Source organism: Dermacentor albipictus, chromosome 2 (genome assembly GCF_038994185.2).
Source record: "Dermacentor albipictus isolate Rhodes 1998 colony chromosome 2, USDA_Dalb.pri_finalv2, whole genome shotgun sequence".
Taxonomy (NCBI): Eukaryota; Metazoa; Arthropoda; class Arachnida; order Ixodida; family Ixodidae; genus Dermacentor; species Dermacentor albipictus.
Window position 1 is genome coordinate 98,921,890 of NC_091822.1, and position 266,806 is coordinate 99,188,695.

At 46.9% G+C, this 266,806-nt stretch overlaps 2 protein-coding genes and 1 long non-coding RNA gene across 3 annotated transcripts; 1 reads left to right on the top strand and 2 right to left on the bottom strand.

Annotated features, from left to right (window-relative positions):
• The first annotated feature begins 16,547 nt into the window (after positions 1-16,547).
• LOC135915927 (uncharacterized) lies at positions 16,548-28,484 on the top strand. The gene is made up of 3 exons (XR_010568787.2): positions 16,548-17,100; positions 25,891-26,146; positions 27,731-28,484. It is a non-coding gene; the product is annotated as an uncharacterized lncRNA (long non-coding RNA).
• A 28,824-nt stretch (positions 28,485-57,308) lies between these two features.
• On the bottom strand, positions 57,309-242,812 carry LOC135915905 (uncharacterized). The gene is made up of 23 exons (XM_065449095.1): positions 242,780-242,812; positions 237,082-237,237; positions 235,753-235,796; positions 232,261-232,388; positions 228,006-228,074; positions 216,058-216,246; positions 200,513-200,581; positions 191,887-192,074; positions 168,455-168,613; positions 140,729-140,797; positions 132,421-132,527; positions 129,564-129,807; positions 122,651-122,752; positions 115,501-115,572; positions 112,772-112,890; positions 111,711-111,772; positions 106,592-106,649; positions 101,003-101,070; positions 90,856-90,935; positions 81,571-81,639; positions 68,864-68,974; positions 66,098-66,174; positions 57,309-57,510 (listed from the first exon to the last, which is right to left on the bottom strand). Exons 1-23 carry the CDS (start codon positions 242,810-242,812, stop codon positions 57,354-57,356), a joined length of 2,430 nt encoding a protein of 809 aa, XP_065305167.1. The 3' UTR covers positions 57,309-57,353.
• A 6,375-nt stretch (positions 242,813-249,187) lies between these two features.
• On the bottom strand, positions 249,188-253,940 carry LOC135915928 (organic cation transporter protein-like). Its single transcript, XM_065449116.1, has 2 exons — positions 253,335-253,940; positions 249,188-250,995 (listed from the first exon to the last, which is right to left on the bottom strand). Exon 2 carries the CDS (start codon positions 250,775-250,777, stop codon positions 249,569-249,571), a length of 1,209 nt encoding a protein of 402 aa, XP_065305188.1. The 5' UTR covers positions 250,778-250,995; positions 253,335-253,940; the 3' UTR covers positions 249,188-249,568.
• Between the last annotated feature and the right edge of the window lie 12,866 nt (positions 253,941-266,806).

Below are 266,806 nucleotides of genomic sequence, written 5' to 3' on the forward strand. Positions count from 1 at the left end.
TGAGGCCTCTTGGGCATGCTAACAGGTTTCCAAGTTAGGTATACCACATGAGCACCCGAAATACCACACGAGCACTTTGTGTCATGGCACGACAGATATGCACCTCCTAGGAAACAGAACTGATAGTATAGTTCGAATGAATTCTATCACAGTAAATTATTTAAGGTGCTTTGAAAGATGAAAATTTTTTCTAGGCTATCGAGGTTCAGGACGTTTAGTTAACGCAAAAAAAAACATATTGAGTAAGAAATGCCTTGTCAGTCTGCTTGACTTTCTTTTTTTTTCAATAAATAGAACCAATTTCCCTCAATTCTTATGAAGTGAAACGTTTTAAAAATATATTTAACACAGAGACTCTCTGGAAACTTTGACATGTAACAAGACAGCATACCTATGTGGCCAATTTAAAGTTTCCCGATCTTTTTCCAAGCCTTTCCTGGCTGTTTTCATGAAAATTTTCTGCCAATCTATGACGCCTGCAGCTTAAGTGCAATAAAAAATACTATGGTTTAATGCTTGCCAAGTAGTGCCAGTGCATAATATTTAAATAAAACGAATAACACGTCAGTCACTTAACATGTAGTATTAGATGCAACTGACTTGAATCCCTTGTTTAATAAAGCTGACAAGGGCTTCGGCAAGTTCGTAATTGATGGCCACACGAGTACAGCGCGGAAGACACAGAGAGACGCGTAAAACAAATGCAACAATGTGAGGGAAAAGTATACAATGAGTTATTTTTACGGTTCAATAGTAGTTTTCTATATAATTTGCTCTCACCACTTATGCCTCTAGTTAACTTTGTTTACCTATGACTAAAGACTACATGGCAATATTAATCAGTACCATTATGATGTTTCGTTATATTACAGTATGATAAGCAGTTAGACAACCATAATGGTCGCCGGTGTTAGCAACGGTACGTTTCGTTTCAAGACAGGTTCATGTGACACACAGTGTACTTATAAAAATAAAAGAAATGTGAGAATCCCAAACGATTCCTATAATAATAATTGTTGAAACAAAGATACCCTGCTGGACTGTGCCCATTTTTCAGGTGTTAATGCAATGTGCCTGAGCCGATCGAACATGCTCAGCATACTGACTGCAGTTTTGAACAATCACGTTAACATTTGCAATTTATTTCCGCTTAGAACAGTCTGCATTGTCTCTTTTCTCATAGTTCGAGATGAATACATTTGCCACACTTTCAGTAGAATGCACATGAATGGGGGCGTACTGATCAGGTTACTTATCAACTAAAACATGTTACGATCTCTTAGGTGTGTTAATAAGGGTAGAACAAATGCAATGTCCACTGAATTATTTGAATAATCTGTACGTTATCTACTAAGAAAAGACCACCAAATTGATAATCTGGCTCTTTTTTCTTTTGTACAGCGCATATAGTATGCAGTCTGTCCAAGACGACGGCACTACATGCAACAGTAATGAAAACCGGAACACTTATTGCGCACGACAAGGGCTTCATACCGTGCACGACTGGCACAATGCGAATCTGCGCCAGCAGCTGCCTAGAGATTAAGAGCACGTAAACTGCATAACCCCGAAGCATCGAAAGGCGCTTAACGCTTTTCATATAGCTCGAAAGATAACTTCTGCTGCTAAACTGTTTAAAAAAGAGAAAAAAAAAACAAATCTTCCAACTACCGTCAAACGCAATGCCTTCAGTCTGAAACGTGTAAAGGTGCTTCCCGGAGCGACTAATTTATTGTGCTCCAATTTTTTCGGCTAAGTTGCGAAGCTGCGATTGACTGAGCTTATCGCAGGTTTCATGCTCCAAAATCTTTTGTGGTTGCATATAAATAGATTGGGTAATTCTAGAGATTTTCGCTTGACATTTCTTCAAGTCTCGTGTTTTGCTTGCGGTAACTTCCCAAAATTATTTAGATTGGTTGTCAGAAACCTTAAAAATACTGCTACCTTTAAACAATGCGAAAACGGCAGTGCACACACTGCTGATGCATGCCCCGCAAACACGGCCTTTCATCCGAGTACGTTAGCAGTTATTTAACTATACGTGTCTGTCAGAACATTCTTGATGCTAACACAATTTCGAGATATATACGTAAAGCGTGTCACGAGAATTTCACTACACATGCGGCGCAGCATTCATCGCGGCCAGATCAAGCGCCACGAAATGAGATCTACCACACTGGCTGCCCAACATACACAATCCGCTTAGTGGTAGCTCAATATCAAGTTAAAACATGGTGTAGCTTCCTTCTTTACGCACCTAAACTATTATGAGAAAATCAACAAGCCCGAGCGATCGCTCGCCGTAAAACATTCCGTATAGTAGAAGCGAGAACAACAGCGCGTTATGAAACCATGTCAACGACAAACCGACACTATACCCGAGTCGCCTGCGCTACATGCAGCCGCTTCGCGCTACGAAATGCCCTCACATAATCATGAGCTATTGCCGCAAAACACCTTTGCTAAAGCTTACCGTTCAGTGTAGTTGACGTGTGATGCCACAAAGATGACACGCATACACAGACACCAACGTTCAGGCGGACACCGCACACCGGTACAACCGTTTACGTGCCCGGCGCACTCGTTGAGATGGCGCACCGCCGCGCATGCGCAAGATCTCCGAGCATGCGCAGGAGCTCCGCGCGCGAGGGCGCGCGCGCTCGGAGGAGTGTGAGCGCCTTTTCCTCCTTCATTTTTTTTTCGCTCTCTCTCTGCGCGCCATGCGCGCCGGAACGGGTGGCTTATTCATCTTTATCACCATTATTCATCTTTTTTCGTGGACGAAGGAAATGCGCTGGCAGGTTGTATGACAAACTCTGTGGGCTATCGTATGAGACTGGAACGCTAACTTGAATGCGCTGTTTGTAAAAGCCATTACAGGGCCCTTCAAACGTTTCAGATGCATTATTGCCAGCGTCGATTAGTAATACAGCGTACTTGTAGCATATCTTCCAGCGTACCACCAAATGTGATGCCCGCACGTATGTTAGTGCTAATTTTCTGTTACGGTGATAGGTCAAAGCAATCAGTACAGCATTGAGGTACTCATATGCGTGGCTGCCCAGGCATACCGCCGGCGAAATACTGGGTGGGCTCTGATGATTTGGCACCTATTTTAAGTGAATGAGAAACTTTGATGGGTTTATAGTGCAGGATATCAGTCAACAAAAAACCGCCCTATGTTAGTGACGCAGCCGAGGTATGAAGAAAATGTGAAAAGTATCCGAGAATCGGACGACACACAACGCGAACACCACATGCGCGACATCGGTTCATCGCACATTCACAAAGTCCGCGTTGTCAGCTACAAACATTACGAGTGTCCTTGCTGTTAGCTCGATGCCTGTTTGGAATCCACTTGTAGCTGAAGCTGGCGTTCATAACAACTATTATAACAATTGGATCGGCGTTTTGCTTCCTTTATTCTACTGCCGCAAAAGTGATGCGACAACTGTGAAGACTGTCTTGGGATTGCCGAGACCGACTACGTAGATCATATCATGTGGTCAACAAATGCGGAGGTATACACTATGTGTATACTAATGTCTACAAATAGGCTCTGCAGCAATCTCAGCAGTATTCGCACTTTCCAGCGCCTATAGGTGGCGCGGAGAACGTTGCAATATGGCGGGGATAGAGGTGATGGAGGCGATACGAAAGCGTGCGCATCTGCAGAAGCAGGCGGCTTACGGGCCTCTGGTATCTCTAAGCGCGATCCTTAACATTGCTAAGGAAACGCAGAGATGTGTTGTAGAGGGAGAGGCTACGTTTAACGCTGGCCATATAATATGGTGTGAAATACGAAAGACGACAAGCGCGGCTGTTCAGGTCGAGTAACTCTGCCTGCAGACAAGCGCCGTGAGAGGCCCGCCGCATACTATAACAGTTCAAGTCTGCAGTGTAACCGGCGCCGTAAAGGTCACTATGTATCCTTACGCTTCGTAACCTATACGCGATGTACAAGAATTGACACCAAGCAGTTAATCGGTAGCACTCAGATGTAAACAAAGCGCAGTATGCGCTTTATGCCGCTGCATATAAGGTAAACGTTGGGTGCATTCACAATGAGATAAATGGCTCGACGCACCGGCTTATATACGGAATGCTTGGTAATGATGCCAGATAATACGTAAACATTTCAGTAGTGCCGATTTACAATATATGAGTGACACTATGACGTGTGCCAGCGCGCCCCGTTTTACAGCACGATTAATGTTTTCGCGTGCTGTAGGGAAGCTCGCATGCGCATTCTTCATCAATGACCGCTTCAGGTACGTAGTCCTGGCCCTTGTTTCTTGCAACATTGTTATAGAAGAGATACTTTAAGACCAAACAAAACTACAAAATCAGAAACACGTGCGCTCGACCCCCGATCAGTACACACCTTTGAATACAGCAAAAGAAAAAAAAATCACCGAACGCCTTGTGCATAGATCGCCTGTTTCGTTCTCACACAAAACGACTACGAACAGTTGCGGAATAGGTTCTCTAGTTTGCAGTGCTCGCGACGCAGCGTCAGGCACCGTCGCAGGGTATTTGCCGAAACAGCGCGAGTGCAGGCAGAAAACCTAATAAACGGTGACACCCTTGTACTTAAATTTACTTTGGGAATCTGTAGAGGGCCTTCTTCGGCCAACGCTAGGTCTCAGTTACACCATGGTCTCAGTCTTGCTTCGTGGGACCGCAGCGGGATCTTTTGCGAAGGCACAACGTTTCTCTTCAGCCGCTTTCGTAAGAGCTCGCCACAAAAAATAAAATGAAATCATTGAGCAACAGTCAAGTACACTCACCAAGGTGGCCCCTAAAGAAGTTTTTGTTGAAATTCTCGCCACATATGACTATTTCTTCGCTCACTTGCTTCCCGATGCGGAGCTTGATCACCCACAACTTCCTGTCTTTTTTTTTTTTGGAAAGTGGTGCTTTTCCCAATACTTTTCCCAATATTGCAAGATTTGTGCATTGTGGCACACTGCACATGCGGTTGCTCTTCGCTCGTCGACAGTTTTTTTTTTCCCATATCAAAGAGTACCAAAACGCCAACACAGCTGCAGAAACCGCGTGGGCGGGAGATCCATCACCGCCTCCCGGGTTCCGAAAAAATCCGCGCGGCGGCGCTAGCGTTTCTGGAAAGCGCGAATACAACTTCAGTGGCTTATATCAAACGCAGCTACGTATTATCCACCGGTACCTGCGCTTGGTTACAGCGTACACGGGTTGGGCCCAGATTAACGATGTTTGTCTATTGTTAATCTTAGACATGCAATACCACGACAACTCAGAGGCAGACCAGGTGGTGAATTCACCACCTGGTCTTCCGGCTTTCGCGACTTATTCACCACCTTTGCCACATCATCACCATCTGACCTTCACCAGCTGGTCTCGCGAAGTGTACGTCCGGGAAGCAGCCAGCTTTAGGGCCTTCGGGTGCCTGGAAGACCTTTGTGACTCGGACGTTGCCTGTTCCGCCGCGATCCTCGTTCGGTGCAGCTGCACCGAATGACGACTAGCAGTCTGCACGGTTTGCCCGCCGCGCCGGGGTTGCACGCGGTGCCGGTCGCGCATGAACCAGTGCCATATCATCGCCTTCGCAGAGGGCGGGGAGTATGGGAACTCGGCATTACATATTATCGACTTTCTTATATAGACATTCAATACACCAGGAGAGAAAAAGAAATAGAAACCTTAGCCGACTATTATTATTAACTGTCTAATATAGAGAGTCTGTAGACGGAGTATGGACAAAAATAAATTGAGACTGTATCGGCTTTCGTCTATAGGTAGTCCATATAGAGGGGAAGCAGACAAAAAAGAAACAAACATTTTACGGAATTTTTTCTATAGACCGTCTATAGACTGCGCGTAGACAAAAAGAAATATAAACCATATTGACTTTAGTCTATAGAACGTCTATAGACAGAGTATATGGAGAAAAATAGACAGAGACATGTACCCACTTTCGTCTATAGGTAGTCCATAGAGGGGAAGTAGACAGAAAAGAAACAAACACCTTATCAACTTTTTTCTATAGACCGTCCATAATCTACGAGTAGACGAAAACAAATAGAAACCTTATCGACTTTCGTCTTTAGAAAGTCTGTAGACAAAGTATGGTCAAAAATAGATAGAGACCGTACCCCATTTCGTCTATAGGTAGTCCATAGAGGGGAAGGATACAAAAAAAAACACCTTATCGACTTTTTTCTATAGACTGTCTATAGACTGCGAGTAGACAAAAAGAAATAGAAACCTTATCGACTTTCGTCTATAGAAAGTCTATAGACAAAGTATACCCGCCGTGGTTGCTCAGTGGCTATGGTGTTAGGCTGCTGAGCACGAGGTCGCGGGATCGAATCCCGGCCACGGCGGCCGCATTTCGATGGGGGCGAAATGCGAAAACACCGGTGTACTTCCATTTAGGTGCACGTTAAAGAACCCCAGGTGGTCGAAATTTCCGGAATCCTCCACTACGGCGTGCCTCATAATCAGAAAGTGGCTTTGGCACGTAAAACCCCATAATTTAATTTAATTTTATAGACAAAGTATGGACAAAAATAGATAGAGACCGTAATCCACTTTCGTCTATAGGTAGTCCATAGAGGGGAAGGATACAATAAAGAAACAAACTCCTTATCGACTTTTTTCTATAAACTGTCTATAGACTGCGAGTAGACAAAAGAAATAGAAACCTTATCGACTTTCGTCTATAGAAAGTCTATAGACAAAGTATGGACAAAAATAGATAGAAGTTGTATCGACTTTCGTCCATAGGTAGTCCATAGAGGGGAAGTAGGCAAAAAAGAGCAAACACCTTATCGACTTTTTTCTATAGACCGTCTATAGACTGCGTATAGACAAAAAGAAATAGAAACTTTATCGACTTTCGTCTATAGACAGCCTACAGACTTTGTATCAACAAAAGTCCAAATCTATTGAAAGGAAAGGTCGTCTATAAGAAGTCTATAGACTTTCTATAGACAGTCTAAAGTCATTTTTGTAAGGGATGAGCCCTCGCGCACCTATGCTACAGGATGTGGCAGATGATGCATTGGCTTGTATGTTTTTTCTTTAATTTCCTCTCAATTCCTGAAAATGTACAGGTCACTTAATTGCAGATCAACTGTATTAGGTATGTGCCACAGTAGGGGAATTATGTTCCTCAACAACATGCGGCAATGACAGAAAAGAGCTACGAGCACTATTCGGAACGGTGTCGAATTCACCCATGTTTTAAAATTTGGCAATGACGGCATCTTGAAGCAATCAGATAGGCCCAAAGTGCGACCATTACGAAATTTGATACGGCGGAATTCAACACTGTCCGTAATAGTATCTGCAATTGGCTGCACGATATGTAGCGGCCACTTCTTGGTTAATTCCCCATTGTGGGTACGTGCAGCATTATAATCATTCACCGTTATACCCAACGTATAGTATGTGCAGCGCTGATTTTGATGCGCCGAAACGGTAGTGGAAACAAAAAAAAACCTAACGCAAAGCGCTTATTTCACTTTCTATATCAAGTTACGTTTCATCTTTGGATAGGTTAAGAAACAGTCCCTTATCAATTATTTACCACAATAAAAAGGTTATACCGGAAAATATATCTATTGGTTCTTTTCTTCCACGAATGCATTCTCTATGGCCAGAATAAAGGTGAGCAATTTGTTCGAAAAATCCTTGATAGACAACTGTGCCATTAGAGAAATAATCAACACCTGGACACTGCTCTTTGCCAATTCCGTATTGTGGGTATGTGTTATATAATGGGCACCATTATACGTACCACGCGGTACCATCTGAAATAGCTACCTTGTGTTGGCAAGAGAGACGCTTACTTGAATGCTTACTTTGTAAGAAGCCACTAACGATAGATCATGTTTTCAAAGTCAGCGCAGATTCCATTGTTTTCTTGGAAATTATCCAGCGTACCATCCATAAGGAGTTGCATACAGCCTCATATGTAATTAGATTTCTTGCAGTTGGAAACACGGGAGGTGTAAAATAAGATTTTCTCACGCTCGTAGGCTTCCCCAGTATATAACACACGTGTGGAAGGAAGGCGCCGAGATTTCAACGTACCTCCTGGCGTGAAAACTTCATCGAGAGGTTCGCACATGTAAGAGAGACGTAATGGGTGCAGTCTGAACCTCCTCAGTGAACAAATGTATATGATATGATGATTATTATGGCAAAAGTATAAATATACGTGTGTACGCCTCAGATTTACCGACGAGCGCGTGACGCAACATGGTCTGGCGGAATTTTCATAAGAAAGGAATTAGTGGAAGTCCGCTAGAAAGGATTCTTCGGCCGCACGATATTTCACTACGTGCAATAATCCCAGATGTTGTTTGTTTGCAGTAGCTGTAACAGATGGCGCCGTTATTGCGTTGTATTGACATCGCGAGCTGCCTCTATGAACCTTAAGCTAGGCCTTGATCCGTCAATATTCAACATCAATCTTAACATGTATGCCTAGATATACACCGGAACCTAGCATCCGAGGTGATACACGGCACATCGAAAGATCACTGCACTATTCAGTTAATTCGAAGGGGGCGAACAAGTTAGAAATAGCTAACCGTTCCGCATGGAATCCTACCCATGGTCAGGTGATGACGTAAGTTCAGTTGCATTCAGATGACCGCGCAAAACCCCGAGAATCGGTGTCAAGAACAAAAGCAAGCAAAATGAGAAGGCTGAGTATAGTGTATGCTGCAGCGGAAATAAAAAAGAAACTAGAGAGGAAAATGCGAAGTGCGGCATTTATAGCATGTGCTGGCCTATACACAACCATGCCTACGCGCTTAGTCGTCAGTGGTAGCGTGGCACGGACCTACGGTTTCTTTCTCATAATAGCTGCAGCCAATCATTCAGTTGTCCATGTTGTTCGGCAACTCATAATGCTGTTTCTGTTCGAGAAAATTAGGACAATTCGCTTTAGGCTGAATTGAGAAGTTCTTATTCCCTAGAAGTGCGAGTGCTTACTAGAAAATGCAGATATTTATATCGATGCTTGTGATTTGTTCCACCGCAATCGGCAGAGCCACGACATTGTAGATATGAAATTTTACAGCATTTATCTACAGTCCCTGTTGATTCATGCTTAAGGGAGGAAGATTTTTTTGGTGATTAATTTCACCACACCTCTAACCAAACATACACGGTGTAGATAAATGTGCTTTTTTCGCCCCCCCCCCCCTTTCCTCGTTTAGCACAGAGCTCATGCGTCTTCGTGCTATTTTTTCCAGTTGGCGTAGCATTGCTACGGTGCTTAGCGGTAAAGCCACCGTGGGATCCTGTAACTGAGTGAAAAGAGAAAAAGGCATCTTTTTGGACGGTCATCGGTGCGATGTCACAACTGGCACAAGAACAATTTCAAATAGTTGGCTATGGTTGACGTTTATTCTTAGGAGTAACACCATTCGAGTCAAACAAAATATATCGCTGAATTGGAGCTGAAAGACATCACTTCAGTTATGACAGAACAGCAATGGTTCGAGTGTGGTTTAGTCTCATTCTCAAACCTGATTATTAATGCGTTCATCAGGAGAGCGCCATGATAGGGTTGTATCTTTTTTTTTTTTGCTATCGTCGGCACTGGCGGGAATGTCTGGGCTTGGATGACGTAAAACTATTCCAAGTATATTGTATTATAGATGCGCAAGTACTCTTACATCTTACGTTCAAATGTCTCGGATCCAGCCCGTGTGGGCGGGCGCGGCACGAATGTGGGCGGGGCCTGAGATACTTTGACCTTGCACGGACGCCTGATCACCGACCACCTGATTGGTCCGTGGAGTGGGAGAGGGAAAGGGAAACACAAATGTGGCATAGCGAGCGACCAAAATTTTATTCTGCGCCTGACTTCGTTCTGTGCGGACGTGCATCGCAGTCGCTGCACCGAGCAAAGGAGCCATGCCAGTTGAACCGCAACCGGTAACCGCCATGGGCTGTGGGGCCACTACTTGCCAACCGACGTCAACTCCAACATCGAAGCGAGTGCGTTTCACCCTGCCCAGTGGCCGCGTGGTGTGCCCAAGGAGAGTGGAGCTGGCTGCACGAGATACAGTCATCCTGGCTACGGGCGCTGCACTGGCGTCCGAGCGGACTGCAGGCGGTGACGACGTTCCCGAACCCGGCAATTCGTCAGTTCCTGTAGCCGAGAAGCGCATCGTCTATCGTGGAGGTGAGTACTTTTTTTTGCATTTCAGCGTTTATGACGGTTTTTATTATTGGTGTAAGCTTCTTTTGTGCTTCGTTTATTCGCGTGTGCTGTAATATTGTGCCAGACGTGCAAGTCATGTACCGGATGTCTCAGTTACCGTGTATCATGTTTTACAACATGACATATTACCGTGTAATACTTGCGATGCCTAAATCTCGTGTGGCCCTTTTTGCCACATTATAAGGAAAGCCAACGAAATATATGGAAGAAAGTAAAGCTTTCGCCTTGTCTCTGCCGCAGTGCCGATCTTAAACTTGCGGTGAACGAACTACATCTCAGCATGGTTTCAGAAACTTTGGCGGTTTGCGTAACTCAGATGAGCGGTGCATTAGGTGTGTCGTTATTTTTTGCGTATTTCGCCGAAGCGCTGGGCTTCCAATTTTGAAATAAAGTTAATCTGTGCTGCCATATTGATATCCAGAAGATATAATGTGAATTTTTTTAACGCGGATCCTCTAGTACTGCTCATGTTCGGGTTAGCATTAGGTGCAAATTTGTGCCTTACTCGGCCTCTTTTTTTATGTCTTAGCAATGGCAGTCCACTTATCGTTCTTACAAAAGGTTCGCACTGAGGCGAGGATTGCTGCCAGCAGGTCTTACTCGAATATGCGAACATTTACAAGCTATCCTTTCGATGCCATACTTTTGAAGCGCCGTTTTGGCGGACAGCTCTGCTTCAACTCGCAGGCGCCATGTCGCGTCGGCATTTTCTTGTTATTTTTTTATTACAAGGCGTTCTAACAAACTGTAGAGAATATTTAAAAGTTTGCCGGAACAGTTCTGTAGGGCACAAATAATGCAGTTCGTGGGCTCTAGTACGGACCACGTCACACTGATTTTGTCGTGAGTCGATTGCAAAATAGGTTTTTGAATTTATACTTGAGCGGAAGACTTTCAATGATAGAACTGCATTGCTTTCTATGAAATGTCTTATTCAGCAGCTTCAACTTCTTACTTGCTTAGCGACGAGGAATACGAGAACAAGAAAAAAGCGGGAGTCAACGTTTCGACATATGCTTACCTCGGCATAATATTTGTAGGTAGCGTTCTTCTAAAGGCTCTGAGACGGGTAAGGCTGGTGGATGTAGGATGAGGGTGTAGAATTAAGAATAAAGGTGTTCTGTGGACAAGGCCGGTGACACTGCCGTCTGCCTGCCACATGTCAACGGCCTGCACAGCGCGTCTCTATTTGCTGCTTTGATGGTGGTCTTGTGCTGTCGCGTCTCGGAAATAGATCATAGAAGGAGCGGAAGAAACCGGTGTTAGTGAGAAAAGAAGCATTTGAAAAAAAAAATGCTGCAATGGACTAACGATATACATAAAATGAAAGAACATCGGAGGGAAAGAAAACAGTAAGCAACAAAATTAAATGTTCTTGCCTATAGCTCGAAATTTAGCATCGGTTGTTTTGTGCATAGCTAGCTTAGTGTTTTTTTTTTCCTGTTTCTTCAACTTTCTTTCCTTTTATGTATTTATGCCACTTCAGTATTTATTCATATATACATATATTGTTCCGCGAAGAGCGGTTTCCCATACTCCTTCTATGATCTCTTTGAGAGGCACGATATCACACGACCCCCAGCGAAACATTTATTAGATGGATGCTGTGCGCGCCGTTGACGCGTGGTTGTCAGACGGCCGTGTCACCGGCCTCGTGCGCAAAACTCCTTCGTTCTCAATTCTACTCACTCGTCGTTAACACATCTTCGCTAATTGCCGCTCCCACCAACCTTACCCCCTCTCTCTTTTCGAAGAACCCTGCTAAGTCCACTTGTCGAAGCATTGGCTCACGCTTTCACCTTGTTCTTGATTTGCTCATCGTCTTTATTTTCCATTGGCCTCCTTCCCCCTGTTTTGCTTGATAACCGGCAATTTCTTACACGCCCTAATAAAGGACTGTGAAATATGAAAAAGCTAGGGTAAGCAAAGTGCTTACGCTAAGGAGGAGAACGTTTACTTACCAGGTGCCTTAAATGATGAAGCTTTGATAATATTTCTCTATTCGGTCCCTTTTTCATGACCCTTACTTATTTAGTAGTACCTCATTTGCATCGCCTGTAACGCCTATATAAATGGACCGTGTCTCCATTAGATCGTGTACTTTGCTCAAGGTTTCTTTCTTCGATCGAGAAGTGACCGAAAATTCTACCGATAATTTTCGACTATATTGGCGCTAACTATGCGCGTTCTTCTAGTTTTGAACACTTCGGCATGTATTCGCGCTTCTGGTGGGCACCAGGAAAGCCACCTTCCGGGCAGCATAGTATCGGGAGAGCCCTGGGACGCTATAACCTAAAGCAGATATAATGTGTGCACACTGATTATGCATAATTAGACCGAACGAAAGAAACATACTGATTTCCGATTTGACGCCTGTTTCGCCATAATGCTCTGCCATTGATAAAACGTTTTCTGATGGCACCTACATAGTGCCACCATCGCCTGTATTTACCTCGGCGTAGCAGAACCACGAGAACTCACGGCATCAATGTGACGTGTACGGTTTAAGGATCTATTAACATGCCGGCGAAAAATGAACTACAGCCAATCGGAGCGGTCGGAGAGCATGGATTTATTTGCGTAAAACAAACATTCTTCCGTGGCAGATTCATATTATCGAGACCTTTCTGCACGCATGCGAGATCACTTTCCGATGTCTTTTTTGTGAGGGTCCGTTCTGTTGACATTTTTAACGTTCCGTTGCACCCCGCCGCAATTTTTCACCAGCCACAGCAAGTTAAGCAACGGGAAGTGGATCAATCGCAGACGACGACGCCAGTCTTCTTATCCGGTTACCTACTTTCACTTTGCTTGCTAGGCCCCATTGAGACTCTCTCCACTTGAGCATGCTACTCGGATCTTGTGAGCCAATTCGATAAGAAAATCTGCTTAGTGTAGGCAATGCTATTGGCTTGGAAAGAAAAACAAAAGCTCTTACAAAGGAGGAGCGAATTTGACTGGGATTTTCAAGCAAGGCTGCGGGTTACCACCCGATGCTTGCGTTGGTGGTTACCTAAATTTTACTTCAGGAGATTGGAATAAAAAGAGATTTGATTAGTTTTACGTTATTCGGCCCCTACTTAGTACATCCGAAGTTGCTCCATTTCCAAAAAGCGTGTTGTGCATCGGCTTTGCCTCAACATAGCTATATCTACGGCAGTGCATCATTTACATGGTGTAAATGTATTTGGAGAATATGTATTTTTAAATTTATGGTCGCTAATTACTCCCGTACCTTTCATTTTCGGTATTCTGCTACTCATTTTGATAACTACACCTTGATAACTCTTTCTGATACCCCCTGCGTTTTGGTTCCTCTTTCGCCTCGCTACGATGCTTTGCTAGCGCGCAGGGGCCGTGATCTTTTATTCGTTGCATATTGCAATCACTCAGTTCAGCCCTTGGGCGCGGCCGGGCAGCCACCATTGACCTTTAGCGCAACCATGTGACTTGACGTCACGATAGCCGGAGGAAAAGCTGGGCCCCAACTCGCGCAATATGCAACGCATTCTTGGCTTAACCAAGCTAAGCCTGGCCATTTTTTTCTTTGAGTGGCTACCGTGAGGTGCCTACCAAGAATGTAGGGATATGTGCCAGCTTCTGAACCGTGATTCTAGTGCTTTCAATGTTCTGCGTATGGACGTATTACGCAGTTAGCCTAAAGAGAGAAAAAAATATTCTTGTGCGAAGTACGAAGACGGTCGTTCTGGAAAAAAACATTCTCTACAACGCTTGAGAACTTCGTTAATGGAAGTTTCTCGCAATTCTCAATCATACACTAGCATAATGAGTCATCATTAGGGACTCAAAAAACAGCGCTAAAGGTCATGTGCGATATGAACAGGAAGCGCAACCAAGATGCAGTGACCCAAGATATGAGTTATTTCATAGTAAGGCCGCTGTCCCTGCCCACACTATATTATTCTAGCCGCTTTGTGTACACTGTGGCATATGCGGAAATGAAAAGGCTTACCCAGCAGCACTTAAAAAATACCGGACAAGATATTTTTTTATAATACGGTGCATCAGCGATTTCAAAGAAATATTCCCACGCGGAAAGGAATAATCTGTGCAGCTTGTCGCTTCCAAGTTCATTTTTTACCCGAATACATCTCATCTGAATATCTAGACTTCCGCATCATCTTCCCCGTCGCCTGGAGTTTTTATATCATCGACTTCATCTGAACGCCGCGTCCACTAATAACTAACTGCCTGCACCAGCTTGGAGTGCCCACCATCCTGTATTGTGATAACCGTGGTGCATCCGAAACTGTGTAACACATTTTATCGGAATGTCAAGGTCACAGAAAAGAGAGAATGTGCTATTTTGTTGTAATGTCCTCTGTTTCCAGAGAATCCCGAGATTTAGGTTATATGCCTTTCACTGCAAAGCACAGGCAAGCTTTAAAATTTCTTTTTACATTCCTTGAAGACAATGGCGTAATTTGCAAGCTATAGCTAGTTTAGAGAAACACCCGTCCCCTTTGCCTCACGTGTGAATAAGAACATCATATTTTTCCTTTTACCCCGTTCCCTAGGCAGAATGGCATGAAGCCGCGTGTTTATACCTCGGCACAAATGCCTGTATTTCAATAAAGAGCTTCACTTCACTCTCTCTATATCAAGCGTAAAGCATGTGGACGAAGAGCGAGTTAGCATAGATGTTGAAAAAATTGCTTATGTAACAAGTACGAAGAGAGAAGCTATTGTAAATGAAGTTCTGTACAACTCTCGAAACGTTCTCAGTTTAGGTTTCTTCCTGTTCTCAATCCTTGCGAATTGTGGTAATTAGCGTGTCTAATTAGGTAGTTAAGGAGAATATAAAATATTTCGTGACTTGCTTTATAATACACCGAGCACGCATTTGGACCGCAATAGAAGCTTACTTCGGCTGATAACATAGTTTCCTTCTCTATTGTTTCTTGTTGTGTAATTGCTGTGATCTTGCGAGATGTATGTTACTGCCTAGATTTTTAAAATTGGTACCTTCGATAAGACTAACCAGTGGCATTCCATTTATTGGGTTATGCGCAGGTGTCCCTCTCAAGCGATTCAAGCGATGCCGTAGTATCAGGGACGCAGCTGTTGGAGGAAGCATCAGTGGAGGCGCCGAGACATTGTCACGCGAGGACAAGCTAGATGTCAACCACGGCCTGGTGTCCGGTGCCAGCAGTCCCGCAACGTCTCATCATTCTACCGTGGATGACGGTTTCATGGAGGAGGTCATGGCAATGGCCGACGACTTGTGCGACTAGAAATGAACGTTCTATCGACCGCCAATGACAGGACTCGAAAGTCATCGAATCTATATGCAAAAAAGAAGTGAGCGAGCAGACAGGACGCAATAGTAGAGAAGTGGACAACAAGAACGCCGACTATCAACTGAAGGGAACGCTGAGGCGAAAAACGAAAGAAGACACAAAACTCATCTGCGCATGCTCAGGAATGGTAACACCACGTGTCAGTCGGGTACACGTGTAGGTCTACGTGAGAGATAACTGTCAAGGCACTTAATCTCTTCCTTATTTAAAGTAATCGAAGGCTGACTCATGCACGCACCTCTACCATTATAGATATGCCATGCCTCTGCCATAAGACGCGTATCTTCATTCTTATGCCTGTACAATATCGCGCATTCACCTAACTCTGGCGTGCACTTACAATCTCGGCAACGTAGATAAAGATTAGAAGGCGATCCACCGGTCAACGACCTTTTATGCTCCGTTAGCCTCTGATGAATACACCGTCCTATTTGCCCTACGTAGAACTGGCCATAGCTAAGAGAAATTTTATAAACCACACCCATACGACAGTCAGTAAAACTGTTGTTCTTATTGTGCTTCACTGGACAAATATCTGTTCGTTTTTTTTTCCCTTTTACTCGCTCCTTTTTTCTCTGTACGGCAGCGCATATCTTACCTAGCTCATTGGGAGCAGTGAAAGCAACATAAACATCATATCTACTTGCAACTTTTTTAGGCCTGTGCGACACTGAATGAATATACGGAATAGCCGCTACTCTTTTTTTTTGCTATTGCTGCTTTCTGTAATCACGTCCGTCCCTCTCGAAACCGACTTCTTTACGCGCTCAGCCACAGTGGCCACTGCTACAATAGGATAACCTGCTTCTAATAGGCGCCGGACCTGCGCATTAAAACTGGCGCTCATGTTGCGCATGCAGGATCTGGTGAGGGAAGACTTAAGGCACGACATGGCAATTCCGTTTTTTACAACTTTGGAATGCTTAGATTGAAAGTTTAGCAACGACTTCGAAGACCTTGTGAAGACCTTGCGAAGACCTTGTGGGGCACGACACCACTTCCAGAATGGCAGGCTTACGTCCGTTGCCTTTTCAGATGACGCTCACCTGGGTCGTGTGTTCCGGACTGCTTGGTTCATGCCATGTTGCTGCAGAGGATCCGCTTACAGCACGGCCGCCATGGTTGCGCAGAACGCCAAGTTTGGACACAACCAGACAGCTCATCTGGCAACATGGATCCAGCACGACTACGGTGGACGCAACCGGCTGCCTTCATAAACGTCAGCTGGCAGCCGCCTCACTTGGGCACGACACCACTTCCAGAATGGCAGGCTTACGTCCGTTGCCTTTTCAGATGACGCTCACCTAGGTCGTGTGTTCCGGACTGCTTGGTTCATGCCATGTTGCTGCAGAGGATCCGCTTACAGCACGGCCGCCATGGTTGCGCAGAACGCCAAGTTTGGACACAACCAGACAGCTCATCTGGCAACATGGATCCAGCACGACTACGGTGGACGCAACCGGCTGCCTTCATAAACGTCAGCTGGCAGCCGCCTCACTTGGGCACGACACCACTTCCAGAATGGCAGGCTTACGTCCGTTGCCTTTTCAGGTTAGTTACCTGAAAGGTGCTGCTTGCGTGAAATCCAGTAATTATTGCTTGTTGGTGGTGTGGTGCCCACGAGACCTGAATGATCTGTTCAAACAGTTCTTGGCTCTTGCGTGTGAAATATGCTATGCCTTGTCTGCTATAACACTGATGCTGTCGGGATACGTTGAAACTAATCCTGGACCAATGAGTAAGGCTCAAGAAGAAGCTTTTGCTGCTGCACTAGAGGCTATTAGGAAATTAGAAGAAGCGCACTCACACTTGCTTTCTGAACTAACTAGTGTCAAAGCCAGTAATACGGCAGTTATAAGCAAGTTTCAAAAGCTAGAAAACGAGCAGGTAACACTACTCGCTGAACTAAAAATTTCGAAACAAAAACAGGAGGCCGCTGAAGGGGAAATCAAGCTGCTGAACGCCAAGATCGCCGCGCTGGTCGATACTCCCGCATCCGGAAATTCGGCTGTTACAACAGCAGGCGCTGATATCCTTCGCGGTGTGTCTGATCGATTGGCCACAATTTCTTCACGGTGCGATGACACTGAGAATAGAATGCGACGCTCAAACCTGCTCTTCTTTAACATAGCGGACAACGAAAAAGAGGACTGGGCTGCGTCGGAGCAGGAAATTGTCGATTTCTGTGCCGAAAAACTTGACTTAAGCCTATCAAGCACGCACTTCGAGAGGGTGCATAGATTAGGCAAGCACGCCGATAACAAAACGAGACCGATCATAGCAAAATTGACATTTTATAAGGATAAAGAACGCATCTTGTCAGCTGCACGAAAACTTAAGGGCTCCGGATTTTCGATACGAGAAGACTTCTCCCCAGCTACACGAGAAGCAAGAAGGAAACTGATCGAATTCGCGAAGGCAAAAAAAAAATGGCTGTGGCTTAGCTAAGGTTAAGCCCAGGATGCGAAGCATACTAGCCTTTATTTTAACGCGACAGCGTTAAGGAGCTCGTGTCGCAGAAAAGCCGGTGTCGTCGGCGTCGGCTCAGGCGTGCGGCGCTTGCTCAGGCGCACATTTCGTTGTCGCGCCGAACGCTGCGTTGCTCGACGCGCACCGCGTCCGATGCGGGGCGCGACGCCGCGAGGGACGGCGGGAGTTGGAGCGCCGGTTCTCCTCTGTCGTGACGTCACGGTGTCACGTGATTTCATGGTCACCGCCGCGCCTGAGGAGCTGGGTTGAGCCCTCGTAATATGCTTCGCATAAAAATACTTCAAGCTCAGCGTCGACAGAATGCGCATAGATGACACAACCTACGTGTACGACGGCGTCACTAGCACAGTAGTACAGCTGAGCAGATAGCTAAAGCATAGCACTCGAACCCATCACTGCCATCAGGCATCAGGACCTCGGATCATACCGTCACTATCAATATCATTTACTAATATTCGAAGCCTGGTGCGCAAGCTCGGTCAAGTCTGTTCTTTCATAGACGATACAGGTTCTGACATTATCATCTTCACGGAAACATGGCTGCATCCTGACATTTCAGACAATGAAATAAGTCCCATACATACCACGTATAATATTTACCGATGCGATCGCACTAATAAACGAGGTGGAGGCGTACTTATAGGCGTTAGGAAGACGGTAACATCTTATTTGATTCCGACACTAACCTAGAAATTGTCTGGGTTGCGTGCATGACTCGTTTTGAAAAGTTATTGTTAGGTTGCTGTTATCGTCCTCCTGACTCAAGTGTGTTGTTTGTTAGCGACCTGTGAAACAGCATAACTCACGCCATTAGGGCTTGTCCGGCTGAAAGTATTTTTCTTTTCGGCGACTTTAATCTTCCCTCCATAAACTGGAAGCAGTTGTCATCGCCCTGCCGCCTTTCCACAGACTTCATTGCCTTGACATTAGATTTCAACCTGTCACAAATCGTAAGTCAACCCACTCGTGATTCCAATATACTAGATCTAGTATTGACAACGGTCCCTAATACTGTTGAAAAAATAACATATTTAGATGGTTTCAGTGACCATAAATTAATGCAATGAAACCTTAAAGTACCGTCCCAATTTTCTGGTACCACAACTAAGATAATTCGTGACTATAACAGAGGAAACTACAGTGTTATTAACGCTGAACTTGAAACATTTCTTGTTAGTGTATTACTTCCTCGTTTCAGTAACCGAACAGTTCAAGATAACTGGGATTTGTTCAAAAACAAGCTAATAACACTGGTTAGTCAACATGTTCCGTTAATTAAAATAACAAATGATAAACGCAATCCATGGTTCACTAAGTCACTTAACCAACTGAGAAATAAAAAGAAACGATTGTACGCGTCCGCAAAATGCGCGTCCACTCCAATATCTTGGAAAAAATACACCGACTTCTTGAAAAGCTACTGCTCCAGAGTACGCGCTGCCCGAGATAAGTACTTTTCGCACGATTTGCCATCCCTGCTCACAACTAACACAAAAAAATTTTGGGAATTAGTGTGTCCGGAGCGACAGGACGGAAACATCATTTTGCATGATAACGACCACATTCCCATTCCAGATTATGACTGTCCAAGTGCGTTCAATTCATTCTTTTCATCAGTATACACCATACAAAACGACTCAAACTTGCCTGAGGTAGCTGATCTTGACTACCCTTTCTTACAGCCCATCGACATTACTGTCGACGGCATCGCATCCATTATAAATAATCTGAAAGTGTCCACATCAGCAGGCATTGACGACATAAACTCAAAAATACTAAAAAAACACGATATCAGTCTCGAGTAAAATATTATCTCATATATTCCGACAATCGCTATCGACAGGAATGCTTCCCCAAGACTGGAAAATCGCGAAGGTCATTCCCATCTTTAAATCTGGCAATAGAAATTCACCACTAAACTACAGACCCATTTCACTTACTTCTATCTGCTGTAAGATGCTAGAGCATATAATCACCTCCCATATTTACAATCATTTAGAGAATAATAACTTTTTCTTCACAAACCAGCATGGATTTAGAAAGGGTTTATCGTGCGACACGCAACTATTTGAGTTCACGACTGAATTACATTTTAATCTGGACAAAAACCTGCAAACGGACTGCATGTTTTTAGATTTTTCGAAAGCCTTTGATCGCGTAGCTCACTGCCGACTAATTTCTAAACTGTCTTCGTTGTCCTTAGATTCACTAACGCTATCTTGGATTCGGAACTTTCTTACCAATCGGCAGCAGTTCACCGTGGTTAATAATTTTTCCTCCTCGCTCTCGTACGTGTCTTCTGGTGTGCCACAGGGTAGTGTCCTCGGTCCACTTCTTTTCCTTATATATATTAACGACTTACCGAATAACATTTCTTCTCATGTGCGGATCTTTGCTGACGATTGTATAGTTTACCGAGAAATTACTAGTACTGATGACCACGTAAAAATTCAAAATGATCTTGACCTTATTAGCAGCTGGTGTAGGACCTGGCTAATGTCGCTTAATCCAGATAAATGTAAAATAATGTCTTTCACTCGCAAACATTTCCTTTCCAGCTTTCCATACTATATTAATAACAATCCTGTGTCTGTAGTTACTTCTTACAAATACCTAGGCGTAACCCTGACAACAAACCTTTCCTGGACTACACATATAAACAATATCTGCGGAAATGCCTCCCGATCCTTGGGATATTTACGCCGGTACCTCCGTAAGACGCCAACAAATATCCGCAAATTAGCCTACCTTACATTTGTTCGCCCTAAACTTGAATTTGCTTCTTCAGTATGGTCCCCTCATTACATTTATTTAACCACTATGCTAGAATCAGTTCAGAATAGAGCCGCTAGATTTATTTCACAAAATTACAACTGGAGCGAAAGTATAACGCAAATTAAAAACAATCTATCAATTCCTTCTTTGACCACTCGTCGTGATGTAGCACTTATATTGCTTTTTCACAAGTACGTTCACGGACCGAGGCCATCACCAATAGCTCTTCAAGTTTCTCCTTTCACCTCACGCAGATTGCATAATCATCTTTCTTTCACGCGCATCTACGGCAAAACAGACGCTTTTAACTCATCTGCGCTTCCACGTGTCATCCGCTTGTGGAACGACCTTCCCGATATCCTGGTAGCTGAAGCTAACAAAGAAAAATTCCGTCACGACATAAACATTCATTTCTTACTTTACAAAAAAAAAACTTGTCTGTTTTGCTTCTTGTATGTTTTTTTTTCTTGTTATTTAGAATTATGTACTTGGTGTAAACTTGACTCTTCGTTGTGTTTGTAATAACAAAGCATTGTATAACCGTATAATTTTGTATAATTGTTTGCTGCTCTTTATACTGTGTCAATTTTCCCCCCCTTACCCAATGCCCATTCTTCGGGCCTGTAAGGTATCTTGAATAAATAAATAAATAAATACTGCCAACAAACATGATTTTTTTCGAAGATCAAGGCAATGTCAAGAAACTGAATTACGCGTCGCTGGGGAAATTCTTTGGTAAACTTTAATCCTCCCCCATAAAGTTTAAATTGCTCACTTACTGAGGTGGCAGCGGAATCGAATTCTTCTCTGTTGCAGAAAATCAGGTAATCGTCAACTTAACGAGATATCTCGATAACGCTATTACCTAAGGCTTTCTCTAAGCAGTTGTCAACCTTACTCAGGTAAATACTCCTCAATATAGGGGCAACTTATTCGGCCAAGACCCATAAACAAGAAATTCCTTTTCGTGCTATGGTGTCAGAGAAAGGGACGTGGCATGTTTGTGTCGCTTGTTACCTACAGAACTGCTTAGCTTCACTAGTTTTTTCAGACCCCTTTTGCTTACGTAATTCTCAAGCACTAGTTCAGTATTTCACAGAAGAAAATCCTGGTGATTGTACAGCTTTTAGTATGAATATCGAAGAACTGTTTTATTCTTTGCCGCATGATAGGTTGCTAAATTCCATAAATGAGAGCATTAAATAACAAGTGCAAGAGTCGGCTTTTATTGACAGATGCGGTGTTTCCACGGGAGAGCTTCTAGAAATTATTTCAATGTACTTGAAGTCAACGCTCAATGGGTGGAGAGATGGAGTTTTCAGCAGAAATCAGGAATTTGCATTGGCTCAGAGGTTGCCCCTATTCTCAGCAATATTTACCTGAGTGAGGTTGACAACTGCTTAGGAAAGCCTTAGGGGATAACGTTATCAAGATATTTCGTTAGGTTGACGATTACCTGATTTTCTGCAATAGGGAAGAATTCGATTCCGCTGCCATCTCAGTTAGTGAGGAATTTAAACTTTATGGGGGAGGATTAAAGTTTACCAGGGAATTTCCTCAGTGACGTGTAATTCAGTTTCTTGACATTTCCTTGATCTTCGATCAAAATCATGTTTGTTGGCAGTACTCCCAACGGTCTTCACAGCCATTGCTAAACTTTAAATCCAAGCATTTCAAAGTAGTAAAAAACGGAATTTCCATGTCGTGCGGGAAGACTTAAGAAGCCTTAAGTCTTCCCTCACCAGATCCTGCATGCACAAAATGAGCGTCAGTTTTAATGCGCAGGTCCGGCGCCTATTTAGAAGCAGGTTATCCTGTTGTAGCAGTGGCCACTGCGGCTGAGCGCGTAAAGAAGTCGGTTTCGAGAGGGACGGACGTGAGTACAGAAAGCAGCAATAGCAAAAAAAAAGAGTAGGGGCTATTCTGTATATTCATTCAGTGTCGCACAGGCTTACAAAGTTGCAAGTAGATATGATGTTTATGTTGCTTTCACTGCTCCCAATGAGCTAGGTAAGATATGCGCTGCCGTACAGAGAGAAAAGGAGCGAGTAAAAGGAAAAAAAAAACGAACAGATATTTGTCCAGTGAAGCACAATAAGACCAACAGTTTTACTGACTGTCGTATGGGTGTGGTTTATAAAATTTCTCTTAGCTGTGGCCAGTTCTACGTAGGGCAAACAGGACGGTGTATTCATCAGAGGCTAACGGAGCATAAAAGGTCGTTGACCGGTGCATCGCCTTCTAATCTTTATCTACGTTGCCGAGATTGTAAGTGCACGCCAGAGTTAGGTGAATGCGCGATATTGTACAGGCATAAGAATGAAGATACGCGTCTTATGGTAGAGGCATGGCATATCTAGAATGTGGAGGTGCGTGCGTGAGTCAGCCTTCCATTACCTTAAATAAAGAAGAGATTAGGTGCCTTAACAGTTATCTCTCACGTAGACCGGCACGTGTACCCAAGTGACACGTGGTGTTACCATTCCTGAGCATGCACCGATGAGTTTTGTGTCTTTTTTTGTCTCAGTTGATAGTCGGCGTTCGTGTTGTCCGCTTCTCAACTCTTGTGTCCTGTGTGCACGCCTCACTTCTTTTTTCCATAATGAATCCTTACCAACTAGCTCAGCTTTCTGTCGTTCTAAGCAGTCATCGAATGTTGCACATGTCGCCAGAGCGCGAGAGTGAAAATGGTCATATGACCGTTTGCTTTATTCATTGTTTCATTTGTAGGAGAATGTGTTCTTTAGGGACCAATAACTTCATGCTTATCTTCACCTCACATTGTGTGATATGTAATCTGTTTCTTCATTTTAGCATTTTCTGGTATGCGGGACTTACTCGTTTTTAAGTGGTATACTAATTGCTGCCTTTACCCAAGAAACACACATCGTGTAGTAGTAAATCCAAATTTGTGCATATGTGAGTTTTAAAGCAAAGCTTTCGTAGACTTTTTTTTTTAATTTCCCACTGCGGTTGCTGCTGCTGCGGCTGCTATGGTTGGGGAATGTTTCACAGCGTGCATATACAAGGAAGAATCGCGGACGAAGAGACACGAGGAACTTGTTTGGACCATACCGCGTCGAATGGGCACAATGCCCTCTGGATCTACCGGGTCGTCACCACATTAGCCTCTTCACAGCTGCAGAGTGATGAAAGAAGGCAGAGAATGGGTTGAACCGACGCAGTCGCGAAACGAGTGAATAAAAGCGTTGCAAATTTTTGCTCGCAGTTCCCATACAAATACCAGGGGGGGGGGGGGTAAGGAAAAGACGTGAGACAGCAAGGAAATGCTCGATAAACGTAAGTTCGAGGTATGGTACGGTGCGTTTCTGGTATTTAGTAAAGACGAAGCCATTCCCACATGTCTAACCGACAACTTCTGCTTCTGTTGTCTAGCGGACAACAGAAGCAGAGCCACGTTAAATAAATGCACCGCAGGGTCGAGGCGGCACAACGCAAGTGGACGCACGTAAATCAAAACTTTTGTGCCTGCCGCGATACCTGTACGTTTGTGGCATTGTTCGAGGTCGCGGTATTTATGGAGGCCGAATCATTGTGAGTGGGGAAATAGAAAACGCTCCCGCGCTTTGATTTAGGGACACGTTCAAGAACGCCATGGTGCCAAAATCATCCGTAGTGTGGCACCATGGCCTGCTTCATAATCAGATTGCGGTTTTGGCAGGCGAAGCCCCATAGTCAAATTCAGGTTTAAGGCTTCTGCCACGATGTGATGTGCCATGTGAGACAAGAACAATGTTCAACGCTCTCAGAGGTCATGAAATATGGCGCTCAAGAACACCTCAAGCGAACACCTCTCCCTTTGTGTTTAGTGTACTAGGCATACAAACAGCAGTGCTGCTTAGAAGGTAAATATTAACATCAACACACCATTCTCGTGTTAAGAACAGCTTGAAAAATTTATCATTCGCCCTTACCATCACCACTAAATATCGTCAAATAATACAAACAGCAAAGAAAGCTACGCTTACATCGACTCCCACAGTGCGTGGGATCTGTAAAAATTTTTTTTTCGCGGTTCACAACATGAGCACCTCGTCAACACTCAATAGAATCAGTGCTGTATTACAGCAATATGCAACGGAGCTTTTTTTTCTAGACAGGCGACGGAAAATTAGATGTTTAAACAATTCGTGCAATTAGACATGACTTCCAGCTTTCACAGTACCTTAAGTGTCTTGCGAAAGCAGGCACATAACCTCTATTTTGCGTATGAGAATATAGACGATCCGTTCTAGTTGATGGTATTCTGTAAGTATAGAAGGTGTTTCTGATTCCGCGATCACAGTTGCTGTAGCAGTTCACAGTTACGCAGGTAGCAGGATGCAGAGAGAGGAGGATGAAAAGCATTTTTACCAATTACCTACGCTCAACTCAGGCTCACCTTTCTCCCTTTCGACGTCACTCCTGATGGCATATGATATCAAACACTAGAGTTTCCTCACGATTTAAGCTTTCGTATTGAGGCACTCTTAGGCTACGATAAGGCATTCATTGACGATAAGTTCCACTAGCCATTTACGCAGTTTCATCTAGAAAAATTATTTGCAGGCTACTTTTGGACTATATTATGACTAATGACAAACCATGCGATAAAAAAAAGAAGTAGGTTTCAACAACAGCAAGGCTCTGACGTCGGATGAACGACAGAACAAAAAAGGGTTACACAGGACCGTTCGTTTTTAATGCGGATCGCTTTATAGGAAGCTTACGGGACGTACTGCGGTGTCATTTTAAATGTTTGGTCCACATGAATAAATGTTCAATACTTGAATAATGGCAATATAATAATTTTAACATTTATTAAAATTACTAATTCAGGATTTTTAAGATGTAAACAAAGCCTAAATAAATTAGGATACCCAGACGGGTTTGTGGACAGTAATAATTGGTAGGCCGACTTAGGACTGCGAAATTAGCCATTGTGAATTACAGATGCAGATAGGGTTCATTCAAGGTCAGTCACATGACAACAGACTTTTTTTGCGGGACCTAAGAGTACTCTAGGTGGGAAGGAGAAATCACCCGCTATATAGTCTGATGCTTCGCACATTTTAGGCGCCGGAAGTGCTGCCAGCGTCCAGCTGGTGCCACCTGGCACGGAGGCGCTCGCGAATGGGTGCAGCTATTGACCAATAGGAGAGGAGGTCACCAGCGACCTTGATCTACACGGACGCCACTCTTCACAGGTGCTTCTGGTTCCGGACTTCAAGCATGGATCGACAGTCAAGAGTTGCCGCGCATCCTCCACACGCAGACGCCGTCGTAGTGCAACAAAGAGGAGGCATTTCTACCAGCTATGCCACCGGAAGAAGTAATACATTTACCTTGCCAAGCGATAATTCTCCTTCACGATGTATGGACCATTATGTTTTTGAGAAGCCAGTTCCGAAAGGCTTCATTAACCAATGGTGTTGTGAATTTCTTGGTAAAGAGGTGATTTTTGGAGTGTTCTAGCAGAATAATGTGAGTGATGACCCTGAAAGGGTTTCCTGATAATTTATATGTTTTGTGTCGCTCTGAAAATAGTTAACACCGCAAGCTTGTCATAACATGGAGGATATATGTATTCTTGTTTAGGAAGCTTTCAACTGTAAAAAATATTTCGTAAGGGTTTATCACTACCAGAGACTGCAGCAAATGAAACAGGATGAGGATACGGTTAGCTTTTAGTGACAGTGTAGAAACAGACCGTGGCAATTCACGTCGTGTCACAAAACGAACCGTTCATTAAGCGAACCTGTGCCCACAAAAACAAGGTACACTCCGGCAGAACTACAGGGAGAGGACATAAATTGATCTTCGAGATCTGATTAGTGGGTCAAGCAAAGTGTGAGACTAGGCTAGATGGCATTCGATCTTGATATAACCAGGGTGAACGCAGACAAAGTACAAAAAAAGCGGCGATAAAAAGAAGAGCTCACATCCAAATGGCGATGTTTTAGCGTGCTTTTACACTGGTTATGTAAAACACGGGTCAATTGCGTCGGCTTTTTATGCATTAATCATCGAAGATTCCAGTCTAATTAATGGTGCTTGCGTGCATTGTAAAATATACACCACTATTCGCGTCGCGCATATGTAGTCTGATCACAGACAGTTCAGCGAAAACAGTCGAGGATCTGCGTAAATTATGTGTCACCTATGTGAGCCTTCCACTTGAAGAGATACATACAAAACATCCATTAGCTCGCGCGCAGTAGTATCCTGGCTTTTGCCCAAGATATTTATTTTTCGGAAATGTGGAACTTCCATGCAAGCTTCACAATGCGAAAGAAATTGCGTTTTCTCTTTATTTTTAATCGGAAGTTCTTGTTTTATTTAGTAAAGCAATAAAGGGGGCTAGTTGGTGAACGTTCATGGTTATATTGCACTCAGTTTTACAAAGACAATATTAAGAAAGGACAGCGAGAAATATGGGAGGCGCTTGCTATAGCAAAAGAAAAAGGAACGTGCGTAAGCACTCCGTCCATCGCGCTTATCAAAGCTGAGGTTGAGTTTGCCAGGGCGAACGGGTGCCAGTGAACCATGTATGCCTGACCCGAACCATGATCACATTCCGTGATCTTGTCATATCTTTTACACCACCACCCCCCCCCCCCCCCCCCTCGCGCCATATCTCCTTGTATATAAGCGCGTTTTTTTAACATTATTAAACAGTTGGTAGTTTGCGCTACGTCCGTCCACGTGCTGTCCTTTCTTAATATTGTCTTTGTAAAACTGAGTGCAATATAACCATGATCTTGTTTTATTGCACGATCGTTACCACAACGTCCGGTTTGCCCAGCATTCGACTTCCCACAAGATTGCGGAATGTCCTAGACAACGCCAGCCGCGCATGTTACATATCCCGGAACGTGGTTACTGCCGCAACCTCCGGCTTTTTTATTCTTTTCAGAAGAGGTTCCTGGCCAAAGCCCAGCCAGCTTGCACGGGGCGGAAACACTATCGGCACATTGTGCCTGGTTGCTACCTTTTTAAGGTTTTGGTTTAGGTGATGCATATAGGGCAACACTTCTGGATGACTCCTATTAACCGCGCAGCATTCACCCGGGAACGGGCTGCTTTTGTTTTACGAAGAAGAACCTCTGCAATCGCCGCCACGACCGCGGAAGCTTTCACTGCATTAAGAAGTCACCTGATAAATAAAACTACTCTACTATACATGTGGGCACAATTTTCCGAGAGCAGATTCCACCAAACTTTAGCGATTCCGCTCTTAACTAACCTTAGACAGCGCAGAATCATATGGCAACGGAGACTTTGGTGCTACACACCCAAGATACGTCTTCACCTAGAAACAAGCATAAATATAAAAAAACTGCTGTGAGGCCTGAGACGGTCTCTCGTGGTTGAAGGACAAGCTCTTACCACGTTGCCGATACGCGCAAAGCATCAAAATAACAGACTTGTCTTAACCCGCGTGGAACTCCTATAAAAGGTTACAAAAAGAAACATCTACTTGCCTATAAACGTCGAGAAGAATACTCTTGTCTAGAAGACTATTCAAACAATGGTCAACGTCCGCTAAGATCTTGCAAAGAACTTGCGCAACGGAAGGGCCAATGCAAATGCCATGTCACCGGCCTTGTGTACAGAACCCTTGTTCTCAATTCCAGACCCTCCTCGTTTACTCCTGCACCTTCGCTCCTGGCCGCACCCACCCGCCTTACCCCATCTCTATTTTCGAAGAACCCTACCTATGTGGCCTTGAAATGGTCAAATCCACTTGTAGAAACATTGGCTCTCACTTTCATCTTGTTCTCGATTTGCTCATCGTCTTGAATTTTAATCTCCCGCTTTCCCCCTGTTTTACATGGTAAGCACTAATTACTTACGCGTCCTATGGAAGGATTGTGAAATACAAAAAAAAAAGATAGGGTCAACAAAATGTTTACGCTAAAGAAGAGAATGTTTATTTACCAGGTGGCATAAAGGATGAAGCGTTGATAATATCTCTCTATTCTGTACCTTTTTCTTGGTCATTAACTATTTAGTCCTACCTCATTTGCATCGCTTGTTACGCGCAATTACATCGCCCGTGTATCCAATTGATCCAGCGCTTCGTTCACGGTTTCGTTTTTCTACCGAGAGGTGATCATCACGGAATTAAATTTTAATTTAATTTAATTTTTTTTCTTTTTTTCGACCGAGAGGTGAGCTGATCACAGAAATAGTGCAGCCAGTGGGTCTGTGACGATAAGTTTCGTATATATTGGCGCTAACTATGCCCGTACTCCTAGTTCTGAACACTTTGGCATGTATTCTCGCTTCTGGTGGGCACCACCAAAGCTACCTTCCGGGCAGCATTGACTCGGGAGAGCCCTGGGACGCTATAACGTAATGCAATTGATCAATCAGTAAAGTATTCAGTCTTCCTTAATTGGTCCAAACATTTTCAGGCCACCCACCACTTCGCCCGTCTTTGACGCTATGTCACGGAAACAGCAAAAACGCGAAATCTGATATGATGTGTACACTGATTATACATGGTTAGCGCGAACGAAATAAAAAAATAAATATTTATTTATTTTTCGACTCCTTTTTCGTAGTAGTACTCTGCCATTGATCAAACTTTTTCGGGTGGCGCCCACTTCGCCTATATATCACGCGATGTCGCAAAACTGCGAAAACTCACCGTGTCACGGTGATGGGTATGCGTTAAAGACACATTAATATGCTGAAGATAACTGATTGATGAAGAAAATCTGCTCAGTCTGGGCAATGCTATTGGCTCTGAAAGAAAAAAAAAGCTCCTACAAAGGTTGAGCAAATTTGACTGGGCTTTTCAAGCAAGGCTGCAAGTTATCCCCCGATGCTTGCATTGGGGGCTACGTAAGTATGACGTCAGAAGATTGGCATAAAAATAGATTCTAATAGTTTTACGTTATAGGGTCCCTGTTTAGCACATGTGAAGTGGCTGTGTGTCCTTAAAGCATGCCGTGCAGTGGCTTTGCCTCGCCAAACCTATATCTACGGCGGTGCATCCTTTACAGGGATTTAGTGCAATTTGGACAATTTATTTTTATTTTATTGCCGCTAATTACACCCGTACCTGTGATTCTCCAGATCCTGCTACTCATTTTTGTTTTTTTTGTCTTGTCCATGTTCTGATAACTTTTTCTAATAGCCCCTACATTTTGATACCTCTTTCGCCTTGCTAGCGCGAAAGCGCCGTGATCTTTTTTCTTGAGCTGGCTACAGTTAGATGCATAAAAAGAGAGTCGGGATATATGCGAGCTTCTGCACGGTGATTCTAGTGCTCTGAAATGTGCTGCGTATGGACGAACAATGTAGTTTGCCTCAACAGAGAAATAAATGCTCACGTGCGTAGTACGAAGATGGTCTCTATGGAAAAAAAAAACGTTCTAGAACGTTCGAGAACTTCACCGTTGGAAGGTTCGCCCTAATCTGAATCAACACACCAGCACGATGCATCATCTTTACGGACTCAAGAAACAGTGCTAAAGATGACGTGCGATATGAACAGACTCTGTTTCCCGGGAATCATTAGATTTTCAGTTTATTCATCAGTTTTTATTCATACCAAACTGAGGATAATTACAACATAAATAATAGGAACATAAATAGGTTATATGGTTTTCACTGCAAAACAAAGGTAAGCTTTCAAATTCAATTTTACCATCCTTGAAGATAACGACGTAATTTGCTATCTATATCATGATTAGATAAACACCCATCCCCTTTGCCTCATGTGTAAATACCAAGATCATATTTTTTTTTCTTTTTCCCCTTCCTTGGGCAGAATGGCATACAGGCGCGTGTTTATACCCCAACAGAATTGTCTGTATTTTAATAAACAGCTTCACCTGACTTTCTCTACCAAGCGTAACGCATGTGGATAAACAGTCCAGTTAGGTAGACGGAGAAAAAATTGTTTACATAAAAATTACGAAGACAGAAGCTCTTTTAAAAATCATCTTTACAACACCCGAGAATTTTATCGATGTCGGTTTCTTCCTATTCTCAATCATTGCAAAGTGTGGTAATTAGCATGTCTAATTAGGCACTTAAGGAGAATATAAAATATTTTGTGACTTGCTCCATAATATACAAAGCACGCGTTTTGACAGTGATAAAAACTTGCTTAGGCTGATAAGGTTGTTTCCTTTTGTATTGTTTCTTGTTTCTTCCTGTGCAATAGCTATTATCTTGCGAGATGTATGTTACTGCTTTGAGTTTTAAAATTCGTATAGTCGAGAAACCTAACCGACAGCCTTCAATTTATTGTGCTTTTCGCAGGTTTCCTTCTCAAGCGCTTCAAGCAATGCCGTCATACCAGCCACGCTGCGGTTGGAGAAAGTGTCACAGGTAGCCCCGAGACCTTGGCTTGATGTCAACCGCGGCCGTGTGTGCTGTGCCAATGGTCCCGCAACGCTGCACTATTCTACCGTGGATGACGGGTTCATGAAGCAGATAATGGCAGTGGCCGACGATGAGTGCGACAAGAAATGAACATACTGTCGACTGCGCATGACAGGACTCGAAAGGCATCGAATGTTGCACACGTCGCGAGAGTGAAAATGGTCACATGACCTCTTGCTTTATTATTTCATTCATTGTTGAATTTGTTGGGCAATGTGTTGTATAGGGACCAATAAATTCGTGCTTTTATTCACCTCACGGTGTGTGAAGTGGCATCTGTTTCTTCATTTTAGCAGTTTACGGTATGCGGCACTTACTTATGTTTAGGTGATGTACTAATTACTGCTATTTCAACAAAAGAACACACACACGCACATCGTGTAGTAGGAAATACAAATTTGTGTTTATGTGAGTTTTAAACCGAAGCTTTCTTAGTCTCTTCTTTCGAATTTTCCACTACGGTTGCTGCTGCTGCGGCTGCTACTGTTGGGGAGTGATTCAGAGCGCGCATATTCAAGGAAGAATCGTGGAAGGGAAGAGCCGCGAGGAGCTTGTTTGGACCGCACGGCGTCGAATGCGCACAACGCTCTTTGGAGCTCCCGAGTCGTCACCACATTATCATCTAGGCAGCTGCCATTATCCGTCACCCCCCGCAAGCATTTACCTTTCCACCAACGTGTAAGTCCAGTGGGTAGCTAGATAGAATGGAAGAGAGGAGGGGTGGATAAAAGCAGAGAATGAGTGGAACCGACGCCATTTCGAAACGAATGAATAACAGCGCTGGACCTTTCCACTAGCAATTCCCATACAAATACAAGGGGGGAGAGGAAGGGGGGGAGATGACGTGAGGCTGCAACGAAATGCTCGATAAACTTAAGTTCGAGCTACGGTACGGTGCGTTTCTGCTATTTAAGAAAAATACAATCATCCCAACATGTCTAGCGGACAGGTTACGCAGGGCGTGAAGAAGCAGAGCCACATTAATTAAAGTGCACCGCACGGTCTAAACGACAAAACGCTTATGGTCGCACGTCAAATCAACACTTTTGTGCCGGCCGCGATAGCTTCATGGCTGCGGCATCGTTCGAGGTCACGGACTTTATGGAGGCTGCCGCAATTTGAGGGGGAAAAATAAAAAAAAACGCTCTCGCACTTTGATTTAGCGACACGGTTAAGAGCACCAGGTTGCCACAATTAATCTAGAGTGCGCCACTACGGCCTGCTTCATAATGAGGTTGCGGTTTTGGCCGGCACAGTCCGATAATCAAATTCACGTTTAACGCTTCTGCCACGATGTGATGTGCCATGTGAGACAATGACAATGTTCAACCCTCTCAGAAGTCATGAAGTGTGGCGCTCAACAACACCTCAAGCAAACACCTCTCCATTTGTGTTTAGTGTACTACGCAGACAAACAGCAGTGGTGCTTGGAACGTAATCTTAACATCAACTCACCACTCTCGTGTTATCAACAGGATGAAAAATTGATCGTTCGCCTTTAACGTGACCACTAAATATCGTCAATTAACGCAAGCAGCACAGAAGGTTTTGCTCTCATCGATTCCCACTAGGTGTGGGATCTGCACAATTTTATTTGTTCGCGGTTAACAGCGTGAACACCTTGTCAGCACTCACTGGAATCAGGGAAGCATTACGGCCATATGCAACAGAGCTTATTTTTCTACAGAAGTGAATGAAAATCACACGTTTAACCAATTCGTGTAATTAGACACGATTTCCTGCTTTCTCAGTAGCCTAGATGTTTTGCGAAAGGAGGTACATCCCCTCTATTTTGCGTATGAGAACATAGACGATTCCTTCTAGCTGATGGTATTCTGTAAGTATAGACGAAGTTTCTGATTCCGCGATCACAGTTGTTATCTCGATAGCTACCCTTCTGACGCAGGTAGAATGATGCAGAAAGAGGAGGATCAAAAGCATATTTACCAATTATCTGCACTCTACTCAGGCTCAGCTTTCTGTATTTCGACGCCACTGCTGATGGCATATGAAATTGAACTTTTGACTTGCCTCACGGTTTCAGCTTTCGTATTTAGGCAGTCTTACGCTACGATCAGGGGTTTATTGACGATAAGTTCTACAAGCCATTTACGCTGCTTCATGTAAAAAATAATCGTAGGCGAATTTTGAACAATATAATGACTAATGACAAACCATGCTATTAACCATTAACTAATTAAGTCATGCTAGTAGGTTTCAAGAGCAGCAAGACTCTGACGTCGGATGAGCGTAAGAACAAGAAAGGCATACGCAGACCGTGGTTTTTAATCCGAATCATTTTATAGGAAGCTTGCGGCATATAGTGCAAGGTCGTTTTCAATTTTTTCGCCCATCCAAATAAAATAAACTGTAGAAGGATCGACAATTGGGCGAGTTGATACTGGTTGAGCATCTTGAAGGGGCAGCGCAATACGACGATGACAGAAGGCAGAATACAGCGCAGTCCTGTGTGTTCCTGCCTTCTGCCATCGCCGTATTGCGCTGCCCCTTCAAGATGCTAAAAAAAAAATAAACTTAAAATAAATATCACCTAGGATTTACGAGACGTGGTTTTGTTGACAGTGTTAACTGGTAAGCTAACTTAGGATTCTGAAAATAACCAAGCTGTATTACATATGTAGAAAGTGTTCCTTTAAGGTGAGTCACATCATAACACAATTTTTTGCGCAATCTAAGAGTCCTCTTGGCGCGAATCCTGGATCCACAGCAGATGCCTTCGGTTGATAACCGAAGGCATTTGCTGTGGATCCCGGTACACACTGCAATGAGCACCCCCAATGAAGCGGCTCACGGCGTTGCTCGAGGCCTGACTCACCGTGCAGCGTGGGAGGAAGAGCCCCCGCGGGGTACTGCAAACATCTTCGCATGGGAGGATTGTATGACCAGTTTTCACGGCATCACGGCACACTACCAATTACAAAGACGCATATACCCATTCCCTCACGCTAGGTTAGACAGGACGCAAGCAGTACACTTCAGACAATTACAAAGAGACTCTTACAGAAACCCCAGACTCATGCACGCCATGTATCCAGACATGTACACTACAAACAGATGCACGTCGTGTGGCGAGGTTGCCACACTAAATCACATGCTATGGCAGTGTCGGGACCTAACAAACAAGTCGGGCAGTGCCGACCCCTCCGTCTCTTCCACCGCCAGCCTCCGGTCACGCTGGATGACCGCACTGCTCAGCTCTGACCTGACAGCACAACTCTGGGCCGTCCAGTGAGCCGAGGAAGCCGCTTCGAGACAAGGTCTCGGAACCGCGTCCGCGGCGGGTGCCCAGAACCACTAAAACGACGCCGGACTCAAATCTTGTTGATTTGAAATAAAAGTTTACGCTCTCTCTCTCTAGGTGCGACTAACAAATGACCTGCTACATAGTCCGATGCTTCGCTCGCTTTATGAGCTGGAAGTGCTGGTAGAGCCCAGCTAGTGCCACCTGGCACGGAGGCGCTTGCTAATGGGTGCACCTTTTTAAAAATAAGAGAGGAGGTCACCAGAGACCTTGATCTACCCAGACGCCACTCTCCACAGTAGCTCCTCGATTCGGACTTCAAGCATGACTCGACAGTCGAGAGCTGGCCTCTATCCTCCTCACGAAGAACGCTTCGCAGTGCAACACGCAGGTTGCCTTTATACCAGCTATGTCACCGGTAGAAATGATCCATATAGCTCGCAACACAATAATTCTCCTTAATGGTGCTTTGACCGTAATATTTTTGAGTGCGCAAAGCACGCTAGCGTCACCATCTGCAAAATAGCGTAGTTCCGAAATGCTTCACCAAGCAATGGTGTCGTCAATCTCTATGCCAAAAATTCATTTTTGGAGTGTTCTAACAGATGAATTGAGCAGGATGCGTTGTTGGGCAAGTTGGTTCATTGTAATTGGGAACATTGGTTGCGCTTACTAGACAATCACATGAAAGTCTGTCTTCTTTCATGTGATTGTCTAGTAAGCGCAACCAATGTTCCCAATAACAGATGAATGTTGGTGATGTATCTGAAAGGGTGACTTGTTAATTTATGCCCATTGTGTCGCTCGAAAAATTCATTAACACCGAATGTTTCTCATTGCACGGATGATGTATATGTTACTGTTTAGAAAGATTTGAACTGTAAAAGAATTTTTCAGAAGAGTTTATCCCCAGCACAGACTGCAGCAAATGAAAGAGGATGAGGATACGGTCAGTTAGTAGTGACTGGGACAAAAGAGACCATGGCATCTCGCGGCGTGTCAGAAAAAAAAACTTTTCATCGGGTCAACCTGTGCCCCCAAAACAAGCTACACTCCGGCAGAACTATAGTGACAAGGACAGGCGTCGATCGTCGAAATCCTATCGGTGGGTCAAGCAAGGTTTGAGCCCGGTCTAGCTTGTATTCCGTACTGATGTAAGCAGCGCGAACGCAGATACAGAACACAAGAAGAAGCGACGAGTACAAGCGCTGACATCCAACTGGCCTTCTTTTGTGTCTGCTTCGGCAGTGGTTATGTCAATTATGGGTCAATTGCACAGGCTATTTATGCATCACTCTTCGAAGAATCTAGTCTAATTGATGGTGCTCGCGTGCGATACAAAATCTAGAACATTATTAGAGTCGAGCATATGCAGTCTGATTACAGACAATTCAGTTACAACAGTCGAGAATCTTCCGATTCATGCAGCCGTGTCTTTCACCGACAGATAGTTTTAACCATGGAAAGAAAGTCAAAAGCGGTCACTGGAAAAAGGATAATCAGTGCTCACGTGTCAATATGATGGGGAAAAGGGAGTTGTCTTACGCGCATCTGAAGCAGTCCCCCATTTCCAGACCTACACGGGATGTAACTTCCGATGAAGTAACTGACGTGAAAGAGAGGCAGAAGCTCCATATTCTTCGCATTGGTCCTGTCAAATAGCTGCGCAATTGCACCAGGCCAAAAAAAGAAAGCGCCAATTCCTCTCCTGGTGGTGCACGATCTAAAAGGTAAAGCAAAAAGAAAACAAAAGCGGCGTCGACGTCATGCTCCTCTCTCTGGCCCTCTGTTTCTGTGCCAGCTACAGCCTCCTTTCCCCAGGTGGCCCTTTACGTCTTGGCAGTCTTCGCTTCAGCGGCCATTGATGTACTCATGCCGGCCACTGCGTGGCCGACCGTGTGGGCGGTTGACTAGCGCGACTACTCAGTCTCGCTTCGGGAATGTTGCTACGTGGGGCGCTGACTTCTGCTTGTTAATAACGCAGCCAAACAGCGACAGGAAACGAAACACAAACATTAGTTTCGTTTTTATGGGAACACATCAAACGTTCTGTATGGTAGAGTAAGTGTTCATGAAACCTTAGTGGAAATAGGTAATGCTTTCCGCGACTACGGTAAAATACTTGAATAGCTAAACCCAAACACCAGCGGAACAAAGGAATGTTTACGTGCCGTATTGGGGGGGGGGGGATCGAAAAACATGGCGTAAACCATAGAACAGCACGAAAGTTTGGATGCCCCGACAATGCCGTCTCGGCGCTTGATCCGAGCTCATCTGCCTCAGTCTTATCTTGAGTTTCCACAAATTCGGATGCTTCCAATGTTTACCACGGTCAGTCTTCCAGTGAAAGCTGGAATTGTCGTTAAGCGAAGTAAAACCTGCACAACACTCAACAACACCCATGAGAGGCATGAGCGGCTGAGCTCAGCAGGCATCGCCGCTTCAGGGGAAGTTGACTATCAAACTAAAGTGAGGGAAAGCGCTTGCGTTTCGCTTACGCAATAAATGTTTATATTATTGTTGTAGCAGTTATAAGAACACCACCATAGCAAGCACAATGGGTCCATTTCAGCTCACTAAATTTTATTTGTTACATTTTGTTTCGTTTAAAGGCGGCGCGAAGATTGAAAACGAACTAAATTTTCCTGTTCGCCGTAGCCCGTTGTCGGCCTCTGCACGTACCCACAGTACTTGCTTGCACGCGAACCTTGAATGGCGTAACTTAGAACCGGTGCACAGCCATCGGCTACAACTCTGTTTAGCACATTCGCGAGGAACGTTTATGCTAGGGCGTCGGGGCTGCGATGTTCGGCTAGCATTGCAGAAGGCGCGCCCCGACGCATTATCCCGCGCGTGCGGCCGGCTAATGTCATGAAGCTTTAATTGGTCTATGAACTTGTCGATGCTAGATAGCAGCAAGTTCGCTGGAATGGAAAGGATACAGTAAGAAGCACGCTAAAAAAGGCATGGCATATGCTCATATTTGCGTCAGCAAAAAACAATGAATGTATACTGGATTCAGAGAAAGAAACAGCAGGAAATTGCTCGCTGAGAAGACCGACAAACACACAGTGGGATGAAACTTGAGGAATAATGATAATGAGACATCAAATAATTTAGAATAAACGAAAAAAAATTTGAATCGTCCCGACGACATATCACAAGTCGCTGTAGGCGTCGAAACCCCTAGTTACAACGAAATTATTTTTGAATAGCTCTGACAGCGTCCGCGCAACAATGGTTGCTTGTACACTGTCAAATGCTCATATTCTGCGGCGAAAGGCTCACAGAGCAGTGCGAAAATGCGTTCGCAACGAAAGCGAAACTTTGTGCACGGACATGCGTGCCAACGTGGAGTCGGTCGCTGCAAAGCCCTACAATCGCTCCATTAAGCCTTCATTCTATTATGCTCCGTTTGGTTACACAAACAGCCCACTCTAGGAACATATTTCACATAGGTTGCTCTCAGTAACTGCCTATCTTTGACGCAAGATACCGGTTCGGGGACTTCGTCGCGAGGAGAGTGCGCATGCAATGGGCGTTGCCTGTACATATTCAGTAAATCGATAGCGTCTGTAAACCTTCCTGTGCTTTCTGTTTGCCCAAGAATATTATTTTGGCAGCAAAAAACCTTCTGTCGTTTCTAGAGTACACACAGAATTGTCCTGAAGGGCTCCCGCGTGGCGTTTCTATTGAGCGCCGACAACCAAACCTATGAGGAGCGCACCGCGTTATCCCTCATACTACGAAAGCGAGGCGCTTCGGACAGATGGCGACTCCGTAAGTCCTCGCGGCGAATATACAGCTACGCTGTGAAAAGAAGGCGACAAAAGTGTCGCTTCGTAATTCAGTTTATCCGAAGAAAAGAACTTGCAGATACAGTAAAATTGTGCTAGATTCGCAGTAAGTGATCAGCACGCGTGAGTATTACTTCCACGTTGAGCATCAACCAACTAGCCCAAGTCGCCATCTTTCAATGAGTCAGGCCTTACTTGCATCACAGGAATGCATTGACACTGAGCAATCAGCTATTTCTTTCATGCCACCTTTCCACTCAATTCCATCTTCGGCTTTCTTTGTCCAATCAAAAAGTTATTCAGCGTCTTGTTTTACTATGTGTTCTTTTGTGTATTGTCGTAAATGTCCCATACTAAGCTTCCGCTTGTGATCTGCATATTACGCACCGAAAAGCTCGCGCTAGTTCTACGGACGTGCCAATGTTTACATACGATACATTGTGCTTTTCGTTTTTATGCGGCAGTAAAAGTATATAGTGTGGCTATCAAGGTATTTAAAGACGTAGAAACGTCGGAAATTCTAAAAAACGAACTTCATGAGATGTACCACCGCCCCATTTCAATTGAAGTGATCATATCTTGATTATAATAATCATGGCAATGGGCTACTGGGTTTGTTCCAATGTTCGAAGAGCACGTACTTTTTGAGTCACTGGTAAAGTTCGAGGTTGAGCAGTACGCACCGCTCTCATGGTTTTACATAGCGCACTCCTTCATTTGGCTTTGTACCCATCTGACGAGAAAACGGTATATCACGTGACAGCAGATAATGTTCTAAGAGAGTAGGGCACGGTAATTACTTGTGCATAACTCTTCAGCAGGAACTTTCTAAAAATCTTTTCGGTAGCAGTGTGGGAAATCTCGGCGATCACTGCCATTTGAGACTAAACTCACCACCGCATTCTCATAGATGGCATTGGAAAAGCACAGAAAAAAATGTTCGGAACTTTCAACTGACCGCGACTCAGGCTGGAGGAAGTGTGAAAATGTTATCATTATCATCATCAGCCTATATTATGTCCACTGCAGAACGGAGGCCTCTCCCTGCGATCTCCGATTACCCTTGTCCTGCGCCAACCGATGGACAACAACTAGCGCCAACGTATTTCCTAATTTCATCGCCCCACCTGGTCTTCTGCCGTCCTTTACTGCGCTTTCCTTCTTTTCGTATCCATTGTCACCCTAATGGTCCGACGGCTACATGACCTGCCCAGCTCCATTTTTTTTCTCCTAATGTCAATCCCAATATCAGCTATAGCCATTTGCTTTCTCATCGAAAGCGCACTCTTTCTGTCTCTTTACGTTATGCCCAGCAATCTTCGTTCCAGCGCTCTTTGCGCTGTCCTTAACTTGTTCTTAAGCTTCTTTGTCAGTCTCCAAATCTCCGCCCCATATGTCAGCACCGGTAAAATTCACTGATTGTATACCTTCCTTTTTAATGATACCGGTAAGCTTGAAGTTAGGAGCTGACAATATCTGCCGTATGCGATTCAACCCATCTTTATTCTTGCATGAGTTTTCCTTTTCATCGTCAGCGTTCCCTGTGCTTAATTGACCTAGATGAACATACTCCTTCACAGACTATAGAGGCTGACTGGCGATCCTGAGTCCATGTTCCCTTGCCTGGTTATTGATCATCATCTTTGTCTTCTGCATAATGATGTTCAACCCCACTCTTACACTCTCTCTGTTAAGATGCTCAATAATTTCTTGTACCTCGTCTGCAGTGTTGCTTAACAGGACAGTGTCATTTGAAAATCAAAGGTTGTTGAGATATTCGCCGTTGATCCTTACTACAAAGCCTTCCCAGTTAATTAGCTTGAATACTTCTTCCAACCACGCAGTGAATATCATTGGAGAGATTGTGTCTCCTTGTTGGGTCACTTTTTTTATAGGCATATACCTGCTTTTCTTTGGTAGAATTAAAGTAGCTGCAGAATATCTGTAGGTATTTTCCAGAATATTTGCGTAAGTAGGCTGTACTCCTTGATTGTGTAATGCCTCCATGACTGCTGGTGTCTTTACTGGATCAAATGCATTTTCGTTATCTATGAAAGCCATATAGAGAGACGGATTGTACTCTGTGGATTTCTCGATTTTCTCACTACTAGTAAACATCACCTTCCGCAACATTGGAACTGCGGCAGAGCAACCTATGTGAAACCGATGTGAGGGAACAACATAGGGTAAAGGGCCATGGAAGGGAAACAAGATATGGAGTTAGAATGAATAGCAAATAGTGAAATCGCAAAAATGAGCATAAGCTTATGAATTTCATGCGCTGAGTACTTTTCTTCAAACTCGTATAAGGGTTTCCGATTCTCTGAACACGGTGTTAGAAATAAAAATTTGCCGATGATGAGTTTTCGTGCTTCGTTCGGGGAAGGCGCCGAAAATTGTCAGCATCTCTTATCATTTCAAAGTATTCCCATATATTGGTAAACAAAAAGGTGGTCACCCTGTCGAAGTTTGAAAGAAATAGTAGGAGAGTGGTAAATGAACCTGTGTTCGGCATGGTAAAAAACGGCTGGATTTATATTTATGGCAGCAAAAGTAGACTCCGAATTATCTTGTGAACACCTACTGCGCTTGCTGTCTATGTTAGCAGCCATGTTGTTCTTTGTCATGTTATGCAACACATTTCTGATTGACCTCTGCTACGAAATGTTTAGCAGCCGCACAATAGTCTGGCCACTACTCTGCTGGGTGAACTTATTTCAAACAGTATGCCGGCGCAAAGGAAGATAAATTTCCGACAGAGGTCACCAGGTGGTCGCGGCCTGCAAACTATGTAAAATGAGACATTGCCGTGTTTTTGTTTTTGCACCCGCTTTTGCAGCTTGTAATTCTATTACGAAATGTCCATGCCTGTACGTAGCAGTGACTGTGTAAGCGCTTGTAAAGGGGAATAAAACTTAACAAATTCAGAAGTGATGTGCACTGCTCTTCCAGATCATATGTTTCGGCACTGTCCAAAATGTCTGTCGAACTATTCTCTTGGACCGCAATCCACTTCACTACAAGCGTCCTATAGCGTCAACTTATTCCGATATGCTTTCATTCCGATCTCCTGAAGTTAGAAGCATCGGGCAGTGACTCGCTGTCTTGTTTGTACAGCCCAGTCGAACTTCTCGTGATGTGTCGGAGGTCACTTTCGTTCGCTTTTCGGGCGCACAGCATATCGCCTACCTCTACAGGATTTTCTCGTCTAATATGCTGTCAAGAGGCGAGGAGTGCAAAGGATTGCGGTGGGGACGCTCTAGCATAGTGAAAGTACATTATGAGGTTGGCGCCCGCGCCTGAGCTTGACCCGCTTCCCCTTTCGTAGCTGCGGCGGCTAGTCGACAGTCGCTGCGGCTTTCAACAGTCGCTTAAACACAGTGTTAGAAGAGATCCCTGGCTAAGAAAAGCTGGCAAGGTAATGTTGTATACGAGCCGAGAGGACTCGACAAAGTTATACTGTCACGCTGACATATTTTTATATATAAATAAGGTCATTCTCCACGGCAGCCCCGCGTAGCCAGTGTCAAAGCGGTCGGTGGGCACCCATCTTCTATTCCTTTTGGAACAGGGAAGTCTCCGTCTATACCAAACAAAACATCTAGTTTTTTTTGGCATAATAATTGTTCTTTAATGCATACAGGCTGCTTTGTCATAGCGAGTTTTCGTGGTTTTGTGACGTTGTGTAACACACTAGTGGAGGGCTAATGTTGAAAAAAGTGTGCAGTCAGAAATCATTATTGCTCTTTTGTTCCTTTAATCGTACATAATCAGTGCGTATACGTGACATCACATGGGGGTTTCCGTGGTTTTGTGGTCTTCGCGACGCCTCCTAACAGGCAGGTGAACTGCGGGTCGCACGAAAATTGTTTGACCGATTGTGGAGGGCTGGTCGCAGAAATGGAATAGAAAACATATGAAATAGCTTTACGTTCTAGCATTTCTCAAAAAATAGTTCTAAGCACAAAGTCTCTAGCAAGAGGGTATGCTGAGAGTGGCTTGATTTCCATTCTTCAGTTGCTTGATTCCACGTGGTGACTATAATTAAAATATGCAACAGTAAAATTTCATAACTGTTCATAGTAATACCAGACAGCAGCTAAATTTCTCAATCAAGTTTCATTATTTAAATAATGAGCTGGCGCTGAAGTGACCCCTCTTATAATAAACTAAATGCCGTCGTACTTGCAGGAAAGAGCTCTACGAAGACGCGGACTAAGAGATGAATATGTACGACGGACATGTTACTCTTTTAGTCCGCGTCTTCGTAGCACTCGTTTCTTCAAGTGTACAAAACCAACTCGCCCACATCAAGCTTCTGCTAAATGCCGTCAAATATTTGCTCCAAAGATTCTGGATGTGTCCAGGGATATTGTTAAAGGTGTATCGAGTATCTTAGAATGCACGATACTTCAGAGCATGTACCAAACATTCAGATACAGAAAACAAGGCTTGTCAAACGTATCATGATAGAGATCCAAGATACCTAAAGAGCATCTTAAGAAAGTGTTCAAAATACATATATCTTCGGTACTCCCCAGCCCTGGCACTGCCTGCTGCTACCGAGGCACACTAACCTAGGCCTGGCGGAAGCGCCATCTCGTTTATTGCGAGCAAACTAGCCAGTTGTAAGAGTGACCTAACATACTTAAAGCATGCTCCTTTATACTGTGCCTAATTAACCAGCCAGGGCTGTGCGTTGTTATTAACCACACTGATCACGCACCAGATTTGGGCCTCCAACGCAGGATGCGTAGCTCCCTATTTTTCTCGTAGAGGTCCGATATAGACCATGTAATCACGTGAGAATCGTCATGGAATTCCACTCAACAGGTCCATTCTAAAAGAGTATAGTTGTGCAACGAACTATATTACCCGAACATTATAATCAATCACACGTCGCGCCTGAAAGAGGTGAAAAATCTTGCATAAATTAGAAGATGGATACTGCTACGTTTCGCCCACGACGCGCGGTGTAGCCGGCGCGGATGCAACAACAGACGCCGGGGCTTCGTTCAAAGCGGCGACATTTTGGCCCGTTCGGAGCGGCTGCAACGCATCCCCGCCGAGCGCGTCCCGGCATGTTCAGTGCCACGTGTCTTTGTGTGTGCGTGTGTGTGTGTGTGCCCACGCTTGTCAAAGCGCGGCAGCCGGGGAGAGGAGCTCCCCCAATGTGAAGCGAGGAGGTCTGACCGGCGCCGGCCCGGCTGATGCGTCACTACACTCGTCTCTACATGTCTCTCAGTCCGTCCGTGCCTTGCTATCACGTGGTGTCATCCGGTGACCTTCCTTCTTGCCCGGGACGCCAAGAGTATAAAAGCAGCTGCTCCCGGACGCCAAGAGAGAGGCTCCGAATTCTTCAGTCGAGAAGCGTGCTCTCCCGTCTCTCCACTTCGGTCGACCTGACCGGCCGCTCTTTTGCGATGCTAGAATAAACAAGTTGTTCTGTTAGCAGTCGACTCATGCTTTGCCACGACCTTCGGATGCTTCCAGTTGTGCCCCAGGTCGCCAGGCCAACGCTACCCTTGGGGCTTGCGACCCAGTTGCAAAAACGGGCGTCAGCAGTGAGGTTCCAACAGCTGGTGGCAGCGCTGAGATTCCAACAGCCGGTGCCATCGGTGGGATTCCAACAGCTGGTTGTCAGCGGTGAGATCGCGACAACGGAGGCCAGCAGAGAAGATATGCTGTTGACTGTATGCTGAGCAGCACAACGACCATCTGGGAGCAGTGCAACGAGCCCTGTGTGATGACTTGTTGCCTACAGCGGAACGACTGCGCTGAATTCTTGGCTGCGAGGTTTGGTGAGTGCGGGGCTTTCTTCTGAGTTTTGCCAGGCTTTTGTTAGTGTCAGAAACAGAGCTGGTAATTGTGGTTGTCGTTGCTGCCGGGTTAGTTTGCGGCAAGACAATAGTAGGCAGTAGAGAAAGCAGCATTCAGAGCAGCCATGGATTTGAAGTCGTTGCGCAAACCGAAATTGTTGGAGCTGGCAAGAGAGTTGGGTCTGGATGTTTCAGACAAACTCAGAAAACCAGAACTGCTAAGGGCTATTCTTGAGTTAGGAGCTGAGCATAACGAGCTGTCGGAATGCCTTGAGACCATTGAGGAGAGGGAGACGGCAAAAAGACAGGAGCGCGAACTTAGAGAACGAAAAGAGAAAGATGAGCTTGAACGAAAAGAGAAAGATGAGCTTGAACGAAAAGATCAAAAAGAAAAAGAAGAGTGCGACCGCCAACACGCTTTGGAAATGAAGTGTCTCGAGGTGGAGATGGAACGCGCTCGTAATGGAAGTCAGGCACACAGTGCAGGAGAACGAGTATTGTTCAAAATGACTGACCTAATGCGACCGTTTAAGCTTAGAGAGGACATTGGTTTGTTCCTGGTTAACTTTGAGCGAACGTGCGAGAAGCAGGGGTTCTCTCGGGAAACGTGGCCACAGCGCTTGCTCACTTTGTTACCCGGCGAGGCGGCCGACGTAGTCGCTCGCTTGGAGAGAGAGGAGGCAGAGGATTTCGACAAAGTGAAATCGAGTCTGCTAAAAAAGTACAGGTTGTCAGCGGAGGCGTTCCGTCGGAAGTTTCGAGAAAATGAGAAAGGCAAAAGTGAGTCATATACAGAGTTTGCCTACAGGCTAATGTCAAACATGCAGGAGTGGCTCAAAGAAGAGAAAGCGTGTGGTGACCACGAGAAAGTTCTGCAGTGATTCGGGCTGGAACAGTTTTATAGTCGGTTACCTGAGAACGTGCGGTACTGGGTCTTGGATAGGCCAGATGTTAGTACAGTAGCTAGAGCCGCTGAGCTAGCCGAAGAGATTGTGACGCGTCGGGCTCGCGGAGCTAAGGACGGTCAAAAGGGTGAATTTGGCTCTAAGTTTGAGAGGCCAAAGTTCACGCCCATGAGAGCAAAGGGGGACACACGTAGTGCGGATGCGAGTGAAATCAGTGCGACCGAACGTAAGGAGACGGCGGCAGCCGAAGCCGAACGCAGAAAGCGGTTCGAGGCGAGGCAAGCGCGCGTTTGTTATACGTGTCAGAAGCCGGGTCACTTTTCGGCGCAGTGTCCAGAAACAAAAACAAAAGTCGTGTTTTTGTCATTATGCAGCACTGACGAGAACATAAAGCTGCTCGAGCCTTACATGCGAGACCTCCTCGTGAACGGGAAAGAGTGCCGAGTGCTTCGCGATTCCGCAGCTACGATGGATGTAGTACACCCCTCTTCCGTAGAACCCGATATGTTCACGGGCGAGTGCGCATGGATCAAGCAAGCCGTGGAAGCTCACAGCGTGTGTCTGCCCGTATCAAAAGTGCTTATTCAAGGACCTTTCGGAGCACTTGAGACGGAGGCGGCAGTATCATCTATGCTGCCCCCCCCAGTACCAGTACTCATTTTCGAACAGGTCCGATCACGTCCTGCGCGAGAAGGGGCTTTTGTTTGGTGAGGCTAGCGTTCAGGCGTTAACCAGATCGAAGGTTCGGGAGCTCGCTGCAAAGGCGGTAGCTGCGGGCCGACGTTGTCGAACGATGAGAAAGGGTCAGAGGCACAGCAAGCTGATATTCAGACAGACAGACAGACAGACAAAGAACTTTAATAGCAAGGTCCTGAGACGCTTTGCCCTAGGGCAGAGCTGCGGGCCGCTCCCACGTGGGGACTGGTAGGCCGAGCCTAACCGCCGCATCGTGGGCTCTCTGGACAGCCCAAGTTTGATGTGCATATTCCGAGCTCCGGATGGCAGAGCTCCACTCTTGTTCTGTGATGCGATTGGGTCCCTGTAACGAGGGGCATCGCCAGAGCATGTGTTCGAGATTGCTAACAGCCCCACAGTCGGGGCAAGTAGAGCTGAAAGCCTCTGGAGTGATCATGTGAAAAAGGGCCAGGTTCGGATAGCACTGCGTCTGAAGCATGCGTAAAGTGGACGCCAGAGGTCTAGCCAGTTTGCAGTGAGGGGGAGGATAAGTCCTCCTACCCAGGTGATAGTGCATAGTAATTTCGCTGAAAGTAGTGAGAGTGTCCCGAAACTCGAGAACCCCAGAGTCTGAGCTCAATCTTGCTCCCGCGCGGTGGGTTAGTGCGCGCGCTTGGGAGTGGGCAATGTCATTAAGATTGGGAAACGAGTCAAGCTGGGGGTCGAGGTGAGCCGGAAACCACGTGATGGTGTGCGGAGAGATTATCTTGTTCTTGAGAATCTTGTGAGCCTCCTCAGCGATGGATCCTGAAGCGAAAGCCCTGACCGCCGATCTCGAATCAGTGAAGATTTGTGATCTGCTGTTGTCTAGGAGTGCTATAGCAACTGCGACCTGCTCCGCTCTGGTTGGTGTTGAGCACTTCAGGGAAGCCGCATTCACTATCTGTCCGTTGTGATCAACGAGGGCAATGGCGAAGTTAGACGACTGTCCATATTGGGCTGCGTCGACAAAACATGCCGAGTAAGGATCGTCTTTGGTACGCTTGAGGAGGGCGAGGGCTCTTGCCCTGCGTCTGCCTACGTTGTGTCGAGGATGAACATTACGGGGAAACGGTGCAACTCGTATGTTGTTCCTTTGATTGTCTGATATTTCATATTTCCGCTCTTCCATGAGGATAGGGTTGATCCCAAGAACTGCCAGGATCTTCTTTCCAGCCGCGGTACAGGATAGACGGGCCAGTTGGGCTGACTCCTGGGCCTCGATTATCTCGTCCAAGGTGTTGTGCACTCCTAGTTGCATAAGGAGGTCCGTGCTCGCCCGTAACGGAATGCCTAGTACTTTTTTTATACTTTTTCTGATGAGTGTGTTTAATCGTTTTTTCTCGGAGTTATACCAGTTGTGCATGGCGGCCACATAAACAATATGACTCATGAGGAAGGCGTGGAACAACCGGAGGAGGTTGTCTTCCTTTAAGCCTCCACGCCTATTCGAGACTCTGTTGATGAGTCTCATCATGTTCTCAGTCTTGGCTGTCAGCTTGTTGAGCGTAGTATTATTACTGCCATTCGATTCGATGAACATGCCAAGGACCCGAATGGTGTCGACTCTGGGGATGGTACAGCCGCTTTTAGTGTGGAGCTTGATGTTTATTTCAGACAACGGTTTCCATCCTCTAGGTTTGGGGCCTCTCCTGACTGGCCTGTAGAGGAGGAGCTCAGACTTGCTCGGGGAGCATCTAAGCCCCGTATTTTCCAGGTACATCTCTGTTTGATCTACAGCCTCCTGCAAGCCTAATTCAACAGCTCCCTCGCTTCCTCCGGTGCACCAGATTGTGATGTCATCAGCGTAGAGCGTATGATTGATCCCTTCTATGTTGGAGAGTCTTTGCGATAATTTCGTCATGGCGATGTTAAAAAGCAGAGGTGAGACTACCGCACCTTGTGGCGTGCCTCTGGGGCCCAAACTGAAATTGTCGGACTTGAGGTCACCGATTTTGAGCGTGGCCTTGCGATCCCGTAGGAACGAGCTGATGTATCTGTGGAAGGCGTCTCCCAAATTGAGCTCTGAGATGGAGTCCAGAATGTGAGCATGGGATACATTATCAAAGGCTTTCTCTAGGTCTAAGCCTAGGATGCCTCTTATATCTCTTGTGGTGTTGTCAATGATTTGACATTTGATGAGTTTCATGACGTCTTGCGTTGACAGGGCCGGACGAAAGCCGATCATGTTGTACGGAAACAATCCTTGTTTCTCGATGTGCTTAGAAATTCGATTGTGTATGACATGTTCCGCTACTTTCCCCACGCAGGACGTGAGGGAAATGGGTCTGAGGTTTGAGAGACTCGGGGGTCTTCCAGGCTTTGGAATGAGGATGACCGAGGCCATTTTCCAGGACTCCGGGACAACCCCTCGTTCCCATATTCCATTAATCTCCTCTGTCAACCACTCTATAGAGCAGTCGTCCAGGTTTCGGAGGGCGCGGTTGGGGATGCCATCAGGACCAGGGGCAGACCTGCCATTTAGATGCTGGAGAGCTTCCCTTACCTCGCATGTTTTGAAGGGGTTATCTAGCTCGGGGCAAGATGAGCCTTTGTAGGGGGGATAATCTTCGTCACTCGAGTTGCCCAGTGGCAGATACTTGCGAGCTAATCTGTCGAGTACGGTCTGCAATGTCTCTGATTGTGATGCCTGGTGTAGAACCTTCGCTATCACTTGTCTTTGGTTTGACTTGGTATTGGTATCATCCAGCAGATGCTTGAGTAGGTTCCATTTAGCTCCAACTCTCATCTGGCCATCCACAGAATTGCAGACCTCATCCCACTGTTGTCTGCTCAAGGTTTGGCAGTGATCTTCTATAGTTCTGTTGAGCTCCGCGATCTTTTTTCGGAGCCTTCGGTTGAGTTTCTGCCCTTTCCATCGTTTCAAAAGTGACGTCTTCGCTTCTAGAAGATGAGCGAGGCGGCTGTCCATCCTGTCCACCTCCAGTTCAGTCTGGATTTTCTTTGTCGCCGCGCTGATGTCCTCCTTTAACTGTTCAGCCCACTGCTCGAGGCTAAGTGCTGAGTCATTCGTTTGTGCTCGCTCTTCCCGAATCTTTCGAAAGTAATCCCAATCTGTAATAATGAACTCTTTGAGGTCCCCGCTTTTCACGTTGACGCAGGTGGCCAGGATGTTGTGATCACTGCCAAGGTCAACTTGGAGGTTGGACCAAGATGCCGATTCCACATTCCGTATGAAAAAAAGATCGGGTGTGGTATCCCTAGAGCAGGAGTTGCCAATCCTGGTCGGAAAAGCCGGATCTGTTATAAGCGTGAGGTGATTATTGACTGTAGTTTGCCATAGGTCAACGCCCTTGCGGTTAGCTTGTTGGTACCCCCATGCTGGATGCGGAGCGTTGAAGTCTCCGGCCACCAGGAGTGGAAATGTCTTGGCCTTGCTTGTAGCCCTGTTAATAATTGCCGTGAATCTTTGCCTGAGGTCTTTGGGAGTACTGTATATGTTAAGTATAAAGATACTTGTCTTGAATGGTCCGCTGGGGATTATTTCAACAAGCGAGTGTTCAACCTTATTGGATTGCAGATTCAGATCGTGGGCTATGAACGCACATTTGTTCGAGACCAATGTGCTTATTCCCCTCTTCCCATCAGCATATTGGGTATGCGATTTATAGCCTGGAAGGGTGACCTTATCCGTGAGCGTTTCTTGTAATAATATTACATGTGGCTTTTCCGAGTGGGTCCGAATGAACTGTTGGAGGACGTTCCTTTTGCGATGGAATCCCCTACAGTTCCACTGCCAGATGTTAATTACTTTGTGATGTGCCGCCATGGTGGGACGTAGTAGATAGCTAGTATTAGAAAATGCTGCGGAGCGCAGCCGCTGCCGACCTTTCAGTGTCGGTGTCATTCACTTTTTCCAACGGTGTAACTAAAGCCATTGTAGAGACGTGGCGTTCCAGATTATCGCATCTGATTCCTAGTGCTTTGACCGCCTCCGCAAGTTTGTCAATAGCAATTTGGACTTTTTCGAGGGATTCATCAATTTTATCTATCGTTTTTTCCAATTTTCGAACGCTGGCGCTCTTGTCTGAGGCATGAACTGCCAGCGCCCTCTTTTTGGGTAAACCATTGGCAGTCGGTTCCGCTACGGGGATCTCCATGGGCGTTTCTACAGCAGAGGCCTGACTGGGTGGAACTGTCTCTCGCTTGCTGGCTTGCTTGCTGGCAGTCGGTTCCGCTGCGGGGATCTCCATGGGCGTTTCTACTGCAGGGGCCTGACTGGGTTGAACTGACTCTCGCTTGCTGGCTTTCTTTAGCTCTGCAATTTCTGCTTTGAGCTGCTCCATAGCGTATTTTAACGAAGCGTTTTCTCTTTCTAATTGTGCAATCCTGTCCTGCTCTGGCGATTGACCCCCCGTTACCTTTTTCGGTGATTCCTTGACCCGGTCAGCCCATGTGGTACCACGATGAGCAGGCTCCTGAATCTGAACTGCAGGCCCCCTGGAACGAGAGTGGCCTCTGGAGCGGGAGCGGGTCCCGGGGACCTTGCGGCCTCTGGAAGACGAGCGTTCCGTCGAGCGACCCCTAGAAGGGACACGGTCCTGGTATCCGCTATCCTCGCCGCCAGGGTCTCGGGATCGGCTCCTGGATCTGTGCGAGCTGCTGAGGGCCGGCTTGAGAGGCATTGGCGACCCAGTTGGTTGTTTGGATTGGTCGCGGTTGCGCCGTTCCCTTCTCCGTTGCCTAACTACAAACGGAATTTGGAACCTTTGCTTGCAGGATCTGTCAGCCGTGAGATGAGGGCCTCCGCAAAGGGTGCACTTCGGTGTACATTCGTGCTTATCGTCCGGGTTGCTCGCACCACAGCCGCGGCAGATGGCATTTTCAGGGGCTGGGCAAACGTCAGCTCTATGGCCAAGCTTTCCACATGCATAGCAAACGTCAGTTTGTCTGCGATAGAGTGAGCATTTGATTAAACTGGGACCGCATTTTACGTAGTCCGGGACTTTGAGTCCATCAAACAGGATGACTACAGTGCTTGTGTTCTTGATTCGTCTCACCTCGAGGGCGCTTGGATTCTTGGGTTGAATGATAAGGCGTTTGAGCTCCTCTCGATCGATGGTGGGATCAATGTCACGAATAACTCCCTTGCATGAGTTTTCGGGGGCTGCGATATATGTACTAACTTCGTAGCTTGCTTGTCCAATGAGTAAAGCTTTCACATCGGCGTAGGCCATGGCGTTGCGTTTTGATGGCGTGCTTGCCACCAATATGTTTTGCACCACGTTTCGACAGATAATATCCTCCGCCGTATCCGCCTCCGTAAGTCTAGCAGCGGTAGTGAGGGCTTGGGCAACTCTGAAGTGGCCCATCTTCTTGATGTCCAGTCCTCCACGGGGACGGATTATGATTCGAACATGCTCTTTCGGTAGGCGAGGCAATCTCGAAGCAGTCGTTAGCCGTGTCTTGACACTCGCCGTAGCCTGGCTTTTATTCCCGCCACGTCGCATGTCGGTGTCTCGGCCGCCCTGCCCGAGCGGGTCCTGGATGATGGGTTTTCGTTTGTGTAATGCCGTGGTCCACCCAGCGCTTTCATTGACTTCGTCGGGAGAGATATCCTCACCGTCAACGGTGATTTGCATAGCTGTAGACATCGTGGCTTGAGCGTGCGGAACCGCGCTGAGCTCGCCCACCAAGCCTCTGCCGGGCAGAGGTCGCACAGAAAGGTCCTCGAGTGATTGGGAAAATGTCCACCCACCGTTGAAAACTTGGTATCGGCGGAATCCTTGCAACTTTAGCCGTCGAATGGTGCCGACATCTTCACGATTGAAGCAAGTTCTCGACCTTAATCATGTAGAGAAGCAGGAGAAGCAGATACTGACGCACGCTCTCGTTTCTTCTTCTTCTTCCTCCACCTCTGATATTCAGAGCACGCCCGAAATGAATAAAATTGAGCCTGTAGCGTTAAAGGCACCAGATACTGGAGAAGAAATTCCCGATGCGGGAAAGTTAGAAGAGCTATCTGCAGATTTGCTCATCGCGCCTACGTCGGACGGACTTAATAGGTTGCTAAAAGTCAGCCGGTCGGCTTTGATAGCCGAACAAAAGAAGGATGGCAGCCTAGAAAAAAAACGCTGCATTGTCAAGGAAGGTAACGCCAAGAAAAATGCTCGCTTTGTGGAAAGAGGTGGGGTCCTGTACCGGAAGTATCTAGACCGCAGGGGAGTGGAGTTCGATCAGCTGATCGTGCCTCAATGCTATCGTCAGGATCTGTTGCGCTTGTCGCATGGAGGTTCGTGGTCCGGACACCTAGGAGTTAAGAAAACTAAGGACCGTCTCTTGCAAGAGTACTATTGGCCAGGGTGTTTTCGGGACGCAGACCACTTTGTGAAGACATGTGACACCTGTCAGCGGGTGGGCAAACCAGGGGACAAATTGAGGGCGCCGTTGAAGTTGGTACCTATCATTACGGAGCCTTTTAGACGGATCGTTATTGATACAGTGGGACCTCTGCCGGTAACAGCCACGGGGTACAGACATATTTTGACTGTGATCTGCCCAGCGACAAAGTTCCCTGAAGCAGTGCCGCTTAAAGAACTCAGCTCATTTGAGATAGTCAATGCACTACTGTCCATATTTGCGCGAGTTGGTTTTCCCGCGGAAATCCAATCAGATCAGGGCACAGGGTTTACTAGCGCTCTGCCGACAGCCTTTCTCGAAAGGTGTGGAGTAAAGCTGTTACACAGCTCAGTGCACCACCCCCAGTCGAATTCCGTTGAGAAGCTCCACTCCGTCATGAAGCGCGTGTTGAGAGCATTGTGGTTTGAACAACAAACTGACTGGGAGCTGTTTCTGCCTTGGGTGATGTTTGCATTGAGGACCGCGCCGCATGCGGCTACAGGGTTTTCGCCAGCTGAGCTAGTGTACGGTCGCTCGCTGCGATCTCCGCTTCGTAGGCTTCGAGACGGATCACTGCCCTCTCCAATGGCTGCAGACCATCTCTTTTACAAATGGCCGCCTCCTACGCTGGAGCCTCGCTTTGCAACAACATTCCTTTGAGGTGCGTTACAAAAAGGGGAGTCTCAACGGTAACGCCGACGGCTTAAGTCGAAGCCCCTAACGTGGGAATCAGCCTCAAAATTGTTTGTTATTGATGTTTTTCTTCCTGAGGTAGGATTTTTAAAATATTGCTCTTGTGTAGTGTTTCAAAGTGATGATGTGCTTTCTAGTGCAATTTTCCGATTTGTGGACGCGTTCTGAGTGCTGCTAGACTACTGTAAGGAACTAGCCAGTAGTATAAAAGGGGAAAGAGCCTGGCGTGGCTTAGTGAGGATAGTGCCGTGGTTGCTGACTGAGCGGTGGAGTTTCGGCGCAGTTCTAACGCTTGCTGGGAACGAGAAAAATGACAACTCTCCCGAAGTCACTTTGCAGTGTCCTGTGTGAACCTGAACGTGAGAACGGGGCCTTCTCGGTGCGCTGCGCTCAAGAAACGCCGAGGGACGACCGACTTCGGTTATGAGCATCATCGAGCGACATCCCTCCGGACAGCGGATGCAGTCCCCTGACCATAGGGATCGCCTTCCCCCGACGGGGCGGTCTGTTACGTTTCGCCCATGACGCGCGGTGTAGCCGGCGCGGATGCAACAACAGACGCCGGGGCTTCGTTCAAAGCGGCGGACATTTTGGCCCGTTCGGAGCGGCCGCGACGCATCCCCGCCGAGCGCGTCCCGGCATGTTTAGTGCCACGTGTATTTGTGTGTGCGTGTGTGTGTGCGTGCCCACGCTTGTCAAAGCGCGGCAGCCGGGGAGAGGAGCTCCCCCAGTGTGAAGCGAGGAGGTCTGACCGGCGCCGGCCCGGCTGATGCGTCACTACACTCGTCTCTACATGTATCTCAGTCCGTCCGTGCCTTGCTGTCACGTGGTGTCATCCCGTGACCTTCCTTCTTGCCCGCGACGTCAAGAGTATAAAAGCAGCTGCTCCCGGACGCCAAGAGAGAGGCTCCGAATTCTTCAGTCGAGAAGCGTGCTCTCCCGTCTCTCCACTTCGGTCGACCTGACCGGCCGCCCTTTTGCGATGCTAGAATAAACAAGTTGTTCTGTTAGCAGTCGACTCATGCTTTGCCAGGACCTTCGGATGCTTCCAGTTGTGCCCCAGGCCGCCAGGCCAACGCTACCCTTGGGGCTTGCGACCCAGTTGCAAAAACAGGCGTCAGCACTGAGGCTCCAACAGCTGGTGGCAGCGCTGAGATTCCAACAGCCGGTGCCATCGGTGGGATTCCAACAATACATAGGAGATGTCTGTAAAATTGATTCGCTTTTGAAATTTATGACGCGGTAAATCTGTCTGTGTTCACAAGAGTAAATGAGTTATGTAAGACGAAAGGAACTGAAACCGGTGCCAAATTCGCCTAAGCGTTTCTTTGTGTAGGAATACGCAGCAGTGGCCCTTATCACACACCGTCACGGCAAGCAGGCGCAATGCATGAAGCTCGCTAGCACGAGTCGGTGCGCTCGCCAGCCTTGGCATTAATCTTCGTTTCGCATCGACGGGCGCTTCACACCATATTGGACTATGCCGGGTCCATTACTAATGGGGAGCGAACGCGGTGAGCCTCTCTAGTATTGCTGAGTATAGGAAACAAGCCATATACGGGCCCTGCAAAGAGATTACCCGGCCAACTAGTCCACATTCAAATAAAAAATGTGCTCTCTGGCCCCAACCCTTTATGCAGGACCGCATAGCCTACGGTAGTTACTGCCCAAACAAGTTGCAAAAACTGTTGCTTCCGAGTTTTTCCTAATGGTTGTTCACAATATCACTCCAGCTGTAACTTCTAGTATGCTGAAGTTTTATTTGACGTCCCCAATAGCGGCGTTAAAAAGACAGATACAGGGCACTACACACTTCCTTGTCATCTTTTGGCGCTGAGCCCTGAACACCAGTGGCCCGCATGTTCCGTGTCGCGCGTTTTGCGTCGCCTCGAGAGATGGCGCCACGCTGCGTCGCGCCTCCTTAAAGGGAAGCTGAAAGGTTTTCCAGAAAAAATGAGTGAACATATGTACATAATGGTTTTCAACCCTCCGAATTCGAATATCGTATCGAAATTGAGCGAAAGAAAGCGCAAATATATTTTATTTCGACGAAAAGTGCAGCAGCGGACACGCCCAGCTCGCGCGTCTCGTTTCCGCCTGTGATTGGTCGGGCGACCCGTGACGTCAACTTTAGCGACCGACCGCTGCCGCTCAACATGAAGCGCGGTGCCAGGTAGTTTGGTGCCGTAATGGAAAATTAAGAGGTAATAGAAAATGTAGAGAGACTGCGTTTTTCTGAAGAGTTCGGCGTTGCTCCCTACATGTACGAGCCGATTGCAAAGAGCCGGCCTCTCGAAGAAACAAACGATGCTGGTGCGAGCAGTGCTTTCGACGAGAACGAAAGCGAAAGCGAACGAAAGTCTTGGGATCTCCTCGTGTTGGAAATGCTCTTTGGTGAGTATGTTTTTTGCAAAGCAATCTAGTGATCTCGCCGATCTTTCGCCGATCTAGTGAGCTCGTTTCCGGTCAAACAACTGCAGTGTTGTGTTCCTGCATGCCTCCTCGTGGAACGTAAGCGGGGATGCGATCGTCGGCATTTGTGCGCTGTCCAAAGCTGTCGGCAACCTACAAAGATGGTTCAAACGCGTGAAAAGCTTCCCGGTTCATGCAGTACGTGTAGTGACCTTCATCTGTGCGCCATCCGCAAACTACTCGTAACCGAAGTCGTAAAGGCGGCGAATTCCGTCGGCTACGTGAGACGGTCGGTTTCTCGCTGTGCGCGAGAGACGGGGGGAGCGTAGCATCCTGGCGTGCGCCGGCTTTCCAGCACATGCAAACTCTACATTTGCAGTGCGTTATGGTAGCTGCGTGCAGGCTGTTTTACAACACAAGTGCAAATAAAAAATTCGCGGCGCTTTGCGACGAAACCTGCGTCGAGGGCGGGAAATAAACATGCTCCTTCCGTTCAGCGTGCTAACATGAAGGAGCTCGCAGTAAATCAAAATCCAGGTTTGGGCGAGTTCGTGTATTCATAAGGCCTTCCAACACCAGTTATCATCAGTCAGTCCGCACTCGTGCCGTCTTTGTTTTCATTGCTCCGATCTTTTCGCGCTGCGTTTAGATAGCCTGCTAGTGGAAATTCTGGTGATAATCGTCGTCACGGAAGTGGTTGGAGCACCGCAGTGTTGTTCTTGAGGGCTTTAAATTCTTTCGCTTTACAGCAGCCTCCCACTTCCTTAAAAGCTTCTTGTCTTGTGGGAAGCAATGGAAGACAACATCGTCGCGGCCGCTGGTGTTCGTGCAACCGTAGGCTGCACAGAAAGACGGCATGATCGGCCCACCACATCAGTTGATGCTGCGCACGTTGACCACCACTCTACATACACACAGACGCACCAACAAAGAAATGCAGGGTCGATCGAAGCAGATTACGACGGCACGCACGCAGAAACAAGCACGGTCAGGCACGGGCGCGCAGGCTGCGAAGGAGCAAAACACTAAAGTTGACGTCACAACACCGCGGTTTCCGGTCTGCGCTCGCATCGTCAGCGTCAGCAGCAGCGCGCGGCATTCGACGGGGGGCGGAGCTACAGCGCAATTTCAACCGACGATTACGTCGCTCCTATTTGAAAAAAAAGCCCCAAATTTGACCTACATGGTTTATAAGGTTCCCGCATCCGTATATGAGCGTCTTATTGAATTCGACAGACTCTTCAGCTTCCCTTTAAGGCGCCTCTACCCTCCGCGGAAGCTTAGCGAGCATAGTGTTGCGCTGCTAAAAACGAGACGGAGGCAAAATGAAAAAAAAAAACGCACGTGTCCAGTGCATTGGGGGCACGTTAAAGATCCCCTGGTGCTCAAAATTAATCCGGAGTCCTCCACTACGTCGTGCCTCATTATCAAATCGTGGGTTTGGCACGTAAGACCCCAGAATTCAATTCATTCTTCTTCTAGCTGGACTGTGGGCTCTGTCTCCCTGGCATCCTTCGCTGCCAGTCGCGAGGCCTTCAGCCGTTTTCTTCTGCTAGCTGGGTAGCATCCATATGGACCAGTGCACAGCATGACGTGGTTATGTGTGCCGCTGAGAATATGCACTACGCCCATTTTAGATTGTGGCGAGTATACCCTCCAAACAACTTGCTTTTCCGGTTGCCATTTCATGCTTTCTTTTAGGTCTTATTTTATACCCAGTTTTATTTCGATCAAGTTTTTTTCTGCAGACACATTTTAAGTTCCAATGTTCAAATAGGCAACTCCTTTATTATTATTACGTTTTTATGCCCCTAATTTAACCACACGATTCATGAGCAATCCCCCACTGTGGGTAGGTGCCACGGCCACTCAGGGCGACAACAACAACAAAAGCAACTCTCAATTACGGGAGAGCCAGCAATTTTTTTCTGTATGTTATGAGCTTCAAAGATTTGTGCCTCCCGTACGGGCCAAAATATGCTAGCCTTCGTTTTGACGATGGCGTTGGCTTTAGTTGACCGCCTAAATAGTGGCTGCTATGAGAGAGTTGCGTGAATGTGACCCAGTCTGTGCGCTGTCAAAGCAGATGCAACAGTCGTTTCCGAGCGTCATATGAAGACAACGTTAGTCAGCACACAGCAGGCCTTTATTACGCGAGGTTTCGGCATCAGGCTCAAACGTACACCCCGGGGTACTCTTTCTCATTCTCCCGCTTCAGAGGCTTCATCGGACCCTTGCAGAGGGGGGCAGAGGCGAACATGGGCCGCTTCTTAGCACAGCCGAATCGGTTGGAAAAAAGTGGGTTGTTCTTGGCGAAAGGCAGGTTCACCCTGCAAGAAATAATTTCATTAGAAACCATCCTTCTGCCACGCGTGAAGTAGCGGAGCTAATCTACGCGGTATTAGGAGTACGTGCGCCATAGTATCCCATGTGGATAGGCGCTTACTTTACCTATTCATTTCTATCGCGGAACTTACTGTAGACCCTGCTCTAGGCCTAAATCTAGCACTGTGGTGGCGCTTGTGAATTTTCCATTTTGTTAAACATTTCCTTTTATGCATACTCTTTATTTAAAAGGGTTAAAAACAACACTGAAGTACTACATTCTACAGTATTTACAGTATACCTTTATTCTATACTAAGCTCCAATATAGCCACTGCATTATAGGAGCTTTATACACGTTAACAGAATAGCACCTCGCGTACTCAATTCTGACTATTGGGGGGGAGGGGGAGAGGGCGTTTATTTAAGTGCATAGCATTCCCATTTTTTGCTGTTGTTAAATATCATGAATGTTTTTATTCGCAAAACTCGAGCGCTCTGTGGAAAGAAGTCTTATTATACTAAAAGTATTTCAGTTGTACTCGGTTCTGTGCAACCTCTATTCGACTAGGTTTTAAGCATTTTAGCTCGTCCAGCTCTGCATTTTGCACTATGTAAATTTCAGAACTGCTTCTATGTATTAATTTGCGACCTTTTCAAACCGCGCTGTCGGCATAAGTCTGATACTTCCGTTTAGCTTGTGAACCTGCCTTTTTGTATACGTGCTTTAGACACGGAGCCTAAAGCCGCTGCATATCACACATGGTCCAACCTGAGCTAATAACTGGGGAAAGCGTTGTTATAGAATAGTCTTGCTCATCAGAAATTGTCGAACCTGCAGAATGAATGGTGAGATGCAAGCTTGGCGGAAATGCAACCGCACATTTACGATTATCGAAAGAGTTTATGCCAATAAATACCGCGTATTATAGTACCGGGTAATTGTATTATTAGGTCTCGTTACAAAACACAATAGTAGAAGGCAAGAACCGGAAGTCTACCTCCTAGTAGTTACGTAGCCGAAGATAGGCTGAACATGCTACCTACGACAGCTTCCACACGTGGTGCGTTCATAGACGCTACAGCCCCGCTTAATTAGTCAACAGTGAAAAGCATCGTTGGAGAACAATGCCAATTTTCAAACTCTTGGGGCAATGGATACTAGGACAAACATATTTTTTTTTCAGTTTACTCTTCTAAGCCACATCCGAAACTCGAGAGGTTTGTAATGTCTTTTAAAAGCGCGTGATGCAAAAACAAAGTGGGCAAACGTCGCACAAAGAAAAAAACAAACACGCAAGACTATAATCACTGCGAATCAATGATGCGAATCACCAGACACTCCCGTTATATATACAGTACTGGTCCGAGCATTAACCGTATTGTGATGAAGCACAGCATGACAAACTGGAGTTATCGACGTTCACCCAGCCGCCAAATATATAACACTGTGACTGTACAAAATACCTCCTTGCAACATAAGGATACCCTCATAGTTAGAAAGCAGTGCTACTGGTTCGTGGACGCACATCCACTGTAAAAAAGTAACAAGAGGTATCTTTATCCAAGACTTTCTCGTTATTCCCAATAGGTGTATAAAAAAAATTGCCAATGAATGCCCTCTGCTGGTAATGTTGCATCCTTCCTACTTTTTCGTCTGGACTGACCGGAATGGCTTTCCCATTGACAGTATGCTTCGCTAACGATGCACTTGTGCTCGTTGCTACAACTTAGTGACGGAAACAAAAGTACAAAAAAAGGACGAGATAGCGCCGTCAGGAGAGGACCGTTGTGCTAGTGGCCATCAGCTTGAACATGCTTATAATGTGACTTTGAGAACGCGCAGCGTAATGGCAATTTGTCGGGTGAAACGAAAGCGCGAAGGAGCGGGGAGGGGCAGGGGGTATAGGTTGCGGCTGTTTTATAGTTCCGTCTGTCTTTCCTCTCAATGAACCTGCAAGTTTATCTGTCGCACAATAACGAGGTGCTTTGGTAGTCCATGCCGGTTTCCCGACAGCCTCTCGTCGCATTCTTCGCGGTTTCGTTTTCCGTCACGGGACCGCTCATTAGTGAAAGCACATATATATATATATATATATATATATATATTACTGCGTATGAACTGCCCTGCAAAGCAAGCTTATCTTTCGGACAATAAACCAACAAATCCGCGTTATGATGTAGCCGAACGAAGGAAGACCGTCAACACATAAGTAATCACATTTGAAACAGAGAAGGAAGTTCACTTTATAATTTATAGATAAGGTGTCTCCTTGGGCAAACGGATTTGCCCACTAAATACTAAAGAGGTGAAATAGTGAAGATATAGGTATTTTATTAAGCCATAAAAATCATGTTCAGTGCTGCACAGAGTCAATAATGTATATATCACTGATACAATTGTCAGGTTACCTTTCGGTGATATATAGTTGATATTCCATTAGGCGATGTATTGCGCAAATGGGGTAGGCAAGACGAGGGAGAAGACGGCACTGCCTCTTTTCGCGCTCGGTCGCATTTGCCTTACATCAAGTGATGCCGAAGCATCTTTGCTTCCGCCGGGTATGCGCATCCTACAAAGACTCGGCAGATGTTAGATAGACTACAAGTTATCGTCGTTAAAAAGCTCAGTATTTAGACTCGAGCCTCACCTTCTCTGGGCGTTGTATCGGCTATGTGTGTGTGTGTGCTGTCCATGCTCACGCGAATAGCTTTCGCCATTTGATTCGGACAAAACTAAACTTGGCTAACGTGTGGCCTCGAGGCGACACTGGTCAAACCATGTTTTGACAATTTGAAGTATGTTTTATTCAACAGGTCCCACGGATACGGCCACCCACTTGCCAGTAGCGTGAATCTCTTCTTTAAAGAATCAAAGACAAGCTGAAAAAATGGCGCGTCACTACCAAAAAAGTGGCCAACACCTAAAATATATGCAATGTTCTCTTGACACCGCTCACTGGCGGTAGGGTATGTATTGGTCAAACAGGTCGCTGCGTTGATGAACAGGCAAAGAAGCCTGACCTTTGTCTCAAGAATGAGATTGCTCCACACTTACCTATGTACTCTGTATCCTGAAAGTGTGAGTCACGTCTTTCGAACATGCTCGTACAAGACAGAAACAGAGATACCTTGGAACTTGAGTTCATGACATCGTATTGAATCATAAAGAAGCGGCACATTTGTTTCAGCGATACGTCTTTGTCTCAGCGCAGAAGTGAACTTTAGCTTTTATTGAGTATGTTTGGATAACCATGCATTGTTTGGATAAGCATGCATGCAAAGTTGCACCTGCGACGTGATCGGGATGCTCAAATGGGAGTGTGCGCTTTGACACCGTGTTTCTATAAGCGAATATGAATAAACTTACTTGCAAGCGACGCTCTGTCCCGATCTGGCTTGTACTTAACATTGTTTCGCGCCCTATTCCACAATAATTAGTATAACCTACTAGTCTAGCAACAACTAGTGAAGGGATAAGTGCAAGCAATACACGCAATTGAAGGAAAAGGGTGTATGTCTTGCACTAATGGTTCTGAACGGAGGGATCGTCGAAAGCCATGGCACATGTTCAGCTCTCATCCTCAAGGGCAATGGTCCAAATGCCAAGAATTGTGCAAGCGCTTAATTTTGTGTGTCCTACAGCGTCTTCACAATATGACATGAAGAATAGCGCTTTGCGGTGAAGAATTTTGTTGTACAGTGCATCACACGACAATTTTATTATCTGGAGGTGGACGAGCGTAAAGAAGAAAGAAGGGACTGTAGCCCGTAACTTCATGCTTTGAGGTGTTAAATGCGTACGTAATGAAAGGTAGCACGCTATCCCAGTTCATATGACCTGACGCGACATACATGGACAGCATGTTAGTAAGAGTTCTGTTCATGCGTTCCGTAAGGCCATTTGTTTGGGGATGATACGAGGTGGAATGTCGAAACCTTGAAGCACATAGACGAAGCATCTCTTCGACCACGTCTGCAGTGAACTGCTGCCCACGATCACTGATGATGACTTTGGGAGGTCCATGTCGGAGAATAACAAAACGCAGCAGAAAAGTACACACTTCGGTTGCAGTAGTCGATCGTATTGCAGCTGTCTCACAGTAGCGTGTCAAGTGATCGGCACACACGATAATCCAGCTATTCCCATCGGATGAACGCGGCAAAGAACCGAGGAGGAGGTCGATGCCAACTTGCTCAAAGGGAGTGCTAGGGGGTGGCACTGGATGGAGTTGACCTGGAGGAGCACTCGTCGGTCGCTTGTAACGTTGACACTCGCTGCAGCTGGACACATACTGGGCGGTCGTCTGGCGCATTTTAGGCCAGTAGAACCTTTCTTGAAGGCGGTAGAGAGTTCGCGCAGAACCCAAATGACCAAATGTTGGATCGTCATGCAAAGCGCGCAAGACGGAGACACGGAGACTCTCTGGGACCACTAGAAGATATCGTGGGCCTGTAGCAGAATAATTCTTTTTGTAAAGAACCCCATCACGAACGCAGAAACGAGTGGATGGTGCTGATTGCCTTGCAGTAATGAGCAGTGGTTCTTAAGCTCTGTCTTTTTGTTGCTCGGCCTTCAAGGTATATATATGAGGAAATCCCGGCTCCAGTGATGCGATACAGCAGTCGAAGTTGTACCCGTCGCAGTCCGTCGTTAGAAGCGGCATGTGTGAGAGGCAGTCAGCGTCGGCGTGTCGGCGGCCGCTTGTATAAGAAACGGTAAAGTTATATTCCTGTAAACAAACTGTCCAACGCGCAAGCCGGCCCGATGGATCGCGGAGATTAACCAGCCAGCAGGGAGAATGATGGTCTGTCACCACAGTGAAGGGGCGCCCGTACAGGTACGACCGGAAGCGCTGTACTGCGAAAATAACTGCAAGACTTTCTTGCTCTGTAACGGTTTAGTTACGCTCGCACTTAAAGAGCAACTCGCGTAGGCGACGACGTGTTCTTTGGTGTCGACGCGTTGAATAAGGACAGCGCCGATGGCAATACCGCTAGCGTCCGTATGAACTTCTGTGGGAGCCGCATGGTCGAAGTGTCGGAGAATAGGATGGGACGTCAGACGAGACTTCAGCTCATGAACACTAGCTTCCCATTCAGAAGTCCATTCAAAGGGAACGCCCTTCTGGAGGAGCATGTCAGCGGATACGCGATGTTGGCAAATCCACGAATAAACCGGCGGAAATACGAGCAATGCCCTAGGAAACTGCGTAGCTCTTTTACATGGCGAGGTTGCTTAAAGGCTTCCACCGAAGCAGTCTTCGCTGGGTCAGGTCGTATACAATCCTTATCCACTAGGTGTCCCAGAACGAGTGTTTGGCGCTCGCCAAAATGACACTTCTTCGAGTTGAGCACGAAACCCGCTTTGTCTAAGCAGTCTAGCACAAGATCGAGACGTGCGTTGTGCTCACTGAACGTGCACCCGAAAATCACTACATCGTCTAGATAGCACATGCGTACTTCCAACTTCAAACCACGCAGGATGTTGTCCATGAAGCGCTCGAAAGTTGCGGGTGCATTACAGAGCACGAACGGCATCACATTAAATTCAAAAAGTCAATCTGGTGTTGCAAATGCCGTTTTCTCCTTGTTTGCTTTGTGCATAGGAATCTGCCAGTACCCCGACCTCAAGTCAACAGACGAAAAGTAAGACGCTCATGAGAGGCAGTCGATAGCATCATCAATACGCGGAAGAGGATACACGTCCTTTTAAGTGATGGTTTTGAGGTGGCGGTACAACACAATATTGCCATGTACCATCTTTCTTTCTAACCAGAATCACTGGCGCTGCCCACGGACTACAGGATTCTTGGATTACATTCTTATTTAGAATTTCGTGGACTTGGTCATTGATCACCTTGCGTTCCAATGGTGAGACTCTGTATGGTTTCTGTCGCAACGGTTGGGCAGATCCCATATCTATGCGATGGTGTATACAAGAAGGAGGAAACAATGATGGCCCCTCTTGCTGGAAAAAGTCAAACAGTCGGGCATGTTTTAGCAGAATATTCGCCACTTCGTGACGCCGCTTAGTGCTGAGTGACTTGTTTACCATACTCAGAAATGAGGAGTGCGCCGCAGGGCAGGCATTAACGAAATGGCGCTCATCCGCAGAATCAAGGGCCTCTATAAGAATGGCGAGCGGTAGCACTTGATCTTCATGGTAGGCGGTAAGTTTCAGACCCTGTGCAAGTATTGCAGGTTCACTCGAACAGTTTACGGCCCATAAGTTAGTGCGTCCCTAAACAACTGACAGCGTGCGATACGGTATCAGTGCATTCCTCTTGATGCAACTCAGATGAACGGGCTCCACGGTAGCGTCAAACGCTCCGTCGGTGGTAGGGAAACAGGCGACTGAAACACACGTTGCGGATAACGGAGGCACAACTGCATCCCGGGATACACAAAGCACACTTTCACGACACCGTGGGCCTTCCATAAACGCAACAGAAAAGCTCGTACCTACACTAATTTCACCTGTATGCAGTCGACGGTGGCACCGCACAGTTTAAAAAAATCAAGCCCCAGGATTACGTCATGCGTAGAATGAGGTAGAACAGCGAACTCCGCGTTAAATATTTGACCCCCCAGGGTAACGTCTACATTATACACACCCCCAGGATACAACAACACCCCAGTCACTTCGCGAAACGTATCGGCGCGGTCCCAGCGAAACATCAATTTTCGTCTTTAGAACGCAAGACTCATCACTGAAACGGTTGCTCCCGTGTCCACTAAGGCCATGGATGAAGCCCCGTCAATCAATACAGACACCTTATTCTGAAACAAACAAATGGTTGGAGGTATCTCTGTCGACATCGAATATTGTCCAGCGACCTCAACTCCAACGGCCGCTCTGGCTAGTTTTGCAGAGGTGGCGACGGGTATCGACGCTGCGAAGAGGGCGATCGGCTTACACGAGGAGCGAGTGGTGGTGCCAAGCTGCGATCGGATGCTGGAGAACGGTTCTGCAGCGGTCCCGGGTGCTCGTGAGGCAAGCTTCCTAAATATGTGTGCGAGGGCGAATATGTTTCGCCCAGAGGAGCGCGGTACCGCCTAGACATCGTCGATCGGTCGAACCTCGGTGGTTGGCGGCGATCGCAGTACCTGGCAATGTGACCCAAGTCGCCACAGCTATAACACAGAGGCAAACGACGATCGATGAACTGCCCTTCGAAGCGCTCAGCCGTGGGGGGTCGTGTAGCAGAGCAAATTGGCTAAGCCTGCTGCACAGGAGGAACGGTCGGTCTCCGTGCAAACCTGCTGGGGCGAGGGTGTTCTGCAGGTCGGTGTTCGGGCGTAAATGTGCCCTCACGTGGCCATGGAGCTCCTCTGTGGTTGACGTCTATGACACATAACGCCGGTTGCCAGGAAGCGCAAGGTGCGGCAGGCGCCATGTGTTGCGGGTAATAAGCATCAGGTTGTCGTATGACGTCGCGCGCAAGTTCCTGGTGCCGCAGCAGTTCTTCACGCACGATCTGCCGTATAGTAGACGAAAGATCGGCGGACGGGCTCTCATGGACGCTGGCGACAGCTGCCACATTCGCCAGGCGTCCAAATTTTGGCACAATGTGACGTGTTTTCAACGTCTCAAACGTTCGGCAATGACGCACGACATCTGAGACGGAATCAACGTATTCCCGGCTTATGAGGAAATTGTATACATCTTCTGCAATTCCTTTGAGGAGATGTCCGACTCGGTCTTCCGCAGACATCTGCGAATTTACGATTTTGCACAGCTTGAGGATTTCCTCTATGTTTATAGTGCATGTTTCTCCAGGAGCTTGAGCTCTTTGAGCTAGTGTGCTCTCGGCGCGTTTCTGTGTGGCGTAGGAGTCACCAAAACACTTCTTAATGTCCTCAACGAAGCGCTACCCCGTTGTTAGGGAGTCTTCGTGATTTTTATACCACATCAGCGCTGTCTCACTCAGAAAGAGTGCGACATACTCAAACTGAGTGACAGAATCCCAACGGTTGTAGCAGCTCACCCTTGCGTAGTGCGTCAGCCACTCGTTGACGTCTTCGCCCACTTTTCCCGCGAGCGAGCGTCGTTCCATGTAGCGCCGCAAAGGTCCAACTGGCGCTGACCTTTGAGCAGGTGAAACTAGAGCTGGCATTTGTCCACCTACGTCCTGAGCCACAGGGAAAGTCGTTGGGAAGAGACCGGCAAGACGACGGCTCCGGCGAAGTTCTAGATGTTGCGACTTCGTGGTACGTTGTGTCTGTTACGCCCCAAAAAGGCGTTACCTTGAAGCCGGGTAGCCTTAGATGCGATGGCCTTGATCAGCGGAGCACCTGTAGATTTTAAATAGACAGCCACCCGTCGCCTTCTTCGTGTACAACTCTTCGGTGCCCCCGCATACTGTTTGTTGAGGCGTGAACCCACTATGCACGTAAGAGCGTCACAACATATATATATATATATATATATATATATATATATATATATATATATATATATATATATATTGGGGGTCATACGGAGTCTCGCTTATGTTTGCGATCCTTTCTAGCATTTGGATTATCTTCTAGTTGCTATTCTCTATTCGCGGCATTTTAAAGCAAAATTGGCGCGCTGTATATGTCCGTACTTATCGGCTGCAGTCGCTCCACCCCGCGCTCTCAAGTATGCGATCTTCGGGTCAGTATCCATGTGCTCGCACCGGGACTGCAAAAAAATGTAACGATGGCATGATCTCCAAATTGTACAATGTTAAATGCCCTTTACATGGCATTCATATGGGCGAATAGAAATAGCAGAGTCATGGCAGACAACCATTCCACACAGGCTGGCGCGTTCTGGTTGTTTTTGGTTCTCGTTATTATTTTGCCTCTTCATCACACGACGCAGGTACAGATTGGTTGGAATAAAACGCTGTCTCAAAGATTTTGTCCATGTTCTTGTGGTTAGCGCTGTCTCAGTGGTAGTCGCCTGCCATTGTAAGTATGCGCAGGAACAGCCAACACGTACGTACGAATTTGCCCGCGTTGTGAATAAACGTGAAGCAAACGGCACTGCCTCACTTGCAAGCCTTTTTTCGAGGCTCTAGAAAAGAATAGGCTAAGAGCAAACATTTAGCATACGGCCAGCTATGCGAGTACCTGTACTCTCCCGGGTGCACAATGCGTTACAATCGCAGGCAGAGGGGCCGCGTGAGGTGGCGCACCACGTGAGCGCTATACTGATGTGAAACCCGCCTGCCATCAAGCGCTGAAGCACCACTGGCTGTTTTCGTTGCTATGCATTTTGCAAATGCATAGCATTTTTTACGTACAATCAGTTGTTTGCACTATGTCCACACGGCATGGATCTTAAGGGCTGGAAACAATAAAGGCAGATAACATTGGGCAAACAACAATGACAACAGCAACTACGACTAAATCACGAATACATGTTTTGAAACCAGGAACATGTTGCTTGGTTAAGGTAGGTTTTCAGGCTTGCGCGCATCACTGAAGGCAGTCTTGGAATGTGAGTGGTGCTATGAGCGGCGCATCAACGAGAGACGCTAAACAGTCCTGGTGCAATAGAGCGCAACATTGCAGCGGATTTGAAGAACAAACCGCACTGGGCGTGGCACAGAATCATTACAAGCATCGACGTCGAGCATCGAGCGGGCTTCGAGCAGGCATCGAGCGCTCGTAGCGCTGATTGCAAACGATGACACGTAAACGCTGATTAGCTGTGTCTTTTGTTTTCTTTTTTAAGGAAATGTCTTTCTTTGCGAGTCACCGCCACTTTTCTGCATGGGATATGTCTGTATCCAACCTATAGCCTCTTGCGTGGGCTGATCGCGGAACAATGCTGCCTAAAAAATTCACCGTTTCGCTCTTTGACTGTAATAGCAAGGTCTAGCGTTGGGGGTGAACTTTTCGCACGGTGTTCTAAGCGTGCGCGGCTATGACACAGATGGCGGTGCCGAAAACTTCTGACATCCGTAACGCCATCAACGCGCCATGTAGGGCTTGTAATAGCATAGCACGCGCGGTGCAGCGCGGCCCGTAAAGAACGGCGCCAGTTAAATTACACACTTTTGAAATAGTGGGCACTTATAAGGTTTCATCGCCTTTTAACAGTGAGAAGATTCAGAATGAAAGACACAGTGTGAATGAAAGTTTTCGCGACCATTGCTTGCACACTGTAGTAGTACAAAAAAATTAAAGTCATTTAGTCAAGAAGATATACATCACCTCAGCTAAATGGTAAAGCATCTATCTCGCATCTATAGCATAGGTAAACATGTGGCATACTTGTACAGTCATATACAACATTACGGCGACGGCTAAAACTCAGCTGCAGTGTCCGTATAAGATTGCTATCGCAATAAAACTTGGGCCGATCCTGAAGGAAGTACCCAGCGGTCGCGATAGTGCAGTCTCTGACAACATTTTTGCTCCCCTCCCTCTACGAATGAGGCAATCGAGTGCCGCGCTCCACGGCTCCTCCTTCGCGCACCTGGAGAGGATCTGCAGAGCACGGGAGAAATTCCAGTACATAACGGGTGCGACGTGGCCGAAGACAGGCGCTCGCTCGCTCGCTTTTGAATTGCGATTTCGTGAACGAAGGAATCGCTGACTGAATCACAGGGTCCCCAAAGGATTGCGTTCGACGTACCGGAAGAGGAAATTGAAAGCCGATTCAAGCTCATGTGGTCGTCGATCTAGCGTGGTCGCTTCAGCGCGGCTCTAAATAAATTATACGTTTCATATACCCCATTCTAACTCTCAACCAACTCAGGGAGACATTCACCTTGATTTATATCAACCAGAGCGTAAATCACCTTCCAAATTTTTTTCGTGCTGTGTAGGCTAACTAGATGATATTTTGTCCACATGCAGGTCAAAGATGGCGTTATAACTTGTTTTAAAGCGTCATAAGTGGCCAAATCTAGTCACGTTGTGTCTGAAAGACCTGCGTATGTTCATGATCATCAGGACCACGTGTTATTTTTGAAACCATTCTGCTTTAAATGCTCACTCGTCGACAAGTAAAATAAATATTCGTTGTCGATAAAATTATTCAAACGGGCTGATTCGGCTTCAGTTCACAGAACAGCCATGCCTGGTTTCCTGGGGTTCATTCCTGTGCGGTGTCAACTTTCCATCTGAATGAACGCTATATTTCTCGCGTTTCGTCATTTCTACATAAAACGTACTCCAGGCTCTGACTGAAGCTGCTGAGTCAATGAGTTACTAGAACACAAAAGTAGTTATTGTTTTAATTGGATCAGAGGTTTCCAAATAAGTACAAATTTGTACTTTATGCGTGTTCAGAGTGGACGAAATCGGTTGGGCAAAAAAAGCTTGTGGAATGACGAGGCACTGGCCAGAGCATTTCGCACTGCCCAGTTACCTACCTGTGCCGCTTGGATGAAGAAGTACTGTCCTTCAGTGAAGAACGGGATCAAGGATACTCTGGCCTGTTTGGTGACATCCCACTTCGCGTGATTCAAGACGTTCCTGTACATCTGAAGGAAAAAAAGAAAAAAAAATGTTACTTGAATAATTCACTGGATCTACAATTTCATGCTCCACATTATTGCACAGAATAGTCGTACGCTGCCCAACAGCGGCTTTAGGCTATTTGAGCCTCTCACTCCTGCCCTCCAGATTACGAATGACATGTTTGAGCAAGCGACTGAACGCCCCGATTAAGCTGCACTCTCATAGAGACACAAACATATCAATTTTACAAACATTAGAGCACTGCTTCATGAAAGTGTCCATATAAGTCACCTGCATATTTGCATGATCTTGATAACAAAGCAGTGTTATACCTTTTGTTTCTCCTGCGAAAATCAATAGATGTAATCACTATAATGTTTGAGCTTGGCACACGCGTCGTATCGCTGTCCCAGTCACCAATCCCGAGAAGGAACGGCCAAGTAGCTTTAAGCAACGCGGTTTGTTCCACAAACTCATTGTCAAAATAATCGTATCAGATTCGTCCTCACGCGAAGATGCATGGCGTACTTCTGGTGCGAGCCGCGCAAAAGCATGCGGCAAGCTTTGAGAATTCGCGAAGCATCCTCATTGCATGAAACACCATGTCTGAACTTTCGTGCTCCCTTAGAGACGGACCGAAGCATCCCACAAGCAGAATAAAAAAAAAGCTTTGTTAATTTATTTGGCGTGCATCAAACTAACAGAGGCAAGGCACAGATAATGCGGAGGGTCTGTGATAGTCGCCTAATAGTACCAAATTGTCTGTCAGCTGAGGCATCTCGGGGTGTCTCTAAACCCAAGAGTTCTCACGAAAACCGTTGAGATAACAAAAACAGCGTCCAGGACGGGCACAGAGAGCAAAAAAAGCAGCAATAGGAGGGTGTGCTTCCTCTCAACTGCAATTTATTCAAGAAACGTGGAATATAAACATTGAAAAATGCCACGTGGTGAACAGATGAGAGACAGCATAGCATAAAAAATTGAAATGAAAAAGGCATGAGTGGGGGGAATACAAACAGGAATTTATACATGAATTCTCGTTAGTCTTGTCCCCACTCATGCGGTCCCATGCACAACCAGGTTAGGAGGCGCGATAATATTCGAGTTCACGTGGTAGAGATATCGACGGTTGGCTTATACAATCATATTGAATTTGACACCGTCCTGTCTTTTACTTTTCTTTGCCTGCGTCCCCGGCACTGTCTTATAATTTTGCTATCACAGCAGGTTGCCCTGCCGTCCTTAATTTTGCTTTGAGATAATGCCCGGAACTTTGCTGCAGAAGTAAGATGCAAGCGTTAGCGAAAGTCCGCAGCACCATTCACTTCCAGTCAAGAGTTGAATAGGTTAGGTATGGCTTCGCGTTCCCACTAAAGCGGGCAGACTTAGACAAGCCAGGTAGGCGATGATGTTATTTTAAATGCGTAAGCATTGCTATGCTTACCCAATGAGTAAAACCGTCCTTCCGTCCGCCCCGTAAGACGAAGGCTTTCAAGATAGCGCCGGAGCAGCGAGCGAATTCACCCCTTTCGAGCTGCCCGTTACTTCAACACCAACGACGCGGCGAGAACACAGCACCCACGAAGCTCTCAGCACGCGCCGCACTCTTGCCGATTCGCAGATCATTTTCAATATACGGCCGGCGCGGCCGCACCATACGCAGCCGTCGCCGGGGTAGGTTTGGTCGGGGCTTATAATGCTTCGACGCGGGTGAATAGTTTTGTTGCAACGAGAGTCTGTGGGTGTAATCAAGAAAAAAAAACTGGGTCCCTATAACGCAAAATTATTCTAATATGTTTTTATTCCAATCTCCTGACGCCAAATTTGCGTAACCGCCGACGCAAGCAGCAGGCGGTCACCCATAGGGTTGTCTCGACAGACCGATCAAACGCTCTCCTCGTTCATAGGAGGTCACTTTTCTTTACTTGCAAAACGAATAACATTGTCTACACTGAGCAGCTTGCCTTATCTAATTGGCTCACAAGAGGTGAGGAGCACGCTCAAGTGGAGAGGGATTGCATGGGTCCAAGCCACTGCACTGAAGTTCGATAACCGGATGAAGAAGGTGCTGCCGGCGTCTGCGATTTGTCCGCTTTCCCTTGCTTAGCTTACGGTGGTTCGTTGACAATCGCGGCGCCATCCAATGGAAGCTTAAAGATTACACTAAAACGGATCCTTAGCAAAGAATAGTTGGCAGAACAAGGTCGTAAACGTGCCGAAAGTGTTGGAAAACATTACAAGGCCACGCAAAAAAGCTTTATTAGATTCAAATAAACCCCTGCTCTCCGGCAGGTGTGAGTAGCCAGTGCCTAAGCGATCGGCGGCAGTCATTTATTATTTCTTTTGGAACGGGGCAGCCTGCGGCTATTCAGAAGAAAATTCAGTTTTGTTCGGCATATTAATGCATCTTTATTGCGTACACGTCACTTTGACGCGGTGAGTTTTTGTGCTTTTGTGACGTCGCGTGACAGGCAGGTGAAGTAGGTGCAGCCCGAAAGCTTTTGACCAATAGCCGAAGGCTAATGGCGTAAAGACAGTCGAATCAGAAATAACGATTTTTCTTTTGTTCAGCCCAATCATGAATAATCAGTGTGTACATGTCATATCAGATGGGGAGCTATCACGGTTTTCGTGACGTCGCGTGACAGATAGGTGAAGTGGGGGTGGTCCAAAAATATTTTTCACCAATCGCGGAGGGCTGATTGCATCATTGGAATCCAAAAGTTTGGAATAGGTTTACGTTACAGTGCCCCTGGGTCTGCTGTGAAAAAAAAAAAAGAGTTCAACGACTCAAAAAGTGGGGCGCAATTCAGAGCGTCATGAGAAAAACATTCTCATTACTTAAGGCGCACTACTCCTGACATAATTTACAGTAGTACGATAGAAGAACTTACATATTTGCCAAGCGTAAAGGCGATCCAGTTGCTTTTAGTCATTCGTGGTTTAGGTATCCAGGCAAGTGAAGATTTTACAGATTATGGAAAATTATGCGATTATGTGATGAAAATGCGGAAATTACTGATGTGGCCATCACTATCGCCATTCGTGAAGTACTGTGCAGTGATGGCTTAAGTATGACACCACCTAGAAATAGTGATTGCCTCATTTTTTAAACCTTTGTTGCATTTACAGCGCTTTAGGGGAAACCTTAAAATACCAAGAAAAGCAAATACAGAAAGACAGCAGGACAACTGTCTTGTCTTCTTTTCTGAACATTTTTTGTTCCTCAATAAAGGAACAATAAAGAAAATTAGGCCATCTTCATTGATCACCAGGATAACCGTCTAGAATTATATCATGTTTTCTGTATGGCAATATATTTTGTTGCGTGGAATACTGCCGCCGATAGTACCGCTGCTGCTCCTTAATTTGAGCGACTCTTTCCATAACGGACGAGTCCCAAGTAACATCGCTCTATGAGAATCGGCCAATGCTGATGTAATATAGAGGTACCGTAGTCCACAAAAGGTGGCCGTACGCAGATTTCCACTTTCAACATTTTCTCGCCGACACAAGCTCTGTTCCTGCTACGAAGGAAGGGCACATTATTACATAAAGCCTAATCTTTCAAGTTGGTTGAACCTAGTACTTCCTTTAGCGTGTCTGTAACCACTAAACATGCATCAAATATATTTTTGACCTATCCCAGCCCTCTGTCATTCGTCGTAAACATTTACAGCGCAAGCTGTTATGGGCTCATTCCAACAGCCGTTTCGGTTGGTGATTGTGTCCCCCGCCGGTGTCCGGTGTCCGTAGCAGCTGCCGCCAAGATTGAGAAAGAAATGCCCAGTTCCCGCCGGCATCGAACCAGGGCCCGCTTGCGTGGGAGTGAGCTACTCTACCACTGAGCCACGCCAGCGCTTGCTAGTATGCGGCGCCAAAATGCCGTACAAACGCGTCTTAGCGCTCGACGGAAGAATCGATGAAAACCTCCCTATTCTGAACAGTAGTGCCACCCTTTGATCTTTGTCGCCACTCCTTCGACCACGTCATTGTCCTGTTTTTTTTTCTTTCTCCGCGCCACTGCTTCCCGCCCGCGAATTTTTATACCAGTATTTTTTTAGCTGTGCCTGTGCAAGACATGAACCATACTATGAGGTTACACAGCGGATCACTGGAGTATATTAAAATATATACACTAAAACTAAAAAAAAACTATCATGTATATCATTGCTTATTTTTGTTAAGTGTTTTTTTTAAGCCACGCATTCAAAATTAGCCCATGAATTGCCCGCACTGCTTAAATTTTCTGTGTTCTGCAGCGGTGGCGTAGAGGTAGAACACCCGCCTCGCGTGCAAGAGGTCCATGGTTCGAATCCCGGTGCCGGCAATTTTCCACCAGATTAAAAATAAAGAAATCCGCGTGTTGATAAAATTGCATAAACAGGCCTGGAGTGTGGCCTGATCCCGGTGACAAGAACCGGTAAAGCACTCCCTCACTAGAGCAGGATTGGCCACCCTGGTGCAGTACTTGGCCACAACCTCCTATATGAACACAACAATCGAACCCCGGCCCTTAGACCCTAGCAGCTGCGAATCAACTGATCACGGCGGCGGTCAGACCTGCGACGCAGCAGAGGGTGCAAAGTGTGGCATAGGCACTAGGAATAGCAGGGGAGAGTTACTAGTAGAGTTTGCGGAACAGAATAATATGCGGATAATGAATACCTTCTTCCGCAAGCGGGACAGCCGAAAGTGGACGTGGAGGAGCCCGAACTGCGAGACTAGAAATGAAATAGACCTCATACTCTGCGCTTACCCTGGCATCATACAAGATGTGGACGTGCTCGGCAAGGTGCGCTGCAGTGACCACAGGATGGTAAGAACTCGAATTAGCCTAGACGTGAGGAGGGAACGCAAGAAACTGGTACATAAGAAGCCGATCAATGAGTTAGCGGTAAGAGGGAAAATAGAAGAATTCCAGATCAAGCTACAGAACAGGTATTCGGCTTTAACTCAGGGAAGAGGACCTTAGTGTTGAAGCAATTAACGACAATCTTGTGCGCATCATTATGGAGTGTGCAATGGAAGTCGGTGGCAACTTCGTTAGGCAGGATACCAGTAAACTATCGCAGGAGACGAAAGATCTGATCAAGAAACGCCAATGTATGAAAGCCTCTAACGCTATAGCTAGAATAGAACTGGTAGCACGTTCGAAGTTAATCAACAAGCGTAAGACAGCTGACATAAGCAAGTATAATATGGATAGAATTGAACATGCTCTCAGGAACGGAGGAAGCCTAAAAACAGTGAAGAACAAACTAGGAATCGGCAAGAATCAGATGTATGCGTTAAGAGACAAAGCCGGTAATTTCATTACTAATATGGATGAGATAGTTCAAGTGGCTGAGGAGTTCTATAGAGATTTATACAGTACCAGTGGCATCCACGACGATAATAGAAGAGAAAATAGTCTACAGGAATTCAAAATCCCACAGGTAACGCCGGAATAAGTAAAGAAAGCCTTGGGAGATATGCAAAGTGGGAAGGCAGCTGGGGAGGATCAGATAACAGCAGATTTAATGAAGGATGGTGGGCAGATTGTTCTAGAGAAACTGGCCACCCTGTATATGCAATGCCTCATGACCTCGAGCGTACAGGAATCTTGGAAGAACGCTAACATAATCCTAATCCATAAGAAAGGGGACGCCGAAGAATTGAAAAATTATAGACCGATCAGCTTACTGTCCGTTGCCTACAAACTATTCACTAAGGTAATCGCAAATAGAATCAGGAGCACCTTAGACTTCTGTCATGCAAAGGACCAGGCAGGATTCCGTAAAGGCTACTCAACAATAGATCATATTCACACTATCAATCAGGTGATAGAGAAATGTGCGGAATATAACCAACCCTTATATGTAGGTTTCATTGATTACGAGAGAGCGTTTGATTCTGTCGAAACCTCAGCAGTCATGGAGGCATTGCGGAAACAGAGCGTAGACGAGCCGTACGTAAAAATACTGAAAGATATATATAGCGGCTCCACAGCCACCGTAGTCCTCCATAAAGAAAGCAACGAAATCCCAATAAAGAAAGGCGTCAGGCAGGGACATACGATCTCTCCAATGCTATTCACAGCGTGTTTACAGGAGGTGTTCAGAAACGTGGATTGGGAAGAATTGGGGATAAAATTTAATGGAGAATATCTTGGTAACTTGCGATTTACTGATGATTTTGCCTTGCTTAGTAACTCAGGAGACCAATTGCAATGAATGCTCACTGACCTGGAGAGGCAAAGCAGAAGAGTGGGTCTAAAAATTAATCTGCAGAAAACTAAAGAAATGTTTAACAGTCTCGGAAGAGAACAGCAATTTACAATAGGTAGCGAGGCACTGGAAGTGGTAAGGGAATACATCTAGTTAGGGCAGGTAGTGACGGCGGATCCGGATCATGAGACGGAAATAATCAGAAGTATAAGAATGGGCTGGAGTGCGTTTGGCAGGCATTCCCAGATCATGAGCAGCAGGTTGTCATTATCCCTCAAGAGAAAAGTGTATAACAGCTGTGTCTTATCAGTACGCACCTACAGGGCAGAAACCTGGAGGCTTACGAAAAGGGTTCTACTCAAATTGAGGGTGACGGAACGTGCTATGGAAAGAACAATAATAGGTGTAACGTTAAAGGAGTACTGACACAAAAATTTGAATTCGAGATAACTTGTGAGATCGATTTAGTGGGTCACACAGACATCGTGTGTAAAATATCAGCGGCGAATATCGCTTAGAACATATTTAAAATCAATTTTAAAGTGCGTGCGCGCAGCCAACCGTAAAACAGAGCACCTCGCGACACTGACATCACCCGGGTCTGTAAATAGCCAGGAAAACGCTACGTCATGTGGCTACGTTGTGGCTAATTTTCGTTGGCTGCCATGCGGCTTTACACGTGCTCTTTACACGTGCTCGCAGTCGCCGGCCGCAATATCCGAGTCGCTGCTCTCCAGTGGGTCAAATTAAAAGTGATTGGCCTCTTCTAATACGGCGGCGACTCCCACATGCAGGAAATCGTCGCCGCTGGACGACAAAAACGAGGACGACGATGATGGCGAGGACATGGCAAACCACGTGCAGGCGTAGCAGACGACTAGCAACACGAAGCTCGCGTGCCGGCGCGCCGCACGCTGGCTGCGCGGCAGAGCATACGTCATGGCTTTTTGCGAACACGTGACCACTTTGTTTTCACTCCCGGTGGACCGTTTCGTTGCTCTCTGAAACCGAAACTTGGACTGGTCGCTACAAAAAAGACTGCAGATAATTACCTGTCGCGCTCTGAAGTAAATGAGGTCTCGTGCCGTGATTACTGGGTCATTAACTACTTATTAAAGGAGAAAAACCCACATGGATTTTTTTTGTGTCAGTACTCCTTTAAGGGATAAGAAAACAGCAGATTGGATGAGGGAACAAACGCGAGTTAATGACATCTTAGTTGAAATCAAGAAAATGAAATGGGCATGGGCAGGAGCTGTAATAAGGAGGGAAGATGACAGATGGTCATTAAGTGTTACGGACTGGATTCCAAGGGAAGGAAAGCGTAGCAGGGGGCGGCAGAAAGTTAGGTGGGCGGATGAGATTAACAAGTTTGCAGGGACGGCATGGCCACAATTAGTACATGACCGGTGTTGTTGGAGAAGTATGGGAGAGGCCTTTGCCCTGCAGTGGGCGTAACCAGGCTGCTGCTGCTGATGATGATGATGACGATGATGATGGTGATGATGATGTACTGTACTCATCCGAGTCATAGATGGCGAAAGCGGAGTGTTCATGTAAAGCAAGCCGCTGAACGAAAGCCATTTTCAGAGCACTTATGCTACTTAATCTCGGAGCCTATTTTCGAAAAATTCGCCAGCACGGCCTTTCGGAGGTTCACCACGGTGGTATCAGTGTCATAATGCCCTCAATTTCTCACTAACGCTCCAAACAAGGGAAACAACAGTCTCAGGCATTCATTCTTCCACCACGCCCGGCGGGCGCTGGCCCGAATAGCATGCCGTGCGCAACGGGCCAGCCCCGTGGGAGAGTGACATCCATAGAGAACTGAGGAGGAAAGTACGCCCGAGGAGGGAAGTGTCGCAATTTTCTAGACTGGAGAGGCTTTACACCCGACGTGACATGCGCGCCGCGTAGCGCCATTGCGTGCACATTTTGCACTGCAGTTGCATATGATAACACCAGATAGAATGCCATGTATTAGATACACCGGTAGCGGTAAAAGGCAGATAAAGAAGGTCTGAGGAAAAGATGAGAGGAGATTTATACAAAATTGCCAGAAAAAAGCCTGATTAAATCAAGATGGCTAGGTGCCAGTGAATCATCATGAACACGATTAGCATCGTATCGAGCCACTTGTCATACGAAGCTGACTAGGTGACTATGGCACCACCACCTTTGCGAGGGCAAGGGCAATATGAGGGTCGCAGTATTTATTAGGATGAGTTGTCATTGGTTGCTTCTCTCTGTACAAAAGCAAAGGAGCGGAGGCACCGAAAATGAAGAACACGTGAGTACAAGGAACAGTGCGTTTAGGGGACTATGCATGATTCAGCGTAACACACCCGTAGCGCGCTGTGTATTTAAAAGTATTTCCAAGCTGCAGATAACAATGCACGTATCTTAAACGCTGCGCCTCTCTACCTCAAACCCTCGCCTGCAGTGTAAAAAGGAGTTACGTGGCCACTGGCAAAAAAAAATTATACTTTTATGATGTTTTGCCCTGGCATTGCTTATTGGCCGCAGTGTTGGGCCAGTGGTGAGAGGCAACCAAAGCTCGAGTAACGTTGACAACACGAGTGCCTATTAGTTAGGTCACACTGCCGCATGCGATGCAATTAGCATCATCATAAGGCAATGCTTGAAGCTATCTTGGAAAGAACGAAACAAATATACCTTAGAAGCATAAATGGTGGCTAGATAAAGATTTTTTCATGTACCAGAAGCAGAAATAGGCTGATATAGGTGCAAAGCAACGACACAGATATATGCATTTTTCCGCGCTGTGAAAGTAGTGCTAAACTACTACCTATCCCATAATTGCTGCGCTGACACCCGGAAGGTGTGGCCCTGATGCGCGGGAAGAAATGGGCATTTGCCTATAAATCAGCTCTCGATCTATTCAGCACTGCAGTTGTTTTTTTTAAACACACGGGTCGATTTTTCACTATACACCAACGACCTGCCAGCGTTTCAGAATTCTTCAAATACCTTATATCACGGGGGAAAGTAAAAAAAACAACAACATAGGTTTCATTACACATAGTGACTTATTACTCTCATCTTACTGAACCAGAAACAGCCGAACGCAAAATGTTTATTACACAGACGCCTGCATGTTCGTTACGCGACCTTAAAAATTAGATGTACAAGACTCTTCAAAATCATCTCTTTGAAATCTTTTGACCACTCCGCATTTCACTGCCTTTTAACATAATGTTGTAAATTGTGCACTATTACAGTACGCACGTAACCGAAATAAGTGTTCGCCTCAAGAAAAGGGCAATACATATCACCTCCAGAAACATAATAATCAAGTTGAGCAATTTTCAGGAAAGTCATATATTTTCATTTTCTAAAATATTTTTTTACGATAGCATATAGAAGCGAAATAAATTGAACTAGCAGTCCTATTCATCTCCTTGTAACACGTAGCAGTTATGGCTGGTGACATTGCACTGAAAGCGTCAGGCTTTCAGTAGAAAGGCTTTAGTTCTTTGCCGTTTAGTTGCCTTTTACTTTAATATATTTGGAGTATTTTACATGTGAGATGATAGCCTGTGGTATAAGCACTTATTTTACCCTCTCTATAATGCCTAAAATGGATTAGGGCAATACATACTCCGTCAATATAATATAATTCTTGAATTTTCATCTATTTGCATACATATGCGGGGTTCAAGAACACTCAGAATAAGGTTGTAGGCTGTATATGAGCTCTTTGCATTGCTCTAGTAACTCCCCTTGCCCTATATCTTCAGACAATTACCTAACTCCTGCAAAACCATCTAATACTAGAAGTTACCATCACCTAAGCACCGCACCTTATTTTGCCCGTACGGACACTTTCCAATACAGTTTATTGCCCTGTGTAATCGAATACTGGAATTCCTTGCCTGGTCCCTACTCGTTCTCTTCCTTTGAACTTATTCTTGCCGGCCATTGAATATTTTTTGTTTGTATTGATTTGTATTGTTCGTATTGCCTGTATTATTTATTATTTGTCATTGCTCTGCCATTCACACCCACTCCTGCAATAGCCCCATCGGGCTCCAATATGTACAAATAAATAAATAAGTAAATAAATAAATAAGTATTTGTGATAGCAAGCAAGATGCAGAAATACAAAGGACAATGGGATGAAAAGGTAAGACATAACGCTAAAAATAAGGAAAAAAAGAAAGCGGTGTGGACTAAAGAAAGAATGGGGGTAGCCGAAAGTATAGTTGAGATCATAAGGAAGACACCGAGTGGGAAAGGCCATATGATGCATATGGTGGATAAGCAGTCGTCTATTAGAGTTTCAAAGCGGTTTTCAAATTATGTGAAGCGCAGTCGAAAATGAAGAAGGAAGATGGCGGAAAAATTTTGAGCAGAGGATTGTGTTAGCTAGTCAGTGCCCACCAACCTTCGAAGCCAGTTTTCCACTAACTTGGTAAGATTGGTAAGATTAACTTGGTAAGTTACCTGCGAAATCTGGTTGTTAATCTCCTTGTCAATGTGATTTCCGCACATATACATTTTATTTTGCATTAAGAAAATAGTGCGCGCATTTGGTAGTGTAGGTTTCTTTCCAAGCTCGTTTTAAAATGTTTATGTAACAAAGTGACTGCAGTCGATGAAATGATGCCAACGTGGAAGTTATGCTAACAGGAATGCCTCCTGCTTGAAGTCCATATTCACAGAAAGATGTCAGCACATTTATTTACTGTTGTCCAAAATTCATTCGCAAATAGAGCAAGGTGCCTAAATAACACGAAACTTTATTCCAGTTGTAAGGGCGTTGGGTGCCGGACCTCTCTTACAGGACTAACAACGTGGCGCTTCACGACGCCAATGTAAGAAAATCTGGAGCATGTTACAGCCCTGAAAACGTGAACGCGAAATCCTCCTGCACACTTGGCAACGCGCCGTCAAGCATCGTCACGTTGCTGCTTTCCCAGTTCGGCTTCTTCAGATCGGTTTCGACGCTTAGCTGCGGCTTCATGTGCTCGTGTAGCGCGGTCCGACACGCGGTAACGACATTTCTCTTCGACTTTAGGTTGCATCCTCTGTACAGGGGATTCAAACGTATGCTGTTATGTGTGTCGTATGGGTGATTTGAATTAGTGTACGCACTGTTCGCTTCACTTTGCGAAGCGCTTGCAGCCTCAGCCTTACGGCGGTATGAGTAATTGCATGTTTTGCTTGCTTTTGGGAGTGTCAGCCATTGCTTACGGGGTATGAGCCATTGTGAAGGTCACGTGTGTGTTTCTTTCTTGTTCCAGTCGACTAGGCTCCGCGTTACTGTACGTTGTATGCCTGATTCCTTTGAGTGTAGGCACTGTACGCTTCACTTTGAAGAGTGCTTGTAGCCTCTGCATTACAGGAGGAATGAGCCACTGCATTTTTTGCTTGCTTAGGGAGGTACGAGTGACTGATGATGATGATGATAGTTTTTGTACCATTGGACCCGACGGCGCGTTCCTCGCGAGTTGACTATGACTCACTTAAGGCTTTCACCGTAACAGTAAATAAATCTTCTTTGGATGCCATCTACTGGCGTAGCACCACCACACTTACGTGTTTACACGTTATTTCCAGTGAAGCGGGCACATACGCGAATAATGTAGGCGTTTGCCCCCTCCCCCCAAAAATATCGCCCAGACGAATGACCACTGGTTGCCCTGAATATGGGCTATTCTCGATAAATATAAGTATTCACAAGCATGTCACGAGAGTCCTCTCAGCGCCAGGTGCGTGTCCGCTTGCGTCCAGATTTGCCCATTCTGTATTTTGTTTGGTGCTGCATAAGCTTAGAAATACATATTTCACTCAGAATTTCGCACATATCGACAGCACAGCTAGAGGTATTAATGAAAAAATCACGTTAGCATTACTTCATTAAAAGGACCAGGACACCAGTTTAGAAAAACAACTAATTTTCCGTCAAAATCCGTCCCCTAAATTAAGTAAATAAAAAATACGTTAATAATCTAAGTATGGATAATTCAATAATGAAAAAAAATATTCCTGGTGCTGTACGTCACTGCTCACAGAATGCGATTGGTTGTTTTGTCGCACATTTAGTGTATTATTTTTAAGAGCTTGGCTAACGCTAGCTGGAACACCCTGTACACTTTCCACGTGCCTTGTATAAAGTGCAATTTGCGCACAACTCTTGCAGGACGGCCAAGCATCCAACAGAGGCAATGGCTGTTCAGATCCCCGTTGCACTTGCACCTATAAATTTATCCAGGGCACAGAACGTTGTTTCGACGCAACTTGCACGGCAGCACTGTGTCACCGCACCAAATTGGTTGACAGCGAGCGACCTATTTCTGTTCCTATCTCTTGTCCGATCGTCGGAGCCATTCAGCCGGTTTGGAACACAAGCTCGCATGCACGCCTTTTGATTCCCGACATCTTACCGCGTAAGCCATTGGCACGGCGACGGTGTCGATGAAGATTTGCGTAGCGCCGGTCTTGTTCTTGCTATTCTGCAAGGAGGAGTGCAAGAGCTTCGGTTTATTCAAGAATGCTGTCATGTTACATTCAGCACACGAAAAACCCTGGCAAGCACTTATCGACAAAATGGTGCAGGTTTGTCATGTAATAATTGGTTTCGTGTTGGCACTGCGAAAACACGCGAAGAGAAAGAAGAAGCGAGACGGCGCTGTGCCCCCTCCCGTCTTCCTGTATTTTGTGCTGCTTGAGCTTTTCAATTATCATGATTTACAAACCATCCTGGTCAGCATCGTTTTTGGGATCGTATCAAATAAATACCAGCGGTCTGTAGCTGTTCTATGTGCATCCAGTGGTGTGCTGGTTCCAAATGGGACACGTGCTCTAATGATTCCTGTCGATGAAGCAGGATGCTGCGACAAGTCTCACGCGGTGCAGTATGGTAGAGAAAGGCTTTGATGCTGCGAAGTGAAGCTGCCTTTTGCCATGAGATCAGACTATATAGCGCACATGAACGCGTTCACATTGCCACAGCAGCTACTCAGTGGCCGTGACGTTCTGCCACTCTTCACGAGGTCGTGGGATCGATTCCAGGCCGCGTAGGTCGCATTACAGTACAGGCGCAACACACCAAACGCGGCGCTATTCTGGTGACCTCGAGGAAAATATGGCTGTGGAAGGTGAGTTGCACGAACTGCTTCACTTGTTATTCGGTAGTGGTTCCGCGAGCTCACAGATGAGTGCAGATTTAAAGCGAAGCTTTGTTTCCGCCAAACCTACCAAAGTTTTACGCACGTAAGTGCGAGCGAGTAACGTTTCTCATCAGACAAGATTACATAGCCTTAACTGCAGACCAGCATAGTAAAGCCAGCCAGCGCGTCCATCTTGTGCGTAATAAAACTGTAAACACGCAAAGCCTGTGCATATAACGCACGATCTCTCAAGGACACAGATATTTATGGAATGTGGCGCAATACTCGACAGCTTGGGCCCTATAACGTAAAACTATTACAATATGTTTTCATTCGAATCTCCTGACGTCAAACTTGCATATCCGCTGACGCAAACATCGGGAGGTCACCCGCGGGGTTGTCTGAACTACTGAACAAACCAATCAACCGCTGTCCTCGTTCATAGGAGGTCGCTTTTGTTTTCTTGAGAAAGGAATGACGTTGCCTGCACTGGGCGGCTTGTCTTGTCATGCATAATCAGTGCGAACACGTCATATCAGATTGAAAGCTACTGCGGTTTTTGGGACGTCGCGTGACAGACAGGTGTAGGGGGGGTGGTCCAAAAAAGCTTTTGACCAATCGCGGAGGACTGATTGCTGAATTGGAATGGGAAAGTTCGGAATAATTTTACGTTATAGCGCCCCTTATTTGAGTTCCCTGCAATAGGGCTGCTGGTTCTTTGATCAACCGGGTATTGTGATGATTCGGCCTCATAAATAATGGCATATCTAGACACAATGTAGAGCGAGCGAGTGCACTTCTGTGCTGTGCAATAAGGAATACATGACACACACCCCTCATCACAATAGCACAGGGTATTCGACGACTTCTTTGGCCTTGTTATATTTTGTCTGCCCCATTCCTTGAACCCTGCGTTCGTGCCAATAGTTATATCTCTATTCTTGGCCCATACGGTCAATGTGTATGGTTAAGTACCGCTGTGTCTTTAATACCTCTTTATCTTTATACCTCCTTAATACCTCCTTACACTTCTTTCCTCAGCAGGCATCATAACGTATTACATTCACAATCCTGACGCAGTCGGCTAACAGCTGCAGGCCGCAAGGTTGTGCTTGTAGCCTCCGCAACCTCAGTAACCCAAACAAGCATCGCGTCGCTTAGACCCAAGATTATCTTTGATGTGTCTGTTTCTTAAAGTTTTTTTTTGCCTACATATGCCGCAAACTCGCTGTCAGTCAGATATAAATAAAAGATATCAACTGATACATAAAATTTGTCCACTTTGAATGCTGTAACGGATTCAGTTTATGGAACTGCGACATCTGTTCTTGTTGCAGAGCTATGAAATTTCAAATTTCGTGCTTCTATATTTTTCGGTGAGAATTTGTTTCAAAACATCCATGCCCTAAATCCAGATTCCAATTCCGACAGTCACTAGACTTTAGCTTTCTCTCTCAAATGCAACAGATTTCAATAAATCGGCGATGCTCTCATCTAAGAAAAGTGTTTCTGCGTTTTACATGCATTTGAATAAGCATGCATAGGAGTTGGGCTCAATCAAAAGCTTCCTCTTAACGCAATGTTCAGGGTCTATCACGCAACTTGAACAATCATTTTAAAACGTAGTGGTTAGCCGCAGATGAAAGAAAGCAACGGCATATGGTTTGCCGTCATTTGGTGCTCCCAAGATCATTTTTTTATATTTCGGCTAATTAGGTATTTAGCAAGACGAAGTATGCAAAATGTTTAATATTCACTTAAGGGCCAAGCGCGTTTCGTTGCGTTGTAGAGGGGATTCAGAAATGTGTGGTTCATGTTTTTGTACACGCTGCGTTGTGATTTTTTGCGGTGCTTAAAGAAAGCTCACGAAATATCAAATAAAACCACGTGATTACTAATTAATAAATAATTTGTCTTCATTAATGAACTTCTCAAATACTACAATTGGATGAAAAGTGTCACAGAAAGTTTTAGGGCAACACGAAAAACTCCCGATACAACATTTTGTTGCTCAAAACGTGCTACAAAAGTGTTATTTTGCGCCTAATCGCGGGCTTCATTCATGCTCGGAAGAACACAGTTATGTACCACATATGAGCAACGGAATGTTGTCTCGGGAGCTTTTTCGTCTTGCTCAACAATTTTCTCATTGACACTTATAATCGAATTATAACCTATGAGAACTTAAGTAATTATTAGGACTAATTATTTAATTAAGCGGAATACAAGAAATTTTCTGAGTATGTCCAAGTGACGGCAAACACGATTACATCGATTCTGTCCAGCTACGTGAAGTTTTAATATTCTTAAATTTGTTTATTTCTAAAATAAAATCTGCCACCAAATTCGCCAAAGATCATTACAGAACATGCCAAAGTACCTTGGTATTCATGACGTCACACTGACATGTGGCACCATGTCTACAGCTCAAAACTCAAAAATGGAACTGCCGGCCATTAAATTCTTCGCGAGGAATAAACAAATTTCTGCCACATACGTACGTATGTGCAAACAGTCTTGAAATAATACTTTGCACCCCGGAAATTTCTTGTGTCACTCCTATTAGGCGGTGTTTCATTTTTTAGATCATTCAGAATTTTCTAATATCATATGTGGCCGGTAGCGTAATCGGAATTCTTCAGCTGGATTACTATGAAGGCGTGCATTACACGCATGAAATAATCAAAATGCACAATACACTAATAAACATGTATTTACTAATTAAGGTTTCAATAACTACTTTATTAAGTTAGTATTGCAATTTACGAATTAAAGCTGGTGAGGTTGAGGGTTACTCCCTCGGAATGAACAGTAACGAACTCTGGGTTTCGAGGCATATCTCGAAACACCGAGTTGCGGTAAATGCGCCTTGCGATAAAAATGCACTATTGGTCAACTTTCTTTTTTAACAAAGCGCTGTTTAATGTATTTGTGGCATTGCTGAGTGACGTACTCCAACACAAAATACCAGCATTCGCTGGCTCGTCGCTTTGGAAAACCTACCGCAGTTGTTTAGTGACTATGCTAGGGTGTTGGCACGCTAAGCACGAGGTCGCCGGATCGAATCCTGGCCACGGCGGCCGTGTTTTGATGGGGGCGAAATGCGAAAATAGCCATGTACTTAGGTTTAGGTGCGCGTTAAAGAACCGCAGGGGGTCCAAATTCCTGGAGTGCCCCACCACTACGGCATGCCTCATAATCAGGTCGTGGTTTTAGCCCCTAAAGCCACACAATTTTTAAACAACATTCTTCTACAATAAAACGAACATAAAATAAATCACATAGAGGTCTTAGGGGAGCCGCCGACGCAGCTGTGGTTCGTAGATCCACGAACCGCACAGCAAGTGTGGCGGAGTGGTTCCTATGGCGAGCAGTGGCTTTTCTCGTTACAGCCAGCCTACTTAAAGCAGTTGCTGTTATCAAAGCCGCTGATGTGCGTAGGCGCGGAAGGTGTGCCTCGCCGGACGAGGCGATGATGTTGCAAAGCGTTCTGTAGAGCTATGCATGCAGTCGGGGCGACAGTGTATCCGCGCACATGGAAGCACAAAAGTGACTGAAACATGACTGTATTTTGTCGCACACATAGGAAAGGATTATATCAAAACTGCTGTCAGCCTAATTTGCTTTTTCACCTGGAAAGGGCTCCCAAATTCACCGGCTGCAATTCGCAAATTGCAATATGTAACGTTAATAATTGAAAAAATAATTAGTTGATTATGCATTTCACTTTCTTGTTAAAGTAATGTCCACCTCTGAGTCCTCTATCTGCCGCAGGTGACATTTAAAAAAAAAAATGTGTACGAGAAAAATTTTGCAAGGAATTTCGCAATTGGAGAGTGTTTAAAACCAGGAAGCGGAGCCGAAGTAGAGAACGTCTTCTTTATTCGACGCTTGCTAAAAGCAACTCCAAAAAATGCAGGCGCGCGCTCGGCTCCACGCTCGTTTCTCACTTCGTCGTCTTTTCTTCGTTTCCGGAGCATAATATTCAACAGCTCCCGGCCGAACAATATGAGTATGCTTGCTTCTTTTCAAGACGGAGCTTGTCCAGCAGATTCTAGGTGGTACCGCTTCTGTGCCGGTCTCCGCAACGTGTTGCCACTAGGGGTGCGATCTTGTACGCGTTCCAAAATAGAACGGAGGCGGTCCGTTCTTTCCGTCGCGAAATCGGCGGTCCGTTCCGTTGCGTTCGTCCGATAGCAGACGACACGGAGTGATTGACAGCAGATATCACCTCACAATTGACGTCATGGCGTTCGTCACCATTCAAATTGACCAACCGTGTGCGGCTCGGTGGAACGGACCGCCTCCGTTCTATTTTGGAACGCGTACAAGATCGCACCCTAGATGTGCGCACTTTGCATGAGCGAACTTTGCCGTCGGCAAAGCCGTCGGCACCATGAGCACTTTGTGTTCGTGGTTGAACCATTGCTGGCATGTCTTCCTGATGGGCGTAGGTGCCGCAGTGGAAGTCGTCGCAGCCACCATTGCTGACGTGCTGCTGGTGCATACATCGGGTGTTTGTGAAAGAATTGCCCTGGCCCCGGCCCAGACAGCATTCCAAGCCCTCGAGGGGTTAAAGGTGGTGACTGCTGGGGTGAAGTTAATTCCTTTTCAAGGCCTGGCAAGCTGTTGCGGGCGGCTATGGCTTGAGGCTGTCGTGGAGGTGGCATTCGCTCCACCTGGACAACGTGGGCCAGCGTGTGGTTGTTGCGTTTTAGCCTTTTTACCCCACTGCTGTGCCTTTCTGACAGTGAGGACCCAGATAAAGCCTTTACTTTGACGACGGGCGCCCGGCAAGCCCACTCGAGTGTCGCAGGGCGGAAGACGAGAACGTTGAATACGACGATGAGGACGACGATGACAAGGAGCTGTGCCCCGACGACTTCCCTACACCCGCCGAGTGGAGCACGCACGTGTCAGCAGTGTGGTCACCCCTACCAAAAGTGTCGATGCTCCCATGCCGCTGCTCCAAGTCCTTTCGCAGAGCCTGTGGTTTTGTAACTTGGTTACATATTTCACACACAACTAAATAGAAATCATCCCACGCTAGACTAAATCCGAAAAGTCCCATATCCACTTTTCTTAATTTCATGGCATCGCTTTCTCTTTTCGCTGTCTCTGCCTCTGTATCGGTTTCTTCGTTTTCTGGACTCTTGAAGCAGATAGTTTCGGCCCAAGAATTCCATGACTGTCCTTGAGTAGCCGACAACCTATTGGTGGCCGCCTTTCTGTGAAGACCTGCCTTTCTGTGAAGACCTTTCAATAGTTTGGCAGTAGAAGGACATTTGTCTTCTACCATTTGGAAGTGGTGTCGCAGAGATGCAGCAAGGAGGAAGGGACTGCTGCAGGCACAAAAAGGAACCCTTGTCATGCGCAGTTCTTCAATATTGGAAGACCGTTCTTCAAACCAGAAGGAATGAAACGCGCCTCGGTCGTGTTCAGCCAGGGACACTTGAAGAAACGCCTTTTCGATATCGGCGGAAATTATAATCTTGAAGCTGCGAAACTTCAGCCGTAAGTCGATGATGTTGGGATTCAAATTCGGTCCTGTCCACAAGATGTCGTTGAGTGAAGGTGACTCCGGAGCATGAGAAGAGGCGTCGGATACCACCCGTACTTCAGTCGTAGTTCTGTCGCATCGCACTACTGCTCGGTGTGGCATATAGTTCGTGATATGTTCACTCGTACTGTCCATTGGGACCTTCTCAGCGTAGTATTTGTTATAGTAGCTCCTAATGGGAGTGTCATATTCCTTCTGAAACTCTGGGTCTCGATGTAGTGTTCTCTGCAAGGACTCCAGCCTCTTTAATGCGACATCCCGGTTATTTTTAGGTTGGGAACAATTGCTGCGCCACGGCAGTTCAACTTGATTGCGACCATTGTTTCTACCAGTTGTTTCCACGAAGTTCTCCAGGATGCGCTCGTCATCTTTCGAAAGTCTGTCTTCGTTAGTCAGTCCCAGATGTTCTACTGCCCAGGAAGACCTCAGATGCTGGGAAACGTTGGCTTCCGTTAGGCATATATTGAAGTTCCTTATGGTTTCCCGTTTGTAGAACTTAGGTGGACTTCTCGTATCTCCATGAACTGTCCATCCTATGATAGTTTCCATGGCTGTCAAGGAGTCGTCCAGTCGATGAATTCTGCCGCTGACAAGCTGCCAGTAATAGTCTGCACCTATAAGGACGCTTATTCCAGGCTCAGGTGGGACCTGAACTGCGTTGACGTCAGCCAAACGTAAGTTTTTGCTTTTCAACTTTGCAAGTACATTTGTCTCTGTTAATGCTAACAAGTCATTGCATATTTCTGGAACTTCTATAGCCTCTACTTCAAGTGAGTTTGAGTCGTACTGGCTATGCAGCGTGACTCGTACTCTCCTATAATATTTCCGCGGTGCTGAAACGTTTCGAAATCCCGAGATTGTGAGCTGCTCTTCTGCTTACACAGTGGCTTTCAGCTTCCTAGATAATTCTTCCGTGATGAAGCTGCGTTGACTGCCACCATCAATCAACATTCTCACAAAGCATTTGCTTCCAGTGCCCAGAGCCCAAACTTGTGCGGTCTGCAGAAGAACTCTGTACTTTAGCGAGTCCGTCGATGAGCTGGAAACAGTTGTCTGCGATTCTGTATTCTTCTGCTTCCATTTTGGGTCGCACATCGTGGTGATATGTCGTCCCTTGCATTTCGCACAGCTTAGTCTCTTCCAGCTTCGGCATTCCTTAGCTTTGTGAAATTGTCTAGCGCAGCGGAAACAGCATCCTAATTTCCGTAGTTTCTGCTTTTTCTCGCCTAATGTTAGTTCCGTTGGGCAGACATCCACCGAGTGACCTTTGTCTCCGCATAATATACAACTCTCTGTAGTCAGTTTCACAGTTAGCATAGATGCAGAACCTTGGAAATGCTCATTAAATTGTCGTTTCGCTCTTGACGCTTGTTCTCTCTTGTCAGAAGTCATCAGTATAGTCTGTTCCCGGCTTCTTACTTCAAGGCTCAAGAAGTCTAGAAGAACAGACATTTCATTTAGCCTGTCACTAGTAACGCCTGTATTTGTCGAAGACAAGATGCGCTGATTATAACGGAGTACCATTTCTTGCGGAAGATTTTGTATTATAGCAGTTTTCAGAAGCACTCCATATTCTTTTTCTTCGACGCCAAGGTTATGCAGGGATCTCACGCGAGTCTGTACTTCTTCATGCAACCTTTGAAGCCCTTCGAAATCTTTGCAAGAACGAACTTTACGTAGGTTTAGAAGGCGACGCATGTGGTCGTTAACAATCAGTGACTTCTGACTGAATCTTTCTTTGAGAAGTTCTATAGCTGTGCTATAGCTCTCGTTAGTTGTCGACAGGCCGCTGATGACACCTTCCGCTTTACCCATCAAGTAGTTCCGAAGATATTTCAATTTGTCTACATCTGTAATATATCTGTTCTGGTGAATAGTAGACTCAAATTGATCCCAAAATTCTGGCCATTTAATGGGGTCTCCATAAAACTTCGGCACATCGAGCTTCGGTAGCTTAACGTGTGCTCGTGCTTGACGAAAGTCATCGCGAGATTCGTGCGTAGTCGTTGTTTGCTGATCGGATAAAATGCGTTCAGCGCGGGATTTCGCGAGGACGATAGATTCTTCATACTCTCCGACGCTTTGAAGCTCATCCTCAAGGTTATCATCCGTAACATGCTCTTCTACTTGCTTATCAAGGTCCGTAAGCATAGTTTTCTTTATCTTCAATAGGTTAAGATGGTCGGTCAGCTCACCATATGGCGTTGGTTCCGTCTGCATAAGAGTTGTCATCTCGTTGATGATCCTGGTGACCGCCGCTCAAACGGTAGCACGCTTCCGTCGTAGTCTTTCCATGTCCTCACGTCGGGAATCGTAGGCCTCGTGATGACGTGGATCGTTCTTCGATTCTGCTGCAGCGTCGTCGCGTTGATCGCGTCGGTAGGTCATCCTCTTCAGGTAGCTCGCTTCATCGTTAGGGGTCTTCAACTGTAGGTCTGATATCCTGGTCACGGCACCAAATGTTGAAAACCAGGAGGCGGAGCCGAAGTAGAGAACGTCTTCTTTAATCGACGCTTGCTAAAAGCAACTCCAAAAAATGCAGGCGCGCGCTCGGCTCCACGCTCGTTTCTCACTTCGTCGTCTTCTCTTTGTTTCCGGAGCATAATATTCAACAGAGCGAAACGCTGAGCTCAATCTGGGCACGTCCTTACTCTTCGAAGAGCGAAGTGCGACTGATGGTGGTACGGAGAAGACCACCGTCAGCTGCACTATATATATTATAGGCATGATACTCTGTTTTCCATTCCCTCTTTACCTCTACCACGAGACCACCTTGCTATACATACTTTTTCACACTTTGCTACTTCATAAAAAAAGAAAGAAAGAAAACATCCTGTAGTATAATCAGGCTTCCATTTGCAGATGGCAGTAAAGACGGAGAAAGGTCGTGGCATTGTAGGGGCGCCTTTTTTCTCTCTGCGCAGCAGTTACTATAAATCGGGGTAATGCGGCATTAGAATCTGTTGGAAGGGAATTCAATGGCAAGCAGGAACACTTACGGGGTTAACAAGCTTGCGGAGGCAGTTGATGGTGTCGAACACAACTTTCCCTTCTGGATCCTTCTTGGTGGCCGAGAAGACTGACAAAAACGAACAAGTATAACGACAATCAGCAGCAGCAGACGGAAATTCTACCTGGAGTCACGTGATATAAAAAAATACCCACACTCACAACTTGGGCGTGAAAGTGTCTGCAATATCAAGATATGATACGAGATAAAAAGAAAAATATTCAGCATTTGCTGAATATTGGCGGGTTATCCTGTAATTCTATTGATATCTTCTCGCAGCAACGATGTTGTTGCTGTGACTGGTGCCATTTCGTTTCTTGGTCTTAATTACTGCGTGCGGAAAGAAAGATGGTTGACCCTCTTTCAAAGCAATCGGTAGAACACGAATGTGAGACGCGTCTTAACAGAATATGTCTCATTCTTATAGTACGCGAAGAATTTAGTTGCAAGTAGCCAGTGCAAGCACTCCACCAATCCGCAGAGTCCTCGAAAATCGCTACACAAGCCAAAGTTGTTGAACGACTCGCGCCCGGGAGACATCCACTGCACGTGCCGTACACTGCGTCAAACCGCCATAAGCCACAGGCGTTCGCAAACTGTACAGGCTGAACTAAACGGATTTTTGTTGCTGCGTGAACTCACAGTCCGGTGCAACGAAAGGCGAATGATTTGGGGGTCGGCTACCGTGTTTCAGGTTTGCTTGGCGAGCGGCGTTTTGCTGCCGAGTCACTTCGGCGAAGGTAGAAGCACTACGGTCCGGCTCCGTAGTGTGTTGGGCAGCCAGGAGAGTTGCAATCGGCTTCTGGAATGCGACTGGCGCAGTTCTCAGCGTGTGCCGCGAACGTGTGAAGGCGTTCTGCTTCACGCTGGTGCGTCTTCTCGCCGGAGCATGCTGAACACACTGCTAACAACTTTCCAAGGGATGCTAAGCGCCATTACAGAGTGTTTACGGACTCTCAAAATGCCTTTAGAGCTTGTAAGGACACTCGTACAACCACTACTGTGGTCCAACAACTCCGCCTCCATGGGCGTCGTCTGCGTGACCAAGGCTATGATCCCGGGGCACATTGGTATCCCAGGAAATGAACTGAGCTCATCGACTACCCCGCGCCACGGTACTATCCACGCAGCTGAAACCACCTGAAGATTTACTGAACAACGTACCTCAAGACACGGAAATACACCGTTAGTCGCACGTTCCCATGCAAGCAATAGCCGTCAAATCTCATGGACCTTCCTCCCCTTCCGTCCCAAGGCTGCTACTCGTCGGCAGCAGCTTCTGCTGCAAGCAGGTTCTGCGCCCTTGCCCCCCGCGACTGTCAAAAGTGGGAGAGGGATCAAAGTATGTCGTTTGCCTCCCGGCCCACTTTTGAAAGCGGGCACTGGCTCTTTCGGCTGAACGTTGGAAAATCCAATAAAACTACAGCTGAACCCAAATTTTGTTTCTTAGGAGAAGGCCCACATAAGTAGTGTTTTATTTACTACAGATATCCCTGCTTGGACAATGACACTTGTGTTTTGTGCCCCCCCGGGACGCTGCGCACGACGCGCAGGATTCGACATACACGCTCGCGTTGCGGATAACGCCTGGCGCTGGACAGTTCCTGCCCTAACAAACTGTCAGCTTGCGCACTTTGCATCATGCCCAACTTTTTGGGAAAGCTATATCCGTGCTTCAAAGTGTTGTTTTCACTGGCTTTACTTAACAAAAAATAACAAAAACATAGACGTAAACACCACTGCTCCATGTATAGGTGGTGATAACGAAGTCAAGCGATGTGTCTTTTGTACTCCTCATCTTCGACACACTGCACGATAGATCCCGATGAGAAACCAAATGTACCTCTTAGTGAGAGTGGTCGCACAGGCCCTTGTGTTTTTCTTCTTAAACTGACAGGCGAGCGCGTGCCAGTTGTCGAGCGTGGTCAGCGCGGGCAATGGCACAACTGGCATGTTCGCTATTCCAGGTCACTATCCACGGGAACAAGATGTCTACTGATAGCGCGGGATATCGGCTGTACGGGAAGTACAACGCAGAATAGACTCCGGCAGTGTTGTGCGAAGAGTTGTAAGCGAAGGTAACATAACAGAGAGCAATGGTCTCAATAATGGAGTTCGGCTGAAAGGCACTTCGCAAGCTTATCTGCAATCAGCATGGACAAAAAGTTATAGCCACGGTCTGTGAGCGCTTGACCTGGAGCCGCATGCATCAAGATGACGTCGTGTAGCAGGATATCTGACGTCTGTGGTCCAACTGGTTGGGAAAGCTCGCCTAATGGCGTATCCCGTCACGCAGTCCACAGCGGCCGAGCCACTTTATTCTCGGTATTGAAACCGGAAAAGGGGCTAGGATGCTTACGCTAAGACGGCAAAGTGAGCCGGGCGGGACGTCCAATAAGTTTACGCTTATTTATTTGGTCTAATGAATTATCTTCGCTGGGTTATGCCCATGATAATCGCACGATGGCTCTTTCTTTGGCGTTAATCTACTGCGCACAAGATCCTGAGTTGGATCTTTGGCTGCACCCGGCTTTTCGTACACGTTATAAAAGAAAGCACCAGGTGGTCAAAATAATGCGGCGAAATTCCCTTCTGAGTTTCAGGTGGTCAAAATACACTTAACATCATAAGTTATCTTTGTTCTATGGAACATTGTACATAGCCACGAATATGACTCATGAGGCACATTTCGGTCCTCTCCTGAAAAACGGGGGTACCTGTCTTTTTGACGCAGTGCTTCCGTATAAGGAGCAGGTACGTGCAATGAACAACGTTTAGAGAAACGAGAGCTGCACAGGCTTTCGTCGAGAACATTGGGTACTTTTGGGCATAGTAGAATTACGCCATGCTGTGGAACTTAGGAATGGCGGCATTTTGAGCTAATCAGAGTCTGCCGTACGTGATCCTCGCTCATAAAACATGACGGAATTTGACAATGTCTACAGTAGTACCCCTGGTCGAAAGACGTCCCCATCAGTGTTTCCTGACTAGTCCCTGATATCATCACCATTCGTTAACGCTAGGTACGAAGGGGAATTACACTGTGAAAACGAAAACACACGCGGAAATTACAGAAAACAAAAAACTAAGCAGATAGCGTTCTGAAACTTCAGAATTATCTGCGGAAGTCATTGGCGCAATATTCGTTCACTCGTTCTTTCTGTCCTCCGTCAGCTGTTGCGCTGTATTCATAATGAATTACCAGCTAGGCCCTTCCCGCATATTGTTCCATACCGTCACTTGGTGGGTAAGGTCGCGTTCTTTGATGCCGAGCCTCTCGTCACCTTTCCAGGTTCCGTATCTTTTCCGTATCTTTTCGGCCGCCGAGTTATCGCTGCAGCAAGATCGGTCGCCGCTTCGCCGATCCGCCAAACAGTTCACCAACCTCGGGTGTACGTCAGCGCTTCTCGGACCAATTAGCGAGGTCCGAACACGTCGGCACTTTTCCCTGTCTGCGATGACGTACTTTCTGTCCCCTGACTCCGCCTCCACGGCAGGCTTCTCTTCCCTGTGGTGCTACACTTTCACTGTATCGGGGAGATATTCCTCTCGGTGACCATGAAAACGGGGCCGCTTCGCGCGAAGGCCGATTGGTAGCAACAGCAACGTAAGCTTTTCTCGAACTCTCTGCGCTTCTCAGTACAGGGTGGTGACAAGCTTCCTTGCTCCACCATATCGTGTCGGAATACGTAAATGCGCACTATGAGACAGGGGAATTTTGCGCTCCGCGACAGTGCGAAAACTTCCGCAGTTTGTGCCATTACGTGGATTGAAGTATTTACATCTCCCTTAAGAAAGAAGGTGGAACGCTTAGAGTAAAGCAATACTAGAATAAGTTTAGAGCGCAGCAGATAGTTAGTCGTCTTTGCGGCACATTTCCTTACGCACACAAACTTGTTGCAAGAAACGTGACACATATGCTGTATACTGAATATTTTTGAGGTTGTTCTTCAAAAAAGGCTGATGCAACTTTTGACGGTAAAATTAAACCTGTCTATTGCCGCGATCACATCAAAACGAGGTGAATATATACGACAGTGTCATCAACAACTGAAGGTGCTGTAGTCGTCAAGGTACGAATTGTGGGCACGAAATGTAGGAATGATAAAAAGCAGGTGGCCGAAAACAATGTTACATCTGCAGAGACACATTTTGCAAATGCCAAAAGTCGAGGTCGAGGTCGCAGTATTGTTCACGGCCGCGGCCGCCGATATCTAAAAAAAAGCGCTCGGTAATCGTGTAATTGCATTTAAGTGCACGAGCCCCTGATAATCAAAATTAATTCGAAGTCTAATAATCAGATCGTGGTTTTGGTTAGTAAAACCATAGAGTTGATTGTATTAGTGAAAAGCAAGGCACGATGTGCCACCTTTAAATATTGACAAATGAACCCCGTCATTGCAGTTTGAAACGGTCTTCAATGAATTTTCTGATGCACTAGACGACTGCCATCTAAATAATTCAAGCTGAGGAGAAGCCTGCTCGAACTCACTGTGGTATTACCAACAAGTCCATGCAATGAGCATCCAAATGTTAGGAAAATATACTTGGGGAGTTTTGCCTTATTGTGGCCCAGAATTTGTTCTCGCTGTATTAGAGAGATGTTATGATGGAGATGCAATTTTGAAGTAAAACCACCGCAGCTGCAAGCTTGAATATGTTGGTGAACGGCCGAGAACTACATTTCGAATTTCGGGTTGTCCTTTTTAGCTGTTATTCAAGTGACAGCTATATCATGAGTGCGAGTTTTCCGGGATTCATGCAGGTCACTTGAGGCTTACAGCATACTTATTGTCCTTGAGCTTGTATGTTCGAATAGGCTGACAGACAGAGCAGGAGAAATCAAAACTAAAAATTTGCGAATTAAGTTCAAATTAATCATATTTCGGCGCAAATTGCAATTTACGAATTGTCGTCGGTGCGATTGCAAAACGTATCCACTTGAAATGAATCTCCTGGATGACACCAGTTTCGGTGTATTTGCGGAAGTGTTGGACAAAATACATGGGCACTCCAGTTACTTTGGTGATCCAATGCATGAAAGAGAATTTTGTCAAGAAGGCGGAACAACAGTGCACTTTTACGGCGATTTTGATGAACTATTCAATCAGGTCATTTTGGACATTCACTCGAATGGGTACGCCTTGCAGACTTATCAGCTACTATTCGTAAATTGCAATATGTGCCGTAAAGCAATGAGGAATTTAAATATGCATTTTCAATTTGTTGAATATGTGTTTTGATTTTTCGCGCAAGTATAGTCCACGTATGTGAGTAATGATCTCAATGAGTAGAATTATGTTATCTGCGACAGGCGCTTTGTAAAAATTCCTGTGGACTTAGAAATGCACACGTCATGTATTTTGGCAATAAACATTCACTTTCTTTTAGCGAGATGTGCTACTATAATTACCGTTCTCAAAGCGATGAGCTCAATATAGGTTCTTGCATGCAGAAATAAGGAAGATGTGTTTTTTCAGCAATATATCGAGGTAGTATAATTACAGTGCTTTTTACTTTTTACATAATAAAAAGAATAAATTGTCTCACTTTACGAGCCAAAGCCACGATTGGACTATTAAGCGTAGTGAAGGACCACTAAATAATTTTGACCACCTGGGGATCCTTAACGCCCGCCTAAATCTAGTGCACAAGCATTTTTGCATTTTCCCTCGTTCTAAATTCGGCAGACACAGCCGTGACCAAAAACCACGACCTCGAGCTTGCCTGTTGACACTCGCATGATGTGTCTTTGCTAATATAAGTCTGTTTCCGACCACACGCTTTTATTTATTCTGACCTTTCACATGCGCGATTTGCATCATGATCAGTAAGTACTTTTAGCTATCGGTAACGCTGCAGTATTTATTCACGTTTTGTCCTATATCTTTTCACAGCATGACGCAGCTATGCTTTTAAGGTCCAGAGTTGCGTCAGTCTTTTTGAGTGACAACCTCTACAAGCTTTAGTGCACATCACGCGCGTCAACTTTATGTTTCAAACAAATTTGTTAGCGTAAGCGAAACCACGGTAAAAACGAGTTGTGATCTGCTGGGATCGAAACTCATTCTAGTAGTGCTTTACTGTAAGCGTTCTGTTTCCATTTCTAAGGTGAGATGTGAGAATTTCAATGCATGTAATCGTACAAACTGCGAAAATTACTATATTTTTCATTGTCGGCGAGCACAACACCTAAATTCCCGCTAGCCGTCATAGCGTGCTTTTATATGTTCCGACACGATATGGCGACGCATCCATACGTCTCGCCACCCTGTGCGGGGAAGCGTGGCATCTAGGCACCCTATGCGAGATCTTTGATTGGCGCCCTCTGGCCTGTGACGTCATGGGAGGACTTCGCTGCAGCGCCGCACATGCGCTCGCTAGGTGCCGGCAGCTTGAAGCTTTCAGCCGATGTGCTCTGCTCCGAGTATTTGAAATGTGAGTCGTCAGCTACGCAGAACAGTATATGAGGCACGTTTTAGGACACTATTTCCTGCGAGATCGTTTGCAATCACAGCCATAACCATGCTTAGGGTGGATTACTCCCGGCGTCGTCTGCAAGTCATCGGCGTGTGCACGTGTGTGTATGGCGGTGGTTTCTCGTCATTGCAGTTCCTTTGCCGTGGCACGCTTATAATGATTTGTCGGCTCCTTTTTGACAATGAATTGTAGTTTGCCACCTACTGTGCCTGCGCTGTAATACTGTCATTCGCTGGGCAGCGCGTTGTTACGTCTCAACACCACAAGCGGCCAAAGCACCACCATTACCCCGAGAGCCTGAACTAAGGATAAAGGGGGGGGGGGGGGAATCCAATGCTACCGAACAACGACGGCGGCCTTGGATTCGCACGTTGATATCCTGCCGCTTATTCCATGCTATCGGGTTTCGGAGACGGGGTTACTGCAGAGTGTTGTGAGCACGGGCGTTGTATTGCAACGGATTCGACAATTGTGATTCGCTGCAGGATAGTCTTCAGATTCCCCAGTCGATTCGCCTAGGGAAGACGACGGTAATAAAAGCGGACACTTTTCGAGCATTGGTGCCGACGTGTCCTGATGTGAACTCGGACGTTTAACTTGCTCCTGCATGGAGTGGGCTTCCGTTACTGGACCCGTGTAACTAAGCCAATAAACCCCTTTTCCTTCATTCCTACAACTTGACGTAGCAGTTGATGGGCTTGGTGGATTCCTTGCCCTAATCTCACCCTAAGCCACAACAGCTTGCTCAGCGTTCGTTCACCTGCTCCATTGGGGGCAGACATTCCCATTTTGTTGCTGCCCAGCACGTTCAGCACATCATGAAAGACGTTTGATGCAATTCTCAGTAAACTACGTGGTCGCTGCTGCGTGTTAATGCACGCACTGCAGCGCTTTAGCACCATTGAAGCAAAATGTGGTCTGGAACGTTTCATACAATGGCGGGCATGAGTAGTGGGCGAGGCAATGTCGTCTTGTGCTGCTGTGCTGACCTTGGCAAGAAATTTTATTTAAGCGTAATTACTTTCACTGTGACACAGCTCGCGGCTGCATCTTAGTCGGCTCGGCTTAACCCTTTCTTTCTTTGCTTCTGTCATGGTTCGCGAGCGCATTGCACGGGCGAGGTTTGTCGCTCAATGGTAATTGGTGCTATCGCGTAACAAAAACAAGAAGCAACGTTTGCTTGGACCCCACTACCAAAACAGGTTTTTCTGTAAACGCCTCATAAATGATTAGAACTGAAACAAGAAAACTGAAGCATAGGTTTGCTGGTACTTGACCGAACAAGCAGCTGGAGCACTGAACACACACTCAACACGCACGAAGGCACAACAGAATGCTCACAGCCTTTCCGGCGTTTTCTTTCTGTTATAACATATTCTTATAACGCTGATAAAGTGATGTTTCCGGAGTCATTTCCGGTACTCTGAAAGTGTGTTGAACAGAAATAGTCCTAAGCTAACGTAAAATAAACCTAAGAGATAAACCACTAGTGAGTAAAATTATGATATTTTTCTTGTATAGAACTAGTTTGGCCTATGCAACACCATGTGACTAGAATCATGTGCGAAATGTCAAATTTGTGTTCAACTGCAATGCCGCTTAGTCGACACGAACTTTTACGAATGTGCCCGGGGATCGTGCTTCATTTCCAAATGTTCGGAGACTCATTTACTCCTTCAGCGCGATGTTTTAAATCGAAGTCACCCGCTGTGGTTGCTCAGTGGCTATGGTGTTAGACTGATGAGCACGAGGTCGCGGGATCGAATCCCGGCCACGGCGGCCGCATTTCGATGGGGGCGAACTGCGAAAACACCCGTGTACTTAGATTTAGGTGCACGTAAAAGAACCTCAGGTGGTCGAAATTTCCGGAGTCCCCCACTATGGCGTGCCTCATAATCAGAAAATGGTTTTGGCACGTAAAACCCCATATTTTTTTTATGGAAGTCACGAGTTAAGTTTACATTTTTTTAGATTACATTTCTTACCACGATGGCTGTGGTCATATGAAAATTAATTTCTTTACATTAAAGAAGCGGATTCTGGGGTTCTACGCGCCATACCATACCCATGATATGGCAAAGAGCTGTGCCGTATAGCGGTTAACTGTGGAATAATTTAGCCACCTGAGCCTCTTTAACGGGCCTATGACACTTATTATACACGAGCGTCTTTGCATTTCACCCCCATTCAAATGAGGCTATAGGGTTGAACCAGCTACGTCGAATTTGGCAGATACCGCAACACCATATCCACTGGGCTAACACATCGGGTGGCTACGTAATAGAAACTGATGTGCAGTTGGAACGCAGGTGAGAGCTTGCGTGGACCGGGAACGCACGAAAAAAAAAACATTTCACCAAAGGGACTATACTGTTTTCGCATTACCACGTTCCCAGTCTTAAGTGTCACGGCCGGATTCTTATTGCTCTACGCGATAGCAGGCTCAATACGCATGACACAAAACTAAAACACCACCGGCGCACTGCAGTTCTTAACTACATCACCTCTTAAGCAAGTTCAAGACGTGCTATATATGCCGTGTGGCTTAAAGATATACAGGTGGACAGGAGGTTACATCCCGGAAATCGGAGGTGATGGCAGAGTGATATCACGCAGCGCTTACGCGCCCCAGAGTAAGCCAGGTGCAGCGGTCGCAAATCACACTAAGAGCCTGTTCGCCGAAAGCTGTGTGTGCCGCTAGAGAAAGACAACCCTTTTTGCCGCCCTCATTTCGCCTGCGACACAGGGAAAACAAAGCATATACGTTTAGGGCAGTGGAGGAAACAAAATCTTCGAAAACCAACCTGGCGAAAGTTTCATCAAACTCGGGGCCATTGGATTTCGTTGACGGTTGCTGAAGTAATTAGGAGGTGCACGAGGCCGAAATAATTTGCATACAAATCTCTGCCTAGCATTGCAGACTGTATGAAATTGGTTTCTTTTGAAACTTGTACTTTTAGTTGAGAGACGCGTTTTTACTTTCATGGGCACTTTAACAATGAAAAGCTTTCTTGTTAGGAAAAAAAAGGACGCTGAGAAGAAAAAAATGGTCACGCCAAGTATTAGAAGTTCTGGCTTCCATGCGGATACCAGAATGACTACTGGTATTTTCCTCACGTTGACGCAGCGTTAGGAGTCAGAGCCGTGTAATGTTGCCTTTTCGTGAAAAAATTCCGAAGGAAACCAAATGGGGATAACTCGATACGTTAGGGCAATCAGCATTGAAGCGATGTAGGTAGGAACACGCCATACTGCCACCGCCAAAACGCGCAATGCGTGAGGGGTTTATTGCAGTCCCGCCCCTCTCTCGCGTTCCCCTCTGGGCAAAATGCGCCACCGAACGCCGCCGCGGAAAATTGGAGCGCGTGTCCCAAGCCGGCATCCATGGGGTTTACTGAGGAGCGGTATAGGCCCAGTGTCGCTTAGCCAGTAGCCGAAGTTTGACCAACGACTGGTTTCAAATCTGGCTCCGTCATCATAGCAACCCTATGCTCCACCCATTATATCATGGCGTATAACATGTTACCCAAGTTGGCGTAAAAGAGGTTAAATACGGACGAACACAGACAGACAAACAGAGCGCAAATTTGGTGAAGTCCCCCCCCCCCAATAGCTAGTCGCACTATACAAAAGTGCACATATAAGAAAGTACTCACCTCTGGCAAGCGTCATCCTGAACACTTCCCCAATTAGCTTGAGATACATGGCTGGAGCATTGTGGTAGCTGCAAAAAAAATATAAACAGCCATGTATCTGCAAGCACTAATTGTTCTGAGCAGTGCGTTATACTCGTGGAAGGACTGCTAGCTACTTTGCTTGCAATATATTGACAGGAGGAAGCATGAATGTTGTGAAAAATTGTCTCAAGCGCTTTAGTACGCATGTCATGGAAGTTTGCAAGAACCTTTTGATAGGTTTACCTGCGCTTCAATCACGCGGGGGGCCTCGACCATAAGGCACAGTTTATTTATTTTTACGTTCTAAAGTGCAAAAACACACACTCAGGAACCTGTGTCAGATCTATTTCTCCACTTAATCAGCAATAAAAAAAACGAGACCGCATTAATGTAAACTACAACTATTGAGATATCTAAAGTGGACAAAGTTGGACTATTGCAAACGCATTGTAATATACCACGAACTTATTACTTGGTCGTTATTCAGTACTATCGTAATTACTTTAACAAACTCACTTAAACTGTGAAATTGTATATAAAATTTGTCTGCTTTGACACTCTAGCAGATACCGTTTACGAAAGTGCAATAACCATCGGTTGTTATTACCGAGCGAAGCATTTGTAAAGTTGGTGCCTAAATTTCAAATATGTTACCATTTCTATACTAATCCCAACGATAAAAACCCGCCATGGCGGCTTAGGGGCTATGCTGTTATGCGGATAAGCACGAGGTCCGGGAATAAAATCCCGTCGCCGGCGGCCGCATATTGATGGCGTGAAATGCAAAAGGGCCCATGCCCCGTGCATTGGAGAACGTTAAAAATGTCCTGGCGGTTAAAATCAATCATGAGTCCTCCTCTACGGCGTGCCTCATAAATCATGGTTTCGGCACGAAAATGCAGGAATACCATGCAAATCCAACGAGAAAAACCGTCCATCCGTCATGTGAGATTATCGCTTTCAAAATAGAGCCCGCCGCAGCGAGCGACTATGCCTTTGTGCTCCCTGTCACTTCAACTTGAAAGAAGCGGCATGAACACATTCACGAAGCTCTCAGCACACGCCACACTCTGCCCTTTTCCAAGACTGCTTCCCAGATATGGGCCTACGCGTCTTTTCAAACCGAAGTGGCGAAAACACAGCGCGTGGACCTATCAGAAGTCGGCGCCTTATACCGTGTCGCAGATCGCTTTCAAATTACGGTCCGAGCGGCCAGTCACCGCCACAATATGTTTGATAGCGGTTTATAATGTGTCGACGGGTATGGACAAGGCGATAAAAAAGCGGTAATGGCATACAGTGATTGGAACGTTAACAGCGCCGCTAGCGCGGCCATCTGCAACATACTTTGCCCGCCTTATCAATGCATCTTGCGACGCTGTGCGCACCGCTTCGTGTCGCCGTAGCGTTGTCATTTGTACTTGCCAGATCAAGTTACATAACACTGATAATGGCACAGCTGCGTGGAGTGAACAAGTGGCACAAAGCTTACTCCCACTTGGACAACTCTCAGAGGAGCTTCTGCGTGACTTTTTTTCCTCACTTTCGCCGTTCGGGAATTTTTCTAAAAACACTAAGTGGCCTTTCACTCTGCGAAGAAGGATAACCGGCGAAGCTGCGTGTGTGGACACCTTAATGGGTGGCCCAGATATTGTACTATTGTCGGAATCAGCACACGTATGGAGATTGGTTAAAGCCTGCTTCACGTACACGACGGGTTGGCCCGTTATAGCACTATCTTCAGGATTGGTCCCCCTTAACGTCTGCTTCACCTCCGCTGCGGGTCGGCGCGGTATCGCACTATCTTCGGGATCGGTCCCACGAATTAGGAGTGCTTCACGCCTACTTCACCTCCACTGCGGGTCGATCCGTTATTCCACTATCTTCGGGATCGGCCCCACGCAGGGAAATGCTTAACGCCTCCTTCAGCTCCGCTGCGGGTCGATCCGTTATTCCACTATCTTCGGGATCGGCCCCACGTATGAGGAGTGCTTAACGCCTGCTTCAGCTCCGCTGCGGATCGATCCGTTATTCCACTATCTTCGGGATCGGCCGCACGCAGGGGAATGCTTTACGCCTGCTTCAGCTCCACTGTGGGTCGATCCGCTATTCCACCAGCTTCGGGATCGGCCCCACGCAGGGGAATGCTTAACGCCTGCTTCAGCTCCGCTGCGGCTCGATCCGTTATTCCACTATCTTCGGGATCGGCCCCACGTATGAGGAGTGCTTAACGCCTGCTTCAGCTCCGCTGCGCGTCGATCCGTTATTCCACAATCTTCATGATCGGCCCCACGCAGGGGAATGCTTAACGCCTGCTTCAGCTCCGCTGCGGGTCGATCCGTTATTCCACTATCTTCGGGATCGGCCCCACGCAGGGGAATGCTTAAAGCCTGCTTCAGTTCAGCTGCGGGTCGATCCGTTATTCCATTACTTTGGGATCGGCCCCACGCAGGGGAATGCTTAACGCCTGCTTCAGCTCCGCTGCGGGTCGATCCGTTATTCCACTATCTTCGGGATCGGCACGATGCAGGGGAATGCTTAACGCCTGCTTCAGCTCCGCTGCGGGTCGATCCGTTATTCCACTATCTTCGGGATCGGCCCCACGCAGGGGAATGCTTAACGCCTGCTTCAGCTCCGCTGCAGGTCGATCCGTTATTCCACTAACTTCGGGATCGGCCCCACGCAGGGGAATGCTTAACGCCTGCTTCAGCACCGCTGCGGGTCGATCCGTTATTCCACTATATTCGGGATCGGCCCCACGCAGGGGTATGCTTAACGCCTGCTTCAGCTCCGCTGCGGGTCGATCCGTTATTCCACTATCTTCGGGATCGGCCCCACGCAGGGGAATGCTTAACGCCTGCTTCAGCTCCACTGCAGGTCGATCCGTTATTCCACTATCTTCGGGATCGGCCCCACGCAGGGGAATGCTTAACGACTGCTTCAGCTCCGCTGCGGGTCGATCCGTTATTCCACTATCTTCGGGATCGGCCCCACGCAGGGGAATGCTTAACGCCTGCTTCAGCTCCGCTGCAGGTCGATCCGTTATTCCAGTATCTTCGGGATCGGCCCCACGCAGGGGAATGCTTAACGCCTGCTTCAGCTCCGCTGCGGGTCGATCCGTTATTGCACTATCTTCGGGATCGGCCCCACGCAGGGGAATGCTTAACGCCTGCTTCAGCTCCGCTGCAGGTCGATCCGTTATTCCACCATCTTCGGGATCGGCCCCACGCAGGGGAATGCTTAACGCCTGCTTCAGCTCCGCTGCGGGTCGATCCGTTATTCCACTATCTTCGGGATCGGCCCCACGCAGGGGAATGCTTAACGCCTGCTTCAGCTCCGCTGCGGGTCGATTCGTTATTCCACCATCTTCGGGATCGGCCCCATGCAGGGGAATGCTTAACGCCTGCTTCAGCTCTGCTGCGGGTCGATCCGTTATTCCACTAACTTAGGAATCAATCCCACGTATGAGGAGTGCTTAACGCCTGCTTCAGCTCCGCTGCAGGTCGATCCGTTATTCCACTATCTTCGGGATCGGCCCCACGCAGGGGAATGCTTAACGGCTGCTTCAGCTCCGCTGCGGGTCGATCCGTTATTCCACTAACTTCGGAATCGATCCCACGTATGAGGAGTGCTTAACGCCTGCTTCACCTCCGCTGTGGGTCGATCCGTTATTCCACTAACTTCAGAATCGATCCCACGTATGAGGAGTGCTTAACGCCTGCCTCACCTCCGCTGCTGGTCGGTGTGGTATTGCACTACCTTTGGGTTTGGTCTCACGTATGAGGAGTGCTTAACGCCTGCTTCACCTCCCCGCTGCGGGTTGACCCGTTAAGACCGATCCACACGACGGACCAGATTGCTCTTGTGGACCGCGGTCCGCGCATCACGTGATAGGACGTCACCAGTTCATGCGTACCGCCGTTGGCCCGCGCAAGACCGCGGCCCTCGCGGTCCAACAAATCGCCGAGGCTTTTCCCACTTCAGTTTTGGCGGTGGACCGCATGCGAACCGCAGCGATTTTGGCGGAGCCAACGAATGTTGTCCGGCAACAGAGTGTCTTCCGCCAAATCAAATCTAGTTTTCGGCTCAGCAAAAGCCAGTCGTTTCATGTCCGCCGTTCCGCCAACACGTGCGTGCAGCATATATATTTTTTAAACACCGTGTCCTCTTGGAGTGACGATGAGTTTTTTTATTTTGTATCCCTCGTTGAGTAGTTCCCGGCTTTGTGGGACTCGAGCCGGAATGATAACAATGATAACACTCCGGCCGAGCGTGTAGCTGGTTGGTCTGATCCGCCGTGTTGGTCCGCCGTGTGGATGTGCTCTGCGCCGGACCGGAAAGCGGCGGGCCGTGACGTCGCATCACGTGACCGAGCGGTCCGCGGACTTGGTCTGTCGGGTGGATCGGCCTTTATTAGACTATCTTCGGTATTGGTCCCACGTATGGGGAGTGCTTAACGCCTGCTTCACGTCCACGGCGGGTCGACCCGTTATTCCACTATCTTCGGGATCGGTCCCACGTATGAGGAGTGCTTAACGCCTGCTTCACCTCCGCTGAGGGTCGACCCATTATTGCACTATCTGCGGGATCGGCCCCACGTATGGGGAAGGTTTATAGCTTGCTTCACCTCCGTTCTGGGTCGGCCCGGTATTGCACTACCTTGGGGATGGGTCCTACGCACGAGGAGTGCGTAACCCCTGCTTCACCTCAACCGCGGACGGTCCAGATATTGTCTTATCTTCGGGATCAGCCCACGTATAAACAATTGTTGGTCTACGTGTGGGCGCGATCCGGCAGATCCCAAGCATATACAACTCGCTGAAAAAATTGAGAAGTTAGCAGATATTTGTTTGCCGGAGCCGCCTACTTCCTCATGTCCAGCAAATTTCATTGAAATCGGTGCAGCGGTCGCCTGAAAAGTTTTACGAGTATTTAAATAGGAGAATCGGACTTGGCCACAATATGAAGCTTCCTCCTAAGCGCGGCTCAGTATGGCGCTAGTTTCAGGTATTATTTCCCGAACTTTTTGGAGAAATGCATTGGCGTTGTAGTCACTTTTGGGCTTCGAAGCATAAGTGACATTTTGTTGAGAAAGTAACTAGAACGGCAATGCATTTCTCCGCCCAACTTGCGAACTTATATCTCGAAGCTAGTGCCATCTTGAGAACTCTTTCCAAGTGAATCCGCCTTGCGACATGCATGGCTAGAATTTGTAAATTGCAACATAGGCCATAAGGTAATTTGGTAAAATAATTGTAATTAGTCGATTAAGCATTTACATTTTTTTGTGCAAGCGACTAATGTCCCTCTCTTCAAGTAGACCAACTCATGAAGTAGCATTGTGGTATCTGCTGAAACACCCGCTATTTAATCAACTGATCGACAAAAAGTCCTGTCTTTGTCAGAGCCGCAGACGAGTCCATTTGTTCAACCGCTGGCTTTACCCTGAGACGTCCATTGTTCGGCCGGAGCTGAATATGTTCCGGTGCACCTTTGTGTTGTTTCAATGATATTGAGCTCTATATGCGGAACACCATATCATTTACAGTAAGGGTAAATGAGACTTACAAGATACCCGGGGCGTAGGGATGGAAGTTTGGTGGCATTGTGAATCCGTAGGGCACGTCTGAAAGTAAACGGGAGGCAAAATTGAGAGTACACATAACGCCACAGCCCTTCAAAACCTAGAAGGCACTGTTGCTACAGCGCCTTCTATTAGTTTTCACATTTTACTACAGGTGCTCCGTTTGGCATTAAAACGCATGCCAAACACAGACATACAGGTATACAAATACGTGCGCCACCGCAGCACAACAAGGAAGTGTGATAATGTGTGCAGACCACGCATTTATTCAACCAGCGCTCAATTGGCCGCGGTTCGAAGTGAGAAATTAAGAAATTGACAGCAAAAAATCAGGTAACGTGTGCTGTCACCCGTGTGCATTATTTATTTTCTAGGGAACATTGAGCAATAAAGAAAAGTTTCAGCTCAATTAATGCAAACTACCGTTCTGCAAATAAAAGGCCACTCGGGCGATTTTCGGATCTCCACTGATCTTAATAAAATTTTGAACATGTGTTCTTTTTCGCACACTGATTATCGTTGCCAGGCGATATGGCTGGAAGTGGTTTAGTTTCCCTGAAAATGATTTTTAAAATTTGCTTGCGTCTTCTCGACTACGCCCACGAATGTATGACTTTTTACTGGCCACCCTGTGTTTGTGACACCAGAAACTACACCATTTCGCCCTGAAACGACGAAGCTGGCTCCTGTTTCCACGAGACACCGGCCGGCAATCACCGTTTTGACAGACCTGGTAACCGGTGTTTCTCTTCGTCTTGCCGCCACACAACGCGTTGAGCTTGGGCACATCAACTGCCTCGTGGGGATGCGGCGGGTCAAAATAAAACGGCGATCAATTGCCGCTGTCTATTTCGAAAGAGCTGGGAAAACTTCTGCGTCGTCAGCTGACATTATGAGCTTCACTTTCATGGCGTTAGCGCCACGTGTACTCCGTGTTTAGCACGCGTTCAGCGGCGGCGTCTTCAAATTATGGTAGTGTAAGATCTGACGTCATCGACTCATCGTGACGTCACAAAAAGCAGCTACTCGTTTTGATTTCGGTACCTAGTTTATTGGTTATTTAAAGGTATTGTTGAGTTTCGAAGCAAGCAACCACCTTACCGGTGAAAAGACTTAATGCCATTTGAAAATGAAAATATCGTAGTATGATAAAAAAAAGCTCCGGAGTTGCCAGAACATACAGAAGAGCAGAACATACAATGCGAGCTAATGATCGTGTTTCCAAAGAATTACATCGCCACGCGCTGCGGTAAGGGCTGAAATTTCTATCCGAACGCCCTTTTCTCTTTCCCTCGCGGCGACTGCGCTCCAAGTTGGACGGTGACGTACTCATGTCCCTGCGCCTACGTACTCGTGTCACCAGTGTGAAGTTGCTCGTTCTGACGTCTGACTTCGAGAATTATTCAAGGCAACGTCTATATGTGTTATCTATTGCTCGAATTGACGAATCGAAGTTTACAGACGTGATAAAACGCACCAACGGAATGTCTGCGTGTTTTTTGTTTTACTTCGCATAGCAGCAAGAGAGATGTGCTTCTATTTCGTGTGCTTGTTTCCATGGTCGTGCAGTCACGTGCGCAGGTACCGAAACTGTGCCATTTTCTACCGTGTTCCAGCACCGTGATCATGCTCTGCGGTCCGCTTGTTCTGCCTCAGTATTCGTGTGGCACCGAATTCTACCGCTAGTAATGTGTCCTTGTGCACAGCGCGCAAAGTCGTGCGCTGCGCAAAACAGGACAGTCACATCAGCTCGCGCGCAAGGCCGTCAGCAAATACGCGCAGCACCGAGGAAAAAAAAAAGGGAGAAAAAAATGAAGCTGGGGCCCCTGACATATGCGTCACGCGATCCTCGAGGTCCGCTACAGAAGAACGGAGGTAAGGAATTTCACATGCAGAGGCTAGACGGGGCGAGCGGAGAGAGTGTCATGCTTGGCAGTGGAGCTCGCCTCCTGAAATCATGGATTCGCGGCACTGAAATACGTCTCCCTCGGCTAATAATGAACCGATTTCAATTTTCCTTTTTTTTGCAACAGAACACTACCTAGATTACACGTAACAACTTCCACTGTATAACCAAAATTGGCTATAGGGCCTGGCGAGGGGCCCTTTAATGTTGCAAACTCTCAAGTGGAAGTTACAAGGGGGAGGAGAAAGGTGGCCGATGCAGGCCTGTGCGCTACGCGTTATGACGTCATGCGACTTGGATGAAAATTTCTATTGCCAATCCCGGTGTGACGACAGCGTTGACGTCAAAATCCCCGCGGCTATCTCGGGTGCATGCCCATTAGTTCGATGGCAGTCGGGCAAGGCAACATGACGTCACGGATCGAAGTACACAAACCTTGTGCTGTCTAGAAGGTGTTGGCTGAAGACGACCGACCCTGTCAGTGCCAGAGCCACCAGGCTGTGCGTGCGACAACGTTCAGGAATCATTTTTTTTTTCTAAATGTCGCGTTTACAAGAACGGTGTAATATAGCTGCCTGGCTAACTTGGTTATCTATACGGATAGAAGTACTGTGAAGAGTTAGGGCCTAAACAAAACTAGACCTAGGACAAAAACGAAACTGCCTTTACGTCAATGCAATAGCAGGCAAGAAATAGAACTGTGGAAAAGAGCTTTCAGGCATTACAGAAAGAAAATACGGCCTATTTATTGTTATTCCGTAGAAAAAAAGGGGAAAAAATCAGTATATTTAATCATCCCATTCAGTCATGTTAAGACGCGGGACTATAACTCGAAAAGTTGGAACTGCCCCGCAAAATTCTAGCCGGTTGGCAACCTTAACTACAGTACCAAAACATAAAATAAAGAAAATGTACTATCAACGAAAGGAGGCTTCGTAAGCCAGGAAAGATGCAGAACTCAATGACGGACGGCAACGCCAACCATGGCGTCGCCCATTTCGATGGACGTTTACTGAGCGACAGCAGCTCAACATGGGACGAACAATTGTAAGATGCGTGAGATCACGTGACGTAACGACGCTGAGGCTTCAGCAATGAATGAAAATGAAGGCCAGAAATGTGTTAGCTTGGATTTTAATTTCCTGCTTTGCAAATCAAACTTTTTCTGCGCAATCAGTTTTATCCAAGTTTCCTAGAAATACTGACTGTGTTTCTGTTCAGTATCTCTTTTGCAAATGAAGCATCCGTAAGCCACACATAAGCTCCTAAATTTTCGTGTTTCCGTGCGAAAGCCATGATCCGAGCGCGAACCACGCTGCAGTGTGAGTGTCCGGAATAATTTTTAACCCTTGGCGATCATGAATGCCCACCTAAATTTGCGTACACAAGAGTTTTTAAATGCGCAAGCATTTCAATGCTTTTCGAAAGAGATAAGTCGTCCGTCCTTCCGTCCGTCCTGTAAGACGACCGTTGTCAAGATAGCGCCCGCCGCAGCGAGTGAATTCACCTTCGTGCTGCCTCTGGCTGCAACGCCAGTGAAGTCGCGAGGGCACAGCGCTCACGCAGCGCTCATCACATCCCGCTGTCTGCCCATTTCGCGGATCGCTTTCAAGGTACACTTCCGCACGTCTCTCTTCAATCCTAAGCGCCGAGGACACGGCACGCGAAGCCATGAGCAGTTGGCACTCTCTATCGGCACTGCTAAGGCTTTCAAGATAGGATCCGCGCGGCAGTACCATACCAAGCTGACGCCGTAGTACGCTTGGTCACGGTCCATAATGGTTCGAAGTGGATGGATAAGGCACGCTAAAAAGCGATAACGGCGTATAATGATCGGAACGTCATCAGCGCAGCTGGCGCCGCCATCCGCCGTAGTTTGCTTGCGTCATCAAAGCACCTTGCGGTGCCGTCCGCACCGATTCGCGTCACCGCAGCCCTGTCGTTTGTAATGGTCGGATAAAATTTCATAACATTGATAATGAAGCCGGGCTACGTGGAGATGAGCAAGTCGCACAATGCTTCCACACACTTATGCAACTCCCAGAGGAGTGCTGCGCAGATTCTTCGCATTTCGCCATCGTGGAAAATGCGGCCGCCACATGGTAGGATTGAACCCGGAAACTCGAGCTCAGCCGCGCAACGCACACGTAATATCCTGTGGTTCCCGCGGCGCCTACGACGAGGCAGCGACAGCGAGAACAAAACAGAGCACAGGCTACACGAGAGCTTCTTTCTCACGTTTGACCTGCCCTTTGCGCACGTGTGAGTTGCTGGAGAGAAATCGGGGAATTCATTCCTGGAACCTCTTACAATTTGCGTTTGACAGAGGACAACGCGATTTGTTCGCCCTGGTTAACCATCGCTTAAGCTTCCATCGCTCAATACGGAGTCTGTAACGGCAAAGTGACCATTTTTTGTCGGCAGTGGTCGGCCCGTGTCACTGAAGCGCACGTGACATTAGGTTTGCCACTTCACGCAGAACATTCGGCGCTCAATTTTGTCAGCGTAGCTGCTGCCAATGCCAGGGTCGTCGGCGACGCCCCCGCCAGCGACATCTAGTTGCTTCGAAACAGAATTATAGCACCTTCGACCTAAAAGGTGCAAAGTGTGGCGCAAATCTAGGCACAAAAAAGGTCAATCAAACACGCGAGTCGAACCGAGGACCTCGCAGTCATGAGTGCAGTGTTTGCGCGCGGCTCCAGGAAAACACGAACGTCCAACGAATTGATTAGCGAGTATTTACCCGCCGTCGCGCAATACACGGTTGGTAGCGAACGGAGCAAAACGCGGCCTCCTCCCTAGTAACAAAGAAAAGGCAGATTTCGAGGTCGAAAGGTCCCCAGATTTCCCTCTCACAACTCACCTATGCGGACAAGGGTCCGTAACCTACGATAAAGAAGCTTCCATGCGGATCTCTTTCGCCACTCCTTCATTAAAACACCGCGTCGTGTTCGAGTGCCGTGGTATTCTGTTCGAACAAATAATTTTCATTCCTTCGATCAGCAATGAGGAATGTCAGTGAAATAATTTATAATAGTATGATATAATAACACCTTCCTGAAATAATGTTTTCGCTATTATATCTGTTCTAAATGCAACTTCACAGGGTCTTTTTGATCGCTGTTCTAAAGGGCAACTTCTATGATTACTCGCGCACTCAAAGAATTAGCGAAAGTGATAGGAAGCATTTCTCATACATGTTTTGTCGGAAATGAAGTCGTAGTAAGGTTCAGAGCCCAGGACTGGAAAAGCAAACATCCTGGAAAGACAATAAAGGAAATACGTTCGCTAGGTTGGCTTCGGCGTACACACAAAGCAAGCGCATATCCTAATAAGAAATTCGAAGGTGTACTTTAACGGGACGTCCTCATTAATTTTGTTACAAAATACAAAAACTGCAGCACACACAGATCTTACAAAATTAAAAATGTATGTGGTCTAACAGTAATGTCAGGTGCTATAATACAACAATCGGAAACGAGGAAAGAGGACTCGTTATCTGCGATATTGACAACACTCGATGGAAGCTGCCTCCAATCATGCCCCAATAAAAACAGATACCGAAGGCAGTCTGTCATGAGCAGTTGTTAGTGTATATCAACTATGCTTGTTTCGTGTAACCTGCAATGCTGCTTCGTTTGGTCATCGTCATTATTATTTATTAACACACAGATGTCTATTATTCGATGACTTTTTTTTGTGCCTTTTGTCGGCCGCGAGAAGATTTACTTTCTGATATATTGAAGACATTCAGTAGTTGCCCCGGTGACAAGAGTGAATAACAGCGCACACTGTTGAACCTGTTCCTGTCTTGCGAGAAGTGTCTCGGGCTGACAACATATACAGTAGACGGCAAACCAGTTATCCACGTAAAAATGAATGCGTGAGCCTCAACGAGAGCGATCGCTTCGGTGATGACGGTTGCCGGTAGCAAAATTCATGCATAACGTGAGCAGCAAATATGTTGTGAAATATATATATATATATATATATATATATATATATATATATATATATATATATATATATATATATATATATATATATATATATATATATTTTTTTTTTTTTTTGGGGGGGGGTTTCACAAGGTTAGCTCACACGCTTTCCCTCTGATGCAGATGGCAATCGTCAGGGGCCAGAAGAACACACGAAAGAACAAAGTGGGGCATTGCATCCACGCGCATTCCACTGCGACGCGGTGCAGCACGCTGGTTATGCGTGCTGTTCTTGTGAAGTTGCATCAGGAATGACTCACTCCTTCTTTTTGTGTTCCCTCAGGTTGCAGGCGTACAGTTCGCCGAGCTTCGACAAGTGCGCCAAAAAGCCTCCTTGCACCCCATCGTTCCAGTCTTCCAATGTGCTGCCGCCACAGCTCTGCGTGAAACGAGACAAAGCAAGCCGACGCGTGCCACAACTTGTCTCCTGTTTACATTATGATGAATTGTCTGCACAATGAAGGCCATTAAATATGTGTACCCTGTAGCATACCATGCGAAGAAAGCCAGGCTCGTTATAAAATGTATGTTTAGGATTCTTGAGGAGACTTGTCTGTAGAACATTTGAAACAAGACAGGCGTGAATGTAATGGGCTTAAAGTTAGGAGTCCTCGATACGTGGCAAGTGAGGTTGACCATGGAAAAAGATGGAAAATAACCGAAGTCATACATTTGTGTACATCACGTCATAAACAACTTCTCGCTGACTACAGGCTGATATCTCTCACCCCCAAGTTATACAAAATGTTAGAGCACATTATTCACCAACATATAATCGAATTAATTAACTCTATATATCACGTTCTGACATGTGCCCAGCATAGTTTCTGTCATGGTTATAGCACTGTAGCACCATTAGTCGATTTCGTTCATGATACCGCTTCTAACCTAAACATAGGTAATCAAGTAGATGCCATCTTTATTGACTTCTGTAAAGCTTTGGCTTTGTGAATCATTCTATACTACTGCTACAATTAAAAGCCACATTCAATTAACCTTGTCTTGTTTCTTGGATGGGCAGTTTTCTTCATTGTCGAACACAACTTGTGCTATTTAACTCCGTGGAATCTACACTTGTCGACGTTACGTCGGGCGTTCCTCAAGGATCAATATTAGGCCCTTTATTGTTTCTAATATATATTAATAGTTTGTAGCACAGCAACTAAAATCAGCCTTTATGTAGGTGACTGTGTGTTATACAAATCTAATAACTCCATTGATGACCATCACCGTCTTGGCCAAACCCTTATGTCGTTCCGCGCGTGGTGGCAAATGTGGCAAATGAACACCAATTGTTGTAAAACAGTCGTTATGACATTTCCCAATAGACAGAGCCCCCTCTCGTTCAATTATTCTCTGGATGACATCCAACTTAAAAGAGTGAAACAATATAAATACTTAGCACTCATTCTAACAGAACATCTTTTTGGTCTAAACGCATCGAATGTGTGAACGGTAAACCTCTAAAATATTTCGGTTATTTTCGCCGCACTTTAGCTAAGAACACCCGCGATACTAAATTGCTATTCTATGAAACGTTAATTTGCCCTGTTCTGAATACGCATCTGTCGCGTGGTTCCCCTACAAACAATGTGAAATGAGCTCGCTCAGTAACGTTCAACCAAAATGTATCCTTTTCATTCACCAAAATTACAGCCGCTGTTTCTCACCTACACAGGCTCAGCACTCTTTGAACATTGAGCGATTACTTTCACGTCATCACGTTGAGGCCTTTAAACTTTAATATGCAATTAATAACTACACCTCTGGTCCTTGACGTAGTAGTTCTGCGGAGACCCACAAGGTGGAGAGAAGTAATGAATAAAGGGAAAATCGGACATCCACCCGTTCGTAGCAATTGCTACAAAGGAAACCCATACGGGTTCCTGGAAAGAAAAGCCTCAGAGTTGAAGAAAAATTCGTCCTGTTCCGGGATCTTTGTAGCAGTTGCTACGAACGGGTGGATGTCCGATTTTCTCGTTATTCACCTCTGGCCCTTGTGACTGTAACTGTCTCAAATTTACTAACGCAAGTTCTACCCGTTGCTCCCACGCCTTGAATGTAACGCCTATTTATGTTCGTATCACCACATTCAAATAGTTCTTTTTTTTCCACGTTCAACAGAGCTTTTGGATTCTCTACCCGGTAACATTCGTTCGCTATCAAACAATTTTATAGCTACCACTGGTAAGCAATTCGCTAACATGCAAAGCGCTTCTTTTTAATCATTCATCTTTTTGTGTATGTGTGTTTTTTATGTACAATATCATCACTCCTGCGATAGCGCTATATTGGGCTGAAGTATGAATAAATAAATAAATATATAAATAAAACAGTGATAATGGAGATTTGTATTTAGGTGCTGTAGTGGCCATTCAACAATGTGCCACATTCAATGATTACTTGGTTACCGAGCTAACAACATGTCATGCGCGACAGAAACGGCCGATTCCGATGACATGTAGCCCGTTCAGGCAGCGTCGTCGCCGGGGTCTGCATCTGCCTTCACTTCGTGCCACGACCCTCCACGCTGGGAGTGCGGAAGGTCAACCGGGTCATAGGAAGTGTGCAGGGTCACTTGTCGCGCTAAAATGCGCAGGCCGTGTTGCTTTCACCTCATTTACGTCCTCACCTGTGTTAACCTCCTAATTTCTAATGACGACTATGCTGTTTACGAGCTTCCACGGACGGTTAAATGTTCCACCTGAGTCATTTGTATTGAACATTATATAGTTGGGGACTTGTCTGTAGGACATTCGAAACCAGATAGACGAGTTGGGCTTTTGGCGGAGCCACGATGTGGCGGAACCAGGTGAAACCAGGCGACATTCAATTTCCAAAGCAGTACTTCACGCTCATAGCCGTCTAAGGTGCACACACCGACGTCACATCAATGAAGAAGATGTAGGGCCGCGGTTGCCAAGCGCAGCCGAGAACATAGGCGCGTGAAAGCTATGAAAGTAAACAAAGAAAGACTGGCTATGCTTACGAAGTAAGCCTTCACATCCTCGTCTGTCTTGTTCGTGAAGAAGAACTGCAGCGCTGTTAAGTTACCACCCCACTGTAACAAAGGAATAAATAAGAGGTCAAAGGTACGGAAAAGGTAAACAACAGCATGTTTATCAATAGGATAGTTCAACATGCACACGTACGCTCTCGTTTATCAAGAGTTTCGCACGACACTCGCTTGCGCAATTCCATAGGCGAATGAAAATTCTGTGTACGCGTGCCTCCGATGCTCGGTAGACAAATTTTTAACCGATTTCTCGCAAATGCCCTAAAATCTTGCATAGCGCACGTTAGGCTCAACTGTAGAGTGTGGATGATCAAGCACGAATCGTTCATCAACATAACCTTTTATTTGTCCGCGAGCCCGTAGGCTGCCACCAGTCAATAGGAAAGAAATGTATTCTGGAAATAAATAAATGTAAGCGTTTTCGGCGTACTTTATATGAACTGCAGTTGCTCGTGCAATCTACGCCATATGCAAACGCTTTCTTTTAGCTCACCTTTTCTGCACTCGCGCAGAACATTCGGAAAATGCGACGGGGAAACGGTGATGGCGGAGGTAGCACACTATGACGAGTGCGCGCAAGTAGTCCCCTGTAGCTCGAAGTCACTTTTGAAGCCCTCTTTCTCGGAGCGGCGCGGTATATATGTGCCCGAGCAGAGCGCGAGTAGGCGCACACGACGAAAGAGAAGATTAAAAAAAAATTAAGTTATATCGTGACGTGTTGCGTGCCAAAACCATCATATGATTATAAGGCACGCCATAGTGCTCCGGAGAATATTTCGGTTACCTGGGCTCCTTCTAACGTGCACCCAATGTGCGGCACACGGCCGTCTTATTTTTTTCACCTCCATCGAAATGTGGCTGTAGCGTTGGGGATTTCCTCTATATCTTTCGATAATTTACCGAAACTAACACAGGGGTTGGTATTCACACAAAAGGACATTTAAAACTGTTCGTTAGATCACATGCGCGACAAACTTGGCGCTGGACATGTGGCGAAGGCAGCCGGACGACGGAAATCACCATCTACGAACGGAAAGATTTATGAAGTCGGACCCATCTGCCTAGCGGTGAAACATTGCTAAATGCTGCGGGATATTGAACAGAAAATATATACAGGCAGTCTACATCATAGGTAGTGCGAATATGGAACTAAATATCCGGGCTCACTAGTTAATGCCAGCTGCTTTCTTACATTTATGCGACCTTATCAAAGCACGCCAAGAACAGTGTCAGCAATGAGCTATCCTCTACAACAACGGATTGCTTTCAAAATGCATTCTTAAGTGCGTAAGCATTTAGATTACGGGGTTTTACGTGCCAAAACCACTTTCTGGTGATGAGGCACGCCGTAGTGGAGGACTCCGGAGATTTAGACCACCTGGGGTTCTTTAACGTGCACGCACCTAAATCTAAGTATACGGGTGTTTCCGCATTTCACCCCCATCGAAATGCGGCCGCCGTGGCCGGAATTTGATCCCGCGACCTCGTGCTCAGCAGCCTAACACCATAGCCACTGAGCAACCACGGCGGGTGCGTAAGCATTTTTATGCCTACCATGCGAAAAAGTTATCCGTCACGCAAGACAATGAATACCTCATATCCCCGTAAACAATGGCTGGCGCCCACGTAAGGCAGAGGCTGCAAGCACTCAGCAAAGCGAAACGAACGGTGCAGACATTCATTGAAATCATATGTACAACGCACAGGAGAGCGTACGTTTCAATAAAGAACAAGCTCAAAAGAAGCATACAAACCATCAATAATGCACTGCAGAACCCCATCGGGAAATGTAGCGGTGCTTTTACAACAGCTTCGCTAAATTAACCTTAATCCACCTTGACACCAAGGTCGTGGGCTTGACTCCCACCAAAAGCCGAGGGTTTGGGTGCCTTAGCTCTATCATAATTCACGGTGGCTACTTAACTTCACCTTAATTAATACCGGTGATCATGGGCTACAGCGGTGTAATGAGCTTTATCTTGATTAAACGTGCCTAATCATGTTCGCTATTGACCATGATAAGCGAACGTTCGATAAGGTGGATAACGATGGATTAGGGCTTAGAAAGTAGGGTTCATACTGGTCGGATTAAGTTCCATAACATTGACAATCACACCGGGCTGCGTGGAGATGAGCAAGCGGCACAATGTTTGTAGCTGATGCTAGACTCTTGAATTATGGCGCACATCTAGAGCCGCTCACTTTACGGCTTTGAGAAAAATAGCTATCGGCTTTGCATACGAGTTTTGAGTCAATAGTAAGAAATGATTATGTCGGCATTATTGGTCGCGTTAAAGTATATTTTAGCCAAATAACAACAAAGGTGTTTTAAGTGAACGAAATGAGGCACTTGGTGTTATTAAGAGGAGCATCTGGTTTGGGATCCACAAATGTAAACCTGTATCAAAATGCAGGAGGGCTGCCATGGTGTTGCGCATTCCTTGTGATTTAAATCCAACACCGACAGGCGAATTCACAACACGCTCCTAAGCTATAATTGTTCGCGGGACAGCAATTTTATGACTTCCCGATGATAAATTGACGGCGTTAGTTTTTTTTTTCTCAAAGCAATTTATGCCCCATTACGCAAAAATCCGCCGGCGTAGTCGGCGTGACTGAAAGATGGCACCAAAAAGGATCGAAGGCTCAATGAGTAAAGCAGATCACAAGATGGTCGGATTGACGTCAAAATTTTGAGGGAGGTTCCTGTGAACAAATAAGCCGCTTTTTAAAATCAAATTCGCTTAATTTTGGTCAGGGTAGGAATCGAACCCGGGACTCCGGGGGTTGGACACAAGCACGCCTCCTCGACGGCATGGCACCTCTACAGTTCACATTGACTAAGGGTGTGTCGGTTGCATGTGTCCTCGCACACGTGACGGCGCAGCCAGTGGCGCGGAGGTGGCGCCACGTCATGCGTGTATAACATGAAAGGCATTACTGACCACTTGACTGGCGCTGAGCCGTCCTTCGAGTAATGAGCTCCCCGCGGGCAAGCGAATGCGTTGAGACGATTGGCGCGTGTTGATTTGGCCTTACCGAGGTGGCGTTGGTACGTAGGCGAGAGCTTACGCTCAGAAGGAACAGACCGAAAAAAAAAACATTTTCAGCAAAAGGACTGCAATGCTTTCGAATTCCCAAACGTATACACTCTTTAATGTCTCTGCAGAAATTTCTTTTTTTTTTCCGACTTCGAACACTTTTAACAAGCCCTCGCACGTCACTGGAATCAAGTTGCTATACAAATGTCTGCTAAGGTGGACATAATTTGCAACTCAACGAAATCAACCCATCAGCTGGACAAACTACTCCCAAGGATTAACTTCGTAAAACAGGTAACCAGACAACTAAAGAGCGCTTACGTCAAACAATAATCTGCAACGCACATTTTTTTTCTTCACTTTAAGTAGTGATTGAAGTCTGGCACAGGCGACGGTACCTAAACAGATTAGGACAATATACAAAACCTGCAAAGGTGCTTGTACACATGGTTGGACCTAAATAAGATGGAGCGCCTGGGGCTAGAATCAAAACAAAACTGCCAGCGATACGAGCTCATCTCGCCATTCCTGCCGTCCATCCCAGCAGCACCCAAGAATCAAATTCAAAGCACCCGTCTCAGCCTAAGAGGAAGCTTTAGCTCGAGTGTTCCCATCTAAATACGTTTAAAAGGAGAATTGGCTTTCCTCGGCGACCACTGCACCAAATTTGACTAGGTTTGTTGCACTAAAAAGCAAAACCTAAATTCTAGTGACTGTTTGTTTCGAATTCCTCATTTAGGTCGTCAATCTTTTAATAAAATATTGGCAAAAATTGAAAATTTTAATAAAATACACTGTCAAGTTCACAGCGCTGGAACTATGCAATGAATAATAGTATCACAATTTTGTGTGTTCCATGTAAGAGTGCATCTAAAGCGGGCAAAATTGATATTTTACACATACAGCCTAAAAAAGATAATAACATGTAAATTCAGCTTTTGCTGAACCATTCTGCGCAACCGCAACCTAACGAATTCATATATTGACGTATCAAATTTGTCCGCTCTGAAAGGCCTAATGCTTGCCGTTTACAGAATCGTGATATCTGTTTTTGAAGCAGCGCTTGTGCTTCTATTTTTTTGTGAACTTTCAAATTTTTGAAATTTATTTTAACTAAATTCAAGCACTAAAGCGAAATTCCACTTCCAACTGTCCCTACAATTTCGCTTTCCTTCTCAAATGTAACAAATTTCATTAGAGTTGGTACAGCTGTTATCTCGGAAAAATGTTTTTGCGTTTTACATGTATTTGAATAGGCCTTCTATAGCTTCTGCTTAACAGTTTCTACTAGTCGGAGTGCAGAAGTAATTGCGGTTAGCGCAGGTGACCTTGGTGTGTGCAAAGTCTGCCTGGGTGACTTTTGCTTTCTTGTTACCTTTCTTTTCTTCAGTGAGTGCTTGTTATTTCATATTTCGTGTATATTTATTCTACGTGAATGCTAGTATCTGGCGCGGCTAAAAGGCGTCAACATCTCCTAAATATCATGTGTTAAAAAATTTAAAAAGCCTTCTTGTGGAAGCTTGCATATCGTTCACAACATTTTACGTTCCGTACAATCCTTAGCGCAGTACTAGCTTCCTTCACGGTTTGAACGTTTGCGAAAGAAGCTTGAATTTCGGAACGTTTTTCCTTCTTTTTTTTCTTTTTTTTTCTGCTTGCGTCACTGTGAGTGGATATCGGAGGGTGGCAAGAAAGGAAAAGGAAACGCATCTTTAGAATATACAGCCCCCTGCTTTTTTCTCAGAAAACGGGGTGCCAACAATGAACGTTTATGAACATCCGCATGGCTTCAGAATTGGCATTTCGTGCACTCGCACTCTCCCGGAGGGGGGGCAGGATGGATGAGGTCAGGGATGACTCTCTAGTTTTGTCCTGATTAAATTGGCCGAGTCAGGGGAGTCTCACCTCTTCATAAACCAACAGTTTATTACCGCACTTGGGATCGTCAAAAACAAAACTGTGCTGATTGCCGCGCATAGTGCGACGAGAGCCCTCACATCGCAATTCCAACTTGATCTTGAGAACCATGTCTAATGGCTGCCATGGCGCCCGCACACACTACCGAGATTGCTTTTGAATATTACGGGCTTTCGTATTCGTACTAGAGACTGGCAAACATCATCAACATTTTCGAAGTCGCATTGAATACGAAAACTTAAGTACCGAATATCGAACGAAATGTGAATTGAATTCTTGGTATTTACGTGCCATAACCACAATTTCATTACGAGACACGTCGAGTGGGGGGGGGGGCGGCTCCTGATTAATTTTGACCACCAGGGGATATTTATCGTGAACCCAAGGCACGGGACAGGGGCGTATTTGCATACGCGCTCCCATCGAAATGCTGCTGCCGTGGCCGGTATTCGATCCCACGAGCTCGTTTTTAGCGGCGACACAGCATAGCTGCGAAGTCCCCCCGGCGGGGGAAATGAATGTGGAATATTCAGACGCCACGCACATAAACTTATACAGCAGGATTATTCAGTGTTGGTATTGTTTGGCATTATTTGTACTGACTAGTGCAAAGAAAGGATCAGGTTTGAGCACGAATAACCTATCAGTAACTTTAGATGCTGGTGGCAAGCAAGCTTTTCCAGAAAGAAAAATGCTGCTGTGTGACTAGCTTTCCAAGAACGGTAAGTAGAATCCGAAAAACAAAGATGTGGAAAAGAAAACCGAAAAGCTGCTGAATGATTTGTTCGCCACATCTAACAGTGCCCTTTGCAAGAAAAGCATCAGAGGCTGAACAGGAAAACGTTAACGCTCTTACATCCGTAGACTGCTACAGAATACTCTAGAGAGACTATAGGTAAAAATCGCAGGTTTTCATCCAAGTTCTTGCCGGGAAAGGGAAAACAAAGCCAGCATTACCCATTTTCTTTCTGCACGTTGTCGAAAGCTTTTGTCGTCTCATTTATGATAACTTGCGATAATTTGTTTAGCAGACAGCGAACAGTAACAAGACTAGCACTGAGTGGTTGGGAAACATTTGGTTAGTTTTGAGCATTAGAAAATACTAAATACGATTATCCTATATGTAGCAGCCAATTCCTATTACACATTTATATATTCCCGTACCCCTAGATTTCACTCCACATTTTTGAAATGTTCTTAGCCGTATGCCACAAAGCCTCTTAACTAACGAGCCAACAGTCACCCCGATATAAGCATAGGCTTGTCTCTAAATGGCGATTTTCCAAAAATCGCGCGCAATTTCTTCAATTCACTACCGCGCATTTCTTTGCAAACGAGAACAATTTGCCTTTCCTTGGATTACGCGCCATTGGCTTAGTTCTGGGCCAGATTTGTGTTGCTTACACTAGATGCGATGTAGAAATTAGATTCTCGGTGAATGGAGAGCTCGAAGTAGGATTTTGTAATGTAAAACATTGCGTAAGTGAACATGTTCAGGCTATATGTGATTCCTGCGACACAAGAATTGCGACAGAAAAATGTATAGTATCCTTAGAGCGTATATTCTTACATATGCGATGAAACTTTCTCAACGCGTGGTGATATCTTTGATAGCCGTCTTCGTCAGAGAGACGCGTCGAGGAAAATAAGGAGCTCCTCCCGCGGAGTCAATTCAACAACCATTTCAGAAGAATTCCTAATTACCTCTTGAAGGACATTTTATTAGGTGCACGGACTAGCATCATTAGGTCGAAGTATGACGTAGGCGCAACATCAGGCGTTTTCATTAAGTGCTTTTCTCCAAACGAACGGGTTATACAGCAACGAGGATTGCCTATGCTTCTAGTTCATGTCGCAGTCGATAATTCTGGCGTCATAGTCATTGCTAACTGAAACAATCATTACACAGAAAGACATCAAAGAACATAATGCGAGTATTGTCAGGTTACGTATGCGCCTGCAGCAACTCTAGCGGAATACATGACGGCGCATGCTCAAGAAGAAGGGTACCAGAGGTGCAGTACCCAGCTTCAATGCTGTGCTGTCGCTCAAGGCTGTGTTGCAAGCTTTGACAATTTCTCCCTTTTCAGAGCCGCATGAAAATAGCATGACATCATTACAGATGACGAAATCGCTAAATGAGACCATATTAGACGCTCTCTTACATCAGCAAGTTTTCCTCTTGCAAGGTTCATGGGCCTAAGGTGGAAAGAAGGGGTCTTCTTGTCTGGACCGGGCGCCGTGAACTCAGTCATGCGGGTCTGAATCTGAAAGAGTCGCGATCATTGAAGAGGTGATTACTAATACATTACGCGCAACAATGCATTGTCCACCCACAGTGAGAACAATGAACAGAATAAATTCATTGCGCAAAGCATTGCATTAAAACGCGTACATTGTCTAGCTTTTTGCCGGTGACAGTTTTCCACCGGCGTGCCACTGCAGTTACAGAGTTATCGCTTGAATTTTCTGAATTTCGATCTATAGTGAGTGTCAATAAATTTTAAAGGAGTATTGTCTAAAAGACTGCGCGTGAAACTCGAATGGCGTTGTACATACATATTCGAAAGTACGCGAGCATCACGTACGCTTTATGCTGGAATATGCTGCGAGTCACGTATAAAAACTGGATGCACATGACGTACGTGATTCGGGCTCGACGATTGGCGACTGTGCTAGGCTTAGCCGCTGTCTAGCCACTTGCTAGGTGGTGCAAAGTCGGCCAACTAAGATATATTCGTGACTGAAGATTCAGATGTTTGGAATTGTTTGCATCTCACCGTTACCACTACGTAACATCTTGTGGGGGTGGTCCCTCGCTGTATATCAGATACCGACGGAGAGTATTACGTCCAGTCGGCACGTATACTTAGCACATAGCGCCCTGCCTGAAGAAAGATGTTATTGATTTACCAATTTCTGCACAATACTGCGCCGTTCTGGCAATGGAGCTGAAGGCCCCATTCGGTAAACACGCCTATGATCTCATTCTTGAATAGTTAGCAGCTACTGGCTGCGGTCGGTTGCCATTGGTTATCCTTGCCATTGCCATTGGGGTTCATTGGCAATGGCAACCTTGCCATTTGTTGCCATTGGTTATCTTCTCTCCTTCAAAAGCAGTAGACAACCATGGCAATCCTATTCCGCCTTGCCATGCGCTATTTCGCTTCTTTCTTCAATCAGATCTAGGACGTTGGTCGCACTCTTTACGTAGGCGTTGTCCCTGTGGATAACGACAGGCTCCCCCTGACACATCAACATGTAGTTGCAGGGAGCAGCTACCTCTATTGAGCAATGCCTTTGGCGTGGAGAGCTCACATGTTCCTCTGCAAAGACAAAGCTAATCGTCGTCGAAAAACACGCTCGTGAACGAACAGACTTTTCTCCTAACACAGCATCAGATGCCAAATGCGTTCCCTCTGAATCACTCATCCGGGTGCTTGGTTCCACTTCACAAGCCGAGGCAAAAGCAACGCATGCCCTTCGCCAACTCACCACCCAGCGTAACCAAACCATGCATATGCCTCGTAGGGTCTCTAACCGCTGACATGGCCTGAAAGAGTTCATGACTTATACGTTGCGCAGGCCTTCATACACTCACGCCCAGGGGCGTAGCCAGGGGAGGGGGGGGGGGGGGCTTATGGGGCTTCATTCCCCTCTGAAATTTTTTCATGCTGTCCATGCACCGCCGACCAAAGGAACCCCCTGTGCCGGAAATCATTCTGGATTGTGTCTAGAATGTCTTTTTTACGCTCGAAAAGACATTTCACCGCGAACATTGCGAAGTCGGGCTGGATTTCGCGGCAACGCCAGTGTACCGGGAGTCGCAGAACGCAATCAGCCCTATTCGAGCACAAAGTTTCAAGGGCGTTTGATGGCGAACGGGCTCGCCGCGGCACCTCGCGGAGGCTGCGGAATCTACAGAGCGCATGTATGTCAATTCCAAAACTTTATGAGCATAAATCTCAAAAAGTTTTCATGTGAAAGGGGAATCGACATTTACAAAGTTGTGCTTTAGATTTTCAATTGCAAATCTTTGTGGGTTTAGTGCTGTTATAAACATTTGACGACAAAGGGGCATTGACTTTTCTAAAGTCTTACATAGGAACAGACAACGAGACAAGCCAAATCAACGCACTATCAGACAAGTTGACAATGCACGCAGCGAGGTCCAATGAGACGAAGCGTTGTGCACGGTGGATCATTTGTGCCGTCATGACGCAGAAAAGAACATCAACGTTTCTTTTCACCTGCGCCAAAGCATCCATGTCAAGACACTTAAGCCAGCAAAGGTAACTGTGTTCTTATTTATTTTTCTACGTGTATTTATACTCGCGGGACACATTGAGCCTTTTCTTTTTCATTTTTGTTTTCGCTACCCGCGGGCTGCCGAACCAGCCAGAGCGCATGAGTTTTTCTTGTACTGCATCGACCACCACGCGGCGCACTTCGATGCGCGTTCGTTTTTCTCTGGCCAAGTGGATTTTCGCCTGGACGAGTTTTGGACGCTTAGTGGCTAGCAGACGAGAAAAAAACAATGGTCGCTAGCCGCCATCACTGTGGGGACTCGACGGATTGCACCACGTTCGCTTGAGCGCAGCCTCTCCTTTAAGTCTTGTCTAGCCGGTGTAGGATACCGAGCAGTATGCGTATGGTTCTCGGCAGACCAAGCGTCTGACGTTTTCTTCGATATTCCTTCGGTAGCCACATTAGGCGCCCAAAGTAGGCATTCGATTGCAGCCAACATACTTTTCTTTGCGTTTCTTCATTTTGGTGCCCCCGCCGCACAAGAGGAAAAAAAAATACATTGTTGCGGCGAAGCGAACTGTCGCATGGTGAAAGTTCGATTTTGTTACTTCTTCTTTTGCGGAAAGTAATGGGCCACGGGAAGCTTCAGTTGCCGGATACTCTTATTATATTATTCCGATACAATTATATGAACACCCCAGGCGCATTCGTGCTAGTCACCCTCATGTTTCATATAAAGTTCAAGGGCGATAACATCGTGACGGAGTGCCGCATGCTGTATGTACGAGTGAAAGCGTTAGGGAGGGGGGGGGGGGGTTGAATCGGTGAGCCTACAATGGGGACTGTCTTTTGCGCGCAACGGAGAAAAGTGGGGAGCAAGCGCATCGCGTGCCATACATAGGGGCGAGTGGAAGGAATGGGGGCGGGATCTAGGATTCTGTGAATCTGTGATTGCTTGCCTTGCTTGACGCATTATATACAGTGACTTTTTCTGAGATACGTAGATTTATTGGAGACTTATACGTATATTTAAACATCTTGTTGCGAGGTTTCGTGTATACGTACGCTCAACTTTGTTTGCACTGACGCTTTTTTGCCTTTTATCAAACTGTGTCTTCGCATTTGTACATCCCATTGTATCTTCGCATTTCGCATGCAGCTTCGCATCTTCGCCTGCAGCTCAAACCTGTCGCCTTGCGACTTCAACGTTTTGGGGCATCCGAAAACATAGCTCAAGGGAGCCAGATTTGTGTAGGACGATGACGTGAAAGAGTCAGCTACAGACTTTTTGAAGCCGCAATCCAAGGAGTTTGATGAGACGCGAATCATGCGACTCGTTAGTCAATGGAACAAACGTCTAAATGCTCATGGAGACTACCTTGAAATAAAGTACGCCGTTTGTCATATATTCGCATTGGCTCCCTTTCGTTTGACTCGCCCTCGTACATTTTGCAGAACTGCTGCTTTTTATACGTGCTCTCTGTTGCGACTATAATTTCAGTGCAATTACTGACGATACACGACCGGTAACAGCTGCTATTGCGTAATACATTGGAACAAATAACAGCATCATTGAGATTTTTCACTGGCCGTACAAGCATGTAAACACGGTTCTTGAATCACAAAGATATATGACAAAGAATAACATTAGCATAATTGTCCTCAACTTGTTCATTTCATGGCCTTTAGATTTTAACGCGATAGCGTTAAGGAGCTCGTGTCGCAGAAAAGCCGGTGTCGTCGGCGTCGGGTGTCGGCGTCGGCGGCGTTGACCGTGAGCGATAAATCACGGCAGGCGCTTCATAAATAAAAAGCAACTTCCAAGATTGGCCCGGTGGGAATCGAACCCGGGTCTCCGGAGTGTGAGACAGAGACGCTACCACTCAGCCACGAGTTCGATGCTTCCAAGCGGTGCAAACGCGCCTCTAGTGAATGCGGTGTTGCCTTCGAAACCAGCCGTGGAAAGTTATACTGCGGTGTATATCGGTAATTATGAACATGTAACGTACAGAAGTCACAATTACACGAGTTGCGAAGTGCGTTTCCGCTGCATTTCTTTTGCGCTTTCCGCACACGCAGAGCCATCTTGCGGCAAACACAGAAGACCCCCTCCTCTCAATGTACGGCGCTGCCCCGACAGGAGGCGCGCCGCGCGCGCATTGGGACCGCTGCCAGGCGCGTCGCGGGACTCCCTCTCCCCTGACGACGCTTCGCCGTGCTTCCGGTTTAGATTACTATCTATCTCTCTGCCCGTGCCGATCACGACGTTTGGCTGGCGTAGATCGTTTCCCCTCTGAGACACCGAGTTCTTTGGTTCGTTTCGTTCGCTCAGGCGCACGTTTCGTTGTCGCGCCGAACGCTGCGTTGCTCGACGTTCACCGCGTGATAGGTGGGCGCTAAGTCCGATGCGGGGCGCATCGTAAGTGATTGCTGTGCCGTAGCGCATTGTCTTATACCCCTTGGCGGGTCGACGGGAACGCTGTCGCGTCCCACTCTTGAAGGCGAAGCTTAAGCGTCCTCCAATTTTTTAATATGAACGGTATACACTGTTTTGATAGTTTTGAATTGATAAAGTTCTAAAGGTCACGTGATATATTCTTTACTTATAAAATAGACAAAAAACGTGGAAGCATTGATATGAGCTATTTTGGACAAAATGTATGGCACATACGAGTACATCCTTTTATGAAAGATTACATACCTAGCTTGTTTTGACAGTGAGTATCATTCAAGAATTCGTTTCAAGCATCTTTGGCAATGGCAATGCAATTATTATTCATAGATTTGATACCTCGACAAATTGTTTTAGAGGACGCTTTAGCTCGGGCCCAACTCCAACGCGGCCTATTCAAATACATGTAAAACACAGAAACACTTTTCTAAAATAACCCCTAGATCGCTATGAATTAAATTTGCTGCACTCAAGAAAGTTAAATTCTAGCGTCTGTTGGATGCGGAATTTCGATTTATGGCTTGAATTTTCTTTAAAATATCTCGAAAAATTCGAAAGTTCGAAAAAAATAGAAGCACAACGTTTACAATCTAATAACCCTGCATCAAGAACAGATATTCCGGTTCTGTAAACAGCAAAGCGGACAAATTAGGTATGTCAATTTGTACCTTACGTGAATTCGTTACGTTGTGTGCAAGGGTGCTGCAAAAGCCGTATTTCCATAATGCTACATTTTTTTGAGATTCATGTGTAACATATCAATTTTGTCCGCTGTAGATTTACTGTTAGATGAAATTGACAGAATTATGATATCATTTTTCATTGTTGAGTTACAGAGTTCGAAACATGATAGCTTCGTTTTCTGAAAATGTGCGATTTTGGCCAAGTTTCGACAAATAATTGACAACGTAACTGAAAAATTCGAAACCAGCAGTCAATAGAATTTAGGTCTTTCTTTTAAATGCAACAAAGTTCTTCAAGTTTGGTGCAGCGGTTGCCGAGAGAAACGAATTCCTCTTCTACATGTATTTAGATCACAGCACCAGAGCTAAAGCTTCCTCTTAAGGAGGGGGCCGAGTTGCAACTTGAGCCCCCCGAACGAAATTTCTGGCTACGCCACTGCTCACGCCTACTAAACCACCTCCCTTATGAGAACCTAACTCGTACTGGACACACACGTATGTGTACTCTACTCAAGAAAGCGCAGAAACTTCCCCTTGGCCCTCTTATGCACACGACTACCCTTATCCTAGAGTGACTCATGACGACTAACACCCTAGAGGAACTTATAAAAGCCCATCAGGCCGCCCAGCTGAGTCGCTTGCGTTCCACAGCACCGGGATGGAATAATGTAAGTTCACTTGGCTGACCACCCAATCCCGCTCTCCTTTCATCAATCACCTTTTTGTTGCAGCGCGAGCCAAACACGCGGTATTCTGCGCCATATACTCGCCGTACACTGCCAGACCATCGGTCGTGTTGCTAGCGTCACGAGTATCCCGCGGGCTGCAGCGCTGTTCATGCGCTCATCGCGAAAAGCCGGCCCAGGGGATGAATACAGGTGACTAGTAGTGGAGTCTGATCTCGTGACCATATTTGCAGCCTCGAAACATGGATTAACCAATGTTTCTGTCCCGCAAAAACGTGAAATTGCTCGGCCAGTCTTTTCGCTTGCTCTCTCCCTCCGTATACGACCATCTCCTGCCTACAATCCACCTCGCAGACTTTTCTGTTTCTCTGGGTGCCTGGGCACGCAGCGACCCCGGGTAATGAGTGGAATCTCGGTAATGAACTCATGTTATGAAACGCAGTAGCGTGAGCACTCCAAAAGCGTCCTCATATTGAGAAATGATAGGAGCCCCCAAAGCACGAGAACGATGTGTGCGGAATTCTAAGCCCCTCTCTCTCGCCATTTAAAGCGCAGTAAGTCCGTTTTGTCCGAACCAAAGCCATCGTTGCGCGCAACTGCGGCAAATAGAGCTATCGAGTGCGGATGGCCTGTTGAACCTTGCAGAAGGGAGCTTGTGGACGGGTCGTTGTGGCTGTATTCATTTACCCGTAATGTACACGAACATAATTAAACGATTTTGTGCACTCGACGACAAATCGCACAAGTCGTGCTATACTCTGAGCGTCGCTCGATTGAGGTTATCACGTGGATCATAATCAGAGTGCAGTTCCTGCGACACCTGTGTGAAGGGCGTGCGAACAAACTACGGGCGAGTTGTTCAAGTACGTCAATGTGGCAGCGCAGCACACTTACAAAAGGGAGGTGCATGCCGAAGGCGTCATTGGTATGTCTTGTCTGCTCATTTCCGCCTTTCTTCGATGCGACACACAGATCAACTAAAGAGTGTCGCAAAATAACTGATACTTGCCTCGCTACTGATGGCGTCTAGTCGCTCCTTGTCGTAATGGAAGATAAACTGCATCATCGCGGGCTTCAAGAAGTTCTCGAGGAATGTGCCGCAACGGTACGCCTTGACGGGCAGAACCTTCGATCCCCACTCGTACTTGTTGGCGAATGCGAAGAATGGGGCAAGGTCGGGGTCGTCTTCGTCCATGAACAGCGAAAGCTTCAGCAAAAACTTGAACATGGCCAGGTTCATCGATCCATAGCCTCTGGAACAGGCAGTTGATAGAACCTTGGTAAGATCATTTAATTTTACAAAGAATACACAACTGGATCACGGCAAAATATTACTGTTCCCGAAATGTTTCCGGGTCTGCATATCCCCGCTTTGTTCAGGACGAGACAAGTGCATTCCTGTGTACCCGTTTCGACTGCATTAGGTGTCGACTTGTTAATCTTTGAAGGTTCCAATGGACTATGCAGCTGCGCAACATCTAAAGCTTAAAGGGACACTACAGACAAAAATGATTTCTTCCGAATCAGTAAAAAACCTTTCTACGACACTAAAAACGCTACTCTTAGCACGATAAGTCGCTTGGCAAGCAAGAAAAAACTCAAGAACGACAAATGGGTGGCGACGCCTCCTTGAAGTTCCCGCACCTGATCGCCGTGACGTCATGGATTTTGATGGCATCGTCTAGGGCCTATTTACTTATATAGCGATGCAGATTGACTGCATTATGTTCTAAAGACACCAAATATTAAACATAGCAAGTTTCGCGAACCTCTAGTCAGCCAACGCGACCCAAATGCGAAAATATACTCTGGAATCCCTGACTTCACACTGACGTAGAGCTTCGGGTTTCGGCGCGAAATTCAAATGCTGATACTTCGACCTTCGTTTTCTCATCTAATAATCAAACTATTATTTTGAAACGACTGCCTGCAGGGTTCTAGAACAATGCTTTATTAGTCTACACTGATTTATTGTTTCGCTTTAGTGTCGCTTTAACTCAATACGCTAAAAGTGAGTGCAACATAAATAGCGGAACATGGTGTGCACTCCAGATTCATAATGTTAATAGCGATACCCAACAATCTCCAATAATCTCTGGCTGAAGGCAGTCGGCTACTACCGACCGGTAGGCAATTTTGACGTCAGCGCCACGCTGGGTTTGGTTAGCCCGTTTGTCTGCAAATCTGTGCGCGCGGACTACGTAGAGCTCGCGGTGGGGACTTGATGCGAGTTGGGTGAACCTCAAAAAGAAGGACAAGAATTTTGACATAAATAGTAAGAAATTGAGACACGTTCGGGGACACGGCGTAAAGTACTAAAATGCGTCATGCCCGCCGTGGTTAATTGCTTAGTGGCTATGGTGTTGGGTTGCTAAGCACGAGGTCTCGGAATCGCATCCCGGTGACGGCGGCCGCATTTCAACGGGGGCGAAAAAGCAACTGTACTCGGATTTAGGTGCACGCTTAGTCGCGATTAAGGCGTGCCTCACAATCAAGTCGTGGTTTTGGCAAGTAATATGCTCATAATCTTTGTTTAATGCGTCAATTTACATCTATTGGCATCCAAATGTTTATCATGGTCTGGCCACCAAAACACATGTTGCTTTATTGTCTACCATTGAAATAAATTCTTAACATCTACATCCGTACAGGTGTGTCCACACATTTCAAGCGCATATATTGCTCGGAGTGCACACACTATCAGAAGAAGATTGAGCTAAGAACTAAGAGCTAGGAATAATCATTTAACATCATTGATTGCACCAGGAAAACATTGTCTTTATTTATCCAAAAATTTTACGCAAAACATTCAGGCACATGCCACAAAAGAATATGAAACTGATACGTAGGATGTATTCAGACTGATCGCACGTTCGTTATATTTCATTAATCGATGGACAATTCTGCAGGATAAAAATATATTGTTGTACACTTAAATAAGCTTTGATGGTTTCTTTGCGACTTCTTTTACCTTTGAAGGGCCGCAACTCTGGGCCTTGAAACGCTTAATGAAATGTTCGCTTGCTACTGAAAGCAAAATTGTTTTAGAACATTTCAATGCAAACATTATTTGAATACCCTTTGAAAAATATCTGGCTGCACGAGGACTATCCTAGTTAAGAAAAGAAGCACTTTGAAAATAATGATTTCGCATAAGTTTTCTAAAACTTTTTTTCTTATTGAGGGGTGTTTTAAATGAAATCACGCCCACTTAGACTTAAATTAGGCCCCTCTTAGATCTTCGGGAGTACATAGACTGTACTGGATTGATTGGTCCACATTTTGAGGCTGCGCTATGACCTGAATAAACCAACAACAACCGTTAGATAGATAGCCCCCCCCAAAAAAAAAAAAATTCAATGAAAGGGTAAATTATGAAAAGTCGCATCGAAAAGCTTAGTTGTGCATGGGTACGGGGCTTAGTATTTACTCTTTCTTTCAGAGCTTGACGATGTTTCACTAAAGATATCTCCTAATTGTCGCTCGCGGTTTTGCTTCGAACTACATATCGTATTATATGAAAAAAAAAATTACTTTCGTTGCCGGTGACTCCGAACAGCCACCGGCGTATAAGAGTCAGCCCCGTATTCTTATATGACCCTCGACTCTGCACTGCACCTAAATTCGAGAAACACGTTGGTAGCACCGTCCCGCCACAGAAGCGGTCACTGCGTTTCAATAACGCATTGCAGTCGTCCATGACAAATGTAGTGACCTCTCCAGTCGAGGGGTGGCGCTGTACTCAACTAGGTGGAATGGAAGAATGATCGGTCGAGGATAGTTCACGAATACGGGCGCAAGAGTGGAGAGCCGTTGACAAGACTTGCCCTGCTACCACCTAGCTTGTGCGTCGCACTCGTGCTTACCCGCCGTCATACGCTAGTAGTGCCTTCGCCTGTGTTGGATGTCGGCCGAAGATTTTGCCGGTGACGGTTACACCGTACACTTTTTGGATGATTTCCGGAATCTTGAGCTGCAGGTCAAAGAGAAAATACGTGGATGGTAAAGAAGTAGCGATTGAGGTGGCTGGAGGAATTCGTTCTTATTCAACGTTTTTTTTTTCTTCAGTGCACTGCAGTGCGCTACAAATTTCCCGCATGAAGCCTAAATATTTGTCCTATGAAGCCTACGCTGCTCTAAAATGCAACAACCTACATGATAATTCATGTTACCGATTCTCAAGGAGCGCGAAGGCCTCAAGGTCCGTGATTGCTATCGTGTTTACATGTGCCTATTTGTGCTATATCTTAGAAGCGCAACCACGCATATACATTCAGGCGTGGCAAGTGTGGCGAGGGTTTGGGCACGAAGCTGACCCCCATCGCTACTTCACGGAAATCAGAGGCCGAGGATCGTTTTACTTCAAAAATTATTTCAGCCGGGGTCTGACAGTTCAGTGCCGTGGTCGGAGGCCACGCCGTTATTGTATCGCCAAATACTCTCGACGGAATCGTATAGGAAAGATCAGGCGAAAGGGCCCTTCTCTGTGTCGATATGCGACAAGGGAGAGAAGCGTAGAGTTGAGGAAGTTATGTACTGTCGCTGCATGTTGTGACTAAACTAAACGCTGCGACTTAACTACGAAATTTGTACATCGTTAAGAAAGACGCAAAACACGCCATACCATCGGCTATCATCGATTCATAAGCTCATATATTCCTCCACTCAATTTATTAGTATTATGTCTTTCCACGCTTTTACGCCTAAATAGCGCGTCAAAATTTCAGTCAAACTTTAAAAATATGCAGGTGCCTCGTAGCTGGGCAGAATCAAGGTAATGTTGTTTGCCGTCTCTTGGAGGTAATCGCATTATTTTTTTCATTCAGTCTAATTACATAATCAGTCTAACTAATCAAATTCTGCAGTATTATAATTACATGTAAAGTGTAACTGTAGAACAACATGAAAACTCCCTATACAGCTTTCTGTTGCTCAATACATATAGGCTTTCTGCTTTGTCATTGGCTCTTTGCCCTGTAAAGCAGTGATATCTAAAGGGGATTGCACAGAAAGAATGCGACGGCAATTTGTAAGAGCACAATTTCCGCAAATTTTTGTAAGTGCATCGCAGAGGTTGGACCCAACAAGAACGAACAAAGAAGTTTTGCTTTTTATTCCTTTGCTGCGTGCAAATTTGGGATCGAGCTTGCCAAGTGTAGTCAAGTTGGTCGCCATTAATCATACGCACAAGAAAGAAAACGGGCTAACGCTGCAATAAGTCCACTTATGTTTATCCTGCATAGAACAAACAGGTATATAACCACTGATTCGGACGCTCGCTTCGTACGCACGCGATCGTTCGGCCACTTCAAAATGTGTGCTTCACACTGTACGATATGCTGGTATTACTAACCAACAATATTTTTTATTCGGTTGTGGACACCGCGTCCAAGAAAAAAGGCAGTAGGTCACTATATATGCAGATAAAATTTAAACGCTTGGCGAAGCGAACAGTAGAACTTATTTAACGATACGTTTAGCAAATATGTATGTGAATGATATGTCATGCTGCCTTGAACTGTAGGGGCGCAGAGGCTCTCTCAGGCTAATAACCTTTACCTCTGCCCCCTACACGGAGAAAATCCATTAAACAACAAAAAAAATTCGAAGCAGCCTGGTAACCACGCTGTTGCAATCGTCGCGCATGTTTTCTTCACTACTACTTGCTGCTATAGCACAACATGTAATTGGTCGGAGAATGTTGCAGTAAGGGCAGTCTTGAAAGAATACTAAACAAAAATTACACAGCAATCATGCTGGCTGCTCCACTCGCCTCACTGGTAGCCGAAGCTTTGGCCAAGTTAAATGACTGCAATATGTCTCATGGAACCTTTTCCGACGTAGGCAACAACCAATAGAATAGCAATTGCCGCCGAGGGTATACCTGGCCTACAACAAGGAGTGTTCGCCCATGCCAGCAAGCCGACGACAGCTCATAGGCCATCTACGAGCTGTCGGCTTGCTGGCATGGGCGAACACTCCCGTGTTGTATGTCAGGTATACTGCCTACTGTTGCGACTGGTGGTCTCAAGATTTTTAGCAATCTATTCAGCAAGGAAAAGTAAGGGAACATGGGGCTGCGACCGATATCCATGGCGTTTAAACACGTTTAAATTACATTATGTACAAGAGTTTTCAAAAAGTACTGAAATATAAGTTCATGATCAAGTTCTAGCAGCCGATAACTTGAAGCGTCCGTCTCTCTCCTTTTACTGACTGCATTGTCATTGTCCAGTCGCCTTCCCCCAATCTGCCGTAAGAGACGGGTGACATCGGGTCACGCTAATCCGGAGGATGGTTGCCCGTTTTCTCTGAAGTGAGCCACCCACATCAATTTACACGAAAAGGCGAGGGGAGGGGGAACTGAGCCCTCCTCTGGCGCGTACGCAGAGCAGTTTGGGCGGAGGACTTGGGATGTAAATGATGTCCCCTCCTGACAGAGGCACTCCTGGAAGGACCTGTCTCGGCAGATCCCTCCGTCTTTGCAGACCCTCTCCTGACAGAGGTATTCCATTGCTGGCCATAAATCATATCTACTGAGGACAGCTATGACGAGGCCATCGGCCCTTTCCTTATTCTGGCGTTATCCGTGACCGACGGTTCTCGCGGGGTAAATGGCCGATCACAACATTACGCAATATGGCGGCACCCATTGAAAGAAAAGGTATATATAAAACGGCTTACAGCTTCATCGAATGTATGGCCGTGTTCACTGAAGTCGCTGGCTACTGCTTTTGAGAATTTAGTAGTAAGATGAGGCGTTGTTCTTGCAATATTAAGACGGGGTTCGAGAACCTCGGCTCGCTCAAGATTGGTTGCATGGGTGTAGGATTTTTCAAGGACCCTGTTTTAGGACGACATCGGTGGTGTCATCGGTGAACAGAATATGCACGCTACTATGGTGCCACTTCATAGCCATCGTTGCCTCAGAGCCCGTCTTTTGCGGCAGTAAGTGGTTCTTCTCACGCTTTCGCCATATCCTTCTCCCCAGCCTTCAGCCTGATGGTTACGCTGCACTCGTCCTCCTCCGCTTTCCTTCTGACGCTCTCTTGGCTATCCCTGTGTTTCATTCGCGCTCGGCGTTCGTTCTTCTATCCTTTGGTGTGCTCCTTGGCTCGGTTAGTAGGAACGCCAAGGGACGACGCGGACGCTAGCCGCAGCAACGTGCTCTAAAAGGCTTTCCATTATGTCAGCGGATTTTGCACCACGACTTCCCATGTGGCCAACGCTCCAACGAGAACTATATATTATATATTGATACGTGCGTACTTTTCTTTTAGGGGGGGAGGGGGAGGAGGGGGGCAATGCGCGCGGGTGCCTCGAGGATGAAGACGAACCGTTCCTGGCTCCGGAATTTTTGGCTGAACTGGCCATCGCTGTAGTTGTTTTTCTAAATAAAAATTGTAAACAGCTTTCCGTCATCAATCCCTCATCTGCGTAACATTGTGATGAAGGCTGGCATTTCCAGTCTTCCCCAGTGAGCTCCACTGCGGCCGCACCGTCCAGGTTTCTTCCCTGGCTGCCGGTGACGACACCTCGTCTGCATCTACACTTGCGACTCCAACAACAATGCACGTCATGGCTATTAGTCTCCTCAATCGTGGCATATTTCCCGGCCAAAAGGTTTTCGATGGCGAGGAGTGGCTCAGCATGTGCGAGCGTTTTAGCCAGAACAACCGCTGGGACACTACCAAAATACTAGCAAATATAGCCTACTTAGACGGAACATCGCGTGCCTGTTTCCGGATACACAAGGAGTAGGGGTCAAGCTGGGATGGCTTCAAAGAGAAGCTCCGCGACCTGTTTGAAAACCCGACCAATCGCCAACTGGCCGGATGAGCTTGTTTTCAGGGTATGGTGTTCCAGCGAATCGTATGTACAAAACGTACTCGCCCTCTGTCGGAAAATTGGCGATAATATGATTGAGGGTGACAATGTACGCTACAGCGTGTTCAACTCGTTGACTTACAACGCTTCCACTATCGACATCATTGCCAAGGAAAGTCGCCGCTTCGAGCTGGCTGAAGGCCGCCGCGTCATTATTAAGTTCTCACGTCCCCCTAACATGGCTGCGACGTCATCTCGCGTTGACCTTACCACTGCACCCCTATCCAATAAGAATGTTATGCGCATCGTTGGCCGCTAGCTGGGGCCTGCAAGTCCAGCCCCATTCTATCCACACTCACTTGACCACACCACTGAAAAAACGGCCCCATCGATCTCCCTCATCCAGGCATCTGCGCAGCAAGAATATGTCAGCTTCGGTTTTCCTGCTGCCTGTTCTGTCTCTCTGGCTGACACCAGACCTCTGCCGATGGCTCTGCCTCGCAGCAAACTGTATTCTCTTCCTAGATTCGGCAAACTTACTGAGTTGAGAACTCCGGACAAGGCAATCTGCTTCCGTTGCCACCAAATCGGTTATGCAGGTCGCTACTTCTCTATCTCTTGGAGGTCCTTGTAATGGAGCTACTTTCCTCCCTTTCCTCGCTCATTAGCTGATCCTCGGCGCTACATGCTCCGCGGTATGCCTGCCACCTCTGACGTTCATATAGATAACACTCATCCCGCTCGCACGCCATCACCTCAGCGCCCCAGGTCCCCGTCGCCTTAGCCACGCTGCTATTCATCGCCGACCTATTCTGGAATACCCCCCTCCCCCCACGGTGGCCAAACTAGATAATGGAATTCCTGGGGTAGGGCTGAAATATTTTTATTATGACGAAATCTTTCATTGACGCTCCGAACGAACCAGACGTTACTTGATGTCCAAGTCGATGGTGTCCCTTTGACGGCTATAGGTGACACTGGAGTCCAGGCATTCATAATGAGTGCTAATTTTCGTCGTAGGCTGAAGGAGGTTTTTAGACTTGCTTCTGCAGAGCCATGCACGTTGAAATGGCAGCACTGCCACCGTCATTGGAATGTGTCTTGCCCGTATAAGCAACGCCGGCCACCATATTCAAGTTCTTTTCACAGTGCTGACCGAATGTCGCCAGGCCCTCACCCTACGACTAGGCTTTCTTATGGCTCATTCCGCACTGTTCGACTTGTCTGCCGATACCATTTTGCTTCGAACTCCGTCTCCACCCGCCTATTCATGCCGAATTCCTGAACAATTGCAATAGGACCGTCTTCGTCCGCCTGCACCCTAAAGCCTTGACTTTCGTCGATTTATTATAGTTGTTTTTCTTGTGCCCGATGATGATTACGTCTTCACACCTGTTTCTGATGTCCTTTTGATGCGCAATATCACTGTGATCCCCTTCGTCGTAGCCATTGCGGATAACCGGACATTCCTCCCACGTTGTCAAATTTGGCCTGACAGAGCAAGTTCTATACTAACGCATATCGGTTGCTACGCTGCCTGCTTTAGCAGATGAATTTGTCACGACTTTTTCAATAGATATCTTCTCCATTTCTTCATCTCCACACGATGCAATTTGCCTCGACGCCAGATTTAGTCGAATGTTTGCTGCGGACCTATGGCCTGAACAAGCAGAAGCTCTATGACGCCTCTGCTCCCCTATCATAACATCCTCGACCTCAGCAATAGACAACAGGATCAAACTTGTCTTGTTAAGCATCACATAAATACTTACCAGGGCAGTCCCATTCATTGCCAGCCATATCGAGTTTCTGCATCAGAGCGTAACGTTCTCCAAGATGAAGTGAACAAGATACTTGGCAAAGGCATCATTCAACCCTCGTTGAGCCCTTAGTCCTCCCCCGCCATGTTTGTTAAACGGATTGATGGAACGTGGCGTTCTTGCGCAGGTTATCGTCATCTCAGCCGAATTCCCAAAAAGGACGTCTACCCATTGCCTCGCCTTTACGACGCCTTCGATTGTCTCCATGGCGTTAACTACTTTTCATCAATAGAGCTTTAGTATGATTATTTACAGATTTCTGTAGATAAAAAGGACCAAGAGAAGACCCTGTTCGTCACCCCTGATAAGTTATGCCATTCGGTCTATGCAATGCTCCAGCAACGTTCCAACGTATGACGGACTCTTTGCTTCAAGGGTTCAAATGGTCAATGTGCCTCTGCTACCTAGACAGAGTTATTTTATTTTCTGCTACATTTGGGACACACAATTAGCGCTTATCTGCTATTCTTCAGATATTTAGGAAGGCTGGGCTCCAACTGAATTCATGGAAATATCAGTTCGGTCGCCGGCAGATTATAGTGCTAGGCCATCTCGTCGACGCTTCGGTATTCAACCAGACCCGGATAAAATTTGTGCTTTCACGTCTTTTCCTGTACCTATGTACGTCAAAGACGTCCGAATATTTGTAGGACTATGTTCCCAGATCTGATGGTTCGTGAAAAAATTCGCAGCCATTTCCCGACCACTCATTTTATAAAGAAGCAAGTACCATTTACGTAGAGTCCTGGTGTAGCTGCCACCTTTAGACCACCGCACCACAATTTTGCCACCATCACATCACCTAATACTGGTCCACTTTGAGCCGTCCTCTTCTACTGAGGTACGTACCAATGTCAATGGCCACAGAATGGGAGCTGTTTTAGCCCAACGCCAATGGGGTAAACACTGTTATCACCTACGCTAGCAGCCTCCTCAAACCAGAACGCGACGATTCTATTAGAGAGCGTGACTACCTGGCTCTCGACCGGGCAGTTTCCAAATTCCGCCCGTATTTCTATGGCACGCAATTGTCTGTAACCACTAACCATCACACACTCTGCTGGCTTTCACACTCAGGCATGCTACCTGCCAGCTTGACCACTGGGCTCCGCAGCTACAAGAACATTCCTATGCCGTAGTGCACAAGTCAGGCAGCCTATACATATTGAAAGAAGCAGACTGGTTATCACGCTGTCCAGTGGGTGAATGACCCAGCGTCCGCGACATAGATGCCGAGGCTTGCGTTCTCACCGTGTCTCCACTGCTCCCCGTCGCCGACGAGCAACGCCGTGATGTCAGCTTGCGCACCATCATTGATCGCTTGGAATCTTCGCCATCAGATTCATCATTTCACTTCGTTGTCCTCCAGGATTATGTATTACACCACCACAACGTTCTCCCCGACGGTCATGACCTAATCCTCGTCATTCTTAAGCATCTCCGTTCAGCTAGTCTTTATGAACCTCACGACTGATAAACCACCGGCCACCTCGGCATCTCTTGCACTTACGACCAGGTTTGCCAATGCTTCTTTTAGCCAAGCCTTGCCCGCTGGATCTGGAGATGCGTTCTGGAGATCTGGAGGTGCGTGAACACAGATATTTAGACGCACCGAGACGGTGCTTCTGCCGCTGGCAGTAATGCTACATGGGCATAGTGCTTGCTTCTTTTAGGTGATGCGCGCGGGCTCATCGACAAGACGACGAACAGTTGCCGCCTTTTCAAGCTGTCTAGTGAACTGGTCAGCGCTTAAATTGTCTTCATAAATATAAACTCGAAGAAGTTTTCAGTGTTCAACCCTTTGTTCGCGTAAGAATATATATATGAACAAATAGCGTTCGCAATTGGCGCGAGAAAAGCTGGCTTGAGCGGCTAGCCTCCCTCTCTGCGCCTGATGCACAAGACACCAGTGACGTCATGATGACATGGTTTTGTTTGTAATTTATTTTTAGCGAAATACCCACCGATGGAAGTGCCGATGGCGCCATTGGCAATGCATTCTGAGTCTTGCAACCTCGGGAGCTGGCGATGCTCCCGTGGGATACAGGATATACTGCATACTGCGTTGTTTCTCACAATGTGCGTAAATCTGATCATGAACCCCGCATAGCTATAGGCCTGAGTTTTGCAGCGCTTGTAGGGGGCAGCCATGTTGTTCAGGGGACTGAGGGAACAGGTGAATGAGCGAGAGGAATTCTGTTCGAAATGTTCTTCGCGTATACCAAGAACATGTTGAGCATGCGGAGCAAAAAGCATGCCGAGCTTGCAAGAACATGCTGAGCGGTATCCCTCTCGCTTGTGCGCCTGTTCCTGAAGCTCCCAGCACAAGAATGATGCGCCCATTCTGGTTTATAGTAAAGTGACGACAACGTTTGAGAAGATCTCGACGTAAAAACCGTGATGAGCGTTACAGCGATAGTTGAAGATAGTGCTGATAGTGGTAACCCGCAAAAGAAACTATACAACGCACGGGGAACAATATTACATTATTGAAACAATATTGCGCGCGATTTCGCGTAAGACTTACGTGTGTTGTCTTTATGCCGATTACGTGATTTCCTGGGTAGTCTCCTTCTAGGCCCGAGAAACTCATTTCCTGTAAGTGAACAATGGTTCATATGGATATTGTACAAAAAACCAGCTGTACAGCAAGAGAACGTAAACAAGAATTTCTCTACTTCTTAACGACAGCTTTCACTGTCAAGGTTCCTCCGTTCTCGCAGTTACGTAGCTTCATGATATGTTCTATTTGAAAAGCTGTAACCATTTCAAGAAGTTGTGTATGTCACAGGAAGCAGGTATGGTGACCACACCTTGTGCGTGCATAATCCAAAAACATGCATTGGTCGGGCTCTGTTAATACCACAGTGATAACAATTCACGTCGATACCGTTTGGGAGCAGTTTAACGTATTGTAAGTAGACAATATCATCAAATTACTCTTAACAAAATCTAATTAACGCAAATGTCAACGGTATTGTCTGCTTGACCGAAAAGGCGGTTTCTGGACGGAAAGACCATTTACGTCAGCTTATTAAACACCTCAGGTCAGAATTTGGGGTTGATTTATGCTAGCCCAGAGTCAGTGGAGAAGTAGTTGGCTTTTATGCTTTAATGAGCGTTTTCGTCTCTTCGTCTTTGGGGCTGGATGTAAAGACTAGCTACTGAAGTATAAATTCATCGATTTGATAGACGCAATTCTTGTAGAGCGTACCAGCTATCGCAACTGTATAATTAGGCTTGGAAACGTCCCCTTTAAACAGCTGCAGCTAAAATCTACGAAAGTGATTTGGAAGAGATAGAGGGAGATAAGCAGAGGAGATCAGATGTGCGGCAATAGTGATGTGAGTACAAAGTCAACTGCTAGAGTAAAAGATGGCGTTCTGGGGAATTAGAAAACAGCAACTACAAAAGAATTAGGAAATACCATAGAAAATTATCATAGTTGTGCTTGTGCTACTTGGACTATGGATGCTCTCCACCACTCGGCTTCTCCGAAATTTCTGGTTGCAATTACGCACGCCGTGTCTTTGAACGAGAATGGTCTTTATAAGCCCTGTAAACGAAAGCGTGTGTCAACGTGATGAATATAAGGCACCTTTGTTCGCAACGTACTCTCCGGGCATCCCTTGTTTGTAGAAGGAAGACGCTGTCGGCCTTACTTCATAACTGTGCACGTGGTTATCCAGATACGCTATGCGAGTTCGTAGTTCGCCTGTAGCACCTATGGGCTGCAGCAAGTTAGGTGTGCCCACTTATAGTTCTTTCATTAAGCGGATGTCATTTCATCAGGGGCCCTATAACGTAAACTATTCCAATATGTTTTTATTCCAATCTCCTGACGTCAAATTTGCGTAACCGCCGACGCCAGCATCGGGTGGTGAACCGCAGTGTTGTCTGAACAGACCAATCAAACGCTCTCCTCATATATAGGAGATCACTTTTGTTTGCTTTAAAACGAATAACATTGACTACAGTGAGCGGCTTGTCTTATCTGATTGACTGACAAGAGTCGAGGACCACGTTCAATTGAGACGGATTCGATTAGGCCGAGCCAGTGCACTGAAAATTCGATAACCGCATGAAGAGGTGGTGCCAGCATCTGATTGGTCTGCTTTTCCTTACTTAGTTTGAGGTGGCTGATGGAAAATCGCGCCGGCATGCAACGAAAGGTTAAGAATGACGCTAAAACGGATCCTCAGCAAAGACGAGTTGGCCGAGCGAGGTCATAAACATGCCGGAAGTGCTCGATAACGCTACACGGCCACGAAAAATGCTTTATTGAACGCAAATAAACCCACGCTCTCCGGCAGGTGTGAGTAGCCAGTGCCTCAGCATTTGATGGCAGCCATCTTTTGTTCCTTTTGGAACGGGGCAGCCTGCGGCTATTCAGAAAAAACTGTTTTGTTCGGCATATAATGCATCTTATACGCGTACACGTCACTTTGACGAGTTCAGCTTTCGCGGTTTTGTGACGTCGCGTGACAGGCAGGTGGAGCGGATGCAGGCCGAAAATAGTTGACCAGTAGCCGAGGGCTATAGGCGAAATGGCAGCGAATCAGAAATAAAAAATTTTTTTCTGTATGGTTCGATCATGCATAATCAGTGTGTACGAGTCATATCAGATGGGTAGATATCGCGGTTTTCGTGATATCACGTTACAGACAGGCTAACTTGTGGTGGTTCAAAAAAAAAATTTTTACCAATCGTGGAGGGCTGATTGCAGAATTGCAAAAAAAAAATGGAATAGTTTTACGTTATAGCATCCGTGGAGTGGTAAAAAAGTTTCAAAACGAATATTATACGTTACAGCGCTCCAGGTTGCGAAAAGTGCCGGAAAAAACTGTGGGCCGAGGAAGCAGTTCACGCGAAACGTGGTGCAGGCTCGGGTGTGTCAACGAGCGCACGGAGTTTTGACCCATTTTCTAAAATTCCTGCCGGAAAACGGCCCGGTTTATAGCACTGGTGGCCGGTGATGGATGGGCAGGCGTTACGGGAAAAGCTGGCAAACAGGCGGTCTCAAACGGTTTCAGATGGTTGGCTGCGGGTTGATCCTCACAAGTCGACGTCGCTGTTGTATTGGACAAAGGCACAATATGGCGTGTGGCGTGGCTGCGCCTAACTAATTAAAAATGACAGAACTATTTAAAAAGGGCAATTGGAGACGTTGTGGAGAACAAGATCGAAACACCGTCAGTCGTTCTTTTGAGTATGCTAGCCGCCTGGACTGTTTGGTAGATTTTGTCACCAGCTTTATAACTAACGGGGTACTTTATTTAAAAGTAGTCTCCATGAACATTTAGACATTTGTCCCACTGACTAACGAGTCGCGTGATTCCCTTCTCATAAAACTGCTTGGGTTCTGCAAGTCTAACGCTTTCAAGTCATCGTCAGACACAAATCTGGTTCCTTTGAGCTATTTTTTCAGTTGCCCCAAAATGTGGAAATCGCAAAGTAACAGGTATGGGCTGTGTGGCGGAAGTTGCAGCGTTTGCCAATTGAACTTCGCCCGTTTTGTGCCAACTGCATCAGCGACGTGGGGACGGGAATTCTCGTGGAGCAAAACAGTCTCATTCGTCAATTTTCCACGTCGTTTGTTCTTGATTGCGACACGCAGACGGTCTGGAGTTTCACAATATCGGAAACGATTGCTATTATCTCAAGGTTTAGCAAGTTCGTTCGGTAATGGTCTCTGACGATTGAAAAAGAAGTCAACAACACGTTTTTGGCGGAAATGACAGCCTTTGATTTCTTCAGTGGGTTGAGTTGAAATGTTTCCACTGCAAGCTTTGCCGTCGTGTTTCAGGCCCGTAGTAGTGGCATTATGATTCTTCCCCAGTGACAACTGCAGACAAGAAGTCGTCACCCTCATTGTGATACCGGATCAGATGAGTTAAAGCAGCGCCGAACCTTTCCGTCTCCTGGAGGTGGTTCAAAATCATGGGAACCCATTGCGCACACAAGAGCCGATAATCGAGACTTTCATGAATTATGCTGTGAACCGAGCCGTGACTGAAGTTCACACGCTTTGCCAGTTGATCGATGCTTATCCTCCATTCTTGTCTAAACAGCTCATCAGCCCTTGCAAGTGAGTTGGGGGTGATTGCGTGGTGGCTTTGGCCCGGTCTTGGATTGTCTTTGCAACTGTCACGTCCTTCTCTGCACCGTTTTCTCCAACGCTTCACAGTGGTCAATGAAATGCAATGTTCGCCGTAAATGAGAGGTGCATGCGTGCTACGCGCATGTCTCACAGATAATGAACTGAACCATTACTGCGCGGGGCGGGTTGGCTCTCTTTCATTTGAGTCGCCGTGGTACATTACAAATACGAAGATACAATGGAATGCACAAATGTAAAGATACAGCCTTTCAAATGACAAAAAAGTGCCACAGAAGGCAAAGTTTACTGCACGCATGCACAAATCCACGCAAAAAGTTATTTTATTGCACGTAAAAGTATCGAATAAATATACATATCTAAGCAATTGGCAACTACGCGTCGATTATGGGAACGCTAGAGGAGAGATGCTGGTAGCATTCGCGGAAAGGAATAAGCTGCGAATAATTAACACGGTCTTCAAGAAGTGTAGCAACAGAAAGTGAACCTGCAATATCCGTAATGGTGAAACAAGAAATGAAATAGATTTCATACCTTCTACCAATCCCAGCATACTGAAAGATGTTGAAGTGTTAAGTAAAGGGCAATGATCATAGGTTCGTAAGGTCCAGGATTATCCTGAACTTGAGAATAAAATTGGTCACGTATGAACAGGTCAACGTACTCGCAGTGAGGATAAATGCACACCAATTCCGGCTGGCACTTGCAAACAAATCAGCCTTAAAAAGAGCGACGAACATGACATATAGGTAATGAATGAAACTGCCACAGTGCTGGCTTCAGAGGCAGTAATTGAAGTGATGGTAAGGCACCAAGGCCATCGGTAGGCAACCTCCTATGTAGCAAAGGACCTAATAAAGAAAGGAAAAGAATGAAAGTTTCCTAATCAAGAGATAAGAATTTGCGGAGTGTCAAACCTGATCAACCAGGAGAAATTAAGGTATATTCGAAATTATAGCGTGAGAAACACTGGGGTTCTTCGATTTTCCACTTCTGGCTACCCGCGGGCTGCCACAGCGAGCAAGAGCGTCTTCGTTTTTCTTGGATTGCTCCACCCACCGCGTGACGCACTTCCGCAGGGCGTTCGTTTTGCTCGGGCTGGACGGTTCTGGCTACCCGCGGGCTGCCAGAACCTGCCAGGACGATTTTGGCCTGGCTGCTCTCTGGAAGTTCTCTGGCTAGCAGACGACTAAAAGAGGCGATGGAAGCCCGCCGCCATCTTTGCGAGGGCTTCATGGATTGCAACGCGGGCGCTTGACGACTTACATTTACCTCGCTCAGCCAACTGTCTACTGTCATCTTCGGATTTCCTTACTTCTAGCGTTATCTTTTTAGGTGCTAACGCTCCATTCCGCATCGCGAAGCAGTGTGATACGAGCCGTGGTGAACCGTTTGAAGCTTTTGTGTGTTTGTATATGTGTGTGTGTCCCCTGATTGCTTCGTCGCGGCGGTGAACAGAGTGCCATGCTCTCATGCGTGCATGTTAACTGCACCGTGTTCCACGCAAGTTCTAGACGCTCATTCACACATTGCGGTACATTTTGGGTTCGTCTTTCACTGGTGGCGTACCTTTTCACATATCTCGCGTATGTATATATCTCCTTTCTCTGCAGTTAGCGAAGGCTTTGTAGCTAGCCCGTGTTCACTCCGTCTCTCCGTCGTATGCTTAGGTGGCAGCTCGAAACCGATGTGTGTTCGAACTACAGGCCATTGATATAAGAATAGACTGATTGCACTCGGTACATTAGACACACGTACATTGGCTTATTGCTCTCGTGATTGCGGCCAATGTTTTTCGTGTGAAACGTTTCGCTGGTAACAGGTGACGTGCATTTTCATGCGCCAGCCGCGTCCCCAGCTCCTTAGGGTCAAAATGAGAAGCACAATCAGCCACAACAAACATTCTGAACTCGAAACCCAAGCAGGTCGGCACGAAATTTTATGCGTATGAGACGCACCCGATAACCTGCTTTTCCATGTCTCGTGATGACACAGCGCCAACTCATCAATGTCGCCGGTGGGCGACGTGATCGCTGCGAACAGGGATCCTCCAGCTATCGCTTTCGAGTATATAATCACGATTTCGCGTCTTGCCATCCGCCGCGTCGGAGGCCATCTGTTGCGCTGCGCAAGGCGAGGTTGGCACAGTACACGTCGTGCGCCGAGTCGCGCGAAATCGCGCGAAAGTGATTGTATTCCTGAATGCAACTATATATTTTCAAGCTGGTAACGCATGAATGGGCCGACTACGCCGAACGTGCGCCGGCCTCGCCGGGCGCTGCCATGCTGGTAGCATGTTTGCATTTGGCCAGCTGCACCCGCGTTTGATTTCGCAAACTTCGGGCAGGTTCGGGTTGTTTTGGGATCCCAGCCCACGTGACTTCCTGTCAGAACCGGAACTAGCTGGCAGTCATCTAGCTGCCAGCGGGCTGCCAGAACTCCGAAAATCGAAGAGGCCCACTGAGGAAGCCGTAAAAAACGGACACAGCGTGACATCAGTGAGGAAGAAACTGCACAGGAGAAACCAAGATGTATGGACTGAGGGATAAGCAGGGTAATATCGTTAGCGGTCTCAAATGTGCAGTAAAAGCAGCGGAAGAATTTCATACTGGCTTGTTACGGTTGGCGTGTAGCACCCAGGGTGTGAAGGATGCTCAAAAACCATGCCTAGCCGAAACGGAGGATGGATTCCTAATTTGCTATGGTTGTCTCGAGTGCGTGCCAGTCTGCCGGCGCCGCGCAGCGATTTCGTGCCCCTTTATGTGTGTACAAACAAGGGGAGAACCCTTTCCACGAACTGTCCAACTCTAGGAGAGAACGCTTTCCGCGAACCAGACAGGACCCCCGGGTTGCCGCCAGTAGAGGCAAGCACATGCAAACGTCACCTGGAAGAAAGGACCAGCCACCCATCCCCGACCTGACTCCGTGGGTAGCCGCCAGAGGAGGCAAGCACGTACAAGCGTCACCTGGGACAATGGATCAGCCGCCCATCCCTGACCAGACTCCATGGGTTGCCACCAGAGGACGCAAGCACGTGCAACGTCACCTGGGAGAAGGGATCCGCTGCCTATGCCCGACCAGACACAGTGCACGCCACGTGACGTTGACGTGAGCAAGACCCCGCCTACGGTTTTAGTGGGCCTATTCAAGCGGCCCCGCAATGTAATTTTTGATTTCATACATTGTATTCAATATCCTTCACCCACCTTAGAATAAACAGTGCAAGTTTCGCATTATAAATTGTGTCCTCCCTGCCTGGTTGTCATGGTCTACCGGATGCCTGCAGCCTGCCGACCACGCCACGCTACCCAATAGTAACGCTGGTCGAAGTTGAAGAATCAGGCGTCGCAACAACTGGTTGGAAGTGATGGCATACGCAACCCTAAAGACCTCAACTTTGGACGACATCTAAGAGATCGTCTCCTCTTCGTCCTGGTGACAACGTTCGGAAGGAAGGTGTCAGGATTCATGACTGGATATCGTGAGTGCATGGCTTTCCTTCACTGAGATGTCACTTGATTTTACCTATTTTGGGAGGAAGTTTAGAGCAGTGACTTATCTTTAACCGCTGACGTAAGTTTTGAGTACATCGAAGTTATTATAGAGCGAAGAGTTAGCAGCACTAAGGACTGCCATGGACTTGAAGGCACTAAAGAAGCCGGAATTGTTTAGCTTGACCAGAGAGTTGAGCCTCCAAGTTGCCGAATCAAAAAGAAAGCCGGAGATCATTGAGGCGATCAAATTGATCGGGGCAGACGACGATAAACTGAAGGAATGCCTAGAGAGCATTGCGGATAAGGAGGAAAAGGAAAAGCGTAAGCGCCTAGAAGCCAAAGAAGGGCCCGAGCTCAAAATGAGGCGCCTAGATATTGAGCTTCTGAAGGCTCACAATACCAGACCTAGCTCAGAAGCACAAAAAAGCGAGCGCGGAATGACAGACTTGATGGCACCCTACGCAGTAGGACGGGACATACGTCTTTTTCTGGTGCAGTTTGAGCTCACGTGTGAGAAGGCATAATTCGCGAGAAACACGTGGCCGTAACTGCTTACGTTGCTACCACGTGAGGTAGCCTGATATTATTGCCTGCATGGGGAACGAAGAAGCAGAGGACTTCGATAAAGTCAAAGCGAATCTGGTTAAAACGTGTACATTGTCAGCCGAAGCATTCAGGCGAAAAATCAGGGAGGTAGAGAAGACCAAAAGTGAGTGATACTCGGATTTCGCATACGCCTTGCATGTAATCCTGAAAGAATGGCTCAGCGAAGGGTGCACTTGGCGATGCCGAAAAGAGAATGCAGTGTATTGCATCAGAACAGTTCTACCGGTGACTGCCAGAAAATATCAAGTATTAGGTTCAGTATAGGCCAGGCGTGGACACTATCACGAGAGCAGCCGATCTCGCTGAGGAGTACGTAACTCGCCGTGTGTTCGAAGGCAAACAAGCTCCTACGAAGGAGATGGATAAATACAGACCCGACAAACCAGAGCGATGGTCAAAGTCGAGTCACTAGAAATCAAAGGAAAGGTCAGATTTGGTGAAACATAGTGATGAGATGAGCAAGGGAAAGGAGGTGTCCCCTGAGCAGAGGGCAGAAAGGCAAAAGAAAAAAAAAGCTTTCGAGGCAAAGATAGCCGTAGTTTCCTACAACTGCCAGCAAACGGAACATATCTCTGTGGGGTGTCGAAATCCCAAACTAGTGCTGATGTCACTAAATAGTAACGAAGAAAATCTGAAACAGCTAGAACCCCACAATCAATACTTGATGGTCAACGGCAAACCGTGTCGGGTACTTCGCGACTCGGCAGCCACAATGGAAGTGGTGCACCCGTCGTAGGCGGAGGAAGGCCAGTTCATCGGAGAATGTTGCTTGGATAGGGCAAACCGTAGAGGCCTCCAGTGTTTGTCTCCCTGTGGCAAAGAATCGCATCGAAGGCCCTTTTCGAGTAGTAGGCACTGAAGCCGCCAGCTCGGTGCGTCTCCCCCCACAGTATCCATATTTGTATTCCAACAAATCCGAGGTTTTGTTGCGAGGCAGGATAATCGGGTTTAGTGAAGGTATAGTACATGCTCTAACTCGTACCAAGGCAAGCGAGCTCGCGTTCAAAGCATTGTACGCATGTCCAGTGGTGGAGGAAACAGGTTTAACGGACTATTCGTCAATCAGCATGAAACATAACCGCCCTATAGGGGATATTGCGGAAAGTACACTATCTAATGAAGAGGTCAGTAAAGCATCGGAGCCTGAAATATCTCGCGAGGCAGAATGCAGAAGAAAGTTATTGAATGAAGCCCTGCCACATTGATTCCTGAACAGGAAAAAGATGCCACGCTGCGCAACCAAAGGCCAGACGTGAAAAAAGGTGTGGCCAAACAGAACGTAATGTTCCTCAAGAGTGCAGGCATCCTCTATAGAAAGTTCGCCACTCGAAATGGAGTGCCATTCGACCAACTCGTGGTGCCGCATCCCTATGGTGAGCAGCTCCTGCACCTGGTTTACGGGGGTTTTTGGACAGGGCATCTAGTCATTCGGAAAACAAAGGGCCGCGCACAGCAGGAATTTTACTGGCCAGGCTGCTTTCGGGAAGTGGAAGCACTCGTAACAAGCTGCGACACATGTCAACGCATAGGCAAGCCCGGGGACAAGGCTAAAGTGCCAATGAAACGTGTTCCCATTATCACGGAGCTATTTCGCAGCCTCATGATCGACACAGTAGGACCACTTCTTGCAACGCAGTCTGGCTATTGGCATATTCTTACTATGCTATGGCCCGCAACGAAATTCCCAGAGCCGGCGCCCCTCAAAGAACTAAGCTCGGTGGAGATCGTCAGCGCGCTTATGTCTATTATCGCGCGAGTACGTTTCCCGCAGAAATCCAGTCTGATCAAGGATCCGTCTTTACGACCGCACTGACCTCGACGTTTCTGGAAACATGCGGTATTAAAATTATTCATAGTTCAATGTACCAGCCGCACTCAAACGCGGTAGAGAAAGTCCACTCTGTCATGAAACGTCTTCTGCGAGCCATTTGTTGTGAGCACAAAGCCGATTGGGAGGTTTGCTTGCCTGCATTAATGAATGCTTCGAAGTGCACCACACGAGTCAACAGGTTTTTTCCCCTTCAGAGCTGGTTTGCGGTCACTGCCTTCGGTCCCCTCTTCGAATTGTACGAGAAGCCTGGGATAGCCGGGCGGATGAACCTTTGGATGGGGCATACGTGCTAGAGCTGTTAGACCGACTGCACACATCTCAGCAATTAGCAGGGCAGGAAATGGCAAGGCACAAAGCAATGCTAAGCGTTACTATGTCAGGACAGCTCGACCGCGACGCATTGAAGTTGGGGAAAAGGTAATGATTCTGAAACCCTCTTTGAAATACAAACTACGGGTTGAATGGGAAGGATCGGTTGACATAATTTAGAAATTATCATAAACTACGTAATCAAGGTACTGGGAAAACGAAAGACATCAGAATTGTACCACAGTAATCTCCTTAAACCCTATCGGCATAGGGATGCCATTGTGAACATGTCGCTAAACCAAGGTGAGGAGATGTCTGTCTACTTTCTGGAATTAACATCAGTAACGGGGGCAAAGGACATCCACGAAACCATTGACACGCTAGTAGAGCAGGCGGAGTTGAATCCTAATGAAAGGGCCGAACTGAGGGAACTCGTGTTTGAATTTAAAGACATATGTTCAGACACACCTGGCAGGATCACTGCGATCGTTCACAATATCCAGTTAACATCATGGGACACAGTTCGTTGGAAAGCTTATCGCGTTTCACCTCGGGAACGTCAAGTCAAGGCCGCTGAAATAAAAAAGATGTTAGTGCTAGGTGTAATCGAGCCAGGAGAGAGTGATTATACCTCGACTCTTATCTTGGTTGAGGTCCAAAAAAGGAAGCCGCGACCATGTATCGACTACTCCAGGCTCCACTTAATCACGAAGAACCAGACCTAACCAATACCGCATAAAGGAGAAAGGCTTGAGAGAGTGAGCAGGCTAATTTCATCTCTATGCTCGATTTAATCAGAAGGTACTGGCAAGCTCCGTTGACCGAAAGGGCAAGCAGGCTTGCGGCGATTATTTTCCCGATGTGAACCTTTCGTCCGAAAGTCCTGAGCTTTGGATGGAAGAATGCTTCCTGATGTTTCTCTAGCCTTATGGATCAGGTGCTACGGGGAACGGAGGAGTTTGCACATCCGTATCTCCATGACATAGCAATCTTTTCCTCATCATGGGCGGACCATATGCAACAGTTGCGAACTGTGTTGTGTCGTCTACGAGAGCCTAACTTAACTGTCAAGGCTTCCGAATGCCGATTGTGGCGCGCGGAGGTAGCTTATCTAGGCCATGTGAAATCGCAAGGCCATGGCTGGCTTTCAGAGGTTAAACTGGCCGCAACAGACAACTTCCCGCAACCACGCACCGAGCGGGACATAAGGTCATTCCTTGGTTTGGCAGGTTATTACCAAAGATATATTCCGCGTATTTCGAGTTTGCAAGTTCTTTGACAGATACTCTCAGAAAGACAGCACCGCAAGCGGTAAAGTGGGATGACGCAAAAGAAAAGGCTTTCAGTATGCCGAAGAAAGTACTAAAGAGTCAGCCAGTCTTGAAAGCGCCCGACTACTCTAAGCCTTTCATTCTTCAGTGTGATGCCATCAACCGCGGTACAGGGGTGGTGCTTTGTCAAAAGAGAGATGATGAAAATGAACACCCCATACTGTACGCCAGTAGAAAGCTTTCAGTTCACGAGGCAGCATACAGTGCATCAGAAAAGGAAGGCGACTGCGTGGTATGGGTGGCGCAGTGCTATGGGTGGCGCAGAAGCTAGCTTGCTAAATCGCTGATTCAAGGTTCACACTAGAGACTGACCACTGTCCCCTCACAAGGCCACAGTCCACGTCAACACACAAAAAACGGCCGTCTTTTGCGCTGGAGCTTCGCTCTTCAACAGTACACCTTGGATATAGCGGCAATGCCGATGGTCTGAGTCATTGCCCCAAGAGTAGCGAAAGCCTCATGTTCCCTCTGGTTTCCGTGCCATTCTTGCGTTATTATTTTATCATACGTTTTTTTTAATTATTGCGAAGTTGTTGATTTTTAGCTGATTTTAGTAATCGTGTCTTGATGCTGTCAACAAATGGCTGTGGGGGGGGGGGAGGGGGAGGGGAGGACGCTCAACAGGATTGGGAAAGCTGTGGCGGGTTTCCTTTTTTTTTGTAAAAGCCTGGTGTATCTTGGGGGAGAGGGTGGAGCTCTGCTCGCTGGCATTGTGGTTGTGGATCCAGCACTGCTCTGGGGTGATTGCTTGCCCGAACAGGAGACGAAAAGTTGTGAGACTGGTTTGCAAGCCCAGTTTCACCGGACCGGATCAGGGCGAAAAGGCATGCGAGAGCGCCACAAGGACTGATGAGCGACTCCCAGGAATCAACCAGCTACGAACGAATGGTTCGTCACCCCAGAGGAACGTTCTGCTGCTGAAACGCCGATACCTCGCCCAGTGGCTGCTGGCTCCTACACTGCGCTGGGCAACAGGCTGGGCCAGTGCATGGCCGGCGCTGCGGCGACCGTTAGCGCCCTGGGGACGGCGAACGGGACGATCGCCGAGGGAGCGTGCCGTTCGCCGTCACCAGGCCGCTGAGCGGCGGCGAGGTAGTCAGTGATATGGCGAAGGCGTTGGCCTTGCTGTGGATGCGCAGCACTGAAGGCAAACCCTTCCCGGTATGGGCGTGGGCGTCAGAAGTGACCCGTTTTTCCGCAGTGGTAGCAGAGCGGGCGGTGTTCAGGACCGCGCCAGATGTCCGAGTTTATTGGGTAGTTGCGGTGGACGACCACTGGGCGAGCTGGCGGCTGCGGCGGGCATTTATGTCCACTGCAGAACGAAGGCCTCTCCCTGCGATTTCCAGTTACCGCTTCCCTGCGCCGACCAATTCCAACTAGAATCCGTGAATTTTCTGATTTCATTGCCCCACTAGTCATCTGCTGTATTCGATTTCGCTTACCTTCTCTTGGTATCCATTCTGTAACCCTATAGTATTGGTCCACCGGTTATCAAACTCACGCATTACATGACCTGCTCAAGTATATTTGTTTTCTCTTAATGTCAGTTAGAATATCGGCTATCCCCGTTTACTCTCTGATCCAAACTACTCTCTGTCTCTTAAAGTTATGCCTAACATTCTTCGTTCCATCGCTCTTTGCGGGGTCCTTTACATGTTCTCAAGCTTCTTTGTGACATTCAAGTTTCAGCCCCATATGTCAGCACTGGTAAAATGCATTGATTGTACAGTTTTCTTTTCAGTGATAAGGCCAAGCTTCCAGTCAGGAAGTGATAATGTCTGCTGTACGCGCTCCAACCCATTTTTATTCTTTTGCAAAGTTCATTCTCATCATCAGCGTCCCCTGTGAGTAAATGACCTAGGTAAACGTATCCTTCACAGACTTCACCTTCACAGACTCTAGAGCCTGACTGAGCTCTTGTTCCCAAGCTTGGTTATTCATCATTATCTTTGTATTCTGCATAATAATATTCAACCCTACTCTTACAATCTTTCTTTTAAGGACATCAATCATTTGTTGTAACTCCTCTCCACTGTTGCTGAACAGGACAATGTCATCAGCAAACCAAAGCTGGCCGACATATTCGCCATTGATCCTGCCTCCTAAGCCTTCCCAGTTTAATATTAAACTCGAATACTCCTTCGTAGCATGCAGTGAAGAGCATTGCAGATATTGTGTCTCCTTGTCTGACCTCTTTCTTTATAGGTAGCTTCCTGCTTTTCTTCTGGAGATTTAGGGCAGCTGCGGAATCTCTGTAGGTATTTTCCAAGATGCCTATGTAAGCGGTCTGTGCTCCTTGTTTACGTAATACCTCTATGACTGCTGGGCCTACTCAATCCAAAGCCTTTTGGTAATCTGATGATATTACCCTGCTTACCTTTCAGTACATACATCTTGGATTGTCCCATGCCAAGTTTCCCTCTCACTCATTTCAGGATGCGCCCATTCTTTATTGCTTCCCTAGTCTTTCTCATGTTAAAATTTCGAATATGCCTTATTTTCTGATTGTTGGTCCTTTTGAGTTGCACACTGACATTCTTTGTCATTTGTTTATTAGGTTCTTTGTTACTCTGGGCAGCTTGGCTACGGGTTGCCTTGGTGCCTTGCCCTCCGCTTGAATTGCTGCCTTTGAAGCCACTCTTGTTAAGGTTTCATTCAGTACCACTATGTAATGTTCATCTCTCTGTTCTAAGGCTGCCTATTTGTTTCAAGTAGTAGCCTGATTTGGTCTGCTTTTGACCTTAGTGCGTGTAATTGGCCTGTTTCTTTCTGACCAATTTTAGTCTTTCTTTCTTCAAACTGACGTGATGTTCACTGCACTTTAACTAACGCTTCAACATCCATCACTATGCTGGAATCGGCAGAGAGTGTGAAATATATTTAATTTCTTGTTTCGCCATTAGCACTTTTTCAGGTCCACTTTCTGTGGCTTACCTTCTTGAAGAATGCGTATATTATTCGCAGGTTATTCCTTTCCGGAAATTCTACCTGCATCTGTTCTCTAGCGTTCTTGGAATCCACGCGGTAGTTGCCAATTTCTTGTTCAAGCTTGATTTCAAGCTTTGAAGTCGCCCATTACTATGGTACACTGAGTTTGAACTTTTTCCATCGCTAATTCAACATCTTCATAAAACTGATCTACTTCATCATCATAATGAGTGGACACTGGAGCGTAGGCTTGTACTACCTTTATTCTATACATCTTATTAAGCTTGATTACGACTCTGCTACCCACTAATTAATGCTGCAGAATTTTTTTAAAGCGAGCGTAAATGCCTCAAGGCAATCAGGGGTATGGGATGGGGGTGAATAAGGATGATTAAATGAATGAAAAGAAGATTTGCGGATCCAATGAATTCCAAGAGGGATCAATAATGTGGTCCCATCGTCCACGCAGTGTAATCGCTCGGATTATGCGGCGAAAGTCCAGCTGCTGCGAGGTGCTGGAGCCTCGTCAGTTTCAATGCACGGCAAACCCACAGCAGGTGGTGGATGTCGGCTTCAGCATTTCCTGACTTGCAGACTGGACACGCAGGAGGAGGATATATCTAGCGAAAGTGCTGCCACTTTCGAGTCATGCAGGAGTGAGGGCAACCCCGACCCGGATCCTCCGATGCGCAACCTCCTCTGAATGGTTAAGACCGCAGGGGAGGTTTACCGCACACGCAGGTATGAGATCACGTTTGCGGCGCCGGAGGTGCTCGTTTCTTGTTAAAAGGAAGCTGGCATCACCTATGTGAAAGAGCTGAGGCAGTGACAATGGAGAGGTCGCTATACGCGTCGCAGAATTCGCGCGGCTTTGGGAGCTTAGAAGGTGGCATGGGATCCACTCGACATATATTGGCTGTGGGATGCGCGCTTCCAGAAGATGGATCTGTTGACATATTTCAGGGCTGCGACTGACGCGTCGCAGAAGCCGCGTCACCTGGAGGGCATCAGGGTGGATGACGATGCGGGCCGTGGGGACTATGGGAAAGGCGGTCACAGAGCACAACGCTTCTCGAACAGCAAGGAGCTCAGCGCAAAAGGGGGAGGGCGGCTCTTGGACTTGAAACTCGGACGTCTTATCAAGGGCAGGCGCGCAAGGACAATAATGTGCAGTGGTCATTGCAGAGTCCTGAATGTTTGCATCAACGTTAAGCGCAGTAGAGCCAAGCGGCAGGTGGGCGTCTTGAGCTATTTATTCGGCCACGAAGCGACACCACCGCGTGAGTTGATGTCGGGCGATGTATATCAGTTGGCTTGTTATTGCTCAGCTGTACAAATCTCCAGGGATGAAGAACTGGTGATGGTGGTTGTAGAATGGAGTACGAGAAAGCGTAAGCCCTGAGAACACGTTGCGTGTGAAAGGCTGGCATTAAACCTGCGAGCATCACGTCGCTACAGCACCAGCTCATCTAGTGTGCTCAGCTGTACATTCTCTTAAAGAGCCACGATCGGAGTCATACAGGGAAGGCAAGTGTTGACCCTCACTGCCTCGCGATGAGGGTCATCACTTGCCTTTCACGCATTACCTCGATGATGCTGTAGAATTCGTCAACGTTGTACGCTATGTCCCTGTGAATTAGGAATCCCACCCTGTATTGCGTCTTCTCTGGGATACCTCTATAGCATAGTACATGGCCGTTAGGCAACAGTGTATAAACCTGGCCAGTTCTTTTATTGTCACTAAGGTCGATGGTGTCCCAAACAATGCCTGATAATTTCTCAAAAATTCTGCTTAGCTAGACTAGCTCGACAGAGTTCGGGTGTTAAACGTTAACATGGTTAGTTTCCATTGGCGGCCTGTAGGGTCCGCAGATTCACGGCCGCTCGATCCAAAAGCACAAGGTGCGGCCCGCTGCGTCGCACCTGAACGGCGTCTCGGGCCTAGTTCTCCATGCGCCCGCTGCGGCGCCACCGCTCGGAGATGGCTGCTGATAGAGAGCGCCTTCACAGTTGCGTCAGTACGCGCGATCTCCACTCCAGTCAAGGCGTAAATAATGCGTTTTATATTTGGAAATTGCCGACAAAATATTTTAAGTCGTCATTGGAAGTGCTGATTACGCCACAAACGCCAATAGATTGTCACAGGGGTAGAAATCTGTTCTAGAATACGCCTGAACACTATCCGTGACGGTTGCCCGTACGATGCACGACCGGGTGGTGCACTTCCATCGAGAGGTTCTGCTTGAAGCTATCTATCAGTACTTTTATTCACTTCTCGTGAACACGTACGCAAATTAAAGACTTTACATAGGGAGAACTTGTACCACTTTCGCAAGTAATTCAACCTAACTTAGATGAAATAAAAACGCTTATCATTGCAAATACCCATCAGTAGATTGTTTCTCAAGAAAACTAAGCATATTGAGTGATGCTAGAGGTTATCTAAGGAGTGCGTCCCTTTTAACGAAGCTTCAATAGGCATCTGCTTCGAACATGCTTATAACCTTTATTTGAGCACGCTTTCCATAAAACACATTCCCGCAGGATTCTTTCATTGTAGGCAGGTTTTCTTCCCCCTGAAGTGGCCACTTGGTTGCTGATAAAAACACCAGCTCTGCCTCCTTTCTCTGCTCTTTGTAATACATGAACAAAGGACTGAATTTCGTTGTTGTTTTCATAAACTAAGAGGCCCTTTTTCATTTCGTCCCATTGGAACTGCAATTTTTTTGAACTCTTCTCCTTGACGGGCAACTTTTCTTTTTCAATCTCTTGACTGCTTGCTTTGACTGTTCTAGGACGTCCACAATCTCTAATATAGTTTGGCAGGCCTGGTCAACAGAAAAACTATGTTCAGAGCATGATTCTAAGGCAGTCTCTGGAACTAGAGCTTCCACCTAGTCGCTGAGAAACTGCAAGGCACTTTCGATGTTGGGGCTTTCTCCTGAGCTGCCGCAATTATCGCCTGCCTCAACTACTGTGTGATCTGTAAAGTTTCTTCGATGGCGTTTCTTGGGCTGCACATTCTCTTTTTGCAGGTACTGTGGATATTTGCAAAACACGGTCGGTACCGCATTCGGAAGCAGGAGCCTAAGTTTCGTGTTCGTTTTATAGTCACATTCTCTAAAGTGCAGGGAACATACCAGAGACCTATCGCTCTGTTCCCACTTGCTTCCTTTTCCCGACAGTCCTTGGCGAGAGATATTTTTAGCAACACTTCTCAACACTCCAAGTGGCAGGGGAACTCGTGATATTTCACAGTCCGGTCCTTTTTGGCATTTGTGTCGCAGAGTGGCACACAACAGTTGCGTGGCATCGTGCCACATGAACGAGGCTGGCTACGGCACACACGCACACCGAAGAGCCTTAACAAAGCACAGCAAGCACGCGAAAAAGCACGAGATTAATGCATATCGCACGACGCAAACACATTCTGACGCGAACCAACTTGCTCACACACACGCACGCGAAAAAGCACGAGATTAGTGCATAGAACACGAGGCAAACACGTTCTGACGCGAGAACCAACGCCCGCTTAGCCCCGGCGCGAAGTCGCGAAAGCCTCCCCGAGTAGTGGCGCCCTCACCAAGAAAAGCGGTCGCAACTGTAAACTCGGCCGAGACGCGCCCGCCTATTCTCCGCGGCGCGACGTATCTGGCCGCACCTTGCTTTGCATCGAGCGGCCGTGGCAGATTCTTAGCAACATTTGCTGCCTTACAGTCTGACGACCACCTTGGTCCGGTGCTCCGCAGCTAATGGGTACTGAGGGCCATGGCTTAAATGTGGGCGTCATGAGGGAGGTAGTTGTCGAATACTGCACCATGGATGCCAATTCACGTCATGGTGAGCGAATGTGCTTGTTGAAGCTGAGTGAAGCTTCCTAATTTGGTTGTACCTGGATTAGCATAACCCCAATGGCTCTCGGCATCTGTTCTCAATGTCAGGAGCCGCTCAAAGCCTGGAGATGTAGTCCACTGGATGAGGTGAAATTCGAGCATACCATCCCCATATTTTAATTTGCAACGAAGATTCGAACTTCTCACAATGGCCACTGAGCAACCGAGATAGCTCAGCCAGATAACCTGTAGGCGGCGAGGCTGCCTTATCGCGGAATAGACTTGCCCAGGGGGCCTCAGGTGCCTAAAAAATGCCTTGATTTATCAGCGACTGGCGCGATTGATAAGTAGCCGATGCTGGACAACAGATATCGTTGTTCTTATAGCCCATGGTGCAAGCATGCGGCATCAACGTTGAGAAAAGTGTAAACGTTGTGTGGCGTGTATATGCGAGATGGTATAGCAGCGTCAGGCCCATTTTTCTTCTTTGATCACCGGATAATCACCGGATGATCATAGCATTTTTTTTCGCTTGTGCTCGTTCCTTTGTCCACGACACACTCATCCGTATTACGGAAATTTCGACTTCGAAAATAGCCATCGTGCTCTTTGTATGCAATCCCTCTCAGATATTGTGGCTGTACAGAGCAAATAGGTAATGCCGAAGCACATAGCTCATATATGTATCATTTTGGTTCACCAACCAAAGTGATCTCTGTGTTGAGCAGCGGGATCGGCTTCCTGCAGGAGTATAGCGTAGGCAATAGTGATTTCAAGTCTACTAGACTTGAAACGAGTGAGAAAAATGGTTGCATATCACAAATATTTGATAGTGCCTGCCGCTTCGACGTTTCGCAGTTGCCTTATGTTGGCCGTTCATGAGCATGCGCTCTTATGTTGTAGTCCCTACGCCAAACGATCAGATAGCGATCAGACTTATATTACATGATGGAAATACAGAGCCGCAGGTTCTCTTCTTTGAAATAAAAACCGATATATCCAAAACAGTTCAGAACACATACACACACCGCGCTTTATAATGCGCCTCACATCTTTCTGGCCCCAAGAGATATTTCCGCGTACTTTTGTTACCGATTCATCAGAAGGCTTTTCTGATGACCTTGTATGAACGGACATTGGCTAAGTTTAACAAAGTACGAGCTAAACATCTCCACATCTTCTGGAGCATGCGACAGTATTATTTTAAAGCAGCGCCACGCGATCGCACAAGCCAGAGAGGAGGAAAGGCTCGCCGCGCGCCCTTTGCTTGCGCCTGATGAAAAGGACAAAAATATTTTGCGAGAATGGCAGACGATGCTGCGCCAAACGTTTCGGCTATCTCGTTACATGCTCTTTAGCAACTCGATTGAAGTTCAGAATACCACCAAAAAACACTATATATACGAATTGTAAAAACTTTCCGTGGTCGAACGCGGTTAAGCCAAGCTTTTCGAACGATAGCACGGTTTTCATTGTATTGGTAAAAAACACAGGCGTTGCTCTGCGCTGTCAGCAACTACGGCATCTACCATTCCACCACATGACAACATAGCCAACACTATACGCGGTCGGCATTACTGTCTAGTGCAGGGGTGGTTCGGGTGCAGAGGTGGAGGAAGCCCTCCAGTCGGCACTGTCTATCACCGAAAGTTTTATGGGGGGTAGAGAGCTTCGACTCTCCCCTACAAATCGGAGTTTCTTCTCTACAGACCGGTTCGGCCAGAGAGCAGGCCCGCCACGGCGCTTGATCAGGTACACATTAGGCTAGCCAAAAGGGACGCGCTGTCGGTTCCCAGAGTCAACTGAATTAGGGCGCTTTGCTTGCTTCTTGAGTCATGAGGCAGGAACTCACAGGTTTTGGTCCGCATCACCTCCAAAACGGAGAACATGCTTACCCTAATTAGAAGGGTATAAAACCGCAGCGGAGGGTTGAGGGAGAGCAACCTTCTTTGGCTCTACTACGCGTTCCTCGTGAGCCCTATTAATTACGTCGCATCGGCACTACATTGGTCTGAACGCGACGAGGACCAACTAGACACCTTAATGCGGAAAAGTATCAACAGGATACTGGTACTCCCCGTGAGCCCCGGCATGGACAAGCTCATGAGCCTGGGCATGCACAACACCCTATCGGAGGTGATTGAGGCACAGAAATCACATTAGGTCGAGCGGCTCCCTTCCACCAAGGCTCGTCAGCGTCTCCTAGAGTCGATGAGCTGCCATCATACGGGCAGCGCGTAACAAAAGGTCTTGTTAACAAAGAGAATGAAGGGTACCTACGAGGTCGGACCCTTCCACCGTACCGTCCACCTGCAGTACAATGTTGGCCGGTGAAAGGCACGGGCGAGGTTTCTGCACAACTTTGCATTTAATCCCCTGGACAAGAGGCTTCATTGAGGCGGCGCAGTATGACTACTCCGACAGCTTTGCGGCCGCGGCTGCTGATCATTACAGACGCGTAGTCAACTCCGTATCCGTTGGCAACGTGTGTGCCTTCGTGACAGAGCAGGTAGCGCTAGCTATAGTGAGAAACGACCCTTTACGTGCAGAGATATTCAATGACTCCAGGGCTGCCTTCGGGGCCCTCACCTCGGGGGTGGTTACAGAGAGGACGCCACTATCCTCAGTTGCGGAGTATGGTGGGCTTTCACACAATTACCTGGCTCACGGCCCACATGAGCTTAGGAGTTCATCCGTCAGTTCCCAACATTAACGAACTTGCCCATAACCGTGCGCGAGAAGTCACGTGCCATGGCGGTTCAGGCGGGTCTGCATGCGGGTTTGCTGATAGCTACAGGTATCCACTTAGCACCATTCACGAAGTTACGTCTCACTATTAACTGTCGAGGCGGAGCTACTTCCTTCCGCCTTCCAAGCTCACTAGACCGTAGTCGTCGTCTCTCAAGATGCTGCAGGCAGGTTCATTCCCTTCTCGTAACACGTTTAGTCACTTTGCTGAAGGCATTGATCCAGGATGCCCTAGCTACAGGGTTGATAAGTGCACACTCGCTCACATGCTCTAGCTGTGCCCGGCGTTACGTAGCGCCAAGTTGAACACGGAGCACGACTGGGAGAGGTCTCTTAAAAGCGGTCAACTCTCAGTCCAGCAATCGGCAGTCCAGGAGGCCTGCAAACGGGCGGAGGGCCAAGATCTTCCAATACCGGCATGGGCTCGGCCAGCAACCGCGGTAGACTCCCTTCGAGGAGTGTCTGGTCGAGGCTCTTCAGGACCAAATAAAGTTCATTTCAACGTCACCCCAAGCCAACACATGCACGCTGCTCGGCGCGGCAGCAGCATCTAAGGGACGAAGGCACAGCGTAAACGACGCTACCAGCACTCGGCGCACTTTGTAGACATCGCATATTCTTTAAGGCGAGGACCTGACGACCACGGACTTTGACCACATCGCAGATCGCTTTGAAGATATGGGCACCCATGGCACGCGGCCTACGCAGCACCTGCAGGGAGTGAAAGACTAAGTTCCCGGTTGATCTTGGCTGAGCTTGAAGGTCAGATTTACGCTACCAGGCATTTTCTGGGTTTGTGCCTGTAGTAGTAGAGCTATCCCTCTAAATATAGCGTATTTGTGCTTGGGTGCGTATGTGGCAGGAATGAGTGCATGCGCACGTTTCTTGAGTGCATGTGCGCGTGTGTGAGCGGGCACGTTTTACTATGTGTGTGTACCTCGGTAATTTTTTATGGACGCTTATGCATGAAAGCTTTCATGCGTGTTCCTGTGCGCACATAGTTTGGCTTCAGAAGCGCTTGCATGCAGTTGAGATGTTTTGACAACGGTCAGCGCGCTGGTAGGCACACACGCGTGACAAATTCCAAGGCGACGCGAGGCACAGGCTTTGTGAGCAAGTTGCGGAGGCGAGAACAATCGTCGTCTCTCGTCACACGCGTTTGTTGGCTTTAGTGACAGTGACCCGACTGGAATGCCTTGGCGCCATTGTCGCTAGGGTGCCTGCATGTTCTCCCTCTCCCGGCCAGCAGACCATTCAGACATTCTAAAACGCGACATGGATAGAGGGCGCCATGCAGAATGTTGGTTAGGCAGTCAAATTTTCTGTACGTGTTGTTTGAGCATGTTGACTAGCTGCAATTACGGGGCTTCTTGTCAGTGATCTAAGAGTACTCCAGGCCAATCGAATTTTGTGATACGGGATGATCTATGGACTGAAAAATTTGTAGGTTGGCTGTCACGCAAGGCTGCTTTTTTAAAAGAAAAACTCTCATGCACGGATTACATTGTTGCAAATCTGTTTCCCCGCAAGTTGAGGAGAGCGTACTTTATCTGGTTCACTCGAGTAATCAAATTGTTGCTACAGGTGGCTACGCATCGTTCTGTGATTGAATGTAGTCTGTGCTCCCCTTTATCTGTACATCTACATTGTGTTCTCTCCACGCACGTGTAATATAATAATAATAATAATAATAATAATAATAATAATAATAATAATAATAATAATAATAATAATAATAATAATAATAATAATAATAATAATAATAATAATAATAATAATAATAATAATAATAATAATTATTATTGTTATTATTATTATTATTATTATTATTATTATTATTATTATTATTATTATTATTATTATTATTATTATTATTATTATTTCCCGTGAATACAGGGGTTGAGGAAGGTGTGAGACTAAAGGCGGGGAAAGCAAATGTTTTTTAGCATGCGATATATCGGGCTTATAGCTTTGTTGATGTACATACTGTATATTATAGCTAAATTATATGTACGATTATAACTAGTATCCTTTTATTGCGCGCAATATTCTTCGAACGCTGTGTTTTGCTCTACGTTTTGTCTCCTGTCTAATGTTGCAATGCCGACAGGTAATAAAATACACTTCACACAGCTATCGGAAGTATTCTCCATTTTATTTGTTTCGTTCAGTTATAACGTACGTTGAAACGCTAACAAGAACTACATAAACGATTATCTACTCTTTTCGCAGATTCGATTCGTTAATGGCGTCAGTACAAAAATTAGTCATGCAAAGCTGAACCATATCAATGTCACGCGATCTCCACAACATGAAAGTGCTCATGCGGGCATTTTATTCGCACAGAGGTCGCTTTTCAATTTATTTGAATAAACAGAGTTGCCTCAGCTAGGAAGCGCTCTTAACTACATCATCATTATCTTCTTCATCCTGTTTTATGTTCACTGCAGGACGAAGGCCTCGCTGCCTCCGATCTGCAATTACCCCTGTCCTGCGTCAATCGATTTCCTAAATGGTTAGATAAATGATGTGACCCCCCCCCCCCACACACACACAAACACAAACACACACACACACACACACACACACACACACACACACACACACACACACACACACACACACACACACACACACACACTAACGCGAAGCAGGCTATTATTCCTGTTGCCCTGAATCCCATTCATTTATTTAGTATCGTACATCGTAAATACGAATTTTCACTTTATCACCTTCTGAAATATCAGCACGATGTTTTGCGCAAACTCTTATAAAACAGCGGACAGGGAAGTTCACGGCTGAGGCCCGTAGAGTCACCTCTTTCCATCGGATAGTAATAAAATAACGATGGCAGCAGATTACGCGATGTGCTTTATCTTTATTCTAAAAGTTACCGACATCCTCCCGTTCGCGACAGTGGAGGTGGTGATCACATGCCTCGATCAAGCACCAATAAACGAAAGTCTAAAAGGCTGTTACGTGTTCACAGCTGCCCGTTCTGTTCGATTAAATATCCAACGCGGCTTCCACCGTCGCATGCGTTTGTGGTGAGACCTGATGTATAGGCTGCTCCCTTTTATCGCGCGCCGTCATTGTTCAGGTGTCATGAATATCTGCTACGAAAAATGAGGGTCAGAACTTTCCCTGTGCCTATTACTCGTTCGTTATCTTCTCGACTGCCTATGAGGAGAGAAAGCAGAAGCTCTTGCGCCGAGTATCTTTCCTCGTTGGCTCCAGGTATTCTAGCGCATGCTATTTTTCACGATCAGTGTCTTGTCGCTTTGACATTGTGCCGACAAGGATAGCTTAGATTTTGTGTCCCATGATTTATTTCTTGGGTTCGTTTTTCCTTTTAATTGGTTCTATAACATTTGAGAGTTCCGTTTCTGAAAAGGAGCTCGAGTTTCGACACCACAATACGTTGTGGGAAATGTCCTGCAAGCTTTCTTGGCTACAAGCACGAATCCGTCCAAACAGTGAGCGTCACGGTCTAGTACTAATCATAGCACAACACTCATGATTCTCTCACCGTACTTTTCTGCATAAGCCAAGCGGGGCATTTTTGACATAAGCTTTTTTTAAAGATGCAGCTGACTATATTGAGGGTGCTCTTTACTATAGCCATAACACCATATTGACGGATAAGAGCGACCACTCTAGAACCTTTGTAATAACGAACTCTTCTATCTCGTAACGTATGTTGACGGTCTAGTTGGTACATGGCTCTAAGAAACGGTTTTGTGCGCAAGAACTAAGACGTGTACAACACAATACAAGGGAAGCAAGCCATTTCTTCCGCCTCGTTTCATGGCTCCGCGGAAAAGCATTAGGCTCGTGATTGTATGGTCGCCTGCTCCAACTTCGTTGTCAGAGTTTTTCCTAAAATGTAGCTGCGTTATAGATACAAAAGCAGCAGGTGTCCCAAAGAGTGAAAAAGCCGGCGTTGGTCGCTTGGACAAGCCAAAAACGCCAGCTAAATTCCCATTGGCTGCGACACCAAGTCCTGAGAGCGGACGGAGCAGAGAAGGGTGAAAGGGAACGCCTGTTCCCGCGAAAGCGCCCAAAGTGATGCGTGAGGGGAAAGGGCATCGACGCGACGCCACGTCAACCTCCCTTTCGGAAGTGTTACCCACGCGTTCGTTGACCCTGCAATCTCTCGCCTACGCTTATTAAACGGCGCCTATGTAAGGCTGAATCAAAACGCACCAAGCCATCGGCCAAGCGTCTCAACGAGCTCGCTTGTCCCCGAAGAGTTCATAATTCGAAGGACCGTTCAGCGGCATCCAGATGGACAATAATGCTTTCGCATTCACAACTCATATGAAGTGCTTAATTCTCCTCTGATATTTGAAGCGACAGTTTTAAGGCCCCGTTATGCCAATATGCGGCGTAGTTCGCGTTGTGCGTGCGTTGATCGTGTGTTCGCTGTGAGCGAAAATTCTTTACTTATCACAGCTTGGCGCGCGCCGCGATTCTACCAATCAAAGAGCAGGCTGCACCGCTCGGCTCCTTGCAGGACCCCCAGATGGCGCTAGCCTCCGCCCATCCACGGAAGGGCATCCGCGCATCTGCATTCCACATGGGTGCCTTCTATCTCCCATGCTGTTTATGATGTACTACATGGTAAGGAGGGCAAGGGCACGAAGATCAGAGTAAAGTTGGTGAAGACCGACTGAGGAACATGGAAGAAAGTAAATGGGCTGGGAGAGTGTCCAGCTATTGGTACAAAAAGAACAGTGATTCACAGTTGAGGACAAGAACCAGGGAGCTTACCAGCAAGTATGCGACCGGTAAGGTGAGCAACATGGCAACAGAGGACGTCACGTGGAAAGTCAGAGAGGCTGAGATAATCTCATGGGTGGCGGAAATGGAAAAGAAACCTGCTACGAGTAACTAGCACAATGCGTTGGCGGGCTAGTTGGTGCGAATCCATGAATACTTTGCTTAGATAAAAACAACAGACACAAGAAAGACGACAGGACATTAGTTTCAGCTCTAGTTTCAGCTGTCTATAAAGGAGTGATGCAATAAAAGGATGTCAGTTGCGAGTAGTGCCTTGTCCTGTCGTCTTTCTTGTGTCTGTTGTTTTGCGCTAAACAAAGTATTCGTGGATACGAGTAACTACTTAAGAGAAAACAAAAGGGAAATCATGAAGGAAACAGTCTGTGATATCTCAAAGGGAAGCTCATTACTTTTCGAAACGAGATCATGATGCCTCAGCACACTCACTCAGAAAGCCAGATACAGCAGGGAGGAAGAAGCATGCGCTTATTGCGGTAAAGCTAGGGAAACGATGGAGCATGTATTATTAGAATGTTAAGATATATTCCCAATGTTCGATTTAGAGTATTCTGGCCTTCTCACATTCCTTCGGTTCAGCGACAGCACTGGGAAAGTTAACATGACCGCAGCAGAGATTAGCCGCCTATCCTACGAAAATCCTATCCTTTTTCGCCGTGATATTAAAAAGCCGCCTACGTCTTGGTGCTATCATGGTCGTCTTGTTATCTTCGTTAGCACCTTTCTTCGCGTAACATCGATTCCTGCAGGGCGTGGAGTCTGCCGGCACTATTTTTCTCGTTTGACCTATGCTTCACCACCATGCCCTGACACGGAGGCCTTCTGCCAAAGGAAGCGAAGCGACCAATTACGTAGCCCAGTAGGGGGGTGGCGACCTGATGTCTATGCCGCTTTAGTGGCCGCATACCTGCGAATAATTGCGCGTTGTTACGTTGTTACTGTGCGCCTCAGTGAGAGTGGGTGCCACTGGCTAGCAAATGTGTGCTCACATAACATGCGTCGGAATAAAAAGGGCACCCCTCAATTAGGCGCCGACAAAATAGTTGATATGCTGTCATGACGGGCGCCCTCACCGTAGTGAGTGCCTTTAATGATACGGTACAGAGTATTCGCGTCTCACACCGTCTAAGCACTAGAACAAGCACTAGAACAAGAATTTTCTTTGTGCTTAAAAAAACGAACTAGACGTCCTCAAACAATTTTTCGTACGGATGTAAGCATTGCCCTTGAGCGCTAACTTGAACGAAGCTGATGCGGCGAAAAACAACATGTGGAGTTTTATTGGGAAAGATGGAGGGGGGGAAGCAGGGGTTTCTTATACATGTCGCAGTATACAGGCAAGTATAATGACATGAGTCGTCTGGGTTGGCCGCTGTTTAGTGTACAGAATTTATTTTATTCGCCCATTTCACTACGCTTATCGCCGCATAGAACATGGCTTAGCCCGCTGCCGGCGTCACCACGAGCTCCTTTCTTCACTTATAGAAGCGAACAGCGATGAGAAGACACCATATTACAAGGATGAAAGCAGCAGCTATGTATGCAACTATGCTGCCAAGCGAGCACTGTCGATTTGCCGTACCTTAATGTGACACTAAAGTGAAAAATGATTTCTTCTACGTCAGTAAATTACCGTTCTACAAGACCAAAAACACCACTCTTACAACGATAAGGCGTTTGGTAAGCCAGAGAAAGCACAACAACAAAATACGGGTGGCGACGCCTACTTAAGTTCCTGCACCTGGGGGCTGTTACATCTTGGATTTTGATGGCATCTTCTAGAACCTACTGATTATATATAGCGGTACAGATCGACTACATTGTGTTCTAAAGGAACCAGACATTAAACATGGCAAGTTTTGGGAACCTTTATTCAGCCAACGCAGCCCAAATGCGAAAAAAGTCTTTGGAATCCCTGACGTTACGCTGACGTACCGGCACTGGGGTCCCGGCGCGACATTCAAATACTGATACTCAGACCTTCATTTTCTTATCTAATAATCTAATATTTTTTTTAAATGAATGCCTGCAGGGTTCTCAAACAATGCTTCATTAGTCTAAACTGATTTATTGTTTCGCTTTAGTGTCCCTTTAGTGTCCTTGGCGGATGACGCTTTGCTGCCTCAATAGATGGCGCGTGATATTCTTAGCTTCCTATTGCCTTCGACTATACAGTATACTTAAACGTTGGCAGCCTCCACTAGTACTTACGGTTTTCATTGTACTTTTTTGCAAGAAACACAGCAATCACTTACCTTTACAATGTTGACTTCTGCCCTCATGGAAGCCCCTGCGTCGTCTGCGGACCCCTTCTTGTATTTCACCACAAAAGCGCCGTACGCAGCTGCGAACTCTTTTTGGAATCCTCCAAGATTTACCTGTTCCAAGGTGCCCAGAACGCTCATGGGCATAACCTAAGCAAGGAAAAGTGATAAAGGTTTAATGAAACAGAACTTGTGCGCAGGATTAGCTGTAAAGTCAAAATACTACTTATTTTCTACTGCTGCTCGTGCCGATAAGAACACCATGTGGTGCGACAATCACAACGGATACCATTTGTCTATCGCCGTCACCCCTTTACTCGATCACACTTACAACTACGTGTGAAGCATTCTTAATTAGCTTTAGTTGTGTACAATCATCTTAGTGGATGACCACAGTCGTTGGCTGCACGACGAATGTGCATTGCTACTGTGTACAGCAACACACAACAGCAACGAGAATTGTGCAACACTGCGCCACAATTGTGTATAGCGACGAAGCGAACGTGGTTCGTTTGGTCGTCGATAACTCACTGACGCAAAGGTCCATGGTCAAGGAAACTGTTCTTCCTCTCTTCGTTTGGAAAGAATTACCTTGCTTGTGCCGAGCATTGAAAATGCACAGTGTGCGCATTCAAGTCAGTATCAGTTTGATTCACCTTTACGTTTACCGAACACTGTGCACACGATGTACAGAACATCTTGCAATGAGGCATGTAGTCATGGCCTGGTGAAGTGAAGTCACCTGCTGTGAGCATGCGAGTCCTTCCTAGGGCGTTCAGCTGAGTCGGAGTCGAGAGAGAATCCGCTCGTCCATAGGTATTAATAGAGACCAGATATTTAGGCACTAAACAATTTAGGCACACCAGGGGCCCTAACAGGAACTAAAACGCGTTCGCAATCCACGACCTGTATTGAGTTTTTGTCATTCTAGTGGCAAGAAAACTGACAGCGTGCACTTGTGAGGTCTCAAAGGCAGCAATCACAATGGGCAAGCGTTCGCATGGCTTCGCTGTGCCCACGAGAGGCCCCTCTTCAAGCCGCCTGCAGTAGCCAACACGCTTGCTTCATTTGTTCTGTTTGCATTTAATATTTAAACTTTTCTGCTTTCATTGACGCATCAAATCGGCAAGTCCACAAAAGACTAAATACGCGACGGAAGCTGCTAAGAGAAACTCAAATCCGTGTCTGATATATTGAAGTCAAGAAAATATTTGAGTAAGAAAATAAGCGTTCAATAGTACACGCCCACAAATCATCGTACAATAGAAGAACCGTTTCATATGATATATATATATATATATATATATATATATATATATATATATATATATATATATGCGTGTGTGTGTGTGTCTGTGTGTGTGTGTTTTGGGGGCCATGATTGTACCTACTCACTCAAAATTACTCTGCGTGGTTAAAACACGCTTTCAACAAGCTCTCAACAAGCTCTCGGTTCAGGCGAATGGAACGCTTTTGTATTTCTGCATATCTGACCATTTTATTTACTCTGGCATTATTGAGTGTTTGCTTTACGAAACTTCATAATTTCGTTGAGGGAGAAGAAGGTATGTATCTTTTCTTAGACTGCAACTTTACATAAACACTTTCGACAGCAGCTGCCATATATGGGAGGCAATAACCTCGTGCTATACCACCCTCCCCACCTCGCCCTTTCGGTAGCAAACTGTTTAGAGAACTCTCCGTAAGTACCTGTTTTATATCACTGTGGCTGCTTTCGCAAAGCGTTTCACCTTTTATTATATCTAGCAGGAAAAGAGTTTGTGTATTCCTACATGAACATAATAAAATAGTTTTGCGGGGAAGGACGGACCGGGGAGGGGGGCCATGTTATTTATTATTCAGAGAAGCCGCGATTGGCAGATTTTTCTGCACAAATCCATACCATTGTGAAGTGCCGAGAAATGAGACCATACGGCTACGGTCAACAGTATTTCCAGCGGGTTTTGCACGCTTCCCCGCAACACGCGCGCAGTATTGCAATCTACCGCCAACAATGTTTCCCAGCTACAATACACCTTTCTCAAATTTCGGCACCTTTCTTCGTTAAGGACGCGCTTGCAGTTTAACGTGGACTTTTTGCGCCTACTACCATGAAAGGAGACTTTTCGTTATAGTATGTTTTTTCTTGCTGGCATTGCTAACCAGAGTCAAGCGGATGGTGAGAAGCCCTCAAAATGACAACTAACCTTGACAACGCAATGGCTTATTTACTAGGTCGTTGCCTTGTGCGTTGCAGTTCCTGTGGAAAGAAGTAATCAAATGTGTTTCAAAACAAGAGTGCCCCCCCAAAAGAATCATCAGGTACAAAAGAAAATGGGTATCTATAGGCACAAAGAAAGAAATATGCACTTAGAGGCACTATAATGATACTGAAACAATTGCTTAAACCAAAGAAACGGCCACTACGACAACCGAACTCCTCCGAAGAATATTTGTATAGTCCACCTATAACGGCTAACTGTGGAATTAAAAATTTGCGCGGTATGGTTACTTCTTGTAAAGCTACAAAACCAATTCCTTCAGGCTGCCATCCATGCAACGAACTACGCCACATACTATGTGAGCACATGACATTCCTTCCAGCCTCCAGAACCGCCTGAGGCTTTAGATAAAAAATTAAAGACAATTGATGTTTTGACACGTCCATTATGATTGTGCTCTGTCCTGCCAGGTTCCGTCTCAGTTTCTTCAGTCTCAAGACACACACTCCTTCTCTCTCTCATGTAGCATTGTCAACATACCTAAGGCTTTCTTGATCTTCTCAGTAAAATAAAGGCCACAAGACTGTGACTAGGAAGTGCGACAATCATATGTAATCTATAAGATTAGTACCTTAAGATTCGAAATTAGTCAAAGTCCTGGTACCCTTGCCTTCCCGTGCCATTAACACATTACGCTTGCCGTAACCGGCTGGTGAGTAGTGGGTCATTTGGTAGTCTTAAGTCTGATATGTGGGTTTGGTGTCACCTCACATGTCGTGCCCAGCATGAGTTTTGCTTTACCGCTGCAGTTATCTTGCTCTTTTCTGCTGCTGTTCTTCGTAGACAGCGCTTTTGCGCAGCTGTAACGTGACTACCATTTATTCTGTGTAGTGCTTCTTGATTCAGCTCATCTTTAATATGGTGGAGCTGTTGCCTGCATTCCCACTTGTACTGATAGTGCCCGTCTAGAATTTGCTATATATATTTTAAGGAACCAGCATATTCCAGCCAAGCTCATGCTACTACCACGAGGATGAAGCTGTGCTGCTGATTATATATACAGAAGAAGATGTACAATGGATGATGATATGTGAAGATGAAGAAGTTTAAAGCAAGGCATGTGTGGTGCGCACACTAATTCCCTCTCGCTGTGGAAGCGGCCGCCTGGCTGTGGGGAAGTATTGTGAGATGCGTCGGGTATAAGGTTTAAGCGACAGACAAGCACTATCTTTTTCCCACGACAATGGCAGTCGGACGGCGTCTTAAGGGGCGCGACGCGGTAATTGACAGGTGATGTTTGCTGAATGACCGTGTAAGGTCCAATAAAATGCGTGAGCAATTTTTCGCATAAGCCGGGAACGCACAACGGCAAAATTTGAGGGCGGCTGCAAGCGTCTCAGGATCCGGTATTGATTATGTGCCCCAGAACTTTGGTGGCCTTGCTGGCGAAACTGCATTTCTTCCTGTTGAGCTGCAGGCCAACATTTTTAAGACAGGCAAGGACTTAATCAAGACTTTGCAAATGCTGTCAGAACGTGGTTGAGACCACTATAATGTCGTCGACATAACACAGACAGGTTTTCTATATCAAACCACGCAAAACATTATCGATGATGCCTTCGAGGGTCCAGAGTCAAAAAGGCATCACATTGAACTCGTAGAGCCCATCAGGGGTAGCAAACGCCGATTTTTTGTCGGAATCAGATATCGGCATGTGCCAGTAGCCTGATCTAAGGTCAAGGCAAGGAAATTATTTGGCACCAAGGAGCGAAACTAGTTCACTGAGCCGTCTCTCATCTGCACTGGAACTGGGAAGGACTAGGGACTCGAAGGGCGTATGTTATTTTGTCTAAGCATGTCTAACACGTTTTCCCCGATGATCTTGCGCTCTGTATGAGAAATGCCATATGGGCGCCGCGGGAGCCATCAGTCTGTATTCGGTGAGCAGCGGCGGTACTCAACTGAGGACGTTACCCGCCGTGGTTGCTCAGTGGCTATGGTGTTGGGCTGCTGAGGACGAGGTCGCGGGATCGAATCCCGGCCACGGCGGCCGCATTTCGATCGGGGCGAAATGCGAAAACACCCGTGTACTTAGATTTCGGTGCAGGTTAAAGAACCCCAGGTGGTAGAAATTTCCGGAGTCCTCCACTACGGCGTGCCTCATAACCACAATGTGGTTTTGACACGTAAAACCCCATAATTTCTCAACTGAGCACGGGCAAATTGACGTCGAACAAGGAAAGGTGTTTGTTCAATATGAGATCTTGACTCTGGTCAGGCGTTAGGTCAGGGCTCATGGTTGCCAAAAATCGGCTGGATGAAGCACTACTGGATGGCGATTTTGACCCAGCTAGCACTGTCGCAAGTGTTACAATTGCAGCGGGATGAGTGCCAACAGCCAAGGGACAGCTGATCCACGAGGCAACAGTTGTGGTTCCGGAGTTTGATTTAAAGCGGTTAGCAATGCGGACGCCTGAGAGAAGCAAATAAGGCCAGGGTTAATCAGAATCCCTCAAGATATGGTATGGCAGTTGGGTAGAATGAGTACACCGCCATCCACAATGTTGCAGGAGTTGACGTAATCTATTCTCTAGATGGCCAAAAAACGTAATCGGAGGAGGTAACGAGACTAATGCGCACTTCATGGTTATGAAGAGAATTGCCGGTGGCATCCAGTTGTATGAGGCGCTGATTACAAGAGATAGAAGGGGACGCGGAAAATGAGAATTTGTGTCAACTGTCCAACGTGTGGAAGTCGCTTACGAGGTCGTAGTTCTGGAGCCAATCCCCTACGTCATCCCCACGTAGACCAGCGAAGGCATGGTGTTCGCGCTGGTGGCTGTTGACGGTCACGACGAAAGGCGAAGGCTGCAGTGCAGGAGTGTCCTCGGGCGATCCTGGATTCGATGAAGCGAGCATGGCCAGTGTTATGCGGCGACCCGAGCGGAGCTCCAGTGAGAACGTACGGGAGGTCTTGGGGAACGAAAAGCAGCGTCCGCCACTTGTAAGGAGCTGCTTTATTCCAGTAGAGCTCGTGCTGCTATCACGAGGATCAAGCTGTGCTGCTGGTGATATTGTCACGTAGCAGTGATGGTGAAGAAGGCAGCAAAACTGTGATTAACGAAACTAGCGCTCTATTGGGCGAACTTGCGCTATCAAAAGCAGGCTACACTCAAAGAACACCGATAGCGGCGAACACACCCGGCAATCCTCGAAAATTTGACCAGCAGGTCAAGCGCTTCGGCTTTTATGCATCAGTCATCGAAGAGAGAGAGAGAGAAAGCAAGGACAGGAAAGGTAGGGAGGTCAACCAGAAAAGTATCCGGTTTGCTACCCTACACTGGAGGTGGGGGAAAGGGGAATAGAAAGAAGAAGAAAGGAAGAGAGTAAGCACAGAGTACGTGTGGGAGGGACACTATGCACAGGGACACTATAAACGGTCTCTTAAACCGGTGTACCTCAAGTATTGCAGTAATGCACGATTCGCTTTTCGTGTCAGTGACGGGTGTGGCCACGGTCCGAGTATCTTTGACTCCGTGAAAGGTCGTAAGTCTAATTGGTGTAAAGTTTCCTGCAGAGAGAGGCGTTGTACATCGTAGCGGGGGCAGGTACACAATAGATGCTCGATGGTCTCCTCGCACCCACAGGAATCGCACATCGGGCTCTCGGCCATTCCCAAACGAAAGGAATATGAGTTTGTGAATGCTACTCCCAGCCATAAGCGGTACAGCAAGGTTGCTTCACCGCGGGAAAGGCTAGATGGCACTTGTAGCCGTAGCGTGGGGTCCAGTTTATATAATCGGCAGTTGAAGGCACCTGAACTCCAGAGATCTTGCGACTTTTTGCGTGCATTTAGGCGAAGTTCCCTGGCAGCATCAGACCTCACCAAAGGTATGGAACGCGTCTGGGTATCTTCGTGCGCAGACCGGGCAGCCTTGTCTGCTAGGTTGTTGCCGACAATGCCACAGTGAGCAGGAATCCATTGAAATGTAATGGTGTGCCCTCGTTCCAGAGCATGGTGGTGTACTTCCCTGATGTCAGATATCATCTGCTCGTATACTCTGTGACGTAATGCAGACTTGATGCTGTGAAGGGCTGCCTTAGAGTCACAAAATACGACCCATTTCTCTGTGGGCTCTTCGGTGACGTACATCATAGCGGCATGGAGAGCTGCAAGTTCTGCCGATGTCGATGTAGTCGTGTGCGACAATTTGAATTTAACTGTAATCTTCTTGGCAGGTACGACGAATGCGGCAGTTGAGCTGGCACGTGAGGTCGAACCATCAGTATATATATGTATGCGGTCATGATACGTCTGGTGTAGTAATAGAAGCGTAAGTTGCTTCAGAGCCGGCGATGGATGATTTGACTTTTTTATAATTCCAGGAATATCAAAGTTCACTTCAGGCTGTCGTAGGCACCACAGGGGAGATGAAGGCTTTGTCGCTGGTGTAAAAGATGACGGTATGCACTCTTGATGAGCGCTAATCACTCGTGAAAAGGTCGCTTGAGGTCTTTCGGCTGGTAGGGAGGTCATATGATGGTCGGGGATCCTTGACAGATGGCGAATGTGCGCTCTGAGAGAGTCGACAACTACGTGTGTCTGGATCATATGGTCCCCAGCGATGGCAATTGTTGCTGCTGTTGACGTGCACCGAGGCAGCCCTAAACACGTGCGTAGTGCAGTCATCGAATGTTCCAGAGTAATCACTGGGACCCGCGTGTCTTCCACAAAGTTCTACATTATTCGCGTCACGCAGACATGCAGTCAGGTTACGCATGGTTGGGTCACAGATAGCGGATAGAACCATCGACAACATTTCGTCGTTTATCGCACAGCGCCGGACGCGCCTGCAAGTACTGGAACACGTTTGTGAGGCGGTGAAACGTGGTCGCCCGATAAACAAACAAATACACGTGTCTATACCCCCTCTTAAAAAGAATCGACCCGACGCTGCAAACAAACAAAAGAAATAAACAAAAACACCCGTAGCAAAGAAACAACAAACCAAGGAAGTTCATCAGCGTGCGTAAAAGGGCTTAAGACGCACCACGTGGACCACTTCAATATCGTGCGCGGCGCCGCTGTGAATGCGAAATGCCGTCCGGAACGACCTCATATTCCAGAGCGCCAATACGTTGGATAACCTTGTAGGGTCCGAAATAGCGTCGCAATCGATTCTCACTGAGTCCTCGTCGGCGTACCGGGGTCCAAACCCAAACATGGTTGCCAGGCTGATACTCGACGTAGCGTCGTCGGAGGTTGTGCCGGCTGTTGGTACGCTGCTGGTTTCTGATCCGTATGCGGGCGAGCTGTCGGGCTTCTTCGGCGCGCTGGGGATGGGTGGCGACGTCAAGATTCTCTTCGTCGGTGACGTGCGGCAGCATGACGTCGAGGGTCCTTGTCCGGTTTTTGCCATAAACCAGCTTGAACGGCGTGATCTGTATTGTTTGTGGCATCGCCATGTTGTAAGCGAAGGTGGCGTACGGCAGAACAGCATCGCATGTCTTGTGTTCGACGTCGACGAACATTGCTAGCATGTCGGCGAGGGCCTTATTCAAGCGCTCCGTCAGACCATTCGCCTGCGGGTGGTAGGCAGGTGTCCTCCTGTGGCTTGTGTGGCTGTATTGCAGGATGGCTTGGGCGAACTCCGCTATAAATGCCGTTCCTCTGTTGGTCATGGGGACATCTGGGGAGCCATACCGCAGCAGGATGTTCTCGGCGAAAAATTTCGCCCCTTCGGCGGCGCTACCTTTTGCCAGAGCTTTCGTTTCAGCGAAGCGGGTCAGCTAGTCCGTCACCACGATGATCCACTGAATTCCAGATGTTGACGTCGGAAACGGTTCCACCAAATCCATCTAGATCTGCTGAAATGGTCGGCAAGGAGACTCGATTGGCTGTACTAATCCTGCTGGTCTTGTCGGTGGTGTGTTGCGTTGCTGACAGTCTCGGCATGTCTTAACGTAACGGGCGACGTCGGCGGTAAGACGCGGCCAGGAATACCTTTCCTGTATCCTCAACAGCGTCCGCGAGAATCCGAGGTGCCCAGCAGTTGGACCGTCATGTAGGGCGTGCAGTACTTCTGCACGCAGCGCTGAACGAACAAGAAGAAGATAGTTGGCGCGGACTGATGAGAAGTTGTTCTTAACGAACATATTGTTTTGTAGCGCGAACGAAGACAATCCGCGCTTAAGTGCCCTAGGGACAACGTGGCTGTTTCCTTCCAAATAGTCGACGAGGCCTTTTAGCTCCGGGTCTGCTCGTTGTTGTTTAGTGAAGTCTTCCACGCTTATTATTCTAAGAAAGACGCCCTCGTCCTCGTCTTGCGACGGGGGATCGATGTGGCCACGTGATAGGCAGTAAGCGTCAGAGTGTTTTCTACCGGACTTGTAAATTACCGTGACGTCATATTCTTCCAGTCTGAGGCTCCACCGCACCAGCCATCCTGAAGGGTCCTTTAAGTTAGCTAGCCGACACAATGCGTGATGGTCGCTGAAGACTTTGAATGGCCTGCCACATAGGTATGAGTGAAATTTTACTGCAGCCCAAACAATGACGAGGCATTTCTTTTCAGTCGTAGAATAATTGCCTTCCTTTTTTGACAGCGACGGGCTAGCATAAGATATCACCCGTTAAAGTCCGTCTTTCCTCTGGACTAGAACGGCACCCAGGCGTAGTCTACTGGCGTCAATGTGGATTTCGTTATCGGCGTGCTCGTAGAAGTGTGCATGTACGGGCGGCGACTGCATGCGTTGTTTGAATTCTAGAAATGCGTCTGCCTGCGGCGTTTCCCAGTTGAAGTCGACATCGCATTTGGCTGGATGCGTTACTGGCTCCGCAATGCGCGAAATGTACTTGAAGAAGCGCCTATGGTAGGAGCACATGCCAAGGAATACATGCACTGCCTTCTTGTCGATGGGTTGAGGGAACTTTGCGATGGCAGCTGTCCTATGCGGGTCGGGGTGGACTCCAGATTTGCTGATGACGCGGCCTAGGAACAGAAGCTCATTCCAAGCGTACCGGCACTTTCCCGGCTTTAGAGTGAGCCCTGATCACTTGATGCCTCTAATACTGTCGCGAGCCGCCTAAGGTGATCGTCAAAATTTCCGGTGATAACAACCGCGTCATCCAAGTAAACAAGACACGTCTGCCGCTTCAATCCTGCTGAAACCATGTCCATAATGCGCTGAAACGTTGGAGGCACCAATCACAGTCCCAATGGAATTAGCTTGAACTCGTAGAGGCCGTCTCGCGTGATGAAGGCGGTCTTTTTGCGAGCTCTCTCATCGACTTCTATCAGTAGCCAGATTGTGGTCCATCGCTGAGAAGTATTTAGCGTTGCAGATCCGATTCAATACGTCGTCTTTCCCCGGAAGGGGGTATAAGTCCTTCTTCGTGATATTAAGTCGACGATAATCGACGCAGAAACGTAGGGTTTCGTCCTTTTTCTTCACCAAGACTACAGGAGATGACCACGGGCTTTTCGACAGCTGGATGGTTTCGTCGCGCAGCATTTCATCGACTTGTTGCCTAATAGCGTCGCGTTCTCACCTCGAAACTCGGTAAGGGCTCTGGCGGAGCGGTCGAGCGGACTCTTCAGTTAATATTCGATGCTTTGCGACTGGTGTTTGTCGAATTCTCGATGACGTCGAAAAATGCTCTTTGTGTCGTCGATGAAGACTTCTGAGCTGTTGCTGCTTACTCACGGGGAGACTTGGATTTATGTCAAAGTCTGGTTCGGGGACTAGGGTCGTCAAGGTAGACGCGGCAGAATCCGAGAGGACAAACGCATTACTGGTTTCTATAATTTCCTCTATGTACGTGACTGCCGTGCCTTTGTTGACGTGCTTCAACCGCTGGCTGAAGTTTGTCAGCAACACCGTCGTTTTTCCTTCGTGCAGTCCAGCTTTTGGTCTTGCGACACAAATTTCACGGTCGAGTAGTAGACGTTGGACACCCTCGATGACGCCTTCTACGCCATGGGTTGTTTCGGTGCTGACGGAAATAATAATGCTGGAGCATGGTGGGATGCTGACTTGATCTTCGAGCACACTCAAGGCGTGGTGACTACGAGAGCTCTCTCGCGGTAACGGTTTATCTTCCGACAGCATTATCGATTTCAACTTCCGATTGATGACTTCGGCGTCCTCGTCGGTGCCTTAGGACCTTGGTCAGTTCGACGAACAGCAACTTCACCTCCATCGGTTGCTGCTTTTAGTTTTCCGGATATGGGCTCGCAGAGCGGCTCTGGCTGGGCCGATGTATGGACGGCGCTGCGGCGACAGGTAGCAACCTGGTGATGGCGAACGTGAAGGTCGTCAAGAGCTCTACTGAGTAGCGGCGAGGTAATCAGCGATATCGTGAGGGCGTTAACCTTGGTGCAGTCACGGAGCGTTGACGGCGAATCCTCGTAGTCCCATTCTATGGTATGGGCATCGGCGGTAGATATGTCCCGCTTCTCCACAGTGATAGCAGAGCGGGCGATGGTCGGGCGCGCGCCAAATGTCCGTCTTCCTCGCATAGCTACGCTGGGCGATGGTTGAGCGTGCTAGTGGCGGCGTACGACAGAATTTCGGCGTTACAGGGCCCTGGCGCGGTCGCGGAGGGGGACTTTGACGGCGCGCGACTGCGGCGTAGATCATCGCTTCTGACTGGGACTGCGGTAATTAAGGTTCCACCTCAGGGACTCCAAGCTATTTGCTGAACTTCATCTTTCACGATGTCGGCGATCAAGGCCACTTGAGGCTGTGATGAAGACAAGACATTGCGCAGTTCTTCTCGCACAATGGCAGCAGCAGCATAGGGAGCCACCGAAGTTGCGCGGTTCCACATTTGAGGATCCGGAAAGCTGGCTGGAGACGTATGAAAGGGTCTCTTGAAGGTCGTCGGAACCCAGTCTTTGGATGACGCATTGCGGCGTGAGAACCTGGCAGTTATATTGCCGGGTGCGCTTTTCCTGAGTTTTCTTGATCGTGGATGCCTCTGAAGAATACTGAGCTATGGTCTTCGGTGGGTATCGAATAAGTCCGGCGAAAAGTTTGTGCATGACGCCCCGCATCAGGAAGCAGACTTTTTTCTCCTCCGACATTTCCGCGTCGGCTTGCCGGAAAAGACGGGCCATCTCCTGCTTGAAAATCGCTGGGATCTCATTGGGAAGCTGTACTCTGGTTTGCAGTAGCGCTTAGGCGCGCCCTTTACGCACGACGCTTGCCAATGATTGCAGGCAGCCGGCTCGGAACAGGTCATACGTCGTCAAGCTGGCTTCTCGATTCTCGAACTATGTCCTGGCCGCTTCTTCCATTGCAACATAGACGTGTCGCAGCTTGTCGCCACTGTTCCAGCTGTTAAACGTAGCGACCCTTTCATACGTCTCCAGCCAGCTTTCCGGATCCTCAAATGTGGAACCGCGCAACTTCGGTGGCTCCCTATGCTGCTGCAGAACTCTTGAGGCCGCTGCGGTGGCTATTGAACCAGTGTTCTTGGTCGTCTTTGGTAGAAGTCCGTGTTCCGGGGGCAGCTGGTGTAGCCGGTGGCTTGCTCGATGTTCCAGGAACACGTTGGTGTTGTCATTGCAGTCCGGGCTTGTATTACGGCTTGTCGAGGGAGCCCGGTACATGAACGTAAAGCACCTCTACTAGATGTCACGTAGGAGTGATGGTGAAGAAGGCAGCAAAACTGTGATTAAGAAAACTAGCGTTTTCTTGGGCGTTCTTGTCTCCCTCAAAAGCAGGCTACACTCCTAAGAACAACGATAGCGGCGAACACGCTCGGCGATCGTTGAAAATCTGATCATTAGGTCAAGCGCGTCGGCTTTTATAGATCAGTCGTCAAATGTTCCAAATTAATCGCTGGGACCCGCGCGTCTTACACAAAGTTCTACATTATTCGCGTTGCGCGCACACGCAATCAGATTACACAAGGCTGGATCACAGACAGCGGATGGAACCATCGATAACATTCCAGAAACTTACGATACATGCAGGCGCGTCCTACGCTGCGTGACAAGGTTTCTTAGGTGGTGAAACGTTGTCGCCCGATAAGGATAAACAAGTACACGTGTCAGTGCATACAGATGAAGTACAATGCATGATACATATATATATATATATATATTGTCACGTGGTGGTGACGTTGAATAACACAGTAGCAATACTGTGAACGACAAAACTAACTTTTATTGGGCGAACCTGTGCCCACAAAACAGGCTACAACGATAGCGGCGAACACGCTCGGCGATCGTCGAAAATCTGATCAGCGGGTCAAGCGCGTCGGCTTTTATAGAACAGTCGTCGAATGTTCCAGACTAATCGTTTGGACCCGCGTGCCTTTCACAAAGTTCTACACCATTCGCGTTACGCGATGAAATCAGATAACACAAGGTTCGGCGACAACAAACAACCGGGTAGAAGCATCGACAACTTTCCAGAAACGTCGGATGCGTCCCTCGCTGTGCGATTACAGTCATTAAGCGGCGAAACGTGGTCGCCCGATAAAGATAAGTACAGGTGTCAATATCCCCCTCTTAAAAAGCATCGACCCGATGCTGCAAACAAACGAAGGTAATAAACAAAAGCACTCGTAGCAAAGAAAAGAACAAAAATGACGAAGTTCGTCATCGTCCGTAAAAGGGTTTAAGGCGCACCACGTGGACCACTTCAGATCGTGCGCGGCGCCGCTGTGAATGCGAAATGCCGTCTGGCACGACCTCATAGTCCAGAGCGCCAATACGTCGGATGACCTTGTAGGGTCCGAAATAGCGTCGGATTAGTTTCTCACTGAGTCCTCGTCGGCGTATCGGGGTCCAGACCCAAACATGGTCGCCAGGTTGGTACTCGACGAAGCGTCGTCGGAGATCGTAGTGTCGGCTGTCGGTCCTCTGCTGGCTCTTGATTCGCAAGCGGGCGAGCTGTCGGGCTTCTTCGGCACGCTGGAGATAGCTAGCGACGTCAACATTCTCTTCGTCAGTTACGCGCGGCAGCATGGCGTCAAGCGTCGTCGTCGGGTTCCTGCCGTAAACCAGCTTAAACGGCGTGATCTGTGTTGTTTCATGCACCGCCGTGTTGTACGCAAAGGTTACGTACGGCAGGACCGCTTCCCACGTCTTGTGTTCGACGTCGACGTACATTGCTAGCATGTCGGCAAGCGTCTTGTTGAGGCACTCCATGAGACCATTCGTCTGCGGATGGTAGGCAGTTGTCCTGTGGCTTGTCTGGCTGTACTGCAGAATGGCTTGGGTGAGCTCTGCTGCAAAAGCCGTTCCTCTGTCGGTGATGAGGACTTCTGGGGCACCATGTCGCAGCAGGATGTTCTCGACGAAAAATTTCGCCACTTCAGCTGCGCTAACTTTTGGTAGAGCTTTAGTTTCAGCAAAACGGGTGAGATAGTCCGTCGCCACGACGATCCACTTATTCCCGGATGTTGATATCGGAAACGGCCCCAACAAATCCATCCCAATCTACTGGAATGGTCGGCGAGGAGGTTCGATCGGCTGTAGTAATCCTGCTGGCCTTGTCGGTGGTGTCTTGCGTCGTTGACAGTCTCGGCATGTGTTGACGTAACGGGCGACGTCGGCGGTCAGACGCGGCCAGTAATACCTTTCCTGTATTCTCGACAGCGTCCGGGAGAATCCGATGTGCCCAGCGGTTGGATCGTCGTATAGGGCGTGCAGTATTTCTGGACGCAGCGCTGACGGTACAACAAGAAGGTAGCTGGCGCGGACTGGTGAGAAGTTCTTCTTCACGAGCAGGTTGTTTTGTAGCGTGAACGAAGATAACCCGCGCTTAAATGCCCTAGGGACAACGTCGGTGTTCCCTTCCAAATATTCGACGAGGCCTTTTAGCTCCGGGTCGGCTCGTTGCCGTTTAGCAAGTCTTCCACGCTTATTATCTCAAGGAAGGCGTCGTCGTCCTCGTCGTCTCGCGGCGGGGGATCGATGGGGGCGCGCGATAAGCAGTCGGCATCCGAGTGTTTTCTTCCAGCTTGTATGTTACCGTGACGTCATATTCTTGTAGTCTGAGGCTCCACCGCGCCAGCCGTCCTGAAGGGTCCTTTAAGTTAGCTAGCCAACCCAATGCGTGATGGTGACTGACGACTTTGAATGGCCTGCCATAGAGGTAAAGGCGGAATTTAGCTGTAGCCCAAATGATGGCGAGGCATTACTTTTCAGTCGTAGAATAGTTGCTTTCCGCTTTTGACAGCAACCGGCTAGCATACGATATCACCCTTTCAAGTCCTTCTTTCCACTGGACTAGGACGGCACCGAGGCCTAGGCTACTGGCGTCAGTGTGGATTTCGGTATCGGCGTCCTCGTCGAAGTGTGCAAGTACCGGCGGCGTCTGCATGCATCGTTTGAGTTCTTGAAATGCCTTGGCCTGCGGCGTTTCCAACTTGAACGCGACATCACATTTGGTTAGATGTGTTAGCGGCTCCGCGATGCGTGAAAAGTCCTTGACAAAGCGCCTGTAGTAGGCACACATGCCAAGGAATCTGCGCACTGCCTTCTTGTCGGTTGGCTGCGGGAACTTTGCGATGGCAGCTGTCTTCTGTGGGTCGGGGCGTACTCCTGATTTGCTGATCACGTGGCTTAGGAACAAAAGCTCATCGTAAGCGAAACGGCACTTTTCTGGCTTCAGAGTGAGCCCTGATGACTTGATGACTTCGAACACTTTCGCAAGCCGCCTAGGCCTCGGTGCCGTCCTAGTCCAGAGGAAAGAAGGACTTGAAAGGGTGATATCGTATGCTAGCCGGTCGACAACTTCAGAAACGACTTTCCAGAAACTTTCCAGAAACGTCGGATGCGTCCCTCGCTGTGCGATTACAGTTGTTAAGCGGCGAAACGTGGTCGCCCGATAAAGATAAGTGCACGTGTCAATATATATATATATATATATATATATATATATATATTGTGTGAGCGCAGCGCAGGCTTGACTTTCAACTTGATCATTTCCACATATCACGCATTGTACGTCTTCATCTGTATGTACTGACACGTGTACTTGCTTATCTTATGACAGGACCGGCGCCGGTCCTGTCGTTTGTGTTCTTCTTCTCGAGTCCTGGTCTTCTGCGCCTTGCCAAACTACTTCAAAACAGAAATCCACAGTGACGCCAGGAGCACAGGCATCGGTGCCGTCTTAGTCCAGAAAAAAGACTGACTGACTGACTTGAACGGGCGATAGCCTTCGCTAGCCGGTCGCAGTCACAAGCGGAATGCAATTATTCTACGACCGAAAAGGAATGACTCGCCCTCATTTGGGCTACAGCGAAATTCCGATTTTATGAATATGGCCGGCCGGAAAAGTGCCTGCCGGGTAAGTGCTTACCTATATGGCAGGCCGTTCAATGTCGTCAGCGAGCATCACAGCTTGTGCTGGCTGGCAAACTTAAAGGATCATTCAGGACGGCTGGCGCAGTGGAGCCTAAGACTACAAGAATACGACGTCAATATAACCTACAAGTCCGGACGAAAGCACTCTGACGCCGATTGCCCATCATGCGCCCCCATTGACCTGCTGCCGCAAGATGACGAGGATGACGACACCTTCTTTGGGATAATAAGCGCGGAAGACCTCGCTCAAAAGCAACGAACAGACCCGGAGCTAAGAAGCGTCGGCGAGTATTTGGAAGCGAACACCAACGTTGTCTCTAGGGCAGTAAGGCGATGATTGTCTTCGTTCTCGCTTCAAAACACACCCACTCGGAAAGAAGAACTTCTCCCCAGTCCACGCCAACTATACATTTTCGTTGTCCCCTCATTGCTGCATACTGAAGTACTTGCACGCCCTACATGACGATACGACTGCTGGACATCTAGTATTCGCCGGGACACTATCGAGGATATGGTAAAGGTATTATTGGTCGCGCCTGACCGCCGACGTTGCCCGTTACGTCACAATGTGCCGAGTGGGTCAGCAACGCAAAACACCACCGACAAGGCCAGCAGGATTAGTACAGCCGATCGAGCCTCCTTGCCGACCATTTCAGCAGATCTGGATGTATTTGGTGGAACCGCTTCCGACGTCAACATCTCGAATTCAGTGGATCGCCGTGGCGACGTACTAGCTGACCCGCTTCGCTGAAACGAAAGCTCTGCCGAAAGGTAGCGCAGCCGAAGTGGCGAAATTTTTCGTCGTGAACATCGTGGTGCGGCATCGCTCCCCCGAAATCGCCATCACCGACAGAGGAACGGCCTTTACAGCAGAGATCACCCACCATTCTGCGATACAGCCAGACAAGCCACAGGAGGACAACTGCCTATCACCCGCAGAAGAATGGTCTTACGAAGCGCATACATAAGATCCTCGCTGATATGCTAGCAATTACGTCGACGTCGAGCACCAGACCTGGGATGCTATCCTGCCATACGTAACATTCGCTTACAACGCGGTGGTCCAAGAAACAACACAGATCATGCTGTTCAAGCTGGTTTACGGCAGGAACCGGACAAACACTCTCGACGAGATGCTGCCGCACGTCTTCGACGAAGAAAGCCATGACGTCACCTCCTATCTCCAGCATGCCGAAGGAGCCCGAAAGCTCGCCCGCTTACGGATTAAGATGCAGCAGAGGACCGACAGGTGACACTACATCATCATCATCATCATCAGCCTGGTTACGCCCACTGCAGGGCAAAGGCCTCTCCTATATTTCCCCAACAACCCCGGTCATGTACTAATTGTGGCCATGCCGTCCCTGCAAACTTCTTAATCTCATCCGCCCACCTAACTTTCTGCCGCCCTCTGCTACGCTTCCCTTCCCTTGGAATCCATTCCCTAACCCTTAATGACAATCGGTTATCTTCCCTCCTAATAACATGTCCTGCCCATGCCCATTTCTGTTTCTTGATTTCAACTAAGCTGTCATTAACTCGCGTTTGTTTCCTCACCCAATCTGCTCTTTTCTTATCCCTTAAGGTTACACCTATCATTCTTCTTTCCATAGCTCGTTGCGTCGTCCTCAATTTGAGTAGAACCCTTTTCGTAAGCCTCCAGGTTTCTGCCCCGTAGGTGAGTACTGGTAAGACACAGCTATCATATACTTTTCTCTTGAGGGATAATGGCAACCTGCTGTTCATGATCTGAGAATGCCTGCCAAACGCACCCCAGCCCATTCTCATCCTTCTGATTATTTCCGTCTCACGATCCGGATCCGCCGTCACTACCTGCCCTAAGTAGATGTATTCCCTTACCACTTCCAGTGCCTCGCTACCAATTGTAAATTGCTGTTCTCTTCCGAGACTGTTAAACATTACTTTAGTTTTCTGCAGATTAATTTTTAGACCCACTCTTCTGCTTTGCCTCTCCAGGTCATTGAGCATACATTGCAATTGGTCGCCTGAGTTACTAACTAAGGCAATATCATCAGCGAATCGCAAGTTACTTAGGTATTCTCCATTAACTTTTATCCCCAATTCTTCCCAATCAACCTTGACACTACAACCTTCGACAATGCTACATCGAGTGCAAGCCCGGTCCCCGTGTTTTGGTTTGGACCCCATTACGCTGAGAAGATGTTAGTGGAAAGCTTTTACGCCACTTTTTCGGACACCCCAACATCATCCTATACGCACAGGCGTACTCCACTATGAAGTCGTAAAAGATGGCATTTGGCTATCACGGAGGTGCCGCTCACGAAATGAAATAGTCCACTTTGTGCGACCTATTATACGACTGTTCGACATCAAGTATTCTCCGGGACGTTATCGAGGATATGCTAAAGGTATTATTGGCCGCGCCTGTCCGCCGACGTTGCCCGTTACGTCAGCGCTAATAAACTTTGGGAATTTGCGTAGCTGACCTTTAGACTTTCTTTTTTTGGACCCTGTCACTTTGGTCTTTGTTTCTTTCATAAGTGTCCTTTGGTGTTTCGCTCTCCTGTTATGTTCCCATGCCTTCTGAGAGGGGACATTGACACATGGACGTGTTTACCTTTTTCGGGTGAGCGCTTTTCACCGTCTAACAAATGTTATCGCTCAGTACGGGACGCGCCTGAATGTGTCGGAAGTTTCTGGATTATTTTCGACGGTTCTATCAGCTGTCTGTTGTCAGCGAACCTTGTGTAATCTGATTTCATATATGCGCGACGCGAATGGTGTAGAACTTTCTGGAGGATACGCAGGCACCAGCGATTACTCTGGAACGTTCGATGGCTCGTGCCTACAAGCCGACACGTTTGACCGGCGGATCAGATTTCGACGATCGCCGACCGTATTCACCGCTATCGCTGCGCTTTGAGTTTAACTTGCATTTTTGGACACAGGTTCAACAAGTAAAAGTTAGTTTCGTCATTTACAGATCTGCCGCTGTATTGTTCACCGCCACTACTACGTGGCACTATGCATCTGCAATATGTACGCGTGTATATTCCTATCGAGCCTCTTTCACGTGGGTTCCTCAAGCAAATTAGTCCGGCTGCTTAGCATTTCGCCTCGAATGCGCTCGGTGCACGTGAAGAAACCTACGCGTTCACACGCAGCGTCGTGCCACGCATCTCGAAAGCCATGCGTGGGCTTTACGGTGGTGCCGCTAGATAGCACAGCGCATGCGCAGAAAAGTGCGACACGGAAACCCTGCTACACGCCCCATACAAGATGTCGCGCCACGTACTTTGTTTGGCGAGCCCTCTGTCATACCTATATCTCACTGCTCTGAATACGAAGTGCCGCTCTGACCACGAATGAAACGCAAAAAGCAATGTAATAGGCACAGCATGTTTCGAGATACCAGCTTAGCTCGCACCGCATCGGCAGAGTGCGCGCACTGCTTTATTTCGCGTCAGAAGCTTACCTCGAACCAAGGCCAAATTAAAGTGGCGGTTTTAGTTTTCATGAGAGTGTATACGTGCTGCAAAAACAGGTTCAGGCCTGGGCATCAAATAAAAGCGAAATAAATAGCCCGGGAAGCGACCCATGTTTTGAGAAAAGCCAAAACTAGTGCATTGAAGAACGTAAATAACCACTTCTAAATTAGCCGAACTTGAAATCGGGACACCTGCACAGAAAACAAAGAAAAAATACATCAGATTTCAGTGTGCCGTTACCATCTGTGAATTTTAAACGCCGTTGAACACCAGCTGCTGCCTAGAGGACGTGTTTGAATAGGTCTCCTACAGCTACGCAGTACGGAGTCCGCTTGATCACATCTTCAGTGACTTTCTTGATGACCAACGCTTGAATTCTACGGCAGAGACCCGTTATCTCTGTCTTCAGCTTATCGGACGTCCGTCTCGATCATGTAAGAAGCAGGATCTTTCACATATCTCGAAAAAAAGAAATCGAGTGGAGAAGGTCAGGTGATCTAGCCGGCCAACTTACAGGACCGCGCCTTCCAATCTTTTGCGCATGAAATGTCGCATCGAGCCAGTTTTGTGCTCAGTTGCTGGTGTGTGCTGGTTCTCCACCTTGCTGATACCACAGACGTGGAAGACGTGACAGCGGGACTTCCCTGAGTATCTAATGCTTCAAGTATTTCGTCCATGTAACGCTGTGCAGTCAGTCAGTGATCGAAGAGGATGGGACTAATTATAGCACTGGCGCAAATTCCGCACCCTACATCGAACGACCACTGGTACTGGTGCCGATTGCGCTTTACCAAGTGCGCATTGTAGTCACACCAATAATGTGCACTATGTGAATTTACCTGGATGTTTCTGTGAAAATTGGTTTCATCTGTTCACATGATGTTTTTCAAAAAGTCCGGTGACACATCGGCTGTTAAGAAGACAAAATTCCAGCAATCTAGACGATTGCACAGTTCCCTATCTTCCAAGCATTGGTGCTGGTTAAGGTGGCACAAGTGAATGCCGTCGTTTAGAATCCTCCAAACTGATGATATGGAAATTGGTACCTGGGTGGCCACGTCCCTAATGCCAGCATGACAGTTTCAGGCTATAAATGCTATAACATCCGCGCGTTGCTGGAACTCAAAGATGAAGTCTTCCGCCGCTGTTCCTGGCAGCTGCCGGGTTGTCTCGGGTTTTCATAATTTCTGATGATAGTCGACGCGTTTGGTCTACCACCACACTTCCATCACTGATATGTATTTACGGCCTTCCTTTTGTTGCCATTTGCCGCACGAAAGGCAAGGATCCGGTTTCCCTTCTGTTCATTAGAGAAAGACATGGCGACTGGGACGAAAAAAAAAACGCACCTTTAAGTCTTTGCACCTACATTGTCAATTTCCTTTTCTGTTGAGAGGTAGTGCACCAAAAAAAAAGAAAGAAGACGATCCATGCACTTTATCTACGCTTAGACAACAACTATCCAAACTTGTTTCCAACTAGCACCAAACCCGGCGTGTTACTGCGGCCGGCGCGCGCCAGATAAGGCACTAGTTCGATCACGCTATTTTACAGCGCAGCTGTATATGGATAGCCGATTCGTCCGTCCGTCTGTCTGTCGCCTGTACACTGAAAACTCCGCCAGCGCAACAACATGCGAATATACGGAAAAAAGCGAAAGAGGCGCGTGATTGGCTGCGACAGTAGTGACGTCGTTGCTTTCACAGCTGAGCGGGAGCGCAGCAGTTTCTCACCGGCTCCGAAATGAGTAGGCCACGCATTATAGGTTTAATGAGAGCAGCATTCCGGGCAAGTTGGTAATCCATTGCTTAAGTGATATTGCGCGACATAAAAACGACACGGACGTGAAACGTCCGTGTCGTGTTTCACGTCCGTGTCGTTTTTATGTCGCGCAATATCACTTAAGCATTATAGGTACTCCTGAGGAGCAGGTAGCTTTTACTCAGCAACGCCGCGAGGAGAACCGTGAACGAGCTCATGTACGCCGTCCCGATGCTGCATCCTGGGCACAAGAACAGGCTCGTGCAGCCGAGCAGAAGCAGCGATTGCGTACTTATGATCCGGCAGCCTACCTTGCCGTCGCTTAATAAACCGCCAGGATTGACCCAGTGATAAACACCAGGGCCACACGTTTCAGCTTCGCTGGTTAACCATCTCTACGGAGTGCTTGGGCGGTGATTTTTTTTTATTTATTTGCCTCATTTCGTTCTGCCTAACTCGGAAGAAGATTGTTCGAGGGCGCTGCTTTATGATGCGGATGGGAGTGCAGTCACGCGGTATTCGCCATATTTCGCAGGGTTAAATTATTAGTCGGAAAAAAGTGCTCCGCAAATAGTACGTCGCTGAAAATACCGCAGTTAGATGTCCCTTGGCTGCGCCTACAAATGCCTCATTGACATTTTGATAATTTTAATAGTACGTGTCGGGTTACATAATTCATTACAATTACCTAATGAAATCTCAGTAAGGGAAAATCTTTTGCAGCTACTCCACTGTACTGCAAAAAATAGGCACTAGGTTTTGTTCGAGTAACGCATCTTTTTAAGTCTTGGTGCATGATAGTTAATGGGGACACCCTGTATATATTTTTGACCTCTGCATGCAAGTGGCAATGCTTTCATCCCTAAAGTAGTTTTGTAAATTCTCAGAAGTGTTTTTTTAGTGAGTCGTTAGCTTTTCTTACTGTAAAAAGAAGCGATACTGAGACACATATCAGTCACGTGCATTTCACACTCCTTTGATAAAAGACTCTGCCCAAGCGGTCACTGAAGTTAACAGGTATTTTCTTCCTGGATCAAAAAGCACGCAAATAACTTTTAACCGAGGTGAACATACAGTAACATATTCATTCTCTAGGCATAAATTATCCATACCTTTAGCAATAATTGTTAGTTGCCTACCTTTGTTGTGTATATATTTAAATATATTGTGCATGTGCATGGTCTCTACAGTGGGAATTTGAAACAATTAAGTGAGAAAATACGGATGAGGCAGCCACCGCTGGTACTTCTAATGCGTTTGTTCAATTGTCAGGATTTGCGAAAATAAATTAAGGCATGAATTAAAATCCGCTCAGGTCCGCACCAAAGATGATGCAGTAAGCTATTAGCCACAATAAAATTTGAAGCGAAAAGGTGGAGGCAAGTCAAAGGAACCTCAAATGATGTAGGTGACAACACTCTGGCTGTAACACGTTGGGGGGGGGGGGGCGTAGAGTTCGGCCTCGCCGGGAGGGACGTAACTCAGTCCCCCCCCCCCCACGCAAAACTCCGGGGGGGGAGGGGGGGGGGAGGGCCCTGGAGGCCCTCCTGAATTAGCGCATATGATGCCAACTAATAAAAACGCTGCGATAAGTGGCGCAGAAATGCAACGACCTCGCCGGGCGAATCTCGCTTTGGCTCCGCGAGAGACACGCCAGCGTGAAGCAGAACGCCTTCGCACATTCGCAATGCACGCTGCGAGCTCAGCCATTCGCATTCCTGAAGCCGAGTGCGTCGCAACTCAACTGGCTGCCAAAGACGCTAAGGACCCGGACCAACATGGTCCTACCTTCGCCGAAGCGTCTCGGCAGCAGGACGCCGCTCGCCAACAGGACGCCGCGCGCGAAGCCAAAGTGCAACACGGTCATCGACCCGCAAATCCTGCTCCTTTAGCTGCAGCGGACTGTGAGTTCACCACGGAAACATGAAATTAAACTACGGTGTTTTACGTGAAAGAACTATGATCTAGTTATCAGGCACGCCGCAGTGGGTGGCTCTGGAAATTTGGACCACCTGGGCGTGCGCCTAAATCTACACAAGTGTTTTCCGCATTTCGCTCCCATCGAGATACGGCAGCCGTGACCGGGATTGGATACTGCAACCTCCTGCTTAGTATTCCAACATCATAGCCACTAAGCAACCACGGCGCGTGAAGCAAACACAACAGCCTTTGTGAAGACACGTTTACCTTCCATGTTCTGCAGATTCTTATGAAGGAGGGATCAAGCATATTTTTTTTTATTTCTCGATGCTGCCGGAACTTATGCGTATGTAAAGTATTAGCAGTACTTTGCCCCAGTGAAGACCCTGTAGCATTTGGTGCAGCGTGGTGCTAACGAGAGCAGTTTTGTCATTTGCTTACTCAGCCGAAAGTAACAGTATGATCTATGAATCCGTGGCGAGGCAAAGTGGTAGAGACATACGCTATTTCACAGCATTTACGCGAAGTGTGGAGGTAGAATACCCGTCCTTTCTCTGAGCCCTCTCGGTTCTGAGAGTGCTCTGCGAAATATACCAAATACCAGGAAACCACACTTTTCTTAAACACAAGCTGAGCACCTGCGAGAAGCCACGTGAGCGCTGCCTCAACTTTGTCGCGTAAACTGAGCATGTTTCGAGCAACGTTGCAGCTTTACTTACAAACCACTCATCATCCCTTCTCATGATGCGGCCAAACGGGTGGAAGTTGAACTTTTTTATCAAGTCTACGTGGATATCCTCGAATGCGGAGACCTGAGACGCGCCAGCAAAACCTCTGAGGGTCCCACTCCACAATGTTTGGTCCAGCAGATCTTTCAGAGGATGTGTGTTGTTTTTTTTCTGCAAGCCTGAAATGCAGAAAAATAAGACAAAGTTCACATAAATTATACTCGAATGGCAGTTCCATGCTCCGTAATAGCATATATATGTAGCGAAAAGGCCCGGTTAGACGTAAATAGTTTCAAGGCGAGATCATCATTACATTTTATTCTGCCTGTAAAGACGACGGGACGGCGGCCGACTTGGAGAGCGGTCGTGCTCACATATATTCCGAAGAGAGAACAGCTAATGGAGCGGTGGCTAAGGCGTCCAGGCCAAGCCGAGAACGAGAGCGTGTCTTTATTCTCATGTCTCGCAATTCAGGGTACCCGAGAATTGTGGTGCTAACTGTGACGCGTGATGATCATGGATCGTAACGGACAGCTTTAGTTTGTCTGCAAAGTTCTCGCCACTTGTGGCCTACGTGATTATCGCAGAGGCCTACTTGGAGAACTTACACGGACGCAAAGGTGTACAGCGGAGTAACAACGCTGGCGGCGGCATGCTATCTGCGTGGGCATTGACCTCTACGGAGGCCTTCCTCTAATCTGCCGGTAACCGGTGGGTCATCGTCGACGTTGACCCTACTAATTTTGTACGCCGAAAGCACAGCTATTCCAGCTGCCCCGGCGCGCAATGTCACACCATTCTTGCTCCATTGTTTCACTCTACGTCGTAGTTCTCATCTTGAACGCCGTAACGACAGAGGGCGCGTCTTTTTTCTACGAATGTTCCCGAAGCCTTCCTTGCTCAGCAACAATTTGTTCATCGAGCCACCATAGCATACCACCCACAGACCAGCGGGCTTCACTGAGCGTTTCAACCACACCCTGGATAACATGTTTGCCATTTATGTTGCACCTGATCACACAAATGAGGACTTCGTTCTGCCATTCGCAACGTTTGCATACAACACCACTATCGAGACAACTACAGGTTTTCCTCCGCATTTTTTGCTCTACAGCCACCGCCCATCGCATACCATGGGCACCATAGTCTACTCCCACCCAGATGTTCCCCACTGTCCACAGATAACCACCGTGCCAAGAAATGCAGAGACTTAGCAAAAAAATTGGAGGACGCTTAAGCTTCGCCTTCAAGAGTGGAACGCGATAGCGTTATCGCACCCTGTTCGCACCACCTACTCAAACGATTTACGCCACCGAAACGTCGCGATCGGCACAGATAACCGGGCCGCGGCGCGCCATGAAGGCGGACGCGATCATGGGATGAGTGGGGCGCCGCGTGTCGGGGCAGCGCCGTACATTGCGAGGAGGGGCTCTTCTGTGTTTGCCGCAAGATGGCTCTGCGTGTGCGCAGACCGCAGAAGAAATGTAGTGGGAACGCACTTCGCTACTTGTGAAACTGCGACTTGTGTAAGTTACATGGTCATAATTACCGACATAGACCGCAGCATAACTTTCTACGGCGCGTTTCTAAGGCAACACCCCATTCGCTAGAGGCGATTTTGTCGCGCTTTGAAGGAACGAACTCGTGACTGAGTGGCAGCGGCTCCGTCTCACACTCCGGAGACCTTGGTTTTATTCCCACCAGCCCATCTTGCCAGGTGTTTTTCATTTATGAAGTGCCTTCTGGGATTTATCGCTCCCGGCCAACGCCGCCAACGCCGACGACACCGGCTTTTCTGCGACATGAGCTCCTTAATGCTGTCGCGTTAATATTTTTAACGCCTACTATGCAGCAGTGTATACAAACAGGTCCATGACGGCTATGCTCAGTCATTTCGTCTCACTGTGAGCTTCTCGCCACCTTGGTAGTTTCTAAAGATGCCTGCCCTTGTTGGATGCACCATTTAGCATTCTTCAGCGTACGTCACCAGTGAACCACATCATCGAACCGCTAGCACCCGTTTCTGATCTCCGTCGCTGTGGGTGTGACATTGTTCATGCCGATCGGTTCAAGCTGTACCACGAGCTGCTCATGCCAACAACTTGAGTCGTCAGCTGTGATTATTATGAAGAGGAACATGAACATCAGCCGCCATCAGAAAACGAAAACCAAACCAAACCAAGCAGCAGCAGCATTAAGAAAACTATAGAAGAAGACAGACAGCTGCCCTAGGCTACCGCTCTGTTATCCGTTTAATAAACCACCCGGCAATGCTTAAAACTTCGTCACGTACGGCATTTCAAATAGCCTCGTCCTAGACGTTCGACACTGGCAGATCGGGTGTGGTTTCGAGAGTATTGGGTGCGTCGTATACATGTCATAGAAAAGGGATGACGAAATTATTTCTGACTCCAACTGCCTTTGCGCCGTTTTGTTGGGAAGCAAGATATCCCTTGTGCAAATTTTTATGCTTAGCAAAGTTCCGCTAATCTAATCGCAATTTAAACTAAATTGACACTTGTGGCGATGTTCTCAGAAGTGTCTCCATTAGTTAAACTCAAGACCGCAAAGCGACAGTAACAGGACCTATACTATAAGCAAGCTAACTGCATGAAAAATTCATCGGACCACATATTTCAGAGGTACGTAGCCGACAATGTTTAGCAATGCAGTGAAGCAAACGAGTATACGATGGCTCCCCGTGAAATTAAGGTGAATTGATGTTAAAGGTAGAGGCCGTTAGAGACTCGTTTGTGGTCAAAATGATTCCGGAATCCCCCGCATTGACATGCCTTCTAATGAAATCGTGGTTTTGGCTCAAGATATGTAAAGCTAGGCGCAAGCGCGACCTCAACGCGTTCTCTAAGTGCCTAGGCCCTGTTTCACGCCAGTTTATAAAAAAAAATTATTCGACTGGTACAAATACATAATTTCTTTCTTGCCGAGGGAATCGAGAAGTTGCTTCTAAACACCAACCGCTATAGACAGAGAATGAATAGGTACTACCTACATAATACGTCAGATGAGATGAAATGCTTTCTGGCGCACTTTTTCTAAATGTGCCTTTTCTAGACTGGTACAATACTTGTGAAATATGTGTTCTGAACGAGTTTTGACTGTGACTGTGAGGTAGTTGTTTTTTCATAGGAAAGGTAGCAAGAGCTATGTAGTGTCTTGCTCACGGAGTAAAAGCAAAGCAACACGTAAAAAAATACTTCAAATAAAGCGACTGAGAAGTCACGGTAAATAGTGAAACTTCTAAGGTATTTAATGCAAAATGATAACATATGGGTGGAGTAAAAACACGACCGAGACACTGCGGAATGCTGCTCTGCAATTACGGACGAGAGTGTTATTCTTCGACACCTTGTCGGTGCGAGTGTCAACAATGCGTTCCTACTCTACAACCCAAGAATATCATAAATTTGACTTGCTCGCATTTCTGGGACCAATACCAGAAGACACACAAAAAAATATTTTCTAGAAGCATTAAATCAATTTGGGCGTATCGGTCACATTGTGATACCGCAGAAGAAACAAACAATTCGTTCCGAATGCCGTGAGAAAAATACAATGCGTTGCGAAAAATGCGATGTCCGAGTTCGCGCAGAAAATGTTTTCATCTTTATCACACCCGATAAGGAATGCATTTGTCTGCTGCCCTATGCGTAATATTGCTCAATATTCTGGGGTTACAAAACAACGCGCTCCCAATAAAGCGTTCATCCAAATTTCTGCAGCCCTTGAAATGCTTTTTTACCAAAAATATTCAAATTTACGATTTGTTATAACCTAGGCATAAATGGGTTAAAATAATTGGGTCCCAACCCGCACTCCGAAGGCGGTTAGCCAGTGAAGCTATATGGTATCACCTGTTCCGATAGACGTAACCTTGAACGATTGAGCATTGCACTACAATAAAAGGTTGACAGCAGGACAATTAAATGCACTTGACATTGCTGTTCTTTACGTCGCTCATCGTATTGCCGCTGCTCTTCCGGCGTGCTAACTGAGCGTGGCCTGCTTGAGGCAGGAATCGCTGCGTCCTGCTTAGCCTCAGTACCACGCTGTTGCGCATATTGACGCTGCTGTACCCGTCCCGGCTCGTCAGGCTCATGCTCCTCTTCGGGAGTCATAACTATGCGTGGACTTGACATAGCGCTGTTACAACACAAATGATATCAGTGCGTAGGCAGGTTCTTATTTTACATATGAAAGTTTAGTAGCGCCACTCCCTGCTTTGTATGTTTGAGCGGCCATTTCCCGACAACTGCAGCTTATGCAACCGTTAACTTTACCGGGAAAGACACGCGGCGAACGCAACGTGATTTGAAATATTTGAATAGCCCAGATCGTCTATTATACCTGTTTCAAACTTGTTTTGTGCATTTCTTTATGGAAACGAATACTGGGGTGTGTGTTGCGTGCGTAATTCCAATGTACACAGGCACTTCTCGCTTCAGTTCGTCGAATGATTTTCTGTAGACTGTTTTGCCGACAGATACGAAGAAATATTCCGCGATCCGAGTCACATACAGCATCGCTGTAATAAATAAAGAAGAATTGGTCCGTTGCCATGCTTTACCACTTGTCAAGTATTAACGCTTGTGCTCGGCTTCACTGGCTTTGCTATTGGGACAACTAGGGACTCCTTGTACGATTGTGGCAGGTTGCCCGTCCGCATGTATAGTTTTTATATGCGCCAGCTTCGTGGGTGTATCGCGAGTTCCTTAAAGCCGTGTGTGTTAGTTTGTACAAAGCGGGCAGATACGTATGCTCGTGTTCATGAAAAGCGTCTTTATTTTTATACAGTGTATCCTTCCACCGTATCTCTCATACTAGTGCTGCAGCCATTATATCCACACAGTTAACTGGTTGGCGAAAGAAGGCCTAACTTGCGTTGATGATTACCTAACCTTACATAATCTGAATATAAATGGCCAGATGAGCATATTTATTAATCGCATTTCTTTGATGGTAAACCGCATTCGCAAAGGCCGGTTCTCTCATTGAAGGTGGTGCAGTGATTTCTTCATTTACATCCTTCTATTGCGGGGTGTACCTCACAGCAGTGACTAGCGTTACTGAGAAATGAGTTCTTTTCAGGTCCCAATTTTTCGGTAATGGTAGTGTGCCAGTAACCTCGTGACCCACAAGTCAAGTCCTGTGTCAAAGCACACTCTGTTATAGCTGTGCTCTGGCAGCCAGCAATGACTTCTGCGTGCCTTCTAGGACTTTACAAGGACCAAGTCTCCATCCTTGGGTTCAGCAAGTCATGATAACCCTAATCGCAACTTCTCCCAAATGACGGCTGTCCAATGCAATCCCAATTGTCACGTGGTCGCTGCCAAATCCGGTAAGGCTTGTCACGTCGTGTCATTAGGAAGATAGAGCTGAAGTTGATCTGGCTTCACTAACTGCTTTTTAGTGTGGAAACTGGATACCTCCCTCCCCCCGCCCCATCTCAATGTCTGGCACTGAAGCACAGTGGATACAGTCCTACCATGCTTTGTAAAAAGAGGAGCGAGTGGACGTCATCACCACCCTTTTGTCCAGGTCTAGTGTAAGTCGACGCCAGTACAGTTTCTTCCTCCGAGCAGTGCTGCTACACCACTTCAGGCATCATCACCACGTTGTATTTTTATCATCGTAGTTCCACCGCGTTCCTCATGCAATCCTCGTCACGCAGTCATAGTCTTTCTATCGTAATGTTTCGGTTCTGATTCCAGTATCGTCATGGCATCGTGGTCACGCCGTGATTGCCATGACATCGCCGGCATTGCGTCGTCGTCATAGTCTACGTCACGCCGTCGTGGTCCTCCCATGGTCATTTTATTGTAGGGAGCACTGTGCCATCATGATATTAGCCGCGTTGACACGAATGCGACAGGATTCGATGGCAGCGCATCACATCTTCTAGTGCATCACTAGTAATGTGATGCGCCAGAATTTACATGTAGCCCATTGTCCATGGTGCGATGGTGGTGGCGCGCGATGTTGAACACCGAAGGCAAAGCAGCATTTGCAGTGTCGCCTTCGAAGTTGGCATTTTCTCACCGATCTTGCTATCCCATAGCTCGGCGAGCGCCGTATACCCGCAGCATATTATCTTTACGTAATCACCGACACGATGCGATCACGTTTACATGTACACCGGTGAGCAAAATTATACGGACTACAGCGTTCACGAAAGAATCAGAATTTCTTCGCAGTAACATGCATAAACGGAAACTCACGTGTGCACTAGACAATTCCGAATTCCATGTTTCGATATACCCTTTAATTTTAAGTTGCATTCAAAAACAAAGCCAAAAATTACTATTATCGCGGAAACTCTGGTCCGTATACTTTTGCTCACGGGTGTACTTTCATATCGACTTATTCGTCTCAATCGAGCCCTGCCAGGCGCATTAATGCAATGCTTTCCTGGCGCATTAGGACCGTTTACATAGATGCAATGCTCTAGATAGTTGATCTGATGCGATGCGATGTGACAGTTGTCGCACTAAGGTAAACGCGGCTATAGTAGGCGTGTCGTCGCCATTGCGTCACCGCCGTGATACAATTGTCATAAGGCCATCGTGCTTGTTCTGTCGTCGTGCGGGGGCGACATATGATCCAGCATCAGAAGTTTACGTTGAGCAAGGCAGTCCCCGCTGAAAACGTGCCCTGTTTGAACATCCCCTCCATACTTAACTATTGCCGCTAACATAGATTAGTTCTTCACAAACACATTGGCAAGCTTCGTCTACACAGATTTCCCACCACGAGTGTGAACACTTTCTCGCTGTCTTGATAAAGCGCAGTGAACCCATGGAATCACGTTCATTAGATAATATATTTCAGTCTAGTGTATGTACCTTTAATACTCCAAGAGCATCGGATCCAGCATATCCACTTCTTCCAATAGGAGGATGCATGAGAAGACGTACCAGTACCACAGGTTTGCCATTTTCCGTCATCGAGTACGGCATGGTTCTTGTAGCCCTTCATAAATTCTAAGCGTGGTCTAATCAGAGCAAAAGCGCAACTCTTGTTAGACTCTAGAACACGAACTAGCTCGTACTAACATCTTTCTAAGCTTAGAGCCCAGAGCCTAGAATCGCCTGTCGCCTGTTTTTTACTCCGCATCCGTCCTCTCCGAAGAAGACGGATGCGGAGAATCCGGAGAATCCGGAGAAAGAAGAATGATAGGTGTAACGTTAAGGGATAAGAAAAGAGCAGATTGGTTGAGGGAACAAACGCGAGTTAATGACATCGTAGTTGAAATCAAGAAAAAGAAATGGGCATGGGCAGGACATGTAATGAGGAGGGAAGATAACCGATGGTCATTAAGGGTTACGGAGTGGATCCCAAGGGAAGGGAAGCGTAGCAGGGGGCGGCAGAAAGTTAGGTGGGTGGATGAGATTAAGAAGTTTGCAGGCACGGCATGGCCACAATTAGTACACGACCGGGGTTGTTGGAGAAGTATGGGAGAGGCCTTTGCCCTGCAGTGGGCGTAACCAGGCTGATGATGATGATGATTATGTCTTCTGCGTACGCCTTTGGTACATCTTGCTCCTTGAGCTCATGAACAGCATTATGTCAGGTGGTCTTTTTCCTGAGCTCATTGATTTGCACCTGGAGACATAGCAGCTTCTTAGTTCTTCATCAGACTTTGCTGCCGCGCTTTCCAAGGGGCAGCCCGTATAGTTGCCACGCACCGTTCTTGTGTCGGTGTTTTTTTTCTATGACGGAGAGTTCCGAGCTGCGCTCCTTTCTTCCAGCTGCTCCAAGTTGAATAATTACTCTCTGTAATCCCAGTGCCGACTACCACACCTTCCAGTGTTTCTATTCATTTTTGCTCTTGAACTGAACCTCTCCATACTAATAAATCTTGGATTATTGCAGTCTCTGAACTTGTTTTCTTTTCAATGCTGCTGTTTTCCGTGGCGTTCAAGCATTCTGCCTCAGCCTATGAAGGAAAGTCGCGGGAAGAGGAAGTTGGGCGGTAACCAGTAATGAGCTTTTATCGCCTACTTCTGTGGCCTGTTGGAGCACGCTTGATTTGGCGTCAAGAACCGCTACGAAGCTGACTTGAATTTGTTGCTTGGAGACTTGGATGTCTGCTTATATTATTCGTGATCTTGTTGAATATCACGAGCACACAGGTTATTTTCACCTGATTGTTGTTGCTTGTTCGGTGTCATCTTCCGTACATGTGCGCGCGGTGCTCGCCGCCCGCAGGCCCTTCTTATAATTGACTTTCTCTAAACAGTGTCTCGAATTTACCAGTGGCAGTACAACACACTGCCTTCATACTGACACGCCAGAGCTGTCGTTAGCTACAATAGACAAAGGAATCTTGAAAACGGAGTTGCAGTGTGCGTGGCATTCATACCTTTAGAAACGCTACGCTCGGATTTGAAACCGTCAATGTACTCGCGTATGACATTTCGGCTTGAGGGCGTTTGTGTTGTCAGGGTTGGGTCGCTTCTAAACTACGTTTAACATTGACTAAAATAATAGTGTCCCCGAGTTTATTTCTTCTGTCAGCACTTGAGTGCTGGCGAAAGCCAGAAATATGTTCAGCATATCACGACTTCTAGTCAGGCTTTAATAGGGAAGGAGAACTTACCCCGAAGGCAGGTGTCGAATAATTTCCCCATGTACGTGAAGGCAGGTTTCTCGACCTTGTTTCCAGTACCTGTGGGGGATGAAAAGGGGCAAGCGATTTGTAGCGGCACAGAGGAAGCCTGAAGAATGGTGTAGATTATTTTACGAGGTAACTCGAGTCACTTTTCAAGTTCTTTGAAACACCGGTTCATTTAACCGCACACTAGTGACAATTATACTTGAGGTGTGAATCCTCCTCTGTAGGTGATCTAAGTGGAGGTAGTTTTGGTTCAGTAGCCCGCACGGGAGGAAAGGAGGGAAAGGTTGGTAACAAATCGTAGGGAACATGTACTTGCGTTTGCAGCTACAGAATTATTAACCGCTGTGGGTTATACCGCGAACACTACTTGCTTCATGAACCGAATCACTTATTCAGCTCAAAGATTCAGTCATGTACTTATTTGTCTTAGTATAAAACCAAGCAGCTTGAAGAGAAGTAAAAGAAGTTACTACGCATGCATCTCGATTCCTCTAGACTCAAACATGATCCTGCGACGGTCATTATATCGCAGACATTGACGGCTATATTTTTATGTCCTCTTATAGAAGAAATCGAACCGGTGGTACGTGGTGCTTAATTGTTCGTTAGGAATGGTATCCGCTTGAATTTTCTGCAGGATATTGTACGTCCTGCGGAGGCCGACATAACATTCACCGCTGTCGAAGTGAATAGTACCACAATGTTATTGCTGTATGGACCACCTTCTGTTAATGTAAGCAATTTTCTTCGCAAATAAATTGCACAAATGCTGATGTAACAAAATATGAGAAACGTGTTTGATGTTGGCTGACTTTAGCATAGCCGCCGGCATCTTTCTTAGCGGCGCGTCGCAGCTTGAGCCTGTGCTCTCACAGCGACGTGCTACAGGCGCCCCTGATTGTACTTTCCGCTATTGGTGCGGGACCCCTTTGGTTCCCCGCCGCCCCGGAACCGGGCGTTTGTGCAGTGTCGGGTTCCGCCGGATACAATAAACGGTTTCCGTCAACTTATGCCAATACTCTGTTCTTGCGTGCGCCGCTCGGTAGCCCCTTCAGGCCTGAGCTGGCGCGCAGCGGCGCTGGTGGTTGACCGCTGAAGCGGCCCTGCGGCTCGCTAAGCTCGAACCCGCGGTGGTCTTTACTCCTGTGAGAACCAAAGACCCCACAAGGTCGAAATCTGTTTCATCCCGAGAACTGCTGCGCTTCGTTGCGCAACAACTCCAGCATCTCTCCTCGGTTGCTAGTCTTGAAGGCCGCCAAAAGTCATATTACAGTGTAACTGTCGCGGGATCGCTGGAAATGTCGGAATGCTACGCCAGCGCCTCATATATGGAAAGCTGCGTGTTCGGGCCCTACTGCTTTAAGAATCCAACGGCCTGCCACCCATTTCAGGATTTGTGGCAAACACATCAGCTTCAATAAAGAACCGTAGGAGTGCTACGCCTGATGTTCTTTCTGGAAAGGCTGGAGCTTATCTACAATCCGCTCATCATTAGACCCGTGTTGACATTTCACGGTGGTGCACTCTGTGGCGAGAATTCATGGCCGTATTAGCTTGTCTCCAACACGCGGATGTTATCATCGCTTGATACTATGCCCATTTCTACAACGGTTGTCCTACTTGGTTGTTTCATGTGGTAGGCGCATCTAGGACAGATGCCTCCTGGCGAAACTATTATGGTAGCAGGATATTTAAACACGCCCCACACTACATGCTTTTACGCCATTTACACTGCGCGTGGTACGTGTGTGCTTGACGCATTGATTTTGCCCAGTTCAGGCTGCATAAAAATGTTTAAGTGCCTACCCGTCAGCGTGACCCCCCTCGTGCGCTGCCACACTCACCGGACTTGGTGGCTAGGAAGCACGACCATCTCGTTGTCATGTGAACCCGACTGGTAGGGTAGCGACCACCGCCCGATTCACCTTGGCTTATCTTCGGGTGGAAGTGGCTGCCTCCGCCGACTGTGTTTGTGGTGGATTGCGATCGATACAGGGAGGTATGAGAAAGCACTGTATCCAACTCTCGGTGCGACCCATGCCGTTATATTAGTGTGCCACTAGTTAAAGTAACACGTACGTCGTCGCTTGATGAATGGCGAACCGCTCCAGATTTTCAACTTCTTCGTCTTTGGGCGTCGCGCCGCCAAGCAGAACTTGCGTCAGAACTTTACCCTACATCAATTGCCTTGCGGTTAGAGGCACAACGTCTTACTGCAGTATTTCGGTGCCATGAGCACCCATTAGAACGTGGCCGCTAGACGGACTGGTCCTCTTCTCTGGGCCTTTCCTCCAAGGCCTCTATTTGGCGCAGGTTCCGAGTATTGGAGCGCAGCTAGCGTTCTGCAGACCCCGGAGTTTGCGCCTTGTTAGCATCTGGCCAGCCAGCATGAGTTTTCGCTAAAGCTGTTGCCCAAATCATTTTCCCCTGATTTGGACATGGCACAGATTGCTTTCGTTGTTCAAAACGGTTTTTCAGCGAACGCAGCCACACCGCCTAGGCTCGCCGCTTCGAGGGTACGCAATATGCCTTCACTATTGCGGAATATTTAGCAGCAATGGACCTGTCCAAGCCATACTAGGCACCAGAAGCGGATGTCATACCGTATAAACGTCTTAATAACGCGCAAGGTAATTTTCTCGACGTGGGGTTGCGGAGCACGAACGAAGCTTGGGCTACAGGAGTCATTCCTACTTCTTGGCTGCTTGCAGAAATGGCCTCCGTTTCCATACCACAAAAGCCCCCAGACACTACCTCTCACATGCGCCCAATAGCGCTGACATCAACGTTAGGGAAGCTGATGGAGCGTGTGCCCATGACACGAATTTCACGGTGGCTTGAGCCTCCCTGCTCGAGGCTTTCCTGCTCGCTCGCACCTTCTCCATTCGCCTGGCCTGCTAAGCTGTAGGTGAGTTCGACGCACATCGGGGTTGTCCACAAGCATCTGTGCTTGTACGAGTCCTTTTCAACATCGCCCGCTTCCCACTCGCTTGGTAGCTAGCGACGATACATAACTCACAATACATAATCTATGGATAGGTCAGCACTCTTTGGTCAGTTCAAGCGGAAATTGGCTGCTAACAAAAGCGTTTCAAGAGGCCCTAAACACAACTGCTGTACTCAGATAGGGCTAAAACTTCCGAACGACAAGACGGCGTACATGTCAGTAGGGAGCAAGCCTGGACGATGTCTATGACACTCAAAAGTCTTCAGGTAATTGTGCATCGGGAAGCACTACATTAGCATTCAATTCACCGTGGAGCATGCCTAAAGGATGCAAAACAACAGGCCGTCATGTCCTCGGCATGCTTCGACAACGCGCATGAAGGCGCGCACCGACATGGCTCGCCTTTTTGTGCGTTCTGTACTGCAACTCGTCTGAAGGGATCAGTTTCATCATCTCACGAAGATGAAGTGGGCTCGCCTTGACGCCATGCAGGTCATAACGCGACTGACGTCTAACTCCGCTAAGAACCCTTCAAAGGCCGAGTCCCAGCCCAACACTATCGAAGAGCTGGTGCACCAAAGTTGATGAGCGCGCACCCTAAAGCCACCAATGTAACGCTCGGCTGCTGCAGTGGACCGACACATGGGACATGAATAATTAGACAATGCAGCTTGTACAGCACCTGACGTAGCTTCGTGGTACAGGATACAATTAGGTGACGATAAGCCACGTGGTGGTCTGTATTACCCAACTCAGCGCAAGGTGAATGCTGAAGTATATATCCCGCCTTTGTAGCACCGATGATAATCAAGAAAATGCGACTCTCGTAGCATATACTGACACCAATGTTAATGGCACCATGATTAACATAACATAGCTCTCGTGTGCCCATGGATACCAGAGGCGGGCGAGAAGTGCTCGTATGTTGCCGCTCCAGCACATTCGGCCTATCTTGCCTAGGCTGCCGCTCATACATGACGGCTTGGGCGCATTGGTTCGTTTTGTTCAAGCTGCTCGATATTCTCAACTCATGATTCGCACCAACTCGACTCAAACCATCAACGACACACGCAGAGTATCTCGGCCCACTATACTATCGAATTGGATTTACCGCCTTGCTGCCACTACGAATGTCGTAGTACGGGTCCAGTGGGTGCCTCGAGCAGTGCTGTCAGATTTACTTCAAGCAGACTTATCAACCCACCGACATATTGTAACGCACCCACTTCCGAATTTTTCTGAAGGAACCTGCGGGCAACTGATCCAGGAAAAAGAAAACCTTCGACGTACTACACGAGCCTTTATGCCTCCGCATGGGTCAGGCGTCCCTAGTGGGTTAACCCAATAACAGGAGGTTACGTTATGGAGGCCGCATTTCAGGGTCGCGCTAGCCCCGTCTGTGACCACTCACCACAAATGGCCAGAGAGTGGTCCCTACGGTACATTGTGCCCATTTTTCAGCCCTACAATCCTCAATGTGAAAGTGAAACACAGAAAACCAGGACTTGAGCTAAGCCATCTCCGCCACCTCCGGACAACACGCCTTCGGCCTTGGCCACCCACCCGACCTTGAGCTCAGGTTTGATGAGCCATTTCGCCGTTACTTATAAGTTTTTCATTTCAATGAAATCTGTTCATATGCTCATATCATTGCTTTCCACGAAATACATGCCGGTGCCATGAAGTACACGGTAATTTGGTTGTCAAATAACTTTAACGATCACTTTCTCACTACTGATGATTGCGACATGAGCATTCATGAGGAAAGCCCAACATTGCGCTTGGAAGAAAAATCAGTAAGGACAGCCTCTCTTTTTTTCATAGCAATAGTTTGCGTGAAGGGTGAAATAATTAAAAACACAGAAAATAAACTTGTAACACTAAGACTGTTCTTGGACATCTCAAAGGATTTTGATTCTTTCCATCATACAATTATTTTACTTAAAATATTGTACTTCGGAATAAGAGGCGCTTCGCCTGGCCTGATCAAGAGCTATCGCGAACACAGTGCACTAGTGGAAGCGGTGTTTCGTCTAGCTACATCGAACTATGCAGTGGCGTTCCGAAAGGCTCAATTTTCGGTCCGCTATCGCTTGTCCTGCATATCTATGGCATATTCAAAATTCCACGCACTCCTTAGTGGTGATGATGCGGATGACACTAATGTTTTGTTTTTCTTTGCTCAGTCTATATTATGTAGCGAGATAGAAACGTATGACTGACTGAGCCGCCGAAATGGTGAATAGAGAATAAACTGGAACGCAATGTGCACAAGACAAGGTTTATAGTTTCAGACCCAAGGAACAAGATCATAGAAAATACACCCATCATCACTTTCCGCAATTTTGCTCATACATGAGGAAATTGAACACAATTTTAGAAGCCGTTTTAGAGACAACACGAAGCAATCATGGTAATTAAGTACTTTCGGAGGTCTTTATAGCAGTTGGAATGATATACAAGATGAGAAATTTGTTGTCATCATGGTTAAAGGAAGAATTCATTATGATGTTATACAATCATATACATACATTATTGCTTATTCGACTGGTGCAGCACAAACTTTCAATCAATAGTTTCTTTACAAGAAAATTCGCTGTATCATCATAAATGCGTAGCGTTGATTTCAATTATATAGTAGCTTTATTGGCCGTATACATGGGCGTAAGCATTTCCTTGCTACTAAATTAACAAGCGTGGTGGCACACGCACACATGCAGACATGAGCAGATTTCACTCGGTAAGCCTGGACACTAGCCTTCATAACACTGCTGCGATGAATAGCGGCAGGAGCGGTGAACGATCGCTTAGCGCTGTCTTTAGGCTCAACGCGAAGTAGGCACGTGAGAACACAGCGCGCACGAATGGCCAGGTCATCTCGCCTCACGTAGTCTTTGTTCACGCCTCAGGGCACTTCCAAGATAGGACACCCGCGACCGCGCTCAGCTTCGTTACAAGCGCGAATGACCGGACAAGCGCGGTCACCCGTCTTACCAGATCGCTGGATTACCAAATGATAAGTTTCCTAAATAACAAAGCATATACGAACGAAATAACTGGAAACCATAAACCTTAACCTGAGTTCTTGCATAATGCGCAAAAGTCATAAATCTGTGAAACATCATTATTCCTGTAATTTGTTGTGTTTAGTGCTTCTTTTCAAAGATGTGATACAGATGTATGTTCGTATTGTCTATGCATTTTCAGATGTCTGCGCGCCCTTGCAGTTTTATTTATTTTTCATTGTGCTTTTCTAGATATTTCGCTGAAATATACTATATTAACATTTCGGTTTTGCTGTCTCAGATTGTGTCAAAGTGTCGCGGCAGGTGGGAGGGCCCCGTCAGGCGTAGCTGCATGTTGTACTTCCTTCCTAATTGCTAAAGTTATAGACTTGCAAAAAGTATTCTATGCAATTCAGTACTCATTTGTCCCCATGTCAATGTCATGGCCCAGCGTCAAGCACGGCCGCAGGGGCTCCGCACAAAAGGAGCTCGCTCGCTCGCAGCGCGCAATGCAATAATAGTGAACGACGTGATAATATATATTATGAGACCGAAGCTGACCAAGTTGCCAAGCGCTCTTTTATTCCCCCCAAAAAAGGAAACGCACCAGCTCAAGCGCGAAGAAGCAGAAGATCAGGGGTGATGATGGCTATGTTCATATGAAAACGATGAAGTACATTAATAGTTGTAGCACTATACTTCTCCCCACCTAGGAAGCGGCCAGCCTGGACGCAGCTTAGAGAACATCTAAACGGGGAGTTCCTCATGCGCGAGACGAACAATTTCCCCATTCCGCTGACAGCGGTCAGTGACGGAGTTTACTGGGACGACGAGATAGTTCACTGTAGAAGCTTTTTGCACAATGGTGTAGGGGCGAATGTCGCATGAAAAGAACTTCTCACAAAGGCCTGGAGTTCGGTATTGAGTCCGAAGCAGGACTTGGTCTACAGGGGGAAAACTGGCGTCACGGCGTTCGTTGTCGCAGCGACGTTTCCTCTCAACTTCGGTAGCTTCCATGCTTCGCCGAGCAATTTGACGGCAATGAGCAACTCGGGTAGAAACAAGAATTCTCTGTGGAATACTGAGGAGGGAGATCGTTCACATGCAAGGAAAAAGGGGCTGTAGCTGGTAGTCCGTTGAATAGCAGTGTTATATGCGAATGTCAGAAAAGGAAGAATTCTGTCCTAGTCAGTGTGATCAGGATGGACGTACATGGAAATCATGTAAGGCAGCGTGCAGTTAAAGCGCTCGCTAAGGCCGTTGGTTTGCGGATGATAGGTAGAAGTTGACTGGTGCACGGAAGAGCTTTCTCGAGGAATTTCGGAAATTAATGCCTTGCAACGGTCACTCAGAAGACTGCGAGGAGCCTTGTGGTGGGAGACGATTGAGCAAGAAAAAGACAGTGACTTCAGAAGCGGTACCTGATTGATGAGATGCAGTCTCAGCATATCTTGTTAAAAGGTCGACCAAAGTGAGAATCTAACAGTTACCAGAATGTGTCCAAGGCGTGAGACCATATAAATCAGTACCAACAAATTTAAAGGTGGGTCCGGGCAAGGGGAGGTTGTAATAAACTGGCAGGAGGGGATGTCGAGCATATGCGGTGCTGACATGACGCAAAAGAGGCAACGTAATTGGCCACTGTTGTAGATAGGCGAGGCCAGAAGCAGAGGGTCTTGATGCGGTCGTTGGTCTTTCGGAAGCCCATGTGTCCAGCCGATGCGCCGTCGTGAACCGCCACATACTGAAACGCGAGGCCAGCGAGGTAGGACTGGACGCAGCCGACCAGTTACCTTTCGGCTGGTAAACGTAGTGGTGTAGCACACCATCTTGAAGGTAGAATTGTAGAAGCTGGGGTCGCAAACGGCTGTTGGGTGTCTTGCCGAACCCACTAAGACGATCCAAGAAAGTTCGGCAGTAACAAGTCTCAGGAAACGAGTCAGCGTGCTGAAGCAAGACGAAATCAGGGCGTGATGAAAGCGTAACTAGCTCCAGGGGCATCAACGAGAGCTGGTGTGAGGCGGGTGTGGCGTCAGAATGACGTGATGGGGAAGACCGTGTGTTACCGTGAGAGAGTTAGAGTGGGCAGCGACACAGTGCGTCGGCGTCGTGATGACTTTTTCCAGACTTGTACGTTCTCGTAAAGCAATATTCCTACATGTGGCGTATGCAGCGTCCTAAACGTCCTGACACGTTTTCCATTGATGACAGCCCACGCAGAGCATGGTTGTCGGTGACCATGTTGAAGTGGCGGCCGTAAAGGTATGGCGAAATTTCTGAATTGGCCAAACAATAGCCATACACTCTGGCTCTGTGATGGTGTAGCCCCGCTCAGCGGGAATAACTGTTCGGCTGGCGTACGCTGTAAATTGCTCTTGAGAGGCCGCATTACATTGCAGAAGTACAGCTTTAATAACTTGTGCGCTTACATGAGTAGGGAGTATGGTGGGAGCTCTGTCATCAAAGTGGCGATGCTCTGGTCCTGAGGAAGGGTCTTGCTTGAGAGCCTGAAAACCCGACTCGCGGTCTTCAGTCCATGCGAAAGAGGCACCGCTAACCGGAGGCTTATCTACAGGAGCCGCTAATTGCAGCGAAGTTGAGCATTAATCGGCGAAAAAAGGATGAAATGCCGACGAAACTACGTATTTTTTTTTTCTTTTTTGCTGCTGTGCGCAAGGAAACTGTAGAACACCAGTAGCGTGCTCGGGATCCGGCTTGTTGCCATCCACTGAGACGACCTGTCCGAATACTTTTATACTATTGCTTGCAAATCTCAATTTTTTGGTGTTGATCTGGTAACACGCATTTGTAAGGGACTCGAGATGTTGCTCTGATTCTTGAAGATGTCGGTTCAAGTTCGAGGAGAAGATTAAAATATAATCCAGATAACAGAGATAGGTCTTCAATTTTAGACCCCGAAGAACATTGTCTACAATGTGCTCAAGGGTGGCCAAAGATAAAAACGCATCGCGTTAAATTCGTGAAGTCGGTAGTAAAGTCCATAGCGTGCCATCTCAAGAGCGAGGAAGCAGAACATGATGGGTGATGATGGCTATGTACATATGACAACCCTAAAGTAGATTAATCGTGCTTACCATATATATATATGTATAGACCTTTGCACCGGAAGCCTCGAACCAGAGAGTCGGAAACGGATATCAGGACACCGGTAGCGAGAGTAGCTAGCGTCTCATAGTTGCCCTCTCTTGGTGGACTGTCATGCGCGCAGTTCCCGCATTGACTGCACGACGTTTTCGCGATATTAAGCTTATCCGCACAGGCTATGCGAACGTCCGGGCAACACTGCGCTGTGTACGGTTGTTCGAACAAGAAGAAGAAGCGCAGTGCAGCACGCACAATGTTCTGCAAGAGGACTGCGGCTGCAACGTGTACCTGTTGTGTCGGTTTTCTGCCAACGCGGTACTGAAGCATCGCTGGATTAGCGCTGTAAATCGTAAAGCAGGAGACACACGGTACGATTCGGCGTCCGATCGGACGTGCGGCGCCGCATGCTCCGGCATGCGGCATACGACGATTCGGGGCACACGGTGCGTGCATACAGCCCCCCAGCTTCACTTCATACCCCGTCGAGAAACGCAATATAAACAATTCCGCACAACACTGCTTCGCTTTACGCGAACGCTGCCAATAAAATTATGCCCCTGCGAGTGACGGAACACTTCACGACGGCGCGTTGTCCACTGACGGCTCCGCCAACAGCAAGTGATAGGGCCGGTAGGCCTAGCTAGGCGGACGCTGCGGCCGACGGCGCTTGCGATCCAACGCGAGCTCGTCAAAGAGCGCTTATTTTTGCCAAAACAATTAACACTGTACACTTAGGTTGCCCGTAATTAAATACAATTGGTTTACTCGACGCCGTCGTTGCGAAGGGCAAACGTGCAAGCGAAGCGAGCAGCCTCGCCCAGACGGTCGGTGTGTGCTGTCTGCCCGCGAAATGCCCTCGCGTCGCGGCTCCCGATCTCGCCAGTAGCTGGGTGCTAGTGTACTAGGCGCATAACAGGCACACGTTTGAGATAATTTTACTAAATTGGTAACTATTTCGTGTCGGAAACAAACTGCAGCAGGCAAGTAAAAAACGACGGTGCGGTTGTCGAACGCGTCGGACGATGAAAATCTGCCCGGTTTGTCGCACGCCGGACTTCCGATCCGGCGCTTCGGCACGGCAAAACACCTTGATTCCGGCTGCCGTTCTGGCGCGTCGGCCGCCGGATCGGACCGTGTGTCTCCCGCTTAAGGGATTCGTCCCTACGGAGTTGTCGCGCGTGTGCTCGATTCATTTTATCGACGGGAAGCGGACATCAGAGAATCCAGAGCCGATGCTTCAGCTCGGATACGCGAGGAAGGTAAGACGCGCTGCGTGTGTCTCCATCGTCAGCGCCTAATGTTTAGATGGGCCATAAATTTGCAAATATGAGCCAACAAGGTCAAGTTTTGGCCTTGTTTGCTCAAGGCGGCAAGCCGACAGTGGCTGACGTCGACGCCATTCCGCAATCGTACGGACTGATTCGGAGCCACGGGCGCTCAAAACAGGAAAGTATTCGCCTTAATGCGTAAAGCGGCACCTCTCAATGCTGGTGGTACTTGCACTAAAGGTCCAAAACGACGCTGAGGAGACTTAAGACACGGAGAATCATAGGTGAAAGCAGCTGCAGCGCTGAGCTGACGCTTCCCGGCGCCATCCGACAGTCGCGTGCAGTCGTACAGCCGCTGCCAGCGGGAAAGTTTCCGTCTCGATGCGTAGCCGAGGCCTCTCGACACTGGTGAAAATAGCACGAAAGTGGCAAGACGACTCTGTGAAGGCCCAAGATACGGAGCAACAAAGATGCAGATAGCAACCAACGTTTTTAGATCTGTTTGTTGAGAGGAACAGCAGCGCTGAGCCGGCTGAAGCTGAGCAACGACAGTCCAGTATGGCGTCGCCGCCAAGCAGACGCTAGGCGGCGCCAGTAGTCCAAATATGGTGGGGCCCATGGAAGCCTCAGTGCAAAGGTCTATACACACATCGAAAATATGTTTTTTCTTAGACGTGAATATTTCTCTGTGTGCGCGTGAGCGTGTGTGTGTTCGTGTAGAGAAATCCACGTTGAAAAACATTATTTTCTATATTTTGGCCGGCGGCCGGCATTTATCAAGAATGGTCTTACGGATTACTTGCGTAATCTTGTCAACACAACTTCTTCATTACAAAGCGGCTGCGCAGTGCGCCCTGAAGTGTATAAAAAAACCGTCGCTGGTCAATGTAGATCAAAAAATCATCGAAAATTCTCTTACTGCAGTATTTCGGTGCCATGAGCACCCATTAGAACGTGGCCGCTAGATGGACTGGTGCTCTTTTCTGGGCCTTTCCTCCAAGGCCTCTATTTGGCGCAGGTTCCGAGTATTGGAGCGCAGCTAGCGTTCTGCAGACCACGGAGTTTGCGCCTTGTTAGCATCTGGCCAGCCAGCATGAGTTTTCGCTAAAACTGGTGCCCAAACCATTTTCCCCTGATTTGGACATGGCACAGCCTGCTTTCGTTGTTCAAAACGGTTTTTCAGCGAACGCAGCCACACCGCCTAGGCTCGCCGCTTCGAGGGTACGCAATCTGCCTTCACTATTGCGGAATATTTAGCAGCAATGGACCTGTCCAAGCCATACTAGGCAACAGAAGCGGATGTCATACCGTATAAACGTCTTAATAACGCGCAAGGTAATTTTCTCGACGTGGGGTTGCGGAGCACAAACGAAGCTTGGGCTACAGGAGTCATTCCTACTTCTTGGCTGCTTGCAGAAATGGCCTCCGTTTCCATACCACAAAAGCCCCCAGACACTACCTCTCACATGCGCCCAATAGCGCTGACCTCAACGTTAGGGAAGCTGATGGAGCGTGTGCCCGTGACACGAATTTCACGGTGGCTTGAGCCTTCCTGCTCGAGGCTTTCCTGCTCGCTCCCACCTTCTCCATTCGCCTGGCCTGCTAAGCTGTAGGTGAGTTCGACGCACATCGGGGTTGTCCACAAGCATCTGTGCTTGTACGAGTCCTTTTCAACATCGCCCGCTTCCCACTCGCTTGGTAGCTAGCGACGATACATAACTCACAATACATAATCTATGGATAGGTCAGCACTCTTTGGTCAGTTCAAGCGGAAATTGGCTGCTAACAAAAGCGTTTCAAGAGGCCCTAAACACAACTGCTGTACTCAGATAGGGCTTAAACTTCCGAACGACAAGACGGCGTACATGTCAGTAGGGAGCAAGCCTGGACGATGTCTATGACACTCAAAAGTCTTCAGGTAATTGTGCATCGGGAAGCACTACATTAGCATTCAATTCACCGTGGAGCATGCCTAAAGGATGCAAAACAACAGGCCGTCATGTCCTCGGCATGCTTCGACAACGCGCATGAAGGCGCGCACCGACATGGCTCGCCTTTTTGTGCGTTCTGTACTGCAATTCGTCTGAAGGGATCAGTTTCATCATCTCACGAAGATGAAGTGGGCTCGCCTTGACGCCATGCAGGTCATAACGCGACTGACGTCTAACTCCGCTAAGAACCCTTCAAAGGCCGAGTCCCAGCCCAACACTATCGAAGAGCTGGTGCACCAAAGTTGATGAGCGCGCACCCTAAAGCCACCAATGTAACGCTCGGCTGCTGCAGTGGACCGACACATGGGACATGAATAATTAGACAATGCAGCTTGTACAGCACCTGACGTAGCTTCGTGGTACAGGATACAATTAGGTGACGATAAGCCACGTGGTGGTCTGTATTACCCAACTCAGCGCAAGGTGAATGCTGAAGTATATATCCCGCCTTTGTAGCACCGATGATAATCAAGAAAATGCGACTCTCGTAGCATATACTGACACCAATGTTAATGGCACCATGATTAACATAACATAGCTCTCGTGTGCCCATGGATACCAGAGGCGGGCGAGAAGTGCTCGTATGTTGCCGCTCCAGCACATTCGGCCTATCTTGCCAAGGCTACCGCTCATACATGACGGCTTGGGTGCATTGGTTCGTTTTGTTCAAGCTGCTCGATATTCTCAACTCATGATTCGCACCAACTCGACTCAAACCATTAACGACACACGCAGAGTATCTCGGCCCACTATACTATCGAATTGGATTTACGGCCTTGCTGCCACTACGAATGTCGTAGTACGGGTCCAGTGGGTGCCTCGAGCAGTGCTGTAAGATTTACTTCAAGCAGACTTATCAAGCCACCGACATATTGTAACGCACCCACTTCCGCATTTTTCTGAAGGAACCTGCGGACAACTGATCCAGGAAAAAGAAAACCTTCGACGTACTACACGAGCCTTTATGCCTCCGCATGGGTCAGGCATGTATAAAAAAACCGTCGCTGGTCAATGTAGATCAAAAAATCATCGAAAATTCTGGCACATGAATCACGTTCCAATTGGCGTCAAAATAAAAAAAATGCCATTAGTTGAAGGTTCCACGCCCACCGCCTTGGCCATGAGTGGCGCGGACCTAAGACACTAGGCCTAGAGGATGGCTACCGCGGTGAACTAATTAGTATACCGCCACACAGGTCCCTCAGAGTGTCTGTGCTTCGTCCTCAGCAGCGACAAGTTGACTTTTTGCTGACTTCCATTTTTCTGTGCCCTACTCCTTCTTCATATAAATTGAAGAAAATTACCTTCTCTGTCGCCATTGTCAGCCACTTTGCATGGTTTTGAATCCCTAATTAAAAAATAATAAGTCGAACACATCTTTGATGCCTGTCCACGTAAGCAAAACTGCTTTTATAGGTAAGAACTAAAACCCGACACAGGAGCAGTCGCCTTCTATATGGTCCGACTGAGAACTCATTTTTCGGTCGCTCCGAGTGGAAGCGAACTAACCGTGTGACATGCTGACACAGCAGTCACCATGACATAACTGAATTTAGCGTGCTTGTAGCTGCGCAGTTCTTTTTTTTTCGGGGAAGGGGCGGGAGGGGGGGAAGGATTGCGAAAAAAAAGAGAAGGCACGAGCAATTTGTTTGCCAGCCGCCACGGCGGCCACGTTCAGACAAGCATCAGCTGCTGCGGCGCCACTCCCATGCTATACGATTGCTCGCCCATTTAGGTCGTCATCACTTTTGACAGATACTTATTGAGGAACTCGCAACAGGCAAACTACGTTCGACTCTTTTAGAGAGCTTCAGGAACGCCCCCTGAAGTACCATACGGCGGATGAATTTGGCGTAGGGTGTCGAGAAGCTAACACTCTTAAGACTATTCCGTGCTATCCTTAAAACAGACCCTCAAAGTGTAGTGATTGCCGTTACACGCGTACTACCAACGCAGAGGTGGAAAAGCAATGGACACCAACGATGAAGTTCGGGGTCAAATCAATAAATGGATGACATGTAGTGTGGTTGGGAAGTATACACCGATATGACAGACACGGCGAAAAAGAACGCCGGCGAAAACGGCATTGCCGAAGGGGGAAATCTACTTTGCGGTGTCCACTCGGGAAGCTTGAAGTAAGGCTTCCATGTGGAAGGTGAAATAATTACAGCACTCTCAATAGCACCAATTTGGTAAACGTGCTGTTCATTATGTTTATAATGTAATCTTCGGGGTGCACAAGGAAAAATTTTGTCACCATCACAGGCGTCAAATGGCCTTCCTCTGGCAGCGGACATAAATAAGCCGATTATGTGACCAAAAGCTAAAATTTCCTAACCGAGCCATGTGGCGTCACCAGTCTCAATATTAGCAACGTGGGCTTTTTATAACATTTTCGTTTAAAATTTTGGAGCCTCGGTGCCGTTCTAAGCACAATAAGACCACCCCCCCCCCCAAACTGGTAAAAGAGTAGTAACATATAAGCTTCGCATCATTTTTATAACTTGATCTGATAGCAGTCGACCCATTAATTGCGCTATAGAGCCTGAATTCCCAGACAGTGCTGGTGTAATTGCGTCACCTTTTAATGCAAGCAGTTCAAAGTGCGTTGCACCTACAGCACGACGTTGAAGGTAAGAAAAAAAAAGTCATCATGTCATCGAAATGTGTTGTGACGAATTCGGCATACCAGATGCCTCTCACGCCTACACACACAATGCGGCCGCGTCACCTATAGCCGAGTGCGTTCACCTATCGGGAGGCACAAATCAGAGCAGCGTGTCCCCCTGCGTTTCCAAGAGGGCCGAGCAAGTGGAAGAGCAAATTTCGGTGACTCTTTCAGCGTAAGACCTTGAATCACTGCATCAGGCTAACTGATGGCCTATTTAGGCTTGCATTACCGTGGGACCCCCACCTCCGGTTTCGATGACTTGAGTCTTCTTTCTCCTTTCCGATGCCACGCCGCATTTCACGCACGTTTTAATCGGCCGGTAAATAGGTGCGGTGATTATTTGTGGCACTCACAAGGGATTCAGGCTTCTCATACCGTAAATATGGAGTTGACAGCAATATAAAGATGTAAAAAAGACAAAAATATAAAAAATACAAAATAGGGACAAAAAACATTTCGAGTCAGTATCGTCGAAGTATGTTAATTAAAGCGCTTGAGAGTACTTATAGGCCGGCGTAAACAGGAAGTGTTGTAACTTACTCTGCTCATAATGGTAGTTTCGCATGAGCAGGTTGTAGAAGTGAGCATTTGCGGCGTACGTGCCGGCTCGTTGGGGGTCTTGCTGGAAAGCATCCTCGGGGGAGTCCTTGAGTCGTCCGTGGCACACCCACTTGTGAAAATCTTCGCATGGCTTCACCTGGAAGTTGATCCAGCCCAGCACTCGGTGTGCTGGAGCAGAAGAAAATGACGTTAGAGGAGCCTACGTGACATGCTATAATATATACAAAAAATTAAAATTCTGGTGTTTCACGTGCAAAAACCAGGATTTGTTTATCAGGCACAGCGCAGTGGGAGACTCCACGCGTACTTTGATCACCTGGGGTTCTTTAATTCGGATCCAATGTACGATATCCTTTTTCCATTTTGCCCCCCCCCAACCCCCCATCGATATGCCGCCGCATTGGCCGGGCTTTATGTATGTATGTATGTATGTATGTATGTATGTATGTATGTATGTATGTATGTATGTATGTATGTATGTATGTATGTATGTATGCAGGCATGTATGTATGTATGTATGTATGTATGTATGTATGTATGTATGTATGTATGTATGTATGTATGTATGTATAATAATAATATTTGGGGTTTTACGTGCCAAAACCACTTTCTGATTATGAGGCACGCCGTAGTGGAGGACTCCGGAAATTTTGACCACCTGGGGTTCTTTAACGTGCACCTAAATCTAAGCACACGGGTGTTTTCGCATTTCGCCCCCATCGAAATGCGGCCGCCGTGGCCGGGATTCGATCCCGCGACCTCGTGCTCAGCCGCGCAACAGTATGTATGTATGTATGTATGTATGTATGTATGTATGTATGTATGTATGTATGTATGTATGTATGTATGTATGTATGTATGTATGTATGTATGTATGTATGTATGTATGTATGTATGTAGGTAGGTAGGTAGGTAGGTAGGTAGGTGCAGTGGTGCCGTAGAGGTAGAGCGTCCACCTCACATGCAAGAGGACCATAGTTTGAATCCCGGTGCCGCGCAAGTACCACCGGATTAAAAATATGAGCGTGTTGATAAATGTAGATGGTGAAGAAGAAGAAGCCGACTAGTGCGGTCGTGCAAACATCGGCTCCCGATTCGATCAATGTTCTTGCGCCGAATTTTTGTGCCACCCCTGAGAACCTGGTGGCGATCGACGCGTCGTATCACAAGGATTACGTGGATGCCCATTTTTTGCCGGTGGGTCCATTTTTCGCTTCGTTGAAAACTGTTTTCTGCGTGCCACGTAGAAAAGATGCCAGCCCCTGGCTCGCGCTGTAGGCCTAGGCCTCACGCGCACGACGGAGTGTAGGCATGGCCTCCGGCTCAGCTGTTGAAGGCATGGAGATCACCCCGGAGGAAGATATCGGATGGATGACAGCCATCACTCGCCGAAGGAGACGCGCATTAGCCGCTGGCGGGAAATCCGTGGCTATAAAGGATACCAACCACGGCGGGAAAGGTAGTCGCCGCACGGCCACCTCGCAGAACGTGCTTAAGCGCGTCGCTATTGAAGACAGCAACAATTCCAGCGCAAAGGGGTCATGCTAGAAAATGACGCCAACTTGTGCTCTCGCACGAGAGGACGCTCCAGCTCACGAGGGCGCTCCCGCTCCAGGGGGCGTTCTCGATCCAGAGGACAACCCAGCTCTGGAGAATCTTCTGGTGTTGACCCGCAACCCCGAGGACCTGGGTCAAGATCGAGGTCCCGTTCACAGTCGACCCCAAGAGCAACCTGGGCCGATCGAGTCAAGAACGGAGGCCTTGGGAAACCAGGACAACCGACAAGGGCAAGGTCCAGGACTACTAATGGTAGGGCAAAGCCGGAACGTGAGTCAAATCCCCGAATATTGGCATTAGAATCAGAAAATCAGAAATTAAGGCAAAAACTGTCTGAGCTCAGGGAGGCTGTCAAATCCTTTAAAGAAAGGTCCGAAACTCCCCGTAGTCAGATGGACACAACGGCTCCAAAACCCTTGGCCGGCAAACCTAAACGTAAAGCCCCCACCCCGTTCCCATTAGCGAAACAGAGGAAGAAGATTTAGAAACCTCTGAGGCAGAGGAGATGGGAGAGAGTGAGGCACCCCCCAAGAACAAAAAACTCAGAATAGCCGCACGGTTAGCCACAATAGACAGGACTCTGGCGAAAATCATGGAGTTCATCACTAATCTAGATGCTCGAGTGGGTCAACTAGAAAGGCCCAAAGTTAAGGCAAAGGCAAGCGCAGCGGCTGCATCGGCAGTCCACGGAGGCACAAACGGCAGGCCGAGCGCGGACTCTAGGGGTTCGGGCAATCAACCAGTGGTATCATAATGGCTTCAAACGACAACAATAACATTAAAATATGGCAGTGGAATTGTGCGAGTTTCCGAAGGCGCAAGGCTTCCCTGCAGCAGCTTATTAGATCGGCCAAAGTTAAGCCGCACGTTATTCTCTTACAGGAAACACTAGCTAATGAGGATATCTCTCTACCGGGTTACAACTCCAAAACCTTAACCATTACAGGGGTTCGGGGAATAGCGACTTTGGTTCGAAAGGGTACCTCCTATGAAACTCACGAGCTTCCCAAGTACAAGGTTGGTCTAGAAGCACAAATGATTGAACTCATTCTGAAGAACAAAAAAGCAGCTAACGTGTATATAGCTAACGTTTATAGCTCTCCGCAAGATAGGAAAAGGGATTTTAAGACCCTCTATGGCCGCATTTCCTGTAAGGCAGATACAGCCCCACTCGTAGTGGCTGGGGACATCAACGCTCCTAACAAAGAATGGGGCTAGGGTCATCAGAGCGTCAAGGGTACTAATTTAGCAACCACGGCAAGTGAATTAAAATTTGCTCTTATTACAGATGCTAACTTCCCCACGAGAACTGGTACCTCTACTGCCAGAGATACAACCCCCGATCTTACATTCCTTCGGGGAATTGAAGGCTCATGGGACAATCTGCAGGAGAATTTAGGAAGTGATCATTACATAATTGAAGTCATCTTACAGACGCAACCACCACCACTAAGGAAATATGAGTATGTGGACTGGGATCTCTTCCGTAAGTTGCGTAAGGAAACCAGCATAGATGACGAATCTTATGAGGAGCTCTTAGATCAACTAAAGGCAACGATTAAGAAAGCTACTAAAGCAGTCTCAACAGAAATCGAAGTCCCAAAAATGGACTCCAAGCTAGCTCACATGCTGGAAGCGAAAAATTCTCTCCTAACCAGATGGAAGAGTCACAGACTCAATAGAAGACTTAGAGCCAAGGTCGCCCAAGGTAATCGTGATATCGAGACATACGCGGCTCAGCTTTCACGTCAACAATGGGACGAAACTTGCTCAGAAACAGACGGCAGATTGCGCAGAGGAGGCAAATAGAATCTATTGAAGAGCCTACTTAATGACAAGCTCTCCAGAGGTACTACAAACCTCGCCATAAACAGACTCGTCAATAAACAGATAACTATAGGGCGGACAGCAAGAGAGGTCGCAAACGACCTCGCACACATGTACCTGCCACTTAAAAGTGAATATGAAAACGAAGAAGAAGTAAGCGAACCTTACTCCGGAATATCGCAACCGGACTTGGACAGTGACTTCACTGCAGCTGAGATAAGGCATGTACTTTTTAATTTAAATGGGAGATCTGCCCCGGGTCTGGATGGCATCACAAATAAACTTTTGCGAAACTTGGATGATGATGCCATAGACATAATGACGGTCAAAATTAATAGTCACTGGAGATCCGGCACTGTCCCACCGGAATGGAGGGAGGCCAAGGTGACGTTTATACCGAAACCCGGGAAACCACTAACAAAGGAGAACCTCAGGCCCATATCACTTACATCCTGTATTGGCAAAGTAGCCGAACATGCTATTCATAACAGGATAATAGAACACATAGAAAACCAGGAGCTTTTCAGGCACAATCTCATAGGCTTTCGGAAGGCATTATCCACACAGGACGCCATGCTCATGATCAAACGGGCTATTATTGACGACCCTAGCAGGGACGTAAAGGGCATCCTGGGTCTGGATCTTAACAAAGCATTTGATACGGTTGCACATAAGCATATCCTACATAAAATCTCAACCTTGAACCTGGGGAGCAATTTTTACAATTATGTGAGGTCCTTTCTAGCTAATCGGACAGCTCGGGTCAAACTCGGGATATTCACAGGCGGTCCATACAATTTAGGCAACAACGGCACACCACAAGGTTCAGTATTGTCCCCACTCCTCTTTAACATTGCCATGCACAGGCTCTCGGAGGAATTGTCCAAATTTCCGAGCTTGGGGCACGTCATATACGCTGACGATATCACAGTGTGGGTCCCAAGGGGGTCACTCGCAGCACTAGAGCAGACACTACAGGCAGCGGTAGACACCACAGAATCCTTCCTTAAGGGCACCGGACTCAGGCTATCACCTAGTAAATCTGAGCTGCTGCTTTTTAGACAGGGGAGACAAGGTGTTAGAAACATTGTGCCTTTAGAGACTCTGCCAATAAAAATCATAGACAACACAGGACGGGTCATACCCAGAGAAGAGCAAATAAATATTCTGGGTCTTCTCATTGACGCAAGGAGCTGTAACGCTACAGCCCTGAACCGTCTCACAGGTCAGGCCAACAGTACTTTAAAGCTCCTGGGCAGGGTTTCAAACCGAAATGCAGGCCTCAAGGAGGACAATCTCATCAGAGCATATCATGCATTCTTCATCAGTCATGTGACGTACATTGCATCATACCTGAACTGGGGGAAAGGAGAGAAGGCTAAGCTAAACGTACTTATACGCTCCGGACTCAAAAGGGCTCTGGGACTCCCGCACGGAACGAGTACCGAACTCCTCAACAAGTTAGGACTACATAACACTATAAATGAGCTCATTGAGGCACATTCGATGTCACAAATTGCAAGACTCTCCAACACTAAGTCAGGGTGTAAAATTCTAGATGAAGTCGGAATACTGCCTCGAGGAGGAGACGTCTCTAAGCTCAAAATACCCAAGTAGGTGGAGACACAATTAGTTGTGGACCCCATACCTAGAAATATTCATCCTGTGTACAAAAAAGGCAGAAGGGACGCCAGGGCCAAATGCATTCTGGGTAAACTGCACCAACAACACAGCTCAGCTCTTTTTGTCGATGCAACTCGTTATGGATCGGGCAACAGCTACGCTATTGCCGTGGTCGATGAGAGCGGTAAATTAATAAATGCGGGGTCACTAAGAACGAGCTCCATTCATGCCGCCGAAGAAGCAAGCATAGCACTTGCAATTACAATGAGGAGAGGCTCCACAATTTTCTCCGATTCCCGTACAGCTATTAGGAATTACTCAGCCGGCTTCATCTCAGCGGAAGCACACAAGTTACTTAAACACAGTATAATTACTCATAATTACGACCAACTGGATAGCTCACATTTAGTCTGGTTTCCGGCTCATCAGGGCCACTCGGTCAGCCCCAGTGGCTGCAATCCTAACGAGCAAGCTCACTCTGCTGTGCGAGATCTCACATGCCGCGCATCAGACCAGGAACTGCTCCAGGATGACTGCGGCTCCTACAAAGACCCACTTACTACTTTTCACGAGATCACCTCACACTATAGGGACGGCAGGAGATTTTTTCCTCCCCCCCCATCAGAAGCTCAACCGAGCTCAGGCAGTCCCATTAAGAATGATTCAAACTAAATCTTATCCCACACCTTTTGTGCTTAACAAAATTGACCGGGACTTTCCCGCGGAATCTAAAAGTTGTGGACACACTCCGTGTTTATTTGATCATATGTTCTGGCTGTGCCCCAACCAAAGGGCTTCGGATCTCAACAGTGAGGAGGACTGGAGTCGGCGCATATCCAGCAATGTCCTCCAAGATCAACTCCTGACCGTCCGGAGAGCTCACGACATCGGGAAAGCCTTTGGCCTACCGGTGCCTACGTGGGCGGAGCCACCAACATAGCCCGGGGGCTTGTGCCCTCGGACCCTAGTTTCTCTGGACTAAAATAAAGTTCTTGCCATGCCATGCTTTGATAAATTTACATAAAAAGGCCTGGAGTGCGGCCTCATCCCGGTGACCAGAACCGGTAATACACTGCCTCACAAGAGCACGATTGGCCACCCTGGTGCAGTACATGGCCACAACCTCTTTTACGAATACAACAATCAAACCCCGACCCTCAGTCCCTAGCAGCTGCGAAGCAACTGAGCACGGCGGTGGTCAGACCTGTGACGCGGAAGAGGGGGCTAAGAATCCCTGGGTCTGGACAGGCCGCCATTGGAATCTGAACCTGGCAACGTTTACCGCTAGAACGTTATCTAGTGAGACGAGTCTAGCAGTGCTATTGGAGGAATTAGCGGCCAGTAAATGGGATATAAAAAGCCTCAGTGAGGCCAGGAGGACAAACGAAGCATGTACACTGCTGAAAAGCGGGCACGTCCTGTGCTACCGGGGCTTAGCGGAGAGACGAGAACTAGAAGTCGGATCCCTGCTTGGTAAGGATATATCTGGTAACATACAGCTATTCCATAGCATTAACGGGAGGGTGGCAGGTCTTGTTGTCAAACTTAATAAGAGGTACAAATTGAAGGTCGTACGTACAGGCCTACGCCTCTACATCACGTCATGATGACCAGGAAGTCGAAAGCGTCTATGAAGACGTGGAATCGGTCATGGGTAAAATCAAAACAAAGTACACTATACTGATGGGCGTCTTCAATGCCAGCGTAGGCAAGGAGTAGCTCGGAGACAAGTCAGTCGGGGAATATGGCATAGGTCCTAGGAATAGCAGGGGAGAGTTATTAGTAGAGTTTGCAAAACGGAATAATAGGCGGATGATTAATATCTTCTTACGCAAGCGGGATAGCGGAAAGTGGACGTACAGGAGCCGGAATGTCGAGACTAGAAAATAAATAGACCTCGTACTTTGTGCTAATGCCGGCATCATAGAAGGTGTTGACGTGCTCGGCAAGGTACGCTGCACTGACCATACGATGGTAAGAACTCGAATTGGCCTAGGTTTGAGGAGACAATGGAAGAAACTGGTACATAAAAATTCAATCAATGAGTTAGCGGTAAGAGGGAAAGTATAGGAATTGCGGATCAAGCTACTGAACACATATTCTGCTTGAACTCAGGAAGAGGACCTTAGTGTAGAAGCAATGGATGACAGCCTTATGCGCATTAAATTCGCTAAACAGGATACCATTAAGCTATCGCAGGAGACGACAGATATGATTAAGAAACGGCAATGTATGAAATCCTCTAACTCTACATGTAGAATAGAACTGGCAGAATTTTCGAAGTTAATCAACAAGCGTAAGACAGCTAACACAAGGAAGCATAATATGGATAGAAATGAACCTGCTCTCAGGAACGGGGGAAGCCTAACAGCAGTGAAGAAGACTAGGAATAGGCAAGAATCAGATCTGTGCACCAAGAGACAAAGCCGGCAATATCATTACTAATATGGATGACATAGTTCAAGTGGCTGAAGAGTTCTATAGAGATTTATACAGTACCAGTGGCACCCACGACGATAGTGGAAGAGAGAATAGTCTAGAGAAATATGAAATCCCACAAGTAACGCCGGAAGAAGTAAAGAAAGCCTTGGGAGTTATGCAAAGGGGGAAGGCAGCTGGGGAGGATCAGGTAACAGCATATTTGTTGAAGGATGGTGGGCAGATTGTTTCAGAAAACTGGCCACCCTGTATACGCAATGCCTCATGACCTCGAGCGTACCGGAATCTTATAAGAACGCCAACATAATCCTAATCCATAAGAAAGGGGGCGCCAAAGACTTCAAAAATTATAGACTGATCAGCTTGCTGTCCGTTGCCGTCGAACTATTTACTAAGCTAATCGTAAGTAGAAGCAGGAACACCTTAGACTTTTGTCAAGCGAAGGACCAGGCAGGATTCCGTAAAGGCTTGTCAACAATAAATCATATTCAGACTATCAATCACGCGATAGAGAAATGCGTGGAATAGAACTAACCCTTATACAGTAAAAGCTCGTTAATTCGAACCGCAAGAGGAAGCCGCTTCAGTTCGAATTAACGAAAGTTCGAACTAACGAAAGTGAAGGAGAGCAACACTGCAATTTGGAAGCAGTAGGGCATGTCAGAAATTTGGCGAGTCAAAAAGTGATGGCGTGTGCCGCGGACACACGCCATCTTCGAGTCGAAGCTCTGGGTCCGACTGTGCCACACCACCGATGTCCACCAAAACGAACGTTAGCCGAGGCTTAACACCATCACAATGAATCGCGACGGCCGATACCTCCTAAGCAGAAAACAGGGGTGCACAACCGATGAAGACTGCCGAGACAAAGACACTGAACATGTGAAGGTGGCGAAGGCCCTGATTCGTTGGTTCTTGATTGCAAGCGCAGCTGCGACGTACTTGATTCGCTAGTACAGCATTAGCAGCTGTACTAGATTTGCGAAGCCTCCGAGATTCGCAGCGGGCAAGAAGTCTCGGAGGTTACGTAGAACGGAGAGGCGGCAGCCGCCGCTGCCTTCTGGCTGACCCGCGTCGGTTAGATTTTTTTTCTGATTTTGCCTTCTCTCGCCGTTCTCTCCGTTTCGGAGGCAATACAGCCTTCTGTGTAGGCAGTAGGCGCGTTTCTCTGGCCGTGTGCCAGGCGAGCGTAGTTCGAATTATCCGTGGGGGAACCTTCTCGTGTTCGAAATAACGGACTTCTTTATACACAGACTCCTGTGGAGCTTGGCCGGACCAAATCGTACAGTTCGAATTATCCATAAATTCGAATTATTGAAGTTCGAATTAACGAGCTTTCACTGTATATAGCTTTCAATAATTACGAGAAAGCATTTGATTCTGTTGAAACCTCAGTAGTCATGGAGGCATTACCGAATCAGGGTGTAGACTAGCCATATGTAAAAATACTGAAAGATATCTATAGCGGCTCTTCAGCCACCGTAATCCTCCATAAAGAAAGCTACAAAATCCCAATGAAGACAGGCGTCAGGCAGGGAGATACGACCTCTCCATTGCTTGTCACAGCGTGTTTACAGGAGGTATTCAGAGACCTGGCTTGGGAATAATTGTGGATAAGATTTAATGAAGAATACGCTAGTAACTTGCGATTCGCTGATGATATAGCCTTGCTTAGTAACTCAGGGTAACGATTGCAAGGCATGCTCACTGACCTGGAGAGGCAAAGCAGAAGGGTGGGTCTAAAAATTATTCTGCATAAAAGTAAAGTAATGTTCAACAGTCTCGGAAGAGAACAGCAGTTTACGATAGGTAGTAAGGCACTGGAAGTGACAAGGGAATACATCAACTTAGGGCAGGTAGTCACCACGGATCCGGATTACGAGAGTGAAGTAGTCCGAAGAATAAGAATGGGCTCGGTGCGTTTGGCAGTCATTCTCAGATCATGAACAGCAGGTTGCCATTATCCCTCAAGCGAAAAATGTATAACAGCTGTCTTAGCAGTACTGACCTACGGGGCAGAAACCTGGAGGCTTACGAAAAGGGTTCTACTTTAATTTACGACGACGCAACGAGCTATGGAAAGAAGAATGATGGGTGTAACGTTAAGGGACAGGAAAAGAGCAGATTGGGTGAGGGTACAAACGCGAGTTAATGACATCTTAGTTGAAATCAAGAGAAAGAAATGGGCATGGACAGGACATGTAATGAGGACGGAAGATAACCGATGGTCATTAAGGGTTACGGACTGGATACCAAGGGAAGTGAAGCGTAGAAGGGGGTGGCAAAAAGTTATTTGGGGCCTGAGATTAAGAAGTTTGGAGGGAGAACGTGGCCACAATTAGCACATGACCGGGGTAGTTGGAGATGTATGGCAGAGGCCTTTGCCTTGCAATTGGCGTAACAAGCTGATGATGTATGTATGTGTGTATGTATGTATGTATGTATGTATGTATGTATGTATGTACGTACGTACGTACGTACGTATGTATGTATGTATGTATGTATGTATGTATGTATGTATGTATGTATGTATGTATGTATGTATGTATGTACGTACGTACGTATGTATGTATGTATGTATGTATGTATGTATGTATGTATGTATGTATGTGTGTGTGTGTGTATGTATGTATGTATATATACTGGTGTCAGAGTGCATGCCCGCGCCCCTCTCCAGATGGCCGCCATTGCCGCAGCAGCAGCAACGCCGCTTGCCCGGCGATGGGGAAGAGAGCTTCCCATTGTCCTTGAGCTCGCCAGACCGGTTTGGTCACGCGTGTCGCCTGAGCGCGGCGGAGGGACGAGGCGGCTCGTGGAGCGGCAGAGCAGCTTGGAGGACGAAGGAGCGGGGTCGTGCACCGGGAGACAGCTGAAAATGTGGTCGGCCGGCTGAAACCTCGAGGCCGAAGTCTTCGCCGTTCGACCGACAGACGGTGCAAGTCCGTCAGAATCTTCGGCGGCGAGGTACCAGCAGCCTGACGCTCTTCAGATCGGGATCTCGGCAAGCACGCCCCAGATAAGCCTCGTGTTCCAGGCCGCTCTCAGAACTTTCCGCCGGACTCTCTTTTCTAATCGCGTTTAATCTTTCGTTTGTTTACCCATCGTGTGTTGTTTTTTGTATGTTCTGTTAGTGTAGTGTTGGCCACGTTTATTGTCACGTGTATTTTTCATTTTTGCCGCGTATTTCGTTTAATATTTCGCGAGTGTAGGATTTCCCACGTGGTGGGCTTAGTGTCGCGCGAGCGGCGTCAGGGCGTGTGTTGTGCGACCCGCACGCCTTCCGCGAACTAGGCCCCACTGCTGGCGATTTGTATGTCCTTTTTTCGACTATGTCTCGCGCATAATTTTATTGTATTAAATTGAGTGTATGTGTTGTACGACGTCGCCTCCCGTCTTATGCCTCTGGTTCATGGTCGATCAGGCATGGACCTTATCGCCGGTCAGCAGTCGAACCCTCAATAAACGCACGCGGGGTGGGTTTGTTGTCTACCCATCCCCTCCGGTTCGGAGAGTGCGAATTCCCTCACCATCAATCTTTGACAACTGGGTATTGTCTGTATCGGTAAGAGAATTTTTAAAAATAAAGCTCGACATGTAGTACAATTGTACTGCTTGAGCTAGAGTACACACATATGCAGACATTATTTACAATACAAATGCAAGGGAATATACGACGAACTGACACAATTTTGTTAACTAACTTTCAAACTAATTATTACGCAACATATTGCAATTCAGGAATTGTATCCCTGACTTTAGAAGCCATATCCACTCGGAACAAATTCTGAAGTAGACACCAGTTTAGAGATAGGCGTTCCTAAACTTGCAACGAAATGTATTGGTCTTCTAGTAACGTTGAGTGTCAGTGTACGAAAGCGGTTTAGTCAAAAAAGGGCAATGCCTTTTTACTTCAATTTCATTGCGCTTATCTCAAAACTGATGCGAGTGCAAAAATTTGTTCAAAGTGGATGCGTCTTGCGAAATGACTGCCGTGGTTCAAATCGTTTATAGCGGTATGCGCACTAAAGTAATTAGGTGAAAAGATAACTAGCGAAATTTTCTTAAACATTCTATTCCGCGTATTGATATGCAGCGCCAGGGCTGCATACCTCTTCGGAAGTTACTCGTGCGAGAAATTCGAATTGGGGCCTCAGCACGTTTACTTGGACGCATGAACTAACGACAATTTCCATTCCCCCATTCTTTGCTATGTGCTGCGTAGGTCACATTATCACATCGCCCATCACATTAATATAATGACTCGAATGTTAGCGCACACGCTGGTTAATCTGTCAAGGGAAGGGTTCACGGACAGCAATGAATGTGGTATGGCAGGCAGTACAAAAATAAGCATATCTAAGATTTTGCAATGCTGCCAGTGGGATGTCTTTGGTGCGAAACTGACATGCGCGGGAAAGCCGCCTTACGGAGTTTTGCCATGTCCCCTACTACTCGACAGGTAAAACAGTTGCAGTACCCACCGAACTCTGGGCACGTGCCATTGTTGCAGTCGACGACGTTCGGTCGTCTCTGGACCCGCTTCAGGTTGTCTGCAAGAAGCGAGAGCATGAATCAACGATTGAAGGAAACTTGAATATAATCCACTTCTCAGAAAGCGTCTCGAGCTCATAGTGTACTGTTCACACCACACGCACGTGTTTCTGTTATACGAAAACGCGCACGCTTCTGAGCGCATGTGTAGCAAGTCGCATACGTACACGCACAGATATACACGCGTGTGCGGCGCCCGCAAAAGGCGCGCAATACGTGTGTTCGGAACAAGCATGTGTTGCTTTCTTTGGTAGACAGCAGGAAGGTAAGACAAATGCTCCATAGGAGAAGTAGTGGGCTCACGATTATTCGAGTCGAACAGTGCACCATTCCTCCTAATTCAAACGCTGCTCTATGTAATGATGAACCTACTATTCTCAATGCAGTTTGAATCTGAATATCGAAAGCAAGATATTCCGGTTACTCGAAGTTCTCGTATTCTGGGGGCAGATCAACGCGGTAACAAAACGCTTTACGTACGACATTCGTGAGGCAACAGCCGAGTCTGCGCATTTTGGACTGAGACAGCAAAGTGTGATAATTGGCGCCTCTTTCGCATGGTGACGGCGTCAGATGTCAATCACTCACTCGGATAAACATATCTGTCCGTTTAAAACTTGATATTCATATCTTATATGTAAAGCTTAGTTGTTTTTTTTTGTTGAGCATTACTTGAGATGCGCTCGTCTATTCAGTTTTCGTATATCTCATCAGTTATATCTCAATCATATCTTCCTCTTAGCAACCATTTGTGGATATTTCATTTACTTAGATGGTTCCAAGTACTAAAACAAAAAATAAATCCTGATGGCAGAAAACATATGCAATGATTATCTAAGTTGTTATGGAGCATTTCTGAATAAATATGAAGATCCAGATGTAATGTGTAAGTTTTTGCTCATTTGTGTTATTCTTTTTTTGCTTTCTTGTTGTGCGGCAGCTGGTGGCTGCTTGCGTGACCCCATGTCATGTGACACTCCGTGCTCTAGTGCAACGCAAACTCAGCGACGCGATGCTTTGTCAGCTGGACTGCTTTCTTTCTGGTACGAGAAACCACGACAAGACGCTAGGTCGTTGTGCCTATACCTGCTGTCTCTTTGGTTTTTACGAGGGACAGGGGCCAGCTCGAGCTCCTTTAGGAGAGATCGCACCGCCAAGCTACGTCAGCCTACGTCAGCGCACCTGTACCTAATTTTAGAGCGCAGCTGAAAGGCGTGCCTTCCTGCGCAGAGCGTCAGCATGTTACGAGGGTGTAACCGAATGAACGAGCATAGCCTAAGATGAAAGAGCGAATGTGGAGCGCAGTGGCAAATGAAATACGGCGGGAGAGAGGAGAGCGCGAGTAGGAAAGCGGAGGAGAAAGGTGCAACAGAAGCATGAGGAAAAAAGCAGTGGAAGCCAACTTGAAGCATCACCAGATGGCGCTCACGTACACACATCCTCGGCACTAGCCATGCGAGGGAAAGAAAAATAAAGGACCAGAGAGCTCGCCTTCGCGCATAGCGTTCGCCTAAAGCGTTTGGGGGTAACGTGACGCGACGTGACTCTACGTGAGCTCAACTAAAATTGCTATGCCACAGGCAGCGCAGAGGCTACGTAATTGTGCCTGCACGTTTTACGAGAAAGCACTACAGCACTCACTGCAACTTCACCTTTCTCTTTTCTTACGAGTGAATCATTTACATAGTACAAATTTATTCATCTATTAAAGCCCTGCGCCCTCATTACAACGGTTATGACACCCGGCTGCTGAGGCGCGGGGTTCTTCGTTCAATATACGCGCTACCGCCAAGCCACTGGATTTTTAAAGTGAGAGTTATTCTATTCGACGCCATATCAGGTCAGAAACATCTTTTTCTGGCCTGAGTAAGCAAATGAATGCTTCGTGTTTATTACCGAAGCTTCCTTTTCAAGTCACTTCCTTTTTCAAGTATATAATGTGGGCTAAGTATGCTATGTGTCGTACGCCTATGTTTCGTACGCCGGTGCAATGCTGTGGAGGTTAGAGCGACCTTCTGTTGTTGCTCTAAAAAATAGGTTCGTGTTCTTTTACCTTAGTTGTGTTAAATCTTTCTTCACGTAGGCTTAGCATCAGATGAAAAAGGTTTCGATCCTGTGCCACAAACAAACTTTGTCACACAGCTACTTATGCGTTGTTTTAGATAATTTGGTTTTCGTTATTTTCATTAACGGGTTTTTCTTTTGCAGCCCATCGCGGCAGCCTCAGGTAAATGCTCGTGTGACGCTGTTAGTGCACAGTCAGACAGGCCGGTAGATGAACCTGCTTTGCGGTTTGGCGTACAATCTCACAAGTCTGGTAGAGTGCACAAAGGACAGCGAAAAAATATGAAGTGAGGCAAGTTTCCTAGTGTTCTTAAAAACGAAAAAAAAAAGAAACGTTGCACCGGGCGAGGTACCGAACGCATGCCTGTTTGATTAAGAGCTTGATCTCTGAACAACCTGACCACTAAAAATTAGGACGCGGAGCGACACGCTTCAAAGAACAAAGTTCTTGCGAATCATTTCTTCCTTCTGCTATCCCATTATTGACTATACACTCTTATATTCATTAAGCTGTCACGTGTTGAGTGATACTGTAACGGGCAGTCGCTTATTGCCAATCTATGCGGAGGGCTGTACTGGCCAAAGAGATGATCACTTGAATGCGGGCGAACTAGCTGATGGTGTCTTCAGAAGCACAACTACTAATGCCCCCAAAAGAAATACCCCAAAACGCAAAGAGAACTTACGCTGTTATCTAAATTCTAATATATTTTATTGTATATATTATATATCCTGCTATACTATTTAATGATAGTATGTTAAACTATTCAACAAAAATTTCTGCAGAGATAACAGTACACATTCTGGGAGGTGGTTGAATCCTTGAACAAGCACGAAAAATGGTCAAAACGTGTTCGTCATTACTGGCCAAAGCAATGGACGGAGGCGATAAATTTTAAGTTGCAGTTTTGCTTTTGACAATACTGCGGGAAGTTAAAACCTATGCGACTAAAACATCTACAAGCATTGCAAAAGTAGTTCTTGAAGATGAGAGTTTATGTCAAGGAGCTTCAAGGACAATGACAACAGGTTGGAAATTTACTTAAGGATCTGATAAAAAAGCGCGAAGTCGCTCGCAATAAGCAGGAACTGCGCTAGTCGATCATATGCTCGCGAACAAAGAGCAAGAAATAACATCTTAGTATGTAACGATGCTCCCTGGGAACGTTGTTAACACGCTTTTTCCTTGTTTATATCGTTGTGTACAAAGTTTACCACTACGCCTCAAACAATGAGTCTATCGTCAGCCAGGATTACCGGGATGAAAAGGGCTTGCCAGTGGTCAGTACCTTAAAGAGACAAAAGTTTGCTTTCATGTAGGCCAGAAGAGCGCAGCTACATAAGAAAAACATGAGTATTATATTCTTGTCGTCAAATTAAACATTGACTTATTCTAACACACTAAAGCATTCCTAGCATTTGCCAGCTATGATACTAACAAAGCGCCAAGAACAAAATCTGACTGTTCTTATTTCCCAGAATATTTCCTTGCCTAGTATCCCTGGTGTTGTGTGGCTGGTGGTGCTAGCTGATGTATTTGCATCTGGATCAGTTGGTATCTCGCCAGACATATTAGTGGATATATGTAGGAAGTTTACATATCTGCGCTGATTGCTAGTATCACCAAACGGGTTTATGTATCCTTTGTATGCTGAGCGAACAAGTAGTGCTATTAGGCGTATGTCCCCTATTGTGCGTAATAATGAAAAAAAAACATTTCCTTCATAAGTATTGCATATAATCTCGGCTCGTAGGTGTCTCAAAAGCACACCATCCTCATGATAAGATAGCGCATTGTATTCAAATGCGTATTTTTATTATTTTCTAGATTTTCTTCCACTTCGCTGTCCACCTGTTCAGGACCCTTGGTGTGTCCTTTCTTGCTGAATCATTAAGGACGATATGTGCACTGTGACACAGGAAATGGCGGATTAAGAGGAAGGGCGCACTGAGGCCCAGCAGTTATCACCCCAACGAGCACAATTTGACTTGCGGAAACGTTGGCTTCACCGATTTAGCTTTTTAAAAAAGGCCGATTCTGTTATGGTATGGCCAGCTTCCAATTAGCAGGCTTCGTATTAATTTGTCGGTTTCAGAAAAAAAAAAGAGCTTATTACTCACCAGCAGGTTGAAGCTCGATGACCACGAAGAGCAGCAGGCCCATGATGCACACAACTACAATCATGATTGTGGTGACCAGGCACGCCTCGAGCTTCCGGCGGTTCGGGTTTTCGACCACCAGATCCTCCCTGTAGTGATCAAAGCAGATGCAAATAGCTCATACATATATAGACATATGTTCTGTTCTAGTTTACCAAGATTTTTTATTGCGATGGGAACTATATAGACACTCCAGGTGCATTTCAGCCGTCGGCCTCACCGTCAGGTTCCGTATAACGTCCAAGGGCGATAAAACCGTCTCCGCGCGCCGTATGCTGAATGTGCGAGTGAAGGCATGTGAGGGTGAGCCGGCGAACGCGGTTCAATCTCGCGCGCGCACTCGAGCGAGCAACGCTGCCAGTTGGGGTGCCCTCTCCAGTCGCGTGCAAGCTGAGGGTCAGGCGAGGGAGGAGGGCGTTTTTCTCTGGCGGCTGCTAGGGTGCCTCGATGTCCTCCCTTCCCGCCGCTTCGTATAAAGTGGATACAACCGCGGCGTCTACTTCGGCGTTGGCCGCGAAAACCCCAGACGCCGTAGTAGACGCCTTTGGACGTCGCCATAAGGACGCGTTGCCGGCGCTCATGTGTCTTGAAAGCCATCTGCGAGGTGGCCAAAATGCGTGCCTGCGCAGGCCTCATCTCCAAAGCGATCTGCGATATTTGCAGAATGCGCGTAGTGCCGGTAGCTTCATATGCGCTGTACTTTGATTCGTTCGCGTTGAAGATAGAGATGCATGAAGATCAATTGGCTTGCTGTTGCCGCACGTGTTCTATCCAGAATTTTCGCAGCGAAGTTTCCGCGTTCATCGAGCGAGATGTGTTCATGTTTACGTGTGCGCGCGTGACAGCGCGCTGATTAATTTAGTTGGAACTTGTTGCCGGGCTTGTTGGTTTGAATGTATGATACAATGTGTAAGCGTGACTAAGCAAGGACGTAAAAAGAAGCAGACACACAAAGACAGTTCTGCACAATGCGTTGGCGGGCTAGTTGGTGCGAATCCATGAATACTTTGTTTAGCGCAAAACGACAGACACAAGAAAGACGACCAGGACCAGTTGAGAGTAGCCCCTTGTCCTGGTCGTCTTTCTTGTGTCTGTCGTTTTGCGCTAAACAAAGTATTCATGGACGCAAAGACAGCGCTGTCTTGATGTGTCTGTTTCTTCCTACCTTATCGTTCAGCCATGCTTACACATTCTATTAGTGTTAATTTAGTAAATGAGCGAATGGTTACGAGTTTACATGGCCGATAAAACTACTATCCTTACTTCGTACAGCTATCCACTAATTTGCTATCGCAATCGGTGCGTCACCCTGCAGGCAAAACTGCGCGTTTTTTTTTAATGTGCATGCAATCGAAGGTCAATCTTCAAATACTAAGTCTTGAATTCAAGCCACCATCCCGAGCAATTCCACTCCATCAGAAATTGCCTTTTATTTTTACTATTTAGGCGGGTCCTGCAGTAAGACGCTTTTGCCATTAAAAAAAAATACAATACACCTAATGTAGGCAGCACATCTTTAACTTGGGCCGTAAATTTCTTTTGAGAAGGTATTGAAAATCGCAAAGTGTCATAAAATATATGTATTAAGTTTAACACCAACCCAACAATGTAGAACGATATTGAAGTTCTATAAGCTACACCTAGAGTCATCTAGAGGGGACAAAAGTGCTACTTATATATGCCTACACCATTTGCAATATAAGATTTATTTGTTAGTCTGGCTTCTTAAAAAACCTCGAAAGCATTCTACCAATGTCCCGCAACATGTAAGCTCCTATACAATTTTTCTGCTTCTTATCTATTAACGGATGCAGATTTCCTTTGTGCTAAGTTATAGATCCAAGCTGTCAATGTCGGACAATATTTATACATAAAGAAAAGAAATCTGAGACCCCTACCGTATACAGCTGGCACAATAATAAAATATTTTTTAATGTAGCAGGTTTCCTTCTGATCGCTGATTTGGATTAGAGCATTACGACGATTCACGTGTACTTAAGTAAAGGCATCGAAGTTGGTGCTCACGTATAGCTTTCGCTTAAGTCCGATTTCTAGCCGATAAGTGCAGCGGTAGTTTGAAAGAAAGCGGCATGGGCATGTGAGTGGAAATGTCTGTCATAAGTACCATTGCACACCTACATAGTTGTGGGCGTAATAGAGCCCATGCGTTAAAATTGTGATGCAACTAAGTTACTAGGAAACGCGCCGAGGTTGCTCAGTGACTATGGTGTTGGGCTGCTGAGCACGGAAGTCGCGGGATCGAATCCCGGCCGCGGCGGCCGCGTTTCGATGGGGACGCAATGCGAAAAAACTCCCGTGTACTTAGATTTATGTGCACGTTAAAGAACCCCAGGTGCTCGAAATTTCCGGGGTCCTCCACTACGGCGTGCCTCATAATCAGAAAGTGATTTTGGCACGTAAAACCCCATAATTTAAGGTTGCTAGGAAATAGCGAAGCAGGAGCGCATGTACTCGTGTGGGTATAAACCTTCAGTGACGTCAGTATATAAGTATCAACAGTGGTCATGTTTGTAGGCGAAGACTTTCGAAGAAATATCGCACGGAAGGCACTGGATGCGTCCAGCTGGCGCGTTGAACATAATCCGTAGGGCCAGTATTACACTAACGAATTAATTCCGAATTTTCTAGTGAAATGGACTAAAGCATGTCATTGGCAAATTTCCATTAGGTCTTTCAGCGCACATGGGGATACTTGAAGGTGTACATTGGTTACCTCTCAGCTGGCTGTTCATGGTGTATGCCTAGTAAGGGTTTGCATATCCGCTAATACTTCTTATGTCTCATCTGGGGTGGGAGCCAGGGCTCAATTCAATTCTAATGACATTGACTATGTCCCCTAAAAAATTTCTGCTTGGAATATTCGTCTACTAATGACATCAACTATCGCTGCGTAGCAGCAAATAATCCCACTTGCCGCCCACGTAATGGGATCACGCGGTGCGATAACGCCACTTTTCAGGTAAAGAAAATGATTTCGGAGGAATTCAGCAGATATTGCACAATCTTCTACAAATTTTGATTTTTCATTATCTTCGGTGATGCTTAGTTTCACACTTTACTTCAGGTTATCGCCGTTCGAGCCTCCTAACGGTTTGGCCTTAGTTTATCAGGCCCTATCGTTTCATCGCACGCGCCGATTGCAGCGATGCTGCACTGACATAGCCCCGACATGGAGATAACCAAATGACGCATAAAGAGGACGTAGCTCGTGCTGAAACTGTCTTGCCGCGTTGTTGACGACAGCGACGTCATCTGTTGGGACGTTCTGCCACGTTCGGGAGAGCATGCAAGGCCTAAAGGATGCGCAACTAGTGGCAATACAGCTGTCACCTGTTGTCCCAAGTGTTAAAATATCTGTGGCCCATGTGGCACATTTCAAAGAGCTACACCCCCACTATGCTGAAGGAATAGTAGAGTCAACAGATACTTTACCAGGCGCTCTGGACCGACATCGACATCTCAGATTTTTCCGCCATCTGTAAAAGAAACGAAGTGAAGTCAGCAAACGATGCGCAGGCTTCGGTATGTGGCAATACTTGTGCGGTTGCTGCCCTCGTAAACGACGCTTACTTGCTGCTATCTCTGTCGGCAAACAGACGGCATGACTGGCACGGCTGTTTGGGTTGCATTGATAATGCATATATTTTTAACACCTATGCAAAAACGTGCGCTTAAGAGGGCATCAACTAGGGCGAACAAGTACCACCTGTCTGGGCGCTTTCGAGCAGTGATATTAGTGCCCCCAACCTGTGTACAAGTTCACTATTGATATTTTGTCATTGATAATATACTGTTTCATGATTACTCTCATCGCAAAAATAAATAGCTTCAGCATATAGCTCAAGAGGGTAGTGGAGTATTGCGGAGTTAGCATCAGTGAGCGTCCGCCTAATTCTGCCGCCTACGCATAAATACACTGCAATGTTAAACACTAAATTGTTAAACACTAGCTGTGTTTCTAATCTGGGCTTTTTGCACTAACGCAAAGACGAGAGCAGTCTTAATAAGCCAGAAAAAGTCCCACGTTAAAGTTTGAATCCTTTCAGCGGCGGAAAAGGCGCGAATACAAATAAAACCTCTCCAACAAGCTCAGTCGCGAGTAGTGAAAGGCCGGACGCTGGCGTCGCCCTACAGGTTCGCGTGTGTTTGCTCACCACAGTCTAATCTGTTTTCTGCAAGCACTTGCACGGCTTCAGTTGTTTGTTAGTCGACAAAGAAGACTTCGTTTTAAATTATTAAGGCTAAGCTTTGCAAATTATGAAGCTTCTCGTGTGCTAAAAGAACCGCCCGCGTATGAGCAGAATAAACTGAATGCCATGACGTCATGGTGACGCATCGGTGCCGTAACTTCAGAGTCGCATTGAATACCCTTGCTTAATTTGGGCTTGACTTACTACAGTAATAGCTTACCTCACCACAAATAAGACGCTTTAACCAGTCTACAGTCAATAGTGTCCGCTCGTATGCTCAGCCGAACAAGTACCAAGGTAATTAGGAAAAAACATCTTTCTTTCTTCTTTCTCTCATTACCAATCACAAGAGAGTTCGATGAGCAACGCAGAGCTTATGCAATGTCTCTTTCACCAAACGTGCTGTATCTAGGGGCTTCTCTCCTTAAGTTCTTCTCCAGCAAAGACTGAGCCGGAAGATAACTGAGGAAAAGAGTATGAACACAGCTTCTTCCCAGCTGCAGGATCGACCTCCGCGGCATTCATCGCGAATACGTCGCCCAAGTAAGAGGAAGGCCGCAGGCGGGCTCACCTTGGCGATATTTCTGAGGTGCCGACGCGGAGAGATCTGAACCGCTGAAGGGTTGAGCTCCTGGAACGAGGTGCGGGCCCACGCGCTAGAGCGGGCCTCGAGCTTCTTCTGCTTCTTCGCTGCATCTTCACGCTCGAGTAACGCGTCCGTGGCCTCCTATGGCGTGGGGCCAGGAGGGTCGTGTTCGGTAATGAACTGAGCAAACTGCGAAAACAGCACGGGCACTGGAAGGAAACCAGAATAAATGGCAAGGTCAACGAAGAAAGCGAGAATTAAAATGCGGATAACGACGCACATGAAAACACTCAGAGCGTTAACGTCGCAAGGCCGACGCACAAAGAAGAAGAAGACGGTGATGATGATGATGAACCTCTGCCATCGCTCGCAGCCACTGAGGGGGATAGGCCAAAAATCGCGTGGCAGGAAGTAGCTAAAGGGAACGCTTGAAAAGCGCCATCGCAAGGAGGAAGAAGCGCTTACCCTGGCCTCTTATTGTTCTTACTGAGTGTAATCAATTACCTTGCAGATATAATGACCTGTTTCGTGTTTATTGTGTTTCTTTTGAGTTTCTTCCGCACCCCAGATTTGTTATTTTCAAGTTGATGCTTTCAAATTGGGAAATCACCTCTGGCTTTTGCGTTTCTTTTAAGAAAAGATTCATGGCTCGTCCTCCAGGGTGGGTACACACCACGAACGCTTAGACAAAGAACAAAAACAAAAAGACGCTCCTCGGACATGTTTATGGCTCCTGTTGCTTGGCAATGTTTTGGGTGGTATTAGGCTTTTCTAGCCTTATTGGCTGATCTCCTAATTATTCTTGCCCTTACTTCATCCTAGGCTGTCGTCCAAAAACTCCCGCGGCAGGGGTTTTCCCCTTGGATATCATCTATTTCGACAGACGAATTACCTCTGGATTTGCTTGGCCGTAGTGGCGTGAACAGCATCCCGGTGGCTCTGGTTCCTTCCAGTGGAGGCTCTATACGGCTGACCAAACCCCAGGCTATCCAGAAATATCTCCGTGCTGCTACGTCTTACGTCTGTATACCACACCATCATAGAAGTGGGACAGTTTGGCCGTGGAGGTATCGTGTGCAGATCACAAGACGAGACCTGTCTCGCGTATTTTCTTAAGTGTTCATCATACGTGTCACTGCCGGTGAGGACCTAGCACACACTAAGGTTCAGAGGTGTCGATGCCGATATATTGCCATCAGAAACGCTAAAGAGATTATCTGGGACTGGAGTAATTGCCGTCTATCGCTGCAGTCGAGTGGTAGACAATAAGAGGGTTCCAACAGAAGCGGCGATTGCAACATTCGCAGGAATTTCTCGTCCATCAGACCTGAATGTGTGGCCCCTTGTGTTCAGAGTTGAACCTCCGGCATCGCGTATGTTACAGCGTCGTAATTGCTGGTGATACAGCCACAGTAGTGCAGGGTGCAAGTCAAGTCAGCGTTGTTGCACGTGTGGGGAAGACCCCGATCAAAGTAATTGTAGTGCCCGAGATGACCGATGCTGCCTCTGTAGTGGAAATCACCCAGCCAATTATTCTAGCTGCTCTGTTAGGGCTAAAGAATTGCAGGTGGTAGGCATAATTAACAGACTGGGGGCGCTGCTCTAGGATGGAGGCGATAAGCATTGTAAAAGAAAGGTCGCTTGGTTATGTGGGCGCTCCTGGTAGACAACGCTTAGTTCGGACGTATCGCTAACAGCAACTATAGAGGTCGCTGTGCAAAAGGCACTTACGAAAGCTGGCAATGAGCCTTGGAGAATGTATATCGCAAGCCGTCTAAATTCACTTATTTCATTTGATGCAAGCTACCTGTCCAAGTCCTGCAATGACCAAAATAGTTTATCCTAAGTCACAAACTAGTGATAGACGTTCAGGTGCCTATCCTTCTAATGACGGCGTAGAACTTTCAACTTCGTCTTCCGTTGGGCCTGGTAATGGTAATCTGGTTAACACTGATTTGGAAATCACAGATGTGGAACGAAACGTTCGAGCGTATAAAAGAGGAATGTCCATCAATCAATGATTCTTCCTCCAAACCTCACTCAGAAGCTAAGAAAGTCAGCCCAGTGCAATGCCTAAAGAAAGCATTTTGCAGAAGGCAGTTTCGGCGGCGGCACTTGCTGAACCATAGGGTCACTGAAAGTCATTCAGTGGTACTGTCGCGCTTTATATTCTGTTTCAGTAGATTTATCTTGTCTAACTACGCAAATTTACCCTGATTTACACTGTTTACAAAAAAACATGGTTAAGTTCTTCAAAACATTTTCAAATAAAATTTTACAGATAATTTCGTCTAGACCGTCCTACTAGAGGTGGTGGATTCATTACGTTTATTTCGTTTCAAATCGGCATAAGGCCATAATTTCACTTGAACTTTCTACTCCTGAGAGTGGAGTACTATCGATACAGCTGAACCTCCCTGGACGCAGCCCCTTTACCATAATAATTCCATATATTTATTTTGATGTACAGGACACACGCACATTGGAGAGGGGTTCTGAGTTCTTTTGGACGGGGCATCCTACTCTCAGGTTTCAGTCATCACCATATATGATGGGGATTAAAAAGAGATTTGTGCGGCACGAGATTGTGGAACTGGTCATTGGACAATGTGCTAACGTGTGCAAAGAATATGGACCTATTGGATCCATGGGCCTATGAATCTATTACGTTAATCGGGGCCGATCTTACTCCGCAATAACAATAAATCTTACATTCTGCGGCCCGAGTCTATCCATATTTTCTCCGTGGATTGTTGAGCATGCGGCAAAAAGTGATCACCTCCCAGTAGTTTTTTGAAGTAGTACACCCTGTAACGTTTATGAGCGATCAGGTAGGAACTTTCATTAATAAAATATGTTTTGAATACTTACGAAATGCTTTTTCATCTCTGTCTGATGCGTTAACTGACCAAAAAATCTCGATTATCAGTTTCGCATTAGAAAGTTCTAGCAAAAAGTCTGAAGTTTGAATTTGAGATTCGCCTAAATAACAGAAACCCATACTACCCTTGGTGGAATGAAGAATGGGCTCGTGATTACAGAAAGAGAAAAGCCGCTTGGAAAAAATTGCTACGTAACTAGAGTCCCCAAAACTGGAGCGATTATAAATATTTTCGAACCATCCCTAAACATACAGCTTCTAGAGCCAGAGACAGAAACGACAGCAAAAATCTTGACTACTTATCTCACAATAAAAATAAACGTGCGCTGTTCCGTTTTCTCCCCAGTAGGAAAAGCCTTCCTCGTCCAATTAATATTGACTCTATAGTCTTACGTAGTAATTAAATGAACCAATCACTAGAAGGAATCGCGAACGGAATGGAAATGAGATTTTCTTAAGTTTTTTCCAAATTGTTTTAGCTTAAGAAGGGCATCAGATGTTCAAGAAATTACCATGTTAGCATTGGCTGAACTCATGCAGTGGCCGCAAGATTCAGCTCCCAGCGAAGGGGAGGTAACCTCTCCCATGATTAGAATTTTATTTCAGGAAGCGCCGGATGGCTTATATCTATTAAAGATCACTCAGATTTTCATGGATTCCGTCTGCATTGAAAAATATTAAAATATTTCCCATTATTGAAAAACACGGGGACGGATTTACAATAGAGAATAGAAGACCAATCGCGTTATCTACAAATTTGGTGAAATTATTTAAAAGAATCCCATATGCCCGAATGCTAAAATTTGTAGTGAACAAAGACTTGCTTAATCCGTGCCAGAGTCGATTCCGACCATCATGTTCAATCCGGAATGCTCGCGTGGACTTATCAAATAAAATAAAATTAGCAGGGCGCCAAAGACAGATAGGTGCTATTGTGACACTAGACATCTCCAAAGCCTACGCTAGAAGCCCACGATAGTGTAGAATACGTAACTTTATTGGATATGTTGCGAAATCAAGAATTTCAAAATTAACTTGTAAACTATGTGAATTTTTAAATGGGAGGAATTTCTACTGCTCTCTAAGACGTTTTCTTCAAGCATACATAATCAATCACGAGGTGTTCCTCAAGGAGCTATCAATTCTTCATTATTATTTAACGTTCTGACGAGTTCCATTCCTCGGTATCTAGACGTAAAAAGATATGTCCAGGCAGACAGTATTGCTTTGTGTGCATCAGACTCCTTATAATATAGACTAGCGAGAACTATCTCTACGCCATACGAACCTGGTTAAACAAGATTCGCCTTACGCTTAACGCAAAAGTGCGCCCGATATTGATTTTTCCTTTTAATGATCCCGTTAACATCTTGTTATCCTACCGTCTCGAGAATATACCTCAAGTGAAGTCGGTGAAGCACTTAGCCGTCTATGACGGCTCCCTCAGTCATAGAGTTTCTCACTATATGGTTAGAAACTCTATGCCCTCAGTTGGCTTGGCCATATTGACCCAATAGTTAAAAAAGGAATGAGAGCAGTTGGCATTCTATATGAGCTACGCTGCGATCGGTCAGGGATGCGGAGAGATCCACTACTAGTAAGATATGAAATGAATGTCGAGCCCATTTTAGAACTTGGACGTGTGCTATATTCTGATGTGATGGTGGGTGCTGTATTCAGGTGCTATTTTTTAGTGTCAGCTTTGAAATTACACCCCTTTGTTCTGATTGAGCGGCAAGCCCTGCGATTGTGCGGCGAATCAGCGAAATTTGTGGCTAATAGCGTATTACATAAAGAAGTCATGTTGCCCTCAGTATTGTGCAGATTTCGTTTGCTGATGGTGCAAACATTCTCAAATATATGCGCCTCACCTTTTTAAAGACTGGAAAACATATTCCTTTCCCAGCCTACATTATTCTTCGGAGTAAACTGGTCCCGGTTTCATACACCACAGGTGGTCTTTGTACAAATATTGAATAACCCTTTAAATGTATGCACTTGGGAGGTGCCACCTATTTGTTATGTGCGAGAAAGTAAAAAATAATCTATGATGATATCTACGCAAATAATGCAAAACTTCTCTCTCATAATATATTAAATGGACTATTACAAGATTATTTCTTGGCTTTAGGTATAAATCCGGTCATCAGAGAGGTTTAGCTTGTCCGGCATTTGGGTAACCGCAGGTTGACCAAATACCGGACTGGAGCAGAGGCGTAAACGGGAGCGGCCTGCATGGTGCCGCCACCTGGTGGCGCAGAGCTCAAACAGAAGAAAAAAAAGCTAATATTGCAGTAACCAAGTGTATATTACTTTGCTGCGTGTGTAACTTTTTGGCAGCACCAAGATTACGCCAGTGCCGAAAATTTACAACAGTAGCGAGGTAGAATACACGAGGTTATTGCAATCAGTGGCGTAGCAACAGGGGGGGCCGGGGGGCCGTGGGCCCCGGGTGCACGGGGCCAGTAGGGGGGGGGGGGTGTCATATACGTCTGAAGACACCCGAAAATTGTCGATATCCTCGCCTTCCTCGACTACACCCGGGGGGGGGGGGGGGGGTTGACAGAAGAGCTAAGGGCCCCGGGTGCCAGACGACCTAGCTACGCCACTGATTGCAATATTACCTGTTTTTATCTATTTGAGCTTTGCGCCACCAGGTGGCTGCATCATGCAGACCGCTGTAGAATTATTGTATTTGCTACCAAAGGTAGCAGAGTTGCGCGTAGGTCAGCCATCTTGCCTGGGGAGTAACCAACTCTGCGCGGCGAAGCCGCACTCCGTTTTTGTAGGCGACATGCCTACCGTATCGTCGATCGACCGTGGGTGCTCTTGCATCGCTTGTGGACTACTTTTCCGCCTAATCGCAAACAAAGCGCATCGAAACAGCTGACTGGATAAGATGGTCAAGAAAAAGGTGCCGAAATTTGTCCCCACCGAAGCTTAGGCCTAGCGTATCCGCCGAGTCCGTCTGCACGCTCTCGGCGCGTCTAGGCTAAGGAATCAAGACGTCTAACAAGGATAACTCACTCTATATTTCAGCTTTCGCGTTGGTGTACTTAAATAAACCATTTTTTTCATGTTTACAGAGTGAGCACAAGTAGCGATGAGCGCAGTTGTCACGCGTCATAAACACAGGTATATATGTGCTGTCGCCGAAGGCTCTCAGCCCTAGCCTGCGCTTCTTTGACGAAGATCTATGACTAGACAGACGTGTCGATTGAAAGGCATCACTGGACTAAGAAAGCATTGCATATCCTTCGCTTGAAAAACAAGAAACACCTATCCAAATCGGTAGTGACAGCTCGTAGAGCGTCCCGGGTCGGCGGTTAATTTAGGACTTTCTTCGAAGTTAAAATGCCAATCGCAAGTGAAAATCGATGTTGTGGCATTTCCTAGCAGGCTACTGAATACGGACAGCAAAATTTTCTTTGTGGCACAGGCTTGAGTTTTAGTTGCTCGGCGATAGCGCATCGACCATGACTGAGCGAGACGTATCTATGTGAAAGTAAAACTGCTTCTCGATCCTTGAAATGGCAAATTATCCGCCCATGTTCACCTCCTGGCGTGGACTAGTGGGAAAGTACCGGGCTTGGGATCTGTAGGCCCGACGATCAAATCCTGGTAGAAGCTTATTTAGTAACGTTTTTTCTTCATTTTTTTATTGTACACAAAACACTCTTTGTTGCTTTCTGTTCTAAAAAGAATATGTATATAAGGTGTGCAGTCACCGCGTACATAACGTGCTGGAACTGTTTTTCGCATCAGCACCCAGCGCCTCCCAGTAAGCCGTGCTATCCAGCGCACGGCACTGGGCCCATAATCCGGCGCTGCATTGGACACTGGATACTGGGTTTTGCAATAGGGATACCTGCTTATGCGCCAAAGCTTTCAACATGTAGGCAGTCTAAAATATTACTGGTGAATCAATGCCCAACCATTAGTATTTCGACTCTGGTAACCCATTAGATTTGCTCTAGAAACATACCCACCTCTTGCCACTTCATTATGTGCCTTTTCACTGCAGGGATTGCAGAAGTAACCTTCTGTGGGAGTGTAGCGAAAGTTTTCTCTCGCAGGATTTGCATAGCTACAATATGGGTAATAATGCAAAACACAGTTAGGCCCTTACCATATGGTAAATGACGACGTTTATTCCTCTTGCCTCCTGTTTCAGATAAGAAGTAGTAGATGAATTATCGTTACTTAGTTGTATAACCCCTTTTATGTTCAAAAACGACAACCCAAGCAGTGCATTATCATGAAAATGTGAGCTGGCTTTTTTATGAGAGTTCCGTGAAAGCAGTATGGTGCATGGGATCGAATGGGATCGCATAAAAAGCTTTTCCGTTTTCAGAGCCATTCGTGCACTTGGGAGCAGAGCAACCTGCCATTACATCATTCCGATGGAACTGCGAGGACACTGCGATGAACCAACTGTGAGATGCGCTGCGCACGTTGTGTTGTTGCTCCGCAGCAAGCCCGCACGCGAACAGCGAACGCCAAGATCGGCCGGATTTGCAGTTATATTTAACTGGTGATAACTTGTGTCAATCCAGTTCGCTGCGGGGGCGGCATCGGGAAATACAAAAATTGGCCCGAGCATCTGCTTCTCCGCAATGTATGGTTGCTTGACTACCACGTGATGACGTTCAGCCAATAGAGACGCTAGCGGCGTGATAAAACAGACGCGCGACTCTGCCACCTTTGGTAGCATATACGGTAACTCTAGACCGCTCAAGTATACACGTCCGCCCAAACCCTCCCGTACGCCCTGCATTTACCCGAACACCCGACAAGTTAAACCTCTGTTGCAACAGACGCCTCACAAGTGGAGAAAAATCTGGAACTGGCAGTGTCACTTCTGCTCTAGACTAGTCACATTCAATTAGGATTACGGACTACTTATCCGTATATCTGGCTGAATTTCTACCTGTAATGTTAGCCTTACGTAAACTAAATTCATCAGTAGTGACGGTAGCCATAACAATGAATTGTTTATCTTTATGTACACCGCTCCCAACAAATAGTGGTATTAACTTTTTTCACACACTTCATTTTCTAATGCCCGCCCACATTAATATTTAGGTTACTTTGGGTGCCCGGTCATAGGGGATTACAAATGAACGACATGGCTGACAGTCTGGCGAGAGCGGCCCTCAATGACCCTGTGCTATCATTACTTCCCGCATCAGCTTATCTAAATACTACTAGATTCAGAAGATATGCATTCGCTAAAGACTTTCTCAACCCAGCGATAGCAAATTTTTCAGAATATCTAAACCTCCTATACCATTGGCACAAAATTTCTTTTCGGACCAGAAAAACTGAATTAATTTTTACCCTGTTATGCTGCCGAACACCACTATTAAACGTTTATCGTCACAGGTCTGGTCTCGCATCCTCGCCTCTGTGCCTATTCTCTGCAGGAGAGCAGACGATAGATAATCTTTTTTTAACTGCCGCCGTTTTTCTTCTTAAGGAACAACATTTTAAGACAAACGTTCAAGTAACTTGGTTTGAATTTTGCCATTTCAAATATCCTTTCTCTACGAGCCCCCTTTCTTGAAAACTACCACAGGGATGTCTGCTCATCCCTGGAGGAATTCATAGTTGCTTCAAGGCGATTCTCTTAAGCTGATGTGTGCGGACGTAAGGTTGTAATCTCCCTTTTCTTGGAAGAAGATATTTGACAACCACAGCTTCTTTCCAAGAGACGAGGGCCGCCAAGAAGGTTCTTATGTCTGTTCTGGAGTCCGAGTAAATGACGGAGGCTCCTTTGCAGCTTCGAAGGGCCCCCGCGATGGCCATTTCTTCTGCTTCATGTGTGAAGTTGGTAATACCGTGGCTGCGTTGACGAACGAGCCATGGGTGTCCACCATGGAGACGGCGTACGCACCTCGATTCTAATATCTGGCCGCGTCAACGAAGAGGACTTGGTATCGTTACGCTTTATGCTGTCGACAATTGCCTTGGCTCTTGCTTTTGCCCGCCTTCCGTTGTGGGTCGGGTGTATGTCTCTTAGGATTGGATGAACTGCACTCTTGGCATCTCACTCACAAGGGCGGGCACAGAAATCTTACTAGAAGCAGTTATACAGTCCTTCTTCATGCCACCACAGAAGAAAGCTTCTGCATGGAATAATACACGTGGCAAATGCTTGCCCCAATTTCTGCAATGGGCTCATTCCGGACGGCCGTGCCACTACGTTTTAGCAGATCACATTTCACTGCCTTCTATGTCTGGCACTATTTCTGCTGTGTCGATCTGTTCATTTCGTCCATTGTAAAGTTCAGCTTCGAAAGGCAGGCGCACTGTTTAAATTCTTTACTGCAATGAAACGATCAGAACTGCTGCTGCGTTCGATCGAAACCGCTTGCTTCAATTAGTTAATTACCGTCCGTGCCGTTCAGATCACAAACTTTGCCACGTTGTTGAATTTCTTCCGTTGAAGGATGTGACCATTCTCTCATCTAATCGGTACTGCAAAGATGGGTACTTCAACTACGGTGAAATGACTACACTAAGGACCGTAGTCAGCGGATGCAGATAAAAATACTCCACGCTCCGTTGTTCGCTCGAGTCTATAACGCTTCGGAAATAGTTTGACTTTAGGTGACTGACAACCAATATTTACGGTACCCATATTTTAGTGCAACGATAACCTTACTGATCAGAAAGTCGAACCATGCAGTGCTAGCGTGGAAAACGCCGTGGAACATTTTTATTTGAATTTTTCAATCTCTATTGAAGATGTAGTTGTTCACTAGAAGGACGCTGGATAACCTGATACATGAGCGTGATGGCGATTACACGCCTGCATTGGCGAGAGGCGGACAAGTGCAGACGTAGCTGTTAGAAAGTATTATAAATGCCTCAACATTTCTATGTCGGCTCGCACGGAAACGTCGTCTGTCCAACTGTCACATAACGCGTAATGAGTGACACTTTTGCTGCGTAGGAAAATTATATATTTGTAAATATAAACTAAACAATCAGAAAGAAATCAGATGGCTGTAAATGTAACCTATTAGTTGATAAGCACGACAAGAAATTAGTAGGGATTATGTGGGTCTGACCGGGATTTATAATGTTTCGACGCCGACGGGTAAGGTCATAAAGAGCAAAAAGGCTTATTAGGGCAGGCGCAATGTTAATAAGGTTGATGAGGTAAGATAAATGTTGACAGAGGTCGGATCAATTCCGATAAGTGTGATAAGGGCCGATAAGGGTTGATAAGGGTCGGATCATGTGCGATAATTCTCATAGGACAGAAAGGTTTGATAAGGGCCTGATGGATTTTGATAATGTTGATTAGGACCGATAAAGCTTGATATGGGTCGGACTGAGCCCGATAAGGTTGATAACGACCAATAACGGGGGATAACGTCGGATGATTTCTGATAAGATTGATAAGTACAGATGAGAGCTGACAGAAGTCATATTGATTTCGATAAGGTTGCTAATGGCCGATAAGGGTCGATAAGCTTGATAACGGCAGATACAGGTTGATAAGGGTCGATAAGGGTTATATTAAGTCCGATCAGGTTGACAACGACTCATAAGAGTAAATAAGGACTTATACTGGTCATATCAATCCCAAATAATAGTATCAAGAGCCCAAACAGGTTTCAAAACCAATAAAGCATGCATTTAATGAATCATCTGCTGCAACATGGTCGCTTCGTGTGCGCGGAGATCAGCAAGTGGTACCACCCTTACGCATACTTAGACAATTCCAGTGGAGTTTCCGCGAACTTTTTTGTTTATCAGGGCTATGTTAGGGCGATTCATATTTTAGAAGCGTTATATTATTTCCTCAATAATAGCCGCGTGCTTTCATGGTTTCCTGCTGAGCAGCTCAATAACAAGTCAACGGTGTTTTTTTAGCCAAGCCAAGTCCTCTAAAGCAGAACGGCACTTTTGCGAATGCTACACAGTTCAGCGTGCTGCCGTAGAGACGCGTGCGCTTTTGATCTCCGAGGTATGTCGCCTCTCGAAGACCTGAGCAAGCTGGAACAAAGAATTTTAGCCCGCCTGTGCGCTCGGGATTTCGCGTGCGCACAACAGCAATCATGTGCGCCGCCATGCAATGGGGGACGCTAGCGCCACTCGTTAGCATGGCTTCTTAACTTCGTAATACACATAAAGCGCAAAATCCTAATCATAAGCAAAGCGCCATTTAAAGCAATAAATTTGCAGCACTTAATAACAGCCGACTTGGTTACAGTAATTTTACGCACTTCATCCGAAGAATCGAGGCTTCACCGCCAGTACGCGCCGCTTACTTTTATTGCCAATTGAACATTGCAAATTATACTTAGATCCTAAATAGCGTGCTCGATTTTGTCGCTATAAATCATGGTCATTGCATTTTCATCAACGTCCAGCAACAAATTCTGCACAGTTCTCGGTCCCCGTAAGGTGGCGTCGTTTAGTCACATAGGCCAATCTGTTTATTTTCTAGTGCATTGACACTCCACAAGTGCGCCAAAACATGCGATATTGCCTGTTGTTCACAGTGGTTTTGTATTTGAGCTGCAGAAGGCATAAGTTATCCTTCGAATATTATTTTAAAAGAGAACAACGTTCGGCCAAGCACATCACTTACGTTTCTTATTTCAAATGACGACTAACGTTTATTAAGAAAGACGACAAACGTCTGTGGTTCTTCGTCCTTGTGACGTGGTTATGTCCGTATGCGTCACACGACCGCTTTCATATTAGTGAAATTTGATCTGCATCAAACTTTCCTAACGCGGTCGTAGTAGAAATTCACGATGCGCACAGCGCGACAGCGCACAAAGTGCGAAAAGGCGTGACGGTGACAGCGCTTGTCTCCGAAACAATGTTTCCTTTAAAAAAAAGGAAAGGCACGAACAGTGTTTGTGCCTTTGCGTCCTTTATCTGCTGTCGCACTATACACATCACCATTGATTACCAACAAACCCAGTCCCATGCCTTGTGCATTGCTAATCGTGACTTAGTGTAGCAAGATCAAGCGTGCTTGTAAGTAAAAGTATACAATGAGGTCGACGCCATCAGCGATGGCATGCTGAGCGAGCTTGTTATCGCTAAACTACTAGAGAAAGGCAGAGCAGTGCGTCGCCTGGGCTCGGAAACGAGACCTCCTGGAAATTTTCAAGCTATTATGGTCTCACTGCCATCGCGAGATAGTTCCCTTGAACACCTCGAGCAAAATGGTGTAGCCTAAAACTATTAAGCTGTCCTTTATTGAGAGCCATTTTTGTCAAGTTCGATGTGACAAAGAACTCAGTCGCCGTATGTGTACTGTCTGTATTTCTCACTTATTCTCTCTCATACATTCCTGCTTAGCATATTTGTAGCCACCAATGCGGCCAACGTACTTGGTAACTGAAGTGGGCCCTGCATATAAAGTTTCTTTTTGCATCTTACATGTCAGACAACTTAAGCGCGCACTCAAACGTACAAATAACACATTCTAGCAATTATCATCATTATAGGACAAGAGTTGTAATTGGGGAAATTACGCTCAGTTTCTTGGGTCACTGCAAAGCACAACCGTATATCAGTCCCCGATAAAACGTGGAAGTAACGAGGTGTAAATACCAGTCAAGATGGTTGCTTCTCTACAGCGCTGGCCTTTCTTTCGGGGGGACTTCTGCGCGATTTTCTTCTTTTTCTTCTTTCAATGGGGGAAAGCGATGCCTGCAGCGCCAGTTTACGCTCCTCAGGGGTCATGACATCCGAAGAAATAAGCTGCTTCTCAATGAACACTTCTGGAAGCCACTGAACAGCTAAGATGCTAAGCAGGCTCGTGACAGCATAGAAAATGTCGAACACAAAACCAGGGCGAACCGCGTGAATATTTGTGAGAAAGGCTCCAAAAAGCGACCCGAATCCATCGAGCGCAATCGACAAGCTAACGCCGGTGGCCCTGATTTTCGTCGGAAAAATATCTCCCACGTAGCACATGACCACGCTCATTGACGCAGATGTCACAATCTTCAACGTCACCTGCACGTAAGCAGCCGTGGTGTCATAGCCACCATACACGACAGCTGCTCTCGCGACGATGCCGGTACTGATAGCACCGAGCAAGCCAGAGAGGGTGTCGCGTGGGCCGTATCTGTTCATTGTCCAAGTTATGACCGTGTAACATGTTGCCGACAGCACGACGTTCACCGCCAGCCAGAAGGGACTGGACAGTTTGTCCGTGGACATGAGGCCGAAGAAGATGCCGGTTAAGGTGAACCTCGAAAAGAAGGTAGCCAGGGCACGACGACGCATTTTCACAGCCTCGACGATGCTTTCCGTGGGAGAAACCGGCGTGAACGCCTTGTGACTGCGCTGCAGCTTCCTCACCTGGGCGTGCAGTACATGGCAGCCCGCTCTGGTTTTCTCCTCGTTCACGCGGTTCAGCTTGGCGGCGGCCAGCGCAATTAGCTCGGCGTCGTGCACCCTCCCTGTGGTGAGAAGCCACATGGGCGACTCGTCCAGCGCAAAGCACCACACCACGTAGACGGCCACGTGGCCGATGAAGATGGCGTGCACGATGTGCCAGCTGGCTTCTTGGTACGATAGGAGGTCCACGAATGGCGGCACCAGCGTGGCGCCCACTGCCGTGTGGAGCAGCGTGTAGAGCCAGCGCTTGGCCTTGCCGGTCACCTCGTACACGAGGACAAAACTGACCAGGTAGGTGGCGCTGCACGCCGTGAGCAGGAGTAGCCGGCTCATAAGAAAGAAGGCGTAATTGTCGGCGATGCTGCTGCCGACGCTCGAGATGAGCACCATAACGCCGCAGGCGCGAGTCACGGGCATGCGGCCTACGCGGTCGGCCGAGAACCCTGCTATGGGGGACAGCACTGGGACGGCACTGGACAGCACTAGGCCAAGGACGGCAGGAGTGCCGCGATTGTGTAGAGGGACCTGCGGCCGCACACGAGGTCGAATCGGCTCACAATGCTGTCTCTCCAGTCCTTGATGTCGTAACTCCACCTGCGACACCTCTCTACAGTCCTGTTTACGGGAGCACTTTCCTGCGACACACAAAGCGAACGGTGACGTTAGTTGTCACTGACTGCACACACAGCACGATTTCCTAGAAATATGCACCAAGCACACTGCATCTGCCACGTTTCTACTTCCCGTATATTAGCCCGAGAGAAAGACACCTTAGCTGGCGCCATTGATCACCTGCATCCGTATTGAAAAAAATGTCTAACAAGTGATTTCTTCCTACGGGAAAATTCCGGTCATTTCTGACACTGGGCATATAAACAAAGGTGACCCGTCCAATGAAAAAGAGCACTTGCGAAAACGAAGCGTTCTCATTTCGGCCTCCGTACTCTAGATGAAGTTTATACTAGTGCAAGCATGTTCGCCGACGTGCGATAAGTGCAGTGTCGGAGTTCCTATGACGGATGGGCTTGGACAACTGGTTCTACCGGATGTGGCGCAGATGTATGCACAGCGCATAAATATATGTAATGTGCATAATGCACCAAGGTGCATAATGTTGGACTTTGTGTGAACAGATTACTACACTATTGCATGGAGAGCTGCTCCCTTCTTTTCTCTTCCATCTCCGACTTTCCTCTTTCTGGTAAAAGAGATATACAAACTCCATATTCTTTTGACACTAAGCATTGTGAATGCTGACCCGGACAAAATACAAATTTATTTCGGTCGATTCTCTTCCTTTCGTATCGTTCAGCGTTCACGTTAGTCTGATCCCGATGAAAACGGAGCCAAAGTACCGCTATAAACACTAATGAAGCGCGGGAATGAATGGCATTTAAGTGGAATCGTTAAGTTATCTCGGTTGCCATTTCAATTTATTAAGCTAAGTACATACACGATGAAGTCTATGGCATGTACCGCTCCTCACTGGGCCACTGAACGCAGCACCAAATTGTCACGCTTTCGACCAGGCGTCGAGAACCTATACTCAGTTTCAGACATCACTGTGGAAGCTATGCAAGTAGTTTGGTACGAAAATGTATAACTCTAAGTGGTCCTTCTAGGCTTCGCTGCACGCCAACGGCATTTGTTCCACGCACGCCAGCACGCACTTGGAGCTGCCGTTATGGGCTGCTAATCGAAAAGCCGAAAAGGAACGTAACGAAAAAGTAATTGAAGAACAACGCATCAAATATCTGTACACCGCAGTTTGTTTGTAAATATTAAAACATTTTTCATTTCATACTTACTCGATATAAAGGACAGTTTCGCACAATGGCTGCCAAGAACACCGAACCATTTCTAAGAATGGACGCAACGACTGCAAAAAGTCACTCTAGCCTCCACAGCGTTGCCCCTGATGTTGTAAACGGAGTTATAAGAGTAACGATGTTTGCGCCAATATGTTCAATTCTGCGCGCGAATGCCGCACGGCTGTACTATGCGCAGATTTTATTTTTTAAAGCGAAAACTTTACTGGCCGTGAACTTGCGATTTCGCTGTGATGGTGCTCCGAGGAGGCACATGACGTCACAATGCGTGCCTCGTCTGGGATATTTCTCTCTGTCTCTCGCTCCCTAGTCACTAGTGCGCATGCGCCACTAGTAGCGTCGAGCCACAGGTGTTCTGTCGCTGCGCAGCGCCGCGCCTTTCTACCGCTTCCTTTGATATGACGTCACACCACGTTCCACGTCGTTGCGATCGCCTCCGCTCACTCCGCGAGCTGCATCGCATGCCTGATAACACGTCGGAGGATTTAAAAGGAGAGCTCGCGTGCGCTGCAGACATCAGATTCATTCAGCTCTGTTGTACTAGCTTCAACTAGGCGATACCAGCCATCGCTGTAAAGCGCCAGTGACTGTCAATAATTGACTAATGGACTCTGATTATTTATAATTAGTCCTGCAACACTTCAGACCTGCAGATCAGTACATTCAATTTACGACTGCATTCTTCCGTTATTGCATGCGATATTGAAAAGACCTTGTGCTCGTGCAACGTACTGAACACTCGACGCGCAGTGCTTAACCGGGCTACGCCTTCCTGCTGTTTCTTTTACTTATTTATTTTAACTCTGGAAGCTCAAACTCCGCGACTATACCGTTCAAACCAGCCTTTCACGTTCATTCGCCTGCCTCTATGCTGCCTGTCACAAACGAGTCCACGAAGTATTACGATGAAGAAAAACGCGACAAATGTGATCGGAAGTCAAACGCGAGCTCCTTTCTGACTTCGACAGAGTAGTGGCTGACTGGCTCTTGTGGAACAAACTTACGTGAGACATGAGCCTGGCATCGGTCATAGCTATAACTAGACCAAGCTAACGCTTTGCATGCGAGAAAAAAAGGAAACAATCTAAAGCATAGCATTTGCGCATTGACAAAAACTTCACCCGGAAGGCGCAGATAATGCTTACTAGCGTGGTCATGACGTAAACGGTGCACCGACTGTAGTTGCCGTCGGCCTGAACAGGGATCGACATGTTTTTCCAGGTGTCAGCGGAGAGATAAGCCAATTCGATGGGAGGCTGGCACCAGTGGTCCACGCGCCGGGCGATGACCCGCATCGCGAGAATCTCCATGAACAACGCAGCCATACCCAGAGCAGCACATTGAATAATACGACGCTGGTAGCGTCCGTGGTCCATGATCTCGCAGAGAATTTCTTCAAGCGTGGCCGATGGCATAGGAACGCCGCTGAAGCCAGTCGTCGGTCCCGTTGCATCTGTCGTCGCTACAGTGGATCCTGGTCTGCTGACGTTGACGGCGCTTGTTGTCGCAGTTTGCGGTTTGGTGGGAGACCTCTTTCTTCTGGTTGACTTCTTGGTCGACTTGTTCGTCTGTGAGTATGACATTCTATTCAGCAGAGTCTAAAAATAGTGCAAGCTCTGCAATAGGTATACAGAATGACCTGATACGTCGTTGATGGTGTCGCTATTGAGTGCCGCAGCAGTAGTGATCGACTCTCTTGAATCCGATGGCCCTGGCGTTCTCAGGAACAGCTCTTCTTCTTTCCTCCCCATGGGCACAGTCTCAGGTATGGGTTGGTTTGATGTTTCTATATATCACGCGGCGGCGTCCCTGCTATGGTAGGTAGCAGAAACATCGGATAGAATGAAAATAGGGCAGAATCAATACAAGTTACTTCTATCCAGAAAGAAAAAAGAAAATATGAAAAAAGCATAATAAAATAAAATAATGCAATGTCATGGCAACATGCCCGAGAAAAGGCATTCAAGGACAATGTGTTAAAAATATAAAGCGCCCCGCCAGTACAATGGAACGGTGCTTCCAGAAGTATTTTTTCACAAATATGAGAAACGACGACTCGACAGCGAGACATCAGTCATCCGAAGTGAATATGAACAAACTATCATTCTTTCATATTTTTCCTAAAATATTGGTGCAAAAGTTTCATTCACCTCTCAACGCGCCCTTTATTTATCACTTTTCTGCTATCGCGCGAGATCAAGATGGCGATATGACGTCATGGGACTTCCTCAAGAGCCAGTCGTCCATGGTGCTTTCTAGCGTTCTCTGATAGGAGCGAGCTGAGACGCTACTGCAAATGCGCCAACAACTTCTGTAATGAATCCGTCAATGTCTCCTGGTATAAGTAGACTCCTCCGGCACGTCGACAAGAACATGGTCTGAAAAAAAAAATGTTGCAATACTTTTACAGCGTAAGCTGTTAGCGGCTCATTCCAACAGTCTTTTCGCGTGGCGATGGTGTCCGTCGCCGCCGGTGTCAGGTGTCCGTATCAGCTATCGCCGGGAATGAGAAAAAACAACAACAAAAAAAAACATGCAGTTCCCGCCGGGATCGAACCAGGGTCCGCTACCCCACCATTGAGCCGCGCCATCGCTGTTTATTTTTTTGTTTATTACATGGGAGCAGGCTAGTCAACAAAAAATAAGAAAGGCCAAAGCGCTAAGGAAATTTAAGGCACTGAAAACACATTCAATTGTCAGGCAAACACGTGCAAGGGTCCAATAAAGGAATTAAGTCCGGCGCTGTTTCTTGTGCCGCATTCGCACTACGAACGTCGGCGCCAGATTTCCGAAAGAACGGCCACGTGCTTCGCGGTCGTTCAGCGTGCCTGTCGCACATTCTACTGCGCCAAAGCCTATGTAGGCCAAGTACCATGAACATGTCATATGGTGGGTCACAGGGATCTTTGAACCCTAGGAAACGAATTGTGTACGGTGTGACATCTAAATCTTTTTTAAAGTGTTCCTAGGATATTGTCCCAGAACAACACGGCATCCCTAAAATCTGCAAAACAGTGCTCAATTGTTTCAGCATGTAAACACAAGCGGCGGTTTGTCGATCGCGGCATCAAACAGCCTTTCTTTTTATTTCACAGGTTCTGACAGGTAGTATGGCCAAATGCAACTTAAAGAAAAAAGTTTTAATCCCTGGAGGAATGATCATCCGACGGACACGTTTAAGTACGTCTAGGTAATGACAGTCTAAATAAGGCACACGATAGTGGGGAACGCTAAAGAATTTATCTGCAGGAGGCAATGAAAATATAATCCATACTAAACCGAACCGTAAGAGAGTGAAATCCTTCGACAACCTCCTTCAAGAAGACCCAAGGAGCCCAGATTGCCATCGGTCAGAGGTGCACCATGGTGCAACTCTGGCAGATGGCGACCAAACTATTTCTGGAAGGCGATCGAATATTTGAAATGGTAATATCTGTCTTAGAAATGGACTATATACATTCCCAAAGACGAATAACCGGGACACAAGTTGCCTAACAAAACAGGTAAACTAAGTCAAGACCCTCACTCTCAAGAGCAAGAAAAAGGATATCACGTCGCATGGCCTGAACACGTGAGCTCCATACGTAGCTAGTAAACACACAATGGAAAGCTTGCAACCTAAGCCACTTGCCAGTGATATACCTGCAGCACATAAACAAGTCTAGCTGCTAGGAAGACATTGCAAGCTTCAGGTCGGCTAAATACGGTCAACTGCCGTTTCTGCCAGTTAACCTTACGTTGTACTTCTGCAACTTCGGCTGACAAGTGTGAATTACTTTTGCGATATTGAGAGAGGGGTACACCTAAGTTTTCCCTTCATTGAATACCTCCGACGTGGATTTTTCATCGCACACCATAGACCAAACCAAAACCATGAACTCTTCTCAAAGTTTACTGCTGCACGAGAAGCTGAGAAAAACTGTTGCGTTATAGCAAGGGCATTCTAAACACTCTTCTTGTTTGCACTGAATAAGGGTATGTCGTGTGCATAGACAAGTACGCGGATCTTCTTGGATAACAATTTGATCCCGTGAAAAGCATGAACCTTCAGAATTCGTGCTTAAAGCGGTTCTAAGTAGAAAGCGAATAATAAAGGGGGCAAGGGAGAACCTTGTTTTACGGCTGCCCTCAGGTAGAGAGATTTGTGCCATTAGCATAACATATAGCAATGCCTTAAAAAGAATAGACCCAATGTTTATGTGCTCTAACATAAGGAACAAGAAGTATTGATTAACTATAACAAATGCCAAATCCGCCTGAACTACTGAGACCAGACCTTCACTTTATGCTACACACTCCGGCAGAAACCACGCAACGTGGACATTTGTCTTGATTCATCTTCCTTTAATGCCTCATGTTTGATGGTCTCCCACCACTGATTGAATTACGTCTTGAAGGCGACTAGCGAATAACTTCGCAACTATATTATAACCCATGCTGCAAGGTGATGTGGGGCGATATCCCTCGACTTTCTGCAATTTAGTTGCATCACTGCTTTTGGGGACATGTACTATGTGCCCTTGATAGAGCGTGGCGGGTAGGTATCCAATTCGGTAAGCTTCATCATACACTTTAGGGAGAAAGGAAGCTAAAATTTCGAAGGGCGCTTAAGCTTCGCCTTTAAGAGTGGAACGCCACAGCATTCAAAGATCCCTGACTGTTTTTCATGCTTCCCTGCATTTGCAGCTTATGTAACTGTAACGTTTACTGGAGAACGCTGGCGGCGAACGCTATGCCCGAAGGCGAGATTTATAGTAGAAACGAGGCATTTTGCGTGGGTGAATCTCCTGTTATTGATTCGCACTTCTAATATGTCAGTCTGAGAAGAGCTAACATATAAGATATGCGCTGTTAGTGATTGTATTTCCATTACATTTGTGTGTGCGCTGCTGTTCTAAATATTCTGAGGAATAACTTTGTAAAGAACGAAAGACAAGATGTTAGTAACTTTGCTGGTAGAAGAATGGTTGGGTATGCGTGGTTCGGTAGTTGGTTCCAAATTCTTTTTTTTGCCAGTGCGACTGGACGCTAGACGCGGTACACCGGACACCGACGCCAGATTTTCTACGACACGGAGCCCTTATCGTTAAGGCGTTAATATATAGCGAAAGCACTGATAAAATTCTGCATTCAAGCCGTCAGACCCAGGAGCTTTTCTTTTAACTAGCGAAGCAATGGTTGCTTCAACATCTGTGATGCATATATCACTTACAACATCATCACATTCTTCTTAACTGGACTGTGGCAGCAATGAAACAATATTTTCCGTTACAGTTTCACTATTATTAAAGTTATGACACAGAAAAATTTTTTCCCGACGATTCGTTAGCGTTTTCATTATTCTAGCCTGGTCATTAACAATTGCTCCGGCATACTCTATCTCGAGCACTTGGTTCGACAGAACATGCCGACGCTCATCACCAAGCGAACGCCTACATGGCTGTTGCTCCAAATAACTACGAATACGTGCTCGCACTACTGCACCTCTATCTATCTAAATGCCCATTGTCTGCATTTGTGCCTTGATGTTGTAAATATATTCAACGTACTTACCAGGATACAGGCATTGGAGTTCGTGTAGCTGGTATAGCAACGTGCACTACTCTATAATTTATCTTTTTCTCAAAGGACAACATGGAAGCTTCTTCAATTGCTATCATTTGAACTTCTTGCTTGAAAATCTCCCACTGCGCAAAGCGAGATCAAGAACTGCGACTTAAATTGCAATACTAGAATTTCTGGGAAACACTTAAGAAAATAATTATAGATGTGAGATTGACATATTATTTATTTTTCATAAGTACCAGCTCATCCGCGAACTTTCTAATTACTGGTTGCCAAAAAAAAAACGACACCAAACAATGAACACTGAAGAACACAGGGTGGACATTATAGCCGTATAGTCTTTGCAGGATAAGTAATCATACATAAATCCAATAGAAGATTGCATGAAATGTACCTTGAAAGTGTGTGTAGCGAAATTAGACTTTTTGGTGTTCCCCTACATCAACAAGCTGGTAGTCACATATCATGGCAGTCAAAACGTCAACACTGGTATCGTAGCGCTGCCGTGCAGACGGCCGATCTTGTGCACTACACACACAATTAAAGTCACCTAAGAAACCAACACATGGTCAGTTCCTGGGTTTTGCGTGAATTATAGAAAATAGTCCACCCTGTCACCTGCTCTACTAGGCGCGTACACGCAAAGAAACCTCCAAACTTTGCTTTCTATATTGACGTCACACCATATATACGAGGCGCCCTTCCCTGTCAGTGCACAGTTGTAACACATTGCATTGCCGCGTTTTCCTAACAAATAGCATACATCCTGTAGAGACACCCATCGCGTTACTGACACATACTTCATACCCCGAAAGAAATGGAGCCACAGCTGCCACTGCGCCTCATCGCAGTCAATTTTTATTTCCTGAATTGCAATTATATATAACGCTCGGCTGCGCAACAAGTGTAACAACTGACCCTGTCAACGTTTATTAGGTAAGCCAAGGACAATCAGTGTTGCAAACGTTAAGGGAAGGGCGTCCGCCATTTTTTAACAACTGAGGCGCAGTGCCTACACGTAGCGCTGCTATATTTGTTTTGCTTCTCCCGACCCTTTGAGTAGTCGCAGCTGTACGAACTAGTTAAACCGCTGCGGTATTTGCACTCACAGGGGCTCCATGAAGGGGTTTCTTTGCCTTCGCCGCGAAGAACCTGGGCTCTTTGCCAGAGCACTCCAAATCATCCACCGGTCCTGGACACTTCTTGGACGCCTCAGTGATATCAGTATCCTCGGCAGGATGAAGCTGGTCGCGAAAAGGCGGTGATTCGGCCCACATTGCACAAGAGTCATTTTCACAGTTGGTCCCCGTATGTTCTTCACTAGTGTCCGCAATGTGTCCGCAGTTGACGATACCTGCGCCTCCTCCACGCGGTGGTCTTCAGCAGGCGCTTCCCCAGAGGCATCTACGACCTCCCTTACATCCATGAGGTGGTAAGCGATGGTGTCATCGTCCACTGTTGTTCTGCCACGAAGCTTCTTAGCATACGTTCCAACGCATGTCTCTCTGTTATGACTGTAACGGTGGCATTTCGCGCATCGTGGTGTCTTCGACGCAACAGGGTAGGGCACATAAGACGACAGTGTAAAGTCACGCCAGCGCTTGTTAGCATGCAGCGAAAAAATGCCCTGTAATCGCGTCCTTGCGCGCGAGGAGACACGCGATGAGACATGCGCACTGCGTAGCGTCGATACGTACACGTTTCTCATTGCCCTTGCATATTGTTACGCCAGGCAGAACGCCATGTAGCAGGTGCACATGTAGCAGTACAGGGCAGTTTAATAAGGTTTGATGATGAAAAAGATTAAAACGATTTATACATGAATGCTACAAAAATATACATTATGCACCCGATTAAATCGAGCTGGCTAGGTGACTGCGTCACAGCCGCGTTTCAAAGGGGATGCCAATAAATCATCAGCATCATTATTGGCATCGTAACTAGCCCCTTGCCGTGCAATGTGAGATTCGCGCCGCGTTGCGTCTGTGCGCGTGCCCTTTCGATCGCAGCTGCATATTATTACACCAGGTGGCACGCTATGTAGCAGCTGCACAGGTAGCGGTGCAAGGTAAATAGAGAAGTCTTGAAGGAAAAGAAGAATATGGATTATGGAATATGGTACAAATATTGATGCAATGAAAAACATGTATGACATACAAGAATAATTCAAACAGGCTAGGCGACTGCTTTTCCCCATCCCGTTTGAAAGGAAATGCCGTTTCATCATCATCATCATCATCATTACCATCGTATTGTGCCATTTCACATGCGCGCCGTGTAGCGCCTATATGTACAAACTTTGCAATGCACTTATGGTTTATAGCACAAGGTGTGCATATATGTGGCAGTTGCATATAGTAGTTGCATACAGCATGTAGGTGACCCTGCTTGTAGCAAGCTAGGGGACGACTGGTCACCATCCTGTTTCGAAGGGGATGCCATAATTTTCATTACCATCATCAATACTAACGTACCGTGCCCCGGGTCAAGGGACGCAAGTCATGTGAGCCACGTATTCTGGAAACCTGTGTTTACTCTTCGGTTCACGTTATGACGCCACCTCGCAAAGAATGAACCTGAAGAAGAGATTCTGGCAGCTGCGCGTGTGGCTGCAACCAGGAAACATTGGGCTCAGCAGAGAGCTGAGCAGACAGCTGGGCAAGCCGCAGCTCACCGCCTACGCCGGGCGGACAGTTCAAATTGTTCTCGTGAAAACGACGTGAAGATACTTCGACGCGAAGACGTGTATCGCCAGGTGCCGAAAATGGAACTCCTATGTAACCGCTCCTCCAGCTTACGCTGTGACTGTACTGCGCCTGCCGCGCAAGACTGTGACTTCTTGAGGAATGTAAAGGGACAACTTTTCACCTGTCGCGTCCACGAGCCGCTGAAGACAGGCACAGTTTTCGCAACTGAAGCAGTGCTCTTCCAGAAGACCCTGGACATGCGAGCAAGGCCATACCGGGTGCCGGAGATACCATTAAAGCCAGTGGTAACCACATTGTGGTAGCGTTATTTTATGCATGGCTCCCTCTAATTCCCTCACGTCATGTGTAGGGAAGGTGGTCGAGCGTATGGTGTTCAAGAGACTTCAGAGACATTTGGATGTCACTGATCAGATGCCACCGACCATGTACGGATTCCGGAGGCACCTGAGCACGCAAGACGTCTTGGTGCAAATACACGAGCTGGTTATCAAGCAAGCGAAGACCCCTACGCCAAGAGCTATCCTGGCGCTCGATCTCAAGGGGGCCTTCGATAACGTCACACACGAAAGTATTCTTCGTAACCTGCACCAAACGGGATGCGGAAAGCGGACATTCAAATATGTGCAGGATTTCTTAACCAATAGAACGGCAACCATCAAAATTGGAGAGGAGAAGTCGGAACCGATAGCCCTGGGAGACAGAGGCACTCCGCAAGGATCGGTTCTTTCGCCGCTTCTCTTCAACCTGGCACTCCTCCCTCTCCCGACTTTGCTTCAAGACATAGAGGGCATAGATCACGCTCTCTATGCAGACGATATCACTGTGTGGACGTCGAGGGCAGGGTCGGAGAGTTGGATGGAGGAGACCCTTCAGAGAGTGGCAAAGACCGTGCACGAGTTCGCTAAATCGTGCGGCCACAGTTGCTCGCCACAGAAGTCCGAGTTACTCGTCATCAAGCCAAGAAGACAGAAAGGAGACCAAGAGAACGTACGCATCACCATCGACGGGACGACCATAACACCAACCACGCAAGCACGTATCCTGGGTGTCATCTTCCAGAACAATGGCAAGGCGGGAGCGTCGATCGACAAAATCAAAGTTTCAACGGAACAAATTTCGAACATGATCAGAAGAGTCACAAACAGACAAAGGGGATTGAAGGAGGACGATGTACTGACGCTCGTCCAGGCCTTCTTGACGTCGCGCATCGTTTACGCGGCGCCGTACCTCAAGTTACTGAAAAAAGACAGAGACCAGTTGAACGTCATTGCACGAAAGGCAACCAAGATGGCGCTGGGCATTCCGAAGCATTCTTCGACCGACAAGCTTCTCGGCATGGCCAAGCACAACGTCGTCGAAGAGCTAATAGAAGCTCATCTATCTAATCAAAGAGTTCGGCTCAATCAGACATCGGCGGGACATCGCGTTCTTGCCAAGTTGGGCTGGCAAGAGGCAGAGCGGAAGGAAATGGGGCTGTTACCCAGGTTGTGGGTGCATAAAATCCACAGTAAGCCACTGCCTAGAAACATGAGGTCGGGTCGTAACGACGGCCGCAGAGCAGCTCGTATAGCGGCCTTGACGGAGACTTTGGGTCAAATAGTAGAAGAGGAAGAGGGGGTCACTCTCTTCACAGACGCTTCGTTACCCAAGTTTTCATCCAAAGCAACGCTGGCAGTTACGACGCGGGATGTGCTCGTAACCTGCGCCTCCATCAAGACGTCTTTTCCAGAGGTGGCAGAAGAGGCCGCTATAGCGCTAGCACTCGCGCAGCCCAAGGTGGGAAGAATTGTCACCGACTCGCAAAAGGCGTATAACAACTACAGGACGGGGTGGGTGTCTCTTGCGGCACTAGATATTCTCCAAAGTAAACGCGACGTACCTGAAAGGAAAGTTGAGTTAATATGGACACCGGCTCACTCTGGGCTGGAGGGCAACGAACTTGCCCACCAGTTCGCCCGAGAGATGGAACACCGGGTTGAGGAAGATGAGCCACAGTCCATATTTAGTTACAGAGACATTACGAACCATTATAAGACGGAGAGGCGCCGTTACCCCGATCCTCACAAATCGCTTAGCAGAGAACAGCAAGCGATCTACAGGCAAATACAGGCAGGATCCTTCCCGCACCCTTACCTTCAAAACAAGATGTACCCGAAAAGGTACGAGAAGGATTGTACCTTCTGCAAAACTCATTTAGGCACGCTCCAACACGTCATAGGAGTATGCAATTTCATCAAGGCGATCCCCCCACCTCTTAACTGCCCCACTACCCTACCCCATGCCTCATCCACCCTTACCGAGCGATGGGAGACCTTGCTAACCAGCACCGCCCTGGAAGACCAGCTCGTCCTGATCTCCAGGGGCCAGGCGGCTAGGGAAGCATATGGGTCCTGTGAAGAGGGAACCACTTCCATCAACGGCGTCTAAGAAGATGTCGAGCTCGGCTCAATAAAGTTGTTTCTCTCTCTCTCTCTCTCCCTCTAATTCACGGATAACCATGGTAACCGACTCCACACCGGTGTTTACACGGGCTCGAATCACGGATCACCACGTTCTATAAAGGCCGCATTGTGAAACAATCAGAGAGGCTGTAACAAAGGCCAAGTAGAGCTGTCAGGATCGCGAAATTTGACAAAGTCCATAATAGCACCTTAGACTGCCCCTGGTTTGTGGAGGTGTATGTTTTTCTCGGCACGTTCTCACTCTACAGACGTTGTTCACGTAATATACTCGAGAAACAAAGTATACGTGTCAAAGAATTACGCGCAATAGTGCTCTAGAGCAACAATTAACATTACTAAGTATGCGTCTAGTACGACTAAGTCAAAACCACCAGCCTCTTGCTGGCATGCGCTTTCGAGGCGCATTCTGGCTAAGCCAATGGAATGTAATATGGCGCCGTGCGAATGCCAAGTAGTGGTGCTCCGCGCCTGTGCTGCACTTGTTTGCATCTTATCAATTCCATGCGAAACTAAAATGCCTGCAGAGCATGCATTTTTCTTCGAAAAATGACCTTCTTATTCGTGTTGAATAAATTGAATTCTGGGGCTTTACGTTATAAAACCAAAATCTGATTATGGGGCTCGTCAGTGCTTGGTAATCCTGGTTAACTGGGTCCAACGGTTCATTAAGGCGGCCTCAATCCACGACATGGGGCTGTTTTTGCATTTCGGCGCATTGTCATTGGTGTCGAAGCCGATGCTATGCTTGCCGGGTAAACAGGGTGTAGTGAATGCAGAAGTGCATGAATGGAGAGCCCAGCGATAAAGCTTATTGGTGCTGCAACAAGGATGTTGTGTCAAGCAAGGACACGAACATCTCTCCTTGGTTTTAATAGCTGCATGTGTGTCGTCTTTAATGTCTGATTTACTGTTTCGCCGGTGCATGCTTCTCTTTGGCGTTGTGCAGGACACTGCATCAATAATTCTTATGCGTACGAGAATTGAAATATTGTTTTAGTGGTTAGCGGGTTCCGCTGCGTTCGTACACAGCATGGCACAGCATTGTGAAAATATTTAGCTGTGGGTCACACTCCGTTGCATTGCAACATTTGTGATAATAATGCGCAGATGAGAACAATTTGTGCAAATCTTATGGCGTAGTACGTACATTTGAAAACACAAGGGAACAAGCTGAATTTGATTCTCCTAATATCTCGATTCGTATATATAGAAGTATATACAAAGCTTTAAGAGTGGCGTGAATAGATTGCACACGTAAATAGAGCTTGCATCTCTTGTGCATCATGTAGACGGTAGAAAAAGCACTGGTTGAAAATTGCAGTTTACTTTTTTTACTCGTTGTCTCTTTCACTAGGAAGAAGCACTTTCTTCTCTTTCGGGTGGAATTACAGCTTCACCTTGCGCAGAAATATGGGAATTAGTGGTTAGATCCAATTTATTCTGTACACCTAAATTAACGCATGTCTTCATGGACAACCGTTTGAGAGCGTCACGACCTACCTGTCCCACAGACACGCTAAGTCCTGCGCAGGCAGCGCTACCATTTCCAATGTCACGCTGAAGTACTTGCTAGCAAGGCGATTTCCGTAGCCTTTGCATAACATTGGTGACGCTAGGCGACTCCAAGGACATGTCCAACATTACCTGTACAAGCCAGACGGGAATAAATGGCTGACCCTCTTATCCGAACTTGATCCGAGAAAACCGCTGTCAAGAATATGCAACATCTTGCGCAGCCTAAGGGTCGCGCCGATTCAACTGAATCCTTTCAGCTCAGTTTCACTGTCCCGTAACATCAAGAAATTGGATGTGGCGGACGCTTCCGCTTCTAAGAACTCTGCTGTAGCGGCGCTCGCAACTTTACTCTGATAAGCGCAGCAGCACGAACCCATTTCGATCTTGGAATTACATGGTGAGTCTGCGCAATGCATCAACTCCTGGCCCTCGTTGCATCAACTCCGTCAAATAGTCATATCAATGTAGTCACATCACAATGTGTAGTCACATTAGAACGCTCTCTTCACGCGTCTTTTATTTTATCCCTACACGCTTTTCATTTTACCCCACTCTTATAGTCACAATAGCGGGTGTGTTGCAGTGTCCCTTCGCATCCCACCTGGAATATGTCGACGCGAGGGTACCCTGTCTTGCCGGCTATGGTTGGGAGCGACATTTACAAACTCGTTTGCTTTTCGAATAGGATGGACCGAAAACACCTCATGTTAAGACTGGGATCGCGAGGTGATTCTTCAACAAGTTCTGTGTGACTGTACCCGTTATACCTTACAGAGAATATCGCTCACAATCGCGAGAGCGTGAGTTGAACAAAGAACCAAATAGACCAAATAAATTAAGGATGCTATCCTCATAAATCATCGCTGTTGAAGGCCACAAAAGCACTGTTACAGTCTTTAAGGACAACAGACCTGCAGAGGCGGCTGTAGCCATAAATGGTGTTCGCAGTGCTACAAGTACTACTGTGCTTGGATAGTCTGCGGTGGTATTGGCTGGCTGCGATAGAAGAAAACACATGACCGAGATAGACATTCCCGTTGGAATTGCACTCGGTTAAGTCCATGACACGCATGACGACGAAGTAATGGCGCCGGTGGAACAACCGTGACGACATGAAGATGACGGTATAATGACGGCGCAGTGACGACAGTGGAATGACCATGAAGGCATGGCGTCAATGGCATACGCCACTGGAATCGCTACGGCGAAAAGGGAGAGCCATGACGGCCTGATCATGACTGCATGGCGACCATGAGATGACGCTTGAGTGGCAGTGATGGTATAACGGCGATGGTGTGATGGCGACGGCGTGAAAACCATGGGATGATGACGCTGGAGTAATGATTCAACGAAGGGATGATATCAATGACATCAGAATGACGAAATGACGGCGACGTTATGACGACGATGGTATGATAACGACATAACATCTCACAATATGTAGATAACAACTTTATTCTACTTTCAGAAGCTAACTACTAATATAGTTTAGTGAGAAAACAAGGCCAAAAACTGTAAAATTACTTCGTCAGTGTCTCTCAGTATGAAAGCAAATGAAAGCTCCATTTGTAAGTTCGAATACCCCAGTCTTCTTCGTTTGCTGATGCGGGTGATAAGGCAGCTTGTGCGCAATTACTGGCTATTGTTCTTGTTCGCCGTGAGTAGCACGTAGCACTTGAAGCAGGGCCTGGGCTTGGGAACAAAGCAGACACCCGTTCACCGTAGGCGGTCTTACACTGCTCAGAAACGTACGGACGTGACAAGTGAGTAACGACTAAGCGAAGCAAATTTCGTTTCTTCTAACAAGTTTCCGAAATTCAGCCATGATTTCGTTTTTTAGCAAATCCATTTGTGTTGGTGTAAATTCACATGGAAGCAAGTTGAACCAGTTGTAACGAAATTTAGCTGCGTGTACAGTGTCTGGAAGCAACGCAGTGGCGCTGTGCGCTAGTCGACTGCTCCAATTCTGAAATGAGCGCTGTTTGCGGTTTCTCCTGGATTCCTTGCAGACATGGAAACTGACAAATTACCGCGTTCAATGTGAAAACAGCCTCTTTTGTTTCGCCGCAAGACTAAAGCATGTTCTCAAAATGATATGTCGTTTCGGGGCATAGCGTGTGCCAAGATCTACTTCAGTCCTTCTGAGCTAGTTATTGTTCACTGCTAGCAGGCCTGGAGACAAAAGTGCACTCGCGAAAATATTCCTGCTTGTTAAAGCATTAGTAACAATAAGGCTCGGACAGGAAACTAAACTAACGACACCAAATTTGGCTAGATTCAGCGCACATCTCTATAATTTATTAAAGCGCCTGCCTAAATGTAAGCAAAATTCGTAGCTAGAAAAGCCCGCATGTGTTTCGGGCTTTT

Bases quoted from the DNA above. Each gene is read 5' to 3' on its own strand.
- LOC135915905 (XM_065449095.1), bottom strand. From the start codon at position 242,812: ATGCAAGAGCACCCACGGTCGATCGACGATACG. The intron at 235,797-237,081 runs GTGAGCCCGCCT...TTTCTTTTACAG, and splicing joins ACCTCAGAAATATCGCCAAG to ATGGCGGAAAAATCTGAGAT. The intron at 129,808-132,420 runs GTAAGCACGAGT...TGCCTGTTCCAG, and splicing joins CTACTAGCGTATGACGGCGG to AGGCTATGGATCGATGAACC.
- LOC135915928 (XM_065449116.1), bottom strand. From the start codon at position 250,777: ATGCCCGTGACTCGCGCCTGCGGCGTTATGGTGCTCATCTCGAGCGTC.